The sequence below is a fragment of the Macaca fascicularis genome, chromosome X (genome assembly GCF_037993035.2).
Source record: "Macaca fascicularis isolate 582-1 chromosome X, T2T-MFA8v1.1".
Taxonomy (NCBI): Eukaryota; Metazoa; Chordata; class Mammalia; order Primates; family Cercopithecidae; genus Macaca; species Macaca fascicularis.
In genome coordinates, this window is record NC_088395.1 from 80,397,278 (window position 1) to 80,685,635 (window position 288,358).

Below are 288,358 nucleotides of genomic sequence, written 5' to 3' on the forward strand. Positions count from 1 at the left end.
GGTACCGGTTGTTCCTTTTCATGTTGAGTGCTTCCTTCAGGGTCTCTTGTAAGGCAGGCCTAGTGGTGACAAAATCTCTAAGCATTTGCTTATCTGTAAAGGATTTTATTTCTCCTTCACTTATGAAACTTAGTTTGGCTGGATATGAAATTCTGGGTTTAAAATTCTTTTCTTTAAGAATGTTGAATATTGGCCCCCACTCTCTTCTGGCTTGGAGAGTTTCTGCCGAGAGATCTGCTGTTAGTCTGATGGGCTTCCCTTTGTGGGTAACCCGACCTTTCTCTCTGGCTGCCCTTAAGATTTTTTCCTTCATTTCAACTTTGGTGAATCTGGCAATTATGTGTCTTGGAGTTGCTCTTCCCGAGGAGTATCTTTGTGGTGTTCTCTGTATTTCCTGGATTTGAATGTTGGCCTGCCCTACTAGGTTGGGGAAGTTCTCCTGGATGATATCCTGAAGAGTGTTTTCCAACTTGGTTCCATTTTCCCCCTCACTTTCAGGCACCCCAATCAGACGTAGATTTGGTCTTTTTACATAATCCCATACTTCTTGCAGGCTTTGTTCATTTCTTTTTCTTCTTTGTTCTTTTGGTTTCTCTTCTCGCTTCATTTCATTCATTTGATCCTCAATCGCTGATACTCTTTCTTCCAGTTGATCGAGTCGGTTACTGAAGCTTGTGCCTTTGTCACATATTTCTCGTGTCATGGTTTTCATCTCTTTCATTTCGTTTATGACCTTCTCTGCATTAATTACTCTAGCCATCAATTCTTCCACTTTTTTTTCAAGATTTTTAGTTTCTTTGCGCTGGGTACGTAATTCCTCCTTTAGCTCTGAGAAATTTGATGGACTGAAGCCTTCTTCTCTCATCTCGTCAAAGTCATTCTCCGTCCAGCTTTGATCCGTTGCTGGCGATGAGCTGCGCTCCTTTGCCGGGGGAGATGCGCTCTTATTTTTTGAATTTCCAGCTTTTCTGCCCTGCTTTTTCCCCATCTTTGTGGTTTTATCTGCCTCTGGTCTTTGATGATGGTGATGTACTGATGGGGTTTTGGTGTAGGTGTCCTTCCTGTTTGATAGTTTTCCTTCTAACAGGCAGGGCTCTCAGCTGTAGGTCTGTTGGAGATTGCTTGAGGTCCACTCCAGACCCTGTTTGCCTGGGTATCAGCAGCAGAGGCTGCAGAAGATAGAATATTTCTGAACAGCGAGTGTACCTGTCTGATTCTTGCTTTGGAAGCTTCCTCTCAGGGGTGTACTCCACCCTGTGAGGTGTGGGGTGTCAGACTGCCCCTAGTGGGGGATGTCTCCCAGTTAGGCTACTCAGGGGTCAGGGACCCACTTGAGCAGGCAGTCTGTCCCTTCTCAGATCTCAACCTCCGTGTTGGGAGATCCACTGCTCTCTTCAAAGCTGTCAGACAGAGTCGTTTGTGTCTGCAGAGGTTTCTGGTGCATTTGTTATTGTTTACTGTGCCCTGTCCCCAGAGGTGGAGTCTACAGAGACAGGCAGGTTTCCTTGAGCTGCTGTGAGCTCCACCCAGTTCGAGCTTCCCAGCAGCTTTGTTTACCTACTTAAGCCTCAGCAATGGCGGGTGCCCCTCCCCCAGCCTCACTGCTGCCTTGCTGGTAGATCACAGACTGCTGTGCTAGCAATATGGGAGGCTCCGTGGGCGTGGTACCCTCCCGGCCAGGTGTGGGATATGATCTCCTGGTGTGCCTGTTTGCTTAAAGCGTAGTATTGGGGTGGGAGTTACCCGATTTTCCAGGTGTTGTGTGTCTCAGTTCCCCTGGCTAGGAAAAGGGATTCCCTTCCCCTTTGCGCTTCCCAGGTGAGGCGATGCCTGGCCCTGCTTCAGCTCTCGCTGGTCGGGCTGCAGCAGCTGACCAGCACCGATCGTCCGGCACTCCCCAGTGAGATGAACCCAGTACCTCAGTTGAAAATGCAGAAATCACTGGTCTTCTGTGTTGCTCACGCTGGGAGTTGGAGACTGGAGCTGTTCCTATTCGGCCATCTTGCTCCGCCCTCCCCCCCCCCAAGCATTCTTATTTCTCTGCAGCCTTGCCAGCATCTATTGCTTCCTGACTTTATAATAATTGCCATTCTCACTGGCGCAAGATGATATCTCATTGTGCTTTTGATTTTGATTTCTCTGATGATCAGTGATGTTGAGGTTTGTTTGGTTTTTTTTTCTTGGATATTTGTTTAAGTTCCTTGTAGATTCTGGATATTAGACCTTTGTAAGATGGATAGATTGCAAAAATTTTCTCCCATTCTATAGGTTGCCTGTTGACTCTGATAACACTTTCTTTTGCTGTGAAGAAGCTCTTTAGTTTCAGTAGATCCCATTTGTCATTTTTGGCTTTTGATACCATTGTTTTTGGTTTTTGAGTTATGAATTCTTTGCCCATGCCTATGTCCTCAATGTTATTGCCTAGGTTTTCTTCTAGGGTTTTTATGGCTTTGGCTTTAACTTTTAAGTCTATAATCCATCTTGAGGTAATTTTTGTATAAGGTGAGAAGAAGAGGTCCAGTTTTAGTTTTCTGCACATGGCTAGCATGTTTTCCCAGCACCATTTACCGAATAGGAGATCCTTTTCCCATTGCTTGTTTTTGTCAGATTTGTCAAAGATCAGATGGCTGTAGATTTGGGGTGTTATTTCTGAGGTCTCTGTTCTGCTCCATTGGTCTACACATCTGTTTTGTTACCAGTACCACGCTGGGTTTTTTTTTTTTTAACTGCAGTCTTGTAGTATATTTTGGAGTCAGGTAGTGTGATTCTTCCAGCTTTGTTCTTTTTGTTTAGGATTGTCTTGGTTATACAAGGTCTTCTTCAATTCTATATGAAATTTTAAAATTTTTTTGGCAATTCTGTGAAGAATGTCAATGGTAGTTTGATGGAAATAGCATTGAATCTACAAATTACTTTGGGCAGTATGTCCATTTTCATGATATTGATTCTTGTTATCCATGAGGATGGAAAGTTTTTCCATTTTTTTGTGTCCTCTCTTATGTCCTTGAGCAGTGGTTTGTAGTTCTCCTTGAAGAGGTCATTCCCATTCCTTGTGAGCTGTATTTCTCGGTATTTTATTCGATTTGTAGCAATTGTGAATGGGAGTTCATTCATGGTTTCACTCTCTGCTTGCCTGTTGTTGGTGTATAGGAATGCTTGTGATTTTTGCACATTGATGTTGTATCCTGAGACTTTGCTGAAGTTACTTATCAGTTCAAAAAGTGTTAGAGGCTGGGTGTGTTGGTTCACTCCTGGAGCCGCAGCATTTTGAAAGGCAAACGGAGGCAGATCACCTGAGGTTAGCAGTTCGAAACTAGCCTGGCCAACATGGTGAAACCCCGTCTCCACTGAAAAAAATACAAAAATATTAGCCAGGTGTGGTGGTGCATGTCTGTAGTCCCAACCACTCGAGAGGCTGAAGCAATAGAATCACTTGAACCTGGGAGATGGAGGTTGCAGTTAGCTGAGATCGCACCACTGTGCTCCAGCCTGGGTGACAGAAGGAGTCTCTGTCTCAAAAAAAAAATTAAAAAAAAAAGTTTTTGGGCCAAGATGATAGGGTTTTCTAAATATAAAGTTATGTCATCTGAAAACAGAGACTACTTACTTCCCCTCTTCCTATTTGTAGGCTTTTTATTTTTTTCTCTTGCTTGATTGCCCTGGCCAGAACTTCCAATAGTATGTTAAGTAGAAGTGGTGAGAGGGGACACACTTGTCTTGTATCGGTTTTCAAAGGGAATTCTTCCAGCTTTTGCCCATTCAGTGTATTGGCTGTGGGTTTGTCATAAATAGCTCTTATTATTTTGAGATACGTTCCATCAACACCTAGTTTGTTGAGAGTTTTTAACATGAAGGGGTGTTGAATTTTATCAAAGGCCTTTTATGCATCTATTGAGGCAATCATGTGGTTTTCGTCTATGTTTCTGTTCCTGTGATGGATTACATTTATTCATTTGCATATGTTCAACAAATCTTCCATCCCAGGGATGAAGAAGTCTTGACCATGATGGATCCGTTTTTTGATGCGCTGCTCAATTTGGCTTCCCAGTATTTTTTGAGGATTTTTGCATCGATGTTCATCGGGGATATTGGCCTGAAGTTTTCTTTTTTTGTTTTGTCTCTGACAGGTTTTGTTATCAGGATAATGCTGCCTTCATAAACTGAGTTAGGAAGGAGTCCCTCTTTTTAAGTTGTTTGGAATAGTTTCAGAAGCAATGGTACCAGCTCCTCTTTGTACTTCTGGTAGAATTTGGGTGTGAATCCATCTGATCCTGGGCTTTTTTGGGGGTTGGTAGGCTATTAATTACTGCCTCAATTTCAGAACTTCTTATTGTATATTCAGAGATTCAATTTATTTCCAGTTTAGTCCTGGTAGGGTGAATGCATCCAGGAATTTTTCCATTTTTTCTATATTTTCTAGTTTATTTGTGTAAAGGTGTTTATAGTATTCTCTGATGTTAGTTTGTATTTTTGTAGGGTCAATGGTGATATCCCCTTTTCATTTTTTAATATGTCTATTTGATTCTTCTCTCTCTTTTTCATTAGTCTAAGTAGCGGTCTATCTATTTTGTAAATCTTTTCAAAAAAGAGCTCCTGGATTCAAGTTTTTTGGAGAGTTTTTCATGTCTGTATCTCATTCAATTCTTCTCTGTTGTTAGTTATTTCTTGTCTTCTGCTAGCTTTTGGATGTGTTTGCTCTTGCCTCTCTAGCTCTTTTAATTGTGATGTTAGGGAGTTGATTTGAGATATTTCTAGCTTTCTGATGTGGGCATTTAGTGCTATAAATTTCCCTCTTAACACTGCTTTAGCTGTATCCCAGAGATTTTGGTATGTTGTCTCTTTGTTCTCACTAGTTTCAAAAAAACTACTTGATTTCTGTCTTAATTTCATTATTTACCCAGGAGTCATTTAGGAGCAGGTTGTTCAATTTCCATGAAATGTTGTGGTTTTGAGTTTCTTAACCTGAGTTCTAATTTGATTGCACTGTGGTCTGAGAGACTGTTATGATTTCAGTTCTTTTGCATTTGCTGAGAAGTGTTTTACTTTCATTTATGTGGCCAATTTTAGAATAAGTGCCATGTGACACTGAGAAGAATGTATATGCTGTTGATTTGGAGTAAAGAGTTCTGTAGACGTCAACTAGGTCCACTTGATCCAGAGCTGAGTTCAGGTCCTGAATATCCTTGTTAATTTTCTGTCTCATTGATCAGTCTTATACTGACAGTGGCATGTAAAAATCTCTTACTAGTATTGTGTGGGAGTCGATGTCTTTTTGTAGGTCTCTAAGAACTTGTTTTCTGAAACTGGGTGCTCCTGTATTGGGTGCATATATGTTCAGAATTGTTTGATCTTCTTGTTGAATTGTTCCCTTACCATTATGTAATGCCCTACTTTGTCTTTTTTGATCTTTGTTGGTTTAAAATCTATTTTGTCAGAGACTAGGATTGCAATCCCTGCTTTCTTTTCCTTTGCATTTGCTTGGTAAATTTTCCGCCCTTTATTTTGAGCCTGTGTGTGTGTCTTTGCCTGCAAGATGGGGCTGCTGAATACTGCACATCACTGGATCTTGACTCCTTATCTGATTTTCCAGTCTTTCTGTGTCTTTTACGTGAGACATTTAAGGTTAGTATTGTTATATGCAAGTTTGATCCTATCATCATGATGCCATTTGGTTATTCTGTACACTAGTTGATGCAGGTTTTACATAGTGTCATTAATCTTTATAATTTGGTGTGTTTCTGTAGTGTCTGGTACCAGTTTCTCCTTTCCATATTCAGTGCTTCTTTCAGGAGTTTTAGCAGGGAAAGCCTGGTGGTAACAAAATTTCTCAGAATTTGCTTGTCTGGAAAGGATTTTATTTCTCCTTCACTTAGGAAAGTTAGTTTGGCTGGATATGAAATTCTGGGTTGAAAATTCTTTTCTTTAAGAATGTTGAATATTGGTCCCCAATCTCTCGTGGCTTGTAGAGTTTCTCCTGAGAAGTTCACTGTTAGTCTGATGGGCTTCCCTTTGTAAGTGACCTGGCCTTTCTCTGTGACTCCCCTTAACATTTTTTCCTGCATTTTGACCTTGGAGAATCTGATGATGGTGTGTCCTGGGTTTGATCTTCTCATGGAGTATCTTAAGGACATTCTCTGTATTTCCTGAATTTACATGTTAGCCTATCTTACTAGATTGGGGAAGTTCTCCTGGGTAAAATTCCTAAGTGGGTTTTCCAACTTATTTCCATTCTCCCCATCTCCTTCTGGTACTCCATTCAATTGTAGGTTCAAGTGGAGGGGCCAAGATGGCCAAATAGGAACAGCTCCAGTCTGCAACTCCCAGTGAGACCTACACAGAAGGTGGGTGATTTCTGCATTTCCAACTGAGGTATCCAGTTCGTCTTATTGGGGCTGGTTAGGCAGTGGCTCCAAACTGTGGAAGGAGGGCAGAAGCAGGGTGGGGGTCACTTCACCCAGAAAGTACAAGGGCCTGGGGATCTCCCTCCCACCAGCCAAGGGAAGCCATGATGAACTGTGCTACCCAACCAGGTTACTACGCTTTTTCCATGTTTTCTTGCAATCTGCAAATCAGGAGATTCCTTTGTGTGCCTACACCTCAAAGGCCCAGAATTTCAAGCACAAAACTGGGTGGCTGTCTGGGCAGACACTGATCTAGTGGAAGGAGTTTAATTTTTTTATTTTGTACCCCAGAGGTGCCTGGAACTCCAGTGAGACAGAACTGTCTACTCCCCTGGGAAGGGGGCTGAAGCCAGGGAGCCAAGAGATCTCGCTCAGTGGGTCTCACTCCCACAGAGCCCGGTAAGCTAAGAAATACTGGCTTGAAATTCTCGCTGCCAGCCCAGCAGTCTGAAGTCAACCTGGGACGGTCCAGCGTGGTGTGCAGAGGGGTGTTCGCCATTACTGAGGCTTTAGTAGGCAGTTGTACCCTGACAGTGCTAAGGAGGTTGGGAGGTCTGGGCTGGGTGTAACAAAGCAGCTGTGGCCAGACTGCTTCTCTAGATTTCTCTTGACTGGGCAGGGCATCTCTGAAGGAAAGATAACAGTCCCAGTCAGCAGCTTACAGACAAAACCCCCATTTCCCTGGGACATGGCACATGGGGTGAAGGGCGGCTGTGGGTGCAGCTTCAGTGGATTTAATCATTCCTGCCTGTCAGCGCTGAAGAGAGCAGCTGATCCTGACAAGAGGCATTCTCCCAGCACACTGCACCAGCTCTGCTAAGGGACAGACTCCCTCCTCAAGTGAGTGCCTTACTCCACATCTTCCTGACTGGGAGAAACCTCTCAACAGGGCGGACAGATACCTCATACAGGGGAGTTCCAACTGGCATAAGGCTGGTGCCCCTCTGGGATGAAACTTCCAGAGGAAGGAGCAGACAGCAATCTTTTCTGTTCTGCAGAATAACCAGTTAGAGAAGAACACAATGACCTGATGGAACTGAAAAACACAGCATGAGAACTTCATGAAGCATACACAAATATCAATAGTTGAATTAATCAAGCAGAAGAAAGGACATCAGAGATCGAAGATCAACTTAATGAAATACAGCATGGAGACAAGATTAGAGAAAAATAAAATAAAAAGGAACAAACAAAGCCTCCATGAAATATGGGAGTATGTGAAAAGACCATACCTACGTTTGATTGGTGTACCTGAACGTGATGGGAAGAATGAAACCAAGTTGGAAAACACTCTTCAGGATATTATCCAGGAGAACTTGCCCAACCTAGCAAGAGAGGCCAACATTCAAATTCAGGAAATACAGAGAACACCACAAAGATACTCCTTGAGAAAAGCAACCCAAAAACACATAATCATCAGATTCACCAAGGCTAAAATGAAGGAAAAAATGTTAAGGGCAGCCAGAGAGAAAGGTCAGGTAACCCACAAAGGGAAGTCCATCAGACTAGCAGTGGATCTCTCTGCAGAAACCCTACAAGCCAGAAGGGAGTGGAAGCCAATATTCAACATTCTTGAAGAAAAGAATTTTCAACCCAGAATTTCCTATCCAGCCAAACTAAGCTTCATAAGCAAAGGAGAAATAAAATCCCATACAGAGAAGCAAATGCTGAGAGATTTTGTCATCACCAGGCCTCCCTTATAAGAGCTACTGAGGGAAGTGCTAAATATGAAAAGGAAAAACTGGTATCAGCCACTGCAAAAACATGCCAAATTATAAACGCCATCGACATAATGGAGAAACTGCATCAACTAATGGACAAAATAAGCAGGTAGCATCAGAAGGACAGGATCAAATTGACACATAACAATATTAACCTGAAATGTAAATGGGTTAAATGCCTCAAATAAAAGACACAGACTGGCAAATTAGATAAAGAGTCAAGACTCATCAGTGTGCTTTATTCAGGAGATGCATCTCACATGCAAAGACACAAATAGGCTATAAATGAAGGGATGGAGGAATATTTACCAAGCAAAATGGAAAGCAAAAAAAAAAAAAAAAAGAAAAGCAAGAGATGCAATTCTAATCTCTGATAAAACAGACTTTAAACCAACAAACATAAAAAAGACACAGAAGGGCATTACATAATGGTAAGAGGATCAATGCAACAAGAAGAGCTAACTATCCTAAATATCTATACATTCAATACAGCAGCACCCAGATTCATAAAGCAAGTTCTAGAGACATACAAAGAAATTTAGATTCCCACACAACAATAGTGGGAGATATTGACACCCCACCATTAATACTAGACAGGTTGACAACACAAATAATTAACAAGGATATTCAGGACTTGAACTCAGCTCTGAACCAAGCAAACCTAATAGACATCCAAAGAACTCTCCACCCCAAATCAACAGAATTTACATTATTCTCAGCACCACATTGCACTTACTCTAAAATTGACCACATAATTGAAAGTAAAACACTCCTCTGCAAATGCAAAAGAATGGAAATCATAACAAACAGTCTCTCAGACCACAATGCAATCAAATTAGAACTCAGGATTAAGAAACTGACTCAAAACCACACGACAAACAGAACAACCTGCTTCTGAATGGCTACTGGGTAAATAACGAAATTGAGGCCGAAATAAATAAGTTATTTGAAACCAATGAGAACAAAGACACAATGTGCCAGAATCTCTGGGACATAGCTACAGCAGTGTTTAGAGGGAAATTTACAGCACTGAATGCCCAGAAGAGGAAGGAGGAAAGATGTAAAATTGACGCCCTAACATGACAATTAAAAGAACTAGAGAAGCAAAAGCAAACAAGTTCAAAAGCTAGCAGCAGACAAGAAATAACTAAGATCAAAGCAGAACTGAAGGAGATAGAGACATGAAAAACCACTAAAATAATTAATGGATCCAGGAACTGGTTTTCTGAAAAGATCAACAAAATATATAGACCACTAGCCAAATTAATAAAGAAGAAAAGAAAGAAGAATCAAATAGATGCAATAAAAAAATAATAAAGGGGATAAAACCACTGATCCCACAGAAATACAAACTACTATCAGAGAATACTATAAACACCTCTATGCAAATAAACTAGAAAATCTAGAAGAAATAGATAAATTCCTGGAAACATACACCCTCCCAAGTCTAAATCAGAAAGAAGTGGAATCCCTGAATAAACCAATAATGAGTTCTGAAATTGAGGCTGTTATTAATAGCCTACCAACCAAAAAAAAGTCCAGGACCAGATGGATTCACACTTGAATTCTACCAGAGGTACAAAGAAGAGCTGGTACCATTCCTTCTGAAACTATTCCAAATAATAGAAAGAGAGTGACTCCTCCCTAACTCATTTTATGAGGCCAGCATCATCCTGATACCAAAACCTGGCAGAGACACAACAACAAAAATTTCAGGACCATATCCCTGATGAACATCGATGCAAAAATCCTCAATAAAATACTGGCAAACCAAATCCAGCAACACATCAAAAAGCTTATCCACCATGATTAAGTCAGATTCATTCCAGGAATGCAAGGCTGGTTCAACATATGCAAATCAATAAACATAATCCAGCATATAAACAGAACCAATGACAAAAACCACATGATTATCTGAATAGATGCAGAAAAGGCCTTAGATAAAATTCAACACCCCTTCATATTAAAAACTCTCCATAAACTAAGTACTGAAGGAACATCTCTCAATATAATAAGAGCCATTTATGACAAACCCACAGCCAATATCATACTGAATGGGTAAAAACTGGAAGCATTCCCTTTGAAAACTGACAAAGGCAAGGATACCCTGTCTCACCACTCATAGTCAACATAATAATGGAAGTTCTGGCCAAGGCAATCAGGCAAGAGAAGAAAATAAAGCGTATTCAAATAGGAAGAGAGGAAGTCAAATTGTCTCTGTTTGCAGATGACATGATCGTATATTTAGAAAACATGGCTCATCTTCACAGCCAAAGATCTCCTTAAGCTGATAATAACTGTAGTAAATTCTCAGTAGACAAAATCAATGTGTAAAAATCACAAGCATTTCTATACATAAATAATAGACAAACAGATAGCCAAATCAAGAGTGAATTCTCATTCACAATTGCTACAAAGAGAATCAAATATCTAGGAATACAACTTACACAAGATGTGAAGGACATCTTCAAGGAGAACTACAAACCACTGCTCAAGAAAATAAGAGAGGACACAAATAAATGGAAAGACATTCCATGTTCATGGATAGGAAGAATCAATATTGTGAAAATGGCCATACTATCCAAAGTAACTTATAGATTCAATGCTATCGTCATCAATCTACCATTGACTTTCTTCACAGAATTGGAAAAAGGTACTTTAAACTTCATGTGGAACCAAAAGAGACCCCATATGGCCAAGACAATCCTAAGAAAAAAGAACAAGGCTGGAGGCATCCTGCTACCTGACTTTATACCAAAAGGCTACAGTAATCAAAACAGCATGGTCCTGATACCAAAACAGATATATAGACCAATGGAACAGAACAGAGGCCTCTGAAATAACACCACACATCTACAACCATCTGATCTTTGACAAACCTGACAAAAACAAGCAATGGGGAAAGGATTCCCTATTTAATAAATGGTGTTGAGAAAACTGGCTAGCCATATGCAGAAAACTGAAAATGGACCCCTTCCTTACACCTTATACAAAAATCAAGATAAATCAAAGACTTAAATGGAAGACCTAAAACCATAAAAACCCTATAAGAAAACCCAGGAAATACCATTCAAAACATAGGCATGAGCAAATACTTCATGACTAAAACACCAAAACCAATTTCAAAAAAAGCCAAAATTGACAAATGGGATCTGATTAAACTAAAGAGCTTCTGCATAGCAAAAGAAACTCATCAGGGTGAACAGGCCACCTGCAGAATGAGAGAAAATTTTTGCAATCTATCTATCTGAGAAAGGGCTGTTATCAAGAATCTAAAAAGAACTTAAACAAATTTACAAGAAAAAAACAAACGACCCCATCAAAATGTGGGTGAATGATATGAACAGACACTTCTCAAAAGAAGACATTTATGCAGCCAGCAAACATGAAAAAAAGCTCATCATCACTGGCCATTAGAGAAATGCAAATCAAAACCACAATGAGACACCATATCACATTAGTTAGAATGGCGATTATTAAAAAGTCAGGAAACAACAGGTGCTGGAGAGAATGTGGAGAAATAGGAACACCTTTATACTGTTTGTGGGAGTGTAAATTAGTTCAACCATTGTGAAAGACAGTGTGGTGATTCTTCAAGGATCTAGAACCAGATATACCATTTGATCCAGCAATCCCATTACTGGATATATACCCAAAGGACTATAAATCATTCTACTATAAGGACTCATGCACATGTATGTTTATTGTGGCATTGTTCACAATAGCAAAGACTTGGAACCAACCCAAATGTTCATTAATGATAGACTGGATAATGAAAATGTGGCACATATAGACCATGGAATACTATGCAGCCATACAAATGGATGAGTTCATGTCCTTTTCAGGGACATGGGCAAAGCTGGAAATCATCTTTCTCAGCAAACTAGCACAAAATATAAAATCAAACACTGCATGTTCTCACTCATAAGTGGAAGTTGAAAAACTAGAACACGTGGACACAAGAAGAGGAGCATCACACACCAGGGCCTGTCTTGGGGTGGGAGCCCAAGTGGGGGATAGCATGAGGAGAAATACTTAATGTAGATGATGGGTTGATGGGTGCAGCAAACCACCTTGGCACATGTACACCTATGTAACAAACCTACATGTTCTGCTGTTGTACCCCAGAACCTAAAGTGTAATAAAAAAAAAAAATCATACTCAGTTAAAAGCAAAGTCATAAGAGAAGGAAGGGAAAAATAACCAAATGCAATAAATAGAAAAAGTTACAAATGCTATAGATTGCATTCAACTATATTAATATTCATTTTAAATGTGGGTGGTCAAACACTGTGGTTAAAAGACAGAGATTGTCAAAATGCATAAAACATAAAGGGATTGAGGAGTATATAACTCCCAACACAAAGCTGAAGTAACTATGCTAATTTAAGATGAAGCTTTTAGGACAGAAAAGATTATCAGATATAAAGAAGAACATAGCAAGATAATAAAGGAGTCAATTCTCCAAGAAGACATAATAATTCCAAACATGTATTCATCTAACAAGAGAGCATCAAAATGCATGAGCCAAAACTGATTTTAAAAACCTGTTTGAGCCACCTTGCCTGCACCCGCCTAGAGCCAGCGGTTCTCCAAGCTCCCAGAATCCAGCGAGACGTGCCGCACACTAACGGAGGGGACATGGGCAGAGCAGTGGTGGCCAGGCTCGGGCTGGGGCTGTTGCTGCTGGCACTGCTCCTACCCATGCAGTTTTATTCTAATCAAACAGCTGTTGTAACCGTTTCAAGTAACTCCTCCCAGAGTACTTCGGCTTCCCCAAATCCAGCTAATGCCACCACCAAGGCAGTGGTGGTGCCCTGCAGTCAATAGCTAGTTTCTTCGTGGTCTCACTCTCTCTTCTACATTTCTACTGTTAAGAGACTCAGGCCAAGAAACATCTGTACTTCCCCATCTTCCAAATCCAATCCAAATGGCTTCTGGAAGTCCAATGTGGCAAGGAAAAAACAGGTCTTCATAGAACCTACTAATTCTACATGTTTTATTGACACAGAAAATGTTGACAATCCCAAATTTGTTTAGTTTGAAGAACATGTTAGAGGTTTGACTAGATAATGGATGCCAATATTAAATCTGCTGGAGTTTCACTTACAAGATGAAGGAGAGGCAACATCCAAAATAGTTAACACATGGTTTCCTTGAATGTGGCTTAAGAAATATGGACATTTAATGTTACCTTAAAAATAAAAATAAAAATTTTGATTGTGGAATGGAGATTCAGTTTTCATTTGGTTCATTAATTCTATAAGTCCATAAAACAGGTAATATAAAAAGCTTCCATGATTCTATTTATATGTACATAAGGAGGAACTTCCAGATATTACTGTAAATCCTCAATGTACTGTTTCAACAGCACTAATTTTATGCTGATATACTCTAGACTAAGTATTACATTCTTGGGTTATCACTGTTCTCTTGGGAACTGAGCTTACTCTCCTCTTGAGGCTTTGGATTTGGCATTGCATTTGATCTTTTATTTAGTAATTTGGCATGTGCCAGGAAAATAATGAATTAGAATCTACCCCCAGGTCCAAGCATTCTGAGTAACTCTTGATTATCCATACAGAGTCAAACAGTAGGCATTTCCTATCACCTATTTCCATTCAACAAGAGCACTACATTCATTTAGCTAAACTGATTCCAAAGAGCAGAATTGCATTGACTGCGACTAATTTCAAAATGCTTTTTATTTCTGCATATGTTAAATATTCTTTACAATTAAAAAAATAATCTGTTTTGAAGGTAAAATTTAAAATCATGAAATTAAAAAGGCAAAAATGTAAAGGAGTCAAAACTATAAATCAAATATTTGGGAAGTGAAGACTGGAAGCTAATGTGCATTAAATTCACAGAAACTTCTATACTCTTTTTGTATGTACTTATTAAAAAAAACTATGGATCAGAATCACCACATTTGGAACACTTTTTGTTATCAGTCAATATTTTTAGATAGTTAGAACCTGGTCCTAAGCCTAAAAGTGGCCTTGAGTCTACAATAAATTTTTTACAACTGCCTCAACACACAGAAACCTTTTAAAAAATAGACGCTCCCCAAAGTCTTTTTTTCGCATGGTCACACACTGATGCTTAGCTGTTCCAGTAGTCTAATATGGCCACAATAGTCTTGATGACCAAAGTCATTTTCTTCCACTGTTAGAAAACTACATGGGAACAAACAGATCGAACAGATCTGAAGCTACTGTGTGCATAAATGAACACTCTTTTGCTTCATTCCAGAATGCTGAACATCTATTTTGGATTGTATATTGTGTTTGTGTATTTATGCTTTCATTCATAGTAACTTCCTATGTTATGGAATTGATTTGCATTGAACACAAACTGTAAGTAAAAAGAAAGCAATGGCTGAAAGAATTAAAAAAAAAAAAGCTATCTGAAAAGATTAATAAATTGTTAAGCATCTAGCCAAGCTAACCAACAAATAAAGAATGAAGGTATGAATTAGCCATACCAGATATAATAGACGGTTCATCACTACTGATCCTGTGAACATTAAAAGGATAATAAAAGATACTGACAATAATCCTGTACCTTCAAATTTAATTGCTTAGGTAAAACGAATCAATCTCTTGAAAAACACAAACTACCCGAGGATCTGGCAAGATGGCCGATAAGGAACAGCTCCAGTCTGCAGCTCCCAGCGAGACCAACACAGAAGGCACGTGATTTCTGCATTTTCAACTGCATTTTCAACTGAACCCAGTTCATCTCGTTGGAACTGGTTAGACAGTGGGTGCAGCCCACTGAGGGTGAGCAGAAGCAGGGTGGGGCATTGCCTCACCTGGGAAGTGTAAGGAGCCAGGGAACTCCCTCCCCAAACCAAGGGAAACCATGAGGGACTGTACTATCCAGTCCAGATACTACTCTTTTCCCACAGTTTTTGCAATATGCAGATGAGGATATTTCCTTGTGTGCCTACATCACCAGGGTCCTAGGTTTCATGCACAAAACTAGGTAGCTGTTTGGGCAGACATTGAGCTAGCTGCAGGAGTTTATTTTCATACCAAAGTGGTGCCTGGAACCCCAGGGAGACAGATCCATTCACTCCCCTGGAAAGAAGGTTGAAGCCAGAAAGTCAAGTGATCTCACTCACCGGGTTCTGCTCCCATGGAGCCCAGCAAGCTAAGAACTATTGGCTTGAAATTCTCACTGCCAGCACAGCAGTCAGAAGTCGACCTGTGATGATCAAACTTGGTGGGGGAAGGTGCGTCTGCCATTACTGAGGCTTTAGTACGTGGCTTTCCCCTGACAGTGCTAAGGAGGCTGGGAGGTTTGGGCTGGGCATGGCAAAGCAGCTGCGACCAGACTGCTTCTCTAGATTTCTCTTGACTGGGCAGAGCATCTCTGAAGGAAACATTAACAAAATAGATAAACAGATAGATAAACTAATAAAGAAGAAAGGAGAGAAGAATCAAATATACGAAATAAAAAACGGTAAAGGGGATATCACCACTGATCCCATAGAAATACAAACTACCATCAGGAAATACTATAAACACCTCTACACACATAAATTACAAAATCTAGAAGAAATGGATAAATTCCTGGACACATATAGCCTCCCAAGAATAAACTAGAAAGAAGTCGAATCCCTGAATAGACCAGTAACAAGTCCTGAAATTGAGGCAGTAATTAATAGCCTACCAACGAAAAAAAGCCCAGGACTGGAAGGATTCACACCCTAATTCTACCAGAGGTACAAAGAGGAGCTGGTACCATTCCTTCCGAAACTATTCCAAACAATAGAGAGTGACTCCTCCCTAACTCATTTTATGAGGCCACCATCATCCTGATACCAAAATCTGGCATAGACACAACTAAAAAAGAAAATTTCAGGCAAATATCCCTGATGAACATCAATGTGAAATCCTCAATAAAATACTGGCAAACTGAATCCAGCAGCACATCAAAAAGCTTATCAACCATGAGAAAGTCATCTTCATCTCTGGGATTCAAGACTGGTTCAACATACGCAAATCAATAAACATAATCCATCACATAAACAGAAGCGATGACAAAAACCACATGATTATCTTAATAGATGCAGAAAGGCCTTAGATAAAATTCAACACCTCTTCATGCTAAAAACTCTCAATAAACTAGGCATTGATGAAACATATCTCAAAATAATAAGAGCTATTTATGACAAATGCACAGCCTATATCATACTGAATGGTCAAAAACTGGAAGCATTCCCTTTGAAAACTGGCACAAGACAAGGATGTGCTCTCACCACTCCTACTCAACATAGTATCGGAAGTTCTGGCCGGGGCAAACAGGCAAGAGAAAGAAATAAAGCGTATTCAAATAGGAAGAGAGGAAGTCAAATTGCCTCTGTTTGCAGATGACATTATTGTATATTTAGAAAACTCCACCCTCTCAGCCCCAAATCTCCTTAAGCTGATAAGCAACTTCAGCAAAGTATCAGGAGACAAAATCAATGTGCAAAAATCACAAGTATTCCTATACATAAATAATATACAAACAGACAGCCAAATCAAGAGTGCATTCCCATTCACAATTGCTACAAAGAGAATAAAATACCTAGGAATACAACTTACAAGGGACAATAATAACCTCTTCAAGGAGAACTAAAAACCACTGCTCAAGGAAATAAGAGAGGACATAAACAAATGGAAGAATATTCCATGCTCATGGATAGGAAGAATCGAGATCGTGAAAATGGCCCTACTATCCAAAGCAATTTATAGATTCAATGCTCTTCCCATCAAGCTACCACTGACTTTTCTCACAGAATTAGGGAAAACTACTTTAAATTTTGTATGGAACCAAAGAAGAGCCCATATAGCCAAGACAATCCTAAGCAAAAAGAACAAAGCTGGAGGCATCATGCTACCTGACTTCAAACTATACTACGAGGCTACAGTAACCAAAACAGCATAGTACTGGTACCAAAACAGATATATAGACCAATGAAACAGAACAGAGACCCCAAAAATAACATCCCACATCTACAACCATCTGATCTTTGACAAACCTAACAGAAACAAGGAATGGGGAAATGATTCCCTATTTAATAAATGGTGCTGGAAAACTGGCTAGCCATATGCAGAAAACAGAAACTGGACACCTTTTTCACACCTTATACAAAAATCAACTCAAGGTGGATTAAAGACTTAAACCTAAAACCTAAAACCATAAAAACCCTGGAAGAAACCTAGGCAGTACCATTCAGGACATAGGCATGGGTGAACACTTCATGACTAAAACCCCAAAACCAATTTCAACAAAAGTCAAAATTGACAAATGGATCCAATTACGCCAAAGAGCTTCTGCACAGCAAAAGAAACTATCATCAGCATCAACAGGCACCCTACAGAATGGGAGAAAATTTTTGCAATCTATCCATCTGACAAAGGGCTAATATCCAGAATCTACATGGAACTTACACACATTTACAAGGAAAAAACAACCCCATCAAAAAGTGGGCAAAGAATACAAAAGGACACTTCTCAAAAGAAGGCATTTATGTGGTCAACAAACATGAGAAAAAGCTCATCATCACTGATCATTAGAGAAATGCAAATCAAAACCACAATGAGATACTATCTCACGTCAGTTAGAATGGTGACGATTAAAAGGTCAAAAAACAACAGATGCTGGCGAGGCTGTGGAGAAATAGGAATGCTTCTACACTGTTGGTGGGAGTGTAAATTAGTTCCACCATTGGGGAAGACAATGTGGTGACTCCTCAAGGATCTACAACCAGAAATACCATTTGACCCATTTATCCCATTACTGGGTATACACCCAAAGGATTATAAATCATTCTATTATAAAGAAACATGCATATGTATGTTTATTGCAGCACTATTTACAAAGACTTGGAATCAATCCAAATGCCCATAACTGATAGACTGGATAAATAAAATGTGGCATATATACACCATGGAATACTGTGCAGCCATAAAAAAGAATGAGTTCATGTCCTTTGTAAGGACATGGATGAAGTTGGAAACCATCATTCTCAGAAAACTAACAAGGGAACAGAGAATCAAACACCACATGTTCTCATCCATAAGTAGGAGTTGAATAATGAGAACACACGAACACAGGGAGCGGAACATCATACACTGGGGCCTGTCAGGGGATAAGGAGCAAGGGGCAGGAGAGTATTAGGACAAACACTTAATGCATGTGGGGTTTAAAACCTAGATGACAGGTTGAAAGGTGCAGCAATCCACCATGGTACATCTATACATATGCAATAAACGTGCATATTTTACACATGTATCTCAGAACTTAAAGTAAAAATAAATAAATAAATCAAAGACATAAATGTCAAACCAAAAACCACTAAAAATCCTAAAAGAAAACCTAGTCTATGTCATTCAGGACATAGGCATGGGCAAAAACTTCATGACTAAAACATCAAAAGCAGTTGCAACAAAAGCCAAAATTGACAAATGGGAACTAATTAAATTAAAGAGCTTCTGCACAGTAAAAGAAACTATCATCAGAGTGAATATGCAACCTACAGAATGGGAGAAAATTTTGTAACCTATCCATCTGACAAAGGCCTAGTATCCAGAATCTAGAAGGAACTTAAACAAATTTACCAGAAAAAAAAAAACGCAGACAACCTTATCAAAAAGTGGGCAAAGGATATGAACAGACACTTCTCAATAGAAGACATTATGTGGCCAACAAACATATGAAAAAAAGCTCATCATCACTGGTCATTAGAGAAATGCAAATCAAAACCACAGTGAGATACCATCTCATGCCAGTTAGAATTGCTATCATTAAAAAGTCAGGAAACAACTGATGCTGGTGAGAATGTGGAGAAATAGGAACGCTGTTACACTGTTGGTGGGAGTATAAATTAGTTCAATCATTGTGGAAGACAGTGTGGCAATTCCTCAAGGACCTACAACCAGAAATACCATTTGACCCAGCAATCCCATTACTGGGTATATACCCAAAGGATTATAAATCACTCTACTATGAAGACACATGCACATTGTTTGTTTATTGCAGCACTATTTACAATAGCAAAGATTTGGATCCAAATCAAATACCCATCAATGGTAGGCTGGATAAAGAAAATCTGTCACACATACACCATGGAATACTATGCAGCCACAAAGAAGAATGGGTTCATGTCCTTTGTGGGAACATGGATGAAGCTGGAAGCCATCATTCTCAACAAACTAGCACAGGAACAGAAAACTAAACATCACATGTTCTCACTCATAAGTGGGAGCTGAATAATGAGAACACATGGACACAGGGAGGGGAACATCACACACCAGTGCCTGTCGGCAGGTGGGGGGCAGGAGATGGGAGAGCATTAGGACAAATACCTAATTCATTCAGGGCTTACAACCTAGATGATGGGTTGATAGGTGCAGCAAACCACCATGGCACACGTGTACCTATGCAACAAACCTGCACGCTCTGCACATGTATCCCAGAACTTAAAGTAAAAAAAGAAAAAAGAAATAAAAAAAAGGAAAGGCCACACACAAAACGAACATAACTATAGTTCCAGATGGGTAATTCAGAACCAATAGAACAAAGACAAATGTAGCCCTATTAGCTTTAGCCCAGCTCATCCATAATTCAAATGAGCCACAGAAGTCTACTCTAAGTGCCTCCAAAAAATCAAATAAGGTGTTAATAACTACTAATCCACATGCAAATCAGTTAGCATAGTTTTTCCTGGACTTGTCTGCTCTTGGGTAGACTTTCATTTCCTGTTGGATTTAGATTGATCAATTCTTGGGAAAACTATGAAAATAAAATGTTTTAGTAAGCACACACACAAAAAATAAAACAAAAATAGGCTGGGCGCGGTGACTCAAGCCTGTAAATCCAGCACTTTGGGATGCCGAGACGGGCGGATCACGAGGTCAGGAAATCGAGACCATCCTGTCTAACATGGTGAAACCCCGTCTCTACTAAAAACTACAAAAAACTAGCCAGGCGAGGTGACCCGCGCCTGTAGTCCCAGCTACTCGGGAGGCTGAGGCAGGAGAATGGCATAAATCCGGGAGGCGGAGCTTGCAGTGAGCTGAGATCCGGCCACTGCATTCCAGCCTGGGCGACAGAGGGAGACTCCATCTCAAAAATAATAATAATATAAATAAATAAATAAAAATTTTAAAACTCTCAACAGATTCAGTATAGAGAGAATGTACATCAACACAATAAAGGCCATATATGAAAAACCCACAGCTAATATCACACTAAATAGTGAAAAGCTGAAAGCTTTCCCTCTAAGATCAGTAACAAGACAACGGTGCCCAGTGTCAACACATCTTTTTTACATAGTACTGGAAGCTTTATTCAGAGCAATCAGGCAACAACAACAACAAAAACAAAACAAAACAAAAATCCCAATATGAAAGAAAAAAGTAAAAGTGTCTTTATTTACTCTTTGCTCTAACAGATGATATATCTATATAACCCAAATATTTCACCACAAAACTGTTGGAACTGATCAATAAATTCAGTAAAGTTGGAAGATACAAAATCAACATGCAAAAATAAGTACCATTTCTGTATCCTAATAAAGAAATATTGGAAAAGGAAATTAGGAAAACAATCCTATTTACAATAGCAACAAAATAAATAAAATACCTAGGTCTAAATTTGACCAAGAAGGTGAAAGAATTATACTGAACCTATAAAGCAATGACTAAAGAAATGGAAGAAAACAAATAAATTAGAAAATATCCCATGTTTATGTATTGGAAGAGCTAATATTGTTAAAACGGCCATGTCACCCAAAGTAGTCTACAGATTTAATGCAATCTTTATTAAAATTCAAATGTCATTTTTCACAGAAATAAGAAAAAATTCTTAAATTTGTATGGAATCACAAAAGACCTCAAGTAGCCAAAACAATCTTAAGCAAAAGGAAGAAAGCTGTAGGCATCACACTCCCTGATTTCAAACTCTAATACGAGACTATAGCAATCAAAACAGCTTGATATTGGCATAAAAACAAACACTAATGGAACAGGATCATAGCCCAGAAATAAACCCATACATTTATGGCCAATTTATTTTTGACAAAGATGCCAATAACACACAATGGAGAAAAGACAGTCTCTTCAAACAGTTGTGTTGGGAAAACTGTTTATCTACATGCAAAATAATGAAATTGGATCTTTATTTCGCATCATATGCAAAACTCAACTCAAACCACTAAAGACTTAAATATAAGACCCAAAACTATGAAAATACTATGAGAAAACATAGGAGGAAAGCTCCACAACATTGGTGTGAACAATGATATTTTCAGTATGATCCCGAAAGAACAGACAACAAAAGCAAAAATAGACAAATTGAATGACATCAAATTAAAAAACTTCTGCACAAGAAAGGAAATAATTATCAGAGTAAAAAGACAGCCCATAGAATGGAAGAAAACATTAACAAACCATGCAGCTCATAAGGAGTTAACATCCAAAATATATAAAGAACTCAAACAACTCAATAGCAGAAAAACAAACAAAAAAAACCTAATTAAAAAGTGGACAAAAGGCTTGAATAAACATTCTCAAAAGAATGCATACAAATGGCAAACAGGAACATTCAAAAAAAGAATAAGCATAGCTAATCACTAGGATAAATGCAAATTAAGATTATAATGAGATATATCCGCACACATGTTAGAATGGCTTTCTACAAAAGATGAAAGATAAACATGGCAAGGATACAGAGGAAGGAAAATTCTTGACATTTTTGGTAGGAATGTAAATTAGTAAAATGATTATGGAATACAGTATGGAGTTTTCTCAAAAAACTAAAAATAGAACTACCATATGATCCAAGAATCCCACTTCTGTGTGTTTATCGAAAGGAAATGAAATCTATAATTCGAAAGGGTTGCTGCACTTCTATGTGTATTACAGCATTATTCATAATAGCCAATATATAGATGAAACTTAAGTGTCCATCAGTGGATAAAATGAATAAAGAAAACGTGGTATACATATACACAATGTAATACTTATTGGCCTTTAAAAATTAAGGGAATTCTGTCATTTGTGACTGTGTGGAAGAGCCTGGAGGACATTATGCTAAGTAAAATAAGCTAGGTACAGAAAAACGAATACCACATAATTTCATTTATATGTAATTTCTGTACAATTGAACTCATAAAAGTAGACAGTAGAATGATATTTATCAGAGTCTGGAAGGGGAGTGATGGAGGGAGTGAGGACTTCTTGGTCAAAGGGTACAAAGTTGCAGATAGAAGGAAGATGTTTTGAGATCTATTACACAGCAGGTTGATCATGATCAATAATAATGTATACAGTCACGCATCACTTAATTACAGGGATACTTTCTGAGAAACATGTCATTAGGTGATTTCGTCATTATGTGAACATCATAGACTTTACTTACACAAATCTACTTGGTATAGCCTACTATGCACCTACGCTATGTAAAATAGCCTATTGCTCCTAGACTATAAAGCTGTACACATTGTGACTATACTGATTACTGTAGGCAATTGTAACATCATGATAAGTATTTGTGTATCTAAACACATCTAAACATAGAAAAGGTTAAGTTAAAATACTATAATATAATTTTATGAAGACACCAGCATACATGTACTTCACTGTTAACCAAAAAATCATTATGTGATATATGATTATATTTCAAAATAACTAACAGAGTACATTTCAAATGCCTCACCATAAAAATTAAATGAAGTGAGTGATAGAAATGTTAATTAGCCAGATTTAATCATTCTATGTTATATACATATATCAAAACATCATATTGTACTCAATACATGTATACAATTATGATTTGTCAACTAAAAATAATATCAATGTGTAAATTAAAAACACACAGGTCAAGAAAGAAATCAAAAGAAAAATTAGAAAGTATTTCTTACTGAATGAAAATTAAAATACATCTCAAACTGTGTGGGATGCCACTAAATCAATATTTAGAGAAAACTTATAGACTATTTCAGAAACCAAGAAAAGACTGAAATCAATTATCTCAGCCTCCACCTTAAGAAACGAGAGAAAAAAAAAGAAAACCTAAAGTGAGCAAAAGGAAAGAAAATAATAAAACAGATAAGAGAACAACCAATGAAATATTTTATTTTAATGGAGAAAATTGACAAAACTGAAATCTGGGTTTTTAAAAACTCCACAAAGTCAATCGATTAATTGATAACATGTGTTACATTACTGTAGCATTTGGCATATGGCTTTTTTCCCTGAGCATAAAGTTGTTTAGATCCATCCAAGTTGTTGCATGTATTAACAACACATTCCTTTTTATTGCTGAGTGGTACTCCACTGTAGGGGTTTACCTTTATCTGTCAATTGACTCTGAGGGAAATTTGGGTCTTTGCCAATTTTTCTTGCCTATGGTTGTCTAATTAGTCCAGCATCATTTGTTGAAAAAGTTATGCTTCCTGATTTGAATTGGTTTTGTACTGTTGTGAAAAATCATTCCATTGATTCATGTGTGTATGTCTCCACCAATACTATACAGTCTTGATTACTGTACCAATCTCAATATTAGATAAAGTGATTATTCCCACTTTATGTTTCTTTTTGAAATTGTTTAGCTATTCTAGATACTTTGCTTTTTTGTATAAATTTTATAATAAAGTTGTATATATCTACAAACAAAAACTTTGCTGGGATTTTGATAGAAATTATGTGAAATCTATAGATTAACTTCAGGAGATTTGGCATCTTGACTATATTGTCTTTTAATTCATAAACATTTTATATATATATCCATTTATTTGGATCTTCTTTTATTTTCTTTATCAGAAATTTCTAATTTTCAACATACAGAGCCTATACATGCTTTGTTAGAATTATACTTAATTCATTTTGAGAGTGACTGCACATGGTGTCACATATTAAATTTCCATTTCCATATATCAATTGCTAAAATATAAAAACTTGATTGGCTTTTGTGTGTTGATCTTGTACCCTGTGACCTTGATAAACTCACCTGCTAGTTCTAAGAGTTTTGGATGTATTCTGTGGGATATTTATGTAAATAACCATGTCATTTGCAAATTGTGACAGTTTTATTCTTTTCTTTCCAATCTGTATGCCTTTTATTTCTTTTCCTTGACTTACTTCATTGGCTAGAATTTTCAGCACTATTTTGAATAGGAGTGGTTAATTAAGATATCTTTGTTTTATTCTAGAGCTTAGGGGGAAAGAATTAAGCCTTTCACCATTAATTATAATGTTAGCCGTAAGTTTTAAAAACACTCTATCAAGGTAAGGAAGTTTCTCTCTAATCCTAGCTTGTTGAACAATTTTTTTCTTCATGAACGACTGTTGGATTTTTTCTTCCCCCCCCCCCCCCCCCCTTAAATAGCTGTTTATTTGGCAGTGTGCTGGAAGGGGTGATGGACTTAGCATTCACAGACGACACCATACACCACTGTCACGAGGGAGGCAAGAGCGCGGGCAAGCCAGTCTGGAGCCCCGAGGAGGAGGCCCCCTCTTCAAGAGTGGGAGGGGGCGGGGCCTGGAGTGTTGGGGGCAGCCTGGGAACACCTCCGCTTAATAGGCGTGGTAAGAGACGAAGAGGGACTCGCTAGCAGCAGGGGTGTACTTTCCTTGACAGGCAAGACTGTTGGCCAGGGCTCGCTTGACGTACTCCTCCTGTGCAGCCTTCAGGTTCTCCTTCTTCCCACCCCAGGCCTTCAGGGCAGAGGCCTGCAGGGCTCGGCCATAAGAGAAGGTCAGGGCCCAGGGCTTCAGCAGGGGGCACTTGTTAATGGCATTGAGGTTGATGGATGCCTCCTCCTCACTCTGGCCTCCAGACAGGAAGGTGATCCCAGTGACAGCCGGGGGGACTGTGCGGCGCAGCGCTGTGACGGTCGCCATGGCAATCTCCTCATGAGAAAACTTCTGGGTGCAAGCGTGGCCTGGGGTGACCATATTGGGCTTCAGCAAGGTGCCTTCCAGGTAGATGTGGTGGTCGCTCAGAGCCTTGTAGACAGCAGCCAGCACCTTCTCGGTCACATACTGGCAGCGCTTCAAGTCATGGTCCCCATCAGGGAGGATCTCAGGCTCCACGATGGGCACAATGCCATTCTGCTGGCAGATGCTGGCATAACGGGCCAGGACATTGGCATTTTCCATGATGGCGAGGGCTGAGGGGGTGTGTTCCCCAATTTTCAGCACACAACGCCACTTGGCGAAGTCAGCTCCATCCTTCTTGTACTGGGCACAGCGCTCAGACAGCCCATCCAACCCTTGGGTGGTAGTCTCGCCATTTGTCCCTGCCAGGGGAACCACGCCCTTGTCTACCTTGATGCCCACAACACCGCCCTTGGATTTTATAACTTGGGGGAAGGGACGACCATTATCCGCCTTCTGGTAGAGAGTCTCGTGGAAGAGGATGACACCCCCAATGCAGGGGTTCACGCGGTCGTCAGCTGTCAGCAGCAGCTGGCGGTAGAAGCGCCTGTTCTCCTCGGTGTTCTCGGTGCCAATGGACTGCAGCCTCTTTGGCAATGCTCCCAGTGGACTCATCTGCAGCCAGGATGCCCTTGCCGGGTGCCACGATGCGGTGAGCGACGTCAGACAGCTCCTTCTTCTGCTCCGGGGTCAGCGCTGGATATTGGTAGGGCATGGTGCTGGTGGTAGCAAGTTCCTGGCACAGAAGAGGGGCGGGTGTGCAGGGTGCGGCGGCAGAGGGCGGCGGGCTGGCGAGTGGACTCAGGGAGCGAACGCGGCACTCGTCACCAGGACCCCTTCTGCCTGGATTTTTTCAAATGCATCTCTGCGTCAATTAATATGATTACGTTTTTTTTCTTGTTTAGCCTGCTGACATTGTAAATTACACTGATTAATTTTTTTAATACTGAACTAGAATTACAGCCTCTGGAAAAAAATCTACTTGGTCGTGTTGTAAAATTATGTATAGACATAGCTAGATTCTGTTTTGTAACAACTTGGTAGATTTTTGTGTAAATCTGTGAGAGATATTTATCTGTAATTTTCTTCTTCTATACTTTCTTTGTTCAGTTATGGTATTAGAAAAACACTGGCCTCGTAAAATGAATTGTAAAGTGATCCTTCACTTTTTATTTTGAGTAAGAAATTGTGTAAAATTTGTGTTAATTTTTCTTCAAATATTTGGTAGGATTTTCTGGTGGCATTATCTGTGCCTGGGGATGGTTTTAGAAGGGTTTTAACTGTAATTTAATTTTTAAATAGTTCTAGGACTATTTTAATTATTTATATCCTATTGGTTGGCTTTTGGTAGTTTGTAGCTTTTAAGTAACTGCTGTATTTTATTAAGTTGTCTAGTTATTGTTTCTAGAGTTGTTTGTAGTATTTTTCTTTCTTATAACTGGGTTTAAGGGTACATGTGCAGGTTTGTTAGTATTTTCTTATTATACATTGAAGGGCTACTAAATCTGTAGTAATAATCCTTGCTCTTTTCCTGATATTGGTAGTTAGTATCATCTCTCTTTTTAATTTGTCAGCCTTGCTTATACGTTTATCCATTTCATTGAACTTTTCAAAGGACCATCTTTTATTTCATTGATTTTCTCTACCTGTTTCTATTTTTAATTTTATTGATTTGTTTTTATTATGTCATTCTTTCTGCTTGCTTTGGGTTTACTTTGTTCTTTTTCTATATTATCGAGATTGGAGTTTAGATTATTTATTTTAGGCATTTCCCTTTTCTTTATTTTTTTTCTTTTTGTTTGTTTTTTTGTTTTGTTTTGTTTTGTTTTGAGATGGAGTGTCACTCTGTCACCAGGTTGGAGTGCAGTGGCATGATCTCAGCTAACTGCAACCTCCACCTCCCAGGTTCAAGCAATTCCCCTACCTCAGCCTCCTGAGAGGTTGGGACTACAGGTGCGCACTACCACAACCAGCTAATTTTTTTTTTTTGGTATTTTAGAAGAGACAGTTTCACCATGTAGGCCAGGATGGTGTTGATTCCCTGACCTCATGATCCACCCACCTCAGCCTCCCAAAGTGCTGGAATTCCAGGCATGAACCACTACACCTGGCCTCCCTTTTCTAATTTAAGTATTCATTGCTATAAATTTCTCTCAGTCCTGCTATAGCTGCATTCCATGGATTTTGATATGTTTTCATTTTAATTTAGGTTTGTGTACTTTTAGAAAATATTTCTTTGAAGCTTACACATGAATTATTTTAAAAGTATATTGTTTAATTTATAAATGCTTGGAGATTATTCTATTATCTTTCTATTATTGATTTCTAGCTTGATTCTACTGTTAGCAGATAATGTACTCAAAATTATTTCAATTGTTTTATATCTACTGGCCCATTTTATTTTTATTGGTGTTCACATAGCATATTTTCTCATGACCATTCTTTTTTTGTATTTTTTTAATGTTAGATTCAGGGAGTACATGTGCATGTATGTTACATGTGTATGTTGTATGCTGGCTTACTTTCAATCATTACATTTGAAATGTTAGTTGTAGACAGCATATTGTTGGGCTTGTTTTCTTTTTTAATCCACTCTGTCAACTTCTGCCTTTTAGTTGGCATATTTAGACCATTTCCTCTTAAAGTAATTTTTGTTAGTTAAGGCTTAAGTCTACCATTTTATTATTTGTTGTTTGTTCTATTTCTCATTCTTCTGTTTTCCTTTTCTTGCCATTCTGATAATTTCTTGAAAATTTTTAGAATTCCATTTTTATTTGCTTATGCTGCCTTTAATATCCTTCTTTTTATAGTTTAATTTCTTTGATATATGAATAAAAGGGGAAAAGGGTCGAACTCTGTAAAATATTTGAAGAGATTTATTCTGAGCCAAATATGAGTGGCCATGGCCCCTGACAGAGCCCTCAGGACGTCCTGAGGACATGTTCCCAATGTGGTCGAGGTGCAGCTTGGTTTTATACATTTTACAGAGGCATGAGACCTCAATCAAACACATTTAAGAAACATATTGGTTTGGTCCCAAAAGGTGGAACAACTCAAAGCAGGGGCTTCCAGGCTATAGGTGAATTTAAACATTTTCTGATTGACAATTAGTTGAGTTTATCAGAAGACCTGGGATAGATAGAAAGAGAATGTTCAGGTTAAGATAAGATTGTGGAGACCAAAGTTCTTTAAAGTCTTACAGTGGCTGCCCTTACAGGCAATAGGTGACAAAGGTTTCCTATCCAGATCTTAATCTCTTTAGGTGTAGGAGGGTCTGGAAGAAAAAGATCTAGCTGTGTTAACAGAGATTCTTTACAGATGCAAATTTTTCCCGACAAAGAACAGCTTTCCAGGGCCATTTCAAAATATGGCAAAGAAACATGTTTGGGGATAAAATATTTTTATTTTCTTCTTTGTCTCACAATGTTATGCCAGAGTCAGTTTGGAAAGTAAATCATGATATATAGGGTTAAATAAAACCCATCTGATGATAATTTATTATTTGTAGGGCATGGCTCCCCAAATCCCTTAGATAGAAATTTGGACAAGATAAAAATAAAAGAGTTTAGTCCTCATGTATGTGTGTGTTTATGCAACTTATCACAGTCTACTGATACCAACATTAAACAGCTTCAAATTAAGTATTGAAACCCTACTTTAACTTACCTCCCTTTACCCTGCCCATTTTTTAAATATAGTTGTCTTACATATTTCTTCTACACACGTTGAGCACCATATCAGATGGTGCTGTAATTTTTACTTCAACCTGTCAAACATGATTCAGAAACCACGTGAAAAAAAAAAAAACTATTATATTTTTATCCCTATCTTTACTCTATTCTATATTCTTGTTTTCTTTCAGAGATTCCAAGGCTTCTCCTTCTATATATATTTTTTTTTCTGTTAAGTGAACTTTCTGTAGCTATTCTTTAGGAGTAGGTTTACTTATAACAAATTCTTTTAATATTTTTACCTGAGAAACTCTATTTTCCATTCACTCTTGAAGGATATTTTGCTGCATATAAAATTTTGAGTTAACAGTTCTTTAATTTCAGCACTTGAAAATGCTATGCCACTTCCTTATGGCCTATATGATTTCAGTTGAGAAATTCAGTTTTTTATATTGGTATTCTTCTATGCATCATTTTTCTCTGTATTCGATTTTTTTTTCTTTAGTTTTTAAAAGTCTGACTATGATGTGTCTTGGTGTGGATTTCCTTGGGCTAGTACTGTTTAGTTTACATGGAGCATCTTGAATCTATATGTTTGTGTCTTCTGTCAAATTCCAAGTACTCTTTTAAACCCACACTTATTTTCCCATCTTTCTAAAACTCCAATGATATAAATGTCAAATTTATCATTGTCTCCCAGGTCTTTGAGACTCTCACTTATTCTTTTCAGCCTACTTTTTCTTTGTTGTTTCAGTTAGGTAAACCCTCTTGAACTATCCTCTAGTTCACTGATTCTATACTGTTATATCCACACTAGCATTGAACTTAGTAAGTTTTCTATTTTTGTAACTTTAATTTTCAGTCTATAATTTACATTTAGTTCTTTTTTATTACATTGTAATTTTTTACTTCTTTTATTTTTTCATTTATTTCAAGAGAATTTGAAATTTCTGATAAAAGCATCTTTGTGATACCTGTTTTAAAATCATTGCAGATCATTTCAATTCCTGTGTCATGTCAGTTTTGGCATCTGGTGAGTGTCTTTTTTATTCGTTTTGTGATTTTAAGTTTTGGCCTCGTGTTTTCCTGGTATAGTGGGAAATTTTATATTTTATCTGTATATTTTGGATTAGTCAATTGATTTGTATTAAGTTGCAAAGGCAACTCAATGCAACTTAATGAAGAAAGGATTGTCTTTTCAATGAAGATCACTGAAACTACTGGACATCTGTATGCAAACAGATAAATGAAAGTCTCTCATAATTTACACTTCATAACTAATTAACTCAAAGTATATTATACATCTAAAAGTAACACTGGAAAGTACAAAACTTCTAAAAGAAAATACGAGAGAAAAACCTTTTAGCCTTGCATTAAGCAAACATTCCTCAGAAATGACACCAAAAGAATGACCCATAAGAAAAAATGATAAATTAGACTTTATCAAACTTTCCAAAAGAAAAACAATGTATTTCTTCTCTGTGAAATACATGGCTAATAGAATAAGAAGATAAGCCATAGACTTCAGTGAAATCATTGAATATCACACATCTGTCAAAAAAGCCTTTTATTCAGCATGTGTAAACAACTCTTGAAATTCAGTTATAAGGAAACAAACTCCATTTGAAAGCAGGCAAAAGTCTTGAACAGTTAACCAAAAATTATACAGGTAGCAAAGAGGCACATAAAAATATACTCAATATATTAGTCATCAGTAAAGTGCAAATTAAAACGATGATGAGATACTACTAAACACATATTAAAACTCAAAATTTAAACTTAAATTTTGTAACTAAATTTTTAAAAAATTAACATTAAAAGAACTGATAACACGTGGTGCTCTTGGGAATGTGGCATAACTGGCATGATTGTTGTTTATACAAAATGGTATAACAACCTTGGAAAAACAGTTTTAGTTTCATAGAAGATTAAACATCCACTTACAATATAATATAGCAGTTGCACTCTTAGATTATTGCCGGAGAACTAAAAACTATGTAAATACAAAAAAGAAAAACTGTATAAAAGTGTTTATAGCAGCTGTATTCCTAATTGCCAAAAACTGGAAGCAAAGGAATGTCTATCAGCTGTTGAATGAATAAACAAACTATGGAACATTTATACAATGTGTAATGCTACTCAGTAATAAACATGAATTGATACATGCAACATGATGAGTATCAGAAGAAAAAGGTAAGACTCAAAAAGCTACATACTATTTGATGGCATATTATATGCCTGTCTTAGTTTATTCCTGCTGTTATAACAAAATATCTGAAACCAGGTAATTTATATAGAACCTAAAAGTATTTCTCATAATTCTAAAGGCTAGAAGTTCAAATGAAGGTGCTGGCAGGTTTGGTCTCTGGTGAGAGCTTGATCTCTGCTTGCAAGATGGTACTATGCTGCATTCTTCAGAGGGGAATAACACTGTGTCCTCCTATGACAAAAGGAACAGAAGGGGAATAAAAAGACTTAGCTAGTTCCTTTCAGTGCTTTTATATGGCACTAATTATAACCATGAGAGCAGAGTCCTTATGGCCAAATAACCTCCTAAGACCTCACCTCTTAATACTGTTACACTGGGGATCAAGAATCAACATTAATTTTGGAGAGGATACAAACATCCAAACTATAGCATTCTGCTCCTGGCCCACTCCAAATTCATGTCCCTCTCACATGTAAAATACATTCATTGTATCTTAATAGCCCAAAACATCTTAATTCTTTCCAGTAGCATCTTTAAGGTCTAAGTCGAGAGTCTCATCTAGATCAAATATGGGTGAGATTCAAGGTATCATTCGTCCTGAGGAAAATTACCCCTCCAGCTGTGAAATCAAACAAGTTGTGTGTTCTGAAATACAATGGTGGGATCAGCATAGGATAGACATTCCCATTCCAAAAGGGAGAAATAGGCAAGAAGAAAAATGTCCCAAGTAAGTTCAAAACACAAGGCACATAACATTAAATCCTGGGGCTTGAGAATAACCTTTTCTGACCCTATATCCTGCATTTCAGATACGCTGGGGTAGGGTTTGGGCCTCTAAGGCCCCAGACAACCCTGACCCCATGACTTTGCTGTGGATAACCCACAAAGCAGCTCTCAGGTTTGAAGTCAGCTACTTGCAGCTCTCCTAGGTTGATGTTTCATGCTGGAGGCTCTTTATTTCTGGGGTCTTAGAGGCAGCCTTACCCTCACAGCTCTGCTTGGAATTGCCCTAGTGGGGGATCTCTTCATTAACCTCAATTCCACACCTCTTCTGGGCATTCCTCTAAATGGAGACTCTCTGCAATGGTCCCACCCACATGGTAGACAAGGCATTGACCTAATGGAGGCTCTCTGGGGTGGCCTCACCCCTGTGGCACTTCTCTGCCTGGGCCCTGAGGTTTTCTCCTAAGAATCCCTTGAAATCTAGGTGAAGGTAGCCATGCCTCCACAGCTCTTGCACACTGCATGCCTGCAAAGATGATGCTACATAGACATTGCCAAGATTTACTACTTGTACCTTTTGAAGGGGTGGCCAGAGCCATACCTGAGCCCTCTTGAACTATATTTGGTGTAGCCAAGGAGTGCTGTGCCCAAATGCAAGGAGCAGAAACTTGAGATGGCACTGGGCAATGAGCCCCATGGTTCCACAAGTCATTTGGGTCCTTTCTTTGAACCTATTATATCCTCAAGGCCTTGGCACTCTGGGCCTGTGATAGGCCCGGTAGCCTTGAAGATCTCTAAAATGTTGTCAGTGTCATTCTTTCATACTTGATAAATAGCATCTGACTTCCTTATGTCCACACTAACCTCCTTGTCAAATATTTGCTTGGCCACACCCTTAGTTTTCTCTCCTGAATATGCATTTTATTCTTTAAATGGTTAGCCTGAAGATTTTATAAAATCTTTACGTTCTATTTCCCCTTTGATTATACATTTATTTTTATTTATCTATTCATTCATTTATTTTGTTTATTTGTTTGTTTTGAGATAAAGTCTCGCTCTGTCGTCTAGGCTGGAGTGCAGTGGCGCAATCTTGGCTCACTGAAACCTCCACCTCGCTGGTTCAAGCGATTCTCCTGCCTCAGCTTCCCTGAGTAGCTGGGACTACAGGCGCATGCCACCACACCCAGTTAATTTTTGTATATTCAGTAGAGACAGGGTTTCACCATATTGGCCAGGCTGGTTTTAAACTCCTGACTTCAGGCGATCCACCCACCTTGGCCTCCCAGATTGCCAGGATTACAGGCTTGAGCCACCTTGCCTGGCCTTATTCATTCATTTATTAAGACAGGGTCTTACTCTGTCACCCAGGGTGGAATTCAGTGGCATGATTATAGCTTGCTGCAGCTTTGAACTCTTAGACTAAAATGATCCTTCTGCCTAATCCTCATGCATGGCTAGGACTATAGGCACATACCACCATGACTGGCTAATTTTTAAAAAATTGTAGTGATGTGGTCTCACCATGGTGTCCAGGCTGGTCTTGAACTTCTGGCCTCAAGTGTTCCTCCTGGCTTGGCCTCAAAAAACACTGGGATTACAAGCATAAGACATCTTGCTCAGCCAATTTCATTTTTAATTTCTCTTTTCTCACATTCTACTATAAGTAGTCAAAAGAGGCCATGCCACACCTAAAACAATTTGCTTGGAGATTTCTTCCACCAAATATCCTAGTTTATCACTCTTAAATTCTGCTTTCCACAAAGTGCTAAGATATGGAAATAATTCAGACAAGTTCTTTGCCACTTTGTCATAAAGGTGGTCTTTTTCCAGTAAAATTTTCAATATTTTCCAATAAGATATTCCTATTTTCTGTCTTTAAGACTTTTACTTTCCATATTTCTGCCAACATTCTTATCACAACCACTTAGATAATCTCTAAGAAGATTCAAGCTCTGTCTACAGCTATCCTATTTTGAGCCTTCAACAGAATCAGCCTTAATCCTCCATTCACAGCAATCTGGGCTTTTTCTAGCATTACCTTTAAATTCCTCCAGCCTCTATCCATTAACCAGTTCTAAAGCCACTTCCACGTATTCAGTATTTGTTACAGAAATACATGGGTCATTAGTACCCATTTCTGGCTCAGTCAGTTCAGGCTGCAATAATAAAATACCACAGACTGAGTAATTTATTAATAATAGAAATGTACTTCTTACAAATCTTGAGGCTGGATGTCCAAGATCAAGGCACCAGCAGATTCAATGCCTGGTGAAGGCTACTCTCTACGTCCAGATGACATCTTGTTGTTGAATCCCCCAGAGGGGATGAATGTCGTGTACTCAAGTAGCAGAAGGGGAATAAATAAAAGGTCTACTTAGTTGCCCACAGCGTTTTCATAAGGCACTAATCCAACCCACGAAAGCAGAGCCATCATGGCCTAATCACTTCCTACAGGCATCATTTCTTAATACTGTTGCACTGGAGATTATGTTTCAACATAGAATTTGGTGGGGACACAAACATTCAAATGATAGAAATGCCGTTATGGAAAAGGAAAAATTTTTTTTTTTTTTTTTTTTTTTTTTTGAGACGGAGTCTTGCTCTGTCACCCAGGCTGGAGTGCAGTGGCCAGATCTCAGCTCACCTCAAGCTCCGCCTCCCGGGTTCACGCCATTCTCCTGCCTCAGCCTCCCGAGTAGCTGGGACTACAGACGCCCGCCACCTCGCCCGGCTAGTTTTTTTGTATTTTTTAGTAGAGACGGGGTTTCACCGTGTTAGCCAGGATGGTCTCGATCTCCTGACCTCGTGATCCACCCGTCTCGGCCTCCCAAAGTGCTGGGATTACAGGCTTGAGCCACCGCGCCTGGCCTGGAAAAGGAAAAATTTTAAGTGGATGCCAGTAAATGAGGGTTCAGGAAAGGTTGGACTATAAGGATACAGCACAATGAACTTTTGGTGGATGATGGAATTATTTCATATTTTGATTGTGGTTGTGATTACACCTGTTTGCATTTTTCAACACTCATAGAATTATACACGAAGAAGTATGTTTACCATATGTAAAGAGAAAAAATGAATAAATGAACTACCAACAAATATTTATCATTTATTTAATAAGAAATATTGCAGTTTAAATAAAAACACCAAAAACATATCAAGGAACTTTAGTGGTGATCTTTATTTGTATCTGAAGTCCAATAAAATGGAAAAAAAATATTTCTGTCATTTATGAGCTAATTGGAAATTTGAACACTGGATGTTGAGAATGTAATTAGTATGTTGGGTATGATTGTGGTATTGTGATTTTGTTAAAATAATACCATTGGGAGCTTTATTTTTTAATGTATTGAATACTTACAAATGAAATGTGATGTGTAGAATTTTCTTCAAAATAAATATAAGAAAAAGAAAAGTGAATGGGTGTACGGATAAAAAGTAAATATTGATTATGTTGTTTTTGCTGAGTGATTCTTGAACTTGATAATGAATACACTGTGATTTATCACACAATTCTGTCTATTTTTTAAAATGTGAGATGGTTTGGATATTTGTCTCCTAAATTTCTCATGTTGAAATGTAATCTCCAATGTTAGAAGTGTGGCCTGATGGGAGGTGTTAGGGTCACGGGGGCAGATTCCTTATGAATGTGTGGGTGCTGTTCTCACAAAAATGAGTGCGTTCTTGCTGTGAGTTCATATGAGATAGGACTGTTTAAAAGTGTGTGGCACCTCCTACATCTCTCTCTTGCTCCCACTCTCGCTATGTGACATGCTGCTTCTACTTTACCTCTCACCATAAGTAAAGGTTCCCTGAGGCCTCACCCAAAGCCAAAAGGATGCTGGCACCATACTTCCTGTACAGCTCTGTGCAACCATGAGCCAATTAAATATCTTTTCTTTATAAATTACCCAGTCTCAGGAATTCCTTTAGAGCAAAACAAACACATTAACACAAAAAATTGTTATAAGGAGTAGGGTTTTACTATAAAGATGCCTGAAAATGTGAAAGCGACTTTGGAACTGGGTAATGGGCAGAGGTTGGAAGAGTTTGGAGGGTTCAGAAGAAGATAGGAAAATGAAGTAAAGTTTGGAATTTCTTAGAGACTGGTTAAATGGTTGTGACCATAATGCTCTTAGAGATATGAACAGTAAAGTACAGGCTAAAGAGGTATCAGATGGAAATGAGAAAGTTGTTGGAAACTAGAATAAAAGTAACCCTTGTTACATGCTAGCAAAGAAATCAGATGCATTGTGTTCATGCCCCAGGGAACTGTGGAATTTTGAACTTAAGATTGTCAACCTAGGGTACCTGGTGCAAGAAATTTCTTTCTTTTCTTTTCTTTTCTTTTTTCTTTTCTTTTCTTTCTTCCTTCTTTCCTTCCTTCCTTCCTTCCTTCCTTCCTTCCTTTCTTTTTCATCATCACATCCTAGATTTATTACAACTGACCAGCAGGCAAAAGGACAGAATTATTACACAAACACTTCGATTCCATGTATATATCTTAAATAGAGGAGGAATTCAAATAAGAATACAGGATAAAATATTCCAAAGCTCCAAGAAGCAGTTATGTTACTGAGCTCCATTTTTTACAGACAAATAAGGCAATATCCCTGCACATTAGCTTTTTGACAATTTTTATACATTTTTCTCTGGTACAAGAGAAAAATAACCAGAGCTCACAATGTACAGTTCTTACACTATTTTCACAGTTTGTGAACACTATACACCCTTTTGTTTTAATAAAGATACATTGTAATAAACTCCTTGCCCTTAAGTTTATAGTATATAATAATCTATGATTAATACATGAAAATTGCCTTTTTATGTGGTCATCCACATAATAGAACAGTCAGATTCGCTCCTGGACAGTCAGAATTGCTTTTTTCTCCATTTGCATAATGGCAAAGTGACTCTATGCTGAGACAGATGGGAAGTTGATAGCAGAGAAACAGATTCCTCTTGAGTCCCCGGGAGAAATGGAGGATGACAGCTTCCTGTGGTCAAAGGGAGACATAAAGCAATGTCTCCTTTCAGAACAGTGGGAAGTCTAAAGTTTAGGATGCCGTTGGGGAGAAGATAGGGAAATAAGGCAAGTAGACCAAACAGATAATCACTTTTGAATTCTGCAATTTACAGGGATGTGATTTTAAACAGCACCATTCTCCCTTTATTTTCTGATAGTATTTATGACTGTCACTCTGAGAGGAGACACAGCAATACCTGCCATGATTTGGTTCTGTAATGGCATCACCTGCATCTCAGACCATGTCTGCTTTATATTCCAGTGTGTTTGAACCATTCACAGTGCTGCTTCACTGTCATACAAAGCCTTAAGGTTCAGTGCCAGGGAGGCCCGAGCAAAACCTAATGAGAACCTGGCTAATGGATAAGTTAAGAAGCACACGATACTTAAATGGCCTCTTGTAACAGTGCTGAGGATTTTGTTTTGCTTTTTATATTTTTTCCAGTAGAATTCCAATGCCAAGAAATGGTGGTGTACTACAAGAGGTTCTAGCAGGTGATGAACGTAAAGGCTGCCATTTCAGATCCTCATCTGGTCCAATGTGTCTCTAGAAAAGATGCCTCTTTATCACCTACCACATTGACTGGGCCCCACTATTCTTAGTCTTTTAAACACTAGCGCATATGAGAGATTTGGGGCTAAAAATCCTTGGTAAAGAACATCCCTGGTAATTATAAAGATTTTTTGATATAAAAAAAGGCAAAATATTGGATTAAGCAAAAGTCACATAGCGACAATAGACCACAGGGGAAGGCAAAGAGATTCGGAAACTGAAGACCTGGACCAGTGATGGCAAGAAGGAAACAACTGAGATTTGATCTTTTGCTGCCTACTAGAAATCTTTATCTAATCAATCAAGGCACATTGCTACTAGCTACTTCTCCCTGTTAGTGAGTTATGATGGCTAAAGTATCAGCTTTAGGACCAACTTATCTACAAGTTGTTCCAGATAAAATAGTAGAATTAAAAACATCTGTAAACTTTGCCTTCTGTACCGTTTTCTTCTTTCAGTCCTGGTGGTTTGTGGCAGGCGGAACATCAAGTTGGCAGCACACTGAATTCTGAGAATGAAAAATTCTTAGGATCAGCACCTTCTTTGACAAGTGGCAGACTCCTGAGTCTTCCCACTGCAAAGTAGGACTAGTAAAGGAGAAAATAACACATCCTGTCCTGTCTCAATATTTCAATGTTCACCTCTTTGAATGCAACATGGTTTTTGGTAAAGATAAATTCATTCTAATTTAACATGATATTTCAAACAGGAAATTTGGCTGAGCATATTGATCCCCAAACATCAACTGTAACTGTAAAGCAACGAAATATCACATAAGTAAAGCTATTGCACTTGGTGAAGAAAGTAAATTCCTCCTTTGTCTCCCAGCTCCAAAAGGCAATGTGTCTCATTGGCTGTGCAAGCTCTTCTCACTCAAGCATGAGTCTCTATGTTCAGATATAGTACATCCATCACTGTGTCTTTCCAGGATTTCGAAGTCTGATAAAACACCATTCCAGTAGCTGCATCTCCAGGTTTGGAGTCTAGAAATGAATTTAAGATGTGATCTAATCACAGTCAACAACTTGACGGTACTGACTTCTACATTTCATGAATATGTTCATCACAAAAGAGCAGGATGAGGTCTCTCTGACCAGCACTAACACTGTGTGATCAGTCAGGTATTACAAGGCTGCACGTTCTAGGTGACAGGAATATACAGACATGATGGAAATGAACACCAATGTTATTGCACATGGTGTCTGGGCGAGCAATAAAAACACTGTGATATGGGATGAAAATTCTTTACCTTTTGCTTCCTCTCAGCCCTTTTTTCTAGAGTCTAATGTAGCAGCGATATCAATCAACATACAAGGGAAAGCTGGGAGTAGCTGACATTTGATCCAGGATTTAACAAACATAGCATGCGACCTCAACAGTACGTTCTTCATACATCAAAATAAAAAGATGTTTCAGAAGCTCTTTATACTTTGACCTTTTGGATTCATCCTTCGTAAGGCACAAGTTGACAAACTTGATAAAACTGGGGAGAATTCCCTTTCCTTAGAATTACTCAGCTGCGGAGGATCTCCTTTCATGACTTGTGTTAGTTGATCAAATACACTATTCCACTTTGGATAAGGAAATCGGCCCGTGGCCAACTCATACAATGTGATCTCCAAACTCCAGACATCACAGCGGACATCATATGTTTGTCACGATGCACTTGGGTCTATTCTTTCAGGTGCCATGTATGGCCTACAGCTAGCATCTTTTGTCTTGGCAATAGAGTCCACAACCTGTCTGCTGATGCTGGTCACAGAGTCTAATATTTTCACTTCTGTCCAGAAGAATATTGGAAGGTTTGATATCCCTGTGAATAATTTTCAAGTTCTCTTTTAAGTGGTTTAGTGCTTTCACAGTTGCTAAAGTAATTTTGCCTAAAATTTCTTCTGTAATAACATCGTCTAATACACTATATACATATTTGTAAAACTTATCAAATGAGGTAGACATGAGTTCCATACAGATCAAACAGTCACCCTCTCTGAAGAGTGCACCATAAAACTGAACAATATAAGGGCAATCACTACTCCGAATTACTTCATCCAAATCCATAAGAAGTTGTTTTTGTTCTTTTTCATCCACTGTTGACCAGATTTTTTAACTGCCATTATTTGTCCACTTGGTTTGTGGACCATTTTGTTGACAGAACCATAAGCTCCTCGTCCAATTTCTCCAAGGTTTTTCAAGTCCTCTGCAGTGAAATCCCAATGTTGTTCAGCAGAGACCTTCAGTTTTCCTGATAACTCAAAGCTGTGTGATCTCGGTCTCTCTACGTGTGGGTTTTGAATTCCTGTAGGATTGGGATTCAGAGTAAACTTTGCTGTAGATATGAAAGGTGGATTTGCAAAATTCAACTTCAGTGCTTTGCATTTACCCTGCATGCTGCTGACAGCTGGGTGGCCTGGCGCCAGGGATCCTACGGGGCTGGGGTGCCGCTGCAGCTGTTGCCCCTGGTACAAGAAATTTCTAAGCAGGAAAGCATTCAAGATGTAGCCTGGTTGCTTATAACAACATGTTATCAGATATAGGAGCAAATGAATGACTTGAAGTTAGTGCTTATATTTAAAAGGAAAGCAGAGCATAAGTTCAGAAAATGTGCATATTAGCCCTGCGGTAAAGAAAGAATCCAAGCAGGCTTTAGAGCAATCACTTGCTAGAGAGATTAGCATTACTAAAAAGGAGCCAAGTGCTAATATCCAAGACAATGAGTTTAAAAAAAAAAAAAAAGACTAGGAGGCATTTCAGAAGTCTTTGGGACAGCCCAGAGGTCTACCAGGAAATAATGGTTTCGGGGACCAAGTCCTGGGTTCTGCTATCCTACTCAGCCTCAGGAAACTGCTCTTCATATCCTGGCTGCTCTGGCTCCAGCCTTGACTCAAAGGGGTCCAGGACACTGCTTCAGAGGGCACAAGCTGTAAATCAGCAGCTTCCATGTGGTGTTAAGCCTGTGGGCACAAAGAATGCAAGAGTAAAGGAGCCTCGGCAACTTCCACCTAAAATTTCAAAGGTTGTATGAGAAAGAATGGATGTCCAGGCAGAAACCAGGCTTTGGAAGTCCACTCCTCACACCAGTGTGCCCTGGATGCAGGACGTCGAGTCAAATGAGATTATTTTGGAGCTTTAAGATTCAATGAATATCCTGTTGGGTTTAAGACTTGTGTCGGGCCTATTAGCCCTTTCTTTTGACTGAATTCTCTCTCTCTTTTGGAATGGGGACGTTTACCCAATGCCAGTACCACCATTATATCTTGGGAGTAAATAACTTGATTTTGATTCTACAGGTTCATAGATGGAAGGAACTCGACTTGAGTCTGAGATGAGGCTTTGGAATTTGGACTTGAGAACTTTTGTGTTGGGGCTGAAACAAGTTAAGACTTTGGGGGACAACTGAGAAGGGATTATTGTCAGGCCTCTGAGCCCAAGCTAAGCCATCATATCCCCTATAACCTGCACGTATATATCCAGATGGCCTAAAGTAATTGAAGAATAACAGAAGAAGTGAAAATGGCTTGTTCCTACCTTAACTGATGACATTACCTTGTGAAATTCCTTCTCCTGGCTCATCCTGGCTCAAAACCTCCCCCACTGAGCACCTTGTGACCCCCACACCTGCCCACCAGAGAACAACTCCCTTTGACTGTAATTATCCTTTACCTACCCAAATCTTATAAAATGGCCCCATCCCTACCTATCTCCCTTGGCTGACTCTCTTTTCGGATTCAGCCCGCCTGCACCCAGGTGAAATAAACAGCCTTGTTGCTCACACAGAGCCTGTTTGATGGTCCCTTCACATGGATGCGAGTGAAATTTGGTGCCGTGACTCAGGTCGGGGGACCTCCCTTGGGAGATCAATCCCCTGTCCTCCTGCTCTTTGCTCCATGATAAAGATCCACCTACGACCTCAGGTCCTCAGACCAACCAGCTCAAGGAACATCTTACCAATTTTAAATCGGGTAAGCAACCTGTTTTCACTCTCTTCTCCAACCTCTCTCACTATCCCTCAACCGCTTTCTCTTTTCAATCTTGGCACCACACTTCAATCTCTCCCTTCTCTTAATTTCAGTTCCTTTCCTTTTCTGGTAGAGACAGGAGACGAGTTTAATCCATGAACCCAAAACTCCAGCGCCAGTCATGGACTCAAGAAGACAGTCTTCCCTTCGTGTTTAATCATGCGGGGATGTCTGCTTGATTATTCACCCACGTTTCAGAGGTGTCTGACCACGCGGGAATGCCTAGCTTGATCCTTCACCCTTAGTGGAAAGCACTGCTTTTCTGGGGGGCAAGCACCCCACCACCCCTTCTCTCTGTGTCTCTACCCATTTTCCACTTTCCTGGGGAACAAGAACACCCCACCCCTTCTCTCTGTGTCTCTACCCTCTTTTCTCTCCACTTTCCAGGGGGGCAAGCATCCCCACCCCTTCTCTCCATGTCTCTACCCTCTCTTTTCTCTGGACTTGCCTCCTTCATTATAGGCAACATTCCACCCTCCATTCCTCCTTCTCCCTTAGCCTGTGTCCTCAAGAACTTAAAACCTCTTCCACTCACACCTGACCTAAAACCTAAATGCCTTATTTTCTTCTGCAATGCTGCTTAACTACAATACAAACTCAATAATGGCTCTACATGGCCAGAAAATGGCACTTTTGATTTCTCCATCCCACAAGACCTAAATAATTCTTGTCATAAAATGGGCAAACGGTCTGAGGTGCCTGACGTCCAGGCATTCTTTTACACATCGGTCCCTACCTAGTCTCTGTTCCCAATGTAACTCATCCCAAATCTTCCTTCTTTCCCTCCCGCCTGTCCCCTCAGTCCCAACCACAAGCATCGCTGAATCTTTCCAATCTTCCTTTTTTATGGACCCATGTGACCTCTCCCCTCCTCCCCAGGCTGCTCCTCGCCAGGCTGAGCTAGGTCCCAATTCTTCCTCAGCCTCAGCCTCCGCTCCCCCACCCTATAATCGTTTTATCACCTCCCCTCCTCACACCTGGTCCAGCTTACAGTTTCATTCCGTGACTAGCCGTCCCCCACTTGCCCAGAAATTTCCTCTTTAAAAGGTGGCTGGAGTTAAAGGCATAGTCAAGGTTAATGCTCCTTTTTCTTTATCTGACCTCTTCCAAATCAGTTAGCATTTAGGCTCTTTTTCATCAAATATGAAAAACCCAGCCCAGTTCATGGCCCATTTGGCAGCAACCCTTAGACTCTTTACAGCCCTAGACCCTGAAGGGTCAGAAGGCCATCTCATTTAAATATGCATTTTATCACCCAGTCAGCTCCTGACATTAGAATAAAGCTCCAAAAATTAAATTCCAGCCTTCAAACCCCACAACAGGACTTAATTAACCTCGCCTTCAAGGTGTACAATAATAGAGGCAGCCAAGTAGCAATGTTTTTCTGAGTTGCAATTCCTTGCCTCCACTGTGAGACAAACCCCAGCCATATCTCCAGCACACAAGAACTCCAAACGCCTGAACCGCAGCTGCCAGGGGTTCCTCCAGGACCTCCTCCCCCAGGAGCTTGCTACAAATGCTGGAAATCTGGCCACTGGGTCAAGGAATGCCCACAGCCTGGGATTCCTCCTAAGCCATGTCCCATCTGTGTGGGATCCCACTGAAAATTGGACTGTTCAACTCACCTGGCAGCCACTCCCAGAGCCCCTGGAACTCTGGCCCAAGGCTCTCTGACTGACTCCTTGCCAGATCTTCTCAGTTTAGCAGCTGAAGACTGATGCTTCCCGATCACCTCAGAAGCCACTTAGACCATTGCAGACGCCGAGCTTCGGGTAACTCTCACAGTGAAGGGTAAGTCCGTTCCCTTCTTAATCAATACGGAGCCTACCCAGTCCACATTATCTTCTTTTCAAGGGCCTGTTTCCCTTTCCTCCATAACTGTTGTGGATATTGACAGCCAGGTTTCTAAACCTCTTAAAACTCCCCAATTCTGGTGCCAACTTGGACCATATTCTTTTATGCACTCCTTTTTAGTTATCCCCACCTGCCCAGTTTCCTTATTAGGCCAAAACATTTTAACTAAATTATCTGCTTCCCTGACTATTCCTAGGCTACAGCCACACCTCATTGCTGCCCTTTTTCCCAGTTCAGAGCCTCCTTCGCATCCTCCCCTTGTATCTCTCCACCTTAACCCAAAAATATGGTACACCTCTACTCCCTCCCTGGCAACCAATCACATGCCCATTACTGTCCCATTAAAACCTAATCACCCTTACCCCACTCAATGCCAGTAACCCACCCAAAGCATGCTTTAAAAGGATTAAAGCCTGTTATCACTCTCCTGTTACAGCATGGCCTTTTAAAGCCTATAAACTCTCCTTACAATTCCCTCATTTTACCTGTCCTAAAACCAGACAAGTCTTACAAGTTAGTTCAGGATCTGTGTTTTATCAACCAAATTGTTTTGCCTATCCACCCCATAATGCCAAACCCATATACTCTCCTATCCTCAATGCCTCCCTCCACAATCTGTTATTCTGTTCTGGATCTCAAACATGCTTTCTTTGCTATTCCTTTGTACCATTCATCCCAGCCTCTCTTCGCTTTCAGTTAGACTGACCCTGACACTCATCAGGCTCAGCAAATTACCTGAGCTGTACTGCCTCAAGGTTTCACAGACAGCTCCCATTACTTCAGTCCAGCCCAAATTTCTTCCTCATCCTTTACCTATCTCAACATAATTCTTCATAAAAACACACATGCTCTCCCTGCTGATCATGTCCAACTAATCTCCCAAACCCCAATCCCTTCTACAAAACAACTCCTTTCCTTCCTAAGCATGGTTAATGCAGTCAGAATTCTTACACAAGAGCTGGGACCATGCCCTGTATAGCCCTTCTGTCCAAACAACTTGACCTTACTGTGTTAGCCTAGCCCTCATGTCTGCATGCAGCAGCTGCCACTGCCTTAATACTTTAGAGGCCCTCAAAATCACAAACTATGTTCAAGTCACTCTGTATAGTTCTCATAACTTCCAAAATCTATTTTCTTCCTCCCACCTTATGCATATACTTTCTGCTCCCTGGCTCCTTCAGCTATACTCACTCTTTATTGAGTCTCCCACAATTACCATTGTTCCTGGCCCAGACTTCAATTTGGCCTCCCACATTATTCCTGATACCACACCTGACCCCCATGACTGTATCTCTCTGATCCACCTGACATTCACTCAATTTCCCCATATTTCCTTCTTTCCTTTTCCTCACCCTGAACACACTTGGTTTATTGATGACAATTCCACCAGGCCTAATTGCCACTCACCAGCAAAGGCAGGCTAGGCTACAGTATCTTCCACACCTATCATTGAGGCTACCACTCTGCCCCCCTCCACTACCTCTCAACAAAGTCAAACTCATTGCCTTAACTCAAGCACTCACTCTTGCAAAGGGACTACATGTCAGTATTTATATTGACTCTAAATATGCCTTCCATATCCTGCACCACCATGCTGTTATATGGGCTGAAAGAGGTGTCCTCACTACACAAGGGTCCTCCATCATTAATGCCTCTTTAATAAAAATGCTTCCCAAAGCCCCTTTACTTCCAAAGGAAGCTGGAGTCATTCACTGCAAAGGCCATCAAAAGGCATCAGATCCCATCACTCAGGAGAATGCTTATGCTGATAAGGTAGCTAAAAAAGCAGCTAGAGCCGGGCGCGGTGGCTCAAGCCTGTAATCCCAGCACTTTGGGAGGCCAAGATGGGCTGATCACAAGGTCAGGAGATCGAGACCATCCTGACTAACACGGTGAAACCCCGTCTCTACCAAAAATAACACAAAAAACTAGCTGAGCGAGGTGGCGGGCGCCTGTAGTCCCGGCTCCTCGGGAGGCTGAGGCAGGAGAATGGCAGAAACCCGGGAGGTGGAGCTTGCAGTGAGCTGAGATCCGGCTACTGCACTCCAGCCTGGGCGACAGAGCGAGACTCCGTCTCAAAAAAAAAACAAAAAAGAAAACAAAACAAAAAAAAACCAGCTAGAATTCCAACTTCTATCCCTCACGGCAGTTTTTCTCCTCCTCATCTGGCCACGCCCACCCACTCCCCCACTGAGACTTCCACCTTTCAATCTCTTCCCACACAAGGCAAATGGTTCTTGGACCAAGGAAAATATTTACTTCAAGCCTCACAGGCCCATTCTATTCTGTTTTCATTTCATAATCTCTTCCATGCAGGTTACAAGCCACTAGCCTGCCTCTTAGAACCTCTCACTTCCTTTCCATCATGGAAATCCATCCTCAAGGAAATAACTTCTCAGTGTTCCATCTGCCATTCTAATACTCCTCAGGAATTTCTTAGGCCCCCTCCCTTCCCTACACATCAAGCTTGGCTATTTGCCCCCTCTCAGGACTGGCAAATTGACTTTCTCACATGCCTGAGTCAGGAAACTAAAATACCTCTACACTTTCACTGGATGTGTAGAGGCCTTTCCCACAGGGTCTGAGAAGGCCACTGCAGTTATTTCTTCCCTTCTGTTAGACATAATTCCTTGGTTTGGCCTTCCCACCTGTATACAGTCTGATAACAGACCAGCCTTTTTTAGTCAAATCACCCAAGCAGTTTCTCAGGCTCTTGGTATCCAGTGAACTAATGGTCTTTTTAAAACACACCTCACCAAGCTCAGTTACCAACTTAAAAAGGACTGGACAATACTTTTACCACTTTCCCTTCTCAGAATTCAGACCTGTCCTTGGAATGCTACAGGGTACAGCCCATTTGAGCTCCTGTATGGACGCTCCTTTTTATTAGGCCCCAGTCTCATTCCAGACACCAGACCAACTTGGACTGTGCCCCAAAAACTTGTCATCCCTACTATCTTCTGTCTAGTCATACTCCTATTCACCATTCTCAGCTACTCATAAATGCCCTGCTCTTGTTTACACTGCTGGTTTACACTGTTTCTCCAAGCCATCACAGCTGATATCTCCTGGTGCTATCCCCAAACGGCCACTCTCAACTCTTAAAGTAAATAAATAATCTTTGCTGGCAGGGCTATGCTGAACCTCCTTAGGCACTCTCTAATTGGATGTCCTGGGTCCTCCCAATTCTTAGTCCTTTAATACCTGTTTTTCTCCTTCTCCTATTCCGTTTAGTTTTCCAATTCATACAAAACCGTATCCAGGCCATCACCAACAATTCTATATGACAAATGTTTCTTCTAACAATGCCACAATGTCATCCCTTACCACGAAATCTTCCTTCAGCTTAATCTCTCCCACTCTAGGTTCCCATGCAACCCCTAATCCTGCTCAAAGCAGCCCTGAGAAACATGGCCCATTATCTCTCCATACCACCCCCAAAAATGTTTGCTGCCCCAACACTTTACCACTATTTCATTTTATTTTTCTCATTAATATAAGAAGACAGGAATGTCACGCCTCTGAGCCCAAGCTAAGCCATCATATCCCCTGTGACCTGCATGTATATATCCAGATGGCCTGAAGTAACTGAAGAATCACAAAAGAAGTGAAAATGGCCTGTTTCTACCAGCCTGGCCAACACGGTGAAACCTCATCTCTACTAAAAATACAAAAATTAGCTAGACGTGGTGGTACAAGCCTGTAATCCCAGCTACTTGGAGGCTGAGGCAGGAGAATCACTAGAATCCAGGAGGCAGAGGTTGCAGTGAGCTGAGTTAACACCACTGCACTCCAGCCTGGGTGACAGAGTGAAACTTCACCTCAGAAAATAAATAAATAAATAAATAAATAAATAAAGTGTTGGTGAAGATGTGGGGAGAAAGGAACCCTAGTATACTGTTTACAGGAGTATAAATTGGTACCGTCGTTATGGAAAACAATATAGAGATTCCTCAAAATCTTAAAAAGAGAACTACCATACTATCCATCAATTCCATTTCTGGATATATATACAAGGGAAATAAAATCAGTATCTCGAAGTGATATCAGCACCCCCCAGGTCCATTGCAACATTATTCACAATAGCCAAAATATAGAGACAACCTAAGTGTTTGTCAAATAAATGGATTTCTAAAGTATACACACACACACACACAGAATATTATCTAGCCTTAAAAAGAAGAAAATTCTGTCATTTGTGACAATGTAGATAAACTAGGAGGATATTAGGTGAAGTGAAATAAGCCAGACACTGAAAGACAAATATTGCATGATCTCCCTTATATGTGGATTTTTAAAAACTTGAGTTGGCTAGGTGTGGTGACTCATACCTGTAATCCCAGAGCGTTGGGAGGCTGAGATAGAAGGATTGCTTGAGGATAAAAGTAGGACATCAGCCTAGACAACATAGCAAGACCTAGTCTCCATTAAAAAAAAAAAAATAGCTGGGCATGGTGGCACACACCTGCAGTCTGAGCTACTTGGGAGGGTGAGGCAGGAGGATTGCTTGAGTCAGGAGTTAAAGGGTGCAGTGAGTTATGATCATGCCACTGTACTCCCCATCTCTGAAATTTAAAAAATATATAAATAAACAAACAAGCTGAACTCATATAAGTAGAGATTAGAACATTGTTTGCCAGGAAATGCAATGTAAAAAAAAAAAAAAAAAAAAAAAAAAGTCAAGAGCTGTAAGTAAAAGGGTACCAAAGTTTAGTCATGTGGGATAAATAAGTTCTAGGGATTTAATGTACAACATGGTGACTACAATACTATATAATAACTATAAAATACTTTATTATAGATTTGGAATTTGCTAAAAGAGTTGATCTTAAGTATTCATAGCACAAAAAATAAGTATGTGATGTATACTTCACATACTCAAGTATACTTCAATAAAGACAGAAAAATTAAGCAGGAAAAATCTAATAAATCTACATATATATTACTATCATTAATAAGAGATTTAGTAAATTTGCTGAATAAAATTTATTATACATAAAATAAAATAGTCATAATTAATATACTAAGGACTGTAATGGAAAGGATAGAGGACATGCAAAATCAGATAGGTAATTCTAACAGGGAGATCAAAAATATAATAAAGAATCAACTGAAAATGCAAGAAGGCAAAAATACAGTAACAAAAATAAAGAAGACTTTGCTGGATACCGGGAGACTTGAAACAGTTAACGGAAATAATCAGGTAACTTGAGAACAGGGAAACAGAAATGACAAAAACTGACACAGACATGGAAAAACTAGACTGTAAGAAACAGAACACTACATCCAAAAGCTGTTGGATAATATTGAATGGGTGTAATATGTGTAATTGTAATCCCTCCAAAAAAAAGAAAACATGACAGAAAAAACATTTGAAAAAATAATGACAAAATAAAAACTGTGTCAGACACAAAATCACAGATTCAAGAAGCACAGAGAATAAGCAGGGCAAATGTCAAGCAAACAAGCAAAAAATCCACCAAAACATTTCAAATTCAAACTAGTGAAATTCAAACAAAAGAAAATTATGAAGGCAGACAGACAAGAAATGACATTACCTACAGAACATGAGAATTACAGCAGAATTCTTATCAGAAATCCTACAGGCAAAAAGAAAGTAGAGATGAGGGGCCAAGATGACCAAATAGGAACAGCTCTGCTCTGCAGTTCCCAGTAAGACCAACACAGAAGGTGGGTGATTTCTGCATTTCCAGCTGAGGTACCAAGTTCATCTCACTGGGACTGGTTAGGCAACGGTTCCAACCCACAGTGGGTGAGCAGAAGCAGGGTAGGCTGTAGCTTCACCCCAAAAGTGCAAGAAGCTGGGAGACCACCCTCCCCCCAGGCAAGGAAAGCCATGAGGAACTGTGCTACCCAGCTGGGTTAATATGCTTTTCCAATAGTTTTTGCAATCTGCAGATCAGGAGATTCCCTCATGTACCTACACCACCAGGGTCCTGGGTTTCAAGCACAAAACTGGGCAGCTGTTTGGGCAGACGCCAAGATAGCTGCAGGAGTACTTTTTGGTACCCCAGTGGCAGCTGGAACTCCAGCAAGATGGAACCGTTCACTCCCCTGGAAAGGGGACTGAAGCCATGGAGTCAAGTGGTCTCACTCAGCAGGTCCCACTACCATGGAGTCCAGCAAGCTAAGAAACACTGGCTTGAAATTTTCACTGCCAGCATAGCAGTCTGAAGTCGACCTGGGAAGATCAAATTTGGTGGGGGAAGGTGCATCTGCCATTACTGAGGATTGAGTAGGTGGTTTTCCCCTGACAGTACTAAGGAGGCTGGGAGGTGTGGAATGGGCAAATTCATCAGAGTGCAGCAAAGTGACTGTGGCCAGTCTGCATCTCTAGATTCCTCCTGATGGGGAAGGCATCTCTGAAGGAAAGGCAACAGCCCCAGTCAGGAGCTTACAGATAAACTCTCATCTCCCTGGGACAGAGCACCTGGGTAAAGGGGTGACTATGGGTGCAGTTCAGTGGATTTATTCATTCCTGCCTGCTGGATCTGAAGAGAGCAGCTGATTCTGACAAGAAGGATTCTTCCAGGACAGTGCACAGGCTCTGCTAAGGGACAGACTACCTCCTCAAGTGGGTTCCTTACTCTTATGCCTCCTGACTACAGACACCTCCAGACAGGGGTCGAGAGACACCTCATATAGGCAAGCTCTGGCTGGCATCAGGCTGGTGCCCCTCTGGGATGAAGCTTCCAGAGGAAGGAGCAGGCAGCAGTGTTTGCCATTCTACGGCCTCCACTGGTAATACCCAGGTGGACAGGGTCTGGAGTGAACCTCCAGCAAACTACAGCAGACCTACAGAAGAGGGGCCTGACTATTAGAAGAAAACTTAACAAACAGAAAGCAAAAACATCAACAGGAACATAAAGGACCCCCACAGAAAAACCCCATCCAAAGTTCATTAGCCTCAAAGATCAAAGGTAGATAAATCCACGAAGATGAGGAAAAACCAGGACAAAAACACTGAAAATTCTGAAAACCATGCCTCTTCTCCTCCAAATGATAGCCACTCCTCTCCACCAAGGGCAAAATACTTGACAAAGAATGAGATTGATGAATTGACAGGAGTAGGCTTCAGAAGGTGGGTAATAACAAACTCCTTTGAGCTAAAGAAACATGTTCTAACCCAATGCAAGGAAGCTAAGAAGCTTGATAAAGGTTACAGGAACTAGTAACTAAAATAAACAGTTTAGAGAGGAACATAAATGACCTGATGGAGCTAAAAAACACAGCACAAGAACTTTGTGAAGTATACACAAGTATCAATAGCCAAATTGATCAGGCAGAAGAAAATGTATCAGAGATTGAACATCAACTTACTGAAATGAGGCATGAAGACAAGATTAGAGAAAAAAGAATGAAAAGGAACAAACAAAATCTCCAAGAAATATGGAACTATGTGAAAAGACTAAACCTACATTTGATTGGTGTACCTGAAAGCGATGCTGAAAATGGAACCAAGTTGGAAAACACTTTTCAGGATATTATCCAGAAGAACTTCCCCAACCTAGCAATAGAGGCCAAATTTTGAATTCAGGAAATAGAGAACATCACTAATATACTCCTCGAGGATTGCTGGCAAGATGGCTGAATAGGAACAGCTCTGGTCTGCAGCTCCCAGTGAGAACGATGCAGAAGGTGGGTGATTTCTGCATTTTCAACTGAGGTACCATTTTATTTCATTGGGACTGGTTGGACAGTGAGTGAAGCCCACAGAGGGCAAACTGAAGCAGCATGTGGCATCATCTTACCCAGGAAGCGGGAGAGGTAGGGAAATTCTCTCCCCCAATCCAACAGAAGCCATGAGGGACTGTGCCTGAGGAACAGTGCACTCCAGCCCAGATACTGCACTTTTCCCACGATCTTCACAACCCACAGACCAGGAGATTCCCTCCAGAGCCTATGCCACCAGGGCCCTGGGTTCAAGCACAAAACTGGGTGGCCATTTGGGCAGACATTGAGCTACTGGCAAGAGTTTTTATGTTGTTGTTGTTTGCTTGTATTTTTTTTTTTCATACCCCAATGGCGCCTGAAATGCCAGTGAGACATAACTGTTCACTCCTCCAGAAAGGGGGCTGAAGCCAGAAAGCCAAGTGGTCTGGCTTGGCAGGTCCCACCCCCATGGAGCCCAGCAAGCTAAGATCAACTGGCTTGAAATACTTGCTGCCAGCACAGCAGTCTAAGTTTGACCTGGGACACTCGAGCTTGGTGGGGGAGGGGTGTCTGCCATTGCTGAGGCTTGAGTAGGCGGTTTTACCCTCACAATGTAAACAAAGCCACCAGGAATTTTGAAATAGGTGGAGCCCACCACAGCTCAGCAAGGCGGCTGTGGCCAGACTGCCTCTCTAGATTCCTCCTCTCTGGGCAGGGCATCTCTGAAAAAAAGGCAGCAGCCCCAGTCAGGGACTTATAGATAAAACCTCCATCTCTTTGGGACAGAGCACCTGGTGGAAGGGGTGGTTGTGGATGCAGCTTCAGCAGGCTGAAATGTCGCTGACTGATGGCTCTGAAGAGAGCAGCAGATCTCCCAGCACAGCGTTCAAGCTCTGCTAAGGGTCAGACTGCCTCCTCAAGTGGGACCCTGACCCCTGTTTCCCCACTGGAGACAAGTCTCTCAGTAGGGACTGAGAGAACTTCATACAACAGAGTTCTGGCTGGCATCTGGCATGTGGCCCTCTGAGACAAAGGTTCTAGAGGAAACAACAGGCAAGGATCTTTGTTGTTCTGCAGTTTCCGCTGGTGTTACCCAGGCAAACAGGGTCTAGACTGGACCTCCAGCAAACTCCAACAGACCTGCAGCAGAGGGGCCTATTAGAAGGAAAACTAACAAACAGAAAGGAATAGCACATCCACTCAGAGTCCCAATCTGAAGGTCACCAACATCCAAGATCAAGGGTAGATAAACCCATGAAGATGAAGAAAAACCAGTGCAAAATGACTGAAAATTCCCAAAACCAGAACTCCACTTCTCCTCCAAAGTCACAACTCCTCAGCAGCAAGGGAACAAAACTGAATAGAGAATGAGTTTGATGAACTCATAGAAGAAGGCTTCAGAAGGTGGGTAATAACAAACTCCTCTGAATGAAATGACCATGATCTAATGCAATGCAAGGAAGATAAGAACATTGAAAAAAATAATTAGACAAATTGCTAAATAGAAAAACCAGTTCAGAGAAGAATATAAATGACCCGATGGAGCTGAAAAACACAGTACGAGATCTTCATGAAGCATACACAGGTATCAATAGTCAAATCGATCAAGTGGAAGAAAGGATAGTAGAGACTGAAGAGCAAATTAATGAAATGAAGTGATAAGACAAGATTAGAGAAAAAACAATGAAAAGGAACAAAAAAAGCCTCCAAGAAATATGGGACTATGTGAAAAGACCAAATCTACATTTGATTGGTGAAGCTGAAGGTGATGGGAAGAATAGATCCAAGTTGCAAAACAGTCATCAGGATATTATTCAAGAGAAGTTCTCCAACCTAGCAAGACAGGACAACATTCAAATTTAGGAACCACAGATAAAACCACAAAGATACTCCTCGAGAAGAGTAACCCCAAGACACATAATTGTCAAATTCACCAAGGTTGAAATGAAGAAAAAAATGTTAAGGGCAGCCAGAGAGAAAGGCCAGGTTACCCACAAAGGGAAGCCCATCAGACCAACAGGAGATCTCTCTGCAGAAACCCTATGAGCCAGAAGAGAGTGAAGGCCAAATTTCAACTTTCTTAAAGAAAAGAATTTTCAACCCAGAATTTCATATCCAGCCAAATCAAGTTTCAAAAACGAAGGAGAAATAAAATCTTTTATAGACAAGCAAATGCTGAGAGACTTTGTCACCACCAGGTCTACCTTACAAGAGCTCCTGAAGGAAGCACTAAACATGGAGAAGAACAACCAGTACCAGTCACTGCAAAAACATAAAATTCTAAAGGCCACTGACACTATGAAGAAACTGCATCAATTAATGGGGAAAATAGCAAGTTAGCATCCTAATGACAAAATCAAATTCACACATAACAACATTAACTTTAAATGTAAATGGGAGTGGCGCCCAAGATGGCTGAATAGGAACAGCTCCAGCCTCCAGCTCCCAGCATGAGCGACACAGAAGATGGGTGATTTCTGTATTTTCAACTGAGCCTCTGCTACTGATACCCAGGCAAACAGGGTCTGGAGTGGACCTCAAGCAAACTCCAACAGACCTGCAGCTGAGGGTCCTGACTGTTAGAAGGAAAACTAACAAACAGAAAGGACATCCACAACCAAACCCCATCAGTACGTCACCATCATCAAAGACCAAAGGCAGATAAAACCACAAAGATGGGGAAAAAGCAGCACAGAAAAGCTGGAAATTCAAAAAATCAGAGCACATCTCCACCTCCAAAGGAAAGGAGCTCCTTGCCAGCAACGGAACAAAGCTGGACGGAGAATGACTTTGATGAGTTGAGAGAAGAAGGCTTCAGTCGATCAAACTTCTCAGAGCTAAAAGAGGAACTACATAACCAGCGCAAAGAAACTAAAAACCTTGAAAAAACAATGGATGAATGGATAACTAGAATAATCAATGCAGAGAAGACCTTAAAAGAACTGATAGAGATGAAAACCATGACACAAGATCTACGTGACAAACGCACAAGCTTCAGTAACCGACTGGATCAACTGGAAGAAACACTATCAGTGATTGAAGATCAAATGAATGAAATGAAGCAAGAAGAGAAGTTTAGAGAAAAAAGAGCAAAAAGAAATGAACAAAGCCTCCAAGAAATATGGGATTATGTGAAAAGACCAAATCTACGTCAGATTGGTGTGCCTGAAAGTGACGAGGAAAATGGAACCAAGTTGGAAAACACTCTGCAGGATATCATCCAGGAGAACTTCCACAACCTAGTAAGGCAGGCCAACAATCAACTTCAGGAAATACAGAGAATGCCACAAAGATACTCCTCGAGAAGAGCAACTCCAAGACACATAATTGTCAGACTCACCAAAGTTGAAATCAAGGAAAAAAAGGTTAAGGGCAGCCAGAGAGAAAGGTTGGGTTACACACAAAGTGAAGCCCATCAGACTAACAGCAGATCTCTCAGCAGAAACTCTACAAGCCAGAAGAGTGGGGGCCAATATTCAACATTCTTAAAGAAAAGAATTTTAAACCCAGAATTTCATATCCAGCCAAACTAAGTTTCATAAGTGAAGGAGAAATAAAATCCTTTACAGACAAGCAAATGCTGAGAGATTTTGTCAGCACCAGGCCTGACCTAGAAGAGATCCTGAAGGAAGCACTAAACATAGAAAGGAACAACTGGTACCAGCCATTGCAAAAAAATGCCAAAATGTAAAGACCACCATTGCTAAGAAGAAAATGCATCAACTAACGAGAAAAATAACCAGTTAATATCATAATGACAGGATCAAGTTCACACATAACAATATTAACCTTAAATGTAAATGGACTAAATGGTCCAATTAAAAGACACAGACTGGCAAACTGGATAAAGAGTCAAGACCCATCAGTCTGCTGTATTCAGGAGACCCATCTCACATGCAGAGACACACATAGGCTCAAAATAAAGGGATGGAGGAAGATGTACCAAGCAAATGGAAAACAAAAAAAGGCAGGGGTTGCAATTCTAGTCTCTGATAAAACAGACTTCAAACCATCAAAGATCAAAAGAGACAAAGAAGGCCATTACGTAATGGTAAAGGGATCAATTCATCAGGAAGAGCTAACTATCCTAAGTATATGCACCCAATACAGGAGCACCCAGATTCATAAAGCAAGTCCTTAGAGACTTACAAAGAGACTTAGACTCCCATACAATAATAACGGGAGACTTTAACACCCCACTGTCAACATTAGACATATCAATGAGACAGAAAGTTAACAAGGATATCCAGGAATTGAATTCATCTCTGCAGCAAGCAGACCTAATAGACATCTACAGAACTCTCCACCCCAAATCAATACAATATACATTCTTCTCAGCACATCACGCTTATTCCAAAGTTGACCACATAGTTGGAAGTAAAGCACTCCTCAGCAAATGGAAAAGAACAGAAATTATAACAAACTGTCTCTCAGACCACAGTACAATGAAACTAGAACTCAGGACTAAGAAACTCAATCAAAACTGCTCAACTACATGGAGACTGAACAACCTGCTCTTGAATGACTACTGGGTACATAACAAAATGAAGGCAGAAATAAAGATGTTCTTTGAAAACAATGAGAACAAAGGTACAACATACCAGAATCTCTGGGACACACTTAAAGCAGAATGTAGAGGTAAATTTATAGCACTAAATGCCCACAAGAGAAAGCAAGAAAGATCTAAAATTGACACCCTAACATCACATTTAAAAGAACTAGACAAGCAAGAGCAAACACATTCAAAAGCTAGCAGAAGGCAAGAAATAACTAAGATCAGAGCAGAAATGAAGGAGATAGAGACACGAAAAACCCTCCAAAAAATCAATGAATCCAGGAGCTGGTTTTTGGAAAGATCAACAAAATTGATAGACCACTAGCAAGACTAATAAAGAAGAAAAGAGAGAAGAATCAAAAAGATGCAATAAAAAATGATAAAGGGGATATCACCACCAACCCCACAGAAATACAAAATACCATCAGAAAACACTATAAACACCTCTATGCAAATAAACTAGATGACCTAGAAAAAATGGATAATTTTCTGGACACTTACGCTCTCCCAAGACTAAACCAGGAAGAAGTTGAATCCCTGAATAGACCAATAGCAGGCTCTGAAATTGAGGCAATAATTAATAGCCTACCAACCAAAAAAAGTCCAGGACCAGATGGATTCACAGCTGAATTCTACCAGAGGTACAAGGAGGAGTTGGTACCATTCCTTCTGAAACTATTCCAATCAATAGAAAAAGAGGGAATCCTCCCTAACTCATTTTATGAGGCCAACATCATCCTGATACCAAAGCCTGGCAGAGACACAACAAAAAAAGAGAATTTTAGACCAATATCCCTGATGAACATTGATGCAAAAATCCTCAATAATATACTGGCCAACCGAATCCAGCAGCATATCAAAGAGCTTATGCACCGTGATCAAGTGGGCTTCATCCCTGGGATGGAAGGCTGGTTCAACATATGCAAATCAATAAATGTAATCCAGCATATAAACAGAACAAAAGATAAAAACCACATGATTATCTCAATAGATGCAGAAAAGGCCTTTGACAACATTCAACAGCCCTTCATGCTAAAAACTCTCAATAAATTCCATACTGATGGAATGTATCTCAAAATAATAAGAGCTATTTATGATAAACCCACAGCCAATATCATACTGAATGGGCAAAAACTAGAAGCATTCCCTTTGAAAACTGGCACAAGACAGGGATGCCCTCTCTCACCACTCCTATTCAACATAGTGTTGGAAGTTCTGGCTAGGGCAATCAGGCAAGAGAAAGAAATCAAGGGTATTCAGTTAGGAAAAGAAGAAGTCAAATTGTCCCTGTTTGCAGATGACATGATTGTATATTTAGAAAACCCCACTGTCTCAGCCAAAAATTTCCATAAGCTGAAAAGCAACTTCAGCGAAGTCTCAGGATACAAAATCAATGTGCAAAAATCACAAGCATTCTTATACATCAGTAACAGACAAACAGAGAGCCAAATCATGAATGAACTCCCATTCACAATAGCTTTAAAGAGGATAAAATACCTAGGAATCCAACTTACAAGGGATGTGAAGGACCTCTTCAAGGAGAACTACAAACCACTGCTCAGTGAAATAAAAGAGGACACAAACAAATGGAAGAATATACCATGCTCATGGATAGGAAGAATCAATATTGTGAAAATGGCCATACTGCCCAAGGTAATTTATAGATTCAATGCCATCTCCATTAAGCTACCAATGACTTTCTTTACAGAACTGGGAAATCTGCTTTAAAGTTCATATGGAACCAAAAAAGAGCCCGCATTGTCAAGACAATCCTAAGCCAAAAGAACAAAGCTGGAGGCATCATGCTACCTGACTTCAAACTATACTACAAGGCTACAGTAACCAAAACAGCATGGTACTGGTACCAAAACAGAGATATAGACCAATGGAACAGAACAGAGCCCTCAGAAATAATACCACACATCTACAGCCATGTGATCTTTGACAAACCTGACAAAAACAAGTAATGGTGAAAGGATTCCCTATTTAATAAATGGTGCTGGGAAAATTGGCTAGCCATAAGTAGAAAGCTGAAACTGGGTCCTTTCCTTACTCCTTATACGAAAATTAATTCAAGATGGATTAGAGACTTAAATGTTAGACCTAAAACCATAAAAACCCTAGAAGAAAACCTAGAAAATACCATTCAGGACATAGGCATGGGCAAGGACTTCATGTCTAAAACACCAAAAGCAATGGCAATGAAAGCCAAAATTGACAAATGGGATCTAATTAAACTAAAGAGCTTCTGCACAGCAAAAGAAACTACCATCAGAGTGAACAGGCAACCTAGAGAACGGGAGAAAATTTTTGCAATCTACTCATCTGACAAAGGGCTAATATCCAGAACCTACAAAGAACTCAAACAAATTTACAAGAAAAAAGCAAACAATCCCATCAAAAATTGGGCAAAGGATATGAACAGACACTTCTCAAAAGAAGACATGCATACAGCCAACAGACACATGAAAAAACGCTCATCATCACTCGCCATCAGAGAAATGCAAATCAAAACCACAGTGAGATATCATCTCACACCAGGTAGAATGGCAATCATTAAAAAATCAGGAAACAACAGGTGCTGAAGAGGATGTGGAGAAATAGGAACACTTTTACACTGTTGGTGAGACTGTAAACTAGTTCAACCATTGTGGAAAACAGTGTGGTTATTCCTCAAGGATCTAGAACTAGAAATACCATTTGACCCAGCCATCCCATTACTGAGGATATACCAAAAGGATTATAAATCATGCTGCTATAAAGACAGATGCACACGTATGTTTATTGCAGCACTATTCCCAATAGCGAAGACTTGAAATCAACCCAAACGTCCATCAGTGACAGACTGGATTAAGAAAATGTGGCACATATACACCATGGAATACTATGCAGTCATAACAAAGGATGAGTTTGTGTCCTTTGTAGGGACATGGATGCAGCTGGAAACCATCATTCTCAGCAAACTATCGCAAGAACAGAGAACCAAACACCGCATGTTCTCACTCATAGGTGGGAACTGAACAATGAGATCATTTGGACACAGGAAGGGGAACATCACACACTGGGGCCTATTGTGGGGAGGGGATAGTGTGGAGGGATAGCATTAGGGGATATACCTAATGTAAATGACTAGTTAATGGGTACAGCACACCAACATGACACATGTATACATATGTAACAAACCTGCACGTTCTGCATGTACCCTGGAACTTAAAGTATAATAATAAAAAAAACAATTTTTTTTAATGTAAATGGGCTAAATGCCCCAATTAAAAGACACAGACTGGCACATTGGATAAAGAGTCAAGATCAATCAGTGTGCTGTTTTGAGGAGATCCATCTCATGTGCAAAGACACACATAGGCTCAAAATAAAGGGAGGGAGGAATATTTACCAAGCAAATGGAAAGCAAAAAAAATTTAAAAGCAGGGGTTGAATTCCTAGTCTCTGATAAAACAGATTTTAAACCAACAAAAACCAAAAGAGACAAAGAAGGGCATACATAATAGTAAAGGGATCAGTGTAACAAGAAGAGCTAACTATCCTAAATACATATTCACCTAATACAGGAGCACCCAGATTCATAAAGCAAGTACTTAGAGAACTACAAAGAGACTCAGACTCTCACACAGTAATAGTGGGAGACTTTAACACCCCACTCTCAATATTAGACAGATCAACGAGACAAAATTAACAAGAATATTCAGGATTTGAACTCACCCCTGGACTAAACGGACCTAACAGACATCTAAAAAATCTCCACCCCAAATCAACAGAATATACATTATTCTCAGAACATCATGGCACTTATTCTAAAATTGACAACATAAATGGAAGTAAAACACTACTCAGCAAATGCCAAAGAACGGAAATCATAACAAACAGTCTCTAAGACCACAGGGCAATCAAATTAAAACTCAGGATGAAGAAACTCACTAAAAACCACACAACTACATGGAAACTGAACAACCTGCTCCTGAATGATTACTGGGTAAATAATGAAATGAAGGCAGAAATAAAGACGTTCTTTGAAACCAATGAGGACAAAGACACAATGTACCAGAATCTCTGGGAGACATTTAAACGGTGTTTAGACAAACATTTATAACATTAAATGCCCACAAAAGAAATCAGGAAAGATCTAAAATCGACATCCTAATATCCCAATTAAATGAACTAGAGAAGTAAGAGCAAACAAATTCAAGAGCTGGAAGAAGACAAGAAATAACTAAGATGAGAACAGAACTGAGGGAGATAGCAACATGAAAAACCCTTCAAAAAATCAATTAATCCAGGAGCTGATTTTTTGAAATGCTCAACAAAATAGATAGACCACTAGTCAGACTAATAAAGAAGAAAAGAGAAAATAATCAAATAGATGATTAAAAAATGACAAAGGGGATATCACCACAGATCCCACAGAAATAAAACTACCATGAGAGAATAGTATAAACACCTCTATGCAAATAAACTAGAAAACCTAGAAGAAATGGATAAATTCCTTGGACACCCTCCCAAGTCTAAACCAGAAAGAAGTCAAGTCCCTGAATAGACCAATAACAAGTTCTGAAATTGAGGCAGTAATTAATAGCCTAGCAATGAAAAAACGTCCAGAACCAGACAGATTCATAGTCAAATTCTACCAGAGCTACAAAGAGGAGCTGGCACCATTCCTTCTCAAACTATTTCAAACAATAGAAAAAGAGGGACTCCTCCCTAACTCATTTTATGAGGCCAGCATCATCCTGATACCAAAACCTGGCAGAGACACAACTAAAAAGAAAAATTTCAGGCCAATATCCCTGATGAACATCGATGTGAAAATCCTCAATAGAATACTGGCAAACTGAATCCAGCAGAAAATCAAAAAGTTTATCCACCATGGTCAAGTCGGCTTCATTCCGGGGATGAAAGGCTGGTTCAACATACATTAATCAATAAAAGTAATCCATCACATAAACAGAACCAATGACAAAAACCACATGATTATCTCAATAGATGCAGAAAAGGCCTTAGATGAAATTCAACAGCCCTACATGCTAAAAACTCTCAATAAACTAGGTATTGATGGAATGTTTCTCAAAATAATAAGAGTTATTTATGACAAACCCGCAGCCAATATCATACTGAATGCGCAAATCTGGAATCATTCCCTATGAAAACTGGCACAAGACAAGGATGCCCTCTCTCACCACTCCTATTCAACAGAATATCCGAAGTTCTGTCCAGGACAATCAGGCAATAGAAAGAAATAAAGGCTATACAAAGAGGAAGACAGGAAGTTAAATTGTCTCTCTTTGCAGATGGCATGACTGTATATTTAGAAAACCCCACCATCTCAGCCCCAAATCTCCTTAAGCTGATAAGCAACTTCAGCAAATCTCAGAATACAAAATCATTGTGGAAAAAGCACAAGTGTTCCTATACACCAATAATAGACAAACAGAGAGCCAAATCATGAGTGAACTCCCATTCACAATTGCTACAAAGAGAATAAAATACATAGGAATACAACTTATATGGGATGTGAAGGACATCTTCAAGAACTACAAACCACTGCTCAAGGAAATAAGAGATAACACAAATAAATGGAAAGACACTCCATATTCATGGATAGGAAGAATCAACATCCAGAAAATGCCCATACTATCCAAAGTAATTCACAGATTCAATGCTTTCCCCATCAAGCTAGCATTGACTTTCTTCACAGAATTGGAAAAAATTTCTTTAAACTTCGTATGGAACTGAAAGAGCCCGTATAGCCAAGACAATCCTAAGCAAAAAGAACAAAGCTGGAGGCATCAAGCTACCTGACTTCAAACTAAACTACAAGGTCTACAGTAACCAAAACAGCATGACACTGGTACCAAAACAGATATATAGACCAATGGAACAGAACAGAGGCTTCAGACATAAAACCACACATCTACAACCATCTGATCTTTGACAAACCTGACAAAAACAAACTATGGGGAAAGGATTCCCTATTTATTAAGTGGTGTTAAGAAAACTGGCTAGCCATACGTAGACAACTGAAAATGGACTCCTTCTTTACACTTCACATAAAAATTAATTAAAGATGAATTAAAGACTTAAACGTAAGACCTAAAAACATAAAAATTCTAGAAGAAAACCTAGGCAATACCATTCAGCACATAGGCGTAAGCAAAGACTTCATGTCTAAAACACCAAAGCAATGGCAACAAAAGTCAAAATTGACAAATGAGATCTAATTAAACTAAAGAGCTTCTGCACAGCAGGAGAAACTACCATCAGAATTAACAGGCAACCTACAGAATGACAGAAAATTTTTGCAATCTATCCCTCTGACAATGGGCTAATACGCAGAATCTACAAATAAACAAATTTACAAGAAAAAAACAAACAACCCCATCAAACAGTGGAACAAGGATATGAAAAGACAATTCTCAAAAGAAGACATTTATACAGCCAGCAAACATATGCAAAAAAGCTCATCATCACTGGTCACTAGAGAAATGCAAATTAAAACCACAAGAAGATACTATCTCATGCCATTTAGAATGGCAATCACTAAAAAGTCAGAAAACAACAGAGGCTGGAGTGGATGTGGAGAAATAGGAATGCTTTTACACTATTGGTGGGAGTGTAAATTAGTTCAACCATTGTGGAAGATAGTGTAGCGATTCCTCAAGGATGTAGAACCAGATATACCATTTGACCCAGCAATCTCATTACTGGGTATATACCCAAAGGATTATAAATCATTCTACTATAAAGGCACATGGACATGTATGTTTACTGCATTATTCATAATAGCAAAGACTTGGAACCAACCCAAATGTCGATGAATGATAATCTGGATAAAGAAAATGTGGCACATATACACCGTGGAATACTATGCAGCCATAAAACAGAATGACTTCATGTCCTTCGCCAGGACATGGATAAAGCTGAAAACCATCATTCTCAGCAAACACAAAAACAGAAAACCAAACACTGCACATTCTCATTCATAAGTGGGAGCTGAATGATGAGAACACATGGACACAGGGAAGGGAACATCACATACCAGGGCCTGTCAGGGGTAGGGGGTTAGGGGAGGGATAGCATTAGGAGAAATACCTAATGTAGGTGATGGGTTGATGTGTGCAGCAAACTACCATGACACATGTATTCCTATATAACAAAACTGCATGTTGTACACATGTGCCCCAGAACTTAAAGTTAAGTATAAGAAAAAAAGATACTCCTTGAGAAGAGCAACACCCACACACATAATCAGCAGATTCAACAAGGTTGAAATGGAGAAAAAAGTATTAAGGGCAGCCAGAGAAAAAGGTTGGGTTACCACAAAGGGAAGGCCATCAGACTAACAGCAGATCTCTCTGCAGAAACCCTACCAGCCAGAAAAGAGTGGGGTCAATATTCAATATTTTTAAAGAAAAGAATATTCAACCCAGAATTTCATATCCAGCCCTACTAAACTTCATAAGCGAAGGAGAAATAAAATCATTTCCAGACAAGCAAATGCTGAGGTAATTTGTCACTACCAGGCCTGCCTTACAAGATCTTTTGAAGGAAGCAATAAATATGGAAAGGAAAATCTGGTAGCAGTCACTGCAAAAGCACACCAAAATATAAAGACCAATGACACTATGTAAAAACTGCATCAACTAGTGAGCAAAATAACCAGGTAGGATCATGATAACAGAATCAAATTTACACATAACATTAATCTTCTATGTAAATGGGTGAAATGCCCCAATGAAAAGACATGGACTGGCAAATTGGATAGAGTCAAGACCCATTGGTGTGCTGTATTCAGGAGACCCATCTCACATGCAATGAGAAACATAGGCTCAAAATAAAGGGATGGCGGAATATTTACCAAGAAAATTGAAAGAAAAAAAAAAAAAAGCAGGGGTTGCAATCCTAGTTCCTGATAAAACAGACTTTAAACCAACAAAAATCAAAGACAAAGAAGGGCATTAAATAATGGTAAAGTGATCAATGCAACAAGAAGAGCTAACTATCTTAAATGTTTATGCACCTAATACAGTAGCATCCAGATTCATAAAACTAGTTCTTAGAGACCTTCAAAGAAACTTAGACTCCCACACAATAATAGTGGGAGACATTAACTCTCCACTGTCAATATTAGATCAATGAGACAGAAAATTGGCAAGAATGTTCAGGACTTGAACTCAGCTCTAGACCAAGCAGAACTAATAGACATCTATAGAACTGTCCTCTCCAAATCAACAGAATATATATTCTTTTCAGTGCCACACAGCACTTATTCTAAACTCAACCACATAATTGGTAGTAACACACTCCTCAGCAAATACAAAAGAGCAGAAATCATAGCAAACAGTCTCTCAGACCATAATCAAATCAGAACTCAGGATTAAGAAACTCACTCAACACTGCACGACTACATAAAAATTGAACCACCTGCTCCTGAAGGACTGCTGGACAAATAACAAAATAATGGCAGATATCAAAAAGTTCTTTGAAACCAATGAGAACAAAGAGACAACAGACCAGAATCTCTGAGACACAGCTAAAGCAGTGTTAAAAGGGAAATTTATACACTACATGCCCACATCAGAAAGCTGTAAAGATCTAAAATGGACACCCTAACATCACAATTAAAAGAACTACAGAAGCAAGAGCAAACAAATTCAAATGCTAACAGAAGACAAGAAATAACTAAGATCAGAGATGAACTGAAGAAGATAAAGACATGAAAAATGCTTCAAAAAAAATCAATGAATCCAGGCACTGGTTTTCTGAAAATATTGACAAAATACATAGACTGCTAGTTAGACTAATAAAGAAGAAAAGAGAGAAGAATCAAATAGATACAATAAAAAATGATAAAGGGGATATCACCAGTGACCCCACGGAAATACAAACTAACATCAGAGAATACTATAAACACCTCTATGCAAATAGACTAGAAAATTGAGAAGAAATGGATAAATTCCTGGACACATACACCCTCCCATGACTAAACCAGAAAGAAGTGGAAACCAGGAATTCCACTTCTTCCTGGTTTTATATGGAACCAAAAAAAAAAAAAAAAAAAAATTGAGGCAGTAATTAATAGCTTACCAACCAAAAAAAAGCTCAGGAACAGATGGAATCAAACCAAATTCTACCAGAGGTATAAAGAGGAGCTGGTACCATTCTTTCTGAAACAATTCCAAACAATGGAAAAATAGGGACTCCTCTTTAACTCATTTTATGAGGCCAGCATTATCCTGACACCAAAACCTGGCAGAAACACAACAAAAAAAGAAAATTTCAGGCCAATATCCACTATGAACATTGAAGTGAAATCCTCAAGAAAATACTGGCAAACTGAATACAGCAGCACATCAAAAAGCTTATCTACCACAATCAAGTTGGCTTCATCCCTGGGATGCAAGGCTGGTTTAACACACCCAAATAAATAAACATAATCCATCATGTAAATAGAACCAATGACAAAAACCATGTGAATATCTCAATAGATTCAGAAAAGGCCTTCGATAAAATCAAACATCCCTTCATGCTAAAAACTCTCCATAAACAAGGTATTGATGGAACATATCTCAAAATAATAAGAGCTACTTATGAAAAATCCATAACCAGTATCATACTGAATGAGCAAAAGCAGCAAGCATTCCCTTTGAAAACTGGCACAAGACAAGGATACCCTCTCTCACCACTCCTATTTAACATAATATTTGAAGTTCTGGCCAGGGCAATCAGGCAAGAGAAAGAAATAAGGGGTATTCAAATAGTAAGAGAGGAAGTCAAACTGTCTGCTTGCAGATGACATGATTGTATATTTAGAAACCCCATTGTCTAAGCCCAAAAACTCCTTAAGCAGATAAGCAACTTCAGCAATGTCTCAGGATATAAAAATCAATGTGGAAAAATCACAAGCATTCCTACATACCAACAATAGACAAGCAGAGAGCCAAATCATTAGTGAACTCCCATTCGTAATTGCTACAAAAAGAATAAAATACCTAGGAATACAACTTACAAGGGATGTGAGGGCCCCTTAAAACAGAACTACATGCCACTGCTCAAGGAAATAAGAGACAACACAAACAAATGGAAAAACATTCCATGCTCATGGATAGGAAGAATCAATATCATGAAAATGCCATACTGCACAAAGGAATTTATAGATTCAAGGCTATTCCCATCAAGCTACTACTGACAATATGAAAAAACTACATTAAATTTCATATGGAACCAAAAAGAAGCCCATACAGCCAAGACAATACTAAGCAAAAAGAACAAAGCTGGAGGCATCATGCTACCTGACTTCAAACTATACTACAAGCCTGCAGTAAACAAAACAGCATGGTACTGGTACCAAAACAGATATATAGATTAATTGAACATAACAGACACCTCAGAAATAACATCACACATCTACAACCATCTGATCCTCAATAAACCTGACAAAAACAAGTAATGGGGAAAGAATTCCCTATTAAATAATGGTGCCGAAATAACTGGCTAGCCATATGCAGAAAATAGAAACTGGACACATTCCTTACACCTTATACAAAAATTAAGATGGATTAAAGACTTAAATATAAAACCTGAAACCATAAAAATCCTGGAAGAAAACCTAGGCAATACCATTCAGGACAATGCATGGGCAAAAACTTCATGACTAAAACCCCAAAACTAATTTCAACAAAAGCCAAAATTGACAAATGGAATCTAATTAAACTATGGAGCTTCTGCATAGCAAAGAAATTATCATCAGAGTGAACAGGCAACCTACAGAATGGGAGAAAATTTTTGCAATCTAACCATCTGACAAAGGTCTAATATCCAGAATTTACAAGGAACTTACACAAATTTACAAGAAAAAAAACAAACACCACCATCAAAAAGTGAGTGCTGGGTATGAGCAGACACTTCTCAAAAGAAGACATTCATGTGGCCAACATATGAAGAAAAACAGTGATGTTGCCACAAAGAGTGTTTTGTCAGTCTTATGATCTCTAGTTCAATGTTAATGCTGGTCAGTAGTACCTAATCTTCAAAATGATGGGGTGTAATGAGGCATGTCTGACCTCTCTTTCTGTCATTGTTGGTCAGTTTCTCAGGTTTCTCTAGGGTCCCCTTGACCAAGAAGTGGTCTGTTCAGTGGGTTGGGGGACTTAGGATTTTATCCTTGGTTTACATGAATGAAATAGAAAAATCTATGGCTATGTAGTACAAGTAAAAAAAAAAGAGAGAGAACAAAAATTACTAAATTTATAATGAACAAGGGGACATCACTATCTACTAATCTTACAGAATTTTTTAACAAATTACAAGAAAAACCATAAAACATTTTAGGCCAACTAATTAGACAATTTATATGAAACAAATTCCTAGAAAGACAAAAATACTGAAACCGACTTAAGAAAAAATAGAAAATCTCAATAGAAGTATTACAAGTAAAAATAATAAATTAGTAATAAAAATACCCCCACAATAAAAAGCCCAGGCCTGCTGAATTCTATCAAATGTTTAAAGAAGAAAAACAACAATACTTCACAGTTTCTCCCAGGAAATGGAGAAAACAGTGAAAGTCCTCAGTCTGATAACAAAGCCAAATCAACATCACAAGGAAAAAAATATGTAGACCAATTAGACTTTATCCCAGAATTTTGCAAAACAATATACAACTTCAACATTGTAAAGTTGATGACATTCTCAAATTGACCTACAGATTCAAAGCAATTCCTATCAAAATTCCAGCTGGTTTTTTAAAAAGAAACTGATGACATGACCCTAAAACTTACATGAAAATGCGAAGACTCAGGATAGCCAAAATAATATTGAAAAAGAGCAAATGTGATGGACTTAAATGTTCCAATTAAAACCTTCCTATAAAGCTACAATATTCAAGATGATTTGGTGCTGGCATGAAGATAGACATAGAGAAAAAAATTGACTAGAATTAAGAGTCCCAAAATAAAACCAAACATTAATGGTCAATTAATTTTCAACAAAGATATTGAAGCAGCCTCATTGAATGGGGTGACACCTCACGTTCTTGGTCTCACGGACACAGCAATCAAGGATGCAGACACATACAAAGGGTGAGATTTAGAGCAGAATTGTAATAGGAGAAAGAAATTTGCCTGCCACAGAGAGGGTTCCCAGAAAAATGGATTGCCAATGTGCAGTGACATGCAAGGGTTTTTATAGATGAGCTAGTTGGGAGGCAGTACCTGATCGACATAGGATCTGAAAAACTCATTAGGACCATATGTGCCATCTGCACAGGGTGCAAATCTCTAGCAGCCCTAACCCCAATCTTTTATTATGCAGTTGGGTCCTCTGCCTGAGCTACTCCATGTTGCTTATTTCTTTCTTACTCTGCACATTCTAACAAAAAAGGGAAGGTGGAGACCCCATGGTAGACATGCCTGTCCCCAGGTAGCCCTTTCTATAGGTACAGCTGCTGGCATACCCCGTGCAAGCTTCCAGCTTCCTTATGTTTGCAGCATGATCTTTCAGGCTTCCCTTTGTTAGAAAAGAAGTGTTTTCTGGCCAGGCGCGATGGTTCACGCCTGTAATCCCAGCACTTTGGGAGACTGAGGCGGGTGGATCATGAGGTCAGGAGTTCAAGACCAGCCTGGCCAAGAAACCCCGTCTCTACTAAAAAACTACAAAAATTAGCCAGGCATGGTGGCAGGTGCCTGTAATCCCAGCTACTTGGGAGGCTGAGGCAGAGTAATTGCTTGAACCCGGACAGCAGAGGTTGCAGTGAGCCGAGATTGCACCACTGCACTCCAGCCTGGGCGACAGAGAAAGACTGTCTCAAAAAAAAAAAAAAGAAAGAAAGAAAGAAAAGAAGTGATTTCTTGGGCTGCTTTTTGTTGGAAAACAAGTTCTGCTGAGGACACTCTTTTGCCTTATTTGCCTAAATAATTTATTTCTATCTCCTGTATCAATATCAAGGCAATTCAATGAAAACAGGACTGTCTTCAGTAAATGGTGCTAGAATAATTTCATAACCACAATGCAAAAATATAAATTTAGACCCTTACTTAATACCATACACAAAAATTGATTAAGAATGAATCACATACCTCAATGTTAGAGTTAAAACAATAAAACTCAGCCAGGACGAGTGGCTCACACCTGTAATCCCAGCACTTTGGGAGGCCGAGGCAGGCAGCATGAGGTCAGGAGATTGAGACCATCCTGGCTAACACGGTAAAACCCCGTCTCTACTAAAAATACAAAAAAAAAAAATTTAGCCAGGCGTGGTGGCAGGCACCTGTAGTCCCTGCTACTTGGGAGGCTGAGGCAGGAGAACGGTGTGAACCCAGGAGGCAGAGCTTTGCAGTGAGCCAAGATCGCACCACTGCACACCAGCCTGGGCAACAGAGCGAGACTCCAGCTCAAAAAAAAAAACACAATAAAACTCTTAGAAGAAAACATAAGAGCAAATATTTCTGATAATGGGTTAGCCAAAAATTTCTTAGGTATGTCATCAGAAGCATAAGTGATTAAAAATTGATGAATTGATCAAAATTTAAAACTTTTCCATTCTAAAGATATCATTAACCATGAGAAAAGGCAAGCCAAAGACTGGGACAAAATAGTTGTATGTTATATATGTAATAAAGGACTTCTATCTAGGATGCATAAAGAACATTTATAAATCCATAAGACAAATAGCCCAATTTTTTAAAGGACAAAAAAGCTGTACACAATTTTTTTTTTTTTTTTTTTTTTTTTTTTTTTTGAGACGGAGTCTCGCTCTGTCGCCCAGGCAGGAGTGCAGTGGCGCGATCTCGGCTCACTGCAAGCTCCGCCTCCTGGGTTTACGCCATTCTCCTGCCTCAGCCTCCTGAGTAGCTGGGACTACAGGCGCCTGCCACCGCGCCCGGCTAATTTTTTGTATTTTTAGTAGAGACGGGGTTTCACCCTGGTCTCGATCTCCTGACCTTGTGATCCGCCCGCCTCGGCCTCCCAAAGTGCTGGGATTACAGGCGTGAGCCACCGCGCCCGGCCCACAATTTTTTTAATAGCAGTTTATTCATAACATCTGAAACGTGAGAACAACACATGCCTTTCGGTGGGTGAATAGCTAAACAAACTGGTAAATCTATACTGTGGAGTATTACACAGCAATAAAAATAACCACTGATACATACAATAACCTGGGTGATTCTCAGTATAATTATGCTGAGAGAAAAAAATCTAAGCCCCCAAAATTACATATAGTATGACACAGTTTACATAATGTAAGCAGGAGGATAAGAAGTATCATGAAAATATAACTGGAGAGATCTTTATGGTGATGTAATTATTCTGTATCTTGACTGTAGTGATGGTCATAAGAACCTATACCTCTGATAAAATTGCACAGAACTAAATGGACACACACACAGACACAAATGAGTACATCTATGATGGAAAATCTGAATAAAACAGACGGATTGTATCAATGTCAATTTTGTGGTTGTTAAATCTGCATAACAATAGTTATGCAAGATGTTGCTATTGGGGGATAGTAAGTAAAGTGTAAACAGGATCTCTCTGTATTATTTTTTACATCTACACATGAATCTACAAGTATCTCAAAAAGAGCTTTATTTTAAAATGGGGCTAAAGATTTGGGTAGACATTTCATCAAAGAGGCTATACAAACAGAAAACAGGTACATGAAAAGATGTTCATCGCTAATCATTAGGGAAATGCAAAGTAAAACCATGATGCACACCCATAAGAATAGTTATAATAAAAAAAGACAATAACAAGTGTTGGAGAGGATGTGGAAAAAGTGGAGCTCTCCTGCATTGCTTGTGGGAATGTAAATTGATGAAGTCACTTTGGAAAAACAGCTTGGCAGTGTCTTAATAAGTTCAACATCATCTTAGCATATGACTCGGGAATTCCACTCATAGGTTATCTATACAAGAGAAATTAAAACCTATGTTCAAACAGAAGCATGTGTGCAAATGTTTATAGCAGCATTTTCATAACATCCAAAATGTGGCAGCAACCCATATGTCATCAACTGGTAAGCAGATAAACAAAATACGATTTACCCCAACAATGGAATGTTATTCATCAATTAAAAGGAATAAAGTACTGATACATGAAACAACATTGACGAACCACAAAAACATATGCTAAGAAGCTAGACACAAAGACCACTTAGTGTATGATCCCATTTATTTAAATGTCCATTAAACAAATCTGTAGAAAAGAAAGTAGATTAATGCTTACCAAGTGTTGGGGATGAATGGGGAATGGCTGAAAAATGGGACAGAGCTTTCTTTTGGGGATGATGTAAATATTTTAAACTAGTTTGTAGTGACAGTTGCACAACTCTGTAACTAAAACTAATGAATTGAATGCTTTGATAAATAAATAAAATAAAGCTGTCTTTAAAAGGTTACAATTCTTTTCAGCTGTGAAGGTTGAAACCTCTTAGATGGTTAATGATCTCATGCCTCAGTTCCCTATTAATTATATGGGAGAAATACCCCCATACCCTGCTTAGCAAGTTAGGCATAATGTTACACAACCTGCTTTCTTCTCCATCTACTCCTCGATTTACTATTCTTAATACTAAGGTATCATTCAGAAACCATGGTGTTTCTCGTGTTTACTGACAATGGATAAACAAAATGTATTTTTCTTCAGCTTGCTTAATTCCAAATTCTCCTATAGTTAAGCAAAACAAATGACCTTTGGTATCACATATGACTTTTAATCACAATATATAAGCCAGAAAACAGATGGACAGATTTGACTACCTTGTGCGTTTAGTCAAGTATAGCACTTCCCTGAACTGTTTGGTCCTTTTGACATCTGACTAAATACGAGGGGCCTCTTTCTATTTTAACAGATTTTCCCCATCCCTTTCCTTCCTTCTCATTCTCCATGGCCATAATTTCTCCACTTTTACCATAGTTCCAATATCTTACTTGCACTTATTACAGAGTCCACCCCCTACTCCTTTCCCTTTCTGTCCTTCAAATAGCCTTTCCTAGCCTAATCTTGAGTGTGAGGAGAAACTATCATTTAAGCAGTAGTCGGTGAAATACTTTTCCCTCTATACACAGACTTAGTGGACCTTCGTGGATAAGATATTTGGAAAAATTTTAAATGTCGTTTACAGTTTTTTTTTTTTTTTTTTTTTCCTTCTTGAAAGAAAAGAACTGTTGCAGAGTATTAATTTTGATCTTAACTCTGACACATTTATTAACATCCAAAAAAAGCAAAGATATATGATATATGTCTTGCCAGAAGGCTACTACAAAATATTTTAAGGTTCCATCTTCTATAATTCCTGGCTAGTAGATACAGTCATCTAAACGACAAAAAGTTGTAATTTGTTGCTTATTGATAGTGTTATGACTTTAAATTTTTAAAGTTCCCTAAATAATCCAACTTTTGAATAAAAATGGGCTTTTCATTTTAATAACACATACTCCTTGATGATAATGGTTTGATTCATTTCTCTTACAGAACTAATTTCTTCCTACTTCACACACATTAAATACTTTGTTTATACTGATAATGTCATGCTCATCCTAAATTAAAGTTTGACTATGTCTGTTTCCCCAGAGACACACCATCTGATAGGGATACAGCCGTAGTGTAGCAGAAAGAGCAGTGAAGCTGGTATTAGAATGCTTGGATTACAGTGTTTGTTCTGTTACTTAGCAGCTGTGTGACTTTACTGTCTTAATGATATGGATTTTTGTGCTACTGCCAAGTATAAAACAGTTTGGCACACTATTTAGAAACGCAAAATATGTGATCTCCACAACATTTTAGCGAGTATAAAGAAGATAGGATAGACTATTTAAAATGGAAAATTTTGGACAAAAGGTCACCATATACCTGAATAAATTACTTAACTTCCGAAACCCACTTTTGTCATGTAATAAAATAGATATAATGATACCTACCTCTCAGGATTAAGGGTTAACTGAAATATTGTACGTGAGGGTCTAGCTCAGTGCCTGGAAAATGGATGATGTTAATTAAGGTTTCCTTAGGTTAGAATGCTCCTTTCACTCCCTCCATCTGCCCCCTCCCCCAAAAAACACTCCAAAATTCAAACATGCATATTCTGATTCATCTTTTAAGGAAGAGCCCAAGAGGCACCACTCTACAAAATCTTTCCAAATAACTTCAGGCAGTACAGCCCTTTGGTTAAGAGTACTGGGCTTTTGGAATCAGAAGAGACCACCAAATTTAAAATTAAGTCTGCCATTTAGTAGCTTCCTGACACTGGACAAATTACTTATTTTCTCCGCAGCTAGATTTCCCATCTGTAAAATAAAATCATCATGATACATACCCCATAGGGTTGCGGAGGATTAAATGAGATATACATACAGAGCACTTAACACAGTCCCTGACTTAAGTCTTCCGTTAAGTATTACATAGTAGAAGTAGTAAAAAGTTTCCTCGTAAGTAAAATGCTAATAAAAGTGCTTACCCTGCCTCCCAAGATTGTGACAAAGTTATGACGCATGGCTTTTAAACTGCAATGTTGAACAAACGTAAGGGATTGGTATATACCTTCAGATATTTTGGATAAAGTTCTAATCTTACTTTTATACAATACGCTTTCCCTCACCCGCCTGCAGTGGGGTTAATAATGCCCAGCATTAACTAATAGGAAATCAAATCAGAAGATATCCAGAACACAAGTAGCTGACGCTCAGAGAGCAGTATTAAGGCGAGCACCCGCAGACCGGACCTGGATGATTCCTTGGAGTTCACCTCTAGCGGCCCCCTCCCCTTGGAGCTGCGCAAGCGTACACTGACTTTGCTCCTCTCTAGTGCCCCCGCCTCCAACAGCCGCCCCCCCGCACCCCTCCGTCTGCCCAACACGCAGGCGCGTCTCCTCAAATCCTGTCCCTACACCCCTCCTCTTTCTCTTCATTTCGTTCCCCCTCCTCTTGCAGCACCTCAGCAGGTTCAAACTCCTCTCCGGGAGAGTGGCGGCGATCGCGGGGTCACGTGATGAGCATCCTGCTACCCAACATGGCGGAGTTCGACACCATCTCTGAACTGGAGGAGGAGGAAGAAGAAGCGGCAACGTCGTCGTCGTCGCCGTCGTCGTCGTCGTCTGTATCTGGGCCCGACGATGACGAGGAGGATGAGGAGGAAGAGGGGGAGGAAGAGGAGGAGGAGGAGGAAGAAGAGGAGGAGGAGGAAGAGGAGGAGGAGGCGCCGCCCCCGCCTCGGGTAGTGAGCGAGGAGCATCTGCGGAGATATGCTCCCGACCCTGTATTAGTGCGGGGTGCCGGCCACATCACTGTGTAAGCGAGAGGGGGTCTTGGGACTTGAAAAGCCTGAGATTTGGCAACAGAGGAATGAGAAGTGATCGAGGGGCCTGTGGAGTGGGGGAGGGTTTACTGAGGCGTACAGTTAGGAAAGGACACCAGGTCTAAATGGGGAAACCATGGGTGGATACGTGTGAAGGAAGTGAGGTGAATGTAAATATGATGCACCAATGCCAGGTAAAGAGTGAGTATAGGAGAGGGAAGTTAGGGGTTTGGGAGCCAGAGCGATTGGAGTAGGGGTGAGTCTCCTTTCTTGTACGTATGCTGGCAAGTGAACAGTCTCTAAACTGCAGGATGTACCAGAGCGTTTTTTCGCTGACAAGATTGATACTTTGTGGGAAACAGCAATTGCTGTGACATGTGACAAGAACTAGGCTTGCGTTCTTCAAAACAGAAACATGATACATTTTGTGAATAATAATAGAATGTTCATTCACCCGCATATTCATCCATCCATTCTTCCTATCTAATCCTTCCTTGTATATCACTCGATTAGAGGTTCAGGTTGAGAGGCAGCTATGGAAAGTAGAAAGAGAAACGGATTGAGTCAGGGCTCTTAGATGCTAGTCCTGGTTTTGCTTCCTGTGACCTTGGTCAGGTTGCTTTTTCTGATTTCTGCGCCTTGATTTCTTCATCTCTAAAATGAAGGGTTTGGAGTAGATGGTTTCCAAAGCTTTTCAGTTCCGAGATAATTTACCTCCAAGGGATTTTGTATGCCCAAATATGAAATATACAGGCATTAAATATATATGGAAATTAGTACTTTGGGAGCTGAGCATGATTTCTTTAAAATTTATCCAGGGTGGTTTTTTTAAAAATTGAAATCTTGAGAAAAAATTGAATATTTGAGAAAATAAAATGGGGAGGGACTTCATAACATAGCTACAGGGCAAAGATGTTGATGATTCTCTGGGCTTTAAAGAGTGCTTCCTCATTTTTATTTGCTTGGACCGTAACTGTTTGGAAGTTTGAGTACTGTGTCATGTTCACCCTCTGAACTATGCTATCTTTTACTGCATTTTCAAAATAGGTTCCTTTTTGTTATTATGTCATGCTGCCTCTGGTTTTGATTGTGGCTCACCTAGTCCCTTTGACTTTCAATTGAGTTCATGTTATATTAAATCATGTATGTACTACCTCCCTTATATTAGTTTGAATTTTTAACATGTTGAGTTGTTGTTTTTTGTTTTTGTTTTTTTTTTGAGATGGAGTCTCGCTCTGTCGCCCAGGCTGGAGTGCAGTGGCATGATCTTGGCTCACTGCAGCCTCTACTTCCCAGGTTCAAGCAATTCTCCTGCCTCAGCCTCCCGAGTAGCTGGGACTACAGGCATGACATGTTGTGTATTTTAATTGTAATATACTTTTGTAATCTTTGCATCAAATATATTAATAAATATTTTGAAATTGGGGAAGGGTCGGGGGAAGGTTTTAGAGCTACTTTTTGATTAGGAAATTTTAAGACAATTTTTCTTGGTCCAAGAATTTTGCAGATAGCCTGCAATGTTTATATGCCAGCTTATTGCATGGTTTTACTTCCATTCCTTTTGTCACTAGGGAGACAATTTATTACTCGAACTAATTATGATGGCTGGTACCAAAGGTTACTTTTATGCAGATTATGTTACATGTCCCTTTAGTCCATGATTTTATACTCCAACATTCCACCTCCACATTTGCAAAATTCATGCAAAGGAGAAGGAACAAAAAAATAAAATTAAAGTTACCTGAAATTTATTTGTGGTTCCATTCGACCCTGCGCAGGTACTTTCCAACCTATTTTCTTCATTAGAAGAACACTGACACTTGCCATGCCCAGGCCCTTGTGATGGGTATACTATTCTTCTAATTAGGAGCATGCGGGTAGTACTGGTGGTATTCATTGACTGAAACCAAAACCTGAAAAGCAGCAAACCAGTACTAGACTCACTAACCAATGTATATACTTTGGAAACTTATTTAGTTTTATTGTATACATTCTTACACCTAGAAATCAGATATGACATTAAGTGTCTTGGTATTTGAAAGAGATTACATGTCTAGGAGAAAATTTAACTGGATCTGAGAAATGGGTCTTTGTATGGTGGTGAAGCCTTCCTTTTATCAAGTAAAGTAAAATCCTTATGAAATAGGTAATCTTATTCTGAGAATTCTAAAATCTTATCTGATACTTCTAAAATATCAACTTCTGTTTATTTTTTTTCTGGCATAGGAGTGTTAGAGTTGCCTTAAACTATATACCCTATCTGAATGAAATATTTAATATTATCTCCCAGCCCTGATTTTTTTTCCATTCTTTGTGCAGTCTTCTATTGTATAGAGCATTTTGTTTCTTCTCAAAGTTTAAAATTTGAGAGCCATCACCTCAAAGTCAGTATATTTTAAGCCCAACATCCCTCTCCACATTGCCCGTGCCTTCCATTTGTTTCATTTCTTTCCTTGATGCCACCGTTCTGATCTCCCAGGTAACATTCAAAACCTTTGAGTCATTTTGACTCTTTTCTTCTCCTTGAATTGCCCTGTGTCAGTCTGCCCCAGGATTATGTCATCATAGTTTCTGAAATATCTCTTAGATTTTTCATTTTCTCATTCCTATTTGGCACCACTCTGGTTTGGGCTGCTATCATCTCCTGCTTGAATTATTGCCACAGTCTGCTGCCTCTCCCTACTCCAGTCCATCCTGTGTGCTTGGGCCAAACTAATTTTCTTAAAACACAGTTTAGTCATGTCACTTTCCTGCTGAAAACCTGCATTGGATCTTAATTAGCTCTGAGTTTCTGTGCCATCTTCCTTCAGTCTCAGAGTTCAAGGAGACCCTCCATGTGTCCAATGCTCACCTGTCCATTTGTGCCTTCCATATCTTTCTCTTCCTGCCTCCTCCCAGATCTTGCTCCACCAGGCCACCCATCTCTCCAATATTACCTCTCTACTGGCTCAACCTGTAACCATATTCAGTCTCTAATTTTTAAAAAACAAAATAAGACAAAAGCCTTCCTATGCCCGTGTTCCCTTTAGCTACTATCCAATCTCTCTTTCTTATCCTTCAAATTTCTAAAAAAAGTAGCTACATTTACCTTATCTGTTTTATCTTTACCCCTCTCTGATCTGGATTCTGCTACCAAAACCACAGAGGAGCTATCCTTAATTAACATCACTGTGACCCTCTTGTTGCTAAATTAGTGGACATCTTTCATTCCCTATCCTTCAGGTTCTCTCTGCTACATTTGATACTTAAAATGATTTCTTCTTTTTTAGAAGCTTCTACTCCAGGGTTCACAAACACACAGGACTTCAGAGGCAAGGCAGGTCACAGAAAATAGCGCAGCATAAGGAGAGATGGGGCTTTAGTTGAACTGAAAGTTATGTATCTCATCTAATGGTATTCAAATTCTAATTTAAGAAAAAACATTTTGCCAGCCAAAATAAATCACAGAACTCCTTGGCCACTTCACTCTCCTGGTGTTCCTTTTACTTTTCTGGCAGTTTCTTACCTGTTCATTCATGGGCTTCTCTTCCTTCTTGACCTTTAAATACCAGCAATCTCTAGAGTTTTGTTCTCAGCCCACTACTCTTCTTATTCCCTACTCTCCCTAGATGGTCTCATCTTACCTCTCATAGATTCAGTTATCTCATGGCTCCCAAATAGGGATTTCTTTACCAGACTCTGCTTGGGCTCTTATCTGGGCTTCTTCACTTGGTAGCTTACTGTTATCTTAAAATTGACATAAACAAAAATCTCCCAACACCCCCCTCATATCCCCACCCCCAAATGCTCAAAATAGCTTTCCGAGTTCTGTATTCACAACCTCAGTTGAAGGTACCTCCACCTATCCCATTGAAGCATGCTTAGTTCTCCCCACTCACACTTGCCACTGCTAAGCAATTAGCAAGTATCAACAATACATGGCTTAAGAATTTCTTTTTCTCCCTACCACCACTTTATTGATTCAGGACCCTTTCACTACCCTGGCTAGTCATCTTGCCTTCAACCTTGTCATCCTCACATCCATCCTCCAGCCTGCTGCTAGATTAAGACACAAAAAATACAGATCTAATCAAACCATTTTTCCTGCTTAAGATTATCTTGTGGTTTTTCCCTTCATGTGAGAATCTAAGCTCCTTAACAGAGCATACAGAAATGGACTCTGTGTATCTGTCAGCCTAAACTTTTGCCATTTCCCTTATTGCTTGTATGTTCCTGTTCACAGCGTGCTGTTTTTTTTTTTTTTTTTTTTTTTTATCTCACTGCCTCTGCTCAATCTGGGGCCTCCACCTAGAATGCTAACATTCACCTCCCATTTACCTGGCTCCCATTTCCCTGGCTCTCTATATGTCACCACCTTCTGCAAGTCTTCTTTTTTTCCACTAAATTGTAAATTGCAATGACAAGAACAATTTCTGATTCCCTCTGAATCCTCAGTGCATAGCACAGTACCTGACAAGAGGTGAGTTGAATGAATATTGGTTCACTTTAGTAACACTCAGTGTGCCCAGATAGTACAAACTATACTGTAGGCCCTCAACAGATACGTTAGTTGAATCCTGCTGTGGAGAGCACTTGTTTCTGAGCATAGATGTGTATCATTACAACAATATCACCAGTACCAGTATCACCAGTGATGGAGTTTATGGCATGAGCTTACCTCTGAAAGCTTTGTTAAGCTATTCCCTATGTGTCAGAGTATTATCTTAATGTTTTGGGTTTCTAGTTACTTTAAGAAGATATTAGTCTTTTAACATGAAATTCATTATAATTTCTTAAGAAGTAGAATGACGTAATCATACTACTTGTATTTCCAGTTCTGAGATGATGATCATAAATGGATATTAGGAGATCTTTTTCCAAATTTTAAAAAATATGATTATATTAACTCTTACAGATTTGAGACTATAGAAACAGAAATAATGAAATGTCTCTTGGAAGTATTGTGCTTCAAAAATACTGTACATCTGAATAATATAACAGTATCACATTTCTTCTTGATATTTTTAGGATAAATATTTGGATCTAATGTATTGAAATACAGAAAAAAACATTCCATCACATGAGGTTGTTTTCCTTATAGACTTATACCACCCTCTTTATATTACTTAAAATATATAGATATTTACCATTACACCTGCATGAAAATTAGTAGAGACAACATATTACTAATTCGCAGAGGCTCATAAAATTCTCATTAAAATTAAGAAAGCTGAAGTTATTAGATTATAGAATTGACAAAGATGGCCAATTTTGCCAAAGTGTATTTCTCCAAAAACTTAGCAATACAAATATTGATACTTCTCAAATCAGGGAATGGAATGCCTTTTCTGTAACAGTTGTCTGAGAAATTACAGTGATGCATTGTTAATTTGTTTTTATGTAAGGTGAAGTTTTTTAAGGTTTTAGGCTTTGAGAATATTGAAGCCATGGTAACTTGCCATTATATAGTATGGGAAGACATTTTTCTCATATGAAATATTAAAGAGATTTAACTAGGATCTTTTAAAAATCTCCTTTTATTTTGTGGCATAGCCTTTTCCTTGGTGTAGCAAATAGAGTTCAGTGCACATGCTTCAGAATCAGTATTACTATAAGTGCATGGTTTTCTAGTGAAGTCAGGTCTTATTGGCAGAATTTTACCACATTTTCTTAAACTGAGTACGTGAACTTTAATTTGTGCAAGATTTTGAAAGGCTGGTATATGGCCATTTTCAAATATGAAAAATGGTGAGAGGTATGGGGAGGGAGAGAAAAGGGAAGAGGAAGTGAGAGTATAGATCCTTTGCCTCGGTTTCCTTTACTTCAAAGAATTTGTCTAAGAAATTAAAAATATGGGCATTGAAGACACTTGACGAAGAAAATACAATCATTGAGAACTACCAGCTGGGTCAGCTTCAAACGTACAATAGGTTCTATATTTAATGAAGTTGATAAAATGATAGTGTGAGTACTTCCTAAGTGCCTGCTGAGCCCCACATCTTGGCTAATATCTACCACTGATCAGTAATAAGTAGATAAGTTTGTCTAGCCTCTCTGGACTCATAATTCTTAACTTAATGGTTTGTTTATGAAACCCAGCTGAGGTGTTTATTCAGCAGCAGCCATTTCAACATTTCCTAGTAGCTGCTAAGTGAAATGTACCTAAAGTTATTTGAGTTAAGTATTTTTTTAGTGTGCTGAGTCTATAAAAGGGAAAGTTAAGGGAAAAAATGTCTTATAGGCAAGAACAAGATTGCTGCTGCCTATTAGCCAAAACTATGAGAGTATCAAGCCTACTTTGCCTTTCTTCATACTTTTTATATGGATATATGTAGGTCATAAGGGAGTAATTTAAGAAATAAAGCAACACTTTAGTTACCATTTCTAATATATTTTTTATATTTTAGAAAAGGAAATCCCTTTATATATTGGAGAAGAAAGTTAGTAATGTGAATATAGCAAGTATTTCTCTAGAACTTGAGCACTGGGCTAAACACTGTGAAGAACACAGAGAAAACAAAGTATAGGCTTTGCTTTACAAAGCTAAGAGGAAAATTGCCTTTAAGATATTGATATGGAGCAGCAAGGAATAAAAGACAACATTTTGTTAACTGTTGAATTGTATAGTGCACATTAGAAGTGGCCGTGAGTATTTAGATAAAGAAGGAATCCATGAAGGCTTTGACATTGAAGGCATTACAGCAGGGGTTGGAACTTGAGCCTTGAAGGCTGAGTAGGACTTAGACTTAAACTTTGGAGAGGAAGCAAAGAGAACCACATGAGCAAGGACAAGAGCCAATGTAGCAGTGACAATGGAAAGGAAGGGATCATTATGAGAATGATTTCAAAGGAGCAAATAACATGATTTAGGGACCACCTGGCTATAAGCAAGATGCAAAACATAGGAGAGGGAGGGTGCGAATATGATACCAAGCATAGGTTAAAGGAAGAGAGTAATGTGCCATTGATAGAGATGAATTTGAAAGGGGGAACCAGGTTCCAAGAAAATATAACATTTAGTTTTAGACAGGTTTCACTTAAGGTGGTATTATTTTGTGGCAAGATGTCCAAACAGAAATTTTCGGTATACAATTAAAGATGAGGGACCAGAGCATGTACGAAAATATATTACTAGAGCTATAGATATGATGATTGTTAACAGAGAAAAATGATTGTCAAAGTTGTCAAATACAGATGAACTTTTATAGTTTGCTTAGAAAGAAAAGCAGAAGACTAAAAACTAAATTTTGGAAGAACTATGGAGTCTGAGGGCAGAATGAAAGAATGGGAGTGTTAGGAAGGGAGTTATCAACAGTGTCACAGCTGCAAACAAACTCAACTGAAAAAGTTCTGAGAAGACATTGAATTTGGCAATAAACAAGACAAGATGGACTTGTCATTTTGAGTAAATTTACTGAATAAGATGATTTTCAGCAAAATGACAGTATCAAAAATCAAGTTTCAAAATTTCTTAAGAAAGGAGATATTAGGGAAATGGAAGCAGTGGACAGTTCATTTGTCTGGTGATAAGTGTAAAGAGGGAATAGTAAAGCTAAGAATTTTTAAAACAATAAAAATAATATATACATTTTGAAGGATATATCTGTCTGTATTGACTGCATATTTGATATCTAGTAGGGGAATGACAGCTGGCAAAAGCTAAATTAGCAGCAATTGCTAATCAAGGTAGGAACATGTTACTGATGTTGCATCTATAAGGCATTTAGACAAGATGTGGAAATAGAGGTCTACTTAAAATAATCATATCTACTTTCTAAAAATGAAAACTACATCTATGTGTTTGTACAATAAGAATTTACTCTTCGTGTAATAATGAATTGCATCTTTTCACTAGTGATAAAGTCACTACTTCACTCACTGAATAGATTTAAATAAAATATGTTTCTTGTAATATTAAATATTTGTTATTGATTGCTGAAGCAAATAATTACAAATAAGTTTAATATTAGAATGTCAATTTCTCAAGCAGCAGATGAAGATTGCCGTAAAAATTCATGCATAATGGTGTCCCACCTTGTTTTCAGTTTAGCTATACTCTTGTGTCTGTGTATTGTTTTAAAGGGAATATGTATTTGTATATAATATTCTCATTACATGTTGTACTGACACACCTGAACAGAATTAATGAAGGATTTTTTAAATGTAGTTAAAATCTTTTTTCAATTGCTAATTTATTTACTCGACTATGTTAAAATACAAAATTTGTTTCAAAATACATTTTAAACATACATAATATAGTGTATTTATGTACAGGTATGTATCTTGCTACTAGCTGCTAAATATAGAGAGTTTTTGTGCTTAAAACTGCACGTGTCCTTGAAAATGAGTTATTAGTATAAATGATACAAGGACAATATGAAATTCCTGTATAGAGGTTATTTTTTTCTTTGTCAACTTTTAGATTTGGGGGATACATGTGCAGTTTCATTACAAAGCTGTATTACGTGATGCTGAGGTTTGGGGTACAATTGAACCCATCACCCAGGTAGTGAGCATAGTACCCAACAGGGAGTTTTACAACCCTTACTCACCTCCCTTCTTCCCACTTCGTGTAGTCCACAGTGTCTGTCATTCCCATCTTTATGTTCATGTGTACTTAATGTTTAGCTCCCACTTATAAGTGAGAACATGCGATATTTGGTTTTGTGTTTCTGTGTTAATTCATTTAGGATAATGGCCTCCAGCTGCATCCATGTTACTGCAAAGAACATGATTTTGTTCTTTTTTATGGCTGCATAGGATTCCATGGTGTATATGTTCCATATTTTCTTTAGTCCGCCATTGATGGACCCGTAGGTCAATTCCATATCCTTGCTGCTATGAATAATGCTGCGATGAGCATATGGTCACGTGTGTAATTTTGGTAGAACAATGTATCTTCCCTTGGGTATATACCCAGTAATGGAATTGCTGGTTCAAATGGTAGTTCTATTTTTGATTCTTTGAGAAATCTCCAAACTGCTTTCTGCAGTAGCTGAAATAATTTAAATTCCCACCAATGTTGTATAAGCATCCCCTTTTCTCAGCAGTCCTGCCAACATCTGTTATTTTTTACTTTTTAATAATTGCCATTCTGACTGGCATGAAATGTAGTTTTGATTTGTATTTCTCTAATGATTGGTGATGATGAGCATTTTTTCATATGTTTGTTGGCCCCTTATATGTGTTTTTTTGAGAAATGTGTCTTCGTGCCCTTTGCCCACTTTTTGATGGGGCTATTTGTTTATTGCTTATTGAATTATTTAAATTCCTAATAATAGATTCTGTATATTATACCTTTGTTGATGCATGGATAGTGGATGTTTTCTCCCATTCTGTATGTTGTCTGTTTATTGATAATTTCTTTTGTTGTGCAGAAGCTCTTTAGGTTAACTAGGTCTTAATAATTTTTGTTTTTGTTGCAGTTGCTTTTAAAGACTTAATCATGAATCCTTTGCCAAGGCCAATGTTGGGAAGGGTGTTTCCCAGGTTTTCTTCTAGGATTTTTATAATTTGAAGTCTTATATTTAAGTACTTACTCCATCTTGAGTTAATTTGTATATATCATGACAGGTAGTGTTCCAGCTTAATTCTTCTGTATATGGCTGGCCAGTTATCCCAGCTCCATTTATTGAACAGAGGTGCCTTTCTCTATTACTCACATTTGTCAGTTTTGTCAAGGATCAGATGGTAGTAGGTGTGCAGCTTTATTTCTGTGGTCTATTCTGTTCCATTGGTCTATGTGTGTTTTTGTGCCAGTCCCATGCTGTTTTGGTTACTATACCCTTGTAGTATAGTTTGAAGTCAGGTAATATGATGCCTCTGGCTTTGTTATTTTTGTTTGGGATTGCTTTGTCTATTTAGGTCCTTTTTTGTTTCTATATGAATTGTTGAATAGTTGTTTCTAATTCCATGAAGAATGATGTTTGTAGTTTGACAGGTATAGCATTGAATCTTTGAATTGCTTTGGGCAGTATGGCCATTTTTATGTTATTGATTCTTCCAATCCGTAAGCATGAAATATCTTTCCATTTGTTTCTGTCATCTCTGATTTCTTTCAGCAGTGTTTTATAGTTCTCCTTGTAGACATTTTTCACCTTCTTGGTTAGATGTATTCCTAGGGTTTTTGTTTTGTTTTGTTTGTTTGTTTGTTTGACTATTGTAAATGGGATGCCATTCTTGATTTGGCTCTCAGCTTAAATGTTGTTGGTGTATAGAAATTCTACTGACTTTTGTACATTGATTTTATTTCCTGAAACTTTAGTGAAGTTTTTTCTTTATCAGTTCAAGGAGCCTTTTGGCAAGTCTTTAGGGATTTCTAGGTGTAGAATCATATTGTCTGCAAAAAGAGATCGTTTGACTTCTTCTTTTCCTGTTTGCATGCCTTTTTTTCTTTCTCTTGCCTGACTGCTCTGAGTAGTACTTGCAGTATTATGTTGAAAAGGAGTGGTGAGAGTGGACATTTTTTTTCTTGTTCCAGTTCTCAAGGGGAATGGTTCCAGCTTTTGCCTGTTGGGTATGATGGTGGCTGTGGGTTTCTCATACATAGCTCTTATTATTTTGAGGTACATTCTTTTGATGGTTAGTTTGTTGAGGGTTTTATCATGAAGGGATATTGAATTTTATCGAAAGCTTTTTCTGTGCCTATTAAGATGATCTTTTCTTTGTTGTTTTTAATCCTGTTTATGTGGTAAATTGCATTTATTGATTTGTGTATGTTGAACCAACCTTGCATCCCAGGAATAAAGGCTCTTTGATCATGGCGAATTAACTTTTTGATGTGCTGCTGGATTCGGATTGCTAGTATTTTGTTGAGGATGTTTGTGTCTATGTTCGCCAGGGATATTGGCCAGTAGTTTTCTTATTTTCCTTCTTTCTCTGCCAGCTTTTCCTCTAAGGATGATGCTAGCTTTATAGGATGAGTTGGGAAGGAGTCCTTCCTTTTCAATTTTTTGGAATCATTTCAGTAGGATTGGTACCAGCTCTTCTTTGTACATCTAATAGAATTTGGTTGTGAATCAGTATGGTCTTGAGCTTTTTTTTCGTTGGTTGGTGTTTTATTTCTGATTCAATTTTGGAACTTGTTCTGTTTAGGGCTTCAAATCTTCCTGATTCAATTTTGGGAGCTTGTATGTTTCCAGAATTTTACTCATTTCCTCCAGATTTTGGATTTTGTGTACTAGGTGTTCATAATAGTTATCTGAAGATTTTTTGTATTTCTATGGGATCGGTTGTAATGTCATCTTTGTCATTTCTGATTGCTCTTATTTGGATCTTCTCTCTTTTTTCTTTGTTAATCTAGCTAGCAGTCTGTAAATCTTGTTTATTCTTTCAAAGAACCAACTTTTGGTTTCATTGATATTTTATGTGGATTTTTGGTTCTCAGATTTTCTTCTGCTAGCTCTGGGGTTATTTTGTTCTTGTTTTCCCAGTTCCTCTAGTTCTTGCACAGAGTTTTAATCAGACATTGATTCTTAACATTTTTTAAAGTGACCCTACAACCAAGTGCCATAAATCAGTTAAATAGTACAGTAGTTTATTATTCAACAAACATTTTTCAACACTGATTAGATTTCATTATGCTGCTAGGTATAATAGAAAACAGCAAAATAAATAACCCATAGTTCCTGTTCTCAAGGAACTTAATATAGGATAAAATAAGGATTTAGGGGATCAACATTGGAATTTTGGTTTTCCCCACTTAATACATGACTGTGGGCAAGTCATTTAATTTATTTTTTGAATTTTTTTCTGGATGTTAGCTTCTTTGTCTTTAAAATGGGGTTGACAATACTTCTCTTGAAGACTTTTAAGGCGTAAAAGTAATGTAGAGTCATGTGTCACTTAACAATGGGGATACCTCCTAAGAAATGCATTGTTAGGCAATTTTATCATTGTGTGAACATCACAGAGTATACTTACACAAACCTAGATGGCATAGCCTAGTGCACACCTAAGCTATATGGTAAGCCTGTTGCTCCTAGGCTACAAACCTGTACAGCATGTGACTATACTGATTACTATAGGCAATTGTAGCACAATGGTAAGTATTTGGGTATCTAAACATAGAAAAAGTACAGAGAAAATATAATATAAAAGACAAAAAATGTTATACCTTTAATAGGTCACTTATCATGAATAGATCTTGAAGGACCAGAAGTTGCTATGTGTTAGTGAGTGAGTGAGTGAGTGGTAAGTGAATGTGAAGACCCAGGATATTACTGTACACTACTGTAGAATTTGTAAATACCATATACTTAGGCTACAATAAATTTATTTTCAAATGCTATTCTCTGTTCAATAATAAATTAACCTTAGCTTACTATAACTTTTTAATTGTATAAACTGTTCAATTTTTAGAAACTTGTTGACTCTTTTGTAATAATACTTAGCTTAAAACACAAACACATTGTACAGCTGTACAAAAATATTTTCTTTATATCCTTATTCTATTAATTTTTTTTTTTACTTTTTAAACTTTTTTGTTAAAATCTAAGACACAAACACACACATTAGCCTAGGTCTACACAGGGACACAAACACACACATTAGCCTAGGTCTACACGATCATCAATATCACTTCCACCTTCACAGCTTATCCCATTGGGAAGTCTTTAGGGACAATAATAACACGGAGCTGTCATCTCCTGTGATAACAGTACCTTCTAGAATACTTCTAAAAGGGCCTGCCTGAGGCTATTTTACAGTTAACTTTTTGTTAGAAGAAGGAATATATTCTAAAATAACAATAAAAAGTATAGTATAATAAATACATAAGCCAGTAACGGTCATTTGTTATTATCATCATGTATTATGTATTGTATGTAATTGTATGTGCTATACTTTTCTATGGTGGCAAAGTAAGTTTGTTTATACCAGCATCACCACAAACATGTGTAATATATTGTACTACGATGTTATGAAGGCTATGACTATGACATTACAAGGGCTATGGCAACACTAGGAAATAGAAATTTTTTAGCTCCTTTATAATCTTATGGGACCACCATCATATATGCAGTCTATCTGTGAAACATGTTATGTAGCATGTGACTATATTTAGTTAGCACAGTGTCTAGCCCATGGTAAGTACATAGTTATTAGTAGCTGTTACTGTTATTGCCCACCTCATATGGAGTTCTCAGTAAATGTTACTGTCTTTTCCTTTTTGCTTACAACCTATCCTCCACTAATGTAAACTTGTAGTTAATATGAAATAGTATCATCTAACATTCAGGAAGTGACCTTTGTTATCCCTGAAATCAACAAGCAAGTGAGCAAAGCCTCATAAAATTCATTTTGACTTCTTAATGCAGATTTCACTGAGTGTACTGGAAAAGAGAGTTTTCAAGTCTGGAATCTGTTTTCTCAAAACTGGTTGAGCACAAACGTGAAAGCCATTCATAAGGATTAAACTTTGAGTATCTGAATAGTAACTGGTCACAAGTGGTCAAACTCTGTAGTTCCAAAGGCTGTATTAATTGTGGAGGGGTAGTTTTTATTAGGAACATTTGCATACATACACAAAAGTGGAAAGAATAGTATAATGAAATCCCACACAGTACCCATAATCCAGCTCCAACAGTTATCAACTAAAGTAGGTTTTAACTGAAACATTTCAGTTAAAAATGGACATTTCCAGCTCAATATGTGTTTCTTTAACTTATTATTTTTTAATCCTACATCATGGGTTGAGTTAGAATCCCACTTTAATGTTTGCTTTTTGTTAAGCTTTTTAAAAATTAGTTTGGATTAATAATCAAAGATTTGCTTTCTATAAATATCATATAAAAAATTTTTCAGGGCACATTTTTAAATCAAAAGGCCAAAAGAAAAATGCATAGGTTTATAACTTTTTTTTTTACAAAAAGGAAATATTTAAATATGCTGGGTAGAACATATTTTGTTCTGTCTTTGTTTTGAAGGTTTGGCTTGAGCAACAAGTTTGATACTGAATTTCCCTCCGTTCTAACAGGGAAGGTAAGTGAGAATTTGCTTTGAAGTTTTCAGTTCTAAAGCATTGTTGTATGGCTTACTCATTGTTATGACAAATGCTTTGAATCATTGTTAATGAAGTCAAGTAATAGGAGGCCTCAGTAGTTGGAAGCTGTGTTTATAGTGTCTGAAAGCTGTTGCCATGGCTACCAGCCTCTGACCAGTTATTTTGTTCATTGTCCATTAATGCTAGCCATTATTTATTTATCCATTCAGCTTTTTCACTTTTGCATTTTTTTTCTCAGCATAGGTAGCTATAATTGTTTTTATTTGGGTCATTAATTTCCAGTGTTTTTAGGTTAAAGTTATTTTTTTAACTGTATCACTACTATTAATTTTTAAAGTACCATATGGTATGATTTGTTATACATGAAAATAATTAAATTTTTTATTAGATATTTTTCTGACTTTTAGATAGTTTGAGTTAGTAAGATTGGACTCACTGTAATAAATTAGTACCTTTCTAGTCCCTGGTTTTCTACATTGAGTAGTAGTTTCTAGTAAATTCAAAGATTTACTAGGATTCAAAACTATAAATTTAAAAACCTAATGCACAGCCTGATTACTATAGTTGATAATACTGTATTATACACTGGAAATTTGCTGAGAGTAGATTTCAGGTGTTCTTATCACAAAATAACAAAAAGGTGACCGTGAGGAGATGGATATGCTAATGTGTTTGACTAGTAATCATTTTACTGTGTATATGTATATCAAAACATCATGTTGTACACCTTAAATATATACAGTTTTTAAAAAGAAACAATATTTGGAAGATCATCTTATGACAATAATGTGAACTTTCTATCCCAAAGGAAAAGGCTCTGCCTAAGGCAAAAAGTTATTTATATATGTTTGTTACTTGAGCAATTGTAGAAGAGGAGAGAAAAACCATTGTAATATAGAATACTCAATCATTGCCAAATAGTTAACAGTTGAAAGCTTGGATAGCTAAAAAGATGATTGGGGTTAAAGGAAGTTAACTTTTTGTATTTTGAAGCCTTTAAATTAAATATATTTAATTTTAGTGCTAGAATAATGGTATTTGTCAGTATAGATTTTGGTCATGTTTTAAAATTATCTCATCTAACAGGTTTTTTATTCTATTGTAGCATCAATTATTCTCATATTGTTGGTGAGAAAAGCAAAATGAAAATCAGTGTGTTTAGTATGTGTAATAAATTGGAGAAATAAGTCCTTTAATAAATGTATTTTTACATAAAGAAATTCTAGAGAGATACTCATGAAACTAATAAAAGTTATTACCTTTGATGGGAGAAGAGGAATGAGATGGATGGAGGCAAGGGTAAGGATGAGACTTTTCTGTATATCTTTTAGTATTGCTTTCATTTTTAAACCGTGTGACTATATTGCCTTTTGAACTTTAATTTATTCTTAATTCAATGTCCCTTGTTCTAAACTCTTTGAGAACCAGAAAAGATGCTTCTACTGACATTTGCTTATTTTTGTCATGCATTTTCCAACTGTGTATTTATTCTTTTTGCTTTTGGCCTAATCACAATCTTCCCCCCAGCCTCTTTGGGGGAGTAGACAGCAGACCTATTTCTTTTTTCAAGGAACATCTTTGAAATCATAAGAAATTCTGTTTATTTAACCCTGCAAGGTATGTTACACTTTATTTGCTTTGTTTTCCCCTTGAAAAATGGGAGGTAGCTTGAGATAAAATATAGTAGTTAAACAAGCTTTGCAGTCAAATCTGGGTTGGAATCCAAGTTCTGTCACTTACCGTGTGGCCTTGGGCAGGTCACTTCTCTGAGCCTCAGTTCTTATGTGAAAAGTTACCTCACTTTTTAATTTAAGAGTTAAATGAGAGAGCATATATTAAATTCCTAGTATTCTGTCATGTACTTATTAGCTTCCCAATGTTAGTTTGTAGTTGCTGTTGACTATTCTTCATCATTGTATTGTAGTTTCACCCTGGTTGCTTTTCATTTTAGTCACTGGCTTTCAATTTTTCATTGCTTTTGCAATTTTTCTTCATCTAATTCTGAGAGAATACATTATTATTCTCTGGTCTCACCGCTAATTTGTTCTGTTGACTGTTGATCTTTTCTGTCTCTTCTGAGGTATAATATCAAATCATTCCACCGAATACTAAACAGGTGGTCATAGTTCCTGGCTAAGTTAGCCTTAGAAAATATGTGGCCATTTAACATTTTAGGACACAAAGAACCCTTTGGTGTGAGATTTTGGCTCACTCTTTAGTACGTTCTACCTTCCTATCCTGATCAATTGGAATAATTTACCAATTGAAGCAGCAGCCTAGACTTAGATTTGTCTTATATGAATTAATCATAAATGTTTTTTTAAATGAATAAAGTAGCTATGGAAATATATCTTGAATAATAATGTATTTTTGTAGAAAGATGGTAAATTCATTATTAAAATTAAAAAGAATGTGAATTGTAAGAACTTCAGTAAAAAACTTATTCTTCGTGTTTCCTTTGATGCTGCTGCATGTATTGTAGGTGTAGTTATATCCAACTTTACCATTGGCTTAGTTTGAAATACAGGTCCAAGAAATTCTAGAAATGAATTATCTAAAAAATACGCCAGTGTATAAAATTCCCAGGCATACAAATTATCTATTTTCGAAATTGGCCTATTTTATATGCTCAAGGAATCTTCAGAATATCTTTTCACACCTTCTCATTTATTTACAAGCCTTCTGAAACTAAAAATTCCAGTGGCCCCAAAGGTAGTAGACTGTTTTAAACTAGAGGAGTAAGAAAGAATAACAAGCTGCTTTTGGTATGCACTCACACAACCTAAATTATCTGGATATGAGCTGCTCATAAAGATATCCATTCTTTTCAAGTGATTGTTTTTGTAGCACATTATCGTAATGACTTGAGTATTTATTTAAGTGTACATTATGTATAGTGTACAAAATTTATCATGTGTTGGATAAGGTATAAATTATAACTGTGATATTTTTCTTAGCGTGTGTTTGGTGATGGGAAAAACGCTAAAAGGAATTCTGAAGACCTGATTTTTGAAAGTCACGTGGTGGTAACATTAGCTTTATTCATTTTCTCCTTGAGATAATTTTTCTCCGACCGGCACTTTCATTTGTATATGTTCCTTTGCATTATCAAAATGCTTCTCAAATAACTGGAGAGAAAAGGCAAACGTTATTCATGTGTGTCTGAGAAAAAAATAAAAGAAAAAAGGTCTAAATTCGAGACTTAACGGCTCTTACATTAAAATATTTTTAAATGAATAACCGTGACAGCTAAAGTAGAAAAAAAGTCTACCTTTTACGAAATCCAAAATCAGTCTTCCAATATGAATGCAATTCTAAATAGTTTTTATGCCTGCCTGAGCTAAGCAAAGTTGCAGAGGGAAGTCTGAAAACCTCAAAAAACAATTTTGACAAGCTCTGTGGCTCAATTTTAATTTTTTGCTTCTTATGTGTTAATGCTTTTAGTGCAAACAAAAAGATAACCTTTTATTTTAAGTGCAGAAAAGATTGTTTTCCATATTTCATATCGAGCAGATGTATACACACAGATTCTAGTGACCAGAAAATAAAAGAACCACAGAGATTTAGAAAAGAAAGTAAAGCTTTTGGCCCTCAGCTTGAAACAATTAAACCGTGTTATAGGGAGACTAGTGTGCAGTGTTTGGGGATTGTAAGCAATAAAAATCGACCTTTACTATTGTGATACAGTATGACACCTGATTGATAGGATTGTGTTCCCCATGATTGAAGGAAGCAGATCAGACCTGCTGGGGTTTCCTTAGAGTTTCTTCTGTTTACAGAGTCTCTTGCATCCTGTTATAAAATATTATGACCCTTTACCCCACCTTTATGGTGTGGTTTTCTTTTTTCATTCCAAGAAAGCCAAAAGAAATGAAATGTTTCTTTACAACCTACTGTTCAGTTAGAAAGTAAGGGTCTTCTACTATCTAACCTTCATTGCTAGAGATACTCAATTATATGAAAGTAAATGAGTAAAATGTTAACCTGATTCTACACAGTTAACTAAACATTTCTTTCACGTTGTTTAAAATTGAGTAAACTAATTCTCACTTCTTATGTCTTTAGCCCTGTTTTATGACTTTTACTGTTACTCAAATACAGATTTCTTTCAAAGGCAATCCTGTCCTCCTTTTAAAGTCAAAATGCAGATGTTAGTTTATTGTTTGAAACTCTAGTAAAAGCTTTTCTTTTCAATATATTTGTCTTATGACCTCAAAACATTTGAATTCTCATTTTTAGTAACTTGAATATTTTAGTTTTTAATTTGTCCATGGTAAGAAAATAGAAATTGAGACTATTAAATGTTAAAAAGAAGAAAGTGTTGGCGGGAAAGAAGGAAAATGACCACATATTTAGGTAATGTTTTGTTTTCAATTCCAGAAGCATATAATAAAAGGCAAATTTTATAACAAATTTTGTATACCTCAGCATACAATTTATTTTATTCACAATGTTTGAAATAAAAAGCCAGTTTTCTCTTCCCTCTTTTATTCTCTAGCTTTTGTCTCCCTCAGTCTTCTAACACTATTCATCCCTGGTAGAAGTGGAGCTTTGTTTTCTAAGGCTCCTTATAAACAATTTTTTTTTCTTTTGGACTGACTCATTTCTGCACCTTTTAGTTTTATTTTTTAACATCTGTGTTTGTACTTACTTTTTAAATAAAAATGTAAATTCCAGTTACAAACATTTAAATTTGTAAATGGACAGATTTAATAATTTTATGATTTGCATGAGTTTATATCAAAATTTACCATGTTTAAAAAACATATTCTGGATACATAATTTAAAGAGAGTTGACAGTAATGTAATATAGATTAAAGCTAAATATGTACATATTTTTTCTTTATTTTAACTTCTATTTGGTTGCTCAGTGATTCCCTAGGAGAAAAGAAGTTGAATATTGCTGTTGGAGAGGTAAATCTCAAGATAGAAACTTGGTACCTTGTTTTTAGAAAGAAGAGCTTTTTTGTTTTTGTTTTTGTTTTTGTTTTGCTGAAGAATTAAAGAGCATTGAATCTGAGTTTAACGTGCAGCAGATTATAAACAAATTATGCTTTTGTTTATAATATATAGGAAAACTATGGAATATTAATAGTTACTTGAGTAAACCCATTGCCTTCAGGTGAGATTTCATACAAAAGAGAGCTGTTTCTTTTCTTTCTCCAAACCTTCTCAGAGACATGATTCATGGACTTTCTTTTTCAAAGCATTTCGGTCAGGAGGTTACCTCCAAGGATTAATTTACATTTTCTGTGACATATATAAAACGAAGATTATTATTCTCGTTTTATCAGTGGGAAACTGAAACTCAGAAAATTAAATTATTTTGGCTGGATTTTTCATAGCTAATAAGTAACTATAATTCACGTCTCTTGATCTGTTTTTCAGTGTTTTTAGTTTGTCTTAGTGTGCTTAGTGCACTAAGTTTGTTTTTGTTAGTGTTTTCTAATTTCAATTATAAGGCAAGGCTCTCTGAATTTGTTTTCATATTTACTTGGAAATTTTGCCATTTAATTGGAATTCTTTGCACATAGTGATTGTCTTTATATCATGTTGCTGACAGTCTAGATGGAGAATGAAATTAGTTTACTTGCTCCGTGTAAACAAAGTTTTGAGCGTTATAATTTCACAACTATTGTTTGTTAACATATTAGTAAGAAAATCAGATTCATGGGCTAAGCAATTAACCTTATTGAGTGACATGAACAATTTTAATAAAGCTTCTAATAAAGCTTATATTCTTAATGTTTAGCTTACTTTAGTGCTGAATTCTGTGATCATGTATTTTTATAACATTTGCTAATAGGTATATGTTTTGCAGTGTTGATTAAGAGACAAAAATGTAATACATTGATTCCTCAAGTATAATTTTTATTTGGAATAGTGGTAGTAAAGCTCTATATTTTTGATTCCTAACCTGCTAATGTGGTTTTTATTTTATAGTACCTTACTTTTCCTAACAATTGCATAATTTTTGCTTTTATAGCCAGATGCTAAAAGTTCTTTCGTAAACTTTATAGTCTGACAGCTTTCTAAATGAAAGAGAATCATTTTTGTAATCCAGAAATGTGATTTCACTGAAAGCAAAGTATTTTTAGTGTACGTTTGAATTGTATAACCTTCAAGCAGAATTTTTGGTATAAATCTAATTATTCCAGTCATGTGCATGCCTTTGAACTGACTTTGTCCTTGTTTACAGAGAAGCACAAGCAGCCACTTCCAGGAAAGGAGGTAGTAACTAGAAATATTAAACTTGTGTATTTAAAGACCTTTCAACTTTGAAAATTTACAGCAGTTCTGAGTCCATTTTATAATGAATATTAACAGGCCATTTTGAATGCAATCACTAGGCATTGTCTTTTGTTAGTGTAACTAACAGTGGCTAATGTTAAAATTGTTATATTGCAAATTTGCCAGGGAATAAGGGTTTGAGAGTTGCCTTTTTCAAAGTAATCCAGGAATATTGCCAAGGTCTGATTTTAATTGCATTTCCTCTAGTAGTATTTGGGTTTTTATTGTTGTGTTATGCTTCTAGTCTTACCCAGCTTTTACTCATAATGACTAGAGACTATCAATTATACTGCCTTGATAATGAGAATATTTGGTAAGAAAACAGCTTGAATGTTATCCTTTTCTGTCAAGTTTATTGCAGTCATTTTATTGGTGGTCATTTCAGAAGATTGTTTTTCAACATCAGGCTAAGTTCTATGAACATGAAATTATATTGTTGTGCTTTTCAGTGGCACCCTAGAGTGTGTGAACATATTTATGGGGAATATATCTATTTAGATATTTGTGATTCCTCAAATTATTTGTAATAAACGTTTTTCTTAGATTTAGAGATAGTGAAAAGCTGCCCACAAACTGTTAAAGATTATACCCTCTTGTAGGTGGCCCCAGAAGAATTTAAGACCAGCATTGGCCGTGTGAATGCATGTTTGAAAAAGGCTCTCCCGGTCAATGTGAAATGGCTGCTGTGTGGTTGTCTCTGCTGCTGTTGCACACTGGGTTGCAGCCTATGGCCTGTTATTTGTCTCAACAAAAGAGTGAGTAACTGTTTTATTGTATAATAATAATAATAACTAACATTTACGAAAACTTACTATGTGCTATGAACTCTTTTCAAGTACTTTACACAATTTATTTAATTCTTGTAACAATGCTATCTTTTTTTTAGAGATAAGGAAACTTGGGAACAGACACATTGTTATTTGTCCAACTTTTACCATTTAACATGGGTTTCCATCATTTCACATAAATGCAGTATAAGTTAAATACTAAGTAATTATAAATGTAAGTGGGCTACTTATTCTTTTTAAAATACTTGATGCTGTGACTTAAGGTATTTCCAAGTTACAGGTATAAAGGAGAGCTTCTGATCTGAAGAAAGGCAAAAGTGAGAGTAACCTACAAAGTTTGCAGGGCAAATCCTTAGTTTTAAACATGTTACAATAACATGCTAGCATAGCGTTACTACTTATGTCATAGATTTAAGAGTACTCTCTTAATCTTGTCTTCTTTAAAATTTCACTTTAGTTTTTGTGAATTTTTTCCTCTGGTGGGAAGAGACCTTTAAAACATTTTAATTGAAGCCAATGAGGAAAATTAATTCATTTTACCTAAAGTATTTTTCCTAGTACTGCATGAATGATTTCATTTAAACTTTTATATAATAAGTAGCCAACGAAATCAGATTCAAAATTATAGTGTCTTGTGGAAGAATAATTAGTGGTGCAGTTATTTTATTAAAGCCAAAAATATTCCCAAGAAGCGCTCATTATTTTATCATCTCCATTCTTTTCTTGCCTGGTTTAATGTTTACTTCAAAAAGACAAATAATGAAATATTGCCAACTCTATGACTTTTTGAATGGAAAAGTTAAGCATTTTATTGATTCTGTTGGCAGTCACAAGTAGGTCAGAGCTTCACTTTAAACATTGCTTAGTTTATTGTTTGTCAAAGCAGATACAGTATTCTCAAATGGTTTTCTATAAATTAAAAAAAAAGCTGATAGCATAAATTCCTTTTCTTAATTGTCATATCTTACTTTTAAAAGCTAAATCAGTAGCTCCTACCCATCCCTATTATTTTTAAAGCCTCAGTATGAATTAATCATGTTTGAATTTCCCCTCATGTAAATACAGCTAATCTCAATTACTTAAGAACAGATTTTTTTTTTTTTTTTTTGGTTTCTGTATTATCCAGGACTGTCCCTTTTTCTGATGACCTGTTTACACTTTGTCTATTTGTTAATACCTTCACCAGAAGGCCTGAAATAAGGAGAAACATTTTTTTTCAATTATTTGATTTTACTATCAATACTTTGAATAAAATATTCAATGGAAACTAAGATAATACTGATGCTCCGATCTCTGCTATCCTCCATTACTTTGGATAATTAAAAGCTCATAGTGAAGTTGAGGCATCAGTATATTCTAGTTCGCAAATCTGTCCATTTAAAAAATTTATTTAATATAGATTTATGAATTGTCATCCATGAGCCAAATACAGCCCACTCTGTTTTTAAACATTTTAAGCAGTTTACCAGCATTTAAACATTGGAATATTTAAAATTCATGATATCCAGCCTCTTGTAAAATCTAAAGATCTGGCAATACTGGACCCACATGGCTATATGTCAGCAGTTGGCTCTGAGTGGTGGCTGCTTCCTTTAAGTAGAACATACATTCTCTGGTTCATCTTAGAAACCACCGATAGTTTACATTATCTGCCTTGCTGTGTAAGCGTTATAGTTCACGGCCTCTGATTTTGTATGTGCCATGTTGTCAACACTATACTAGACCGCAAAACGTTAAGAACATGCTGGTAACCTTGTGCAAGTCACTGTTCTTTCTGTAGCCTCAAGTTTTCTCACCTATAAAATCGGGATACTACTAGTTTTAACATGGTTTTATGATGAAATTTAAAGCAACTCAAAGATGTCTGTCTACATGAAAAAATATAAAATATAATTAAGAATTTTTATACATTCACTACTGATTTTCTAATCTGTAAAATAAGTTGAATAGACTACAATAGTTTAATTGGAAGGATGATTTGCATTCATATAGTTCACATCCCTTATTTTACCGGTGTGGGCATAAATCCAGAGAGGTGAAGTGACTTTCTCAGAGTCACATGGCAAATAGCCCAGCCACAAAAATAATCCTTGCTTTATTTTGTTTTTGTTTTTGTCTTTAACACTGCATTCTCTTGACTACATCGTGTTTCTTACATCAAATTGACTAGTCCTGAGACAAGAAATGTTCACATAAGTTGTATAATAAACAACCCACTGAATTTTAATTCTTTAGCAGTGAATAGAAAACCAAATAGTAAATATTTTAGTCTTTGTGGGCCAGAGGTCTCTGTTGCAACCACTTAACTATGGCATTGTCACATGTAAAGAGCCATAACCATATGTAAGTGAGTGAACATTACTGTGTTCTCATAAAACTTTATTTACAAAAACAGGCAGCAAGCCAGATCTGGCCTATGGGCTGTTGTTTGACATCTTGCTATAGCCATCTCTAATTGGGTATCTAGCTTTATCGAAGTCATATCTCTGTTTGCTCACAAAATAAAATGGAAATAATAATGAAGATGCTATGTTAGCCGATTATTGAAAATGTTTCCAAGACAAGAATTTTTATGTAGATAGTCTGCCTTATAATTTTTTTGGCAGTATAATTCATGGGAATTTTCTCTAGCAAATTAGGTGATAAAGAAAAGAAATATAGGTCAGAGTACCTTGAGTTCCCCCTAATCTCTCTTGGCTCTGGTGGGATTTCACAGCTACATGATACATGAAATGAGGCTTTTCATTTACCTGTTCTTCTATCTACCACTGAACCAACTGTGATATCATAGTCAGTTTCAGCCTCAGTCGTGCTGTCACTCAAAATTTGAAATTACTTTTATCCTTTCCTTTTTTGCTTTAATACTTATTAAATTGAGAGAGATGGTCAGAGGAAAGGACTACTTTCTGACTCATGACATGAATATGATGTTTCAGGAGATAGAGGTTGTAATTCACTGTCCTGATTGATTCTGTGTTTTTGTAGCTAATTATAAAAAGAAGGAAAAGCATATGATAGAAACAAATGCCCCATCCATACATTATGCCATTTGGAAAAGAAAATCAGTCTTTGCAATGAGAGACAAATAGTTCTGCCAAGAATTAAGCAAATTACATGTAATCTACGTGTAATTTAGGTCTTACATAAAATACGTTTTGTGCTCTTGGTCAAAGACAACATGCATAAAGCAAGTGCATTGAGTATTATAACTTGGTCATAGACTGCCTTTTCCTTACTATCTTTGAACCGTTAATTTATGTGTCAACATTGAGTCATTTGAGCCGTATATAAGAAAATGATGTTTATGGCATATTAATACTAAAAGCTGATAAGTTTGCTTTCTTTTTTGTTAGCTTTACTAGCTAATTGTATTGAATGTAGGATTTGTATCTGCTCTGCAGAAGTACAGTGATTGGTATTAAGCTAATGTTGATACTTTTCCGGTCAGCTTGAGAGTCAGCCATCTTACTTACAAAATAATTTATTGAGAAATAATTTACAGAACATAAAGTTAACTCATATTAAGAGAACAATTCATTGAATGTTAATGTACTTACAGAGTTGTGTACTATCACCATAATCTAATTGTAGAACATTTCCATCATCCTAAGAGTAAACCTTGTGACCACTTTTAGTCACTCCTAATTTCCCTCCAATCCTTCCAGCCCTAAACAACCACTGATCTACCTTCTCTCTTATATTCACATTTTTGAACATTTTATACAATATGTACTCTTTCAGGGCTTTTAAAACTGAGCATAATGGTTTTTTGTGGAAAAATACACATGACGTAAAATTTGCATTTTTAACTAAAGTGTATAATTCAGTGGCATTAACTACATTGACAGTATTATGCAACCATCCACTATCTAGTTTCAGAAATTTTTTATCACCTGCAAGGAAAATCCCATATCCATTAAGCAGCCATTTCTCATTTTCCTTCCCCTCAGTTAGGAAGTTAAGAAGTGTTTCCCTCTCTTCTGTATTTTACAAAAGTTTAAGAAGGATTGTTATTCTTCTTTTAAATATTTGGGAGAATTTTCTTTCTTTTGGACATATACCTAACAGTGACACCATTTGATCTTGGGATTTTTTTTTTCTTGATAGGTTTTTGATTACACATTCAATATTTACTTGTTGTAAGTCTATTCAGGTTTTCTATTTCTACTTGAGTCAATTCTGGGAGTTTGTTCATTTCATCTAGGTTGTCTAGTTTGTTGGCCTATAATTATTTTTAGTATTCTCTTCTAATTTTTTTCTAAATTACTGTAAGAGTGATATGTAATGTCCCTATTTTCATTTCTGATTCTAGTCATCTCAGTCTTCTTTTTTGTCTTAATCCTTGTAGCTGAAAGTTTGTCAAATTTCTTTTCAAAGAAAAAACTTTTGGACTTGTTCATTTTCTCTATTGTTCTATTCTGTATTTCATTTCTCTCCACTCTGTTTTTTCCTTTCTTCTGCTATGTTTGGGTTTAGTTTGCTCTTTTTAGTTCCATAAGGTCTAAATTTAGGTTATTGATTTGAGATCATTCTTCTTTCTTAATGTAGGCATTTACTGCCCTCAGTGAATGTACATTGCTTACTCGCATTCTGAGATACTGGGAGTTGTGATTTCAATGTATGAATTTTGAGGGAATATAATTCAGCCCATAACACATAAGGAAGGACTTGTGCTATTTTGCTCATTTGTTTTCCGTGTCGTATGTTTTTTGTTCCTCAATTCCTTCATTACTTATTTATTTTATGTTTAATTGAGGTTTTTTAGTGTACTGTGTACCTTATTTCCTTTTCTGTATCTTTTCAAGTTATTTTCTTAGTTGTTACAATTAACAACTTATAAAACACTAGTTTGAGTTAATATCACCTTAGCTTTAATAGTATGTAAATTCTACTGCTATATATATCCATACCTCCCGTTTTATGTTGTTGTTATCACAAATTATATGTTATGTATTGTGTGTCCATTAACAGATTTATGATTATCATTTTCTCTCTTAATCATGCAGGAAAAAGAGTTCCAACCCCAAAATACAATATTGGCTTTTAAATATATTTGTGCAATTACCTTTACCATTTCTCTTTGTTTTATCATATGCCTCAAGTTATTGTCTAGTGTCTTTTCATTTCAGCCTAAGGATCTCTCTTTAGAACTTATTAAAAAGCTGTCCTAATAGTGATGAACTCCCTCAGCCCTTGATTGTCTGGGAATTTCTTCATTTCTTTTTTTTTTTTTTTTTTTTTTTTTTTTAAGGAAGAATAATTTTGCTCGGTATAGAATTTTTGGTTGACAGAACTTGCTTGTTTGTTTTGTAATTTCTGCACTTTAAATACTATATGCCATCCCATTGCCTCTGACCTTCATGGTTTCTGATGTGAAAATAACTGTTAATCTTATGAAGAATCTCTTGTACTTAACAAGTCACTTCTTTCTTACTGATTTCAAGATTTCCCTCTTTGTTTTTTACTTTCAACAGTTTAATTATACTTTATCTTGGTATGGTTCACTTTGAATTTATCCTACTTGGAATTTATTTGGCTTCTTGAAATGTTTTTTTTTCTATGTGCAGATTCCAATTAATATCTGGTGTCACTTGATGCCAGCCTGAAGAACTTCCTTTAGTATTTCACATAAACTGGGTCTGCAGGCCACAGATACTCTCAGTTTTTATTTAAGAATATCTTTGTCTTCACTTTTTAATATGCAATTTTTAATTAATAGATTTTTAAAACCAATTTTAGGTTTACAGGAAAAAAAATGAGCAAAAAGCACAGATTCTGTAGACCCTGATTTCTTCTACTATTGAGATCTTACATTAGTGTGGTACAGTTGTTACAGTTGGTGAGCCAATGTTGGTATCTTATAATTAACTAAAGTCCATGGTTTACATTAGGCTTCACTCTTTGTGTTCTACATCCTATGGATTTTGGCAAGTGTATAATGATATTTTTCCATCATCACAGTATCATACAGAATAGCAGTTTCACTGCCCTAAAACTCCATTATGCTACACCTATTTCATCCCACCCTCATATCCTGAGCAATCACCTAACATTTTATTGTCTCCATAGGTTTGCCTTTTCCAGAATGTCATATAAGTTGGAATTATATAGAATATATTAATATTGATTTCTTTCACTTACCAATATGCATTTAAGGTTCCTCCATGTCTTTTTCTGGCTTGATAGCTAATTTCTTTTTGTCACTGAATAATATTCCATTTTTGGGATTTGCCACAGTTTATCTATTCACCTGTTGAAGGGTTTCTTGGTTGCTTCCAAGGTTTGGCACTCATAAATAAGACTATTATAAACATTCAAGTACAGGTTTTTGAGCGGGCAGTTTTGAACTCATTTGATGATTGCTGGATCATATGGTAAGAGTATGTTTAGTTTTGTAAGAAACTGCCAAACTGTCTTGCAAAGTCGCTGTGCCATTTTGTATTCCCACCAGCAATGAATAAGACTTCCTATTGTTCTGCATCTTCATCAACGTTTGGTGTTGTCAGTATTGTGGATTTTGGCCATTCTAAAACGTAGGTAGTGATATCTCACTATTGTTTTAATTTCTAATTCTGCATAGTCATATGATATTGAGCAGCTTTTTACAAGCTTATTTTTCTTCTATGTATCTTCTTTGAAGAGGTTTCTGATCAGGCCTATGACCCCCCTTTTTGTAGTGGCATGGGTACAGGATGGTTCCTGAAGGAAAAGAGGGCTTAGTGGCCTCCAAATTCCCTCACCCACCAGTTTCTGGAGGAGACTCTAGTGGGGTGAGGACTGAGGAGCCTATGCACACTTTTTCATTGGGATGTTTATGTTATTATTGTTGAGTTGTTAAAGAGTTATTTGTATACTTTGGATACCAGTCTTCTACAAAGTATGTGTTTTGCTAATATTTTCTCTCAGCCTGTGGTTTGTCTTTTTACTCTCTTAATAGTGTATTTTGTAGAGTGGAACATTTTAATTTTAATGAATTTCAACTTATTAATGTTTTCTTTTATGCATCTTGCTTTCTGGTGTTGTATGTAAGAATTTATTGCCAAACCCAAGGTCACCTGGATTTTGTTGTGTGTTATATTCTAGGAATTTTAAGAGTTTGGCATTTGTAAAATGTGTAAGGTATGTGAATACATTCAGTTTTCCTTGCATGTTGATGTCCAGTTGTACCAGCACCATCTGTTGAAAAGACAACAATTTCCATTGAATTACCTTTTTGTCAGAGGTCTGTTTCTGGCTTCTCTATTCTGTTCCACTGAATAACTAATCAGTTCTTTCATCAATTCCACACTGTCTTGATTACTGTAGCTTTATAGTAAGTCATGAGGTCAAGTAGTATCAGTCCTCTTTGTTCTCCTTAAATATTGTGTTGACTATTATGGATCTTTTACTTTTCCATATAAACTAAAGAAAACTTTAGAATCATTTTTTCAATAATCACAAAATATTGTGATTTTGTATTCTGAAACTTTACTGACTTTTTAAAAATCAGTTCAAGGAGCCTTTTGGCAGAGTCTTTTGGGTTTTCTAGGTGTAGAATGATACCATCAGCAAAAAGAGGTAGTTTCACTTTTTTACCTATTTATGTGCCTTTTTTTTTTCTCTCTTGACTGATTGTTCTGTCTAGGACTTCCAGTACTGTGTTGAATAGGAGTGGTGGGAGTGAGTATCCTTTTCTTGTTCCAGTTCTCAAAAAAGCTGGGAAATGGTTCCAGCTTTTGCCTGTTCTATATGATGTTAGCTATGGGTTTGCCATAGATGGCTCTTAACTATTTTGAGATATATTCCTTTGATGGCTAGTTTGTTAAGAGTTTTTATGAAGTGAAGTTGGATTTTATCAAAAGCTTTTTCTCTGTCTGTTGACAAGATTATATGGTCTTTGTTTTTAGTCCTGTTTATGTGGTGAATCACATTTACTGATCCGCATATGTTGAACCAACCTTGCATCCTAGGATTAAAGCCTACTCGATTGTGGAGAATTAATTTTTTGATGTGCTGCTGGATTCAGATTGCTAGTATTCGTTGGGGATTTTTGCATCTACATTCATCAGGGATGTTGGTCTGAAGTTTTTTTTCATTGTTTCTTTGCCATATTTTGGTATCAGGATGATGCTGGTTTATAGGACGAATTAAGGAGGAGTCTCTCTTCTATTTTTGGAATAATTTCAGTACGATTGGTAATAGCTCTTCTTATGTCTGGTAGAATTCAGCTGTGAATCCATCTGGTTTACGGTTTTTCTTCATTGGTAGGTTTTTAATTGCTGTTTCAATTTTGGAACATGTTATTGTTCTGTTCAGGGTTTCCATTTTTTTTTTTCCTGATTCAATCTTGGGAGCCTGTGTGTTTGCAGAAATTCATTCATTTCCTCTAGATGTTCTAATTAGTATGCCTAGAGGTGTTCATAATAGTGTCTGAAGATCTTTATGTTTCTGTGAGATTGGTTGTAATGTCTCCTTTGTCATTTCTCATTGTGCTTATTTGGATCATCTCTCATTTTTCTTTGTTAATTTAGCTGTCAATCTACAGATCTTGTTTATCCTTTCAAAAATCCAACTTTTGGTTTCATTGACCCTTTGTATGGATTTTGGGTCTCAGTTCTTTTCAGTGCTCCTCTGATTTTTGTTTTCTTCTACTAGCTTTGTTAGTTTGTTTTTGTTTTTCTAGTTCCTCTAGGTGCAATGTTAGATTGATAATTTGAGATCCTTCTAAGTTTTGAATGTGGGCATTTGGCACTCTAAACTTTCCTCTTCATGCTGCTTTTGCTGCATCCTAGAGATTTTGTGTTTTGTGGATGAATGTCTTATATAGTATCATGGAGAGGTTCTCTGAATTTCTTGAATTTGCATATCAACCTCTAGCAAGATTAGGGAAATGTTCATGAACTGTATCCTCAGATATGTTTTCCATGTTGCTTACTCTGTCTCCTTCTGTCTCAGGAGTCCTAATATGTCATAGGTTTGGTCTATCTACATAACTCCCTATTTCTCAGAGACTTTGTTCCTTTTTTATAATTCTGTTTTCTTTACTTTTGTCTGACTGGCTTGATTCAAAACACCAGTCTTCAATCTTTGAAACTCTTCCTTGAGTTTGATATAATCTTGTTAATGCTTCTAATTTTATGTTGAAATTCCTGTAGTGAATTTTTCAATTCCAGAAGTTCAGTTTGGTTTTTTTTTAAAATATGATCAGGTCATCTTTCAACGTTTGGATAATTTTACTGGCTTCCTTGGTTTGGACTTCAACTTTTTCTTGAATCTCTTTGAACTTCTTTGCCATCCAGATTCTGAATTCTATGTCATTTCAGACATTCAAAACTGTTTAGAATCCATTGCTGAGGACATAGTGCAATCATTGGTAGGTAAGTAAACACACTGACTTTTTGAATTGCTGGAATTATTGCATTGATTTTTTTTTCTGCTCTGAGGGTTCTTGTGTTTCTCATTTTGAAATTGCTGTTATTTGGATGGGACCTTTTTATTTTACAGGGTTTTTTTTTCTCTTGAAGTTTTGACAAATGTTGTATACAGATGCTTTCCTTTGTTTTGTTTTGTTTTGTTTTGTTTTGAGGCAGAGTCTCGCTCATTCACCCAGGTTGGAGTGCAAAGTCATGATCTCAGCTCACTGCAATCTCTACCTCCTGTGTTCAAGCAATTCTTCTGCCTCAGCCTGTCAAGTAGCTGGGATTACAGGCACCTGCCATCACGCCCGGCTAATTTTTGTATTTGTGTAGGGATAGGGTTTCACCATGTGGCCCAGGCTGGTCTTGAACTCCTGACCTCAGTCGATCCACCCACTTTCTTTTTGAGTACTTTCAGAGTGCCATGGTTCTATATGGGTTCCTTAGTTTTCTGCATTGGATTTCATAGGCATTGCATGCTGAAGGAATTTATTTTTGTTTGCTGGTATAATTCAGTTTGCAGTCCAGTAGATAGAGTTTAAATGTAAGGGCCAGCAGATAGGATTTTACTCAGTAGTGTGTCTTTTTTGTATTTCAATGCGTATGCATTTCAAGTACGCAACTTGGAGGCCTCAATTACATTTATACTGTTGTGGAACCATTACCACTACCGATTTCCAGTTTTTTTTTCATTACCCCAAACAGGAACTCTGTAGCCATTAAGTAATAACTTCTCAATTCTTCCTTTCTTCATACTCTGCTAACTTCTAATCTTTCTGTCTCTACAAATTTGCCTATTCTAGATACCTCATGTAAGTGAAATAATGCCACATTTTTTCTTTTAGATTCAGCTTATTTCACATACAGAGTTAATCCATTTCATATTTCAGAATTTCGTTCCCTTTTATGGCTTAATAGCATTCTATTTTGTGTAAATATCATAGTTTTGTCTAGCCACTTATTTATTGATGGACACTTGAGTTGTTTCCACCTTTTGGCTATTGGGAATAATGCTGTAGTAAACATTACTGTACAAGTGCCTGAGTCTTTGATTTCAGTCTTTGATTTCAGTTCCTTTGGGTTCCTAGGAGTACAATTCTGGTCATATGGCAACTGTTTTGCTTTTTGAGGAACCACCATAACCTTTTCTTTTTCTTTTTTTTTTTTATTATATTGAAGTTCTGGGATACATGGGCAGAACGTGCAGGTGTGTTACATGTGCCATGGTGGTTTGCTGCACCCATCAACCCATCATCTACATTGGGTATTTGTCCTAATGCTATCCCTCCCCTTTACTCCCACTCCCCAACAGGCCCCGTTGTGTGATGTACCCCTCCCTCTGCCCATATGTTCTCATTGCTCAACTCCCACTTATGAGTGAGAACATGCAGTGTTTGGTTTTCCATTCCTGTGTTAGTTTTCTGAGAATGATGGTTTCCAGCTTCACCCATGTCTCTGCAAAGGACATGAACTCATCCTTTTTTATGGCTGCATAGTATTCCAGAGTGTATATGTACCACATTTTCTTTATCCAGTCTAATATTGATGGGCATTTGGGTTGGTTTTAAGTCTTTGCTGTAGTGACTAGTGCTGCAGTAAACATACAGGTGCGTGTGTCTTTGTAGTAGAATGATTATAATTCTTTTGGTATACACCCAGTAATGAGATTGCTGGGTCAAATGGTATTTCTAGTTCTAGATCCCTGAGGAATCGCCACACTATCTTCCACAATGGTTGAACTAATTTATACTCCCACCATCAGTGTAAAAGTGTTCCTATTTCTGGACATCCTCTCCAGCATCTTTTGTTTCCTTTTTAATAATCGCCTTTCAGCCGGGCGCGGTGGCTCAAGCCTGTAATCCCAGCACTTTGGGAGGCCGAGACGGGCGGATCACAAGGTCAGGAGATCGAGACCATCCTGGCTAACATGGTGAAACCCCGTCTCTACTAAAAATACAAAAAAAAAACTAGCCGGGCAAGGTGGCGGGCGCCTGTAGTCCCAGCTACTCGGGAGGCTGAGGCAGGAGAATGGCGTAAACCCGGGAGGCGGAGCTTGCAGTGAGCTGAGATCCGGCCACTGCACTCCAGCCTGGGCGACAGAGCGAGACTCCGTCTCAAAAAAATAATAATAATAATAATAATCGCCTTTCTAACTGGAGTGAGATGGTATCTTATTGTGGTTTTGATTTGCATTTCTCTAATGACCAGTAATGATGAGCTTTTTTCCATATGTTTGTTGGCCGCAAGAATGTCTTCTTTCGAGAAGTGTCTGTTCATATCCTTTGCCCACTTTTTGATGGGGTTGTTTTTTTTCTTGCAAATTCGTTTAAGTTCCTTGTAGATTCTGGATATTAGCCCTTTGTCCGATGGATACATTGCAAAAATTTTCTCCCATTCTGTAGATTCCCTGTTCACTCTGATGATAGTTAAACTTCTTAAGCTGATAAGCAACTTCAGCAAAGTCTCAGGATACAAAATCAACATGCAAAAATCACAAGCATTCCTATACACCAGTAATAGACAAACAGAGAACCAAATCACGAGCAAACTCCCATTCACAGTTGCTACACAGGGAATAAACTTAAAAGGGATGTGAAGGACCTCTTTAGAGGGAGCTACAAACCTCTCCTCAAGGAAATGCGAGAGGACACAAACAAATGGAAAAACATTCCATGCTCATAGATAAGAAGAATCAATATTGTGAAAATAGCCATACTGCCCAAAGTAATTTATAGATTCAATGATATCCCCATCAAGCTACCATTGACTTTCTTCACAGAATTAGAAAAAACTACTTTAAATTTCATATAGAACTTAAAAAGAGCCCATATAGTCAAGATAATCCTAAGGAAAAAGAACAAAGCTGGAGGCATCACACTATCTGACTTCAAACTATATTACAAGGCTTCAGTAACCAAAGCAGTTTGGTACGGTACAAAACAGATGTATGGGCCAATGGAAGAGAACAGAGGCCTCAGAAATAATACCATACATCTACAATCATCTGATCTTTGACAAACTTGCCAAAAACAAGCAATGGGGAAAGGATACCCTATTTAATAAATTGTGTTAGGAAAACTGGCTAGCCATATGCAGAAAACTGAAACTGGACCCCTTTCTTATATCTTACACAAAAATTCAAAAATTAACTCAAGATGGATTAAAGATTTAAATGTAAGATACAAAACCATAAAAACTCTAGAAGAAAACCTAGGTAATACCGTTCAGAACATAGGCATGGACAAAGACTTCATGACTAAAATACTAAAAGCAATTGCAACAAATGCCAAAATTGAAAAATGGGATGTAATTAAACTAAAGAACTTCTGCACACCACAGTCTTTTCCATGGGAGCTGTACCATTTTACATTCCTACCAACAATGCAGAAGAGTTCAGATGTATGCAGATCCTCATCAATGTGTGTTATTTTCTATTTTATTTATAACAGCCACCCAAATGAGCATAAAATGGTGTCTCATTGTGTTTTCGATATACATTTCCCTCATGATTCGTGATATTTAGTGTCTTTTCATTTGCTTGTTGAACATTTGTGTATCTTTTTTGAAGATATGTCTGTTCACATCCTTTGTCCATTTTCTCTCTAGGTTGTTTATTTGTTCTTAAGTTGTGGGTGTTTTTATATAATCTTGTTGTTAATCTCTTATCAAATATATAATTTACAAATAATTTCTACTGTTCTGTGGTTTGTCTTTTCACTCTCTTAATAGTGCCATGTGATGCACAAAATTGTTGATTTTGATGAAGTCCCGTTAAACTATTTTTCTTTTCTTGCCTGGGCTTCGGCATTATATCTTTTAAAATATATATTTTTATATATTTTATATATAAAACATAATTGTATATATACACTATAAGTTTTGGGATACATGTGCAGAATGTGCAGGTTTGTTACATAGGTATATATGTGCCATGGTGGATTGGTGCACCCATTGACCTGTAATCTACATTAGGTATTTCTCCTAATGTTATCCCTCCCCTAGCCCCCCACCTCCTGAGAGATCCTTGTGTGTGATGTTCCCCTCCCTGTGTCCATGTGTTCTCATTGTTCAACTCCCACTTATGAGTAAGAACATGCAGTGTTTGGTTTTCTGTTCCTGTGTTAGTTTGCTGAGAATGATGGTATCCAGCTTCATCCATGTCCCTTCAAAGAACATGAACTCATCCCTTTTTTATGGCTGCATAGTATTCCATGGTGTACATGTGCCACATTTTCTTTATCCAGAGTATCATTCATGGGCATTTGGGTTGGTTCCAAGTCTTTGCTGTTGTGAATAGTGCTGCAGTAAACATTTGTGTGCATGTGTCTTTATAGGAGAATGATTTATAAACCATTGGGTATATACCTAGTAATGGGATCACTGGATCAAATGGTATTTCTGGCTCTAGAGCCTTGGGCAATTGCCACACTGTCTTCCACAATGGTTTAACTAATTTACACTCCCACCAACAGTGTAAACGTGTTCCTATTTCTGGACATCCTCTCCAGCATCTGTTTCCTGACTTTTTAATGTTCACCATTCTAACTGGCATGAGATGGTATCTCATTGTTGTTTTGATTTGCATTTATCTAATGATCAGTGATGATGAGCTTTTTTTTTTTCATGTTTGTTGGCTGCATAAATGTCTCCTTTTGAAAAGTGTCTGTTCATATCCTTCACCCACTTTTTGGTAGGGGTTGGTTTTTTCTTGTAAATTTGTTTAAGTTTCTTGTAGATTCTGAAGATTAGCGCTTTTTCAGTTGGATAGATTGCAAACATTTTCTCCCAATCTGTAGGTTGCCTGTTCACTCTGATGATACTTTCTTTTGCTGTGCAGAAGCTCTTTAGTTTAATTAGACCTCAATTGTCCATTTTGGCTTTTGTTGCCATTGGTTTTGGTGTTTCAGTCATGAAGTCTTTGCCCATGCCTATGTCCTGAATGGTATCACCTAGGTTTTCTTCTAGGGTTTTTATGGTTTTAGGTCCTCCATTTAAGTCTTTACTCCATCTTGAGTTAATTTTGTATAAGGTGTAAGGAAGGGGTTCAGTTTCAGTTTTCTGCTTACAGCTAGCCAGTTTTCCCAACACTATTTATTAAATAGGGAATCCTTTCCCCATTGCTTGTTTCTGGCAGGTTTGTCAAAGATCAGATGGTTGTAGATGTGTGGTGTTATTTCTAAGGCCTCTGTTCTGTTCCATTGGTCTATATATCTGTTTTGGTATTAGTACAATGCTGTTTTGGTTACTATAGCCTTGTAGTATAGTTTGAAGTCAGATAGCATGATGCCTCTAGCTTTGTTCTTTTTGCTTAGGGTTGTCTTGGGTATATGGGCTGTTTTTTGATTTGATATGAATTTTAAAGTAGTTTTTTCCACTTATGTGAAGTTAATGGTCACTTGATAGGGATATCATTGAATCTATAAATTACTTTGGGCAGTATGGCCATTTCCACGATATTGATTCTTCCTATTTATGAGCATGGAATGTTTTTCCATTTGTTTTTGTCCTCTCTTGAGCAGTGGTTTGTAGTTCTTCTTGAAGAGGTCCTTCATGTCCCTTGTAAGTTGTATTCCTAGGTATTTTTTCTATTTGTATCAATTGTGAATGGGAGTTCACTCATTATTTGGCTCTCTGTTTGTCTATTATTGGTATATAGGAATGCTTGTGATTTTTGCACATTGATTTTGTATCCTGAGACTTTGCGAATGTTGCTAATTAGCTTAAGGAGATTTTGAGCTGAGATGATGGGATTTTCTAAATATACAATCATGTCGTCTGCAAACAGAGACTATTTGACTTCCTGTCTTCCTGATTGAATATCCTTTATTTTTTTCTCTTACCTGATTGCCCTGGCCAGAATTTCCAATACTATGTTGAATAAGAGTTGAGAGAGGGCATCCTTGTCTTATGCTTCTTTTCCAAGGCAATGCTTCCAGTTTTGCCCATTTAGTATGATATTTGCTGTGGGTTTGTCATAAATAGCTCTTATTATTTTGAGATGTGTTCCATTAATACCCAGTTTATTGAGAGTTTTTAGCATGAAGGGTTGTTTAATTTTATCAAAGGCCTTTTCTGCATTTATTGAGATAATCTTGTGGGTTTGGTCAATGGTTCTGTTTATGTGATGGATTATGTTTATTGATTTGTGTATGTTGAACTAGCCTTGCATCTCAGGAATGAAATTGACTTGATCGTGGTGGGTAAGCTTTTTGATTTGCTGCTGGATTCGATTTGCCAGTATTTTATTGAGGATTTTCGCATCGATGTTCATCAGGGATATTGGGCTGAAATTTTCTCTTTTTTGTTGTGTCTCTGCCAGGTTTTATTAACAGGATGGTGCTGGCCTCATAAAGTGAGTTAGGGAGGAGTCCTTCTTTTTCTATTGTTTGGAATAGTTTCAGAAGGAATGGTACCAGCTCCTGTTTGTACCTCTAGTAGAATTCAGCTGTGAATCCGTCTGGACCTAGGCTTTTTTCGGTTGGTAAGCTGTTAATTACTGCCTGAATTTCTGAAATTGCTATTGGTCTATTCAGAGATTCAACTTCTTCCTGGTTTAGTCTTGGGAGGGTGTATGTGTCCAGGAATTTATCCATTTCTTTGAGATTTTCTAGTTTATTTGCATAGAGGTGTTTATAGTATTCTCTGATGGTAGTTTATGTTTCTGTGGAATCAGTGGTGATATCCCTTTTATCATTTGTTAATGTGTCTATTTTCCTCTTCTCTCTTTTCTTTTTTATTAGTCTGACTAATAGTCCATTTTGTTAATTTTTTCAAAAAAAAAGCTCCTGGATTCATCGGGTTTTTTTTTGTTTTTTTTTTTTTTTGAAGGGTTTTTTGTGTCTCTATCTCCTTCAGTTCTGCTCTGACCTTAATTATTTCTTGTCTTCTGCTAGCTTTTGAATTTGTTTGCTCTTGTTTCTGTAGTTCTTTTAATTGTGATTTTAGGGTATCAATTTTAGATTTTTCCTGCTTTCTCTTGTGGGCATTTAGTGCTCTAAATTTTCCTCTAAACACTGCTTTAGTTGTGTCCCAGATATTCTGGTATGTCGTGTCTTTGTTGTCATTGGTTTCAAAGAACTTATTTATTTCTGCTTTAATTTTGTTATTTACCTAGTAGTCATTCAGGAGCTGGTTGTTCAGTTTCCATGTAGTTGTGCTGTTTTGAGTGAGTTTGTTAATCCTAAGTTCTAATTTGATTGCACTGTGGTCTGAAAGATGTTTTGTTTGGATTTCCATTCTTTTGCATTTGCAAAGGAGTATTTTACTTCCAATTATGTGGTCAATTTTAGAGTAAGTGTGATGTGGTGCTGAGAAAAATATATATTCTGTTGACTTGGGGTGGAGAGTTCTGTAGATGTCTATTAGTTCTGCTTGATCCAGAGCTGAATTCAAGTCTTGAATATCCTTGTTAATTTTCTGTCTCGTTAATCTGTCTAATATTGACAGTGGGGTGTTAAAGTCTCCCACTATTATTGTGTAGGAGTCTAAGTTTCTTTGTAGGTCTCTAAGAACTTGCTTTATTAATCTGGGCGCTCCTGTATTGGGTGCATATATATTTAGGATAGTTAGCTCTTGTTGTTGCATTGAACCCTTTACCATTTGTAATGCCCTTCTTTGTCTTTTTAGATCCTTGTCAGTTTAAATTCTGTTTTATCAGAGAATAAGATTGCACTTCCTGCTTTTTTTGGCCTTTCATTTACTTGATAAATATTTCTCCATCCCTTTATTTTGAGACTGTGTGTGTCTTTGCACATGAGATGGGTCTTCTGAATACAGCACATGGATGGGTCTTTACTCTTTATCTAATATGCCAGTCTGTGTCTTTTAATTGGGGCATTTAGCCCGTTTACATTTAAGGTTAATATTGTTATGTGTGAATTTGCTTCTGTCATTATCATGCTATCTGGTTTTTTTGCCCATTAGTTGATGCAGTTTCTTCATAGTGTCAATGGTCTTTAAAATTTGATATGTTGTTGCAGTGGCTGTTACTGATTTTTCGCTTCCATGTTTAGTGCTTCCTTCAGGAGCTCTTGTAAGGCAGGCCTGGTGGTGACAGAATCTCTCAGCATTTACTTGTCTGTAAAGAATTTTATTTCTCCTTCACTTGGTTTGGCTGGACATGAAATTCTGGGTTGAAAATTCCTTTCCTTAAGAATGTTGAATATTGGACCCCACTCTCTTCTGGCTTATAGGGTTTCTGCAGAGAGATCTGCTGTTAGTCTGATGGGCTTCCCTTTGTGGGTAACCCGACTTTTCTCTCTGGCTGCCCTTAACATTTTTTTCTTCATTTCAACCTTGGTGAATCTGATGATTATGTGTCTTGGAGTTGCTCTTCTCCAGGTGTATCTTTGTGGTGTTCTCTGTATTTCCTGAATATGAATGTTGTCCTGTCTTGCTAGGTTGGGTAAGTTCTTGTGGCTTATATCCTGAAGCGTGTTTTTTTAACTTGGTTCCATTTTCCCTATCACCAATCAAATGTAGGTTTGTTCTTTTTACATAATCCCATATTTCTTGGAGGCTTTCTTCATTCCTTTTCATTCTTTTTTCTCTAATCATGTCTTCATGCTTTATTTCATTAAGTTGATCTTCAGTCTCTGATATTCTTTCTTCCGCTTAATTGATTCAGCTATTGATACTTGTGCATGCTTCACGAAGTTCTCGTGGTGTGTTTTTCAACTCCATCAGCCCATTCATCTTCTTCTCTTAGCTGGTTATTCTAGTTAGCAATTCCTTTAATTTTTTTTCAAGGTTCTTAGCTTCCTTGATTGGGTTAGAATATGCTTCTTTAGCTCAGCAGAGTTTGTTATTACCCACCTTCTGAAGCCTAGTTCTGTCAATTCGCCAAACTTATTCTCTGTCCAGTTTTGCTCCCTTGCTGGTGAGGAGTTGTGATCTTTTGGAGGAGAAAAGACATTCTGGTTTTGGGAATTTTCAGCCTTTTTGCACTCATCTTTTCTCATCTTCATGGATTTATCTACCTTTGGCCTTTGATGTTGATGACCTTTGGAACAGGTTTTTGTGTACGTCCTTTTTGTCGATGTTGATGCTATTCCTTTCTGTTTGTTAGTTTTCCTTCTAATAGGGCCCTCTGCTGCAGGTCTGCTGAAGTTTGCTGAAGGCCCACTTCAGACCCTGTTTGCTTTGGTATCACCAACGGAGGCTGCAGAACAGCAAAGATTGCTGCCTGCTCCTTTCTCTGTAAGGTTCGTCTCAGAGGGGCACTTGCCAGATGCCAGCTGGAGCTCCCCTCTATGAAGTGTCTCTTGACTACTCCTGGGAGTTGTCTTCCAGTCAGGAGCACGGTTGTCAGGGGCCCACTTGAGGAGGCAGTCTTTCCCTTAGCAGAGCTTGAGCGCTGTGCTGGGAGATCTGCTGCTCTTTTCAGAGCTGGCAGACAGGAATGTTTAAGTCTGCTCCAGCTGCTCCCACAGCGGCCCATTCCCCCAGGTGCTCTGTTCCAGGGAGATGTTTTATCTATAAGTCTTTGACTGGAGCTGCTGCCTTTCTTTCAGAGATGGCCTGCACAGAGAGGAGGCATCTAGAGATGTCATCTGGCTACAGTGGCTTTGCCAATCTGTGGTGGGCTTTGCCCAGTTCAGATTTCCTGGCAGCTTTGTTTACACTTTGAGGGTAAAACTGCCTACTCAAGCCTCAGTAATGGTGGACTCCCCTTCCCCCACCAAGCTCGGACATCCCAGGTTGACTTCAGACTGCTGTGCTGGCAGTGAGAATTTCAAGCCAGTGGACCTTAGCTTCCTGGGCTCCATGGGAGTGGGATCTGCTGAGCTAGACCACTTGGCTCCCTGGCTTCAGCCCACTTTCCAGGGGAGTGAACAGTTCTGTCTCGCTGGCATTCCAGGAGCCACTGGGGTATGAAAAAAACACTTCTGCAGCTAGCTCAATGTCTGTCCAAATGGACGCCTAGTTTTTGGCTTGAAACCCAGGGCCATGGTGGTGTCAGCACCCAAGGGAATCTTCTGGTCTGTGGGTAGCAAAGTCTGTGGGAAAAGTGTAGTAACTGGGCCGGAATGCATTGTTCCTCACTCACGGCACAGTCCCTCATGGCTTCCCTTGACTTGGGGAGGGAGTTCCCTGACCCTTTGTGGTTCCCAGGTGAGGCAACACCCCACCCTGCTTCTGCTCGCCCTCTGTGGGCTGCACCCACTGTCTAACTAGTCCAGTGAGATGGGCTGGGTACTTTAGTTGGAAATGCAGAAATCACCTGCCTCCTTCATTGATCTCTCTGGGAGCTGCAGACCAGAGCTGTTTCTGTTCAGCCATCTTGCCAGCCACCCCTTTAGACATCATACCTAAGAAATCATAGCAAAATCCAGTGTCGAGACAATTTCTTCTTTTCTTCTGAGTGTTTTATAGTTGTAGCTCTTACATTTAGTGCATCGATACACTTTGAGTTAATTTTTATCTATGTGAGGTCAGCTTCCTACTTCACTCTTTTGCATGGGGATATCCAGGTTTCCCTGTAGCATTTGTTGAGAAGACATACTTTCTCCTTCGAATGTTTGATACTCTTGTTGAATATAGTTGCCCATGTATTTGAGACTTTACTTCTAGGCTCAGTGTTCTATTTCATTGGTTTATATGTCTCTCTTTGCGCCAGTACTACACTTTTTTGATCACTTGAGCTTTTTATTATTATTATTATTATTATACTTTAAGTTCTAGGGTACATGTGCACAGTGTGCAGGTTTGTTACATACATATATATATATATATATATATATATATATATATATGTGCCATGTTGGTGTGCTACACCCATTAACTCGTCATTTACCTTAGGTATAACTCCTAATGCTATCCCTCCCCCCACCCTCCACCCCACAACAGGCCCTGGTGTGTGATGTTCCCCTTCCTGTGTCCAAGTGTTTTGATATTTCAATTCCCACTTATGAGTGAGAACATGTGGTGTTTGGTTTTCTGTTCTTGCGATAGTTTGCTGAGAATGATGGTTTCCAGCTGCATCCATGTCCCTACAAAGGACATGAACTCATGCCTTTTTATGGCAGCATAGTATTTCATGGTGTATATGTGCCACATTTTCTTAATCCTGTCTGTCATTGATGGACATTTGGGTTAGTTCCAAGTCTTTGCTTTTGTGAATAGTGCTGCAATAAACATACGTGTGCATGTGTCTTTATAGCAGCATGATTTATAATCCTTTGGGTATATACCCAGTAAAGGGATGGCTGGGTCAAATGGTATTTCTATTTCTAGATCCTTGAGGAATCACCGTACTGTCTTGCACAATGGTTGAACTAGTTTACAGTCCCACCAACAGTGTAAAAGTGTTCCTATTTCTCCACATCCTCTCCAGCACCTATTGTTTCCTGACTTTTTAATGATCACCATTCTAGCTGGTGTGAGATGGTATCTCATTGTGGTTTTGATTTGCATTTATCTGATGATGAGTGATGATGAGCATTTTTTCATGTGTCTGTTGGCTGCATAAATGTCATCTTTTGAGAAGTGTCTATTCATATCCTTTGCCCACTGTTTGATGGGGTCATTGGTTTTTTTCTTGTAAATTTGTTTGAGTTCTTTGTAGGTTCTGGATATTAGCCCTTTGTCGGATGAGTAGATTGCAAAAATTTTCTCCCATTCTATAGGTTGCCTGTTCACTCTGATGGTAGTTTCTTTTGCTGTTCAGAAGCTCTTTAGTTTAATTAGATCCCATTTGTCAAATTTGGCTTTTGTTGCCATTGCTTTTGGTGTTTTAGACATGAAGTCCTTGCCCATGCCTATGTCCTGAATGGTATTTTCTAGGTTTTCTTCTAGGGTTTTTATGGTTTTAGGTCTAACATTTAAGTCTCTAATCCATCTTGAACTAATTTTCGTATAAGGAGTAAGGAAGGGATCCAGTTTCAGCTTTCTGCTTAGGGCTAGCCAGTTTTCCCAGCACCATTTATTACATAGGGAATCCTTTCCCCATTTCTTGTTTTTGTCAGGTTTGTCAAAGATCAGATGGTTATAAATGTGTGGTATTATTTCTGAGGGCTCTGTTCTGTTCTATGGGTCCATATCTCTGTTTTGGTACCAGTACCATGCTGTTTTGGTTACCATAGCCTTGTAGTATAGTTTGAAGTCAGGTAGCATGATGCCTCCAGCTTTGTTCTTTTGACTTAGGACTGTCTTGGCCTTGTGGGCTCTTTTTTTGTTCCATGTGAACTTTAAATTAGTTTTTTCCAATTCTGTAAAGAAAGTCATTGGTAGCTTGATGGGGATGGCATTGAATAGATAAATTACCTTGGGCAGTATGGCCATTTTCATGATATTGATTCTTCCTATCCATGAGCATGAAATATTCTTGCATTTGTTTGTGTCCTCTTTTATTTCACTGAGCAGTGGTTTGTAGTTCTCCTTGAAGAGGTCCTTCACATCCCTTTTAGTTGGATTCCTAGGTATTTTATTCTTTGAAGCTATTGTGAATGGGAGTTCACTCATGATTTGGCTCTCTGTTTGTTATTGGTGTATAAGAATGCTAGTGACTTTTGCACATTGATTTTGTATCCTGAGACTTTGCTGAAGTTGCTTATCAGCGTAAGGAGATTTTGGGCTAGATGATGGGGTTTTCTAAATACACGAGCATGTCATCTGCAAACAGGGACAATTTGACTTCCTCTTTTCCTAATTGAATACCCTTTATTTCTTTCTCATGGCTGATTGCACTGGCCAGAACTTCCAACACTATGTTGAATAGGAGTGGTGAGAGAGGGCATCCCTGTCTTGTACCAGTTTTCAAGGGGAATGCTTCCAGTTTTTGCCCATTCAGTATGATATTGGCTGTGGGTTTATCATAAATAGCTCTTATTATTTTGAGATAAGTTCCATCAATACCGAATTTATTGAGCGTTTTTAGCATGAAGGGCTGTTGAATTTTGTCAAAGGCCTTTTCTGCATCTATTGAGATAAGCATGTGGTTTTTGTCTTTGGTTCTGTTTATATGATGGATTACGTTTATTGATTTGCATATGTTGAACCAGCCTTGCATCCCAAGGATGAAGTCCACTTGATCATGGTGGATAAGCTTTTTGATGTGCTGCTGGATTTGGTTTGCCAGTATTTTATTGAGGATTTTTGCATCAATGTTCATCAGGGATATTGGTCTAAAATTCTCTTTTTTTTTTTGTTGTGTCTCTGCTAGGCTTTGGTATCAGGATGATGTTGGCCTCATAAAATGAGTTAGGGAGGATTCCCTCTTTTTCTGTTGATTGGAATAATTTCAGAAGGAATGGTACCAGCTTGTCCTTGTCCCTCTGGTAGAATTCGGCTGTGAATCCATCTGGTCCTGGACTTTTTTTTGGTTGGTAGGCTATTACTTATTGCCTCAATTTCAGAGCCTGTTATTGGTCTATTCAGGGATTCAACTTCTTCCTGGTTTAGTCTTGGGAGAGTGTATGTGTCCAGAAATTTATCCATTTCTTCTAGATTTTCTAGTTTATTTGCATAGAGATGTTTATAGTATTCTCTGATGGTAGTTTGTATTTCTGTGTGGTGGGTGGTGATATCCCCTGTATCATTTTTTATTGTATCTATTTGATTCTTCTATCTTTTTTTCTTTATTAGTCTTGTTAGTGGTCTGTCAATTTTGTTGATCTTTTCAAAAAACCAGTTCCTGGATTCATTGATTTTTTGAAGGGTTTTCTGTGTCTCTGTCTCCTTCAGTTCTGCTCTGATCTTAGTTATTTCTTGCCTTCTGCTAGCTTTTGAATGTGTTTGCTCTTGCTTCTCCAGTTCTTTTAATTGTGATGTTAGAGAGTCAATTTTAGATCTTTCCTGCTTTCTCTTGTGGGCATTTAGTGCTGTAAATTTCCCTCTACACACTGCTTTAAATGTGTCCCATAGATTCTGGTATGTATATCTTTGTTCTCATTGGTTTCAAAGCACGTCTTTATTTCTGCCTTCATTTCGTTATTTACCCAGTAGTCATTCAGCAGCAGGTTGTGCAGTTTCCATGTAGTTGAGCGGTTTTGAGTTTCTTAATCCTGAGTTCTAGTTTGATTTCACTGTGGTCTAAGGGACAGTTTGTTTTAATTTCTGTTCTTTCACATTTGCTGAGGAGTGCTTTACTTCCAACTATGTGGTCAGTTTTGGAATAAGTGCATGTGGTGCTAAGAAGAATGTATATCCTTTTTTTTATTTTCCATTTGCTTGGTAGATCTTCCTCCATCCCTTTATTTTAAGCCTATGTGTGGCTCTTCGTGTGAGATGGGTCTCCTGAATACAGCAAACTGATGGGTCTTGACTCTTTATCCAATTTGCCAGTCTGTGTCTTTTAATTGGACCATTTAGTCCATTTACATTTAAGGTTAATATTGTTATGTGTGAACTTGATCCTGTCGTTATGATGTTAGCTGGTTATTTTTGCTTGTTAGTTGATGCAGTTTCTTCCTAGCATCAATGGTCTTTACATTTTGGCATGTTTTTGCGGTGGCTGGTACTGGTTGTTCCTTTGCATGTTTAGTGCTTCCTTCAGGAGCTCTTGTAGGGCAGGCTTTGTGGTGTCAAAATCTCTCAGCATTTGCTTGTCTGTAAAGGATTTTATTTCTCCTTCACTTATGAAACTTAGTTTGGCTGGATATGAAATTCTGGGTTGAAAATTCTTTTTTTTAAGAATGTTAAATATTGGCCCCAACTGTCTTCTTGCTTGTAGAGTTTCTGCCAAGAGATCCGCTGTTAGTCTGATGGGCTTCCCTTTTTGGGTAACCCAACCTTTCTCTCTGGCTGCCCTTAACATTTTTTCCTTGATTTCAACTTTGGTGAATCTGACAATTATGTGTCTTGGAGTTGCTCTTCTTGAGGAGTATCTTTGTGGCATTCTCTGTATTTCCTGAATTTGCATGTTGGCCTGTCTTGCTAGATTGGGAAAATTCTCCTGGATAATATCCTGCAGAGTGTTTTCCAACTTGGCTCCATTCTCCTTGTCACTTTCAGGTACATCAATCAGATGTAGATTTGGTCTTTTCACATAGTCCCATCTTTCTTGGAGGCTTTGTTCATTTCTTTTTACTCTTTTTTCTCTAAACTTCTCTTCTCGCTTCATTTCATTCATTTGATCTTCAGTCACTGATACCCTTTCTTGCAGTTGATTGATCAGTTACTGAAGCTTGTGCATTTGTCACTTAGTTCTCATGTCATGGTTTTCATCTCTGTCAGTTCGTTTATGGACTTCTCTGCATTGGTTATTCTAGTTAGCCATTCATCAAATCTTTTTTCAAGGTTTTTAGTTTCTTTGCGTGGGTTCGTAATTCCTCCTTTAGCTCAGAGAAGTTTAATTGTCAGAAGTCTTCTTCTCTCAACTCGGCAAAGTCATTCTCCGTCCAGCTTTGTTCCGTTGCTGGCGAGGAGCTGCGTTCCTTTGGAAGGGGAGAGGCACTCTGATTTTTACAATTTCCAGCTTTTCTGTACTGCTTTTTCCCCATCTTTGTGGTTTTATCTACCTTTGGTCTTTGATGATGGTGATGTACAGATGGGGTTTTGGTGTGGATGTCCTTTCTCTTTGTTATTTTTCCTTCTAACAGTCAGGATCCTCATCTGCAGGTCTGTTGGACTTTGCTCGAGGTCCACTCCAGGCCCTTTTTGCCTGGGTATCAGCAGCAGAGGCTGCAGAAGAGTGAATATTGCTGAACAGCAGATGTTGCTGTCTGATCGTTCCTCTGGAAGCTTTGTCTCAGAGGTGTACCTGGCCCTGTGAGGTGTGAGGTGTCAGTCTGCTCCTAGTGGGGGATGTCTTCCAGTTAGGCTACTCAGGGGTCAGGGACCCCTGTGAACAGACAGTCTGTCGGTTTTCAGATCTCAAAACTCCGTGCTGGGAAAACCTCTACTCTCTTCAAAGCTGTCAGACAGGGACACTTACATCTGCAGAGGTTTCTGCTGCCTTTTGCTTGACTAAGCCCTGTCCCCAGAGGTGGAGTCTACAGAGGCAGGCAGGCCTCCTTGAGCTTCGGAGGGCTTCACACAGTTCGAGCTTCCAGGCTGCTTTGTTTACCTACTTAAGCCTCAGCAATGGCGGGCGCCCCTCCCCCAGCCTCGCTGCCGCCTCGCAGTTAGATCTCAGACTGCTGTGCTAGGAATGAGGGAGGCTCCGCGGGCGTGGACCCTCTGAGCCAGGCACGGGATATAATCTCCTGGTGTGCCATTTGCTAAGACCCGTGGTAAAGTGCAGTATTAGGGTGGGAGTGACCCGATTTTCCAGGTGTTGTGTGTCACGGTTTCCCTTGGCTATGACGTGTGTCACGGTTTCCCTTGCGCTTCCCAGGTGAGGTGATGCCTCACCCTGCTTCAGCTCTTGCTCGTTGGGCTGCACCCACTGTCCTGCCCCCACTGTCCAACATGCCCCAGTGAGATGAACCCGGTACCTCAGTTGGAAATGGAGAAATCACCCGTCTTCTATGTCACTCACGCTGGGAGCTGGAGGCTGGAGCTGTTCCTATTTGGCCATCTTGGCGCAGATCATCACTTGAGCTTTGTAGTAAATTATTAAATCAGAAGATGTGAGTCTTCCAACATTTTTTTCTCGTTTTTAAGATTGTTTGGCTAATAGCGGTGTCTTGAGATTTCCTGTGAATTTTAGGATATTTTTTATTTCTATGAAAAAGTTACTGAGATTCTGATAGGGATTGCATTCAATCTGTACATTTTTGGGGGGTAGTATTGTCGTCTTAACAATAGGAAGTCTTCCAATCCATAAGAGCAGACTGTCTTAATTAAGTCTTCTGAAATTTCTTCTGGCAATATTTTGTGGTTTTCTGTGTATCAGTGTTTTACCTCCTTAGTTAGATTTAATCCTATTTTATTCATTTTGATGCTATCATAAATTGAATTTTTTTCATTTTCATCAGCATGTTTATTATTGTACAGAAACAAACTGATTTTTGTATATTCAGTTTGTATCCTGTGACACTGCTCATTTCTGTGAGATTTAATAACTTTTTAGGATTCTTTAGGGATTTCTACCTATAAGTTTATGTCATCTGTGAACAGAGATATTTTTACTTTTTCCTTTAAAATTTAGATGCGTTTTTGGCTGGGTGCAGTGGGTCATGCCTGTATTCCCAGCACTTTGGGAGGCAGAGATGGGTGGATCACCTGAGTTCAAGAGTTCGAGACCAACCTGGCCAACTTATACTGAAACCCCATCTCTACTATAAAATACAAAAGGTAGCCGGATGTGGTGGCACACTCCTGTAGTTCCAGCTACTTGGGAAGCTGAGGCAGGAGAATCACTAGAACCCAGGAGGTGGAGGTTCCTGTCAGCTGAGATTGCACCACTCTATTCCAACCTGAGTGACAGAGTGAGACTCCATCTCTCTCAAAAAAAAAAAAAGTTTAGATGCTTTTTATTTATTTTTCTTGCCTAATTGTCCTGGTGAGAATTTCCAGTGCTAAATTGAATAGAAGCGGCGAAAGTGTGTATCGTTACCATCTTCCCCTCTGAAACAAAAACCTTTTAGTCTTTTACCATTTATTATGATATTAGATTAGCTGTGTATTTTTCATGTATGGCCTTTATCATGTTGAGTAAGTTTCTTTCCATTCCTAATTTGTTTGGTGTCTTTGTTTTGTTTTGTTTTGTTTTGTTTTAGACCAGTTCTTGCTCTCTTGCCTATACTAGAGTGCAAAGGTGCAATCATAGCTCACTTCAGCCTCACACTCCTGGGCTCAAGCAGTCCTCTCACCTCAGCCTCCCAGGTAGCAGCATCTTCAGTCACACACCATCACACCTGGCTAATGTTTTCTTTTAAAATATTTTTAGAGATGGGGTCTCTTTGTGTTGCCCAGGTTGGTCGTGAACTCTTGGCCTCAGGCCATCCTCCTGTCTCAGCCTTGTTTTTTCTAATTGATAGTTAATATTTCTACATATTTATGGAGTACATATAATATTTTGTAACATACATAGACTGTGGAATGAGTCAAGGTATTTGGGCTGTCCATCACCTTGAATATTTATTATTTCTATGTGTCGGACATTTCAAGTTCTCTCTTCTAGCTATTTTGAAATATACAATACGTTGTACTTGGGTAAACATTCATACCCCGTGCTATCAAACAATCAAACTTACTCCTTTTAACTGCATGTTTGTACCTATTAAACAACATCTCTTTATTTCCCCCAATCACACACTCTTCCAAGCCTCTGGAAGTATCATTCTACTCTCTACCTCTATGAGATCAATGTTTTTAGCTCCCACATGAGTGAGAACCTGCGCTGTTTGTTATTCCATGCCTAGCTTATTTTATGTAACAAAATGACCTCCATTTCCATCCATGTTGCTGCAAATGCATGATTTCATTTTTTAATAGCAGTTTTTGTTTGCTTGGAGTATCTTTATCCATGGGAAAAGCAGAGTACTCGGCATGGGTAGCACAGTCCCTCACCACTTCCCTTGGCTGGGAGAGGGAGGTGGCTCCATGCATTTTCTGGGTGAAGTGATATCCCACCCTGCTTCTGCTCACTCTCCGTGGGTTGCACCCACTGCCTAACCAGTCCCAACAAGATGAACTGGGTACCTCAGTTGGAAATGCAGAAATCACTCACCTTCTGTGTTGGTCTCTGTAGGAGCTACAGACCGGAGCTGTTCCTGTTTGGCCATCTTGGTCCCTTCCCAATTTGTTTTTATATCATGTCCTTGTCTGGTTTTGATGTCAGTATAATGCTGGCCTATTATAATGAGTTAGGAAGAATTCCCTCCTCTTCAATTTTTTGAATAGTTTGTGGTGAATTGGTGTTAGCTTTTATTTGATAATTTGGTAGAATTCACCTGTGAAACAATCCATTCCTGGAGTTTTCTTTGTTGGGACACTTTTTAAAATTACTTCTTCAATCTCATTATATGATATTGGTCTGTTCGGGTTTTCTGTTTCTTGTTGATTTGATGCTGGTGGGTTATAGTGTTCTGGAATATCCATTTGCTCTAGGTTTTCTAGTTTTTTAGTGTTTGGTTGTTCATAATAGTGTCGGATGATTTGTATTTCTTTGGTATCCATGGTAATGTCTCTGTTTTCATTTCTGATTTTATTTGGTTTTTCTTTTTCTCTTTTTTTCTTGGTTAGTCTGACTAGCAGTTTATTGATTTTGTTTCTCTTTTCAGAAAACCAACTTTTTGTTTAATCTCTTGTATTGTTGAATCGCTGTTACATTTAGTTCTGCTCTGATCTTTTTTTTTTTTTTTTTTTTGGTCTATTAATTTTGTGTTTGGTTTGTTTTTTGTTTTCTAGTTCCTTGAGATGCAGTGTTAGGTTGTTATTTTGTGAGCTTTCTATTTTTTGTTGTTGTTGTAGGCATTTAATGCTATAAACTTTCCATTTAGCATTGCTTTTGTTGTATCCCATAGGTTTTGGTGTGTTTCAGTTTTCATTTGTTTCAAGCAATATTTTTATTTCATCCCTAATTTCTTGTTAACCCCATGGTCATTCAGGAACACGTGGTTTAATTTCCATGCATTTGTACAGTTTCTTACATTCCTCTTGTTATTGATTTCTAGTTTTGTTCCATTGTGACCTGAAAAGATCATTAATAGAATTTTGAGTTTTTTTAATTTGTTGATACTTGCTTTATGTGCCAACATATGATTTATCCTAGAGAATGTTCCATGTGCTGATTAGAAGAATGTGTATTCTGTAGCTGTTGGATGAAATTTTCTGTAAATGTTTGTTAGATCCATTTGGCCTAATATGTAGCTTAAGTATTATGTTTCTTTGTTACTTTTCTGTGTAGATAGATGATCTATCTAATGCTGAGAGTGGGGTGCTGAGGTCCCCAATTGTTATTGTATTGGAGTTTATTTCTTCCTTTATAACTAGTAATACTTATTTTATGTATCTGGGTGCTCAAGTTTGTTAGGTGCACATATGTTTAGAATTTTTATATCCTTATGCTAAACCAATCACTTTATCATTACATAGTGACCTTTTTGTCTCATTTTACTGTTTTTTACTTAAAGTTTGTTTTATCTGATGTATGTATAGCTACTCCTACTTGATTTGGTTTTTGTTTGCATGGAGTATCTTTATCCATACCTATTCTTTCAGTCCACATGTGTCTTTACAGGTTAGATGAGTTTCTTGTAGTCAGCATATAGTTGGTTCTATAATTTGGTTTCTTTGTTTCCTCCAGATCTCACGTTGAAATTTGATCCCCAGTGTTAAAGATGGGGCCTAATGGGAGTTGTCTGGTTTATGGGGAGGGATCCCCCCTGAATGGCTTGGTGACATCTTCATGGTAATGAGTGAGTTCTCATTCTGTTGGTTTTGCTGGTTATTGCAAAGATCCTGGTACCTTCCTTTCCACTCTTTCTTGCTTCCTCTCTTATCATATAATTTGTGCACATTCTGGCTCGTCTTCCCTTTCCACCACGAGTGGAAGCAACCTGAAGCACTCACCAGGAGCAGATGCTAGAACCAGCATTTTGTAGAGCCTGCAGAACTTTGAGCCAAATAAGCCTATTTTCTTTATAAATTACCCAGTTTCCAGTATTTTTTATAGCAACACAAATTGACTAGGACAGTTAATTCATAATTTTTTATTCATTCAGCCAGTCTGTTTCTTTTAAATGGAAAGTTTTATTTGTTCAGTGTTACTATTGGTAGGTGAGAGCTTATTCCCCTCATTTTATCATTTGATTTCTGGTTGTTTTGTATACCTTCCCTCCCTCCCTCCCTTCCTTCTTTCCTTCCTTCTTTCCTTCCTTCCTTCCTTCTTTCATCCATCCATCTGTTGTGCTTTGTTGGTTTTCTATAGTGTTAATATTTGAGTCTTTTCTTTCTTATTTGTATTTGCTTTACCAGTAGATATTATACTGTCATGTGTTTTCATGAGGGCAGGTAGTGTGCTTTTGCTTCCAGGTGTAGGATTCCCTTAAGCAATTTTTGTTGGATGGGTCTAGTAGTGATGAATTACCTCAGCTTTTGCTTATCCGGAAAAGACTTTTATTTCTCCTTCATGTTTGAAGGATAACTTTTCTGGGTATAGTATCCTTGGCTGGCATTATTTTTTTTTTTTTTAGTTCAGCAGTTTGAATATATTATTGCATTCTCTTCTGGCCTCTAAGGTTTCTGCTGAGAAATCTAGTTAGTCTGTAAGGTTCCTTTATAAGTGACAAGATACTTTTCTCTTGCTGTTTCTAGAATTCTCTCTTTGTCTTTGACTTCTGACAGTTTGGCGATAATGTATTTTGGAGGAGACTTCTTCGAATGGTATCTATTTGGAGATCTCTGATCTTCCTGTATCAGGATATCTAAATCTCTTGCTAGAAAACTTTGGAAGTTTTCAACTATTAATTAAGTAGATTTCCTATCCCTTTCATTTTCTCTTCACCTTCTTAGACACCAAAACTTCAAACATTTAGTAATTTTATTCTGTCCCATGTCATGTAGGCTTTGTTCATTTTTTTCTTACTCTTTTTTATTTTTGTCTGGGTTATTTCAAAAGACCTGTCTTTATGTTCTGAAATTATTTCTTCTGCTTGAACTTGTCTGTTAAAGATTTTGACTATATTTTCTATTTTATTTAATAAATTCTTTATTTCTAGAACTTCTGTTTAAATCTTTTTTATGGTATCTATCTCTTCAGTAAATTTCTTATTCAGATCCCCAGTTGTTTTTCTGATTCTTTGTATTGTTTTATTCTATTCTGTGTATCTCACTGTACTTTTTTTTAATATCACTGTTTTGAATTCTTTTTCCAAGTTTTTATAAATTTCTTTCTGATTGGAACCTGTTCCTGGAGAATTATTGTGTTCCTTTGGAGGTGTCAAACTTCCTTGCTTTTTGATGTTTTTTGTGTGTGTGTCCTTATGTATGTATGTATCTAATATAACAGTTGCTTCTTCCAAATTTTCAAATTTGCTTTTTAGGGGCAGACTTTTTTTTTTTAAATGTTTTTATGGTTTTGGTTGGGTAGAGCACTTTGGCTTTGATTCTTGATATATACAGTAGTCTAGTCTTCATGGTATTTTCAGTTGTAAATGCATCAGTGGTGTCTTTGATTCCTTTGGTGGCTTAGGGTGTGGTTGTTAGTGGAGCTTGTGGTGACGTTTTGCTGGGGACGACAACACTATGTAAGCCTTTTTTTGCCCCAGTGGTGACAGCAGCAGGTCCCCGAACAGCATATACTGGCACAAGTGTTAGCAGGTCCTGTCAAACCAATTCTTGGTTTCCAGGCAGGGTGCTTCAGTGCGGGCAGTTGCAGTGGTGGGCCGGTTGGGTGGACAGGATCTTGGAGGGTGGTGGACATGGCAAAGACAATGGCAGTAGGAGTGGCAGGATAACCCTCTGGCTACCAAAATGTCCACACTGATGTTGGCAGTGCCTGCTCTGGGCTGGGCAGGCAAGTCCCCAGGCCTTCAAACGGTGCTTGTGATTGGATGCCAGCTGTGGTAGTAGTGGTTGAGTGGGCCTGACCGTAGCCTCCTAGGAGGAGTTCTCAGGTATCAATGATAGTGTTCTGGGCTTGGCAGTCTCTAGGCTGCTGGATAATGTGTTTGGGCACTTGCGGGGGGGTGGGGTGTTGGAGCTGGTCCAGATGGATGTGTCCTCAGGCCACATGTGTGTGCACTACCTTGCACACACAGGTAGTGTGTGCAAGTGCTTGGTTTGGTAAACAGGGGCAGGGTGATCTCCAGGCTTCTGGTGGAATGTTTGGGTGGGGGCAACAGTGATTGTACTACAGCGTTGTTCCTGTGGCAGGTGGGGTTGCTTTCAGTGTCAGTGGCTATATGCAGGTGGCTAGGGGGCATTTGTTTTACTTGTGCTTTGGCCCTGGTGGTGGCAGCTCACAGTAGAGGCAGCTTTGTGGTGGGTTTGCTGCTGAGGGCAGTGGGGTTGTTACCAATGATTCAGGGTCAGCCCTGGTTGGGACAGCCAGTCACAGAGATGCTGCAGTAGGGAAAATCAATGGAGTTCTAGGAATGTGGAGATTCCAGGGTAATTGCCCCGCTCTCCTCAGGCAGGAAGCAGTACAGTGGAGGCTGGGCTCTCAGTGTGGCACCTTACTGTAGGTGCTTAGGACTTGTAGGGGCATGGGACCCAGTGTGACTATCATCTATGGAGCAATGCCTTCACATAATCTCCAGGCAGGCTTTTGTTAGTGTTAGGACCCATAAGCATCTAGGGGCTCTCCTGGGGCTGGAATTACAGTAGTCTGCAGTGGGAATGTACAACACTAGAGGTATCTTAATTACCCTTTCCACAGATTTAGGAGCAATTTCAGGCTCCCAGCCTATCCTAGGCTGTCTTGCTTTTCTCTCCTTCATTACTTTAGGTATTTCCTGTCATTTCTCTGTTGACTTACAGGCTTCTCTGTGAGATGATCAATTGGAAGTGTAATTGTCAACTTGCTATTTTAGCTTTTTGTTGTGGGGGAAGTGAGTACCAGTTGCCTGTAGTCAGCCATCTTGAAGCCCCTCTGTTCAATGTTTTTATCATGAAAGTGTTGAATTTTCCTGTTTTTATGTGAACCACTTTATTGAGGGGTGGTTTAAATATAAAAGCTGTATATCTTAGTCTGTTCAGGATGCTATAAAAATTCCATAAACTGGATAGCTCATAAACAATAGACATTTATTTCTCACTGTTTTACCTCACATTCTGGCTATTGACACATGTGGTGTCTGGTCAGGGCGCACTGTCCTTTTCATAGATGGAGCCTACTGATTGTGTCCTCACATGGTGAAAAGGCTATCTGGAGTTTCTTTTGTAACTAATCACATGAACTAATTATCTTACAACAGCCCCAAATCCTAATACCATCACATAGAGCTTTCTTTTTTCCATTCATATTCAACATACAAATTATTTTGGGGGGGACATAATCATTCAGTCATTCCACTATATAGGTTTGATGCATACATCTTAGTGGGCTTGGGGATAAATAAGTAACGTAGAGAACATCACCACCATCAAGATGATAAACCCATTCATCACCTCCCAAAGATTCTTCCCACCACCCTTACTATTATTATGGGGATTTTAATTTATTTTTTTATTTTTATGGGTACATAGTATATCTATATATTTATGGGGTACATGAGATATTTTGATATAAGCACAAAATGCGTAATAATTACATCAGGATAAATGGGAGTATTAAGCACCTCAAACCTTTATGAATTATTTATGTTACATTCTTACTGAAACTATTCAAAAAATAGAAAAAGAGGGACTTCTCCCTAACTCATTTTATGAGGCCAGCATCATCTTGATACCAAAACCTGGCAGAGATACAACAAAAAAAGAAAATTTCAGGCTAATATCCTTGATAAACATTGATGCAAAAATCCTCGACAAAATACTGGCAAACTGAATCCAGCAGCACACCAAACAGCTTATCCACCATGATCAAGTGGGCTTCATCCCCAGGATGCAAAGTTGATTCAACATATCACATCAATAAATGGGATTCATCACATAAACAGAACTAAAGATAAAAAGCACATGATTGTCTCAATAGATGCAAAAAAGACTTTCAACAAAATTCAACATCCCTTCACGTTTAAAAAATCTCTCAATAAACTGTTGAATTAACATACTTCAAAATAGTAAGAACTATGTATGACAGACCCCAGACCCATAGCCAACATCATACTGAATGGGGGAAACCTGGAAGCATTCCTTGTGAAAACTGGCAGAAAACAAGGATGCCCTCTCTCACCACTCCTATTCAACATAGTATTGGAAATTCTGGACAGAGCAATCAGGAAAGAGAACGAAATAAAGGGCACCCAAAAAGGAAGAGAGGAAGACAAACTATCCCTGTTTTTAGATGACATGATACTATAGCTAAAAAAAAAAAAAAAAAAAAAAAAAAAATCCCATATTCTCAGCCCCAAAGCTGCTTAGGCTGATAAGCAACTTCAGTGAAGTTTCAGGATACAAAAATCAATGATGCAAAAATCACTAACATTCCTATACCTCAACAGCAGTCAAGCTGAGAGCCAAATAACAAACTAACTCCCAATTACAATTGCCATAAAAAGAATAAAATACCTTGGAATACAGCTAACTAGCGAGGTGAAAGGTCTATGCAAAGAGAACTGCAAAGCTCAGAGAAATTAGAGATGACACAAACAAATGGAAAAACATTCCATTGTCTTGGTTAGGAAGAACCAACATTATGAAGATGTCCCTACTGCCCAGAGCAATTTATACATTCAATGATATTTCCATTAAACTGCCATTGACATTCTTCACAGAACTAGAAAAAAACTATTTTAAAATTCAGGAACTAAAAAAGACCCTGACTAGCCAAGCAAAAACAACAACAACAAACAAAGTTGGAGGCATCATGTTACTCGACTTAACACTACAGGACCGCAGTAACCAAAACAGTGTGGTACTGGTACAAAAACAGATACATAGACCAATGGAACAGAATAGAGCATGCAGAAATACGACCACACACCTACAACTATCTGATCTTCAACAAAGTAGACAAAAACAAGCAGTGGTAAAAGGATTCCCTGTTTAATAAACGGTGCTGGGATAACTGGCTAACCATATGCAGAAGATTAATACTGCACCCCTTCCTTACACCATATAAAAATTAACTCAAGATGGATTACAAACTTAAATGTGAAACCCAAAACTGTACAAACCCTAGAAGACAACCTAGGCAATACCGTTCAGGCCTTAGGCTCGGGCAAAGATTTTATGATGAAGACACCAAAAGCACTTACAACAAAAGCAAAATTTGACAAATGGGATCTAGTTAAACTAAAGAGCCTCTGCACAGCAAAATAAACTATCAACAGAGTAAACAGACAACCTAGAGAATGGGGGAAAAATTTTGCAAACTATGCATCTGACAGAGGTCTAATATCCAGTATCTTTAAGGAACTTCAACAAATTTACCAAAAAAAAACCAAAACAAAAAAAACCGACATTAAAAAGTGGGCAAAGGACATAAACAGACACTTCTCAAAAGAAGACTTACATGCAGCCAACAATTATATGAAAAGAAACTCTACATCACTCATCATTAGAGTAATGCAAATCAAAACCACAATGAGATACCATCTGACACCAGTCAGAATGCCTATCATTAAAATGTAAAAAACAACAGATGCTGGTGAGGTTGTGGAGAAAAAGGAATGCTTATACACTGTTGGTGGAAGTGTAAATTAGTTCAGCCATTCTGGATAACAGTATGGTGATTCCTCAAAAACCTAAAAACAGAAATACCATTCGACCCAGCAATCTCATTACTGAGTATATACCCAAAGGAATATAAATCATTATGTTTTAAAGACACGTGCATGGGTATGTTCATTGCAACACTATTCACAATAGCAAATATAGGAAATCAACTAAAATGCCCATCAGTGTTAGACTGGATAAAGAAAATGTGGTACAGGTTGGGCACGATGGCTCACGCCTGTAATCCCAGCACTTAAGGAGGCCGAGGTGGGCAGATCACGAGGTCAGGAGATTGAGACCATCCTGGCTAACACAGTGAAACTCTGTCTCTACTAAAAATACAAAAAATTATCCAGGTGTGGTGGCAGGCGCCTGTAGTCCTAGCTACTCAGGAGGCTGAGGCAGGAGAATGGTGTGAACCCAGGAGGCGGAGCTTCCAGTGAGCCAAGATCATGCCGCTGCACTCCAGCCTGGGCGATAGAGCGAGACTCTGTCTCAAAAAAAAAAAAAAGAAAACATGGTACATATACACCATGGAATAGTATGCAGCCATAAAATAGAACAAGATTATGTCCTTTGCAGTGACATGGATGTGGCTGGAGGCCATTGTCTTTAGCAGACCAACCCAAGAACAGAAAACCAAATACCGCATGTTCTCATAAGTGGGAGCTAAATAATAAGAACACATGGACACATACAGGGGAACAAGACACACTGAGGCCTATTAGAGGGTGGAGGGTGGGGGGAGGGAGAGGATCAGGAAAAATAATAGGTACTAGTTTTAATACTGGGGCAATTAAATAATCTGTACAACAAACCCCCACGACACACATTTACCTGTGTAACAAAACTGTACACGTACCCCTGAACTTAAAAGTATATTAAAAAAGAAAATAACGACAAATCCTACCATTTTCAAATTTTAAAAATATATATTTTATAAACAATTTAATTATACTCTTTCAGTTATTTCAAAATTTACAATAAATTATTGTTAACTGTAGTCACCCTGTCATGCTAACAAATAGTAGGTATTATTCATTTTATCTAATTAAATTTTTGTACTCGTCAACAATTCCCACTCCCACCTTTCCCTGTTCAGCCTCTGGTAATCATCATTCTACTATTTTCATGAATTTGATTGTTTTAATTTTTAGCTCCCACAAGTAAATGAGAACATGCAAAATTTGTCTTTCTTTTGCTGGCTTATTTCACTTAACATAATGACCTCCAGTTCCATCATTTGTTGCAAATGACAGGATTTTATTCTTTTTCATGATGGAATAGTACTTTATTGTGTATATGTACCACATTTTCTTCATTCATCTGTTGATGGACACTTAGGTTCCCGCCAAATTTTGGCTACTGTGAATAGTGCTGCAATAAACATGGTAGTGCAGATAACTTCTCAATATACCAATTTTCTTTGTTTTGGGTGTATATCCAGCAGTAGGATTGTTGGATCATGCGGTAGTATTATTTTTAGTTTTTTAGGCCATTTACATTCAATGTTAGTATTGAGATGTCAGGCACTATTCTATTCATCATGCTACTTGTTGCCTGAATACTTTGTGGATTTTTTCTAAATTTATTGTGTTTTTGTTTTATAGGTCCTGTGAGCTCTATGCTTTAAGGAAGTTCTATTTTGGTGTATTTCAAGGATTTGTTTCAAGATTTAGAGCTTCTTTTAGTAGTTCTTATAGTGCTGGCTTGGTAGTGGTGAATTCTCTTAGCATCTGTTTGATAAAGACTGTATCTTTCCTTCATTTATGAAACTTAGTTTCTCTGGATGCAAAATTCTTGGCTGATAATTGTTTTGTTGAAGGAAGCTGAAGGTGGGGCCCCAAACCCTTCTTGCTTGTAGGGTTTCTGCTGAGAAATCTGCTGTTAATCTGATAGGCTTTTCTTTATAGGTTACCTCATGCTTTTGCTTGGCAGCTCTTAAGATTCTCTCCTGTGTCTTGACGTTAGATAACCTGATAACTATGTGCCTAGCCGATGATGTTTTTGCGATGAATTTTTCAGGTGTTCTTTGAGCTTCTTGTATTTGGATGTCTAGATCTCTAGCAAGGCTGGGGAAGTTTTCCTTGATTATTCCCTCAAATATGTTTTCCAAACTTTTAGATTTCTCTTCTTCCTCAAGAATACCAATTATTCATAGATTTGGTCATTATCATAATTCCAAACTTTTTGGAGGCTTTGTTCTTTTTTTTTTTTTTTAAATTCTTTTAGTTTTGTCTTTGTTGGATTGGGTTAATTCAAAAACCTTGTCTTTGAGCTCTGAAATTTTTTCTCCTTCTTGTTAGATTCTATTACTGATACTTTCCAGTACATTTTGCATTTCTCTATGTGTGTCCTTTATTTCCAGAAGTTGTGATTGTTTTTATTTATGCTATCTATCTCACTGAAGATTTTTTCCCTTCAAATCTTGTATGATTTTTTTTTATTTCATTAAGTTGTACTTCACCTTTTTCTGGTGCCTCCTTGATTAGCTTAGTAATCATCCTTCTGAATTCTTTTTCTGGCAACACAGGGATTTCTTCTTCATTTGGATCTGTTGCTGATGAGCTGTTGTTGTCTTTAGGTGGGGGTGTATTAGTCTGTTCTTACACTCCTATTAAAGATGTACCCGAGACTGGGTAATTTATGAAGAAAAAGAGGTTTAATGGCTCACAGTTCCACATGGCTGAGGAGGCCTCACAATCATGGTGAAAGGCAAAAGGACTTCTTATATGGTGGCAGCAAGAGAGAATGACAACCAAACAAAAGGGGTTTTCCCTTATAAAACCATCAGATCTCATGAGACTTATTCACTACCATGAGAACAGTATCGGGGACCTGCCCCCATAATTCAATTATTTTCCACTAGGTCCCGCCTACAACACATGGGAATTATGGGAGCTAAAATTTAACATGAGATTTGGGTGGGAACACAGCCAAACTGTATCAATCTGCCCCTGATCCCTCCCAAATCTCATGTTCTCACATTTCAAAACCAATCATGCCTTCCCAACAGTCCCCCAAAGTCTTAACTTATTTCAGCATTACCTCAGAAGTCCACAGTCCAAAGTCTCATCTGAGTCAAGGCAAGTCCCTTCTGCCTATGAGCCTGTAAAATCAAAAGCAAGTTAGTTACTTCCTAGATACAATTGGGGTACAGGCATTGGGTAAATACAGGCATTCCAAATGGGAGAAATTGGCCAAAACAAAGGGTCTATAGGCCCCATGCAAGTCTAAAATCCAGCAGGGCAGTCAAACCTTAAAGCTCCAAAATGATCTCCTTTTAATCCATGTCTCACATCCAGGTCACACTGATGCATGAGGTGGGTCCCCATGGTCTTGTGCAGCTCTGCCCCTGTGGTTTTGCATGGTACAGCCTCCCTCCCAGTTGCTTTCACAGGCTGGCGTTGAATGTCTGCAGCTTTTCCAGGTGTATGGTGAGAGCTGTCGGTGGATCTACCACTCTGGGGTCTGGAGGACAGTGGCCCTCTTCTCACAGCTCCACTAGGCAGTGCCCCAGTGAGGACTCTGTGTGGGGAATTCAACCCCACATTTTCCTTCTGCATTGCCCTAGCAAATGTTCTCCATGATAGCCCCACACCTGCAGCAAACTTCTGCCTGAACATCCAGGCATTTCCATACATCCTCTGAAACCTAGGTGGAGGTGGTTCCCAAACCTCAGTTCTTGACTCTCGTGCACGCACAGGATCAACACCACATGGAAGCTGCCAAGGCTTGAGGCTTGCACCCTCTGAAACCATGGCTCAAGCTGTACCTTGGCCCCTTTTAGCCATGGCTAGAGTGGCTGGGATGGAGAGCACCAAGTCCCTAGGCTGCACACAGCAGGGGGCCCCTAGGCCTGGCCCACAAAACCATTTTTTCTTTCTATGCCTCTGGGCCTGTGATGGTAGGGGCTTCCACAAAGGAAGTGGAAAATCTGACATGCCTTGGAGACATTTTTCTCATTGTCTTGGCATTTAACATTTGGTTCCTTTTTACTTATGCAAATTTCTGCAGCCAGCTTGAATTTCTTCTGAGAAAATGGGTTTTACTTTTCTATCACATCATCAGGCTGCAAATTTTCTGAACTTTTATGCTGTTTCCCTTTTAAAAGTAAATAATTTTAATAGCACCCAAGTCACCTCTTGAATGTTTTGCTGCTTCGAAATTTTTTTTCTCCCTGATACCCTGGATCATCTCCCTCAAGTTGAAAGTTTCACAAATCTCTAGGATGGGGCAAAATGCCGCCAGTTTCTTTGCTAAAACATAGCAAGAGTCACCTTTACTGCAGTTCGCAACAAGTTCCTCATCTTCATTTGAGACCACCTCAGCCTGGATTTCATTGTCCATATTATTATTAGCATTTTAGTCAAAGCCATTCAACAAGTTACAAAGTTCCAAACTTTCTCACATTTTTCTGTCTTCTTCTGAGCCTTCCAAACTGTTGCAGCCTCTGCCTGTTACCCAATTCCAAAGTCATTCTACATTTTCAGGTATCTTTACAGCAGGACCCCACTCTGCCAGTACCAATTTACTGTATTAGTCTGTTCCCAGGCTGCTAATAAAGACATATCCGAGACTGGATAATGTATAAGGAAAAAGAGGTTTAATGGACTCACAGTTCTACATGGCTAGGGAGGCCTCACAATCATGGCAGAAGGCAAAGGCACTTCCTACATGGTGGTGGCAAGAGAGAATGAGTACCAAGCAAAATGGATTTCCGCTTATAAAACCATCAGTTCTTGTGAGACTTATTCACTACCATGAGAACAGTATGGGGGAAATGGCCCCCATGATTCAATTATCTGCCACCAGGTACCTCCCACAACACATGGGAATTAGGGGATCTATAATTCAAAATGAGATTTGGGTGGGGACACAGCCAAACCATATCAGAGTGTTAAAGAAACTTGTTTTGTCATATTACCAGAATTGTTTTTCTGGTTCTTTCTCATTTGGGTAGACTATGTCAGAGGGAAGATCCTGTGTCTTAAGGGCTGCTGTTCAGATTCTTTTGTCCCATGGGGTGCTTCATTGCTGTAGTAGTCTCCCCCTTTTCCTAGGTATATGGCTTTCTTAGAGCCAAACTGCAGTGATCATTTCTTTTTTGGATTTAGCCACCCAGTGGAGCTGCTAGGCTCCTGGCTGGTACTGGGAGGTGTCTGCACATAGTCCTGTGATGTGAACTGTCTTCAGGTCTCTCAGCCATGGATAGCCATACCTACTATGATGGAGGTGGCAGTGGAGTGAAGTGGACTCTGCAAGGGTCCTTAGTTGTAGTTTTGTTGTACTAGTTTTGTGCTGTTTGGCTTGCCAGGAGGTGGTACTTTCAAGAGAACATCAGCTGTAGTAGTATAGGGATGATCAGGCAATGCATGGGGTCCTAGAACTCCCGAGATAATATGTCGTTTGTCTTTTGCTACCAGAGTGGGTAGAGAAAGACTATCACATGAGGGTACGGTTGAGCGTGTCTGAGCTCAGACTCTCCTTGTGTGGGGTCTGCTGTGGCTGCCGTGGCAGCTGGGGTTGTGGTTCTCAGGCCAATGGAGTTATGTTCCCAGGGGATTGTGGTTGCCTCTGCTGTATCATGCAGGTTGTCAGGGAATTGGAGGAAAGAGAGCCATTACAGGCTTCATCCAGCTCCCATGCAGCCCAAAAGGCTGGTCTCACTTCCACCATGCCCCACCCCCAACAGCACCAAGTTGCCTTTCAGGCAGCAGGTAAGCAGGGCTGAGAACCTGCCCCAGGCTACCAGCCTCCTGGGTGTGAAAACAAGCAGGGCTTTCAGGTTTTATTCCTCCCCGCCTGCTGTGGCTTCTGTGCTGTATTTGCACTCTGGACTCACCTCCTCCCCTGATTTCTGTCCAGGAAACTTCACATTAGGTCGATTTTTTTTTTTTTTTTTTTTTTTTTTTTTTTTTACACCAAGTTCAGCTAGAAGTTTTCTTCTTCCTCTGGTCTTTTCCCAGTTCCTCTGGCAGCCCTCCTTAAGGACCTCTGCAAGACAAAGTCAGAAATGGCTTCTTTGGGGGCTAAGAGAGCCCACAGGGCACTTCCCACTGCTTCTTCTACCCCTGCATTTTGCTCGGCTCTCTAAAATCGTCTCAGTTCCAGGTAAGGTCAAATCTTTCTCCCATGATCTGGAACTTAGGTTCCCCAGTGTGGGTGTGTGTTCAGGGGTAAGATGATCCACCTTTCACACTTTCACACTTTGGGGACTCCCTGGTTTTGAGCTGTCTCCCGGGGTGTGCAGGAGCAATCTTCTTCCTTCAAAGGGTCTATGAATTCTCTTAGCTTTCCTTGTATATTCATGCAGTAGTCCTTGGAGCAAGAGTTCACAGTGTGAATCTCCATGCACTGCTCTGTCCTTCTGAGTGGGAGCCGCAATTTAGTCCTGCCTCCTATCTGCCGTTTTTCTTTTCTCTCCCCAGCCACTCTATTTCTTTTCATTGGAGAGTTTAATCCACTTATATTCAGTGTCATTATTGATCAGTAATGATTTACTCCTTTCATTTTCTTGTTTTTTAGTGTTTTATTGTCTTCTCTTCCCTCCTTCTTTCCTTCCTGTCTTCCTTTTGGTGAAAGTGATTTTCCCTGGTGCTGTTCTTTAATGTCTACCTTCTTTTTGTTATGTGTTGTATATTTAATTTTTGATTTGAGGTTACCATAAGGCTTGCAAATAACATAATACATTATTTTAAACTGATGACAAGTTAACAATTATGTAAAAACAAGCAAGCAAAGAGAAAACTAATAAAAACTCTACATTTTAACTTCATCCTTCCCACTTTTTTTCTTTAAAATTATTATACTTAAGTTCTGGGATACATGTGCAGATCGTGCAGGTTTGTTACATAGGTATACGTGTGCCATGGTGGTTTGCTGCACCCATTGACCTGTAATCTACATTAGGTATTTCTCCTAATGCTATCCCTCCCGTTTTCCCCCACCTCCCAAAAGGCCTCGGAGTGTGATGTTCCCCTCCCTGTGTCCATGTGTTCTCATTGTTCAACTCCCACTTATGAGTGAGAACATGCACTGTTTGGCTTTCTGTTCCTGTGTTAGTTTGCTGAGAATGATGGTTTCCAATTTCATCCATGTCCCTACAAAGGACATGAGCTCATCCTTTGTATGGCTGCATAGTATTCCATGGTGTATATGTGTCACATTTTCCTTATCCAGTCTATCACTGATGGGCATTTGGATGAGTTCCAAGTCTTTGCTGTTGTGAACAGTGCTGTGATAAACATACGTGTGCATGTATCTTTAGAGTAGAATGATTTATAATTCTTTGGGTACATACCCAGTAATGAGATTGCTGGGTCAAATTGTATTTCTGGCTCTAGATGCCTGAGGAATCGCCACACTGTCTTCCACAATGGTTGAACTAATTTACACACTCACCAACAGTGCAAAAGCATTCCTATTTCTCCGCATCCTCTTCAGCATCTGTTGTTTCCTGACTTTTTAATGATCACCATTCTAACTAGCATGAGATGGTATTTCACTGTGGTTTTGACTTGCATTTCTCTAATGACCAGTGATGATGAACTTTTTTTCATGTGTTTTTTGGCCACATGAATGCCTTCTTTTGAGAAGTGTCTGTTCATATCCTTTGGCCACTTTTTGATGGGGTTGTTTTTATCTTGTAAATTTGTTTAAGTTCCTTGTAAATGTTGGATATTAGCTCTTTCTTAGATGGATAGATGGTAAAAAATTTTCTCCCATTCTGTAGGTTGCCTGTTCACTTTGGTGATAGTTTCTTTTGCTGTGCAGAAGTTCTTTAGTTTAATTAGACCCCATTTGTCAATTTTGGCTTTTGTTGAAATTGGTTTTGGTGTTTTAGTCATGAAGTCTTTGCCCATGCCTATGTCCTGAATGGTATTGCCTAGGTTTTCTTCTAGAGTTTTTATGGTTTTGGGTTTTACTTTTAAGTCTTTAATCCATGTTGAGTTAATTTTTGCATAAGGTGTGAGTAAAGGGTCCAGTTTCAGTTTTCTGCATATGACTAGCAAGTTTTCCCAACACCATTTATTAAATAGGGAATCCTTTCCCCATTGCTTGTTTTTGTAAGGTTTGTAAAGATCAGATGGTTGTAGATGTGTGGCATTATTTCTGAGGCCTCTGTTCTGTTCCATTGGTCTATATATCTGTTTTTGTACCAGTACCATGCTGTTTTGGTTACTGTAGCCTTGCAGTATAGTTTGAAGTCTGGTAAAGTGATGCCTCCAGCTTTGTTCTTTTTGCTTAGTATTGCCTTGGCTATAAGGGCTCTTTTTCAGTTCCATATGAAATTTAAAGTAGTTTTTTCTAATTCTGTGAGGAAAGTCAATGATAGATTGATGGGGATATCGTTGAATCTATGAATTACTTTGGGCAGTATGGCCATTTTCACGATATTGATTCTTCCTATCCATGATTTTTTGGTGTCCCCTCTTTTCCTTGAGCAGCGCTTTATAATTCTCCTTGAAGAGGTCCTTCACATCCCTTGTAAGTTGTATTCCTAGGTATTTTATTTTCTTTGTAGGATTTGTGAATGGGAGTTCACTCATGATTTGGCTCTCTGCTTGTCTATTATTGGTTTATAGGAATGCTTGTGATTTTTGCACATTGATTTGTATCCTGAGACTTTGCTGAAGTTGCTTATCAGCTGAAGGAGATTTGGGGCTGAGATGATGGAGTTTCTAAATAAACAATCATGTCATCTGCAAACAGAGGCAATTTGACTTCCTCTCTTCGTATTTGAATACCGTTCATTTCTTTATTCAAATACCATATTTGAATCAGTCTTGCCTGATTGCCCTGGCCTGAACTTCACATATTATGGTGAATAAGAGTGGTGAGAGAGGGCATCCTTGTCTTCTGCTGCTTTTCAAAGGGAATGCTTCCAGCTTTAGCCCATTCAGTATGATCTTGGCTGTGGGTTTGTTATGAATAGCTATTATTTTGAGATACATTCCATCAGTATCTAGTTTATTGAGAGTTTTTAGCATGAAGGGCTGTTGCATTTTATCAAAGACCTTTTCTGCATCTATTGAGATAATCTTGTGGTTTTTGTCATTGGTTCTGTTGATGTGATGGATTACATTTTTTGATTTGCATTTGTTGAACCAGCCTTGCATCCCAGGGATGAAACCGACTTAATCATGGTGGATAAGCTTTTTGATTTGCTGCTGGATTCGGTTTGCCAGTATTTTATTGAGGATTTTTGCATCGATGTTCATCAGGAATATTGGCCTGAAATTTTCCTTTTTTGTTGTATCTCTGCCAGGTTTTGGTATCAGGATGATGCTGGCCTCATAGAATGAGTTAGGGAGGAGTCCCTCTTTTTCTATTGTTTGGAATAGTTTCAGAAGGAATGATATCAGCTCCTGTTTGTACCTCTGGTAGAATTCGGCTGTGAATCTGTCTGGCCCTGGGCTTTTTTTGGTTGGTAGGCTATTAATTACTGCCTCAATTTCAGAACCTGTTGTTGATCTATTCAGGGATTCTGTTCCTTCCTGGTTTAGTCTTGGGAAGGTTTATGTGTTCAGGAGTTTATCCATTTCTTCTAGATTTTCTAGTTTATTTGCATAGAGGTGTTTATACTATTCTGTGATGGTAGTTTGTGTTTCCGTAGGATTAGTGGTGGTATCCCCTTATTTTTTATTTTGTGTATTTAATTTTTCACTCTTTTCTTCTTTATTGTTCTGGCTACCAGTCTAATTATTTTGTTAATCTTTTGAGAAAAACAGCTCCTGGATTCATTGATTTTTGGAAGAGTTTTTTGTGCTTCTATCTCCTCTAATTCTTCTCTGTTCTTAGTTATTTCTTGTATTCTTCCAACTTTTTAATTTGTTTGCTGTTCCTTCTCTAGTCATTTTGATTATGATGTTAGACTGTCAATTTTATTTTTTTTTCTTTTTTTTATTATTATTATACTTTAAGTTCTAGGGTACATGTGCACAGCGTGCAGGTTTGTTACATATGTATACATGTGCCACGTTGGTGTGCTGCACCCATTAACTCGTCATTTGCATTAGGTATATCTCCTAATGATATCCCTCCCCTCTCCCCACAATAGGCCCCGGTATGTGATGTTCCCCTTCCTGTGTCCAGGTGATCTCCTTGTTCAATTCCCACCTGTGAGTGGAGAACATGCGGTATTTGGTTTTCTGTTCTTGTGATAGTTTGCTGAGAATGATGGTTTCCAGCTGCATCCATGTCCCTACAAAGGACACAAACTCATCCTTTTTTATGGCTGCATAGTATTCCATGGTGTATATGTGCCACATTTTCTTAATCCAGTCTGTCACTGATGGACGTTTGGGTTGATTCCAAGTCTTTGCTATTGTGAATAGTGCCGCAATAAACATACGTGTGCATGTGTCTTTATAGCAGCATGATTTATAATCTTTTGGGTATATACTCAGTAATGGGATGGCTGGGTCAAATGGTATTTCTAGTTCTAGATCCTTGAGGAATCGCCATACTGTTTTCCACAATGGTTGAACCAGTTTATAGTCCCACCAACAGTGTAAAAGTGTTCCTATTTCTCCACATCCTCTCCAGCACCTATTGTTTCCTGATTTTTTTAATGATTGCCATTCTAACTGGTGTGAGATGGTATCTCATTGTGGTTTTGATTTGCATTTCTCTGATGGCCAGTGATGATGAGCATTTTTTCATGTGTCTGTTGGCCGTATGAATGTCTTCTTTTGAGAAATGTCTGTTCATATCCTTTGCCCACTTTTTGATGGGGTTGTTTGATTTTTTCTTGTAAATTTGTTTGAGTTCTTTGTAGGTTCTGGATATTAGCCCTTTGTCAGATGAGTAGATTGCAAAAATGTTCTCCCATTCTCTAGGTTGCCTGTTCACTCTGATGGTAGTTTCTTTTGCTGTTCAGAAGCTCTTTAGTTTAATGAGATCCCATTTGTCAATTTTGGCTTTTGTTGCTGTTGCTTTTGGTGTTTTAGACATGAAGTCTTTGCCCATGCCTATGTCTTGAATGGTATTTTCTAGGTTTTCTTCTACGGTTTTTTATGGTTTTAGGTCTAACATTTAAGTCTCTAATCCATCTTGAATTAATTTTCGTATAAGGAGTAAGGAAGGGATTCAGTTTCAGCTTTCTACTTAGGGCTAGCCAGTTTTCCCAGCACCATTTATTAAATAGGGAATCCTTTCCCGATTTCTTGTTTTTGTCAGGTTTGTCAGAGATCAGATGGCTGTAGATGTGTGGTATTATTTCTGAGGGCTCTGTTCTGTTCCATTGTAGACTGTCAATTTTATATCTTTCCAGCTTTCTCCTGTGGGCATTTAGTGCTATAAATTTCCCTCCAAACTCTGCTTTCGCTGTGTCCCAGAGATTCTGGTATGTTGTGTCTTTGTTGTCATTGGTTTCAAAGAACTTACTTATTTCTGCGTTAATTTCATTATTTACCCAGTAGTCATTCAGGAGCAGGTTGTTCGGTTTCCAGGTAGTTACGTGGTTTTGAGTGAGTTTCTTCATCCTGGGTTTTAATTTGATTGCACTGTGGTCTGAGAGGCTGTTATGATTTCTGTTCTTTCGCATTTGCTAAATAGTATTTTACTTCCAATTATGTGGTCAATTTTAGGATAAGTATGATGTGGTGCTGAGAAGACTATATTCTCTTGATTTGGGGTGGAGAGTTCTTTAAATGTCTATTAGTTCTGCTTGGTCCAGAGGTGTATTCAAGTCCTGAATATCCTTGTTAATTTTCTGTCTCATTGATCTGTCGTATATTGACAGTAGGGCGTTAAAGTCTCCCACTATTATTGTGTGGGAGTCTAAGTCTCTTTCTGGGTCTCTAAGAACCTGCTTTATGAATCTCATTGCTCCTGTATTGGGTGCATAGATAGTTAGCTCTTCTTATTGCATTGATCCCTTTACCTATTGTAATACCCTTCTTTGTCTTTTTTGGTCTTTGTTGGTTTAAAGTCTGTTTTATCAGAGACTAGGATTGCAATACCTGCTGTTTTTTTCTTTGCATTTGCTTGGTTAATGTTCCTCCATCAGTTTATTTTTAGCCTACACACGTAGAATTTTTTACAAGATTGATTTTTCACAAATCTTCCACAACTTGCTTAAACCTTCAGCTTTATCCTATCTAACTTAAAACAATATTTTAACCCTCTAAACTTAGCAAAATAATTTTACATTTCTTTAACTTCTTATGCTATTTTACCAAAAATACATTTCACTTTTCTTACACACCTTGCCTATAAAACTGTTTTTGTTTCCCAAAGATTACTTAAGTCACGTGAACTAAAAGGCATTACACTTTACTTTTTTGACAAAATATTTGATTTAACCTTTTATTATTTTAAACCAATTAAAGCTCTTTTATATATAGACATCACACACAACACATATAAATACACAGATAAAAGAAGATCCAGTAGTTGTAAGGGTTTTCATTTGCCAGTTTTAGAGTTTCTCTTTAAAGTATGACGTTACTAGGGCCTAATAAGCAGACACAGCTGGAAGGCAAAAGAAATCCCACAAAATTAAGGGTCTAAATTTTTTTTTTTTTTTTTTTTTTTTTTTTTAGACGGAGTCTCGCTCTGTCACCCAGGCTGGAGTGCAGTGGCGTGATCTCGGCTCACTGCAAGCTCCGCCTCCTGGGTTCACACCATTCTCCTGCCTCAGCCTCCTGAGTAGCTGGGACTACAGGCACCTGCCACCATGCCCAGCTAATTTTTTGTATTTTTAGTAGAGACGGGGTTTCACTGTGTTAGCCAGGATGGTCTCTATCTCCTGACCTCATGATTCACTCACTTCAACCTCCCAGGGTGCTGGGATTACAGGCGTGAGCCACCGCGCCCGGCCAAGGGTCTCATTTTAATACTAGATACTGGATCTTAAAAAATAGGGTATTAGCTCATTCCCCATGGGAGTCTTATCTCTCAGATGGGGGTGGGGAATTTCCATACCTTCTTCGTGGCCAAGAGCATGCTTCTCTCATCCAGACATGCAAAGAGCCATGTATTTTTTCATAACTGCCATTAGCTATTTTCAAAAGTACATTTTCTACCTAGTTACTACACACCAAAGTTCTCTCATAATGTGACACCCCCAAAAGTCAAAACCATCAGATAACATAATGCAAAACAGAATAGAGGCTTAGATTTTGAGAGGGATCTGTCTGATTTTAATTAAGCTGACTTTTAACCATAGTGCTCTTTAAAGAAAATTGTTTTTAAAATTTCTTATTACCTGACATTAGACAAGCCAATGGCCAATATTTCTAGCTTTTGAACTTTCTCCCAGGTGAAACTAATAAGCCTTAGCTACTAAGCCCCAGCATTGGACAGTTCTATTGCTCTTCCCAGAAGGAGCCTTGAGTAGTCAGTTTTGAGCTTGCAAAGGCTTTTAACTGCTCGATATAATTTTTAGGGCTGACTATGACATGAACCCTCAAATTTCCGTTCCCTGGATAGCAGAGACCAAGCGAGTACCGCGACATGGTTACAAAGTCAAGCTCCCAAGGATATGAAACAAGATGAGAAGGAAACTTCATCCAGTTTTTTTGTTGTTGTTTCAGGGACCTGCAGCAGTTTGTAACTGAGATCCTAAGCCCATGTTCTATCTTAAGGTATTCCTCTTTATGACAGAATGATACAGGAAGACGCACAAAGCACACCTTAAGATTAGCCTCACAAATTGTTTTTCCTGTTAATCAAAACTTCACAGAGGATATAAACAGTGATTTTTACCATTCATTCAACCAGTTTGCATAAAGAAAGAGGGCAGAAGTCTGACCAGTAACAAATCCTTACCCTTTTGCTAACATGTCAGGTTTCTGGGTTTTCTTTCCCTTAGCAGCCCTAGTAACCTTGCTTGCTACATCAAAGCCCTTGGGGCCAAGCCACAACACAAAATAATTTTTTTTCTGTTTCATGGAACCACAGGCAAAAGCCTCTCAATTTTGCAAGTGGCCACCCAATTGGCTGCATAGGGGACCTGAATTAATATTTTCCATTCAGCCAGAGAAAAATACATGTGACAGAGCATACCAATATTGAGCTGGCAAGGCTCAAACTTGCCCCCTGATGGGCTCTGTCATCTTTAATCCATTCAAAGTAGATTAAAATAGTTTCAGCACATGGTTGTCTGGGCAAGATGGTGACCCTGAGTAACAGAAAAAATAATAAAGGGAAAGGAGAGAAAAGCATTGCCTGCTGCAAGGTGGGAAAGGCAAAGAGCTCAGGGAGGCTGGAGAAAGACCCACCCATTGCAGCAACATTTAATCAAAAGTTCAGGCAGCTGTTTGTTGGTCACAAAGGATGTTCTCCAGCATTCCCATTAGCTCTCAAGTTTTCCCCTTTAGGGAAAAAAAAAAAGCTCCCCTTATCTCATGATCCTGTACTGGCCTAATCCTGTCACAGCCATCAGCAGAATGCAAGGCAGATTAATCCAAAGAGAGTAACAGTTAATATCCCATAGTGTCAAATCAATTTTTTAGCTGACGGGGACTTTGAGAGGGTCCTCTAAACCCCTAAATCTTAGGAAGGTCTGTAACCTGCCTAAGTTGGGCCCCAAACCCAAGTTTGGTTAAGTGTCATTACCTTTTAAGAGGGGCCTTTAACCCTCTCTCTCCCTCTCTAAAGTGCTTTAACCCTCTCTGTTTCTAGGAGAGACTCTAACTCCCCTAAATTGGGCCTCTAACCCAATCCTGTCCTTTACTGGATACCCCACCACTTACCCAACATCAGCCAATTGTTGCTGCAGTCTATTTCCTTTGGGTCAGGGGTCTCCTCAGTATCATCCCTTCATGGTTCGCCAGGAAGATGTTACTAGAAAGGGGTCCCAATCCAGACCCCAAGAGAGGGTTCTTGGATCTTGCCCAAGAAAGATTTTGAGGTGAATCCATAAGCAAGTTTATTAAGAAAGTAAAGAAATAAAAGAATGGCTACTTCATAGCAGAACAGCCAGAGCTCCATTGTATGTTGTTTCCTCTGTCTTGCGGCATTTAAAGGATTCTTTCTGTATCGTTTACCTTTGGGAGTATGATTATTAAATGTCTTGAGGTAGTCTTCATTAGGATAAATCTGCCTGATGTTCTATAACTTTCTTGTGCTTGGATATTGGTATATTTCTCCAAGTTTGGGGACTTTTCTGTTATTATCACTTTGAATAAACTTAATACTTCTGTCTCTTTCTCTGTCTCCTTTTTAAGGCCGATAACTCTTAGATTTGCCTTTTTGATGCTATTTTCTAGATCCTATTGGCATACTTTACAGTTTTTTATTTATTTTTATTTTTCTCCTCTGACTGCATTTTCTCATAGCCTTTCTTCAAGAAGCTAGTTCTTTCTTCTGCTTGATTAATTCTGCTGTTAAAAGACTCATGTATTCTTCAGTATGCCAATTGCTTTTTCTACTCCAGAATTTCCTCTAGAGTTTTAAAAATTATTTCAATCTATTTGTTAAATTTATCTGATAGAATTCTGAATTCTTTCTCTATGTTATCTTGAATTTCTTTGAGTTTTCTCGACACAGCTATTTTTAAATGTCTCTTTGAAGAATCACATTTCTCTGTTTCTCCAGGATTGGTTCTTAGTGCCTTATTTCATTCATTTGGTGAGGTCATGTTTTCCTGGATACTGTTGATGCTAGTAGATGTTCTTCGGTGTCTGTGCATTGAAGAGTTGGGTATTTATTGCAGTCTTAGTTGTCTGGGATTATTTGTAGCCATCCTTCTTGAGAAGGTTTTCCAGATATTTTAAAGGACTTGGGTGTTGTGATCTAAACTCTGTCTGCATAGGGGGCATCCCAAGCCTACTAACCCTGTGGTTTTTGCAGACTCGTAAAGATACCACCTTTTTGGTCTTGGACAAGATCTGGAAGAATTATCTGTATTACCAGGCAGAGACTTGTTTTCTTTCTTTAATTTCCCCCCTCCCCCCACAAAAAACCCAGAGTCTTTCTCTCTCTGTTCTGAGCCATCTAAAGCTGGGAGAGGAGTGACATAAGCACCCTTGTGGCCACCATCACTATGACTGTGCTTGGTCAGACCTGAAGCCATCACAGCACTGGGTATAGCCCAAGGCCTTCTGTAACAACCCGCTGACTAATACCTATGTTCACTCAAGGCCCTGGAGCTCTACAATCAGGTGGCAAATCCAGCCAGGCCTATGCCCTTCCCTTCAGGGTGGCAAGATCACCCAGGCCTTGGATGGGTCCAGAGGTGATGTCCTAGAGTCAGGGACTAGAGTCAAAAACCTTAAAAGCCTACCTGGTGTTCTATGGTATTGTGGCTGAGCTGGCACTGAAACCATAAGACACAGTACTTCCCACTCTTCTTCCCTTTCCAAAGGCGGAGGAGCTTGACCCCATAGCTCCTGCCACCTCATGCCATGAAGAATTCGACCAGAGCACCAGCCAGTGTTTCCTTCAGTCCCAAGGGCTCTTAAGTCAGCTTGTGGTGAAATCTGCCTGGCCTGCAAATCACCCTTCAAGGCAGTGTGCTCTCCTCTGGCCTATGGTAGGTTGAGAAATGCTGTCCAAGAGTCAAGTCTTGAAATCAGGGACCCCAAGAGCCAGCCTGGTGCTCTGCCCTGCCCTGGTCGTGGTGGTATCTAAGAAAGTCTTCTTTACTTTGCCCTCTGCTTTTCTTAGAAGTTTTGCCCCATAGCCACTGCTGGTAATGTGCTGAGTCTCACCTGAAGCCAGCAAGTCTCAGAGGCTCACCCAAGGCCCTCAATGTAGTACCTGGGTATTGCTGCTGGTTATTTCAAGTTCAAGAGCTCTTCAGTCAGCAGGTGATGAATGCTGCCAGGACTTGGTCCTTTCCTTCAAGGCAGTGGGTTCCCTTGTAGCCCAGGGTGTGTATAGAAATGTCTAGGAGCTAGGTCCTGGAACGGGAGCCTCACAACTGTCTGGTGGCCTGTTCTGCTGTGGCTAAGATAGTATCCAAGATGGAAGACAAAGTTCTCCCAACTCTTTCCTTTGCTCTCAAGTTGAAGGAGGGGGGTCTCTTTTGGACCCAAGAGCTGTGCAGCCTGAGTTTAGGGAAGTCATGATACCAGCACTCCCTTGACTGCTCCAGCTGGCGTCTCAGCATGTTGTGTGACCCACAGTCCACTGTTTCTGGGACTATTTCAGCACTAGGACTCACTGAAAAGTTTCAGTCCTTATGGGGTAGATCACCTTTCAAGTTTACTTGGAGACATAGAGGGCTGTAGCCCTTTGTGGCAAGGTTTGTAGAGACTCAAGTTCCAAATACTGGAATCTACAACTCCCCTCTGGCTAGGGCTGGTTTAAATGCTCCCTCCATGAGTGGGTGGGTGGGCATCAGCTGAGTTTGGTCCAGTTTTTCTTTCCACTCTAGCAGAACGGCACTGTGTTCAGTGCCTCACTCTTGCTGTGTTCTTTCTCCCCCAGCAGGCAGAGATGCTCTCTGCACCACACCACTGTTGCCAGGGTTTGGGGAGGGGTGGCCTCTGTGATTCCAGAGTGTTTTTGTATCTCTTCCATGCCTGTTTCAGTGATATGAAGTTAAAACCAGATACTCTGAGTGCTCCCCTAATTTTGGGTTCTTATGAAGGTGTTATTTCTGTATAGATAGTTGTTGACTCGATTTCCTTGTGAGGGTGGGGACGATTGGTGGAGCCTTCTGTTGTGCCATTTTGCTCCCAATCTATGTTTAATTTTTGAGGAAACTCCATACTCTTCTACCTATTAACTCTACTAGCTTATATTACAACCAGTAGAGTTCAAGATTCTCTTTGCTGTATTTCCTTGCCCACACTTGTTATCTTTTTTTAAATAATAGACATCCTAATAGGTTTTAGGTGATACATCATTGTGGTGTTGATTTGCATTCTCTGACAATCAGTGATGTTGAGCACCTTTTCATATACCTGTTGGCCATTTATATGTCTTTTTTGGGAAAATGCCCATTGAGGTATTTTGCTCATTTTTTAATCAGGATTTTTTTTCTATTCAGTTATTTTTCTTTTGTGAGATTCTTATATATTTTGGATGTTAACCTCATGTCAGATATATTGTTGGAATTTATGTTCTCACATCCCATAGATTGCTTTTTTATTTTGTTGATTGTTTCCTTTGCTGAGCAGAGGCTTTTTAGTTTGATGTTGTCTGTCTTATTGTTGCTTTTGTTGTCTGTGTTTTTTTTAAATCACAACTCAAACATCATTGTCAGTAGCAATGTCAGTGGGCTTATTCCCTATGTTTTCTTTTAGGCGTTTTACATTTTGAAGTCATGTTTAAATGTTTAATTTATTTTTAGTTAATTTTTGTATGGTATAAGACAAGGGTCCAGTTTCATTCCTTTGCAAATGGATATACAGTTCCCCAACACCATTTATTGAAAAGATTATCCTTTTTCCAATGTGTATTCTTGTTTTCCTTTTCAAAAATTAGTTGACCATATATGCATGAATTTATTTATGGGCTCTGTTGGTGTATTTGTCTACTTTTATGTCAGTATCATACTGTTTTGATTACTATAGCTTTGAAATATAGTTTGAAATCAGGAAGATTAGGGCCTCCAGCTTTGTTCTTTATTCTCAAGATTTTTTTGGCTATCCAAGATCTTCTGTGGTTCCATGTAAATTTTCCATGTAAAAAAAAAAAAAATGCCATTGGGATTTTCATTGGATTGCATTGAATCTGTAGATTGCTTTGGGTAGTATGGACATTTTAGCCATATAAATTCTTCCAGTCCATGAATGGGATATCTTTTTGTGTATTTGTGTCTTCTTCAATTTCTTTCATTAGTGTTTTATACTTCTCTATACAAATATTTCACCTCCTTGGTCAGCTATTGTAAACTGAATTGTTTTGTTAATTCCTCTTTTGGATAGTTTATACTGTATAGAAACACAACTGTTTTTGTATTTTTTTTTAATTCAAACCTTTACTGAATTCATTTTTCAGTGCTAACAATTTTTTGGTGGGGTCTTTATAGGATTTTCTATATATAGGATTATGTCATTAGCAAACAAAATTTTACTTCTTTCTTTTAGATTTTCTTGCCTTTTAATTTTAATTAACTTATCTATTTACTTACTGCCTAATTGCACTGGCTATGACTTCCAGTACTAAGTTGAACAAAAGTGTCAAGAGTAGGTATCCTTGTCTTATTCCTCAGGATTTCGTCATTGCATATGATGTTACCTGTGTGCTTGTTGTATATGGCCTTTATTGAGTATATTTTTATTTACCTAATATGTTGAGAGTTTTTATTATGAAATGATGTTGAATTTTGTTAATGTTCTTTCTGCACATATTGATATGATAATGATTTTTATCCTTCATTCTCTTAGTATTGTTTACTACATTTATTGATTTGAGTATGTTGACCCATCCTTGCATTCCACAGATAAATCTTACATGATTGTGGTGTATGATCCTTTCAATGTGCTGTTGAATTTAGTTTGCGAATATTGTGTTCAAGATTTTTGCATCTATTTGCTTCAGGGATATTGGCCTATAATTTTAATTTCCTCTTGTGTCCTTGCCTAGCTTTGGTATCAGGGTAATGCTGGCCTTGTAGAATATAGTTGGAATCGTTTCCTCCTATTCAGTTTTTTGGAAGAGCTTGAGAAGGATTGGCATTAATTATTTTTTCAGTGCTTGGTAGAATTCACCCATGAAGCCATCTGATCCAGTGCTTTTGTTTGTTGGAAGATATTTGAGTACTGATTTTATCTCCTTGCTCTTTTTTGTTCTGTTCATATTTTCTATTTCTTCATGGTTAGTCTTGGTGTTTCTTGGTATATTATATTTCTCTAAGAATTTAGCCATTTATTCTAGGCTATCCAATTTGTTGACATATAATTGTTCATAATAGTATCTTCTGACCTTTTGTATTTCTCTGTTATCAGTTGTAATGGCTCTTCTTTCATTTATGATTTTATTTATTTGAGTGTTCTCCTTTTTTCTTGGTTAAACTAGCAAAAGGTTTGTCAATTTTCTTTATCTTTTCAAAAAGACTCATAGTTTTTTGGATCTTTTAAATTATTTTTCTAGATTCTATTTTATTTATTTCTGTTCCTGTCTTTATTATTTCCTTCTTTCTGCTAACTTTGGGCTTGCTTTATTCTATTCTTGCTATTTACTTGAGGTGTGAAATTAGATTGTTTAGGCTGGGCGCAGTGGCTCACGCCCCTAATCCCAACACTTTGGGAGGCTTAGGCAGGCAGATCACCTGAGGTTGGGAGTTCGAGACCAGCCTGGCCAACATAGTGAAACCACATCTCTACTAAAAATCCAAAAATAAAAAACATAAATAGCTGGGCGTGGTGGCACATGCCTGTAATTCCAGCTACTCAGGAGGCCAAGGCAGGAGAATCACTTGAACCCAGGAAGCGGAGGTTACAGTGAGCTGAGATTGCACACTGCACTCCAGCCTGAGCAACAGACTGAGACTCCATCTCAAAAAAAAAAAAATAGGTTATTTGATATCTTTTTTAATGTAAGCATTTATCACTGTAGACTTTCCTCTTAGAACTGCTTTTGTTGCATCTCATAAGTTGTGATATATTTTGTTTCCATTTTTGTTCATCTCAGGATTTGTTTTTAAACTTTCCTTTTGATTTTTTTGACCCATTGGTTGTGCAGAAGTATCTTGCTTAATTTCCACATATTTGTGAGTTTTCCAATTTTTATCCTGTTATTTCTAGTCCTGTACAATTGTATTAGGAAAATATACTTGATATGATTTTAATCTTGTGAAATTTGTTAAGACTCATTTTCTGGCCTAACGTATGCTCTGTTCTGGAGAATGCTCTATATGCAATTCAGAGGACTGTGTATTCTGCTGTTGTTGGATGGAATTTTCTGTGAATGTCTGTTAGGTCTGTTTGTTTTACATTCTTATTCAAGTTCACTCTTTCCATACTGATTTTCTGTCTGTATGATTTATCCATTGTTGCAAGTGGCTTATAAATGTATATTTACATGCTCTGAACTTCGGAGCACATGCATTTATAATATCTTCTTGATATATATCCTCTTGATAAATTGACCACTTTATTATATAGTGTCCTTTGTTTCTTGTGACAGATTGTGACTGAAAATATTTTTTCCAGCATAATTACTCCTGCTAATATTTGTTTACTATTTGCATGGACTGTCTTTTTCCATTCTTCACTTTCAGCCTAGTGTGTGTCTCGTGAGCAGCATATAATAGGGTGTTGTTTGTTAATGCATTCAGCCACTCTGTTTTTCTATTGGAGACTTTAATTTATTGACATTTAAATTAATTATTGGTAGGTAAGGACTTGTTATTGCTGTTTTTTAAAGTATTTCCTAACTGGTTTGTAGTTTGTTTCTTCCCCTTTTGCTGTCCTCCTTTTCATTTGTTGATTTTTTTTTCATAGTGGTATGCTTTTATTTTATTTTTCTCATCTTTTGTGTGTCTACTATAGGTTTTATTCTTTGGAGGTTACCATGAGGTTATTTTTTTCTTTTTGTATTATGTATCCATTAACAAATTAATGTAGCTATAGTTGTAATACTTTGTCTTTTAGCTTTTATCATAGAGATAAGTGATTTCGACCACCATTACAGTATTGTTATTCCTTTTGTTTGTTTGTTTGTTGTTTGTTTTTTGGTTTTTGGTTTTGGGTGTTTTTTTAGATGGAGTCTTGCTCTTTCGCCCAGGCTGGAGTGCAGTGGCAGGATCTTGGCTCACTACAAGCTCCGCCTCCTGGGTTCACAGCCATTCTCCTGCCTCAGCCTCCTGAGTAGCTGGGACTACAGGCGCCCACCACCACGCCCAGCTAAATTTTTTGTATTTTTAGTAGAGACGGGATTTCACCGTGTTAGCCAGGATGGTCTCAATCTCCTAACCTCGTGATCCGCTGACCTCAGCCTCCAAAAGTGCTGGGATTACAGGCATGAGCCACTGCCCCCCGCCAATATTGTTATTCTTAACTTGACTCTGCTTACCTTTACTGTGAGTTTTATACTTTTTTGTGTTTTTATGTTGCTAATAAGCATTCTTTTATTTCAACTTGTAAAACTTCGTTTAGCATTTCTTACAAGGCAGATTTACAAGGGAGGGGAACTTACCCTCCCTCCCGCCCCCATTTGTGTGGAAATGTCTTTATCTCCTCCATTTCTAAAAGACAACTTTACTAGGTATAGTATTATTGATTGGCAGATTTTTTTCCTTCAGCACTTTGAATATATGGTCTCACTCTCTTGTGACTTGTAAGGTTTCTGCTGAGACATCTGCTGATTTTCTTATTGGGGCAGTGGTGAATAGTTCCCTTGGATGTGATGAGTTGTTTTCACTTTCAAAATCGTCTCTGTTTTTGACTTTTGACAATTTCATTAAAACGTGTCTCAGTGAAGACCTCTTGGCACTCAACCTATTTGGAATTCTTTAAGCTTCATGCATCTGGATGTCCATTTCCTTTCCAGATTTGAGAAGTTTTCTGTCATTATTTATTTAAATAAGCTTTCTGTTCTTTCTCTTTTTCTGCTCCTTCTTTGACTCCCAGACTGTTTATATTGGTTCACTTGCTTTTGTCCAATAAGTCTCATTGGCTTTCTGTACTCATTCTTATTTTTTTTCTTTTTCTTCCTGTAACTGGATAATTTCAAATGATCTGTCTTTGAGGATGCTGATATTATCCTTAGCCTGATCAAGTCAGACATTGGCTGTCTTCATTGCATTTTTCTTTTCAGTCATTGTGATTTTCAGCTTTAGGATTTCTGGATTTTTTAAAAATAGATTTTCTTCTGCTTTTTTGAGTTTTTCATTTTGTTCATGTTTTGTTTTTCTGATATTGTATAATTGTCTGTGTTCTCTTAATGAGTTTCCTTAAGATGATTATTTTGAATTTTTGTCAAGCTCTTTGTTGATTCTCTATTTATTCAGGGTCTTCACTGGAACTTTATTTTATTCTTTTTGTGGTATCATATTACCTTGATCCTTTATTTTCCTTTTGGCCACACATTGCTGTCTTCACAGTTGAAGGAACACTCACCTTCTCCAGTGTTTACTCTTTGGCTTCAGGAGAGATAGAACTTTACCAATGAACCTAGGTAGAGATTCCAAAGGTCTCTCAGAACTTTTCTGTGAATGTGCCCACCCTGCTTCACTTGTTCTGTCCTAGGGGACAAGTGTTAGGATTGTGTGCTTTTATCCTGTCAAGCCAGGTATGGTGATGATCCTCCTGTTTCTTTTCCCTATGGCACTGTCCAAGCATGAACAAGGTTGAATGCCTTTTCTCAAACCAAAAGAGTCAAGCCAGCTATTAAGATATATACCTGCCACTGAGATTCATGTACTGTCTGTGGGAGGTCAGGCAGGCTGTGCTCAGGGAAGTATTGGCACCATCCACAGTGTTGTAGGGGTTAATTAAGTGCTCACAGCTCGCGTTGGCTAGTTGGTGGGTTCCTCAGGCAAGTCATTCGTCAGATTTCTTGGGTGGGCCTTGTGGTGGAGTCTTAGGCAAGTTAACAGGATCTATAGCCACTGTTTTGAACTGCACACTGGTTGTTGTGCTCTCCCTCCCCTTCTTTTTGCTTCTTGCTGTCCCCAGACAATTTAACCATACAAATTCCCTCAGTATTCAAGGTGCAGAGAGATAGAAGTGAGCCTCCTGGGCCATATCCTGCAAGGCTGAGGAAGCCAAGTGCTCATTTAACTCTAATTTTTCTCCATGGTAGAAATTGCAGGTTAAGGAGGGGGGCTTTTTTGGCATCAAGCTGCGCCATCTTGGTGGAGAGATGACATGGGTAAATTGAAACTGTATTTTTTACCCTCTTTAATGTATCCACTTTCAGGATTTTTGCTGGATTACAGTGCTGAAACCTTAGTTAGACTCTGGCTCCCACAAAAGTGTTCTCATCTATGGGTGGTTGCCAAAACCAGTGTATCTGTAGGGGGATGAAAGCTGGAACCTCTTATTCTGCCATCTTATCTTGGTGATGTTACTCTTCAATGTTTCAAATGTTTGTTTTGCATCAATGTAAATGATCATGTGGTTGTTTTCATTCATTCTGTTAATGTAGTATATCACATTGGCTTTCATATGATGAATCATTTTTGCGTCAGTATTAATAAGGGATGTAAGAGTAGTTGTCTTTCTTTGTAGTGTGTTTGAATAGCTTTGTTAAATGGGTAATGTCCTCAGAGAATCAGTTCTTTCAATTTTTGGAAGAGTTTGAGAAGGACTGGTGTTAATTCTTCTTTAAATGTTAGGAATAATTCACCAATGAAGTCATATATGTCTAGGTCTTTCATTTGGGGGAGGTTTTTTATTTCTGATTAAATTATCTTACCACCTATTGTTCTATTTAGATTTTCTATTTATTCCTGATTCAGTCTTAGTAGCTTTTGTGTTTCTAAGAATTTAGTCATTTCATTTAGGCTAACCAACTTGCATATAGTTATTTACCATATTCTCTTACAATCATTTTTTATTTTTTTTAAACCAGTAGTAACGTCTCCACATTTATTTCTGATTTTATTGAGTCTTCTCTTTTTTCTTCATCAGTCTAGCTAAAGGTTGTCAATTTTGTTTATCTTTTTCAATAACTAACTTTTGGGTTATCCTGGAGAATGTTTCATGTACCATTGAAAATAATGTGTATTCTGCTGTTGGATGGAGTGTTGTGTATATGTCTCTTCAGTCCTGTTGGCTCATGATGTTATGCAAGTACTCTCTTTTTTTTCTCTCTTGGTGTTAACTTCATTATTGAAAGTGGTGTATGGAAGTCTGAAGCTATTATCCCTTCAATTTTGTCAATGTTTGCTTCATATGGTTAGAGCTGTGATGTTTGGTATATATCTTTTTATACTTTTTACATATTCTTAGCTGCTACATTGACCATTTTTTAATATGTTGTTCTTTGTCACTTGTAAGAATTTTACTTAAGGCCAATTTGGTCTGACATTAGTGTATTTATTTTTGCTCTCTTTTGGTTACTATTAGCATGTAATATTTTTATCATTTTACTTTCCATGTGTTTGTGTATTTAATCCAAAGTGAGTCTTTATAGATAGGATTTCTTTATGTTTTATATTTCTAAAGATGAGGTCTTACTGTGTTGTCCCCGCTGGAGTGCAGTGGCTATTCACAGGAATGATCACAGTGCACTACAGCCTCAAACTCCTAGCCTCAAGCAATCTTCCTGCTTTAGACTCCTGAGAGGCTGGAACTACAGGTACACACTGCTGCACTCAACTGAGAGCACTTTTTATCCACTCTCCCAATCTCTGAAATTTTGGTAGAGAGTTTCATCAATGTACATTTAAAACAATTATGGTAAGTAAAAACTTACTTTGCCATTTATTTCTTTTCTGCATGTCTTATAACTTTTTTGTCCCTTATTGCTTTCCCTTACTACCATTTTCTGTTTAGTTCTTTTTTTTTTTTTGTAATGATACATTTTTATTTTCTTCTAATTGTCTTTTGTGTTTATTTTATAGATATTATCTCTGTGGTTACCGTGGAGGTTACATATGACATTAAAAAGTTACAAGAATCCACTTTAAATTAATAACAACTGGACATAAATCAGATACAGAATCTCTATTTATGTACATACCTGTTCCTCTGACACTTTGTTATTGATGTCACAAATTACATTGTATGTATTGTATACCCACTAGTGTAGGCTCACAATTATTTTATGTGTTTATCATTTGTTTTATAGAAATAAAAAAGCAGTATATTACAATTTGGTAATAATGATGTCTTTTATATATGTGCAGGTGTTTACCTTTACCAGAGATGTTTATATTGTCCTCTGGAATTGAGTTACTTTCTAGCATCATTTAGTATTTTTTGTAGGGCAGATCTAATGGTAATGTACTCCTCAGCTTTTGTTTATCTTAGAACGTCTTAATTTTTCCTTTATTTTTGAAGGAAAGTTTTGCTGCATATGGAATTCTATGTTAACAGGTGTTTTTATTGCAATACTTTAAGTATATATTCACTGCCTTCTTGCCTCCAAAGTTTCTTCTGAGAAATCAGCAAAAATCTTATTGAGGATCCCTTGTATATGACAAGTTACTTCTCTTGCTGATTTTAAGATTGTTTTTGGTCTTTTTCTTTTGATAGTTTGAGTATGTCTTGGTGTTGGTCTCTTTGGATTTATCATACTTGGATATCATTGAGCTTGGATTTGTAAATTCATTTCATTCATTAAATTTGGGAAGGTTTTAGCCATAATTTCTTCAAAGTTTCTGCTCCTGTATCCCAGGTCTCTTCTTGAAAGCCCATAATACACATATTTGTCCATTTAATGGTCTCACAAGTCCCATAGTCGCTGCTCATTTTTCTTCATTTTCTTTATTCTCTTCAGATTCAGTAACTTTCATTATCCTAACTTCTGCTTTGCTGATTCTTCTGCCAGCTCAACTCTGCTCTTCAACTCCCTCTATTGAATTTCTATTTCAGTTATTGTATTTTTCAGCTCCAGAATTTGGTTTGGTTTCTTTTTACATCTTCTATCTCTTTTTTATTTTTTTTTTATTTTTTTTTATTTTATTTATTTTATTTTATTTTATTTTTTTTGAGACGGAATCTGGCTTTCACCATGTTAGCCGGGATGATCTCGATCTCTTGACCTCGTGATCTGCCCACCTCGGCCTCCCAAAGTGCTGGGATTACAGGCATGAGCCACCGCACCTGGCTCTTTTTTTAAATTTTAATTTTGTTTATCATTTTCTTGATTTTATTTCTGTATTTGTGTTTTTAGTTCTTTAACAATACTTAAGAAAGCTCTTTTAAAGTCTTTGTCACATAAGTGCAATGTCTGGACTTTCTTATGAATGTTTTCTGCCAGTTTATTTGTTCCTAAGAGTGGGCTGTGCCTTCTTGTTTTCTTGTATGCCCTGTTATTTCATTGTTGTCGAACATTGGGAATTTGAAAAGACAACCACATCTGCCAGTCTTTGCAGACTGGATCTGTTCAGGGGCAGTTCTTAATGGATTACCTGAGCTCTATCTTAGCATAAGAATGAGATGAAAAGCTAAGATCTTCTCAGGTATTTTCTGAGTATGCATCTTGCCTGGTCCTGTGTGTGGCTTTCTCAATTCCCCGTATACATAACTGTGTTTCAGTGTCTTAATTTCACAACTAGTCTCATCTTTGGAACTTTAGCTGGTCTATTTTTATGTATTGACTTGTAATCTCTTGCTCTAGCCTTCTACATGTCTGTTGCCTCCCTGCAATGTTTATGAGGAGTGCCTTCTGCAGTCCTATTCATTTATTTCTGCTTTTGTTGCCTGCACTTTTACCAAGAAATTACTACCCAGACCAGTGTCATGGAGATTTTACCCTATGTTTTCTTCTAGTAGTTTTGTATTTTCATGTCCTGCATTTAAGTCTTTAATCCATTTTGAGCTGATTTTTATGTGTGGTATGAGGTAAGGGTCCAATTTTATTCCTCTGCATGTGGATATTCTGTTGTTTCAAATCATTTATTAAAGAGACTGTCCTTTCTCTATTGTGTGTTCTTAGCAACTTTGTCAAACCAATTGACCATGGTTTGACCATGAATAAACATAAGTTTATTTCTGGGCACTCTATCCTGTTCTATTGTCCAATGTGTCTGTATTTATGCTGTTACCATGCAGTTTTGATTTTTATAGCTTTGTAATATATTTTGAAATCAGATCGTGTGAGACCTCCAGCTTTGTTCTTTTTTCTCAAGACTTTTTTTGGCTATTTGCAATCTTTTGTGGTTCCAAATGAATTTTAGGAAATGCTTTTTCTATTTTTGTGAAATATAACTTTGGAATTTTCATAGGGATTGTCTTGAATCTGTAGGTTGCTTTAGGTAGTATGGACATTTTAACAATATTCTTTCAATACACAAACACAAAATATCCTTCCATTTGTGTGTTCTTCCATTTCTATTATCATTGTTTTTGTGGTTTTCAGGATACACATCTTTCACATCTTTAGTGAACTTTAATCCTGAGTAAATTTTTGTGATGCTATTGTAAATGGTATTGCTTTCTTAATTTCTTTCTTAGTTGTAGTATATAGAAACACAACTGAAACTTGTATGTTGATTTTGTATCCTGTAAATTTACCGAATTTGTTTATCAACTCTAACAGTTTTTTGGTAGAATCTGTCAGGTTTTCTTTTTACAGGATAAGATCATAAGCAAACAGAGACAATTTCATTTCTGTCTTTTTGACTTTATTGCCTTGTATTTCTTTGTTGTAATCCCATTTGTCTATTTTTACTTTCAAAGTTTTATCCATAAAATCTTTAACCAGACCAATGCCTTGAAGCATTTCTCCAACTTTTCTTATAGTAGTTTCATAGTTTCAGGTCTTACATTTAAGTCTAAAATACGTTTCTATTTGATTTTTGTATATGGTGAGAGATAGGAGTCTAGTTTCATTCTTCTGCATATGGATATCCAGTTTTCCCAGTACCATTTATTGAAGAGGATATACTTTACCCATGGTATGTCTTTGGTGCCTTCATTGAAAGTCAGTTGACTGAAGGGAGTGAGCATGCTACCCAGCTAGGGAAACCATGCTTTTTCTACAGAACTGTGCAACCCACGAATTGGAAGATCCCACTTATAAGCCCATGCCACTGGGGACTAGGGTTCCAGCATCAGAGCCATGCAGATTCTCAACAGCATCTCAGCTAGAATCTGATTAAGTTTCCAGTTAGAACTTAAATAGAGTTAAGTTCTAGGGAGTTTCTAGAACTCCCCTGCTGAGTTCCTGGAGAGACGGACGACCAGCACCACAGCTGTGGCTGCCTGTTAAGCTGATTGAGCTCCTTGGGGGAGAGGCAACCGCCAGCACTGGAACTGATAACTGCCTAACGCACTATGCTCTATGGGCAGGGGAAGGGTGGGAGCCATCTCTATAGCTTGAGGCCAAAAGTTTCCCCTGCTGGATGGAGCCAGGGAGGCTGGATGACTTGGTCCCAAGAGATGTCCCCTACAGCCTAACACACTGGCTGTGTGTCAGACTGTGGCCAGAGTACCTCTTCAGGCCTAATGCTGACCCATCTCTCCTTACTGGGTGGGGCCTCCCTGCAGGAACTCCACCAACTTCATCCATGGGCTCAGGGACAGAACTCTGTTTTCCCTGGACCTGAGCCCCTAGGGGAAGGCATGGCCATAGTCTCTGTGGACCAGCAGACTTAGCCTTTCCTCCTGCTACTTCTAAGGAATCCAGGCAGCGTAGATGAGTGGGTTTCTGCCCAGTGAGGTACATCTCCTCCATGAAGGGACAGAGTGCTTGGTTAAATGGATTCTGTTCCCCGTGCCACCCAACTGGGTGAGATCCTCCAACAGGAGTTGTCAGACACCCTATACAGGAGCAATTCTACTGACATCAGGTCAATGCCCCTTGAGATCAGAGATCGCAAAGGAAGAAATAAGCACCCAACTTTGCTGTTCTCCAGCCTCCAGGCGTGGAAGAGAACCAGATGAATAGGGAACCCCCAGCAAACCACAGCAGCTGTAGAGAAGATGAACCTGATCATTGAAAGAAGAATAAACAGAAAGCAACAACAACAGCATCAACCACAAAATAAACATACCAACAAAAACCCCAAGGGACAGCAGCTCCAAAAATCAAAACTTAGACAAACTCATGAAGAAGAGAAAGAATCAACAACAATAACAGCAACAACAACAACAACAAAACTGAAAAGCCAAAATACCAGAGTGCCTATTTTCCTCCAAATGATTGAACTCCTCTCCAGCAAGGGTGCAGAACTGGACAGAGGATGAGATGGATGAATTGACAGAAGTAGGCTTCAGAAGATGGGTAATAACAAACTTCGCTGAGTGAAAGGAGCATGTTTTAACCCAATGCAAAGAAGCCAAGAAGGTAGATAAAGGGTTAGAGGAGCTGCTAACTAGAATAATCATTTTAGAGAGGAATATAAATGACCTGATGGAGCTGAAACACATAGCACAAGAACTTGGTGAAGCATACACAAGTATCAATAGCTGAATTGACCAAGTGGAAGAAAGGATATCAGAGTTTGAAGACCACCTTGCTAAAAAAGGGCATGCATACAAAATTAGAGAAAAAAGAATGAAAAGGAACGAACAAAACCTCAGAGAAATATGGGACTATATAAATACTGAACCTATGATTGACTGGAGTACCTGAAGGAGACGGGGAGAATGGAAACAAGCTGGAAAACACACTTCAGGATATTATCCAAGAGAAATTCCCTAACCTAGTAAGAACAACATTCAAATTCAGGAAATACAGAGAACACTACTAAGATACTTCATGAGAAGATCAACCCGAAGACACATAATCATCAGATTCTCCAAGGCCAAAATGAAGGAAAAAGTGTTAAGGCAGCCAGAGAGAAAGGTCAGGTAGCCTACAAAGGGAAGACCATCAGACTAACAGCAGATCTCTCAGCAGAAACCCTACAAGCCAGAAGAGAGTGGGGGCCAATATTCAACATTCTGAAAGAAAAGATTTTTCAACCCAGAATTCCATATCCAGAAAAAAATAAGCTTTTAAATGAAGGAGAAATAAAATCTTTTTCAGACAAGCAAAGGCTAAGGGATTTTTTTCACCACCAGGCCTTCCTTGCAAGAGCTGCTGAAGGAAGCACTAAATATGGAAAGGAAAAAAGGGAACCAGCCACTGCAAAAACACACCAAAATATAAAGACCAGTGACACCATGAAGAAACTGCATCAACTAGTGTACAAAATAACCAGCTAGGATCATGATGCCAGGATCAAATTCACATAACAATATTAACCTTAAATGTAAATGAACTAAATGCCCTAATTAAAAGACACAGACTGGCAAATTGGATAAAGAGTCAAGACCCATCAGTGTGCTGTATTCAGGAGACCCATCTCATGTGCAAAGACACAGGCTCAAAATAGAGGAATGGAGGAATATTTACCAAGCAAATGGAAAGCAAAAAAAGAGAGAGGTTGCAATACTAGTCTCTGATAAAACAAACTTCCCAACAAAGATCAAAAAAGACAAAGAAGGACATTACACAATGCTAAAGGGATCAATGCAACAAGAAGAAGTAACTATCCTAAACATATATGCACCCAATAAACGAACACCCAGATTCATAAAGCAAGTTCTTAGAGACCTACAAAGAGACTTAGACTCCCACACAGCGAAAGTGGGAGACTTTAACACTCCACTGTCAATATTAGATGGATCAACAGAAAAATTAACAAGGATATTCCGGACTTGAACTCTGCTCTGGACCAAGCAGAACCAATAGACATCTAAAGAACTCTCCACCCCAAATCTGCAGAATATACATTCTTCTCAGTGCCACATGGCACTTATTCTAGAATTGACCACATAATTGGAAGTAAAACACTACTCAGCAAATGCAAAACAATGGAAATCATAACAGTCTGTCAGACCACAGTGCAATCAAATTAGAACTCAGGATTAAGAAACTCACTCAAAACCACACAACTACATGGAAATTGAAAAACCTGTTCCTGAAAGATTCCTGGGTAAATAGCAAAATTAAGGCAGGAATCAAGTTCTTTGAAACCAATGAGAACAATGAGACAACATACCAGAATCTCTGGGACACAGCTAAAACAGTGTTAAGAGGGAAATTTATAGTACTAAATGCTCACATCAGAAAACTGGAAAACTTTGAAATCGATACCCTAACATTGCAATTCAAAGAACTAGAGAAGCAAGAGCAAACAAATCCAAAAGCTATCAGAAGACAAGAAATAACTAAGATCAGAGCAGAACTGAAGGAGATAGAGACACAAAAAACTCTCCAAAAATCAATGAATCTAGGAACTGGTTTTTGAAAAAATTAACAAAATAGACTGCTAGCTAGACTAATAAAGAAGAAAAGAGAGAAGAATCAGATAGGCACAATGAAAAATGATAAAGGGGATATCACCACTGACCCCACAGAAATACAAACTATCCTCAGAGAATACCATAAACAACTCTCCACAGATAAACTAGAAAATCTAGAAGAAATTGATAAATTCCTTGACACATACACCTTCCCAACGCTAAACCAGGAAGAAGTCGAATTCTTGAATAGACCAATAACAAGTTCTGAAATTGAAGCAGTAATTAATAGCCTACCAACCAAAAAAAAAAAAAAAAAAAAAAAAGCCCAGAAGCAGACAGGTTCACAGCCGAAATCTATGAGAAGTACAGAGGAGTTGGTACCATTTCTTCTGAAACTATTCCAAAAAATTCAAAAGGATGCTAACTCATTTTGTGAGGCCAGCATCATCCTGATACCCACACCTGGCAGAGACACAACAAAAAAAGGAAACTTCAGGCTGGTATTCCTGATGAACATCAATGCAAAAATCCCCAATAAAATACTGGCAAACCAAATCCAGCAGCACATCAAAAAACTTATCCACCACAATCAAGGCGACTTCATCCTTGGGATGCAAGACTGGTTCAACATAGGCAAATCAATAAACGTAATCCATCACATAAACAGAACCAAAGACAAAAACCACATGATTATCTCAGTAGATGCAGAAAAGGCCTTTTATAAAATTTCACATCCCTTCATGTTAAAGCTCTCAACAAACTAGATATTGATAGAACATATTTCAAGATAATAATGTATAGATATGTTATTCCCATCAAACTACCATTCACATTCTTCACAGAATTAGACAAACCCACAGCCAATATCATATTGAATGGGCAAAAGCTGGAAGCATTTCCTTTGAAAACCGGCACAAGACAAGGATGCCCTCTCTCACCACTTTTATTCAGCATAGTATTGGAAGTTCTGGCCAGGGCAATCAGGCAAGAGAAAGAAATAAAGGATATTCAAATAGGAAGAGAGGAAGTCAAACTGTCTCTGTTTGCAGATGACATGATTGTATATTTAGAGAACCCCATTGTCTCAGCCACGAAATTCCTTAAGCTGATAAGCAAGTTCAGCAAAGTCTCAGGATACAAAATCAAAGTGCAAAAATTACATGCATTCCTATATATCAACAATAGACAAGCAGAAAGCCAAATCATGAATGAATTCCCAATCACACTTGCTACAAACAGAATAAAATACCTAAGAATACAGCTAACAAGGGATGTGAAGGACCTTGAGGACTTCTTCAAGGAGAACTACAAACCACTGCTCAAGGAAATAAGAGAGGACACAAACAAATGGAAAAACACTCCATGCTCGTGGATAGGAAGAATCAATATAATGGACATGGCCATTCTGCCCACATTAATTTATAGATGTAATTCTATTACCATCAAACTACCATTGACATTCTTCACATAATTAGAAAAAAACTACTTTAAAGTTCGTATAGCACCAAAGAAGAGCCCATATAGCCAAGACAGTTCTAAGCAAAAAGAACAAAGCTGGAGGCATCACACTACCTAACTTTAAACTATGATACCAGACTACAGTAACCAAAACAGCATGGTACTGGTACCAAGACATACAGACCAATGGAACAGAACAGAGACCTTAGGAAATACCACACATCTACAATCATCCATTCTTCGATGAACCTGACAAAAACAAGCAACAGGGAAAGGATTTTCTATTCAATAAATGGTGCTGGGAGAACTGGCTAGCCATATGCAAAAAGCAGAAACTATACCCCTTCCTTACACCTTATACAAAGACACATGCACACGTATGTTTATTGCAGCACTATTCACAATAGCAAAGACTTGGAATCAACCCAAATGTCCATCAGTGACAGATTGGATTAAGAAAATGTGGCACATATACACCATGGAATACTATGCAGCCATCAAAAAGGATGAGTTTGCATCCTTTGTAGGGACATGGATGCAGCTGGAAACCATCATTCTTAGCAAACTATCACAAGAACAGAAAACCAAACACCGCATGTTCTCACTCACAGGTGGGAACTGAACAATGAGATCACTTGGACTCAGGAAGGGGAACATCACACACCGGGGCCTATCATGGGGAGGGGGGAGGGGGGAGGGATTGCATTGGGAGTTATACCTGATGTAAATGATGAGTTGATGGGTGCTGACGAGTTGATGGGTGCAGCACACCAACATGGCACAAGTATACATATGTAACAAACCTGCACGTTATGCACATGTACCCTACAACTTAAAGTACAATAATAATAAATAAATTTTTAAAAAAAATTAACTCAAGATGGAATAAGGACTCAAATGTAAATCCCAAAGCCATGAAAACCTTAGGAAAAAACCTAGGCAATAACATTCAGGACATAGGCATGGGCAAAGACTTCATGACATAAACACTAAAAGCAATTGCAAAAGCCAGAATTGACAAACGGGATCTAATGAAACTAAAGAGATTCTTCACAACAAAAGAAACTATTATCAGAGTGAACAGTCAAACTACAGAATGGGAGAAAATTTTTGCAATCTACCCACCTGACCAAGGTCTAATATCTGGAATCTATGAGGAACTTGAACAAATTTACAAGATTAAAACAATGTCATCAAAATGTGGGCAAAGTATATGAACAGACACTATTCAAAAGAAGACATTTATGTGGCCAACAAACATACAGAAAAAAAGCTCAACATCACTGATCATTAGAGAAATGCAAATCAAAACCACAATAAGATACCATCTCATGCCAGTCAGAATGGTGATTATTAAAAAGTCAATAAACAACAGATGTTGGTGAGGCTGTGGAGAAATAGGAATGCTTTTACATTATTGGTGGCAATGTAAATTAGTTCAACCATTGTGGAAGACAGTGTGGTGATTCCTCAAGGACCTAGAACCAGATATACCATTTGACCCAGCAATTTCATTACTGGATATATACCCAAAGGAACACAAATCATTCTATTATAAAGATACATGCACACATATGTTTATTGCAGTACTAGTCAGAATAGCAATAACATGGAACTAACCAAAATGCCCATCAATGTTAAAGTGGATAAAGAAAATGTGGTATATATACACCATGGCATACTATGCAGCCATAAAAAGGGATTATTTCCTTTGCAGGGACGTGGATGAAGCTGGAGGCCATCTTCCTCAGTAAACTAACACAGGAACAGAAAACCAAGCACCTCATGTTCTCACTCATAAGTGAAAGTTGAGCAATGAGAACACATGGACACAGGGAAGGGAACAACATACTCTGAGGCCTGTTGTGGGGTGTGGGATGAGGGGAGGGAACTTAGAGGATGGGTCAATGGGTGCAGCAAACCACCATGGTACACATATACCTAGGTAACAAACCTGCACGTTCTGCACATGTGTCCTGGAACTTAAAGTAAAATAAAAAGAAAATCAGTTGGCTGTAAAATATGTGGATTACTTCTGGGTCCTTTGTTCTGTACTCTTGGTGTATGTGTCTGTTTTTATGCCAGTATCATGCTGCTTTGGTTACTGTTGCTTAGTAGTATATTTTGAAATTATTTTAGTGCCTACAGCTTTGTTCTTTTTGTGCAAGATTGTTTTGCTTATTCGGGGTGTTGTGTATTTCCATTCACACTTTATAATTATTTTATCTTTCTATGAAGAATGTAATTTGTATTGTGATTGGAAATGCATTGAAATTGTGTATTACTTCGGGTAGTTCAGGCATTTTAGCAGTATTAATTCTTCCAACCCATTACCATGGGATGTCTTTCCATTGTTTGTGTGTGTGTGTATATGTGTGCCCTTTTTAATTTCTTTCATCAGTTTTATAATTTACAGAAATATTTTACCTATTTGAGTAAATCTATTCCTAAAAATTTTTTTGTATCTATTATAAATGGGATTGTTAGAAATTTCTTTTTCAGATTGTTTATTGTTGGCATATAGATATGTTACTGACATTCATGTGTTGATTTTGTATCCTGCAACTTTACTGAATTTGAAAGATTGGTGACATCTTTAGGCTTTCCTAATTATATATGATCATGTCATCTACAAATAGGATAATTTGAGTTCTTTCTCTTTGTTGCTTTATATTTCTTCCTTTTGCCTTATTGCTGTGGGTAAAACTTCTAGTAAAATCTTGGTCAAAATAGTGAAAGTGGACATCCTGGTTTTGTTCCAGATCTTAAAGGAAACACTTTCAATTTTTCCCTATTTAGTATGATGTTAGCTGTGGGTTTATCATATATGGGCATTATTGTTTTTAAGGTATGTTCCTTCTGTATTCAGTTTGCTGAGAGTTTTTACTTTGAAATGTTGTTGAATTTTATCAAATGCTTTTTCTGCACTGATTAAGATGATTATATATTTTTACTCTTTTATTCTGTTGATATTGTTTATCATATTTACTGATTGTGTATGTTGAGCTATCCTTACATTCCTGGAATAAATCCCACTTGATCATGGTATTTATCTTTTTAATGTGTTGCTAGATGTTCATTTTGCTAGTATTTTGTTGAGGACTTTTGCATTTATGTTCATGAGGAATATTAGCCTGTAGTTTTTCTCTTGTATTCTTCTCTGGCTTTGGTATCAGGTTAATGTGGGCCTTGTAGAATGAATTAGGAAGCATTTCTCTGTCTTCAATTTTTTAGAGTAGTTTGAGAGGAATTGTTATTAGTTCTTCTTTAGAAGTTTGGCAGAATTCAGCCATAAAGCCATCCAGTCCTGGGCATTTTATTGTTTTGAGATGTTTTATTGGTGAATGAATCACATTACACATTATTGGTCTGTTCAGGTTTTAGTGTTCTTTTTGATTCAGTCTTGGTAAATTCGTCCAGGAATTTTTCCATTATTTTGGTTTTCCAATTTGTTGGCATATAGTTCATAACCATCTCTAGTGATTCTTTTTATTTCTATAGTATCCCTTATAATGTCTCCTTTTTCAATTTGATTTTATTTATTAGACTTTTTCTTCTTTTATTTTAAGTTCAAAGGTACATGTGGAGAATATGCAGGTTTGTTGCATAGGTAAATGTATGTCATGGTGGTTTGCTGCGCAGATCATCCCATCACCTAGGTATTAAGCCCACCATCCATTAGCTGTTCTTTCTGATGCTCTTCATTCTCACCTCCCACCCTCTAACAGGCCCTGGTGTGTTGTTCCCCACTGTGTGTCTGTGTGTTCTCATCATTCAGCTCCAATTTATGAATGAGAACGTGGGTGTTTGGTTTTCTATTCCTGCATTATTTGCTGAGGATGATGGCCTCGAGCTCCATTCATGCCCCTTCAAAGGACATGATCGCATTCCCTTTCATGGCTTCATAATATTCCGTGGTGGGGTGTGTGTGTGTGTGTGTGTGTGTGTTTGTGTGTATGTGTGTATATATATACACACATGCACACTATATATATGTGTGTAATATACACACAATATTGTGTACATATATAGTGTGTGTGTGTGTGTGTATGTATATATATACACACACACATACACCACATTATCAAATCTGTCATGGATGGGCATTTCTGTTGCTTCCATTGATTCTTTTGAGTCTCTCTTTGCTATTGTGAATAGTGCTGCAATTAATATATGCATGCTTATCTTTATAATAGAATGATTTATATTCCTTTGGTATATTCCCAGTAATGGGATTGCTGGGTCAAATAGTATATCTGCCTCTAGGTATTTGAGAAATTGCCACACTGTCTTCCATAATGGTTAAACTAATTTACACTCCCACCAATGGTGTAAAAGCATTCCTTTTTTTCTACAACCTCACCAGCATCTGTTGTTTTTTGACTTTTTAATAATAGGCATTCTGACTGATGTGAGATGGTATCTCATTGTGGTTTTGATTTGCATTACTCTAATGATCAGTGATATTGAGTATTTTTTAATGTTGGGCACATGTATGTCTTCCTTGGAGAGGTGTCTGTTTATGTCTTTTGCCCACTTTTTAATGGGTTTTTCTCTTGTAAATTTGTTTAAGGTCCTTGTAGATGCTGTATATTAGACCTTTGTCAGATGGATGGATTGCAAAAATTTTCTCCTATTCTGTAGGTTTTCTGTTCACCCTGATAATAGTTTATTTTGCTGTGCAGAAGTTCTTTAGTTTAATTAGATCCCATTTGTTAATTTTTGCTTTTGTTGCAATTGCTTTTGGCATTTTCATCATGAAATGTTTGTTCCTATCTATTTCCTGAATGGTGTTGCCTAGATTTTCTTTTAGGGATTTTATGGTTTTGGGTTTTATATTTAAGTCTTTCATCAATCTTGAGTTGATTTTTATATATGGTGTAAGGAAGAGGTCTAGTTTCATTTTTTTGCATATGGCTAGCCAGTTCTCCCAGCACCATTTATTAAACATGGAATCCTTTCCCCATTGCTTGTTTTTCTCAAGTTTGTCAAAGATCAGCTGGTTTTAGGTGTGCAGTCTTAGTTCTGGGTTCTCTATTCTGTTCCAATGGTTTATGTGTCTGTTCTTGTACCAGTACCATGCTGTTTTGATTACCGTAGCCTTGTAGTATAGTTCAGAGTCAGGTAGTGTGATGCCTCCAGCTTTAGTTTTTGCTTAGGATAGCCTTGGCTATTCAAGCTCTTTTTTTGTGTCATATGAATTTTAAAATAGTTTTTCTAATTCTGTGAAGAATGTCAGTGGTAGTTTAATGGGAATAGCATTGCATTTATAAATTACTTTGGGCAATGTGGTTATTTTCACGATATTGATTCTTCCTATCCGTGAGCATGGAATTTTTTCCACTCATTTGTGTCATTTCTGATTTCTTTGAGCAGTGTTTTGTAGCTCTCCTTGAAGAGGTCCTTTACTTCTCTTGTAAGCTGTATTCCTAGGTTTTTTTGTTTGTTTGTTTTTGTTTTTTGTTTTTTTTTTTGAGACAGAGTCTCACTCCATCACCCAGGTTGGAGTGCAGTGGCACGATCTCAGCTCACTGCAAGCTCCACCTCCCAGGTTCACGCCATTCTCCCGCCTCAGCCTCCGGAGCAGCTGGGACTACAGGCGCCTGCCACCACGCCCAGCTAATGTTTTTCTATTTTCTTAGTAGAGACAGGGTTTCACCGTGTCAGCCAGGATGGTCTTGATCCCCGACCTTGTGATCTGCCCGCCTTGGCCTTCCAAAATGCTGGGATTAAAGGTGTAAGCCACCACACCCGGCCATATTTTATATTCTTATTGTGGCAGTTGTGAATGGGAGTTCATTCATGATTTGGCTCTTGACTTGCCTGTTGTTGGTGTATAGGAATGCCAGTGATTTTTGCACATTGATTTTGTATCTTGTAATTTTCCTGAAGTTGCTTATCAACTTAAGAAGCTTTTGGGCTGAGACACTGGGGTGTTTTAGATATACAATCAGGTCAACTGCAAATAAAGATAGCTTAACTTCCTCTCTTCCTATTTGAATATACTTTATTTCTTTTTCTTGCCTAATTGCCCTAGTCAGAACTTCCAATACTATGTTGAATAGGAATGGTGAGAGAGCTTTCTTGTGTTTTACCAATTTGCAAGGAGAATGCTTCCAGCTTTTGCTCTTTCAGTATGATGTTGGCTGTAGGTTTTTCATTTATGGCTCTTATTATTTTGAGGTATATTCCTTCGATAGCTAGGTTATTGAGAGTTTTAAACATGAAGGGATGTTGAATTTTATTGAAGGCCTTTTTGCGTCTATTGAGATAATTATGTGGTTTTTTTCTTTACTTCTGTTTATGTGATGAATCACATTTTTTGATTTGTGTATGTTGAAGCAACCTTGTATTCCAGGGAGAAAGACAGCTTGATCATGGTCGATAAGCCTTTTAATGTGCTGCTGGATTTGGATTGCCAGTATTTTGTTGAGGATTTTTGCATTGAAGTCATCAAGGGTATTGGCCTGAAGGTTTTTTTGTTGTTGTTGTATCTCTGCCATTTTTGGGTATTAGGATGATGCTGGCTTCATAGAATTAATTAGGGAGGAGTCTCTCCTTTTCAATTTATTGGAATAGTTTTAGTAGGAATGGTACCAGCTCTTCTCTGTACCTCTGCTAGAATTCAGCTGTGAATCCTGGTCCTGGTTTTTTTAGGGGTTTTTTTGGTTTTTGTTTTTTTTTTTTTTTTTTTTTTTTTTGGTTGATAGGCTATTTATTACTGCCGCAATTTCAGAACTCATTATTGGTCTATTCAGGGATTTACTTTCTTCCTGGTTCAGTCCTGGGAGGGTGTATGTGCCAAGGAAAATATCCATTTCTTCTTTATTTTCTAGTTTGTGTGTATAGAGGTATTTATTTATAGTATTCTCTGATGGTTGGTTATATTTCTGTGTGGTCAGTGGTGTTATTTTCTTTATCTTCTGATTGTGTTTACTTGATAATCTTCTCTCTTTTCTTCTTTATTAGTCTAGGTAGCACTCTGTTTTATTATTTAAAAAAAAAAAATCCAGCTTCTGGATTTGTTTTTTGAAGGTTTTTGTGTGTGTGTGTCTCTATCTCTTTCAGTTCTACTCTGATCTTGCATATTTCTTATCTGCTACTAAATTTGACATATGTTTGTTCTTGGTTCTCTAGTTATTTTTGTTGTGATGTTAGGTTGCTAACTTGAGGTCTTTCTAGCATTTTGATGTGTCATTTAGTGCTATAAATTTCCCTCTTAACACTCCTTTAGCTGCATCCCAGAGATTCTGGTACATTTTATCTTTGTTCTCATTTGTTTAAAGAACTTCTTGATTTCTGTCTGCCAGGTCTGACTGGCAGACCCTGGCCAAGCAATGGATGAAAAAATTTATGCAGACACAGGTTTTTTGCCTGGCCGAGTGGCTAGGGGACCAGGCCACCCACAGATACTGAGGAGGGTGCCATAAAGAGTCCCAGCAGCTGCAGCCCTGATAAGCCAGTGCTGCAGGGATTTATTTAGTATAGATTTAATGACAAAGACTTTGAGTCAACACACTTGTGGGTAATTAACATGGTCACCTCCCTGGAGAGAGCACTGCTGCACGCAAATGATTAAAGTCCAGGTTCCAAGGCCTAAGTAAACTAACTTATCTAGATCAATTCTCTCAGGCTCCAGATAAGAGAATTTGGTTGCCTTCAGTCAAATTATCTTTCAAAGGTTTTGCAAAACCTCCCGGCCTTCCAAGAAGGTTTGTGTTTTTCCTATAATTTCTCCCACCACCCTGAATGATGTCCTATATCTTCGCCTTTTCTTTCTTTTTTTTTTTTTTTTTTTTTTTTTTTTTTGCATCGGGTTTTGTTGATTGAAGAGTGCAGATGTGTGCAGCAACAGGTTTGTCCGGCACAGCAGTTATAACTCATATTCCAGCTTTGCATCCTACAATTTTCAAGTAACATAAGACAAACATGAGTATAATAGCAACATTCTTTTCAAATCAAGGAGTGACCCCCAGGAGTAGGGGTCTATCCAGGAGAGATGTTCTTGCACACCCTTCCATTTGACTGTTTTTTGAGTGTATAGATACATGGCATTTAGGGATTCTAGAATTTTAGTTTTAAGTTGCTTTACATCTGCTGTTAAATTACCATGAAATGTTCCCTAGAGGTGTTGTTTCACCTCATCTCAACTATGTATTGATTGATTCCAAGGTAGAGAGGTGACACAGATGTGCTTAAGCCCCCAGTCACAGTTTAATTGCTGTCGGAATGCCAGTGTATCTTGTCGCTCCACCACGTATTTCAAGGCACATATTTCAAGGGCTTTCAGACGTGCAAGAATCTTTTGATCTATATATACCCTGCCGTAAGAGACATTCATTAGAGACATTCCTGGCCAAATTATCTACAAAAGTAGCTGTTTGTAGTGATTCAGTAATAGATGCTACAGCAACACTAGCAATTGCTAGGATGACTATGGCAGAGACTATAAAGGCTGTAAGTGTAACTATGAATCTTTTGTGTCTGACCTGGGACAGGGCACTTTCTAAGGTGGTGAGAGCAGAGGAACCTTGCCAATCGTGTGTCAAATCGACTGGTAGGAATGCCTTAGATTGTCTCCTTAATACCATGACACTTGTAATTTAAATTAGGTATATCGTAATTAGTGATACAAGAGGCGAACCAAGCCTGTCCCTGCACTCAGGTCACAAACGTGGAGTTTTGGGATGTAATGGAAATATTGATTCCCATAAGGAAAACATGTGGATGGGTAGTGCAAATCAGGTACTGATCAGTGTGATTATGAAAAATGGTCATAGTGTAATTGTGACTGGAATTATGATATGTCCCATGCCAGGTTTTAAGGGAGGTGCTAAGATGTCCCAGGCACCATAAAGTGTCTTGGAGTGGCATGGACTCTAGTTGGGATTTGGGATACCGCACCCCACTATTGGCCCAAATTATAGGGGAGCAGGCCATGGCTACGAAACTGTCAGTGATGCCATGGTAGATGGGAACATCAGTATGATCACCCTGAAAGGGCTGTGGGAGCTCCAGTTAAAGACGTTATAATTGCCTAACTGGAGGCTATGGGCTTGTGCCCCGTGATAGACATCCCAGCCAAGTGGAATCCATTACTTTCTTGGCTTTGCTCTTTAGCACAGGGAGGAATGCTGGGGAAAGTGGCATTGGTGGCATTGCCCAGTTTGAGGCTACCTATAACTAAGACTATTAAGGTATTTCCTTTGCCATGATGTAGCCATAATTGTGTTTGGGCAGGTACACAGTAAGGGTTAGAACTTTTATAACTTACACACAGTAGGAGGATAGTGGAGTGATATGTAGTGTTACCTGGCACCTTAGTCCAATGTGTGCCATTAATGAGGGACCCCACTGGGGGTAAATCTATTCCTCCTAGCCAAGCAGTTACATTATTAGAGGCTGGGAAGTGGGTGTCTGCCCAGGTGATGGGGCAGAAGAAAGGTGGATGCAAGATATGAGCCCAATAGAGTGTAGCAGGTACAGGTTGTAGACAAAGCAAGAGCGTAAAAAGGATTGATACCCTATGCAAGTTGCAGTGTACAACAGAGAGCATAGCAAGGAACAAATTATCTGGAGTAAATGGTGTCTTGTGTCCAGAGCAGGATTCGCTCAGCCTCCAGAGTTGTCTTCTTCAGCATCCCCCAAGTAATGTCCAGGGCTTGTGTCGTCCAAGGAAGCTGCATCATCTGGGGCTGCAGGTCCTGCACGGTCATTTTCTTCATTTCTGGTACTGGGTTGGGTCCTAGCCACGCCATGGTATGGTTTGATGCATCATGCCGGAATCCAAAGAGGACCTGAGGGGGTGTGAACACAAGCATATCCTCTTCCCCACATTAACAAATTATTTGGACCACACCATACATTACTGTTCACATCTTTCCATAAAACTGTGGGTTTTATGTCTTGAGAGGTTTTAGCAAAGTGCTTTTCTACAGCTGATTGAAATTCATCATTTAAATTTAAGAAATTAAGGGTAAATAAGGCTTGTGCTAGTGGTGTTGCAGGATCCTTACTCATATTCCCCCTTTTTTGTTTTTTGAGCATATTTTTAAGGGTGGCATGGGTACGTTCTACTGTGGCCTGTCCTTGGGGGTTATACAGGATGCTTGTGGAATGTTGGATGTTCCATGTGTGACAAAATTGTTGAAATTGTGAGCTGACATAAGCCATACCATTGTCAATTTTAATTTTTGTGGGCTGCCCCATAAAGGCAAAAGTTAAAAGAAGATGTTTAATGACATGTCAGGTGGACTCTCCAGGAAAGGCATGAGTGCTAATTAAGTGAGAATTGGTATCAACAGATACATGTACATATCTTAGTTTTCCAAATTCAGGGATGTGTGTAACGTCTGTTTGCCATAACTGATTAGGTTCTAGTCCTCTAGGGTTAACACCTCTTGAAGGAGGGGACATGCCTGTGAGCTGGCAATCTGAGCATTGCAGGATAATTTATTTAGCAAGTCTCTGGGTAAGTTGAAATTGTTAAGTTTCTCCAATTTTGGTGGAAAAGTTGATGCAATTGGGTGGCTTGATCAAACAGTAATGTCATAACTTGTAGGTCTGCTTGATCATTGCCATAAGCCAATGGGCTAGGCAGTGAGCTGTGGGCTCGAATATGTGTGATAAAAGTAGGATGTGTACATTAATCTAGCAGTTGCTGAAGTTGAAGAAAAAGTGCACACAGGGTGAGCTCCAGAGTGGACTTCATGAGGGCTGTTTCAAGGTTCTGCAGTAAATAAACAGAATAAGCAGAGTCACTAACAATATTGATGGGCTGAGCAGAAAAAGTTTCCAGGGCTCCCACTTCAGCTGAGTGCTAGTAAATCCAGAATGAATGAGGGAATTATGCGGTCTCCACCAAACAGCCACTTTTCTATGTTTACCAGAGCCATGTAAACAGTGTTAAAGCGTTAGGTATGGGGGAGTGAAATATTTTGGTAGGCACAACCACAGAAGTATGAGATAAGAACTGAAGTAGTTTATCAGCAGGAAGGGCATTCTCTATATGGCCTGTGTAATCAGAAAGTGCTATTTGCAGGTCTAAAGATAAGGGCAATACTGCTTCTTATTGCTTCGAATTGCTTTTTACTTAAAGGAATTCTGATGACATCGATAAGGGCAATACTGCTTCTTATTGCTTCGAATTGCTTTTTACTTAAAGGAATTCTGATGACATCAGGGTCATAACCTAGCAACTGACTGCATCATCTGCCACCTGAATAGATGACTTTACTAACTAGTTGGATATAGGGAGAGGGTGATTTAGTCCTGGTATGTGAGCAAAAAACCCATTCTAGAAAGCTCAGCCCTGGGGGCATCTGTCCTGTTAACCCTGTTGGGGAATGTTTATTGGGAAAAACAAACAACTGAACTGAGTATTGTGGATGTTATGCGATCTAGTTGCCTCTGAGAAATAACTTCCTCTATTTCTTCTATTTCCCTTTTTGCTGCAGGAGTTAAATACCTTGGAGAGTCTAGGGCAGCATCACCCTTTAAGATAGAAAACAGGTTTTGTAACTTATCAGTAGTTTTGCCCAAGGTGGGGTGAAGTCAGTTAATATCACCTAGTAATTTCTGATTATCATTTAAGATGTGCAAGTTGCTAGTATTTAATTTAACCTTTTGGGTTCTTACTGACCACGAAATTAGTATGTACCTGAGATATTTCCAAGGAGAGAACATTTGTACTTTTTCAGGTGCTATGATTAAACCTCTTAACTGTGCATTCTTTATGACAGAGGCGTATAAACTTAAAAGTACTGGCTCATTGGGGCTGTTAGTAGAATATCATCCATAAAATGAATAATTGTGCAATTAGGAAATTATTTTCTATTGGGGAGCAAAGCTTGATTTACATGATATTGATACATGGTAGGATTGTTCAGCATTCCTTGAGGAAGCACTTTCCAATGAAATTGGTGAGCTAGCCTTTCATTATTGATAGCTGGTATTGTAAATGCAAATTTTTCTCTGTCCTTTTTTGGAAGGGGAATAGTATAAAAACAGTCTTTTAAGTCAATAACAACTATAGGCCAATCTTGAGGAATCACCATGGGGGAAGGGAGACCCTGTTGAAGGGGTCCCATAGGTTGCAAATTAGCATTGATAGCCCACAGGTCATGCAAAAGTCTCCATTTAGCAGACTTTTGGGAAATGACGAAAATGGGCGAATTCCAAGGGCTGTTTGATTGTTCTATATGGCCAGCTTTTAATTGCTCAACTAATTCATGGGCTCTTTGTAATTTCTCTCCCTTTAAAAGCCACTGTTCTACCCAAATTGGATCTTGAGAGAGCCATGTCGGGTTGGGGAGGGATAATAACAGTGACCATTATTAGAAAGGGGTCTGCAAAGTGACTCCCGCATTGGGCTAATAGGTCCTGTTCCCCAAAGATTAACAGGGATGGGCATGATTAGAGGCTGTATAACTGCCTTTCTTCCCTCTGAATTGCAACATGTTAGGGGGCATGTGCTCTGCTTGGCAGTGTGTGCTTCCCCAACACTGACAATTTTTTGTTTCTGAGTGACCCAAGGCCAAGTTTCTGTTCAGTTTTGATAACTAATTATTGAAATGCCCACCCCTGTGTCCAATAAGCCAGTAAAATTTTTATTTCCAAATTTTAAGGTAATCATGGGTCTCTGATCAGTGCTTAATTGGTTCAAATATACTCCTGTGGCTCCCGTGCTTCCAAAACTTCCCTTTCTCCTTTCTCTTCCCTGGGCGTTGGGGACCCAGTACGGTAAGAGTATTAACTGAGCTATCTTTGATCCAGGGGGAAGAATATGCAGACCTTTACATTCCATCATAACTAATATCTCACCTTGATAATCACTACCCTGGTGAGCACATTAATTACTTTACTGGATAGGTGTGATTGCCCTAGGACTAATCCTACAGTTCCTAGAGGCAGTGGGCCCGAGATCCCGATTGCAACCCTTTTAAAGTCGTCTTCTTTTAGCCCTAATTCTTTGGAGCAGAGTAAGTCCAGTCCTGTGCTCCCAGTGGTGGCAGCTCTGAGAGAGAGGACTGTGGGCTTTTCATCTGACAGAGGAAAGCCACTGGCATTGCCCCAATTTGGAGCAGGGCCTGGGGCCAGTCCCTCATGAAGTTTCCCACCTGATTACTTATGGGGTTGCTGTTTTTATCAATTTGGACCTGCATTGATTTGCCCAATGTTTCCCCTTTTTATATCAGGGGCATATAGAAGGGAGTTCTTTTCCTGAGTTAACCTTAGTCTCTATTATTGGGGCATTCCCACTTCATATGACCTGGCTCTCCACATAGAAAACAATTTGGGTTTCTCTCCTTTTTCACTTTAGGAGGCCTTAATGCCATAGCCAATATTTTGGTTTTGTGTGTTTCAGTCCCCACCAGTTGACATGCTTGTATAAGTTCCCCGACTGTGGCTGCCTGTCCTCTGATTGCCTGCATTGCTTGCTGGCAGTCGATGTTAGCATTTTCATAAACCAATTGCAATAATAATATATCAGTGACCTGGGTGTGACTAATTCATCTCTTAATTGCCTGGGTTAACCAATTGATAAATTCAACAAATGGCTCCTGTGGCCCTTGTCGAACATTTACAAAAAATTGCCTGTTGAACTCCACTTTGGGGAATTCAGTCCCAAGCCCTGAGATCACACAAAGACACTTGTATGTAGACCGGGGGGTCACAATTTAGTTGTTGTTGTTCATCGGCATGGGGACACCTCCCCTGGAGCATAGCAGTGGTTGTGTCTTGCCGAGCCACTTGATTCTGTTGGCTTGTTGTTCGCACAATTCATCATATTCTGCCCTACAGAGGAGGTACTGACTGGGCTCCAAAGTTGTTTTAGCTAGCACTGATTAGTCCCATGGGCTCATACAGAAGTTGTCTACCATCGCCTCAGTTATTCCTTTCGTAAATGGTCTAGCGACTCTGCTTGCTTTAATGCTTTTTTTAAATCTTTTTATAAATGTTAAAACAAATGGGTTCATATACCTTTTTGCCTTGTCAATTTTGTATTAAGAGGCAGGCCAAGAGCTCCCCTTCTAATGCCACTTGCCTAAGACAGGGTCCCATAGCTGTAGTGTATCCCTTGTCTTTTTTCCAATTTATTGGAGGAGGGGGCTCAGGCAAAACTTCCGTTTCCTCTTTGTTATTTTTGCCCAGAAATGGCAAGGCTGAGGGAGATGGAGGTGGAAAGGTAGGTGATGGTTCCTCTTCCCTCCCCCTTTTAGGCTCTTCTGTGTATAGCGGGACCAAAGCAGCCCTTACTAAAGCCCATACCATTAGAGATGTGACTGGGACCCATTGCCCTTGTGCATGATGTTCTTGAAGATTTCTCTTCACTTGTTCCAAGAGCTCTACATCTAGCGTACCTTCTTCCGGGAACCATGGGTTATGGGAAACAACAGTTTGCATTAGGTCCCTTAATTGAGCCTGCGAAACCGAGGCTCCACTAGCTTTAAGCAGCTGTTTCAATACTTTTATATACTGTTGCTGTTGAGCTGATAACTGTTGTCCTATGGTGAAACCCTAGCCTGAACAATTTCCTCAAACTTGCAAATCCCAAGCAGGCACCAATGACTTACTGACTGTGCAGTCTCTTCACCTTCATTTTCAAGGGTTCCATTGCGATCCGTTGCAGTTATTTCTCACATAGGGCACCAGCTGCTGGGTCTGACCGGCAGACCATGGCAGAGCGACAGATGAAAAAATGTATGCAGACATAGGTTTTTTGCCTGGCTGCATGGCTAGGGGACTGGAGTGCCCACCAAGGAGGGCACCATAAAGAGTCCCAGCAGCCACAGTCCTGACAAGCCAGTGCTGTGGGCATTTATTTAGTACAGATTTAATGACACAGGCTTTGAGTCAACACACTTGTGGGTAATTAACATGGCCGCCCCCCTGGAGAGAGCAGTCCTGCACACAAATGATTAAAGACCAGGTTCTGAGGCCTAAGTAAACTAACTTATCTAGATCAATTCCTTTACACTTCCTTTTTTTCTACGTTTTGCTCTCAGGCTCCACATAAGAGAATTTGGCTGCCTTCAGCCAAATTATCTTTCAAAGCTTTTGTAAAACCTCCCGGCCTTCCAAGAAGGTTTGTGTTTTTCCTATAATTTCTCCCACCCCCATGACCAATCTCCTACATCTGCCTTAATTTCATTATGTACCCAAGGGTCATTTAGGAGCACATTGTTCAGTTTCGATGCAGTTGTTTGGTTGTATTGGGGAGTTTATTATATATTAACTTACACAATCACAAGGTCCCACAGTCTGCAAGCTGAGGAGGAAGGAGAGACAGTCCAAGTCCCAAAACAGAAGAACTTGGAGTCCAATGTTCAAGGGTAGGAAGCATCCAGCATGGGAGAAAGATGTAGGCTGGGAGGCTAGGCCAGTCTCTCCTTTTCACATTTTTCTGCCTGCTTTATATTTATTGGCAGGTGATTAGATTGTGCCCACCAGATTAAGGGTGAATCTGCCTTCCCCAGCCCACTGACTCAAATGTTAACTTCTTGTGGCAACACCATCACAGACACACCTAGGATCAATACTTTGTATCCTTCAGTCCAACCAAGTTAACACTCAGTAATAACCATCACAGTGGTTTTGAGGGAATTTCTTAATCTTGTGTTCTAATTTGATTGTCCTGTGCTCTGAAAGACTATTATGATTTCGGTTCTTTTGCATTTGCTGAGGAGTGTTTTACTTCCAATTATGCGATCAATTTTAGAGTAAGTACCATTTGGCGATGAGAAGAATGTATATTCTGTTGTTTTGGAGTGGAAAGTTCTTAGATATCTATCAGGTCCACTTGATCCAGAGCTGAGTTTAAGTCCTGAATGTCTGTTAATCTTCTATCGCAATGATCTGTCTAATATTGTCAGTGGGGTGTTAAAGTTTTTCACTATTATTGTGTGGGAGTCTAAGCCTTTTGAAAGTCTCTAAAAACTTGCTTTATGAATCTGGGTGCTATTGTATTGGTTGCATATATATTTAGGTAGTTAACTCTTCTTGTTGAATTGAACCCTTTACCATTATGTAATGCCCTCTTTTGTCTTTTTTGATCTTTGTTGGTTTAAAGTTTGGTTTTTCAGAAACTAGGATTGCAACCCCTGCTTTTTTCTGCTTTTCATTTGTTTGGTAAATTTTCTTCCTTCCCTTTATTTGTAGCATATTTTTGTCTTTGCATGTAGGATGGGTCTTGAAGACAGCATACCAATATGTCTTTGTTCTTTATCCAGCTTGTCATTCTGTGTCTTTTAATTGGGGCATTTAGCCATTTACATTTAAGGTTAGTGTTGTTATGTATGGATTTGATTTTTTTCATCATGATGCTGTTTATTTTGCAAACTTGTTTATGTGATTGCTTCATTGTGTCACTGGTCTGTGTACTTAAGTATGTTTTTGTAGTAACTGATGACAGTTTTTCCTTTCCATATTTAGTGCTTCCTTCAGGAGTTCTTGCAGGGGAGGTCTGGTGGTAACAAATTCCCTCAGCATCTGCTTGTCTGAAAAGGATTTTATTTCTCTTTTGCTTATGAAGCTTAGTTTGACTGGACATGAATTTGGGGGTTGGAAATTCTTTTCTTTAAGAATGTTGACTGTTGGCCCCCGATTTCTTCTGGCTTGTAGGGTTTTTCACTGAGCGGTCTGCTTTTAGTCTCATGGGCTTCCCCTTGTATGTGACTTGGCCTCTCTCTCTGGCTACCCTTAACATTTTTTCTCTCATTTCGACCTTGGAGAATCTGATGATCATGCATTGGGGATGATCTCGTGGAATATCTTACTGAGTTTCTCTGCATTTCTTGAATTTGAATGTTGGCCTGTCTAGCTAGTTTGGGGAAGTTCTCTTGGATGATATCCTCAAGTATGTTTTCCAATTTGGTTCCATTCTCCCAGTTTCTTTCAGGTACCCAAATCAGTCATAGATTCGGTCTCTTTACGTAATTCCATATTTCTCAGAGGTTTTGTTCATTTCTTTTCAGTCTTTTATCTGTATTGTCATCTTTCTGGCTTATTTCAGAAAGATAGTCTTCCAGCTCTGACATTCTTTCCTCTGTTTGGTCTACTTTGCCATTAATACTTGTGATTGTATTGTGAAGTTCTTGTAGTATATTTTTCAGGTCTAACATATCAGTTATTTTTCTCTCTAAACTGGCTATTTTGGCTGTCAGCTCCTGTATTGTTTTATCATGATTCTTAGCTTGTTTGCATTGGGTTACAACATGCTCCTTTAGCTCAGCGAAGTTCATTATTACCCACCTTCTTAAGCCTACTTCTGTCATTTCAGCTATCTCAGCCTCAGCCCAGTTCTGAGCCCTTGGTGGAGAGGTGTTGTGGTCATTTGTAGGAACAGGGGCACTCTGGATTTTTGAGTTTTTAGCATTTTTTTGTTCTTTCTCATCTTTGTGGGCTTATCTACCTTTGATTTTGGAGGTTGCTGACCTTTGGATGGAGTTTTTGTGGTTTTTTATTGTTGTTTTCTCTTTGTTTTTCTTCTGACAGTCTGGCCTCTGTTCCATAGGGCTGCTGCAGTTTGCTGAGGGTCTGCTCTAGACCTTAGTTGCCTCAGTTTTTCTCATACCTGAAGGTATCACTAGTGAAGACTGCAAAACAGAAAAGATGGCAGTCAGCCTATTCCTCTGGAAGCTCCATTCCAGGGCAGTACTGACCTTTTGCCAGCCTGAACATGCCTGTAGGAGGTGACTGGAGACCCATTTGGTGGTGTCTCCCAGTCAGGAGGAATAAGATCAGGCACCCACTTAAAGAACCATTCCGGCTGCATTTTGGTAGAGCAGCTATGCTGTGTTGGTTATCCCTTCAGCCCCTGATCAGTTTGGGCTTTTCATGGCCCACAGGCTGGACCAACTGATAAGCCCAAACAGCCAAGTTGGCAGCCTGCCTTGCCCCTCAGGCATTCCATCCCAGGGAACAGAGCGGGGAGGGGTGGCCAGAGGTTCCAACTGGGAGGACACACCTCAAAAGGAGGAGTGGATCAGGGTCCCACTTAAAGAAGCAGTCTGGTTGTGCCTCAACAGAACAGCTGTGTCATAGTGGGGAACCACGTCTGCCCCTGTGCGCTTGGACTCTCCAAAGCTAGCAGGCTGGAACAGCTGAGTGACCAACCAACCCAGGTGGTGGCCCTCCTCTCTCCCAGGCACTCCATCCCAGGGAGAGATCAGAGCTCTGCCCCTAATAGGTACCAGCAGGCATGGCTGAAAGGTCCTGCTGGGAGGTTCTGCCCAGTGAGAAGGAATGGATCAGTGCCCTGCCTAAAGAAGCAGTTTGGCTACAATCTGGGAAAGCCACTATGTTGCACTACTCAGGGGACCCTTCCTCATCTGTATTGTTTGGACTGTAAGCCCACATGGTGGAACTGCTGAGTTGTCCAACCAATCCAGGTGGTGACCCTCCTCCTCCACCCCTGCCCATCCCCTGCCACACTATGTCTCAGAGAGAGATCAGAGCTCTATCCCTAGTACGTGCCTGCAGGTGTGGCTGGAGGATCCGGCTGGGAGGTCCTGCCCAGTGTGGAAGAATGGATTTGGTCCCACTTAAAGAAGCAGTCTGGTGACAATCTGGCCAAGCCACTGTGCTGCATTGCTGGGGGACCCCTTTCTCCTCCAGACCATTTGGATTCTACAAAGCCCACAGGCTAGAACAGCTAAGTCGACCAAATAGTAGAGGTAGAACCTGTCCGTCTCCCTGTTGCCTGAGGCTGACTAGGATTCCAAGTCATTATTATTTTGTGAGGTGAGGTGGAAATGGGGCCTGCAGAACATGCCTCTCGCTCCCTGGACTCTACCCCCTTCCTAGGTGTATATGCAGACCTCCTGTCTTGCCTGAGTTGCAGACACATTCATTGGGGATCTCCGGACCAGAGTATGCAAAGCTCTTGGGTCTCTGTGCATGCCGGAGTAGCTGCTCCCCTAGACTCCATACAGCTCTGTATCAGACCCAAGGCTCTGGTGGCATGGGCTCACAAGGAGATCTGCTGACCCATGGGTTGCAAAGATCCCTGAGAGAAGCATGGTTTCCCAGGGTCACACAGTCACTCACTGCTTCCTAGGGCTGGAGGTGGGTTTCTCTTGGCTCCATGTCACTCCCAGGTGGGCCATTGCCCCACCCTGCTTTTGTTCTCTGTGTGTCGAGTTACTTCTCTAATCAGTCCTAACATGAGAACCTAGATATTTCAGTTGAAGGTGCTATATTCACTCACCCCTTTCATTCCTCTCCTTGAGAGTGGTGGACCACAGCTGCTTCTAATTGGCCATCTTGGCCCCTCTCCCTTTATTTGGCTTTTCTCTTTTTCCCTTGGTCTAGCTAATGGTTTATCTACTTTATCTTTTCAAGAACCAACTTTTTCTTTCATTTATCTTTCATATTTTTTAGTCTCTATTTTTTTTCTGCTTTGATCTATATTATTTTTTCCTTCTATGAATTTTAGGTTTGGTTGGTTCTTGCTTTTCTATTTCCTTGAGGTACATCATTATATTCTTTCTTTCAAATCTACTGTTTTGATGTAGGCATTTATTGCTATAAAGTTCTTTCTTAGTATTGCTTTTGCTGTATCTTATAGGTTTTGGTACGTTGCTTTTCCTTTTTATTTGTTTTTGGAAACTTTATTTTCTCCTTAATTTCTTTATTGACCTAGTGGTCTTTCAGGAGCACATTATTTAATTTCCATGTATTGGCACAGTTTCCAAATTTCTCTTGTTATTGATTTCTGGTTTTAGTCTATGGTGGTCTGAGAAGATACTTGATATGATTTTGATTTTCTTCCATTTGAGATAGTTTTTTACTTAACATGTTTTTTGTCATGAAAATGTTCCATGTGCTGATGAGAAGAATGTATATCCTGCAATTGTTGGATGAAATGTTTTGTAAATGTCTATTAGGTCTGTTTGGTCTATAGTGCAGTTTAAGTCTGATGTTTGTTTTTTAATTCTCTGTTCAGATGATCTGTCTAGTCTCTCCTGGCCTGGAAGGTTTCTGCTGAGAAATCTCCTGTTAGTTGATGTGAATTCCCTTATATGTGACTTGCTGCATTTCTCTTGCTGTTTTTAGAATTCTGATTCTGACTTTAACAGTTTGACTATGATGTGCCTTGAAAACGACCTTTTCAGTTGAATCTCTTTTGGAGTCTTTGAGCTTTCTGTATTTGGATGTCTATATCTCTTCCAAGACTTGGGACGTTTTCAGTTATTGTTTCATTGAATATGTTTTTTATCCATCTCTTCTCTTCTAGAACTCCCACAAGTCAAAAATTTGTTTGCTTGATGGTGTCACAGAGGCTTTCTTTATTCTTTTTCCTTTTATCTTTTTTTTCCTGCCTAGGTTATTTCAAAAGACTTTTCTTCAAGTTCAGAAATTGTCTTTTGCTTGTCTATTGTTGAAGCTTTCTATTGTATTTTTAATTTCATTCATTGAATTCTTCAGTTCTAGAATTTCTGTTTTGTTCTTTTTAATGATATCTTTGTTGGGTTTCTCATCTAGATTATTAATTGCTTTCCTGAGTTTTAAATCTTGTTTATTTTGTTTTCTTATATATCAGTTTTCTTAAGATCATTTTTAATGCCTTTTCAGGCACTTCATAAATTTAATTTTCTTTGGAGTCTGTTGCTCGAAAATTATTGTGTCCTTTTGGAGGTTTTGTTTGTTTGCTTTCTTTGTTGTTGTTGCTATTGTTGTTGTTTGTCCTTACATTGATATCCACATCTACTATAATTGCCACTTCATTCATTTGTGTGGAGTAGTTCCCATAGGGAAAGAGTTTTTCCTGTAGATGTATCTATAATGTTGGTTGGGTAAGGTGCTTTGGCTTTGGTTCTGCATGGGCAGCACAGTGTAGTCTCCTTTAATTACTTTGGCTGTAATCAGTTTCAGCAGTGTCTTTGAGTTCCTTAGTGGCTCAGGCTTCAGTTGATTGTGGAGGCTGTGGTAAGGCTTTGTTTGGGACAGCAGTGCCAAGTAGACTGGTCCTCAAACCCCCAGATAGTGCATGTGGGCACTGGCATTGGCTTGCCCTGAGTATTTCAGTCTTTGGACCATGGGTGGGCCATGCAGGTATAAAAAGTGGTGGCAGCAGGCCCTGGGTGGGCCAGTCCTCAGGCCCTCATTCAGGGCATGCAGGTCCCAGTGGGCCAAGAAGTTTGCTCCTCAGTCTCCCAGACCAGATAGTCCCTGGGGCCCTGGGAGGAGCACGTAGGTCCTGGCGGTGTCTGCAGTGAGCCAGTGGGTGGGTCCATTAGTTCTCAGGTAGGGCACACTGGTATTGGCAATGTCTATGATGAGCTAGGCAGGTGTCATCTTTTATTTTAATGTTTTGAAAAGTTTTTTTTAACATTTTGTACTCCCTACAAAATATACAGATTCTAAATGAAGCAACTCAGTCTCTGTCCCCCTCTTTGCTACATTACTGCTTCTCTGATTTATATTTTTCTAAGTATAAGTTTTTCCACTGGCTGTTTTTAACATGTTCTTTTCAGTGGAAATTCTGATATATGTTGGCTTGCTTTATTCAGCCTGTAGACCTTGACTGAATGCTATATGACAGGTATTGTGCCAGGAGCTGTGGTAGGAAAACTTTCCATGAGAAATTAGATTAGCTTGGCATTAGATGATTATTTAAAGTAATCTTATGACAGTTGTGTGAAAATCTAGATTAAATTCATAAATGAATTACTGTCTCAAGTTAGTATATTGTTTAGGTTTTCACAGTAGTCCAGTGAATGGCCTCACAACACAAAGAAATTCATACATATTTCATTTTAGAAAGCATATATAAAAATATGATTGATTGATAGGTAGATAATCTTATAATAGTCATTCAAAATTTTACTCCTTTTTAGCACTTTCTGCCACTTATATTGCTTATTTCTCATTTCTAATAGAAAAACAAGGAGAAAGTAATAGGATATTACAAGTAGGCAGAAAAATATAGATGCACATAGTTTACATAACTCTTCAGGTCATCTTGTAACAAAGTCTTGATCATTTTTCTTAGACCAGAAGATCAATTCAGAAGTTAATAGAATGGGAAAATAACAGATTATATCACAAGGTAAGAAATTTTAAGCAAATAAGTGCCCTATTCATGTATTTGCAGTATTAAATTGAAAAAATAAATACAAAATGGGAATTTTTTAGGCCACAAAGGAATGGATTAGAGAACTAATACTCAATTTTTAAGATATATTCTTTACAAGGTATTTTTAAGTGCTCTGTTTAGTATCCTGTACTTTTCCTGGATTGTTTTCAGTGATTTATTCAAATGTATAGGTTGTAATTAGTTTAAGTTAATATAAAAATTCTTAACAAGACTATACTTTCTTAGCTTGCTTTGCACTGGAAGTTGACTAAGAGGAAATGTGAAACTAGCAATATGATGGAGTATGTAAGTATGAGGTTGTTTTTAATTATTTTTTGATTCATTCTAAATGTACCATTTTCCTGTGTTTCTCATTTGTCAACTATTCCTTCTTTTTTTCTTCTCAGCCAGAACTTTTGTCCATTGAAATATAGAGGTTTTCTTCTATCTTCTTTAGATTTGTAGCCAACCTAAAATATCTTGAAAGCTAACAATCATTTAGATCTTAGAAAAGTTTCAGTTAGTGTGCTAAAATGAAAACATTGTACAACCTTAATCATTTAACATAGGCACAAACCATAGCATGTGGTGGTGGGGAAAGCTGCTGTTGAACAAAATGTTTCTAAATGTAATCTTGTCAAAACTTGCATAAAATAGGAGTTGACATCTGCATTCTGGATTCCTATTAATGGCTTTTTTTTTTTTTTTGGCTGACATTTAACTTTTAGTGAAGAAACTGTAAGGTTCTAATTTTTGTTTTAATTGAAAGCTATACAATCTTAGTCATAAGACATAAATTCACATATAGCCAATGTGATCAATTTTGCATAATTAATATTGAAAAGAATATTAAATTTATCCAAACTTCCAAGATGTAGTATATATTTAATAATAAACATTCCATGTGTGTTTCATAAGTAAGGATTATTATCATATCTCTCTACACTTTGAATAATTTTGGGGAAAATGTGCATATGACCACAAGTCTTAAATTCATTATAGATAAAACATTCAAAAACTATCCGAGTTTTTTAAAATTATATTTCCAAACCTTTTGTAATTAATATGTTTTACTCAATCCATTTGGGCACATTATATTTTTCACAACTTGTGAACGATAGTAATCTCCAACTAATATCAGTTGCTTTAATTGAAAAATATATAGATCTAATATAAAGACATTTTTTAATCTGTGTAGCATTTTTTAAAATCTCTACTTTGCTAACAAAAAGATAGGGGTGTGGGGGAAAAGCATAATATAATAGAGTTTGCTTCTCTGAACCTAGACAAATAGTTATTGTAAATCTGATAGTAAAATCTGTTAGCTACAATAAGTAGTTTTGTTTGCCAGCTTAATTTTTAAATTGCCAATCTAATTACAACTTGTGGTTTAAGTTCTTCACATAATTTTTCATGATTTTCACTTACTTTATATGGTGTAGAATTGAAATATTGTGCTATGAAAAACGATTATAGAGTTTCTGGGTTGTTTATAAGTTATATTAAATGAAAAATATTTTGTAAATATATTCTTGTTTTTATTTTACAGGTAATACTAATAGAATTCTTACCAAAATATCCCATATTCCGACCTGACTGAGGAGTTTTATCCAGTCACTTCTGTGTTTCCTGTCATTTCCTACCCTTAGTGCCTTGTAGATTTGGAATGAAGATGGTCTTCTTTGCTGTGTTCAACTTATTCTTTATAATGGTAGAATATTCTTCTCACTCTTTTGTGTTGGTTTATGAAGAACATTTGCACATCTTTTTTGTCGTTAAATGAGGCTTGTGTTTTGCACTCTCAATTTTAAATACACACACATGCGTGTGTGCATATACATATATAGATAGTTTCCATTAAAGATGAATCATCAGTGTTGGTGTTTAAAAAACAAAAACTTGTTCTGAGCATGCTGCCTTATAATTTTCATATTCATTGTTTCTAAACTCACATCATTTTTCTAGGCTACTTGATGCTCTGTAATCCCTTACTGGACAAACGTAAATAAGCTTTTGGTAGCTTTTAGAAATGGTTTTACTCTGCTTTTAAAGGACATGCAATTAATGGCACTGGTTTTGTCCTGCACTTTGCTTTATCACTTATGTTAGTGGATAAAATACTTAAATTCCTAAAGACTTGTAAATATTGCCTCTTTGCATAATGTAAAATGTGGTATGCCATGGTTTACATAATGTAATATTACTCTTATTGTATTGCCAACAATTTTACGTAAATTTTAGTATGAATGAAGTTTGCAAGCATCCCTTTGAATGTAGAGACTGCTAACATGCTGTTTTATGGCAAGGCCATAATGAGTATGTTAAGAATTTCAGGTGTAGGGCAAGGTTGCCCTTTGTAACAAGTGGATTAAAATTGAAATTATTATCTCAGATATTCTGTATTGCACCTGAAACCATGACCTTTATTTTTCCTTTTCATTTAATAATTTCCATTTTGTTCTCTACTCCTTCCCACAAAAAAATTACTTGACATCTGACACATTTCACAGTCTCACTATCCTGCATTTATTAGCCTTTTCTTCCTTCGAAAATACACACAATTATGACCTTTAAGGAGTATTTTGAGATTTCAGACATCTTCAGAAGGTATCTAGACCCTCTTGAAAGCTGTTAATGCCTTTCTGCAGTTCTGATATTCTAGTTTGAGAAATAACTAATTGAGAAGCTGTAGCTAAAGAGTATATAGCAGCTGATTCATAATTGAAAAAAATTATGTTCTGTTTTTGAAGATCTTTTATAAAACATTAATGAGGAAAGACAAGTGTTTAGACAAAATTATTTTAGTTTATAAATTCAGCACATATGTAACATTTATTTGGTACATATGTCTCTTTTTCTTCACAATTAAAATGATTGCTAGCACCACACAACTAGAATTTGAAAATTCAGTATAATGAAAGCTTTATATCACATTAATTCAACTGCAAATGTATGCCTGTTTGTAGGCATTATTTGTAACTCATAGTGCTAAAAATAAAAGTGTCTAGGGCTCAATAATATTTTGTCATCTTTTACTGCTTTTAGTAAACCTTTTAGGCAAGATTCATCTCAGTGAAGTGAACAATCATTTATTCATACAAGGTCAAGCCTTTTTAAGCCACTCTTAAAATTTATTCCTAATTTGAAATCCATAGTCCTTGACCAGTTTAAAAAAGAGAGAAAAAGAAGATACTATTTGATATGTGATTATAATTGTGTGCACAAACACTTTTCCACCTTCCTCTGTGCCCCATTACCTCTATGCCACTCAGCCACCCCAAATCTCTAACCTTTAATAATGTGTATGCCTGCAAATATCATGTGTTTGCCTGCTGCAAAATTCAAGGTGTATTTTTATAGACAAGGTAGAGGCCTCTGAAAATGTATACCAAATGTCTTGTTTTATAGCTAAGGTCAGGGAAAAATTGTATCTGAGGTTTATGTTCCAGCTATTGTTATCAAATTTTTGCTTCAAACTGTGATATTTTAATACCAAAATCGATTTTCAGCATAATACAGAATGTCTCATTATCACTGATAGGATAATTGCCTTTAAGTGTTAATCCTTAGAAGTCTTATTTTTTTTTTCTGTAACCTTAGAATTTGATCATATGATAGTCATAGGAACTTTTTCTGCCATGTATAAATCACACTTGGTTTTGCTCAAAGAACAGCAGGAAATGGTGAATTGTTTCCATGAAACAATTATTGAGAATGGGAATAGAGTGTGTCTGGAAATAACACAGTATAATTCAAGTTACAGTAGCATTTGTCACAAAAACCATTTGTCAGCATGTGTAAACTTAATTTTAAAGCCTATTCTAATCACTCAAGTTTGTTATTTTATGGTTCGTTATGCTGGTTGACTCATCTTAGTTTCTCCAACTACCCAAAAAAATACCAATTTTTTTCCTCTCTTGTATGACTACTTTTTCAAACTGTTTTTCTTTGCAGGGGGCTGATTAGCAATTGAGTATTTTGTAATGTTTGCGGGGAGTGGTGCTTTGTTTTCAGTGAAATTGGTTGCAATGAATGCTAAAATGACACAGCACACTGGTGATTAATTCCTCCCCCATGGAGCCTTTTTTCTGTTACGCTTAGGATAGAACATACTTGTAATTTTCCATTAGGTTAGTAACATACTTTTGTGAAAGTTGTTTTTAGACTGAAGAAAGTAATTTTGAATTTCTTTGTTACATAATATTCCTTTATGAAACTTGTGATAGTTTCCAGAGCAAAACAACATGTATTTGCCAAAGTATATAAATCTCACAAGGCTTTGAGGTTACAAGCTAAGATTGTTTTTTTAAATCAATGTTCTAGTGTTTCCCATTTGGCCCAAGATTCTGGCTTAATAAATTTGACCAACTGCCTATTTTTAAGCTTGTCCTAAAAGCCAATAACATGTTTATTCCTAATAACTAATATGGACAAGTGTTATTTACAGATTTATTAACTCCATCCCAGATATATCTCCACTCTTTGTTCCCTCCTAACACTTATGCTAATTTAGGAAAGAGACCACTGTAGTAAAATTTTAGAAGAAGATGGAGAAGTGCCTTGTCTTTTTAGAACAAAGATAACACATTACGTGTAAGGAAGCATAAAAATGAATTGGTAGATTATTAGATTGGAAATCATCCTTTTCAACTAGGTTTAAGAATATTTTGCTGGTGTATTATCTTTTATTTATTATGTAAAGCCTCTTTCCTTCCTTTTCCCCAATCATGATATATTAGTGACAAAATGTTATAGAACCGGACTATTACTCACTTAAAAAAACAGTATAATTCTAAACATGTAATTTAACATGTAATTTAATTTAGTTCTGGAAGGACAGTTGTCTTCGATTAAAGCCCCACCAAAACCCATTTAAGTATTTAATGTACATACTATTCATATTATGGCCTGTAAACACTAATATCTGAGCAATTAAACTCATCTACCATTTTGGTGAAATTTGAATAAGTTTAAAAACGTGTAAGCCTTTGAACAAATGTATGAAAGCTTTAAAAGATCATTAGCATTTTTATTTTGTTTACAAATAAGCTTCCATTAAAAAAAAAAATAAAACCTCACTACTTGAACGTTAAGCTCTCAAACAATATTGTACTAAAATGTACTATATTGACCTAGGAGGATATAGAAATTATGTTCACCTGATTAACTGGAGCAGTTTCACATAGTGGAAATACTTTTTTCCTGATTTGATTATAAGTGCTCAAATTTATTGAAATTAGATTCTCTTATGCCTATAAAAGTATACTTTAAAAATATTTTGCAACAACTGTCAAATTATTTGAGTTCCTTTAAATAGCAAACAGTTGGGAAATGTTCCACAAGAAATGCATAGGTTTTATTAATACCTGTTCATGTAGTATGTGGACTAAAACAATTGATATTTATCTGTATATATAAATGAATGATCTTATCTTGCCCCAAATTTTTCTTACCTGATTGTGAGCCAGCCTTTTTGCTTTGATGGCACCCCGTGAGTATGTTCCATTTTCTGTGGACTTTGTCAAATTCATACAATACGAGGAAATGATCTAATATTGTGGGCACCAGGCAGTTCATCTTAATTGCATGTCTGTCTCTTCTTCTGTAAAATTATGGGGTGGAACCTAGAGCTGTACAAAAAATTAGAGATCCCTTAACATTCTGTGATTCAAAGAATTCTTAGGACATTTTTACTCTATAGAATCTCAGAATGATTACTCTCAGATCTACTGTTCTTGGTGGAAACTCTCACAGTGCCTTGCATGCAGTAAAAGTTTGATTTGCCGACTGGCTGCTGGCTAATGTGTGTTAATTATCACACAGACTCCAAGAACCTGATGCTTGCTAGACCTTAGTTCCCCGGTGATGCTAAGAGTAAATGTAGTTTTCCTAGGAACTGAGCACTGAGGTCTGTGTGCTTTGCCTGTGTAGAATCTGTCTATGCAGTTGGTATTCAGGCAAGAATTATAGCTGTAACAACAATGGAAATATTGGAGGACCCACTTTTGCATTTATGTAAAGATTTCTTATCGTATCCAACATTTACTTTAGTGTCTAATCAAATTCCATACCCTCAAAAAGATCTGTTGGAACAAATTGATAAAATTAGGTGGAAAGGAAAGTGGTATGGGTCTCAAATGCAAGTCACTTCTGGTTTAATTATTGGCTCTGCTGCTTAATTCCTCTGTACCTCACGTCCTCATTGTTGAAGTGGGGACAATAATCTGGACCTACCTCACAGGGGAATTGAGGATATTTTCATATATTAGTGTGCTTTGAAGTTGACTGAAAGATATACTGGATATCATAATTATATAATTCTAAATAGATTTCTTTAAATCCATGCTGTGTTTTCTTTTTTTTTTTTTTTTTTTTTTTTTTAGAATTACAAATTTGCTGTATTTTATTGAATAGCACATAATCTTGGGGAGTCATGCTGTGTTTTCTTTCTCAGTCAGGTCCTACAGAATGACTGTTGCAGTTGATCTGTTGTTTTAATAGTAAATTTTGTTATTAATCCCCTATGTGTTAAAAGTGGGTAATTGTATTATGTTAATACATATTTAGGGAGGAAAAGCAGGTGGATATAAATCAGTGGTTCCCAACTTCAGCAGATGATAGCAGTGGAGGGTATCCTTGATCTTTTTGTAATATTTCAAAAAGTATATTAGAAATTATACATTTACCCATAATATTCCTGCTTCACAAGCCAATTAAGACATTGAATTTCCATGCATCTTGCCTATATTCTCTCAATTCTGTGTTATCACTGCTTGCTTATTAACAACTGATCAAAAGCTGTGAATGGCAGTATGTTTTTGATTAATAATAAAATAAGCCTATTATGTGCAACTTATTAAATACTTGGAAACATGGGAAAAAGAATAATGAAGGGATTCTTATGGCAAAAATGTTGGGAACCACTTTTGTAAAGGAACTAAGATTATTTGACCCTCTCCACAGATTGCTTACCTAGTCTCTAAATAATGAAATGCGTGTGTTTGCCTGTTTTGGCTATATTAGGCTATATAACTCAAGGTGAAAATTTGCCTTCAGTTTTTTTTTCTGTTTAGAATATAACTGGCCTAGTTTATTTAGGTGTGTACATGTTGCTCATATATACACACACATAGAGGATTACAAATGTGGAAAATGTTATAATGTCATATTATAGCATTGGACTAAATATCAATTTCTGACTCTTAAAGTAGTTCTGTATATAAATTCAACATCATGAATCAAGGCAATAATTTCTCAAATGTTCTTTTATTTCTTTGTTTTTATCTCGACTTTTTTTTTTCCATTTTTTCTAGTACGCAAATAGTGTAAAATTGTTTTAATGCCTGGACTTTGAAACAAGTAACAAGTGTTTGAAAGTATATAATCTACAAGCGAATTTGCCCTCCTTGGACTAACCACATACAAATATTAATCTGGCTGCAAGAACAGGATATCCAGGTAACTAGAAAGTGGGCATTGATAAAAATATCTGGTGGAGAAGCCTAGGATTTTGACTTTTTGTCAGAGGATTCCTGTTGGGACAGCTTTACCAGAAAAGAATAATAGTGGATATGGTCGTCCAAACTAAGAACTTTCATGCACCTTGCATTGTTACGTAGCCTGTGGAATGAATTCATTTTTTCTCCCTTGAGTCCAAGAATGACTTCCCTGGAAAAACTTAATCTATATACAGCTGTGCCAAAATGAAGGATACCTGCCTCTCTGAAACTTTCACTGCTGCTTCTGTCATTGTTCACTTGTCAGATAAAATTTTATTATCTCAGGATGCAAACTTAAAATAAAGTGTAAATCTATGTGAATGAATTGAATTCTGTGTTTTTTTGATGCATCTTCCTTTCTTCCCTTCCCTATGTGTCCATCATTATAAGGCAATTAATTGAGGCTTCCTTTTAAAAATTGCATTTTATATCTGGCCTTTTCCCACATATACTAGTGTTATGTTCAATCCTGTAAGTATTTTATGCTATAAAGACATGCCTCAGAGAAGTGTGAATTCAGTTCCAGACAACCAAAATAAGTCACACAAATTTTGGGGTTTCCCAGTGCATATAAAATTTGTGTTTACACTATAATGTAGTCTACTAAATATACAATAACATTATTTCTTTAAAAAAAGTACATACCAGCCGGGCGCGGTGGCTCAAGCCTGTAATCCCAGCACTTTGGGAGGCCAAGACGGGCGGATCACGAGGTCAGGAGATCGAGACCATCCTGGCTAACATGGTGAAACCCCGTCTCTACTAAAAAATACAAAAAACGAGCTGGGCGAGGTGGTGGGTGCCTGTAGTCCCAGCTACTCGGGAGGCTGAGGCAGGAGAATGGCGTAAACTTGGGAGGCGGAGCTTGCAGTGCGCCGAGATCCGGTCACTGCACTCCAGCCTGGGAGACAGAGTGAGACTCCGTCTCAAAAAAAAAAAAAAAAAAAAAAAAAAAAGTACATACCTTAATTTAAAATATTGTATTGCTAAAAAATACTAGTGATCATCTGAGCCTTCCATAAGTCATAATATTTTTGTTGGTGGGGGGGTCTTGCTTCAATGTTGATGGCTGCTGACTGATGGGGCAGGTCATTGCTGAAGGTTAGGGTGGCTTTTGCAATTTCCTAAACTAAGACAGTGAAGTTTGCCATATTGATTGATTCTTCCTTTCACAAAAGATTTCTCTGCAGCATGCAATACTGATTGATAGCATTTTACCCACAGAACTTTCAAAATTGGAGTCAGTCCCCTCAGACCTAGCTACTACTTTCTCAACTAGGTGTATGTAATATTCTAAATCATTTGTTGTCATTTCAACAGTATTCACAGCATTTTCGCCAGGAGTGTATTCCATCTCAAGAAACCACTTCTTTGCTAATCTATAAGATGAGCATCCATTCAAGCCTTATCATGAGATTGCAGCAATTCAGTCACATCTTCAGCTTCACTTCTAATCCTCTTGCTGTTTTTACCACACCCGTAGTTACTTCCTCCACTGAAGTGTTGAATCACTCAAAGTCATCCCTGAGGGGTTGGAATCAACTTCTTCCATACTCCTGTTAACATTGATATTTTGACCTTTCATGGATCACAGATGTTTTTAATGGCACCTAGAACAGTGAATCCTTTCCAATAGATTTCCAATTTACTTTGCCCAGAGATCGATCAGAGGAATCACTATCTGTGGCAGCTATAGCCTTACAAAATGTATTTCTTAAAACTTGAAAGTTGAGTTACTTGTTGATCCATGGGTTGCCAAATCGATATTGTGTTAGCAGTCATGAAAACAACATTAATTTTCTTGTACATCTCCATCGGAGCTTGGGTGACTAAGTGCATCATCAATAAGCAGTAATATTTTAGAAGGAATCTTTTTTATTCTGAACAGTAGGTCTCAACAGTTGGCTTAAAATAGTAAGCCATGCTGTAAACAGACATTTGTTATTCTATTTGTAGGATACAGGCTGAGAAGATTTAGTGTAATTTTTAAAGGTCCTGGGATTTTTGGAATGATAAATGAGCATTGGCTTCATTAGCCCCTAACAAAAGAGTCAGCGTGTCCTTTGACGCTTTGAAGCCAGGCATTGATTCCCCCTCTCTAGCTATGAAAGTCTTAGATGGTGTCTTCTTTCAATATAAGGCTGTTTTGCCTACATTGAAAATATGTTATTTAGTGTAGCCAACTTCATCCATGATCTTAGCTAACTCTTCTGGATAACTTGTTGCTTCACCTTGCACTTTTATAGAGAAAACTTCATTTCCTTTAAGGCCTTTTTCTTTGCATTTACAATTTGCTAACTCGTGAAAGACGCCTGGCTTTCACCTTCTTGTGGCTTTTGACATGCCTTCCTTGCTAAAAATCATTTCAAGCTTTTGATTTAAAGTGGAAAACATGCACCTCTTTTTTTCACTTGAACACTGAGAGGTGATTGTAGGGTTATTAACTGGCCCAATTTCAATATTATTTTGTCTCAGGGAATAGGGAGGGCTAAGGAGGGAGAGAACTGGAGAAACAGCACATCAGTGGGGCAGTCAAAACACAATATTTATTAAGTTTTCTATCTTACATGAGTGCAGTCCATGGTCTCCCAAAACAATTACAATAGTAACATCAGAGGTCATTGATCATAAACCACCATAACAGATTTTAATAATGAAAAAGTTTGAAGTATTTTAAGAATTACCAAAACGTGGCACAGAGACATGATGTGAGCACATGCTGTTCGAAAAAAATGGTGCCAATAGACTTAATGCAGAGTTTCCACAAATCTTCAATTTGTAAAATCCACAATAGCTTCAGAGCACACCAAAATAAAGCACAGTAACATGAGCTGTGCTTGTATATTGTGTTTGGAGACCTGTGTCGTTCCCAGCATTTGGCACTTGGCTAAGTAGGAAGTTATTTCTAAATGACTTTGCATTTACCCTGCATAGCTACCTATAAACTGTAAAATTTAAGTATAAGTATAGTTCCACCTTATGGCGCATAAATTTTTAGTGCAAGGATGTGGAAATGTGAAGCTACTTGGCAAACGTTTTGACTCTTCATCAGATTGTGTAAAAAATTCAAGTGTTAATATCTTCTACTTCAGTTGCTATTCAAGTTGATTTTATGCAATAATAGATTTTTTAAGGTTATGCCTAATTTTTACAAATTCAAAGTACAACATATACAAGACAAACATTAATATTTCCCAATATATTTGGTAATTTTACTGAATATTTCAAAAAGACTATAAATTTCAAAATGTTAAAGCAGAGATGACAACACACTTAAACCTATATAAAAGTTTCATAATGCTTTGTTTAAAATTTTTTTCAAAACTTTATTATATGGATGGGGCAAAAAAAGCATACTTTTATTGATGACTTAGATGTGAAGTAGAATATGCTATGTGGGAAATAGCTTTACATTCAACTTTACTTTGAGGGCAGAAGCCACATGACATTACATGTATTATTAAAATACTTAATGCTTCATAAGATACTTCACTTACATAAATGTAGGAAATTCTCTGGAGGATAGTAGATTGCTCCAGTTATAATTACTAGGAATTTGAGTTAAAATCTTTGGTCACCTAGGTTACCTCTAGCAAAAACTTAGTACACTCAGTGAGCCTAATTTTGTCTGTCATACTCAAGGTAGGAGGTTGAGCTAGATCAAGGTTGTAAACTGAGCTGTATCCAGTCCTCAGACATGTTTTTGACCTACAGAATTTCTTTTGCACATCTTAACAGACTGAAAAGTCTTCATATAGAAATCCAGATTTCTGGCTTTCTTTGAATTTCACATATGGACAATAAGCTAGAGTTGAGTAACAGCCTGTCCCTTTTAGATGGCAAATTTATTTTCTGTTTTGCCATGGTCACCACTATTCCTTCTTGTCTTTCTGAAATCCAAGTTTTCTTATGATTCAGTTCAAAGGAAAGCAAAATATTTCTTTAACCCATGTTTCTTTCAAAATTGAAAAAATACAGACCATGATAGCTACATATATTCATTACAAAAATTGAGGGAGATGGAAATGGAGAGACTGCTGTGTGTGTATGTGTAAGGGAAGCATTTTAAAAATGACCTGCTTCATTCACTGTTATTTGGTGATTGTGAGCACTTGATTTCATGATCCCTGAGATCCCTTAGAGACAATCTCTAAAGTCTCATCTAATTCTGACATTGTATTTTCATGAAATGATTCTTAGAACATGGGGTATTTGAAATCATTATGCCTTTGAAAGTGTGTGTATGATATGAATGGATGCTGTTTATGAAACTTGCTAAGCTTCCAAATAGAATAGTGGCATCACAGACTCCTTTTAGTGAAACATAGCCACAAGCTGGCAAGACCAACACATTATTTTAGAACCATTTTTTTACTTCGTATCTTTTCAACAAAAGTTTGGTCAGCCACCCAAAGCAGCGTTGGCCTTGTTATCTGCCAAGAGTGATACTGCCCAAGGTGATATTAACATGGTTTAAAAAAAAAGAAAAAAAAAAAAAACCTCAGGTGGGAATCTATAAAACCTGCCTTTTATTTTCTTATGTGGATAAGACTACTGATTGGAATTTTTTTCTTACATTACATTGAACCAATTTGGCATTAATCTAAATGAAAATTTCTTATTTCAAAAATAGGCTTAACTCATTAAGTTTAGACACTGCAACCAGGACTAAATTAGGGGTTTTTTTCCCATAAGACCTGTATTAGGGTCTGATGAATGAGAAATATGGCTATTAACAGAATTTTTTCTTTATTATAAAAATATATTTTCTAATAGAAGCAATTATGAAGAAAATTAATATCTCTCATTAACCAAACCACCTACTACCATTTTAATGTTTTAAAATTGCACTGTATTATTTGTGTATATGCATATAGTACTTTTTACAATTTTTATTTTATGTTCCAGGATATATGTGCAGGACGTGCAGGTTTGTTACATAGGTAAATGTGTACCATGGTGGTTTGCTGCACCTGTCAACCCATCACCTAGGTATTAAACCCTGTATGCATTAGCTATTTATCCTGATGCTCTCCCTCCCTCCCCACCCTGACAGGCCCTGGAGTGTGTTGTTCCCCTCCCTGTGTCCATGCGTTCTCCTTGTTCAACTCCTACTTACGAGTGAGAACAGGTGTTTGGTTTTCTGTTCCTGTGTTCATTTGCTGGATGATGGCTTCCAGCTTCATCCATGTCCCTGCAAAGGACATGATCTCATTCCTTTATATGGCTGCATACTATTCTATGGTGTATATGTACTACATTTTTTTATCCAGCCTATCATTGATGGGCATTTGGGTTGGTTCCATGTCTTTGCTATTGTGAATAGTGCTGTAATAATCATACATGTGCATGTATTTTTGTAATAGAATGATTTCTAGTCCTTCAATAGTAATAGTTCCTTCAATAGTAATGGGATTGCTGGGTCTATTCCTTTACTAGTAATAGTTCCTTTAATAGTAATGGGATTGCTGGGTCAAATGGTAGTTAACTATATTTTCTATTAAATATTGGTAGTTAACTATATATTAACTACCAGTAACTATATAACTGGCAGTTATATAGTTAATATGAAATTAATTATATTGTCTACTGAATACTGTTTTTACAGTTTAACATTTTCCCATATATCTATTCTTCAAAACTAAATTATGGTTATATAACAGCACAATGTATGAATATATAATAATTTCATTATTTCCCATTATTTGGTATTTAGTCTGTTTTCAGTATTTTGCTACAATGAATAATGACTTCATGAGCATCTTTATACAGAAATCTTTGCCTCAATCTGATCATTTCCTTCATATTGGTTTCTATAAATTGATTATTGGTTGAATGGGTATGAAGTCTGTATTGCAAAATTGATTTAGGAAAGGCATGGGAGATACATTCTGAAACTGGTCATGTCTTCTGCTGGATAGATGAGGAGAAATAAGAGCAGGAATTAACAGACACATTACTTAGAGCAGATAATTTGGTCTGGGTGCAGGCAAAAAAAAAAAAAAAATGTAGGGATAAAATGGCCATCGCCAGCAGCTAAGAGTAGAATAGAGGATTCTTGATCCTCCAATCAAGAGCACATGAAATACCATCAACCCTCAGCCCTGCAGAACTGTCACTATAAATCAATGAAAGAAATTATCAGCTCTTGAATTCTGATTTACAGAGCTCTGATAGCTGAATAGCATCAGCAAAAAAAAAAAAAAGAGAGAGAGAGAGAGAGAAAATGTGTCAGTCTGTAAATATCCCCCTCCCATCTTTCAGTAATCAGATGGGAAAACAAACTGCTTACTCCCCTCTCCCAAACATCAACCACAGACTTTAATGGCCATTTTCCCTCACTGCTTCCCTTGAAGATTTTTAAAATTTGACTTCACCTGTTGAAGACTATGAACAAGCTCTCTCCTCACATATTACTTGCCATATTCTGGGCCCCTCTAGGATTATTTTACACTTCCCTTAACATGACTGCCTCTTTCCTGCTTTATCCATTCTTGAAGGTAGGCATGATTCAGGGAAAGGAGCACTGGATTTAGTATAACTGGCTTTATGCTTCTGGCCTGCCATTTCTTTCTCTAGAAAATTTTCAGAAAGTAAACTCTTTTAGCCTTGATTTCTTTTGTAAAATAGGAATAATCTGACCTTTTAAATAGAACTGTAATGATCACCTGCTGGTTCTTATGTTAGATATGTTGACCATTCAAAACTCTGCCAAGGTAGAGGTTAAGGGTTGTTTCTCAGTTCTTTTTAGTTAGGCGCACCCCTCAGCTTTTGGGTCATTCCTTATACACCCAACTTGTGCATGGTTCCCTGTCATGTCTATGCAGCATGTGATCCCTACTTCTGGAAGCTAACCCTCTAAGATAGCACAGTTCATTGATTCATTCTTTCATTTATTCAATCAACACTTTGTGAGCAGTTACTATGTACTAGGCACAGCATTAAGCATTATTCCCACACTGTTTTGTTTCTCCAGAGACTATATTCTTAGCCACCACGCTATTGTGATATCATACACTCCCTATGAATATACACATATACATATTTAAATACTTCATATATACACACAAAACACTTGAATAAATACATCTAATGATACAGCATATTAAGTAGCAACTATATTGTTTCTTGAGAAGCTTTGCATTCTGCTTTGTATGTTTTTAATAAAACATGTTTTAATCAGTATCGATTAGAAAGGAATTATTTGATAGAAGGTGGAGGACAGAAGTGGATCCAGTCAACCAGCAGAACACTGAGGTATCTGAAAGTCTGGTTCTCATTTCTCTTGTCTGAGAAAGCATCCTGAAGTGCTTGCAGTTTGACAAGAGGTTTCACAGATGAAAAGTGGGTAGCAATGCAGATATTTAGAGTGGCATAGATAATGGTCAGAATGTAAGGCAGAAGGAGATCAAAGGAGACCACAAAATGTTTTCAAAAGATAAATCTCCCGTTTTAACTAAACAAAAAGTTTACACAGAGGTCAAATAAAATAGAATTTGCTTGAGAAATAAAGAATTGCAATTCGGCAAGAGGAGGCAAGATGGCCAAATAGGAACAGCTCCAGTCTGCAGCTCCCAGCGAGATTAACGCAGAAGGCAGGTGATTTCTGCATTTCCAACTGAGGTACTTGGCTCACCTCATTAGGACTGGTTAGAGAGTGGGTGCAGCCCAAGGTGGGCAATCAGAAGCAGGGTGGGGTGTCACCTCACCCAGGAAGTGCAAGGGGTCAGGGAGCCCCCTCCCCGAGCCAAGGGAAGCCTTGAGAGACTGTGCCATGAGGAACCATACACTCCAGTCCAGAAACTATGATTTTCCCATGGTCTTTGCAGCCCACAGACCAGGAGATTCCCTCGGGTGCTCACACCACCAGGGCCCTGCGTTTCAAGCACAAAACTGGTCGGCCATTTGGGCAGACACTGAGCTAGCTGCAAGAGTTTTTTTTTTCCTACCCCAGTGGCACCTGGAATGCCAGCAAGACAGAACTGTTCACTCCCCTGGAAAGGGGGCTGAAGCCAGGGAGCCAAGTGGTCTAGCTCAGTGGATCCCACCCCCACAGAGCCCAGCAAGGTACAATCCACTAGCTTGAAATGCTCACTGCCAGCACAGCAGTCTGAAGTCGACCTGAGATACCCAAGCTTGGTGGAGGGAGGGGCATTCACCATTACTGAGGCTTGAGTAGGAGGTTTTTCCCTCACAGTGTAAACAAGCCACCAGGAAGTTCGAACTGGGCAGAGCTCACCGCAGCTTGGCAAAGCCTCTGTAGCCAGACTGCTTCTCTAAATTACTCCTCTCTGGGCAGGGCATCTCTGAAAGAAAGGCAGGAGACCCAGTCAGGGGCTTATAGATAAAACTCCCAACTCCCTGAGACAGACCACCTGGGGGAAGGGACGACTGTAGGCAAAGTTTCAGCTGACTTAAATGTTCCGCCTGTCGCCTCTGAAGAGAGCACCAGATCTCAGCACAGTGATCAAGCTCTGCTAAAAGACAGACTGTCTCCTCAAGTGGGTCCCTAACACCCATGCCTTCTGACTGGGAGACACCTCCCAGGAAGGGTTGACATACAGTAGAGCTCTGGCTGGCATCTTATGGGTGACCCTCTGAGATGAAACTTCCAGAGGAAGGAGCAGGCAATCTTTGCTGTTCTGCAGCCTCTGCTGCTGATACCCAGGCAAACAGGGTCTGGAGTGAACCTCCAGCAAACTCCAGCAGACCTGCAGCAGAGGGCCCTGACTGTTAGAAGAAAAACTAACAAACAGAAAAGAATAGCACCAACATCAACAGAAAGGACGTCCACTCAAACCCCATCCAAAGGTCACCAATATCAAAGACCAAAGATAGATAAATCCATGAAGATGGGGAGAAACAGCACAAAACGGCTGAAAATTCTAAAAACCAGAACACCTCTTCTCCCCGAAAGGATCACAACTCCTCCCCAGCAAGGTAACAAAACTGGATGGAGAATGAGTTTCATGAATTCACAGAAGTAGGCTTCAGAAAGAGGAAAATAACAAACTCCTCCAAGCTAAAGGAGCATATTCTAACCCAATGCAAGGAAGCTACGAACCTTGAAAAAAAAAAGTTAGATGAATTGCTAACTAGAATAACCCATGCAGAGAAGAACATAAATGATCTGATGGAGCTGAAAAACACAGCACGAGAACTTCGTGAAGCATACACAAGTATCAATAGCCGAATCAATCAAGCAGAAAAAAGGATATCAGACACTGAAGATCAACATAATGAAATAAAGTGTGAAGACAAGATTAGAGAAAAAAAATGAAAAGGAATGAACAATGCCTCCAAGAAATATGGGACTATGTGAAAAGACCAAACCTGCATTTGATTGTTGTACCTGAAAGTAAAGGGGGGAATGGAACCAAGTTGGAAAACACTCTTCAGGATATTATCCAGAAGAACTTACCCAACCTAGCAAAACAGGCCAACATTCAAATTCAGGAAATACAGAGAACACCACAAAGATACTCCTCGAGAAGAGCAACCCTGAGACACATGATCATCAGATTCACCAAGGCTGAAATGAAGGGAAAAAATGTTAAGGACAGCCAGAGAGAAAGGTCGGATAACCCACAAAGGGAAGCCCATCAGACTAACAGTGGATCTCTCTGCAGAAACCCTACAAGCCATAAGAGAGTGGAGGGCCATATTCAACATTCTTAAAGAAAGAATTTTCAACCCAGAATTTCATAACCAGCCAAACTAAGCTTCATAAGTGAAGGAGAAATAAAATCCAGACAAGCAAATACTGAGAGATTTTGTCATCACCAAGTCTACCTTACAAGAGCTCCTGAAAGAAGCACTAAATATGGAAAGGAAAAACAGGTATCAGCCACTGCAAAAACATACCAAATTGTAAAGACCATCGACACTATAAAGAAACTGCATCAACTAATGGGCAAAATAACCAAATAGCATCATAATGACAGGATCAAATTCACACAGAACAATACTAACCTTAAATTTAAATGGGCTAAATGCCCCAATTGAAAGACACAGACTGGCAAATTAGATAAAGAGTCAAGACCAATCGCTGTGCTGTATTCAGAAGACCCATCTCACGTGGAAAGACACACATAGGCTTAAAATAAAGGGATGGAGGAATATTTACCAAGCAAATGGAAAGCCAGAAAGGGAGGGGTTACAATCCTAGTCACTGATAAAACAGACTGTAAACCAACAAAGATCAAAAAAGACAAAGGGGGCATTACATAATGGTAAAGGGAACGATGCAACAAGAAGAGCTAACTATCCTAAATATATATGTACCCAATACAGGAGCACTCAGATTTATAAAGCAAGTTCTTAGAGACCTACAAACAGACTTAGACTCCCACACAATAATATTGGGAGACTTTAACACCCCACTCTCAATATTAGGCAGATCAATGAGACAGAAAATTAGCAAGGATATTCAGGACTCGAACTCAGCTCTGGACCAAGGAGAACTAATAGACATCTACAGAACTCTCCACCCCAAATCAACAAAATATACATTATTCTCAGCATGTCATGGCAATTCTTCTAAAATTGACCACATAGTTGGAAGTAAAACACTCTTCAGCAAATGCAAAAGAACGGAAATCATTTAAAAAAAAAATCTTTTGGACCACAGTGCAATCAAATTAGAACTAGGATTAAGAAACTCACTCAAAACAGCACAACTACATGGAAACTGAACAACCTGCTCCCGAATGACTACTACGTAAGTAACTAAATTAAAGCTGAAATAAATAAGTTATTTGAAACCAATGAAAACAAAGACACAATGTACCAGAATCTCTGGGACACAGCTAAAGCACTGTTTAGAGGAAAATATATAGCACTAAATGCCCACAAGAGAAAAAAGGAAAGAAAGAAAAGTGACACCCTAACATCACAATGAAAAGAACTAGAGAAGCAAGAGCAAAAAATTCAAAAGCTAGCAGAAGACAAGAAATAACTAAGATCAGAGCAGAACTGAAGGAGATAGAGACACGAAAAATTCTTCAAAAAATCAAAGAATCCAGCAGCTGGCTTTTTGAAAAGGTTAACAAAATAGACCACTAGCCAAACTAATGAAGAAGAAAAGAGAGAAGCATCAAGTACACACAATAAACAATGATAAAGTGGATATCACCACAGATCCCACAGAAATATGAACTACCATCAGAGAATACTATAAATGCCTCTACGTGAATAAACTAGAAAACCTAGAAGAAATGGATAGATTCCTGGACACATACATTCTCCCAAGACTAAACCAGGAAGAGGTCGAATCCCTGAAAGACAAATAACAAGTTCTAAAATTGAGGCAGTAATTAATAGCCTACCAACCAAAAAAAAGCCCAGGGCCAGATTCACAGCTGAATTCCACAAAAGATACAAAGAGGAGCTGGTACCATTCCTTCTGAAACTATTCCAAACAACAGAAAAAGAGGGAATCCTTCCTAATTTATTTTATGAGGGAGGCCTGCATCATTTTGATACCAAAACCTGGCAGAGACACAACAAAAAAAAGGAAATTTCAGGCCAATATTCCTGATGAACATCAATGCAAAAATCCTCAATAAAATACTCGCAACTAAATCCATCGCAGCACATCAAAAAGCTTATCCACCATGATCAAGTCGGCTTCATCCCTGGGATGCAAGGCTGGTTCAACATTCACAAATCAATAAATGTAATGCATCACATCAACAGAACCAATGACAAAAACCACATGATTATCTCAATAGATGCAGAAAAGGCCTTTGATAAAATTCAACAGCCCTTCATGCTAAAAACTCTCAATAAATTCCATATTGATGGAATGTATCTCAAAATAATAAGAGCTATCTATGACAAACCCACAGGCAATATCATACTGAATGGGCAAAAACTCGAAGTATTCCCTTTGAAAACTGGCACAAGACAAGGATGCCCTCTCTCATCACTCCTATTCAATATAGTATTGGAAGTTCTGCCCAGGGCAATCAAGCAAGACAAAAATAAAGGTATTCAAATAGGAAGAAAGGAAGTCAAATTGTCTCTGTTTGCAGATGACATGATTATATATTTAGAAAACCCCATCGTCTCAGCCCAGAAACTCTTTAAACTGATAAGCAACTTCAGTGAAGTCTCATAATACAAAATCAATGTGCAAAAATCACAAGCATTTCTATACACCAATAATAGACAAACAGAGAGTCAAATCATGTGTGAACTCCCATTCTCACAATTGCTACAAGGAGAATAAAATACCTAGGAATACAACTTAAAAGGGTTGTGAAGGACCTCTTCAAGGAGAAATACAAACCACTGGACAAAGAAATGAGAGAGGACACAAACAAATGGAAAAACATTCCATGTTCATGAACAGGAAAAATCAATATCGTGAAAATGGCCCTACTGCCCAACGTAATTTACAGATTCAGTGCTATCCCCATCAAGCTACCATTAACTTTCTTCACAGAATTAGAAACAACTGCTTTAAAGTTCATATGGAACCAAAAAAGAGCCCGCATGTCCAAGACAATCCTAAGCAAAAAGAACAAAGCTGGAGGCATCATGCTACCTGACTTCAAACTATACTACAAGGCTACAGTAACCAAAACAGCTTGGTATTGTATTAAAACAGATATAGACCAATGGAACAGAACAGAGGCCTCAGAAATAATGCCACACATCTACAACCATCTGATCTTTGACAAACCTGACAAAAACAAGCAATGGGGTAAGGATTCCCTATTTAATAAATTGGTGTTGGGAAAACTGGCTAGCCATATGCAGAAAACAGAAAATGGATTCCTTCCTTACACTTTATACAAAAATTAACTCGAGATGGATTAAAGACTTAAATATAAGACCTAAAACCATAAAAACCCTAGAAGAAAACCTAGGCAATACCATTCAGTACATAGGCATGGGCAAAGACTTCATGACTAAAACACCAAAAGCAATGGCAACAAAAGCCAAAATTGACAAATCAGATCTAATTAAACTAAAGAGTTTCTGCACAGCAAAAGAAACTATCATCAGAGTGAATAGGCAACATACAGAATGGGAGAAAATTTTTGCTATCTATCCATTTGACAAAGGGCTAATACCCAGAATCTACAAAGAACTTAAACAAACTTACAAGAAAAAAACAAACAACCCCATCAAAAAGTGGGCAAAGTATATGAACAGATGCTTTTCAAAAGAAGACATTTATGCAGCCAACAAACATATGATAAAAAGCTCATCATCACTGGTCATTAGAGAAATGCAAATCAAAACCACAATGAGATACCATCTCACACCAGTTAGAATGGCGATCATTAAAAAGTCAGGAAACAATAGATGCTGGAGAAAATGTGGAGAAATGGGAATGCTTTTACACTGTTAGTAGGAGTGTAAATTAGTTCAACCATTGTGGAAGACAGTGTGGTGATTGCTCAAGGATCTAGAACCAGAAATACCATTTAACCCATCAATCCCATTACTGGGTATATATCCAAGTGTTATAAGTAATTCTACTATAAGGACACATGCACATGCACACATATATTTATTGCAGCACTGTTCACAATAGCATTGACTTGGAACCCACCCAAATGCCCATCAATGATAGACTGGATTAAAAAAAAAAATTTGCACATATATGCCATGGAATACTATGCAGCCATAAAAAAGGATGAGCTCATGTCCTTTGTAGGGACATGGATGAAGCTGGAAACCATCATTCTCAGCAAACTAACACAAGAACAGAAAATCAAATACTGCATATTCTCACCCATAAGTGGGAGTTGAACAATTAGAACACATGGACACAAGGAGGGGAATATCATACACCAGGTCATATTGGGGGTTGTGGGCTAGGGGAGGGTTAGCATTAGGAGAAATACCTAATGTAGATGACGGGTCGCTGGGTGCAGCAAACCACCATGGCACATGTATTCCTATATAACAAACCTGCACGTTCTGCACATGTATCTCAGAGCTTAAAGTATAATTTTTTAAAAATTACAATTCATGTATACTGAATCATGGCAACCCCAATTAATATCCTCTTATAGAAGCTCAGGAAAGGTTTTTTTCATTATGGGCTCTCCATAAAAAGTTGTCTTCAAAGACAGTTCATTGACTAGCAGAAATCCTAAATTGCAAACTCATTCTGATTGTTTTATTAGGGTACTCTCAACTGAGAGATGTTAAAGGCCAGAGGATACTGACTTCTGTTATTATCCAAGTCTATTGGAACATCCTGTGGCTTTACTCAGCATGTGAGGGTGCAATCATCTCACAATCTCCTGACTCTACTTTAAAGTCTTAGCCTTAAGTACATCCTTTTCTTTCATATTTACCTCTTTTGATCAATATTATTTCCAGAAAACTTTGCAGATCAATTAGTGAGTCTGATTTTTTCCCTCACTGCTTGGATGGGACTGTCTTAGGGAGTCATGACCTTTGTTGAAAGATCTCAATGTCTAAAAGTGTGTATGGCTAGACTGGGCCACATTTGAATAATGAGATTTTGAGGGGAGTGCTCTCCAGTCTGCTTAGGTCCCAAAAAGGTTGTCAAATCAGATGTCTTTTCTGAACCATAGGCTTGATTGACCATATTGAGCATCCTGGCAACCATTACTTTGGTTACACTGTTATTTCTAAGCAAATTTGGGTGAGGAATAATATAAATAACTTAAATATTACAAGAAGAACAACAATGGTGACAATAACCACAGTAGTGAGTAACAAAAGTTGAAGACTGAATTTTGGCCATGTTCTGACGTTAGAGGGTAGTCAGCTGATGAGATCAAAAAGCCAAACATTTTAATACTGGATACTCTAATTTCCTATTTAGTATGTGCATGGGTTTTTCCAAGTTGATCTCTACTTTATTAGAAGTACTTATCCAAGTGTAGCAGTGGGTATTGGCTACAGTGCAAACACATCCTTGCTCAACCATGATACGATTCAAGGTAACCATTGTACAAGTAAAGAGAAGGCAAAAACCAAGCATATAGAGAAAGCAACATATAACAAGCTGAATATTTCAGGGAGCTTATTCATATACAGGGTGTTGTTGGGAGAGCAGTCAACTTCAGCTGTTGTCTGCTTCACTTCCAGGTCAGAGGAAGCTTTAAGTTTCTGATTGCTTCTGAATTCCAGAAAGCAGTAGGATATTTTTTTACTGAGAAACATGAATAAAAGAGCCAATGCCTTTTAGTTTGGCAGTACTGGAATTGGTAAGGAGGATCTAACAGAGACCTTTCCATGGAGGTTGAAGGATATCCTGTTGTAAATGCCTCTTGCAACAGAGAAAAATCAACAGGCTAAAGGCTGTGATGTTTTATGTCTTTATCTCCTGGGAGCACACTGGAAATATTGTACTACCAGCATATGATTTTTACCTTTAGCCTTAATTAATTTTTTATTTTATTAGAGAATGTCTCCTTTAATTGAATAAATATCAAAGGCAGAGGAAACTAAATGCATCTGCCATCCAGTGATCATTTCAAAAGGTAACAACTCATGTTTTCCAAAATATGCAGACCTTTGATTTAATAGGGCCAGAGGCAATTGCAAAGTTTCCACAAATTTTACCAGTTTAGTTTTGATGATGTCGTTTGTTCTTTCCACTAATGTGCAAGATTAGAAACGGTAGGCACAATAAAGAGTATTCTAATATGAGCCATGATTCACAAATGTGTTTTATAACATGGCCAGTGAAATGAGTTCCTTGGTCACTATATAACTCTGAAGGTATTCCCCATCAGTAATAATCTTTCCTAATAACAGTTTTATAACAGCTGAGGCAGTGGCATGTCAGCAGGTGAACATATCTACCCAATGAGAAAACACAAATTATAACAAGAACATATTTATAACATTGAATGGGAAGTAGCTAGATGAAATCCATTTGCCAAATCTCAAAAGGTTCACTAGACAGGTCAAGATAGCGTATAACTGTCTGAATTGTTTTTCCTGGGTTGAATTTTGGACAAACAATACAAGACAAATGTGCTTCTTTGAAAGCCCTTGAAATGTTTCCCCACTGATACTGTTTAATAAAACTTATGGGGGGCATTCCAAGATGGCCAAATAGGAACAGCTCTGGTCTGCAGCTCTCAGCATGATTGACGCAGAAGATGGGTGATTTCTACATTTCCAACTGAGGTACCTTGTTCATCTCACTGGGACTGGTTGGACAGTGGGTGCAGCCCATGGAGGGAGAGCTGAAGCAGGGCAGGGCGTCACCTCACCCAGGAAGTGCAAGGGGTCAGGGGATTTCCCTTTCCTAGCCAAAGGAAGCCCTGACAGACTACCTGGAAAAATGGGACACTCTTGCCCAAATACTGCACTTTTCCCAAGGTCTTAGCAACCAGCAGACAAGGTGACTCTCACCAGTGGCTGGCTCAGTGGGTCCCATGCCCAGGGAGCCTTGCTCACTGCTAGCGCAGCAGTCTGAGATTGAACTGCGAGGTGGCAGCCTGACTGGGGATGTGGCTTCTGCAATTGCTGAGGCTTGAGTAGGTAAATAAAGCGGCCTGGAAGCTCTAACTGAGCAGAGCTCACTACAGCTCAACAAGGCCTACCTCCTTTAGACTCCACCTCTGTGGGCAGGGCATAGCTGACAAAAGGCAGCAGACAACTTCTACAGACTTAAACCTCCCTCTCTGACAGCTCTGAAGAGAGCAGTGGTTCTCCCAGCACGGCATTTGAACTCTGAGAATGTACAGACTGCCTCCTCAAGTGGGTCCTTGACCTCCGTGAAGCCTAACTGGGAAACATCTCCCAGTAGGGGCCAATAGACACATCATATAGGCAGCTACCCCTCTGGGACAAAGCTTCTAGAGGAATGATTGGGCAGCAATATTTGCTGTTCTGCAATATATGCTGTTCTACAGCCTCTGCTGGTGATACCCAGGCAAACAAGGTCTGGAGTAGACCTCCAGCAAACTCCAACAAACCTGCAACTGAGGAACCTGACTGTTAGAAGGAAAACTAACAAACAGAAAGGAATAGTATCAACATCAACAAAAAGGTCATCTACACCAAAACCTCATCTGTAGGTCCCCAACATCAAAGACCAAAGGTAGATAAAACCACAAAGATGGGGAGAAACCAGAGCAGAAAAGCTGACAATTCTAAAAATCAGAGCACCTCTTCTATTCCAAAAGATCGAAGTTCCTCACCAGCAACAGAACAAAGCTGGACAGAGAATGACTTTGATGAGTTGACAGAAGTAGGCTTCAGAAGATCAGTAATAACAAACTTCTCCAAGCTGAAGTAGGATGTTCATATGCATCGCAAGGAAGCTAAAAACCTTGAAAAAAGATTAGATGAATGGCTAGCTAGAACAAACAGAGTAGAGAAGACCTTAAATGACCTGATGGAGCTGAAAACCATGGCACAAGAACTTCGTGACACATGCACAAGTTTCAATAGCCAATTCAATCAAGTGAAAGAAAGAGTATCAGTGATTAAAGTTCAAATTAATGAACTAAAGCAAGAAGACAAGGTTAGAGAAAAAGAGAGTAAAAAGAAATGAACAAAGCCTCTAAGAAATATGGGACTATGTGAAAAAAACAAATCTACATTTGATTGGTGTACCTGAAAGTGATGGGGAGAATGGAACCAAGTTGGAAAACACTCCTCAGGATATTATCCAAGAGAACTTCGCCAAATGAGCAAGGTAGGCAAATATTCAAATTCAGGAAATACAGAGAACACCACAAAGATACTGCTCAAGAAGAGCAACCCTAAGACACATAATTGTCAGATTCACCAAGGTTAAAATAAAGGAAAAAGTGTTAAGGGCAGTCAGAGAGAAAGGTCAAGTTACCCACAAAGGGAAGCCCATCAGACTAAGATCAGATCTCTCGGCAGAAACCCTACAAGCCAGAAGACTGGGGGCCAATATTCAACATTCTTAAAGAAAAGAATTTTTAATCCAGAATTTCATATCCAGCCAAACTAAGCCTCATAAGTGAAGGAGAAATGAAGTCCTTTACAGACAAGCAAATGCTGCCAGATTTTTGTCAACAACAGGCCTGCCTTACAAGAGCTCCTGAAGGAAGCACTAAACATGGAAAGAAACAACCGGTACCAGCCAATGCAAAAACATGCCAAATTGTGAAGACCATTGATGTTACAAAGAAACTGCATCAATTAATGGGCAAAATAACCAGTGAACATCATAATGACAGAAACAAATTCGCACATAACAATATTAACCTTAAATGTAAAGGGGCTAAATGCCCCAATTAAAAGACACAGACTGGCAAATTGGATAGTCAAGACCCATCAGTGTGCTGTATTCAGGAGACCCATCTCATGAGCAAAGACACACACAGGCTCAAAATAAAGGGATGGAGGAAGATCTACCAAGCAAATGGAAAGCAAAAAAAAAGCAGGGGTTGCAATCCTAGTCTCTGACAAAACAGACTGTAAACCAACCAAGATCAAAAGAGACAAAGGCCATTACAATAATGGTAAAGGGATCATTTCAACAAGAAGAGCTAACTATCCTAAATATATATGCACCCAATACAGGAGCACTCAGATTCATAAAGCAAGTTTTTAGAGACCCACAAGAAGACTTAGACTCCCACACAATAATAATGGGAGACGTTAACACCACACTGTCAATATTAGACAGATCAATGAAACAGAAGGTTAACAAGGATATCCAGGACCTGAACTCAGCTCTTCAACAAGCAGAACTAATAGACATCTACAGAACTCTCCACCCCAAATCAACAGAATATACATTCTTCTCAGCACCACATCACACTTATTCTAAAATTGACCACATAATTGGAAGTAAAGCACTCCTCAGCAAATGTAAAAGAACAGAAATCACAACAAGCTGTCTCTCAGTGAAGGGGGCCAGCCCCTCCACAACCTATGGGTGTTTCTCGTCAGGTGGGATGAGAGACTGAGAAAAGAAAGAGACACAGAGACAAAGTATAGAGAAAGAAAAGTGGGCCCAGGGGACCGGCACCAGTCTCTGAGTTCCCTCAGTATTTATTGATCATTATCTTTACCAGCTCGGAGAGGGGGATGTGGCAGGACAATAGGGTAATAGTGGGGAGAGGGTCAGCAGAACAAGTGAACAAATGTCTCTGTGTCATAAACAAGGTTAAGAAAAAGGTGCTGTGCTTTGATGTGCACATACATAAACATCTTGGTGCATTAAAGAGCAGTACTGTCACCAGCATGTCTCACCTCCAGCCCTAAGACGATTTTCTCCTATCTCAGTAAATAGAACATACAATCAGGTTTTACACTGAGACATTCCATTGCCCAGGGACGAGCAGGAGACAGATGCTTTCCTCTTATCTCAACTGCAAAGTGGCCTTCCTCTTTTACTAATCCTCCTCAGCACAGACCCTTTATAGGTGTCGGGCTGGGGGACAGTCACGTCTTTCCTGTCCCACGAGGCCATATCTCAGACTATTACATGGGGAGAAACCTTAGACAATAGCTGGCTTCCTAGGCAGAGGTCCGTGTGGCCTTCCACAGTGCATTGTGTCCCTGGGTACATGAGATTAGAGAATGGTGATGACCTTTAACAAGCACACTGCCTTCAAGCACTTGTTTAACAAAGCACATCCTGCATAGCCCTAAATCCATTAAGCCTTGAGTAAACACAGCACATGTCTCTGCAAGCACAGGGTTGCGGATAGGGTTACAGATTAATAGCATCTCAAGGCAGAAGAATTTTTCTTAGTACGGAACAAAATGGAGTTTCTTATGTCTACTTCTTTCTACATAGACACAGTAACAGTCTGATCTCTCTTTCTTTTCCCCACATTTCCCCCTTTTCTTTTCGACAAAACCGCCATCGTCATCATGGCTCATTCTGGATGGTCGCTGTCTCTTCGGAGCTGCTGGGTACACCTGCAGACTAACAACAGACAGAACAGGCACACAAGGATTAATATGAAATTTATAATAGTAGTACTTCCAATGGTCTTAACCCAAGTGACAGGGTTAAGATTTGCAAGGCCATCAGCAGCTCCCGCGATTGCCTCAGTTTCTGGTACCAAATTTAAATGGGCTTTTGATGCTTTGAAAATGTGTTCTTTTAATTTGGAAATGTTTAAAGTGAGATTATCTTCTCTTCCCTGTAGATGGCGTCTAACCGTGTCCCAGTGATGCTCAGACTAATTATAAACTCGGGGTGTAATACAAAAATCTGACATATTCCAGTCACACTGTAACTGGAAACGATGTTTCAAGCTCATGAGACTATCTCCCATCCAAAAGACAGTTTGTCTAAGATCGTTACTTTGATTTGCCAATTTTTGATCAATACCAGATTGTGAATTCCACAATCTTGTAGAATTCTTTTGCCAATCATTAACAAAGTTTACTGTCTGAACAGAAGAGTGCAATGCAACTCCCGCCACAGCGGCCGTAGCTGTGCCTGCAATTAATCCCATAATCACTGCAATTAAAGCAAAAATGAATCTTTTGGATCTATTTGAAATGCCTTTTAATACTTCAGTCAAAATATGGACGGATGGCGAGGCCTCCCACAGTCAGTCCATGGACACAGGGATCCACACGCCTTCTCTTGTTGTCACTAGCAGAATATGGTACTGCCAATTAAAAGTCGAATCAATGTAAGTAAACAATCTGCAGTTTTCACAGGTTATAGTTTGGGAGTCTGGTTTAATACCTATATTTCCTACAACTAGCATATAAGGGGGCTTTACACAACTTTGCAAAGGAACTCTTAGACTGGAATTTAGGTCGATAGAATAAAATGGCTTATGATCTCTTGTTTCTATAATTTGATTTCCAGACCAAATTCTAAGGCGGTATGAGGCTACAGTAAGCCTCCATAATTCTGGATGTTCAGAACCAGAAACAGGACTTATTATTTTTGGTCTTGGAGTAGAGATTCCTTTTTCTCCCCATTCCCAAGGGTAGAAAGACTAATTTTTTATGCTTATGTTCGTCTAAACTTTCTGTTAAGTCACTATCAACAGCTGGACTCACTTGTGCACTGGGACACGATTGAGTTTGTCCTGTGCAATTGTGGTAGAATTTACCTCAAGGTGCCCAATCTATAATAGTTCCGAATTTATTGTTTTGTAATATCACCGCACTATTGGCCACACAGAAGTTTTCCAAACTAAAACTTCTGTGTCTTTTGATTTTTTTGGGAATTTCCTTTGGCCAAGTTTTCCCTGTAGAGTCTAAATTTTAACAATCTTTGATAAGAAAAGTCATGTGAATAATTTACCTGTGGCCTGAGTGACATTGCACTTACCATGTGATAAGCAAATATACTGGTGGTACTGACAGTAGGTACTACTACCAACCAATTTTGGATTGCCGGAATCAAACGTCCTGGTGCTCTCCCTGGGCAAATAGGAGGATAATGATACCCAGTGGAAATATTTATCAGCATTCCTTCTTCCTCAGGTTTGGCAGGGCAATGATCATCTGTGGGGCCAGGTACCCATACACTATTATTAACATATACTTCAATAGGATTATCCATCCATGTGACTGCCCAAATCAAGGGCAGGAAAGGCACATAGGCCCAGTAGGTATAATTAGCTGCAGCTGCTCCTGCAGGCATGGGGAGACTTACCACCATTGATACAATCATCAAAGCTGCAAGGAGCATATTCTCTGGAGTATGTGTCACCTTTGTGTTCTCTAGGCTTTTTTTTAGCTAACTGTGTCAGCTTTTTTAATTGTGCCCAAGTCAGCAGCTCTACTTTCTTGGTGGATGGCAACTTTATCTGTTCTTCTGACATCACCATCTTGTTCATCTTGTGAGTCGATGGTGCTCGATTGTGGTGTTTCTGTCTCCGTGGAGGCGCTTTTCTTTGCATCTCTGATGGGTTCATTGTAGAACTTCAAATGTCTAGTGGGTATTCAAACAGGAAGCTGATTTTCTCCTGGTGAAACACAAGCAAAACCTCTCCCCCACATTGCCACCTTCCCTATTTCCCATGTCTTATTTTTGTTGTCTTTTCACCAAATCAGTTTTCCTTCATGTGGGCTGTTCTTTTTACCAGTAAGATGTTGTTCTGAAGAAGTAGTAATCTGATTTCTGTAAATGTTTAAAAAATTTAAAGTATAGAGTGCTAGATTAAGTTGCATCTGAGGAGTGGTACACTCCTTACTGTCTCCCCCTTCTTTTTGTTTAACTAATTGAGTTTTGAGTGTTCTATTAGTTTTTTCAACCATGGCCTGTCCTTGGGAATTATAGGGAATTCCTGTTGTATGTGTAATTTTCCACTGATTTAAGAATTTTTGGAAAGCTTTACTACAGTATTCTGGTCCATTGTCAGTTTTAATTTTTTCTGGAACTCCCATGACAGCAAAACAAGATAATAAATGTTTTTTAACATGGGAAGTACTTTCTCCTGTCTGGCAGGTTGCCCATATGAAGTGTGAATAAGTATCAACTGTTACATGAACATATGATAATCTTCCAAATGAAGGTACATGTGTGACATCCATTTGCCATAACGCATTAGGACACAGACCTCTGGGATTCACTCCTACCTCTTGAGTGGGCAGTTGTAGGACTTGACACTGGGTGCAATGTTGTACTATATTTTTTGCCTGTTTCCATATGACATCAAATTTGCTTTTTAATCCTGCTGCATTTACATGAGTCAAAGCATGAAGTTCTTGTGCTTTTATGAATGCAGATGATACCAGTAAGTCAGCTTGTTCATTTGCTTTAGTTAAAGGCCCTGGTAAATTAGTGTGTGCTCAAATATGAGTAATGTAAAATGGGAAATACCTTTTTCTTACAGTTTGTTGTAACAAATTAAACAGCTGGTTTAACTGATCATCCATACTATGTTTGATTAGAGCTGTCTCAACATCCCTTGTAGCCTGTACTACATATGCAGAATCTGATACAATATTAATAGATTGATTAAAATCTTGTAACACTGTAATGACTGCAACCAACTCTGCTCTTTGAGCCAAATGATATTGAGTTTTGATTACTCGCAGTTTTGGCCCTGTGTAAGTCGCTTTTCCATTGCTGGAACCATCAGTAAATACTGTCAGAGTATTTTCTAAAGGGTTCATGTCTGGTAATTTTAGGTAAAATCCAAGTAGTCAATTTTTAAAACTGGAAGATTTTTGTTTTTGGGTAATGATTATCAGTAATTCCCACGAAATCAGCAAGACCAATCTGCCATGCACCAGAATTGATAAAGGCTTGTCTACCTTGTTCCTTGTTTTAAGGAACAACTATTTTGTCTGGGTCATTTCCACACAATTTTATTATTTGTAATCTTGCCTGACCAATTAATGTAGCTATTTGATCCGAGTACAATGTAAAAGTCTTAATTGTACTGTGAGGAAGGAATGACCACTCCACAAGATCAGTATTTTGAACAATGATGCCTGTTGGAGAATGTGCAGTAGCAAAAATCAAAAGTTGGAGTGGGGCTAAGGGATCTATTTATTTGTGCTGGCTTAATTTTTTCTTCCACTAATTAAATTTCTTTTGTTGCCTCTGGTGTTAATATTCTTTTACTATTTAAGTCTGGGTCTCCTCTTAAGATAGAGAACAAATTTGATATGGCATAAGTAGGAATGCCTAGAGTTGGCCAAATCCAATTAATATCTCCTAGCAATTTTTGGAAAGTCACTTAATGTTTTTAATGTGTCTTTTCTTATTTCTATTTTTTGTGGCTTAATTTTTCTATTTTCTATCTGCATCCCTAAATAATGAAAAGGAGTAGAGGTTTGAATCTTATCAGATGCTATTGTCAGTCCTGTGTTGGCAACCTCTGCTTGCAGAAATGTGTAACAGTCAATTCATTTGTCTCTTGTTTCTGCAGCACATAAAATATCATCTACATAGTGAATGATATAACAGTCTGAACATTTGTCTCTAACTGGTTGAAGAGCTTGACCTGTGAAAGTCTGACAAATAGTTGGACTATTAAGCATTCCTTGAGGTAACACTTTCCACTGAAACCTGGTAGCTGGTTCTTTTAATTTATGGCTGGTGTAGTAAAGGCAAATTTTTCACAATCCTGCTCCGCCAGAAGAATGGTAAAAAAAAAAAAAAAAAAAAAAAAAAAAAAGCAGTGCTTCAGATCAATTATAATTAAAGGCCAGTCTTTTGGGATCATGGCCAGGGAGGGCAACCCAGGTTGGAGAGGCCCCATATGTTCAATTACGACATTTACGGCTCTTAAGTCAGTTAACATATGCCATCTGCCGGACTTTTTCTGAATTACAAACACAGGAGAATTCCAAGGCGAGAATGAAGGCTCAATATGTCCCTTTTCTAATTCTTTCTTTGCTAATAAATGTAAAGCCTCCAGTTTTTTGTTTTGGTAGCGGTCACTGATTTACCCATACTGGTTTTTCTGTTTTCCCAGTTAATGGAATGGGTTTAGGAGGCTCTACAGTGGCCGCCCCTAAAAAAGATATCCTATTCCTTTTCTTTCTTGATTTCCCTCAGTCTCAATTGGGACTTTAATGCCATTTTCATTTTTTCCTAGTCCCTTTCCTGGAATATATCCCATCTTAGTCATGATTCTTTGACTCATGGGGCTGTATAACGGAGCGGGCATAGTGATTTCTGCACCCCACAGTTGTACTAAATCTCGACCCCATAGATTAACAGGAATTGAAGTAATCATTGGCTGAACAGTACTTTCTTGATTATCTGGCCCTAAACAATGTAAAATCATGGTACTTTGATAAACTTCTGAGGCTGTGCATACACCGACAAATCCTGTAACAGCCTTTTGTTTAGGCCAATTTTTTTGGCCACTGATTTAAACCAGTGATAGAGACATCTGCTCCAGTGTCTACTAACCTTTCAAACTGTTTTCCTTGAATAATGGCCTTATACACAGGTCTTCTTTCTGAGACCTGACTTGCCCAATATGCAGCCTTTCCTGCCGGATCAGTGCTTCCAAACCCTGCTGTTCTTTTTATTTCACTGTTTCCAACGTTAATATAAGGCAAGAGTAATAATTGAGCAATCCTGTCTCCTGGACTGGCACTCCAAGGAATTGAAGAGCTAATAACCAACTGAATTTTGCCTTTATAATCTGAATCAACCACACCAGTATGAATTTAAACTCCCTTTAGATTTAGACTTGATCTTCCTAAGATAGTCCTACAGTCCCCTCAGGCAGTGGGCCATATACCCCTGTGGGGAATTTTTGTGGGGGGCTCCCCTGGAAGTAGAAAGACTGCTTGTATAGTACATAAATCTACTGCTGCACTGCCGCTTGTGGCGGAGGACAATTGCTGTATTGTGATAACTGGCTCATTCCCGAGGCACTTGTGACAGTGGGGGTTGTTGTGTTTGAAAACCCTGAGGAGCAAAGGGCTGAATTGGGAATGCCCCAGTTTGTTGTGGGGCCTGAGGCTGGCCCCTCTTCTGTTTCCCGACAATGGTTGTCCATTTTTATCAAATTTAGAATGACACTGATTAGCCTAACGTTTTCCTTTTTTACATCTTGGACATAGGCCAGGTGGCTCTTTACCTGTTGTTGCAGTAGCTTGAGTTGTTGTATTTTGTTTATTTGAGACTGGGCAATTCTTTTTTAGATGACCAATTTGACAATCATAACATTTTCCCCCAAAAGTTCTAACTTGTCCTCCTAAAGCAACTCCCATTGTTGCTTGAGCCAAAAGCTTAGCTTTATGCACAGCTCCTCCAATTCCATCACAGGTTTTTACGTACTCTGAGATTACATCTGATCCTGCCGGGACCTTTGATTTTAATGGCTTAATGGCCGATTGACACTCAGGGTTGGCATTTTCGTATGCCATCAACTCCACTATGACCTTACGGGCATTCTCATTGGTAATTGACTTTTGAGCAGCATCTTGGAGCCTTGCCACAAAATCAGGGTAGGGCTCTTTAGAGCCTTGTCTTACTGTATTGAATGAGGGGAAGGTGGCAGGTGGTTCCTGGGTCTTGAATTTTTTCCCAGGCTCTAAGGCAGATAGCTCTAACTTGCTCAATGACCTATTTTGCATTATTGCTTGTTGATTAGTAGTGCTCCAATTTTGACCTGTTCCTAAAGGTTGATCTGCTTCTGTGTTTACTGGAGGATTGGCAGCCCTATTTTTTCGAACCTGTTCTTGTGCCCCACCAATCCACCAAGTCTTAAATTGTAAAAATTGAGAGGGTGAGAGTGATGATTTGGCCAAAATCTCCCAATCATAAGGAATGGGTCTATGTCCATGAGCAATGGACTCTAATAATATTCTCATATAAGGGGGGTTGGGTCCATACTGTTTTACTCCCTCTTTCATATCTTTTAGCATTTTTATAGAAAAGGACTCATACCTGGCCTCAGCTAGGGGAAGCTCTCCCTCTTGAGCCCCTTCTCCAGGTGGTCTCGGTTCAAATATTACTAGGAATTGCCACAACTCAGTATCTCCTTGTTTTCTTGCCTCAATAATTTTATGTAATGCACTATCGTGTCCACTAGGTGGTGCTGTAGGATTAAGTCTCATAGTGGGCGGCTGAGGCTATAGCGCCCTGCCCTGTGGTGCTGGAAACATTCCTGGCTGTCCAAACTGATTTTCTGGGGGCGGCTGATACTGAACTTTGGCTGGCGGACAGTATTGATAGGCTACTGGCGGTTGGGTCTTATTTTCTACCAGCTGATACTGTGGATACTGTATCTGTGGATACTGTATCTGGATTGGCATTGCCATGACAGAGACTCTATCTTTTTCTATTTGATATTCTTTTGGGGTTTGTACTTGCCTAACCTGCATTTGAGGTTGCAATGTTACAGGCATCTGACCTGCTGGAAAAGGAGTTTGCCATCGTGGTTTAGACTCTGATGGCCCCCACTAATTCTGGACCTTTTTCCTCTAATTTTAATGTTTCAGGATATATTACCTCCGGGAATTGATTATAGTCAACATTTTGCGTTGACCAAGCCATTACCAGCTCTGCTACATATTTACAATGTGAACTTTCTGCTCCTTTCCAGGATTCTATCCCTGCCTCTTCTTCACAATCTGTTACACAGCTTTCAGGGGCATCAGAAACTGAAACGCTATCTTCTCCTGTTTCAAAACGGTTCTAAAGTTACTTTAATAATGGCCCAATCATTCCATACTGTAAGTGGGATGATTTTACACTCCCTACTTGCTTCTGTTATTCTGTGCCAATTTTTCCCCAATCTTTTAGATCTAAAGTTCCGTGTTCTGGAAACCATGGGCAGAATTGTTCTATTGTTTGAAATAGCTTAATTAGATTTTATGTAGAGACTCTAACTGCCCCTCTTCTTAAAAGAATTTTTAATAAAGCTGAGATAAGGGGCATATTTACTTTCAGTTTGTCCCATTGTTACCCTAGGTTCTTCAGAGCGCACAAGCTTACCACAAGGGTGACTGTAGATGTACTCAGGAATCTCTCATCAACTTGTCCTCAATGACTATGCTCGAGAGACACAGAGACAAAGCATAGAGAAAGAAAAGTGGACCCAGGGGACCGGCGCTCAGCATACGGAGGACCCGTGCTGGCACAAGTCTCTGAGTTCCCTCAGTATTTATTGATCATTATCTTTACCAGCTCGGAGAGGGGGATGTGGCAGGACAATAGGGTAATAGTGGGGAGAGCGTCAGCAGGAGAACATGTGAACAAATGTCTCTGTGTCATAAACAAGGTTAAGAAAAAGGTGCTGTGCTTTGATGTGCACATACAGAAACATCCTGGTGCATTAAAGAGCAGTACTGCCACCAGCATGTCTCACCTCTAGCCCTAAGGCTGTTTTCTCCTGTCTCAGTAAATAGAACATACAATTGGGTTTTACACCAAGAAGTTCCATTGCCCAGGGATGAGCAGGAGACAGATGCTTTCCTCTTATCTCAACTGCAAAGTGGCCTTCCTCTTTTACTAATCCTCCTCAGCACAGACTCTTTATGGGTGTCAGGCTGGGGGATGGTCAGGTCTTTCCCTTGCCACGAGGCCATATCTCAGACTATCACATGGGGAGAAACCTTGGACAATACCTGACTTTCCTAGGCAGAGGTCCCTGAGGTCTTCTAAAGTGTATTGTGTCCCTGGGTACATGAGATTAAGAATGGTGATGACTTTTAACAAGCATCCTGCCTTCAAGCACTTGTTTAACAAAGCACATCCTACATAGCCCTAAATCCATTAAGCCCTGAGTAAACATAGCACATGTCTCCGCAAGCACAAGGTTGCGGGTAGGGTCACAGATTACCAGCATCTCAAGGCAGAAGAATTTTTCTTAGTACAGAACAAAATGGAGTCTCTTATGTCTACTTCTTTCTACATAGACACAGTAACAATCTGATCTCTCTTTCTTTTCCCCACACTCAGACCACAATGCAACCAAATTAGAACTCAGGATTTAGAAACTCACTCAAAACCATACAACTACATGGAAACTGAACAACTTGCTCCTGAATGACTACTGAGTAAATAACGAAATGAAGGGAGAAATAAAGATGTTCTTTGAAACCAATGAGAACAAAGACATAACGTACCAAAATCTCTGGGACACATTTAAAGCAGTGTGTAGAGGAAAATTTGCAGCACTAAATGCCCACAAGAGAAAGCAGGAAAGATCTAAATTCGACACCCTAACATCACAATTAAAAGAACCAGAGAAGCAAGAACAAACAAATTCAAAAACTAGCAAAAGGCAATAAATAACAAAGATCAGAGCAGAACTGAAAGAGATAGAGGCACAAAATCCCTCCAAAAAAATCAATGAATCCAGGAGCTGGTTTTTTGAAAAGATCAACAAAATTGATAGACCACTAGCAAGACTAATAAAGAAAAAAAGAGAAAAGAATCAAATAAATGCAATAAACAATTGTAAAGGGGACATCACCACTGATTCCACATAACTACAAACTACCATCAGAGAATACTATAAATACTTCTATGCAAATAAACTAGAAAATCTAGAAGAAATGGATACATTCCTGGACACATACATTCTCCCAAGACTAAACCAGAGAACTAAATCTCTGAATAGGCCAATAGCACGCTCTGAAATTGAGGCAATAGTTAATAGCCTACCAACCAAAAACAATCCAGAACCAGACAGATTCACAGCCAAATTCTACCAGAGGTACAAAAAGGAGCTGGTACCATTCCTTCTGAAACTATTCCAATCAATAGAAAAAGAGGGACTCCTCCCTAACTCATTCTATGAGACCAATGTCATCCTAATACCAAAGCCTGGCAGAGACACAACAAAAAAAGAGAATTTTAGACCAATAACCCTGATGAATATCGATGCAAAAATCCTCAATAAAATACTGGCAAACTGAATCCAGCAGCACATCAAAAAGCTTATCCATCATGATCAAGTCGGCTTCATCCTTGGGATCAAGGCTGGTTCAATATACACAAATCAATAAAAGTAATCCATCACATCAACAGAACCAACGACAAAGACCACATGATTATCTCAATAGATGCAGAAAAGGCCTTCAACAAAATTCAACAGCCCTTCATGCTAAAAACTCTCAATAAACTAGGTATTGATGGAACGTATCTCAAAATAATAAGAGCTATTTATCACAAACCCACAGCCAGTATCATACTGAATGGGCAAAAACTGGAAGCATTTCCTTTGAATACCAGCGCAAGACAAGGATGCCCTCTTTCACCACTCCTATTCAACATAGTGTTGGAAGTTCTGGCCAGGGCAATCAGGTGAGAGAAAGACATAAAGGGTATTCAATTAGGAAATGAGGAAGTCAAATTGTCCCTGTTTGCAGATGACATGATTGTATATTTAGAAAACCCCATCTTCTTAGGCAAAAAATCTTAAGCTGATAAGCAATTTCAGCAAAGTCCTAGAATACAAAATAAATGTGCAAAAATCACAAGCATTCCTATTCACCACAAACAGACAGAGAGCCAAATCATGAGTGAACTCCCTTTCACAATTGCTACAAAGAGAATAAAATACCTAGGAATCCAGCTTACAAGGGATGTGAAGGACCTCTTCAAGGAGAACTATAAAACACTGCTCAATGAAATAAAAGAGGACACTAACAAATGAAAGAATATTCCATGCTCATGGATAGGAAGAATCAATATCATGAAAATGGCCATACTGCCCAAAGTAATTTATAGATTCAATGCCATCCCCATCAAGCTACCAATGACTTCCTTCACAGATTTGGAAAAAAACTACTTTAAAGGTCATATGGAACCAAAACAGAGCCCACATTACCAAGACAATCCGATGCAAAAAGAACAAAGCTGGAGGCATCATGCTACCTGACTTCAAACTATACTATAAGGCTACAGTAACCAAAACAGCATGGTACTGGGACCAAAACAGATATATAGATCAATGGAACAGAACAGAGGCCTCAGAAATAACACCACACATCTACAACCATCTGATCTTTGACAAAAACAAGAAATGGGGAAAGGATTCCCTATTTAATAAATGGTGCTGGAAAAACTGCTAGCAATATGTAGAAAGCTGAACTGGATCCCTTCCTTACACCTTATACAAAAATTACTTCAAGTTGGATAAAGACTTAAATGTTAGACCTAACACCATAAAAAAAAAACCCTAGAAGAAAACCTAGGCAATACCACTCAGGACATAGGCATGGACAAGGACTTCATGACTAAAACACCAAAAGCAATGGCAACAAAAGCCAAAATAGACAAATGGGATCTAATTTAACTAAAGAGCTTCTGCACGGCAAAAGAAACTACCATCAGAGTGCACAGGTAACCTATGGAATGAGAGAAAATTTTTGCAATCTACTCATCTGACAAAGGGCTAATCTCCAGAATCTACAAAGAACTCAAACAAATTTACAAGAAAAAAAAAAAAAAAAACCCCATCAAAAAGTGAGCAAAGTATATGAACAGACACTTCTCAAAAGAAGATATCTATTCAGCCAACAGGCACATGAAAAAATGCTCATCATCACTGTCATCAGGGAAATGCAAATCAAAACCACAATGAGATACCATCTCACACCAGTTAGAATGGCAATCATTAAAAAGTCAGGAAACAACAGATGCTGGAGAGCATGTGGAGAAATAGAATGCTTTTACACTGTTGGTGACAATGTAAACTAGTTCAACCATTGTGGAAGACAGTGTGACGATTCCTCAAGGATCTAGAACTAGAATTACCATTTGACCCAGCAATCCCATTACTGGGTATATACCCAAAGGATTATAAATCATGCTACTATAAAGACACATGCACACGTATGTTTATTGTGGCACTATTCACAATAACAAAGACTCGAGACGGGTGGATCACGAGGTCAGGAGATCGAGACCATCCTGGCTAACATGGTGAAACCCCGTCTCTACTAAAAAATACAAAAAACTAGCCGGGTGAGGTGGGGGGCATCTGTGGTCCCAGCTACTCAGGAGGCTGAGGCAGGAGAATGGCGTAAACCTGGGAGGCGGAGCTTGCAGTGAGCTGTGATCCGGCCACTGCACTCCAGCCTGGGTGACAGAGCAAGACTCCGTCTCAAAAAAAAAAAAAAAAAAAAAAAAAAAAGACTGGAAACCAACCCAAATGTCCATCAATGATAGACTGGATAAAGATAATGTGGCACATACACACCATGGAATACTATGCAGCCATAAAAAAAAGATGAGTTCATCTCTTTATCTCCTTTGCAGGGACATGGATGAAGCTGGAAACCATCATTCTCAGCAAACTATCACAAGGACAGAAAACCAAACACCACATGTTCTTAGTCATAGGTGGGAATTGAATAATAAGATCACTTGGACACAGGGCAGGGAACATCACACACCAGGGCCTGTTTAGGGGTGGGGGCCTGGGGGAGGGATAACATCAGGAGAAATACCTAATGTAAATGATGAGTTGATGGGTGCAGCAAACCAACATGGCACATGTATACCTACATATCAAACCTGCACATTGTGCACATGTACCCTAGAACTTAAAGTATAATAATAAAAAGAAAAAGAAAAAAATAAAACTTATAACTTTGTTGAACAGTGAGTCCTCTTATGTGTCATTTTGAGTAGGATTTTTTTCATAGATCCTAATAATACCAATTTATTATTGGAACCATGCCATAAATCTCTTGTTGGGCAAATAATGCAACCATTATCAGCCCAAATAAATTTTTATTTATGTGATACTCAAGACTGACCATGCTTAACAACATCATTTAAATCCTTTTTTGGAAAATAATGTTGGCTTTTCAGTGTAAGCTAACACGTCAGCTAAAAATGTAAGGTTTTCAGTCTTAGTGAAACTCAAGGCAGGCATTTTTACTGCATGATCAGCCAAGTAGTTTCCTTTATCCTCATCAGATTCCAATTTTAATTAATTGTAAATTTTAAAATAACTAAAAGAGTATAACTGGATTTTGTAACACAAAGGATAAATTATTGACCACAAATTTCAATTATGGCCAAGGCAGGGGGATGGTGAATTTTATAAATTATTCACAAAAGTTTTATTTTTAATTTGATTCCCTTTGGAGGAAAAAAAATAATTCCTCTTCATTTCCAAAGCATGCTACTCATGAACAATCCCAAAGGCATAATGACTATCAATGTAAAGGTTTGCAGTTTTACCTTTTGCCAGGACACAAGTTCTGGTTAAGCCATAAATTCTGCTTGTTGGGCCAAAGTAGCCATCAAGAGTAGGGCTAATTCAACTACTTCATAAAGGATAGTGATAGAATATCCAGCATAGTTTTCTTCATTACATATCATATATAATCTATCAGTAAACCATGAAAGTTATGTGTTTGGTACAAGAGTTTCTTGTAAATCAACTCTAGGCTTCAGTGGCTGGTCAGTTCAATTTAGACAGTCACGAGGTGTCTTTTCATCAGGTGGGGGAAGGAAGGTTGCTGGATTAACATTATTGCAGTGAGAAAGAATAATATGAGGGAAAATCAAAAGCAACTTCTTACAATAAGTGAGTCTTCTTGTAGAGAGATGTTGAGCATCATGAGAGTTGAGTAAAGCTTCTACAGCGTGAAGAACGTAGATAGTGACAGGTGATCCCATGACTATTTCTTTCTTATATTTAGTCAAAGCCACAGTGGCTCACATAGCTCTCATGCAGGGAGAAAGTCTCTTAGTTACTGAATCTAATTTCTGGCTATAATAGCCAAGGAGTCTGTATTGATCTCCACATTTTGGGGTAAAGACCTCTAATGCATGTCCTTCTCTTTCATGCATGAAAAGAAAGGAGGGGAGCTCATAATTGGGGTGCCCTAAGGCAGAACTTAGAAAGTCTTTGAATTGATAGAAGGCTATACAAGCATTCTCTTCCCAGTCCAGGGAATCCGGTTTGCTAACTTTCAGAAGAGTGTATAATTGTTGAGCTATCAAAGAAAAATAAGGTATTCAGTTTTGACAGAACACTGCCAGGCCCAAACCCCCTTGTAATTGTCTATTAGTCTAAGACTGTGGAAAGCTTAAAATGTGTATCAAGATCCAAGAGAAGTCCTTGGTTTGATATCAAATATCTTGAATATTTGATATGGGCCTGAATAAATTGGAGTTTTTCTCTGGAAACCTTGTATGGCTTTTGTCTGCTAGAAGTTTAAGGAGGTGAATGCTATCATGTTCACAGGCCTCTTTAGAAGGGGACAGAGGAGGTGGTTATCAGCATACTGCAAGAAAGTCGATCCTTGGGGGGAAAAATGTCTGCTAAATCGGCCTTCAGTATCTATGAAAAGAGGGACTTTCAGTACAGGCATTACTGTCCAGGTACATTGTTGTCCTTCCCATGTAAAGGCAAATAAAAATTGACTCACGGGGTTCACAAGAATGCTTTTTTAAAAAGCACTACAGTGATCTATCACTGTGAAAAACTTTCTTTCTGTGAAGATGGAAGTAAGGAAGGTATGGGGATTTGAAATGACAGCATCAAGGAATGACAATGTTATTAGTGGCTCTTGGGTCTTGTACAACTCTTCATCCTCATCCATGAGGTTTATTTATGGGAAGGATAGGAGTTTTGCAGATGCTTGTGTGAGGCACTATAAGATGATTGGCTTTATATTCTTCTATAATTGATTTAATTATAAACCAATTAAATGAAAAAGCAATAAAGCAAGGGCTTCAGGGTTTAGGGGGTATTGTCTGATATTAGGAAGGGGCTTGTTTGGGTCAATTTGAATTTTGTAGTGGGGAAGCCAAATGGATTCATCCAATGTCTGTTGTGATTTAGCCAAAAGGTCCTCAAAAACCTCTTTTAAAAGAGCTAATCTCTCAGCATCTTTGTTATTTAGGTTAAGGGCAAAAATGGACAAAGATGTTGAGAAATTTTCACTGTTGTCAGTTAAAGGAAGGGTTATGTCCATTTCAAGAACCCTCTCCCGCTTTTGGGAAAAGGAAATGGCAGCATGACATTTTTAAGTCCCTTCAGAGTAAATTAACTGGGGTCAAAGGAGCTAGAAAAAAGAATGACTGTCCTGGAGAGGATTTAATTGAAAAAGCAAGGATAAAGATTTGCAAACTGTTATAGGTGTATTAGAAACTCCCACCATTTGAATGTTCTCAATACTCCAAGGAAGGGGCTGCTTGAGGCAGGTGAGGTTATACACAGGGAGTTGCTCCAAAGCCATTAATGACAGTGAGAACCTCTTTTTCAGTCATTAGGGATATTTTGCCCAAGTGATTAAGAGGCAAGTTTGGAAAACTCAACTGTGTTTTCTCAGGCCACCGTCAGTCCATAAGCAACATAGAGGGCAGTTTATTAAGGGAATTTTAGCAGGTTTCAATTGTATACTTTTTTCAATGTCCAGACTTTTTGCAGTAGTGGCAAACCCGTTTCAGATTTGGTTTTATGAAAAGAATGAGATCATGTTCTTTGCAGGAACATGGATGGCGCTGGAGGCTATTATCCTTAGCAAACTTAGGAACAGAAAACCAAATGCCACGTATTCTCACTTACAAGTGTAAGCTAAATGATGAGAACTCATAAACACAAAGAAGGGAACAACTGACACTGGGTCCTACTTAAGTGTGGAGGGTGGGAGGAGAAAGAGGAGCAGAAAAAGATAACTATTGGGTACTAGGCTTAGTACTTGGATGATGAAACAATCTGTACAACAAACCCATGGCACAAGTTTACCTATATCACAAACCTGCACATGTACCTCCAAACCTAAAAGCAAGTTTTAAAGATTTGGTTTATGGCATTAGACCACCATGTTTTATTATAAAGGGCATTTTCTTTGCCCTTGCTTTATTGGTCATAGAAATTTTTCAGGCTAATTTGTTGTCCAGGTTAACTAAGTCAGAGGTGGATATTGTTTCCCAATTAAGTTGAGCTGATTTAACTAGAATTACAAGCTCTTCAGCTAGGCCATTTATAAACATAGAATTAAAGGCCACTTTGGTAGATTCCACATCCAAGGGAGTCCAGTTTTCCTCAAAACTATTCCAAGTCTATTGTAATAATCGTGTACTGCCTCACCTTCCTTTTGAGTGCTAGCCTGAATCCTGTTCTATTCTAGTGGCTTAGGGAATGCTAAAGGAATGTCTTCATATAAATGGTTGGCTCTTTCTTGGGCATTTCCCCTATTGGGCGGCATATTGTGTTGGATATCAGTTAGACAATTGTTTCTACCTGCTTTTGCCATCCAGTGTTGTGGCTGACCTTCTCCAACAAGCATGTGCATTAATTGGTAAAGATCAGAGAAACCAGGTTCATAAGATTGGATAACAATTTGAAACTCTTCAGCAAATTCATGAGGGTTCTCAGTAACCTTGGGGAACTCTAGGTTCAGCTTTTGTCCAGGGAGTTTAGGAAATACTTAAGAGAGGGCCATTATTATTTGGCTAGCGCTTAAAGAGGTTAATTTGAATAGGTTTAGAAGAATGAGGGGAATCAAGGGAAGTTTTGGGATGAGAAGAACAGAAGTTCAGCAAGTACAGGATATAGAGACTGAGGAGCAGAAGAAGTAGAAAAATGAGAGTAAGGGGAAGAAACCTGGGCCTTGAGGACTTTTTCTTTCTTTCAATTTTTTATTCACCTTTGTGAGTTTAGAGACTTTGTTTTGGAGGGAGGCAATTTTAGAGTCCTGAATGAGTTTGGACACTTCTAATTGCTAATTAAAATAAGCATCTCATTTAGATTTTATTATTTTAAAACCATGGTCTTCTCCATTTAGTTTAGAGAAAACCTAGTTTAAATATATCAAAGGAACACCAATTTGGTCATTTTAGTTTCAAAATGTCTTTTGTATAAAAGGTCCATGGTTCCAGATAAACACAGGTGGAGAGTCCATAATTTTTGAACGTATAAGTATCTTGAATCCCAGAAGGGGGACAATAATTACAAAGTTTAGAATTAAAGAATCCCATATTTATAACGATAATTACACTCATCAATGGAAAAACTCCTAACCAATAGGACATTTTCTAACAAAGCAGGAAAACTCCTGCACAAGGTAACAGCCTTTGCCAGAACAATTGGAACAGCTGTTCCCAAATTCTCAAATAAAGACATTGTCCTCAACTAAAGGGAAGGAGGTTGGAGCCTGAGAGGACTTACCAGTGACCATATCAACAATCCGAAGAAACAAGGAGCATAAGGAGCTCTTTGTTTTGGGTACGTCTCCCGAATTCAGAAAACGGAGGTCCACTGGAAGGTAAAATCACTTAAGGTCTCACTTCTGTAATCCAGCTATGTTAACTAAAATATATATTGATACAAAATTCAAAGAAAATAGCATTTATTTGAAAAACAAAGAATTTTAAGCCAGGTACACAAAGTTGGGGCAACCCTGAAAAACGCACCCAGAGACAAGCACAGGAAAGCTTTATTTAATAGAGAATGATTTCCACAAAAAAAAAAAAAAAAAAAAAAAAAGTTGTTTTCAGAGGCAGTTTATTGTCTGGGCAGAAATCCTAAATTGCAAGCCCATTCTGATTGGGTAATTAGGGTACTCCCAGCTGAGATATGTTGAAAACTGGAGGATACTGACGTCTGTTGTTATCCAAATATATTGGAACATCCTGTGGCTTTATCTTTAACAGGTGGGAGTGCAATCCTCTCACAATATCCTGACTCTAAAGCCTTAGCCTTAAGTATTTCATTTTCTTTCACACCCATACTAGTGAAGGTTTAATAAACTAAAATAGGATGTACATAACAGGGGCCAAACAGAAAGAGCAGTTAGTGAAAAATTACAAAGGCTTGGAGCTTTCAGTTGTTGGGGAAATTTTTAGAGGCCGTTTTTCCTCCAGCTGATTATTTGTGGTGGCTAAGGAAAGAAAATTTCAAATAAATGAACCTTTAAACTGATACTCTTAACATCCATATTTGAAGGGAAAAACATCTGAGCCCCATTTTCCATGATAGTTCTAATATTCATCTGACAATCTACAGGTGCTTAATGAGTAATCAATTATAACATGTTATAAAATCTTCAATTTCATTTGTCTTTCTGTTTGGCTTTTGTCTGTAAGTCTTGACTTTTCTTCATCTCTGTCTAAACCTTCTGTTTGCTCAAAGTGCTGAAAACAGTCAACAAATAAATTTGTGTGGACAAGTGGGAATGATAACTCTACTGACTACCCCACTGAATTCACCTGATTCATGTTAGTGTTGGTTTGCCTTCTGAGATTAATCCAGGCTCTAAGTAAGAATTAATTAAGTCTCAATGAGTAGAAAGAATGCCTGGTTAAAAGACACCAGAATTCCATATACCACAAGACTAAGGAAAATGGATTGATGACTCATAGCATGCCCACACTGGTGCCAGAAGTTGCAATGAAGGGAAGAATTAGTCAAGATTAACCATGAAGAATAGGGCAAGTGAAGGGATGTATGCTATTGGATCTGAATAAGTCAGAGTGTTTCCCAAAGACTGTTCTTCATTTCCTCCTCAGACTAGTAATGGCTGACAGAGATAATTTATGTTCATGTTGTCTAGTTGCTTAACAGAAAAGATTGGCCATGGGACATGGCTTGATGACTTGGGCAATGATTTAGAATTTGTGAAAATGAATAGTTCCTCAAGAAATGTCAGCAACTGAGCCTATAACACACTCACAACCTACTTTAAAACCTCACTCTGTTTTCTAGGTATGCAATAGATCTTTTCCATGTCAACAGAATGTAAAGTAGAACTAAAGATAAGCATGAAAATAGATCATGGACCAGTGAGTAGGAACAGAAAGAATAGGTGGTTTTTGGAAGCTGCAGTGATACTTTGCATCTGAGGTAGAGAAAAAGTGGTTGTGGAAAAAGCACTGAACTTGGATTGCGTGGATTCAAATTCTGGCTCCACATCTTACTAGCTCTGAGATTACTTAGTCTTTGATAAGTTTATGAAATGAGAAGAATATAATAATCCTTGTCTTGCAGGACTATTATGAGGATCTAATTAAGTCATGGATGTGGAAGAGCTTTCAAAATTGTAAAGTGAAGGGGAAGGTATTGTTGTTGTCTAGGACATCTCCACACATACTAGCTACAAGGGCATTGTGGAGAAAAAGGAGAAATCCTCTCCCTCAGGGGAGCTGTATCCAGTGAACTCCTACACTATCAGCCTCTCATTTGGACTCTTGGGAAGTCTAAAGTTTGTGTGAAACCTCAGTGGCATATAGTACTAACGATTACTAACTAATTTACTTTCCTTTGGTTTTCTTCCTCCAAATGTAGGCTTTTAAAGGAAACTTGCTCTTTTATTCCCTTTAAATCTTTCCAACTGACCTCCAGAAAGCTGACACAATAGTTTTAAGCAGATTTATGCCTTGCTTTCCTAATACGCATGCAGTACTATATTGGCATTGTTTACCGGTTTTGAGAATGTAGCCCAAACACTTTCATTCAGGCCTCCCCATGACAAGCAACATATTTGTGAGATTGCTACCTAGGGTTGAGGGGTTAGCTTGTGATTCTAGAAGAAGGGGAGCATGTAAGATTTAAATGCAGTGGTTGGCATTAGGAGCATGATGTTCTAGCCAACTCTTTGAATTTAATTTTAAGCTTCCAGGAACCATATTATAGAATGACATAAAATATTGGCTATAAATAAAGATCTTTGAGGTCATCTACTCCAAAAGAAACAAGAAAACACCCACCCAGAGTGGAGTCAGAGACTTGGTTTTAATGGCAGAGTTGGAACTGAAGCTAAAGTTGCCTTATTTTCAATGCAGAATTTCTTATTCTGTTTCCATTGAATTATCTTTACATTAAGGACAGGACCACCTCCTTTCTCTATGCCTATTTCTGGAAAAATTGTCTCTGAATCAGGCAAATCATCCAAGAAGCATGTTGCCAACTGTTTGATAATTTAGAAATGTCAGATAGCTGTCAAGGAGTGGGCCTAAAAATTTAACTTTTCATGGGCTATATTTTTGTTTTCCCCTTTTTATTACATTTTCATTGAAAGCTGTGACTACCATATTGTATCCATACCTTGTCTTATATTTTATAGTCTTTATCAAGTTTGGCTATAACATATGCATTCCAGTTGATATTAGAGCTTACATGTTCAGTTGCTTCCTCTGAAAAATAAAAAAGGGTGACAAATAAATGATATTTGGACAAAATGACCTCAAAGATTCTAGCTTCAGCGTTCTATGATTTTATGATTTAATTTTTTCATTGTAGGATTTTGGACAATTCCCAATTTTTCATTAATAAAAATATCAATCATTTTGTACAAATATTTTTAATTTATTTATAAATGTTTCCTTGGGGTACATTCCAAAAATGAGATTACTGGGTTAAAGGGCAAGCTTACTTTTTAATGACTTCTCAATGTATAATGCCAAACTGCTCTCTATAAAGATTTATACTACCTAGTTATATCATTATAGCAATTCATAATTGTTCCTGCTTCTTGACAACCTTTCCAACATTGGTTCCTTTATTATTATTCTATTGTTTTATTTGTCTAGATTTAACAGATACAAGTGTAGTGTTTTTACATGGATATATCGTGTAGCGGTGGAGTCTAAACTTCTAGGGTAACCATCAACTGAATAATGAACATTGTACCCATTAAGTAATTTCTCATACCCCACCCCCTCCCACACTCCCACCCTTTCAAGTCTCCAGTGTTTATTAATTTACATTCTATGTCCCTGTGATCATATTATTTAGCCCCCGCTTTCATAAGTGAGAACATGGTATTTGATTTTGTTTCTGAGTTGTTGCACTTAAGATAATGGCCTCCAGTTCCATTCATGTTGCTCCAAATGACGTGATTTTATTATTTTTTATGGCTGAATAGTATTCCACTGTGTGTGTGTGTGTGTGTATATATATATATATATATATATATATATATATCATTTACTTTATCCAATAATCAGTTGACAAACAGGTTGATTCCATATCTTTGTTATAGTGAAGAGTACTGTGATAAACATATGAGTGCAGGTAGCTTTTGTATATAATGATTACCTCTGGGTAGATACCCAGTAGTGGAATTGCTGGATTGAATGGTAGTTCTAGTTTTAGTTCTTTGAGAAATCTCCATGATGTACTCCATAGAGGCTGTAGTAATTTACATTCCCACCAACAGTGTATAAGTGTTCTCTTTTTGCTGCATCCTCACCAGCATGTTATTTTTTAACTTTTTGGTAATAGGCATCCTAACTGATGTAAAATTGCTGGGTCTGACCTGCAGACTCTGGCCAAATGATGAATGAACAAATGCACTCCAAAACAGATATCCAGTGAAAGAGTGGGCTAGGGGACCAGGCTGCTCACAAAAAGAGTTGTAGCAGCCATGGCCCTGACAAGCTGGAACTGCGGGCATTTATTTAGCACAGATTTAATGACAAAGGCCTTGAGTTAACACACTTGTGGGTCATTAACATGGTTCCCCCTCCCCACCTCCCAAGACAGCAGTCCTGTGTGTGAATGATTAAAGGTCAAGTTCCAAGGCCTAAGTGAACTAACTTCTCTAGATCAGTTTCTTTACATCCCCTTGTTATCCAACCTAAGTTTTCAGGCACTGGATAAGAGAATTTGGCTGCCCTCAGCTAAATCCTTTTCCAAAGCTTTTGTAAAACCACCCAGCCTTCAAAGAAGGTTTGCATCTATCTACAACTTTTCCCACCACCCTGACCGATCTTGTACATAAAATGATACCTCATTGTGGTTTAAATTTGCATTTCTCTGATTAGCAATGTTGAGCATTTTTTCATATGCTTACTGGCCATTTGCATGTCTTTTGAGATATGTCTGTTCATGTTCTTTGCCCACTTTTTAATGGGCTTATTTGGTTTGTGGTTGTTGTTGAGTTCTTTGTAAATCCTGAATATTAGTCCCAACTGATGCATGGTTCAAAAATATTTTTCCCATTCTGCATGTTGTATGTTCATTCTGATTATTTCTTTTGCTGTGCAGAAGCTTTTTAGTTTACTTAAATCCCATTTGTCTATTTTTGGTTTTGTTGCTTGTGCTTTTGAGATCTTAATCATGAATTATTTGCCTAGACCAATGTCCAGGAGAACTTTCCCTAGGTTTTCTTCAAGTATTTTTATTGTTTGAGGTTGTATTAGTCCATTTTCATGCTGCTAATAAAGACATACCTGAGACCGGGAAGAAAAGGAGATTTAATTTGACTTACAGTTCCACGTGACTGGGGAGGTCTCACAATCATGGAGGAGGGCCAAAGGCACTTCTTACATGGCAGCAGCAAAAGAAAATGAGGAAGAAGCAAAAGCAGAAATCCCTGATAAACCCATCAGATCTCATTAGACTTATTCACTATCACAAGATTAGCACAAGAAACGCTGGCCCCCATGATTCAATTACCTCCCACTGGGTGCCTCCCACAACACATGGAAATTCTACAATTCAAGTTGAGATTTGTGTAGGAACACAGCCAAGCCATATCAAAGGTCTTACATTTAAGTCTTTAATTCATATTGAGTTAATTTTTGTATACAGTGAAAGATAAGGGTACAGTTTTTCTCTTCTGCATATGGAAATCTAATTTTCCCAGAACTGTGTATTGAAAAGGGTATTCTTTCCCCTGTGTATGTTTTGTCAACTCTGTCAAAGATCAGTTGGCATAGATATGTGGCTTTATTTGTGAATTCTCAACTGTTCCATTGGTCTATGTGTCTATTTTTACACCAGTACCATGCTGTGTTTGTTACTATAGCCTTGTAGTATACTTTGAAGTTAGGTAAGTGTATATTTTGAAGTTTTTTGATGGAGTCTTCAGGGTTTTCTAGATATAAGCTTACATCATCAGCAAAGAGGGATAATTTGACTTCTTCTTTTCCACTTTGGGTGCCTTTTATTTCATTTCTTGCCTGATTGCTCTGGCTAGATAGGATTTCTAGTATAATCTTAAATAGGAGAGGTGAAAGTGAGCATCCTTATCTTGTTCCAGTCTTAGGGGGAATGCTTTCCACTTTTCCCCTTCAGTATTATGTTGACTGTGCATTTGTCCTATCTGGCCATTATTATTTTGAGGTATGTTTTTTCTATGCCTACTTTGCTAAGGGTTTTTATCACGAAGGGAGGCTGAATTTTATCAAATGTCTTTTCTAATCTATTCTAATGGTCCTATCTTTTTACCCTTAATTGTTTGTGTGATGAATCACATTTATTGATTGGCATATTTGAACCATCCTTGAACCCCTGGAATAAAACCCACTTGTGTATTCTCTTTTTGTTGTTTTGTTGGATTCAGTTTGCTAGTATTTTTTTTCTTGAGGATTTTTGCATCTATTTTCATCAGGGATATTGGCCCGTGATTTTCTTTTTTTGTTGTGTCTTTGCCTGGTTTTAGAATCAGAGTGATGCTGGCTTCATAGAATGAGAGGAAGAATTCTCTCTTCCATTTTTTAAAACTGTTTCAGGAAAATTGCTACCAGTTCTTATTTTCACATTTGGTAGAATTCATCTGTGAATCCATGTGTCCTGAGCTTTTTTTCTGCTCTGGTTGGGAAACTTTTTTAAATTATCAATTCAGTCTCATTAATTGTTTATGGGCTGTTCAGAGTTTCTATTTTTTCCTGGCACAACCTTGAGAGGTTGTGTGTTTCCAGGACTTTATCCATTTCCTCTAGGTTTCCTAGTTTGTAAGAATATGGTTGTTCATAGTACTCTCTGATGATATTTTGTATGACTGAGGCATCAGTTGTAGTGTCTTATTTTTCATATTATTTTAGATTTTCTTTCTTTTCTTGGTTAGTCTAGCTAGCTGTTTATCAATTCTGTTTGTCTTTTGAAAGAACCAGCTTTTCATTTCATTGATCATTCGTATTGCTTTATTGGCCTCAATTTTATTTAGTTCTGCTCCGATCATTATTTTCTTCTGCTAGCTTTAGCTTTGGTTTGTTCATGTTTTTCTATTTTTTTGAGGTACAATGTTAGGCTTTTAATTTGTGATATTTGTATTTTTTGATGTAGGCATTTAATGCTACAAACGTTCCTCTTAGCACTGCTCTTGCTGTCTCTCAGAGGTTTTGGTATGTTGTTTATATTATGTTTCCATTTCCATTTGTTTAATTTTTTGAATGTATGCCCTAATTTTGTCATGGACCCAGAGATCAGTTAGGAGTATGTTGTCTAATTTCTATGTGTTTCTATTGTTTCAAGAGTTCCTCTTGTTATTGATTTCTAGTTCAGTTCTGCTTTGATATGAGAAGATACTTGATGTGATTTCCATTTTTAAAAAATATTGAAACTTATTTTGAGGCCCAACATACAGTCTATCTTGGAGAATGCTCTGTGTGCTGATGAGTAGAATGTACATTCTGAAGTTGTTGGGTACAATGTTTTGCAAATGTCTGTTAGGCCCATTTGGTCTAAAGTCCAGTTTAAGTCCAATGTTTCCTTTTTTTATTTCTGACTTTTATTTTAGGTTCAAGGGTATACATGCAGAACGTGCAGGTTTGTTACATAGGTAAATGTGTGACATAGTGGTTTGCTACACAAATCATCCCATCACCCAGGTATTAAGCCCAGAATCCACAAGCTATTCTTCCTGATCCTCTCCCTCTTCCCATCCCCCACCCTCCAAAATGCCCCAGTGTGTGTTGCTCCCCTCCATGTGTCCATGCGTTCTCATCATTTAGCTCCCACTTATAAGTGAGAACAGGTAGTATTTGGTTTTCAGTTCCTGCATTAATTTGCTAAGGATAACAGCCTCCAGTTCCATCCATATACCTGCAAAGGACATGATCTTGTTCCTGGCTGCATAGAATTCCATGGTGTATATGCACCACATTTTCTTTATCCAGTCTATAATTGATAGGCATTTACATTGATCCATGTCCTTGCTGTTGTGAATACTGTTGCAATTAAGATACACATGCATGTGTCTTTATAATGGAATGATTTCTGTTCCTTCAGGTATATACCCAATAATGGGATTGCTGGGTCAATTGGTAGTTCTGTCTCTAGATCATTGAGGAATTGCCACACTGTCTTCCACAATGGTTGAACTAATTTACATTCCCACCAACAATGTAAAAGCATTTCTTTTCTCCACAATCTCTCCAGCATCTGTTATTTTTTGACCTTTTAATAATAGGCATTCTGACTGGTGTGAGATGGTATCTCATTGTAGTTTTGATTTGCATTTCTCTAATGATCAGTGATATTGAGCTTTTTTCATGTTTGTCGGCTGCATGTATATCTTCTTTTGAGAGGTGTCTGTTCATGTGCTTTGCCCACTTTTTAATGGGGTTGTTTTTTTCTTGTAAATTTGTTTAAGGTCCTTGTAGATGCTGGATATTAGACATTTGTCAGATAAATAGGTGGAAAATTTCTTCTCCCATTATGTAGATTGTCTGTTCACTCTGATAGCTTCTTTTGCTGTGCAGAAGCTCTTTAATTTAATTAGATCCCATTTGTCAATATTTGTGTTCATTGCAATTTTTTTGGTGGCTTTGTCATAAAATCTTTGCCCGTGCCTATATCCTGAATGATATTGCCTAGGTTTTCATCTAGAGATTTTGTGATTTGGGGTTTTTGTTTTTTTGTTTGTTTGTTTGTTTGTTTTTGACCGAGTTTCACTCTTGTTGCCCTGGCTGGAGTGCAATGGCATGATCTCAGTTCACTGCAAGCTCTGCCTCCTGGGTTCAAGAGATTCTCCTACTTTAGCCCCCCAAGTAGCTGGGATTATAGTCATGCACCACCATGCTCACCTAATTTTTGTGTTTTTAGTAGAGACGGGGTTTCACCATGTTGGCCAGGCTGGTCTCGAACTCCTGACCTCAGGTGATCCACCCGCCTTGGCCTCCCAAAGTGCTGGGATTACAGGCATGAGCTATCATGCCCGGCTGATTTTTAGTTTTAGATGTAAGTCTTTAATCCATCTTAAGTTGATTTTTGTATATGGTGTAAGGGAAGGATCAAGTTTCAATTTTCTGCATATGGCTAGCCAGTTCTCCCAGCACCATTTACTAAATAGGGAATCATATTCCCATTGCTTGTTTTTGTCAGGTTTGTCAAAGTTCAGATGGTTGCAATCTTATATCTGGTTTCTCTATTCTGTCCCATGGGTTTATGTGTCTGTTTTTGTACCAGTGCTATGCTATTTCAGTTACTGTAGGCCTTTAGTAAAGCTTGAAGTTGGGAAGTATGATGCTTCTAACTTTGTTCTCTTTGCTTAGGATTGCCTTGGCTATTCAGGCTCTTTTTTGATTCCCTATGAATTTTAAAATAGTTTTTTTTTAATTCTGTGATAAATGTTAATGGTAGTTTAATGGGAATAGCATTGAATATATAAATTGACTTGAGCAATATGACCATTTTCACAATATTTATTTCCCCTATCCATGAGCATGGAATATTTTTCTACTTGTTTGTGTCATTTCTGGTTTCTTTGAGCAGTGGTTTGTGGCTGTCTTTGAAGAGGTCCATCACTTCCCTTGTAAGCTGTATTTCTTGGTATTTTATTCTTATTGTGGCAATTATGAATGAGAGTTTTTTTATGATTTGACTCTTGGCTTGCCTCTTGTTGATGTATAGGAATGCTAGTCATTTTTACATAGTTAAGTTGATTTGGGATGGACAGTTCTGTACATGTCTGTTAGGTCCAGTTGACCCAGCACTGAGTTAAAGTCCTAAATGTCTTTGTTAATTTTCTGTCTCGATGACTGGGCTTATATTGTCAGTGAGGTGTTAAAGTCTTCTACTATTATTGTATGGTTGTTCAAATCCCTTTGATGGTTTCTAAGAACTTGCTTTATGAATCTGAGTGCTCCTGTGTTGGGTACATATCTACTTAGGAGAGTTAGTTCTTTTCATTGAATTGAACTCCTTACCATTATGTAATGCCCTTCTTTGTCTTTATTTATCTTTGTTGGTTTAAAGTCTGTTTTGTCAGAAATTAGGCTTGCAACACTTGCTTTTTTGTGTTTTCCATTTGCTTGGTACCTCAGTCAGTCCTAGATTCAGTCTCTTTACATAATCCCATATTTCTCAGAGGTTTTGTTCATTTCTTTTTATGGTTTTATCTCTATTCCCTCACAGCCCAACTGGTTTTTCTTCTTCCTGGGGGCTGTGGTGGGAACTGCCTTTCTGTGAGGATTCATGGGGTGGCTGGGCCACCATCTGTCCAAAGGGAGGCACCAGGGACAAAGGACAGAGGTGGTAAATTTTTCTCCATTTTTTGTGTGTTTTTGCATGAGATGGGTCTCTTGAAGACAGCATACTTGTGGGTCTTGATTCTTTATCCTGCTTGTCACTCTGTCTTTTAATTGGGACATTTAGCCCATTTACATTTAAGGTTATTGTTGTTATGTATAGATTTCTTCCTGTCATCATGATGTTAGCTGGTTGTTTTGCAGACCTGTTTATGTGGTTGCTTCATAGTGTCACTGGTCTGTGTACTTTAGTATGTTTTTGTAATGGCTGGTAACAGTTTTTCCTTTCCATATTTATAGCTTCCTTCCTGCAGGGCAGATCTGGTGGTAATGAATTCCCTCAGCATCTGCTTGTCTGAAGAGGATTTTATTTCTCCTTCGCTTAGGAAGGTTAGTTTGGCTGGACATGAGCTTCAGGGTTGGAAATTCTTTTAAGAATGTTAAATATTGGCACCAAATTTCCTCTGGCTTGTAGGGTTTTCCCTGAGAAGTCTGATCTTAGTCTGATGGATTCCATTTGTATGTGACTGAGCCTTTCTCTCTGGCTGCCCTTAACATTTTTTCTTTCATTTTGACCTTGGAGAATCTGATGATTCTCTGTGTCTTGGGGAGATCTTCTCATGGAGTATCTTACTGTGGCTCTCTTCATTTCCTGAATTTGAATGTTGGCCTGTCTAGCTAGATTGGGGAAGTTCTCTTGAATTATATCCTGAAGTGTATTTTCCAACTTGATTCGATTTTCCCTGTCACTTTCAGGTATCCCAGTCAGTCATAGATTCTGTCTCTTTACATAATACCATATTTCTTGGAAGTTTTGTTCATTCCTTTTTATTCTTTTGTCTCTATTGTTGTCTGCCTGCTTATTTCAGAAAGACAGTCTTCAAGCTCTGAGATTCTTTCCTCTGCTTGTCTATTCTCCTATTAATGCTTGTGATTGCACTGTGAGGTTCTTGCATTTTGTTTTTCAGCTCTATCAGGTTGGTTCTTTTTTCCTCTCTATACTATTTTGGCTGACAACTCCTACATTGTTTTATTATGATTATAGCTTCTTTGCATTGGTTTACAATGTGCTCCTTTAACTCAGCAAAGTTCATTTGTATTCACCTTCTGAAGCCTACTTCTGTCATTTCAGCCATCTCAGCCTCAGGCCAGTTCTGATCTCTTGCTGGAGAGGTGCTGTGGTCATTTGGAGGCTTTTTGAGTTTTTAGTGTCTTTGCACTGATGCTTTCTCATCTTTGTGAACTTATCTACCTTTGAGTTTGAAGTTGCTAATTTTTGGATGGGGTTTTTGTCTTTTGTTGTTTTTGTTGCTGGTGGTTTGTTTTTCTTGTAACAGTCTGGCCACTCTTCCCTAGGGCTGCTGTGGTTTGCTGGGGGTCCACTCCAGAGCCTAGTTGCCTCAGTTTTTGCAGTATCTGGAGGCATCACCAGTGAAGGCTACAAAACAGCAAAGATAACAGCCTGCTCCTACCTCTGGGAGCCTTGTCCCAGGGGGCTACTGACCTGTTGCCTGCCTGAACACACTTGTAGAATGTGGCTGGAGTCACTGGTTGGGAGTACTTACCCAGTCAAGAGGAATAGAATCAGAGACCCACTTAAAGAAGCAGGCTGGCTGCTTTTTGGCCATAAAAAAGCTTGAGTACGGGGACATGAATGAATCTGGAAGCCATTATTCTCAGCAAACTAACACAGAAACAGAAAACAAACACTGTATGTTCTCACTTATAAGTGGGAGTTGAACAATGAGAACACATGGACACAGGGAGGGGAGCATCACACACTGGGGCCTGTCAGGGGGTGGGGGGCCATGGGAGGGAGAGCATTAGGACAAATACCTAATGCATGTGGGGCTTAAAACCTAGATGACAGGTTCATAGGTACAGCAAACCACCATGGCACACGTATACCTACGTGACAAACCTGTACAATCTGCACATGTATCCCAGAGCTTTAAAAAAAAAAAAAAAAAAAAAAGCTGTCTGGTTGCATTTTGGTAGAGTGGCTGTGCTGTGTTGGGGGATCCCTTCAGCCACCAATTGGTTTGGGTTTCCAAGGCCCACAGGCTGGACCAACTGTGATGCTCAAATAGCAAAGGTGGTGCTCTCCATCCCAGGAAGAAATTAGAACTCTGATGGCTATGGGACACAGGTGGCGGTGGCCAGAGGTTCTGGCTGGGAGGACCAACCAGCAAGGAGGAATGTATTTGGGTCCATTTAAAGAAGCAATCTGGCCATACCTCAACAAAACAGCAGTGCTGTGCTGGTGAACCACCTCTGCCCCGGGCATCTTGGATTCTCCTAAGCCCACAGGCTAGAATGGCTGAGTTGTGCAAACCGCAAAGGTGGTGGCCCACCCCACCCTCTGGGCACTCTGTCCCAGGGAGAAATCAGAATTCTATCCAAAGAACACAGGTGAGGGTGCCTGGAGGCCCTGGATGGAAAAGGAATGGATTGGGGTCCTGCTTAAAGAAGCAGTCTGACCATGTATTGGTAAAGCAACTGAGAGTCCAAACTGTTTGTACACTCCATGACCCACAGGCTGGAGTGGCTGAGTCATCCAAACAGCAAAGCTGGTTACCTACCCCTCCCTGCAATGACTTCATCCCATCTCAGGCAGGTGCTACCCTGTTACCAGTGGCTGGCTGGATTTCCAAGTCAGTTGGTCTTATCTTGTGAGGTGCCATGGAAGTGGGGCCCACAGACCAACACTGCTTGATCCCCTGGATTCATCCCTCTTCCTAGGGGTATTTATGGACCTGCCTGCCTTGCCTGAGTTGCAGTCACCTTTGCCAGGGATCCTGGGCCCAGAGTATGTAAATCTCCTGTGTCTCTGTGCATGCCTGAGCTGCTTTTACAAATCCTTTTGAACATAGCTTATCTTTATAACTGCTTCTCTGGGAATGGTCATCTCATAGAATCATATATAGTCCAGTAGTTTTCAAACCCAACTTTTGATATTTACTTGAGAATATGATAAACATCAATGTATGAGCCCCACTCCAAAACAATCAGAATCCCTGGGAGACCTGCAGATCCAACACCACATGGAAGCCACCAATGCTTGGGGGTTGCATCCTCTGAAGCAACGTCCTAGCTGCATGTTGACCCCTTTCAACCATGACTGGATCTGGAGTAGTTGGGACACAGGGCACCAAGTTCCAAGGCTGCACAGAGCAACAGGGTCCTTGGCCCAGCCCATGAAATCACTTTTCCCTCTTAGGCTTTCAGGCCTGTAATGGGACAGGTGGCCATGAAGGTCTCTGACATGGCCTGAAGACAGTTTCCCCATTGTCATGGCTATAAACATTCAGCTCTTCGTTACTGGCTGCAAATTTCTGCAACCAACTCGAATTTTTCCCTAGAAAACGGATTTTTCTTTTCTACTACATGGTCAAGCTGCAAAATTTTCAATCCTTTATGTTCTGCTTCTTTTTTAAACATAAGTTCCAATTTCAAACCATCTCTTTGTGAATGCACATAATTGAACACTTGCAGAATAAGCCAGGTCATCTTTTGAATGCTTAGCTGCTTAGAAATTTCTTTTGCCAGATATCCTAAGTCATCTCTCTCAAATTCAAACTTTCACAGATATCTAGGGCAGAGGCAAAATGCTGCCAGTCTCTACACTAAATTATAGCATAAGTGACCTTTATTCCAGTTCTTAATAAGTTCCTCATCTCCATCTGAGACTACCTCAGCCTGGACTTCATTTTTAATATCACTATCAGCATTTTGGTCAAAACCATTCAACAAGTCTCTAGAAAGTTCCAAACTTTCCCACTTCTTCCTGTCATCTTTTGAGACCTCCAAACTCTTCCAACCTCTGCCTGTTACCCAGTTCCAAAGTTGCTTCTACATTTTCAGGTTATCTTTATAGGAGTGCCCCACTCTGCCAGCACCAATTCTCTGTATTAGTCCATGCTCACACTGCTATAAAGATACTGAGACTGGATAATTTATAAACAAAGGAGGTTTAATTGACTCACAGTTTTGCATGACTAGGGAGGCCTCAAGAAAGTTACAATCATGGCAGAAGGTGAAGGGGGAGCAAGGCACATCTTCACAAGGCAGCAGCAGAGAGAGAGAGGAAAGAAGGGACTGCCAAACACTTGTGTAACCATCAGCTCTCATGAGAACTCCCTCACTATCATGAAAATAGCATGGGGTAACCGGTCCCCATAATCCAATCACTTCCCACCGAGTCCCTCCCTCAATGTGTGGGGATTAAAATTTGAGATAAGATTTGGGTAGGGACACAGAGACAAACCATATCAACCATAATGAAGAAAGCAAGGTATATAAGATCAAGTGACTTGCCTATAAGTCCATGAGGTGTTCCAAACCTGCTGTGTAGTCTGCATCATTCTTCATTCTTTACATGCCTTTAGACTTAGAGAGAGAGGCTGGTAAGCTTGGAAAATGATGTGCCTCTATCAACAGTAAAGATATTTTTCCCTTTTCTACAACATTGTAAGTTCTGGCCATGAATGTATAGCTTTTTTTTTTTTTTTTTTTTTTTTTTTTCTGAGACGGAGTTTTGCTCCTGTTGCCCAGGCTGGAGTACAATGACGCAATCTCGGCTCACTGCAACTTCTGCCTCCTGGGTTCAAGCAATTCACCTGCCTCAGCCTTCTAAGTAGCTGAGATTACAGGTACCCGTTACCATGCCCAGCTAATTTTTGTATTTGTAGTAGAGATGAGGTTTCGCCATGTTGGCCAGGCTGGTCTCAAACTCCTGACCTCAGGTAATCCACCCACCTCAGACTCCCAAAGCACTGGGATTACAGGAGTGAGCCACCACACCTGGCCAAATGTATAATCCTAAAATACCACTAACATAGTATGATTTGAGAACCATCACAGGGTCTCACCATCCCTAAACATCCTTCTTGCTGATCTTTCACAGTACCTGAAGTTTATTCTGATAATCATTATTCTAAGCTGTGACACCATTGCCAGAAAACAGGAATAGAGAGAGAGTGGGCTGTTAACATACCTGCTGTCACCTTGGGAAGCAGCAACAGAGCCCTGAAGAGCTGGCCTGGGGTAGATATATTAATGAAAGATACAGAAAAACGGAAAAGCCCAGAATATAGGGCAAGCTCCCAGTAAAAGTCCTGGGTAGAATGGTGCCAAAGACTAGTTTTCTTATTTCAAAATGGTGCCCAAATGCTTGACATATCTACATTTTATAAAATCCCTTAAGTAATATGGTAAAAAGAGCACTAGAGTTGTGAAATAGAAGACTTGAGTTATTTTAGTAGTTGAGACTATGTGGCCTGGAACAGATCCATTTCCCTCTTTTTCTTACACATCAAATGTGAAGATTAAATTACAGTATCAAATATCCTGACTGCTTCTAAATGTTTGATTCTCATAGTGAATCAGTTCAATTGCCCTGGTGTCTAGTATAGTTACAGCATAAGCTGATACATTAATGCCTCCCCCTTACTGCTATGCCTGGTAGTATTTATAAAACATACAAGCCCTAGGCCTATTGAGAACCCAAGCAGTTGGGGCTGCCACACATTTAAGAAGGACACAAAGAAACCTAGGATCAAAGAAAGTCTGTTGAAGTAATTTAAAGGGAAGGAACTGTGAAAGGAGATGGTATTTTTTCTTTTAAAACAGAAATATTGCTTTATTGATTGGAGGTTGTGAGATGACAGGTGAGAAGATCCCAGACTTATAAGAAACTTCCTGAAGAATTTTAAAAAGAAAATGATTGTAGAAACATTCATCCACCTGAAATGAGTTAGGTGCCTGTTGCTTGTCTCCAAGCAAAGGTTGGACTGGATAAAAAGAACCCCAGCAAGTACCCTAGAAAGTACCCTAGTGTGGGCCAGGTGCGGCGGCTCACGCCTGTAATCCCAGCACTTTGGGAGGCTAAGGCGGGTGAATCGTGAGGTCAAGAAATCAAGAGCAGCCTGACCAACAAGGTGAAACCCCATCTCTACTAAAAATATAAAAATTAGCTAGGCCTGGTGGCACACGCCTGTAGTTCCAGCTAATCAGGAGGCTGAGGCAGGAGAATCGCTCAAACCACTGTGCTCCAGCCTGGTGACAGAATGAGACTCTGTTTCAAAAATAAATAAATAAATAATTTTTTTTTAAAGTGCCCTAATGTGGTACTTTTTTCCGTACTTTGTCTTTTTTTAAGTGCTTTTTTTAAAATTAACTGTTTATTGTAGAAATAGCAGAAAAGGAAAAAGCATAAATAAGAAAGCAATATTCACCCCAATCCTAATATGCAAAACTGTTAAGATTTTTATATATTTCTTTCTCCTTTATTTTCCTTCCTTTTCACCCACATGGAGGGTTTAAAGCGGTGGTCTGTAGTTCCTACCTCACTGCCTTCTCCTGCATGCCCCTGCCTTCCAAAATAAATTTGTACATGGTACAACACCAGTATATAGACCCGGAGGATAGTATGAAGGCAAAAGACATTTTTTCCTGAACAAAAGCCAAAAAGAGATCTGCTGTTGTGTCAAGAAAGGGAGTGACAGTCCTTAGTACAGTGGTTCATGTTCAGGGTACTGAATAAGAACAAACTAGGGCCAATGGTGTTATTTCAGGCATTGGAGGGAAGACCACTGGGTAATGTTGACACTTCTACAATAATTGAGAGGATAATGGGGGACAGAAGTCCCCTTTGTCAAGAAATGGCAGGGAGTCTGGAGTAAGAGCTAGAAGAGTTAATGTGCACCCATGCCATTAACGTGGGCTTTAAAGATGTTAGAACCGGCAGCAGAGCTATTGGCATTGCACCCAGGTCCCAACCACCAGGATTGGTGGATGGTAGGGAACCCTGGCAGCATTCCGATAGCAAGAGGTCAATGAGCATAAATACTGTTCTCTTGCTTTCTTTTAACTGTCACTAAGAGCACGTTCAATTCAATGAGCCTACAATTTGGGTTGTCAGAAGAACAAGGGGACTCAATCGTTAGCCTTCTGGGAGAACTATTGAGAAACCAATAACTATTTTAAAATCTGTGCAGCTGGACAGGAAGGAAAGTCCAGCTCTGCTGGAAAGATTTGGCAGTTTTGTAAGGTATGGAGGTCCAGTACCTGACCCAGAGGCTGTGTGCCACCACCCACCCCCCTCAGCGCCCCACAACCCAATGAAAAAAAGAGTATAGGGTCAACCACCTGCCCTGCCACATATCAGCTGGTCCACCGTCATTTATTTTAGCACTTCCACCCTAGTGGAGAACCTATGTGCCAGTGTTTTCTAGGCCCTCCAAAGACAATAAGCCCTTACGGCTCTATAAATGTATACATCCTCTCATCCTAGATACCCCCTCCCCAACTGAAACCCACAACCTCCACCTCACCTCTCCATCACACACACACACACACACACACACACACACACACACACACACACACATTTTTATTTTTAGAAAACTTGGAGAAGGGCTGTGACAAAAGCTTATGCTCTAGCCAAAGTCTGTGCTAGTTCTCTGCCAGCCAGGGGTCAGGCCACTGAACTGCCATTATCTTCCTCCTCCCCCTCTACTTGACCTCACCTCTGCTACCATTCATCTCTACCCATTCCTAGACTCTAGCATCCCTCGCTCATTGCTTGTCTGCTTCTCTCCTTCTTGGCTAGTTATTGTGGCAGCTACAACAGTTAACATTAATGATTAGTTCCTACAGCATGCCTACCCATATCCTATCCCCAGATCCAGAGGCCTAAACCCAGAGCTGTCTAGAGAGCAGGAACTAGAGTCAACTGAAGCAGAGTACAATGCAAGGGGCAACTTGATGCTGGAAGATGAACACTGAGTGGCTTTACAGAGGTGAGTACATACATTCTTATTGGTAGTGTGAGGAAGAATTAGACTTTCCCTGGTCATGGGTTCAGTGATACTCAGATTCATTCATTCTCTCTGGATGGAGATATATATATATATATGTATGTATGTATGTGTATATATGTATATATTCCCAAGAGCAAAGGGGAAACCACCTCTTATCTCCCCATAACTTTTGCTTGTCATACTACCTCTCCCTTGACTTGTACGTTATTTGCCTATCTGCTAAACTAGGCTCCCTAGTTTCTCAGAAACTGTTGAACTGAATCAGGAGTTCCCTTTAACTGAAGAGACCCAGAATGATGAACTATACAGCCTTCTAAACCTTGAGATGAATAGGAATTCCATACTAATCCCTGTGACTACAGGTGGACGCTTCCTCCTAGAGGTAAGAGCTGAAGTGGATGAGGTGTGGATTCCATGCCTGAGAGTTGAAACTGCTCCTCTGGTATTTCATTTAGATAAGTTCACGTTGAAAGGTTAGGGACATGTTAGAGGAAATTAGGTTTTTCCAGTGTGAAATGAACACAGGATACCCTTTCTACTTTCCCCCTCCTAGGTAGAGTATCCAATATTGTTTACTGAACAAATTTAAGGAACTATCTGACAAACAAGCCCCATAAATGGAAGTATTTAAAACATACATTGGATTATTTTTTCCACTGTGGGAAAGTGGTGTTTAACCTTCCCATATCACAGCCTCACCTTCCATAAAATCAGGATTAATGCACAATTCTGATTCATTTCTGAAACATGCGGTGATAAATTTCTTCAAAGCACTTTGACCTCTGAGATATTAAATACACAAATTTTGTTTGCATTTGGGTCTCTATTTTTTGTCCTAGGTTTTTTTTTTTTTTTTTTTAAATACTTTATGTTCTAGGGTACATGTGCACAGCATGCAGGTTTGTTACATATGTATACATGTGCCATGTTGGTGTGCTGCACCCGTTAACTCATCATTTACATTAGGTATATCTTCTAATGCTATCCCTCACCCCTCCCCCACCCCACAACAGGTCCCAGTGTGTGATGTTCCCCTTCCTGTGTCCAAGTGTTATCATTGTTCGATTCCCACCTATGAGTGAGAACATGTGGTGTTTGGTTTTCTGTTCTTGCGATAGTTTGCTGAGAATGATGGTTTCCAGCTGCATCCATGTCCCTATAAAGGACATGAACTCATCCTTTTTTATGGCTACATAGTATTCCATGGTGTATATGTGCCACATTTTCTTAATCCAGTCTGTCACTGATGGACATTTGGGTTGGTTTCCAGTCTTTCCTATTGTGAACAGTGGCGCAATAAACTTATGTGTGTATGTGTCTTTATAGCAGTATGATTTATAATCCTTTGGGTACATACCCAGTAATGGGATGGCTGGTCAAATGGTATTTCTAGTTCTAGATCCTTGAGAAATCGCCACACTGTCTTCCACAATGGTTGAACTAGTTTACAGTCCCACCAACAGTGTAAAAGTGTTCCTATTTCTCCACATCGTCTCCAGCACCTGTTGTTTCCTGACTTTTTAATGATAGCCATTCTAACTGGTGTGAGATGGTATCTCATTGTGGTTTTGATCTGCATTTCTCTGATGGCTAGTGATGATGAGCAGTTTTTCATGTGTCTGTTGGATGTATAAATGTCTTCTTTTGAGATGTGTCTGTTGATTTCCTTTGTGCACTTTTTCATGGGATTGTTTGTTCTTTTTCCTGTCAATTTGTTTGAGTTGTTTGTATGTTCTGGAGATTAGCCCTTTGTCAGATGAGTAGATTGCGAAAATTTTCTCCCATTCTATAGGTTGCCTGTTGACTCTGATGGTAGTTTCTTTTGCTGTGCAGAAGCTCTTTGGTTTAATTAGATCCCATTTGTAAATTTTGGCTTTTGTTGCCATTGCTTTTGGTGTTTTAGACCTGAAGTCCTTGCCCATGCCTATGGCCTGAATGGTATTGCCTAGGTTTTCTTCTAGGGTTTTTATGGTTTTAGGTCTAACATTTAAGTCTCTAATCCATCTTGAATTAATTTTTGAATAAGGTGTAAGGAAGAGATCCAGTTTCAGCTTTCTACTTATGGCTAGCCAGTTTTCCCAGCATCATTTATGAAATAGGGAATCCTTTCCCCATTTCTTGTTTTTGTCAGGTTTGTCAAAGATCAGATGGTTGTGGATGTGTGGTATTATTTCTGAGGGCTCTGTTCTGTTCCGTTGGTCTATATCTCTGTTTTAGTACCAGTACCATGCTGTTTTGGTTACTGTAGCCTTGTAGTATAGTTTGAAGTCAGGTAGTGTCATGCCTCCAGCTTTGTTCTTTTGACTTAGGATTGTCTTGGCAATGTGGGGTCTTTTATGGTTCCATATGAACTTTAAAGTAGTTTTTTCCAATTCTGTGAATAAAGTCATTGGTAGCTTAATGGGGATGGCATTGAATCTATTAATTACCTTGGGCAGTATGGTCATTTTCACGATATTGATTCTTCCTATCCATGAGCATAGAATGTTCTTCCATTTGTGTGTGTCCTCTTTTATTTCACTGAGCAGTGGTTTGTAGTTCTCCTTGAAGAGGTCCTTCACATCCCTTGTAAGTTGGATTCCTAGGTATTTTATGACCTTTGAAGCAATTGTGAATGGAAGTTCACTCATTATTTGGCTCTCTGTTTGTCTGTTATTGGTGTATAAAAATGCTTGTGATTTTTGCACATTGATTTTGTATCCTGAGACTTTGCTGAAGTTGCTTATCAGCTTAAGGAGATTTTGAGCTGAGACGATGGGGTTTTCTAAATATACAGTCATGTCATCTACAAACAGGAACAATTTGACTTCCTCTTTTCCTAATTGAATACCCTTGATTTCTTTCTCTTGCCTGATTGCCCTAGCCAGAACTTCCAACACTATGTTGAATAGGAGTGGTGAAAGAGGGCATCCCTGTCTTGTGCCAGTTTTCAAGGGGAATGCTTCCAGTTTTTGCCCATTCAGTATGATATTGGCTGTGGGTTTGTCATAAATAGCTCTTATTATTTTGAGATACATTCCATCAATATGGAATTTATTGAGAGTTTTTAGCATCAAGGGCTGTTGAATTTTGTCAAAGGCCTTTTTGGCATCTATTGAGATAATCATGTGGTTTTTGTCTTTGGTTCTGTTTATATGCTGGATTATGTTTATTGATTTGCATATGTTGAACCAGCCTTCCATCCCAGGGATGAAGCCCACTTGATCATGGTGGATAAGCTTTTTGATGTGCTGCTGGATTCAGTTTGCCAGTATTTTATTGAGGATTTTTGCATCGACGTTCATCAGGGATATTGGTCTAAAATTCTCTTTTTTTTGTTGTGTCTCTGCCAGGCTTTGGTATCAGGATGATGTTGGCCTCATCAAATGAGTTAGGGAGGATTCCCTCTTTTTCTATTGATTGGAATAATTTCAGAAGGAATGGTACCAGCTCCTCCTTGTACCTCTGGTAGAATTCAACTGTGGATCGTCTAGTCCTGGACTTTTTTTGTTGGTAGGCTATTAATTATTCCCTCAATGTTAGAGCCTGTTATTGGTCTATTCAGGGATTCAACTTCTTCCTGGTTTAGTCTTGGGAGAGTGTTTGTGTCCAGGAATTTATCCATTTCTTCTAGGTTTTCTAGTTTATTTGTGTAGAGGTGTTTATAGTATTCTGATGGTAGTTTGTATTTCTGTGGGGTCGGTGGTGATATCCCCTTTATCATTTTTTTTATTGCATCTATTTGATTCTTCTCTCTTTTCTTCTTTATTAGTCTTGCTAGCGGTCTATCAATTTTGTTGATCTTTTCAAAAACCAACTCCTGGATTCATTGATTTTTTGAAGGGTTTTTGTGTGTCTATCTCCTTCAGTTCTGCTCTGATCTTAGTTATTTCTTGCCTTCTGCTAGCTTTTGAATGTGTTTGCTCTTGCTTCTCTAGTTCTTTTAATTGTGATGTTAAGGTGTCAATTTTAGATCTTTCCTTAGACTCCACACAATAATAATGGGAGACTTTAATACCCCACTGTCAACTTTAGACAGATCAATGAGACAGAAAGTTAACAAGGATATCCAGGAATTGAACTCAACTCTGCACCAAGTGGACCTAATAGACATCTACAGAACTCTCCACCCCAAATCAACAGAATATACGTTCTTCTCAGTACCACATTGCACTTATTCCAAAATTGACCACATAGTTGGAAGTAAAACACTCCTCAGCAAATGTGAAAGAACAGAAAGTATAACAAACTGTCTCTCAGACCACAGTGCAATCAAGCTAGAACTCAGGATTAAGAAACTCAATCAAAACTGCTCAACTACATGGAAACTGAACAACCTGCTCCTGAATGACTACTGGGTACATAACAAAATGAAGGCAGAAATAAAGATGTTCTTTGAAACCAATGAGAACAAAGATACAACATACCAGAATCTCTGGGACACATTTAAAGCAGTGTGTAGAGGGAAATTTATAGCACTAAATGCCCACAAGAGAAAGCAGGTTTTTTTTTTTTAAAACAGGGTCTTGTTAAATTTTTTCAATTTTTTTTGTGGAGATGGGTCTTGCTATGTTGCCCAAGCTGGTCTTGAACTCCCAGCCTCAAACAGTCTTCCCAGCTCAGCCTCCCAAAATTCTGGGATTACAAGCGTGAACCACCACACCTGGCTGGGGTTTTAAATTGATACATAATATTTTACATATTTATGGGGTACATGTGAGTATTTGTTACATGTATAGAATGTTTAATGCTCAAGTTGGGATATTTGGGGTATCCATCTCTTTGAATATTTATAATTTCTATCTATATGTTAGGAGTATTTCAAGCCCTCTCGTCTAGTTACTTAGAAATATACAATACATTGTTGATAACTACATTCACCCTACTCTGCTATCAAACTTTAGACCTTATTCCTTCTATCTAACTGTATGTTTGTACCTATTAACCAACCTCACTTCATCCCTGCCTCCCATGTACACCTACTTCCCAGCCTCTGGTATTTATCATTCTATTCTCTATTTCCATGAGATCAACAGTTTTAGCTCCCACAAATGAGTGAGAACGTGCAATATTTGTATTTTTGTGTCTGGTTTATTTCACTTAACATAATGTCTTCCGTGTTTATCCATGTTGCTGCAAATGATGTGATTTTATTATTTTTTGTGGCCTGATGATATTCCATTGTGTGTATATACCATGTTTTCTTATTTATTTATTTCATTTATTTGTAAGGATTCAGAGGGTGCATTTTCAGTTTTGTTACATGGATATATTGTGTAGTGGTAAAATTTGGGCTTCTAGTGTACCCGTCACCTGACTAGTGAACATTGTGCCTAACAGGTAATTTTTCAACTCTTATCACCCTCCAACTCTTGCCCCTTTTGGAGTCCCCAGTGTCTGTTATTTTCTTCTGTGTCCATGTGTACACCTGGTTTAGCTCCCACTTAAAAGTGATACACTGTGTTTGATTTTCTGTTTTCAAATTATTTCACCTAAGATAACGGCCTCCAGCTCCATCCATGTTGTTGCAAAAGACATAATTTCATTCCTTTTAATGATTGCATAGTATTCCATGGTGTATACACACACACACACACACAAACACACACACCTCACATTGTCTTTATCCAGTCATCCATTGATGGACACTTAGGTTGATTCCATTACTTTGCTATTCCAAATAGTGCTGTGATAAACATATGAGTGCAGGTGTCTTTTTGATATAACAATTTCTTTTCTTTTGGGTAGATACCCCGTAGTGGCATTGCTGAATCAAATGAGAGTCCTATTTTTAGTTCCTTGAGAAATCTCCATACTATTTTCCATAGATGAAATACTAATTTATGTTACCATCAACAATGTATAAGCATTCTCTTTTCTCTGCATCCTTGTCAACATCTGTTATTTTTAAACTTGTTAATAATAGTATTCTGGACTGGCATGGTGCCTCATGCCTGCAATCCAAGTGCTTTGAGAAGCTGAGGCAGGAGGATCATTTGAGGCCAGGAGTTTGAGATCAGTCTGGGCAACATAGCAAGAACCTGTCTCTACTTAAAAAAAAAAAAAAATAGCCAGGCATGGTGGCACACACCTGTAGTGTTAGCTACTCGGGAGGCTGAGGTGGGAGAATCACTTGAGCTCAGGAGTTTGAGGTTACAGTGAGCTCTGACCATGCCACTGCACTCCAACCTGGGTAACAGAGTAAGACCTTGCCTGTAAATAATAATCATAGCCATTCTGACTGGTGTGGCATAGTATCTCATGGTGGTTTTAATTTGTGTTTCTCTGATTAGTGGTGATGAGTATTTATTCATATGCTCATTGGCCACTTGTATATTTTCTTTTGAGAAATGTTTCTTCATGTCCTCTTGGCCAAATTTGGCCACTTTTTCGTTATTTTATTTTTAACTTTTATTATAGGTTCAGGAGTACATGTGCAGGTCTGTCACCTGGTTATATTGCATGATGCTGAGGTTTAGGGTAAGAATTACTCTATCACCCAGGTACTGAGCATAGTATGCAATAGTTTTCCAACCTGTGACACCCTCTCTTCCTCCCCACTCTAAGAGTCTAGTTTCAATTGTTGCCATCGTTATATCCATGAGTACCTAATGTTTAACTTATAAATGAGAACAAGTTGTATTTGGTTTTCTGTTGCTGCATTAGTTATCTTAGAATAATGGCCTGCAGCTATATCCATGTTACTGCAAATGACATAATTTTGTTCTTTTTATGGCTGAATAGTATTCCATGGTGTATATATACCACATTTTCTTTTTTCTTTTCTTTTTTTTTTTTTGAGATAAATGGAAGGAAGCTTTATTTCTTTTTCATGAATATCACTCAATTCTTTAAATGCTAAAAATCATAATGATCTAGCATCACAAATTAGTTTTTGTTTTTTTATTTTTTATTTTTCTATTTTTTATTTAACTTTAAGTTCTGGGATATATGTGCTGAACATGCAGGTTTGTTGCATAGGTGTACATGTGCCATGGAGGTTTGCTGTACCTATCAACCTATCATCTAGGTTTTAAGCCCTGCATGCATTAGGTATTTGTCTTAATGCTCTCCCTCCCCTTTCCCCCCACCCCCCTGACAGGCCCCAGTGTATGATGTTCTCCTCCCTGTGTCCATATGTTCTCATTGTTCAACGCCCACTTAAGAGTGAGGACATGCGTATGTATCACATTTTCTTTACCCAATCCACCGTTAATGGGCACCTAGATTGATTTGATATCTTTGCAATTGTGAATAGTGCTGTGTTGAACATGTGAGTGCATGTATCTTTTTGAGAGAATGATTTCTTTTATTTTTGATATATACACAGAAATGGGATTGCTGGATCAAATGGTAGTTCTGTTTTAAGTTCTTCTGAGAAATCTCCAAACTGCTTTTTACAGTAGCTGAACTAATTTACATTCCCACCAACAGTGTATCTGTATTCGCTTTATTCTTTAGCCCTGTCAGCATCTGTCATTTTTTGACCTTTTAATAGCAGCCATTGGACTGGCGTGAGTTGGTATCTCATTGTGGTTTTGCTTTGCACTTCTGTGATGATATGGAACATTTTTTCATGTGTATTGGCCACTTGCACATCTTCTTTGAAGAAATACCTGTTTATGCCTTTGCCCACTTTTAATGGGGTTGTTTTTTTGCTTGTTGAATTGTTTAACTTCCTTATAGATTCTGAATACTACATCTTTGTTGATGCATAACTTGCAAATATTTTCTCCCCTTATGTAGGTTGTCTGTTTACTCTGTTGATAGTTTATTTTGCTGTTCAGAAGCTCTTTCATTTAATTAGTTCCCACTTGTCAATTTTTGTTTTTGTTGCAGTTGCTTTCGGGGACTTAGTCATAAATTATTTCCCAAGGCCAACGTTCAGAATGATGTTTCCTAGGCTTTCTTGTACTTACAGTATGAGACCTTACATTTAAATCTTTAGTCCATATTGATTTAAGTTTTTTATATGGTGAAACATAAGAAACCAGTTTGATTCTTCTGCATGTGGCTGGCCAGCTATCCCATCACCATTTATTAAATAGGGAATCCTTGGCCGGGCGCGGTGGCTCAAGCCTGTAATCCCAGCACTTTGGGAGGCCGAGACGGGCGGATCATGAGGTCAGGAGATCGAGACCATCCTGGCTAACACGGTGAAACCCCGTCTCTACTAAAAAATACAAAAAACTAGCCGGGCGAAGTGGCAGGCGCCTGTGGTCCCAGCTACTCGGGAGGCTGAGGCAGGAGAATGGCGTAAACCCGGGAGGCGGAGCTTGCAGTGAGCTGAGATCTGGCCACTGCACTCCAGCCTGGGTGACAGAGCCAGACTCAGTCTCAAAAATAAATAAATAAATAAATAAATAAATAGGGAATCCTTTCCCCATTGCTTATTTTTGTCCACTTTGTCAAACATCAAATGGCTGTAGATATGAAGCTTTATTCCCAGGTTCTCTATTCTATTCGTTGGTATATATGTCTATTCTTCTACCAGTACCATGCTGTTTGGGTTACTGTAGGCTTGTAGTATGATTTGAAGTCAGGTAGTGTAATGCCTCTAGCTTTGTTCTTTTCACTTAGGATTGCTTTGGTCATTTGATATCTTTTTTGGTTCCATGCAAATTTTCAAATAATTTTTTCTAATTCTGTGAAAAATGACATTGGCAGTTTGATAGGAATTGTATTGAATACATATATTGCTTTGGGCAGCATAATCTTATTTTGATATTGATTCTTCTAATCCATGAGCATACAATGTTTTTCTATTTTTTGTGTCATGTCTGATTTCTTTCAGCATTGTTTTGTAGTTCTCTTTATAAACATCTTTCACTTCCTTGGTTAGATTTATTTCTAGGTATTTTATGTTTTTGTGGGTATTGTAAATGGGATTGTGTTGATTTCACTCTCAGCTTGAATATTATTGCTGTATAGAAATGCTAATGACTTTTGTACTTTGATCTCATATCCTGAAACTTTACTGAAGTTGTTTATCAGTTCCAGGATCCTTTTGGCAGAGTCTATAGGGTTTCCTAGGTTAAAAAAAAAAAAAAAAATCATATTATCTGCAAACAAAGTTTGAATTCCACTTTTCCTATTTGGATGCTTTTTATTTATTTTTCTTGCCTAATTTCTTTGGTTAGGACATCTAGTACTATGTTGAATAGGAGTGGTGAGAGTTGGCATCACTGTCTTACTCCAGTTCTCAAGTGGCATGCTTACAGTTTTTGACTATTCAGTATGATATTGGTTATGGGTTTCTCATAGATGGCTCTTATTATTTTAAGGTATGTTCCTTTGATGCCTAGTTTCTCAAGGGTATTTTTTATCATGAAGATATGTTGGATTGTGTTTTCCATTTATTGAGATGATCATGTGGTTTTTGTTTTTAATTCCATTTATGTGGTGAATCACATTTATTGATTTGTATGTTGAGCCAACCTTGCATCCCAGAAGTGAAGCCTACTTAATTCTGGTGAATTAACTTTTTGATGTGCTATTGGATTCAATTTGCTTGTATTTTGTTGAGGATTTTTGCATCTATATTCATCAGGGATACTGGCCTGTAGTTTTCTTTTTTAATGGTCTTTGCCAGATTTTGGTATCAGGGTGATGCTGGCTTAATAGAATGAGTTAGGGTCCTCTTTTACTTTTTGTTTTTCAGGAAGGAATAATTTCATAGTATAGGTACCAGCCCTTCTTTGTATATTTCATAGGATTTGGCTGTGAATCCATCTAGTCTGGGGCTTAATTTTAAGTTTTTGGCCGGACGCGGTGGCTCAAGCCTGTAATCCCAGCACTTTGGGAGGCCAAGACGGGCGGATCACAAGGTCAGGAGATCGAGACCATCCTGGCTAACACGGTGAAACCCCGTCTCTACTAAAAAATACAAAAAACTAGCCGGGCGAGGTGGCGGGCGCCTGTAGTCCCAGCTACTCAGGAGGCTGAGGCAGGAGAATGGCGTGAACCCGGGAGACGGAGCTTGCAGTGAGCTGAGATCCGGCCACTGCACTCCAGCCTGGGCTACAGAGCGAGACTCCGTCACAAAAAAAAAAAAAAAAAAAAAAAAGTTTTTGATCCATCTTGAGTTAATTTTTGTATATGGTGAGGTAAAGTTCAGTTTTGTTCTGGATATTAGTCCCTTGTTAAATTGATAGCTTGTAAATATTTTCTCCAATTCTATAGGTTGTCTCTTCATTCTCAATTGTTTCCTTTGCTTTACAGAAGCTTTTTAGTGTAATATCGTCCTATTTCTCTATTTTTGTTTGTGTTAACTGTGCTTTTGAGGTCTCAGCCATAAAATCTTTGCCTATACGAATGTCCTATAGTGTTTTGCCTATGGTCTCTTCTAGCAGTTTTATAGTTTTAGGTCTCATATTTAAGTCTTTAACATATCTTGATTTTATTTTTGTATATGGTGAAAGGTAGAAGTCCAGTTTCATTTTTCTGCATATGTATATCAATTTTCCCTGCACCATTTATTGAAGAGAGTGTCCTTTCCCCTACGCATTTTCTTGATATTTCTGTCAAAAATCAGTTGGCTATAAATGCATTGCTTTGTTTCTGCATTCTCTGTTCCATTGGTCTGTGTGTCTGTTTTTATATAAATTCTATGCTGTTTTGGTTACTATAGACTTGTAATATAGTTTGAAGTCAAGTAGTGTGACGCCAACAGCTTTTAACTCTTTTGCTCAAGGTTTCTCTGACTATTCAGTGTCTTCTGTGATTCAACTGGAATTTTAGGGGTTTTTTTTCTAATTCTATGAAAAACGACTTTTGTATTTTTATAGGACTTGCATTGAATCTATGGATTCCTTTGAGCAGTATGGTCATTTTAACGATATTATTTTTTCCAATCCATGAGCATGGGATCACTGTCCGTTTGGTTGTGTCCTCTATAATGTCTTTTATCAGTCTTCTGTAATTTTCTTTATAGAGATTTTACACCTTCCTGGTTAAATTTATTCCTATGTATTTCATTTTTGTAGCTATTGAAAATAGGAATGCATTCTTGATTTCTTTCTCAGCTAGTTTTTCATTGCTGTTTTGAAACACTACTGATATATGTTGATTTTGTATTCTCTAACTTTACCAAATTTACTAAACAGATAAGAGTTTTTAGGTGTAGCTTAAACCAACCCAATTGTCCTATAGAACTAATGTTTATGGGGTTTTTGGAATAAACATAGAAATTGCCCCACCCCCCCCAGTCTTAAAACTTGAAACTCAATATTTGTCTCATTTGAGTTCTTTTCTCAGGAAACTGTCTCTCAAGCAAGGGACTGAAGCTCACCAGATCACTGCATCCAGACAGTGAGATGTTAGACCCCTCATTTGACTACCTTCCATACCCCTCCCTAGTTCCTGTTTCACATTCCTTTCCCACTATGAGAACATTCAGTTTTAGTCAGTTGAGGAGATACATTTGAGATGTATCTCCCATTCTCCTGATTGATATCAGCTAAATAAAAAGCCATCTTCCCTGGCAGTAGTCATTATCTCAGTGATTGGCTTTCTGTGTGGTGATCAACAGGACCTAGACCCTGGCATTTCAGTAACAGACTATGGATTTTTCTAGATGCAAGATCATATTATCATTAGTAGAGAGGGACAATTTGACTTCCTCTTTTCCTATTTGTTTGTTTTTTATTTCTTTCTCTTGCCTGATTTCTATGGTTAAGACTTCCAGTACTATGTTGAATAGTAGTGGTAAAAGTGGGCACCCTGTTCCAGTTAGTCCTTAGTGAAAGGCTTTCAGATTTTACTGATTCAGTGCAGTGTTAGCTGTGGGTTTGTCATATCTGGTCTTTATTTTGGGGAGATATGTCTCTTCTATACACAATGTTTTGAGTTTCATTATAAAAGGTTGCTGAATTTTATCAGTTGATTTTTCTGTGTCCGTTGAAATGATCATATGGTTTTTGTCCTTGATTCTGCTGACATGATGTATCACATTTATTGATTTATACATATTGAACCATTCTTATATCCCTGGGGTAAATATCAACTGATCATGTTATATTACTTTTTTTGATGTACTGTTGGATTTGGTTTGCCAGCATTTTGCTGAAGATTTTTGTATCTATGCTCATCAGGGATATTGGACTGTAGTTTTCTTTTCTTTTTGTGTCCTTGTCTGGTTTTGGTATCAAAATAATACTGACCTTGTAGAATGAGTAAGGGAGAAAGTCCTCCTCTTCGATTTTTTGGAATAGTTTTAAGATAATTTGTGTTAATTCTTCTTTGAAAGTTTGATAGAATTGGGCAGTGAATCCATCCAGTCCTGGACTTTTTTTTGGTGGGGGGAGAATTTTTAGTATTGTTTTGATTTCATTACCTGTTATTGGCCTGTTCCCGTTTTCTATTTCTTCTTGATTCATTCTTAGTAGGTTATATGTGTCCAGGAATTTATTCATTTCCTCTAGGTTCATTAGTGAATAGTTGCTCATAATAGTCCCTGATTCTGGTAGAAAAGGTATCAACCTAATGACAGAACAAGGCTCTGCATAATAGGGTTTTTTTGACACTAGCAGTTCACCTCAATGAGTTCTCCAACCACTTATCTTTCCTCTGCTTCTTCTTTTGGTTTGAGTTCTTATATTAGCTTTTAAAGTAAACTTATAGATAATATTACCTACTGCTAGAAGGATAGATTATTATTGGGGGGTAAGTTATGAAAACTTTTATTCACATTAATTGTCATCTTTGTGGTGACAGCTGTATTCAATTAAAATGAACAACAAGCACTAGACTATCTTGTTACATACTGGGGTGAAGCATACATAAGGTATACCCCTTCATGGGACATTTTGGAATAATAGCTAGGAATTTATCACACTTCATTTGTTAACAGAAATAAACCTTTGCTCTCTCTACTCACTGACATTGGTAACTTCCTCTGACTCAAAAGAGTACTACTGGAACAAGCCTCCAAAAAAAGGTGTCTTTGGGGTCTTCATTACTCATGGTGTTCTTCCACCCTTATGTTCTTCAATAAAACAGGATCAGCAATGCTGATAATGGAGATATTTGCCAGAGTGTAAGTGGGACAAGAAGAACAGATAAATGTAAAGACAAGGGAAACTGAAGAGCATGGAAAATGGCAAAAGAGGAAGAATTTGGAAGATATTGCCAAAGATCAGAAGGTTGTAGATGTGTGGTGTTATTTCTGAGGCCTCTGTTCTGTTCCATTTGTCTATATATCTGCTTTGGCACCAGTACCATGCTGTTTTGGTTACTGTACCCTTGTAGTATAGTTTGAAGTCAGGTAGTGTGATGCCTACAGCTAGGTTATTTTTGCTTAGGATTGTCTTGTCTATGTGGGCTCGTTTTGGGTTCCATATAAAATTTAAAGTAGTTTTTTCTAATTCTGTGAAACTGATGAAAATGAGCAATAGGGGAAAAAAATCCCTATTTAATAAATGGTGTTGGGAAAACTGGCTAGCCATATGCAGAAAACTGAAACTGGACCCCTTCCTTATACCTTATACAAAAATTAATTCAAGATGGATTAAAGACTTAAATGTAAAACCTAAAACCATAAAAACCCTAGAAGAAAACCTAGGCAATACCACTCAGGACATAGGCATGGGCAAAGACTTCATGACTAAAACACCAAAAGCAAAAGCAACAAAAGCCAAAATTGACAAATGGGATCTAATTAAACTAAAGAGCCTCTGCACAGCAAAAGAAACTGTCATCAGAGTGAACTGGCAACCCACAGAGGGGAGAAAATTTCTGCAATCTATCCATCTGACAAAGGGCTAATATCCAGAATCTACAAAGAACTTAAACACATATACAAGAAAAAAACAAACAGCTCCATCAAAAAGTAGATGAAGGATATGAACAGACACTTCTCAAAAGAAAACATTTATGCAGCCACCAAACATGAGGAAAAGCTCATCATCACTGGTCATTAGAGAAATTCAAATTGAAACCACAATGAGATACCATCTCATGCCAATTAGAATGGTGATCATTAAAAAGTGAGGAAGCAACAGATGCTGGCAGGAATGTGGAGAAATAGGAATGTTTTTACGCTGTTGGTGGGAGTGTAAATTAGTTCAACCACTGTGGAAGACAGTGTGGCAGTTGCTGAAGGATCTAGAATCAGAAATACCATTTGACATAGCAATCCCATTACTGAGTATATACCCAAGGGATTGTAAATCATTCTACTATAAAGACACATGCACATGTATGTTTATTACAGCACTGTTCACAATAGCAAAAACTTGGAATCAACCCAAATGTCCATCAATAATAGACTGGATAAAGAAAACGTGGCACATATACACCATGGAATACTATGCAGCCATAAAAAAGAATGAGTTCATGTCCTTTGCAGGGACATGGATGAAGCTGGAAACCATCATTCTCAGAAAACTAACACAGGAACAGAAAACCAAACACCACATGTTCTCACTCACAAGTGGGAGTTGAACAATGAGAAAACATGGACACAGGGAGGGAAACATCACACATGAGGGTCTGTCAGGACTTGGGGGACTAGGGGAGAGATAGCATTTAGGAGAAATACCTAATATAGATGACGGGTTGATGAGTGCAGCAAACCACCATGGCACGTGTATTTCTATGTAACAAACCTGCATGTTTTGCACATGTATCTCACAATTTAAAGTATAGTAAAAAAAATTTTAAAAAGAAGATATTTGCTTATGTGTCATGCTGGGATAGTGTCCACTAAAAATTGAAGTACACTTATAATGTATATTTAACTACTGATTGTGATCTTTTATAGATCCTGCTTTTAGAGCTTTAAAATAAAAATATGTGGCTAGATGAACACATAATTACTCATAGAGTTTTCTCTTTTTCTTCTTTCTTCTCTGCCTATTTGTGAAGGTATTTTGGGGAGCAAGAAAAAAAAAGCGACTATGCCCCTATAATTTGCCATTTTAAAAATTGGATCCTGAGTATGTTCACAGGTCTGCAAACCCTTATATTTAAGGTTTGGCTGCAGGAAAGACCACCTAATAAGGCATATTGTATTTCAATTCTCTATAATATTCCAGCATGTTGTTAAATAATATTATTGATGAGGAATTAATTGCTTCCCATGGAAGACTGTTAAATCTTTGAATAGCTCTACTGTTTCAAGTTTTCTACTTATGCCAAGCAAAGAGCTTTACTTTTTAACTGCTTATTCTAATTCAACTCCTCTGGGCCATATATGACAAATCCAATATTGCCTCTACATCATTGGCCTTCAAACTTTTGAAGATAGTGGTCCTTCTTCCCACTATCACTTCAGCCCTGAGTCTTCTCCTGGCCATATCAAATATTCACAATATCTTCAGCCTTTCCTCATGTGACTTGATTTGGAGTCCCCTCACCATGCTGGTTCTCTAAACACATTTTAGCTTGTCTGGGCATGTTTTAAGACATGGCTTTCTAAAATGAATGCAGTGCTTCAGGAGTTAATCAGAGCACAAGAAGATAGGACTGTCACCCGCTTCATTCTACATACTATATTTCTGTTAATTCAGCCTAAATTAAATCTGCTACCTATTCAGTCATATTTTATATTTATCCTACTACCAAGTAAAATTCTTAGTATATATGGTAAATAGAATTTTTTAACCATTTTATATGTATAATTGCTTTTATGTTAAGCATGTATATTTCTATTAAATTTCATACTGTAAAATTGGACCCATTCAAATCTGGCAAGAGATCTTCTTGCGGGATTCTAAGTTGGTTATCTGACATACTGTCTTATATATTTCTTTTTTCTAGCTTTATTGAGATACACTTGACAAATAAAAATGTTATATATTTAAAGTATACAACATGATGATTTGATATACATTATAAAATGATTATCAAGATTAGATTAATTAACATATCCATTACTTCATGTAGTTACCATTTTTTATGTTAAAAACACAATCTACTCTCTTAGCAGATTTCAAGAATGCAATACAGTATTATTAATTATAGTCATCATGCTGTACAGTAGATCGCCAGAATTTGCTCATAAATTTGCACACATCAGCCAACATCTCCCCATTTTCTCCACTTCCCAGCCTCTGGCAAGCTATGTTTTACATTCTGCTTCTATGTGCTCTACTTCTTTAGATCCCACATATACATGAAATAGTATACTATTTTTCTTTCTTTGAGTCTGGCTTCTTTCACTTAGCATAATGTCTTCCAGTTTCCTCTATGTTTTCAGAAATGGCAGGATTTCTTTCTTTTTTATTGTTAAATACTATTCCATTGTATATATACATTTCCTTTTTTTGAAAAAGGAAATAACATTTTTTATTATTTTGGAGGGTGGGTGGTTTAAATACCTTTTTTTTTTTTTTTTTACAAAGATAGTTGTATTTAATGACTGTAAAATGTGTTAGAATGTAAATAAATAGTACCTATCTAAGTCTTTTCCTGCTTATTGATGAAGGTCAATATTTTGAATACCTGGTGAATATCATGACTTTTTTTTTTTTTTAATACTTTAAGTTCTAGGGTACATGTGGATAACGTGCAGGTTTGTTACATATGTATACCTGTGCCATGCTGGCGTGCTACACCCATCAACTCGTCAGCACCCATCAACTCGTCATTTACATCAGGTATAACTCCCAATGCAATCCCTCCCCCCTCCCCCCTCCCCGTGATAGGCCCCGGTGTGTGATGTTCCCCTTCCCGAGTCCAAGTGATCTCACTGTTAGAGAGAAAGGCCGGCTAAATACTTTTTAAATTTTTTTCTTCCAACTTTTATTTTAGGTTCAAGGAGTACATGCACAGGTTTGTTACTAGAGAAGCTGCATATCATGGGGGTTTAGTAGTCTGATTATTTTATCACCCAGGTAATTAGTATAGTACCTGATGGGTTATTTTTTGATTCTCGCCCTTCTCCCTCTCTCCACCCTCAATTAGGCCCCAGTATCTATCATTCCCTTCTTAGTTTCCATGTGTATTTAATGTTTGGCTTTCACTTGTGAGAAGGTGCAGTATTTGGTTTATGCATTAATTCACTTAGGATAATGGCCACTAGCAGCATCCATATTACAGCAAAGAACATAATTTTTTATGGCTTCATAGTATTCCATGGTGTATATGTATGATGTTTGCTTTATGTAGTCCACCACTGATAAGCATCTAGGTTGATTTCATGTGTTTGTTATTGTGAATAGTGCTGCAATGAATATATGTGTGCATGTGTCTTTAGGCTACAACAATTTATATTCCTTTGGGTCTATATCCAGGGATGGGACTGCTGGATCAAATGGTAGTTCTGTTTTAAACTCTTTGAGAAATCTCCAAAGTGCTTTCCACAGTAGCTGAACTAATTTACATTCCCACTAGCAGTGTGTAAGAGTTCCCTTTTCTCCACAACCTTGACATCATCTGTTATTTTTTGATTTCTTAATAATAGCCATTCTGACTGGTGTGAAGTGGTATCTCATTTTATACTACATTTTCTTTGTCAGTGGACACTTAGATTATATTGATATATTGGATCTTGTGAATAATGCTGCAATGAATATGGTGATGACAATATCTCTTGGATATTCTGCTTTCATTTCCTTTAAATATATATCCAGAAATGGAATTGCTGGGTCTCTTTTACATTTTTTGAGGAACCTCCATACTTTTTTCCATAATGGTTGTACCAATTTACATTCACTACAACAGTGTACAAGGGTTTCCTTTTCTCCACATCCTCACTAACACTTATCTTTTGACTTTTTGATAATAGCCATCCTAATGGGTATGAAGTAATATGTCATTACAGTTTTAATTTGCATTTACCTGATGATTATTGATGCTGAGCACCTTTTTACATAGTTGTTGGCCATTTGTATTTCCTCTTTGAAAAATATCTATTCAGGTCCTGTGACCATTTTTTGATCAGATTTTCTTTTTTACTTTTGACTTATAGGAGTTCCTTATATATTTAGATATTAACCACTTGTGGAATGTGCGACTTGAAAATATTTTCTCTACTTCTGGGGTTTGCCTTTTCATTTTGTTGTTTTGCGGAAACGTTTTAGTTTGATGCAGTCCCACTTGTTTCCTTGTTGTTGCCTGTGTTTTTACCATCATATTTAACAAATCATTGCCAAGACTAATGTTAAGTTTTTCTCTATATTTTCTTTTAGAAGTTTTTGTTCAGAACTTACATTTAAGTTTAATCTATTCTGAGTTAATTTTTGCTTATGGTATATGCTAAGGGTAAAATTTCATCCTTTGGAGTCTGGGTATGCTGTTTCTCAACACCAGTTATTGAAAAGACTGTCTTTTACCAATTGTGCATTCTTGACATCCTTGTCAAAGATTAGTTGACCATATACATGTGAGTTTATTACTGGACTCACTATTCTCTTCCATTGGTCTATTTGTCTGTTCTTATGCCGGTATGATACTGTTCTGATTACATAGCTTTGTAATATAGTTTGAGATCAGGAAGTATGATGCCTTCAGCTTTGTTCTTTTTGCTCAAGATTGGTTTTGCTATTTGGGGTCTTTTGTAGTTACATACTAATTTTAGGATTTTTTGCTATTTTTTTGAAAAATGATTTTGAAATTTTGTTAGGAATTACTTTAAATCTGTAGATCACTTTGGATTGTATGGATACTTTATTAATTCTTCCAATTCATGAACATGGGGTGTCTTTTCATATATGTGTCTTCTTTTATTTTTGACATAAATATTTTATATTTTTCAGTGTACATATCTCTCATCTCCTTGTTCAATTTCTAAGTATTGTTTTTGATGCTATTCTAAATTGAATTGTTTTCTTAATTTCTTTTTCAAATAGTTTACTGTAGTGTGTAGAAACACTACTGACTTATTATTATTATTGTTATTATACTTTAAGTTCTGGTATACATGTGCAGAATGTACAGGTTTATTACATAGGTATATACATCCCATGGTGGTTTGCTGCACCCATCAACCCATCATCTACATCAGGTATTTCTCCTAGTGCTATCCCTCCTCTAGCCTCCCACCTTCCAACAGGCCCTGGTGTGTAATGTTCCCCTCCCTGTGTTCATTTGTTCTCATTGTTCAACTCCCACTTATGAGTGAGAACATGCAGTGTTTGGTTTTCCGTTCCTGTGTTAGTTTGCTGAGGATGATGATTTCCAGCTTCATCCACGTCCCTGCAAAGAACATGAACTCATTTTTTTTTATGCCTGCATAGTATTCCATGGTGTATATGTGCCACATTTTCTTTATCAAGTCTACCATTGATGGGCATTTGGGTTGATTCCAAGTCTTCGCTACTGGGAACAGTGCTGCAGTAAACATACGCGTGCATGAAACACCACTGATTTTTGTATGTTGATTTTTATATTCTTCAACTTTACAGGATTTATTTATTAGTTTGAACAGACTCCAAAGATGGAGTCTCTGGGGTTTTCCTTTTTTTATTTTCATGGGTACATAGTAGATGTATATATTTATGGGATACATGAGATGTTTTGGTACAGGCATGCCATATGAGATAAGCACATCACGGAGAATGTGGTATCCATCCCCTCAAGCATTTATCCTTTGAGTTACAAACAATGCAATTATACTCTTTAAGTTAGTTTAAAATGTACAATTATTATAGACTATAGTTACCCTATAGTGCTATCAAATAGTAGGTCTATTATTTCTTACTATTTTTGTACCCAATAAGTATCCCAATCTACTCCCCAGCCCCCCACTACCCTTCCCAGCCTCTGGTAATAATCCTTCTACTCTCTATGCCCATGAGTTTAATTGTTTCGATTTTCAGATCCCACAAATAAGTGAGAACATGTGATGTTTGTCTTTCTGTATCTGATTCATTTTGCTGAACAAAATGATCTCCAGTTCCATCCATGTTGTTGCAAATGATTGAATCATATTCTTTTTATGACAGAATCATACTCCGTTGTGAATATGTACCACTTTTTCTTTATCCATTTATCTGTTAATGGACACTTAGCTTGCTTCCAAATTTTAGCTATTGTAAACAGTGCTGCAACAAACATGGGAGTGCAGATATCTCTTTGCTATACTAATTTCCTTTCTTCAGGGTATATACCCAGCAGAGGAATTGCTGGATCCTATGGTAAGTAAATTTTTAGCTTTTTGAGGAACCTCCAAACTATTCTTCATAGTGATTGTACTAATTTACATTTCCACCAACAGTGTACAAGGGTTCCGTTTTCTCCACATCTTCACCAACGTTTGTTATTGCCTCTCTTTTGAAGATAATCTACAATGAGATATTATCTCATCCCAGTTAAAGTGGGGTGAGATAACATTTCATTGTAGTTTTGATTTTCATTTCTCTGATGGTCAGTGATGTTGAACTCTTTTCCTATTCCTGTTTGCCATTGGTATGTCTTTTTTTGAGAAATGTCTATTCAAGTATTTTGCCATTTTGGATCAGATTATTAGATGGTTTCCTATAGAGCTGTTTGGGCTCCTTATATATTCTGGTAATTAATCCCTTGTCAGATGAGTAGTTTGCAAATATTTTCTCCCATTCTGTGGGTTGTCCCTTTACTTTGTTGTTTATATCTTTTGCTGTGCAGAATTTTTTTAACTTGACGTAATCCCATTTGTTTATTTCTGCTTTAGTTGCCTATCTTTGTGGGGTATTACTTAAGAAATCTTTGCCCTGACCAATGTCCTGGAGATTTTTCCCAATGTTTTATTGTAGTAGTTTCATAGTCTGAAGTTTTAGATTTGAGTCTTAATCCATTTTGATTTGATTTTTGTATACGGTGAGAGATAGGGATCTAGTTTTATTCCTGTGCATGTGGGTATCCAGTTTTCCCAGCACCATTTATTGAAGAGATTGTATTTTCTGCAGTGTATGTCCTTGGCACCTTTGTCAAAAGTTAATTCACTGTAGGTATGTGAATTTGTTTCTGGGTTCTCTGTTTTGTTCCATTGTTATGTGTGTCTCTTTTTATGCTAGGACCATGCTGTTCGGGTTAGTATAGCCCTGTAATATAATTTGAAGTCAGGTAGTGTGATCCTTCCAGTTTTGTTCTTTTTACTTACGATACTTTCGGCTATTCTAGGTCTTTTGTTGTTCCATATAAATTTTAGAGCTTTTTTCCCCATTTCTGTGATTAATATTATTGGTATTTTTATAGGGATTGCATTGAATCTGTAGGTCACTTTGGGTAATATGAGCACTTTAATAATATTTATTCTTCCCATCAATGAATATAGAATATTTTTATATTTTTGATGTCCTCTTCAATTTCTTTCATCAGTGTTTTATCATTTTAATGCTAGAAATCTTTTACTTTTTTTATTAATTCCTAGGTATTTAGTTTTATGTGTGGCTATGATAAATGTGATTACTCTTTAATATCTTTTATAGATTGTTCACTATTGGAATATGAAAATGCCAGTTGTCTTTGTATGTTGATTTTGTAACCTGAAACTTTACTGAATTTGTTTATCAGTTCTAATATTTTTCTTGTGGAGTCTTTAGGTTTTTCCAAAAATAAGACCATATCATCTGCAAACAAGGATAACTTGACTTCTTCCATTCCAATTTGGATTCTCATATCTTTCTCCTGTCTGATTGCTCTAGCTAAAACTTTCAGTACTATGTTGAACAACAGGGGTAATGGTGGGCATCCTTGTATTCAGATCTTAGAGGAAAGGCTTTTAGTTTTTCCCCATTCAGTATGATATTAGCTGTGGATCTGTCATATATGACTTTTATTGGGTTGAGGTATGTTTCTTCTATCCCCAGTTTTTTTAGGGTTTTTATTATGAAGCAGTGTTGAATTTTATCAAATACTTTCTCAGCATCCATTGAAATGATTATGTGGTTTTTATCCTTTATTTTGTTGTATGATTTATCACATTGATTGATATTTATATGTTGAACCCTCTTCACATCACACTTGGGCATGATGAATGGTTTTTTCTAATCTATCATTGAATTCTGTTTTATAGTATTTTGTTGAGGATTTTTACATCAATAATCATCAGATATTTTGGCTTGTAGTTTTTTTGTTTGTTTGTTTGTTTGAGACAGAGTCTTGCTCTGTCACCCAGGTTGGAGTGCAGTGGCGTGATTTCGGCTCACTGCAAGCTCCATCTCCTGGGTTCACGCCATTCTCTACCTCAGCCTCCCGAGTTGCTGGGACTACAGGTGCCCGCCACCATGCCCGGCTAATTTTTTGTATTTTTAGTAGAGGTGGGGTTTCACCATGTTAGCCAGGGTGGTCTCGATCTCCTGACCTCGTGATTTGCCCACCTCAGCCTCCCAAAGTGCTGGGATTACAGGCATGAGCCACTGTGCCTGACCTGTAGTTTTTTTTTAATATGCCTTTATCTGGTTTTGCTATCAGGGTAATTAATATTTGCCTCATAGAAGGAGTTTGGAAGTGTTCCCTCCTCCTTTACTTTTCAGAATAATTTGAATAGGATTGGTATTAGTAGTTATTTAAATGTTTGGTAGAATTCCATGACCCATGTTTACCTATGTAACAAACCCGTACATTCTGCACATGTAGCCTGAAACTTAAAATTTAAAAAAAAAAAAAAAAAAAAAAAAGTTTGGTAGAATTCAGCAGTGAAGCCAACAAGTCTCGTATTTTCTTTACTGGGAGACATTCTATTATGGCTTTGTTACAATTACTTGTTATTGGTGTGTTCAGGTTTTGGTTTCTTTGTGGTTCATACTTGGTAAGTTGTACGTATCTAGGAATTTGTCTATGTCTTCTAAATTTTCCAAGTTATTGGCATATAGTTGCTCATAAAGGGCACTAATGATCTTTGAATTTCTGCAGTATCAGTTGTAATGTTTCCTTTATTATTGTTGATTTTATTTAATTAGCGTATCTCTTTTTATTCTTAGTCTGGATAAGGGTTTGTCCATTTTGATTAACTTTTCAAAACACCAACTTTTGTCATTGATCTTCTGTACTTTTTTATTCAATTTCATTTCTCTCTGCTCTGATCTTTATTTTTTCTTCTAATTTTGTGTTTCATTTGCTTTTGCTTTTTCAGTTCTTCATGATGCATCATTAGATTTTTTATCTCAAGTTTTTGTCTTTTTTCAATTTAGGCACTTATTGCTATAAATCCCCTCTTAATACTGCTTTTGCTGTATCCCATAAGTTTTGGAATGTTGTGTTTTTATTATCATTTGTTTCAAGAATTTTTTTTATTTTCTTCTTGATTTCTTCATTGACCCACTGGTGATTCAGGAGCATACTGTTTAATTTTCATATATTTGCATGATTTCCAAAATTTCTCTTGTTATTGATCTGTAGTTTTATTTCATTGGGTCAGAGAAGATGCTTGATATTATTTTAATTTTTATTCAATGTTTTAAGACTTGTTTTGTGACCTAACATGTGGTCTGTCTTTGAGAATAATAAATGTGCTGAGGAAAAGAATGTGTGTTCTGCAATGAAATGTTCTGTAAATATTAGATCTATTTGGTCTACAGTGCAGACTAAGTCTGATAATTCTTTGTTGATTTTCTCTCTAGAAGATCTGTCCAATGCTGAACGTGAGCTGTTGAAGTCTCTAGTAATTATTTCATTGGGATCTATCTCTCTATATTAGCTTTAATAGTGTTTCATTTCTATACCTAGGTGTTCCAGTGTTGGTTGCATATACACTTAAAATAGCTATATCCTCTTGCTGGATTGACCTCTTTATTATTATATAGTAACCTTTGACTCTTCTTATAGTTTTTGTCTTGAAGTCTATTTTAATTGATATAAGCATAGCTATTCCTGCTTTCTTTGGTTTCCATTGGCATGGAATATCCTTTTCCATGCCTTAATTTTTAGTCTATGCATCACATCATAGGTGAAGTTTGTTTCTTGTAACCAGCAGATTGATGGGTCTTGTTTTTTCATGCATTCAGCCAGTCTGTGTCATTTGATTGAAGAGCTTAGTTCATTTACATTCACTGTTATTATCGATAAGTAAGAACTTACTCCTGCCATCTTGTTACTTGTTTTCTGGTCTTCTCTTCCTTATTTCCTGTTTTCCTCTAGTGAAGGTGATTTACTCTTATGATATGATTTAGTTTCTTATGTTTTATTTTTTGTGTATTTATTGTACATTATTTGGTTTGAGGTTACCATGACACTTACAATTACTATCTTATAACTCACTATTTTAACCTGATAACAATTTAACCTGATTTACACAAACAGAAAAACAAAGAGGGGAAAAAAACTTTTAAAAACTTTATGCCTTAACTTTGTCTTTTGGCTTTTTAACTTTTTTCTATGTATATCTTATTGAACTGATTATGTCCTGAAAATTTGTAGTTATTATTTTTGATTGATTATCATTTCGTTTTTCTACTTGGAATAAGAGTAGCTTATATACCATACTTTCAATATTGTAATATTCTGTGTTTTCTGTGTACTTAACTATTACCAGTGAGTTTTATACCTTCAAGAGGTTATTGCTCATTCATGTCCTTTTCTTTCTGACTGAAGTAATCCCTTTATTATTTCTTGTAGGACAGGTCCAGTATTGATGAAATCCCTCAGCTTTTATTTCTCTGGAAAAGTCTTTATTTCTCCTTAAGGCTTGAAGGATATTTTCACCGAATATAGTATTCCAGGATAAAAGCTTTTCTCCAGACGGACGTGGTGGCTCATGCCTGTAATCCCAGTACTTTGAAAGACTGAGTTAGGTGGATCAGGAAGTCAGGAGTTAAAGACCAGCCTGACCAACATGGTGAACCCGCTCTGTACTAAAAATACAAAAATTAGCCAGGCATGGTGGCACGCACCTGTAATCCCAGCTACTCAGGAGGCTGAGGCAGGAGAATCTCTTGAACCCAAGATGCAGAGGCTGCAGTGAGCCGAGATCATGCCACTGCACTCCAGCCTGGATGACAGGGCGAGACTCCGTCTCAAAAAAAAAAAAAAAAAAAGTTTTTTTTCCTTTAGCACATTAAATATGTCATGCCACACTCCTGGCCTGTAAAGTTTCCACTGAGAAGCTGCGAAACTACTGGAGCTTCATTGTATGTTACCTGTTTCTTTTCTCTTGCAGCTTTTAGGATTCTTGCTTTATCCTTGACCTTTGGAATTTGATTATTAAATGCCTTGAGATAGTCTTCTTTGGGGGTAAATCTGTTTGATGTTCTATAACCTTTCTGTACTTTTATATATTTTTCTGTAGGTTTAGAAAGTTATCTGCTATTCCTTTGAATACATTTTCTACAACTGTCTTTCTCTACCTCCTCTCTAAGGCCAATAACTTAGATTTGCCCTTTTGGGGCTATTTTCTAGAAACTGTAAGCATGTTTTATTTTTTAAATTCTTTTTTCTCTTGTCTCCTCTGACTGTGTATTTTTAAATATTCTGTCTTTAAGCTCACTAGTTCTTTGTTCTGCTTGATCAATTCTGCTATGAAAAGACTCTGATGCATTCTTCAGTATGCCAGCTGCATTTCTCAGCTCCAGAATTTGTGCTTGGTTCTTTTAAATTATTGTAAACTCTGTTAAATTTACCTAAGAGATTTTTGAATTCCTTCTCTGTGTTACATTGAATTTCTTCAAGTTTCCTCAACACAGCTATTTTGAATTCTCTGTCTCATCTCAGAGGTCACATATCTCTGTTTCTCCAGGATTTGTCCCTAGTGCCTCAGTTAGTTCATTTGGTGAGGTCATGTTTTCCTGGAATGTGTTGGTGCTAGTAGGTGTTCCTCAGTGTCTGGGCATTAAAGAGCTAGGTCTTTATTGTAGTCTCCGCTGTCGGGGCTTATTTGAAGCCATTGTTTTTGGGTGGGAGAGATTTTCCAGATATTTGAAAGAGCTTGGGTGTTGTAATCTAAGCTCTATCTGCTTTAGAGGGTACCCCAAGCCCAGTAACCCCGTGGTTCTTGCAGACTTGTAGAGGGACCATCTTTATGGTCTTGAACAAGATCTGGGAGAATTCTCTGGATTACCAAACAGTGACTATTGTACTCTTTCCTTACTTTCTCCCAGTTTCTCACTCTCTGTTCTGAGCCACCTAAAACTGGGGGTAGAGTAATACAAGCACCCTTGTCGCCAACACCACTATGACTGCACTGGGTCAGACCTGAAGCCAGCACAGAACTGGGTCTTGCCCAAGGCTCTCTGTAACCACTCCCTGGCTACTGCCTGTGTTTACTCAAGGTCCTGGGACTCTACAATCAGCAGTGGCAAAGCCAACCAGGCCTGTGTTTTTCCCTTCAGGGCAACAAGGTCCCCCAGGCCTCAGATGTGTCAGGAGATGCAACCCAGAAGTCAGGGACTTGAGTCTAAAACCTCAGAAATCTACCTGGTGTGCTATGGTATTGTGGTGGAGCTGGCACTCAAACCACAAGACACAGTCCTTATACCTGTTTTCTCCTCTTTCCAAAGTCAGAGAACCCTTACTCCATAGTCACCACCACACCAACCCACAAGGGGTACTGCCAGACTACCGCCAATGTTCCCTTTAGTCCCAAGGGCTCTTAAATCAGATTTTGGGGAATGCTGCCTGGCCTGGAACTCACCTTTTAGGGCAGTGAGCTCCCCTCTGGCCCAAGTCAGGTCCAGAAATGCTGTCCAAGAGTCAAGTCCTGGAATCAGGGACTCTAAGAGCCCACTTTTTGCTCTACCCCTTTGTGGCCATGTTGGTACCTAAGGTGCAAGACAAAGTTCTCCTTACTTTGCCCTCTGCTTTTCTCGAGCAGGAGTTTTGCCCTGTAGCCACCACAGCTGGTAATGTGCTGAGTCTCACCTGACATCAGCAAGTCTCAGAGGCTCACTAAAGGTCCTCAATGCAGTATCTGGGTATTGCTGCTGTTTATTCAGAGCCCAAGGGCTCTTTAGTTAGCAAGTGATGAATGCTGCCAGGACTGTCCTTTCCTTCAAAGCAGTGGGTTCCCTTCTGGCACAGGGTGTGTCTAGAAATGTTGTCTGGTAGCTACAGCCTGAAATAGGGGCCTCATGACTCTGACTAGTGGCCATCCTGCTGTGGCTGAGCTGGTATCCTAGATGCAAGACAAAGTTCTCCGTACTCATCCCTCTCCCCTCCTCAAGTGGAAGGAAAGTCTGTCTTTTGGAGCTGTGTAGCCTTCAGTTAGAAGAGGAGTAATGCTAGCACTTTCTTGGTTGCCCCAGCTTGTGTCTCAGTGTGTTGCATACTGAGACAATCCACTCTCAATCCACTGTCTTCCCAATCCACTGTCTCTGAGACCTCCCAATTTCACTGTTTCTGAGACTAGTTCAGCATTAAGACTCACCTAAGAGTAGCAGTCCTTATGGCCTAGATTGCCTTTCAAATTTACTTGGAGATACAGAGTGCTGTAGAGGGACCTTGATGACAAGATTTGTAGGCACTCAAATTTGGACCACTGAAATTGGTCATTCCCTCTGGCTAAGGCTGGTTTAAATGTTCCTTCCATGGGCAGGCATCAGCTGAGTTTCATCCGGTTTTCCTTTCTTCTCTAACTAAACAGCACTGAGTTCAGTGCCTCACAATTGCTGTATTCTCCCTCCCCAGCACTCAGAGGTGCTCTCCACACCATGCTGCTGCTGCCAGGGATGGAAGAGGGGTGGCATTGACAATTCAGGGCTGTTTTGTCTATTTTTTCAGTGCCTCTTTCAGTGATATGAAGTTAAAACCAGGTACTATGAGTGTTCACCTGATTTTTAGTTTTTATGAAGGTGTTTTACTCTGTGGAGATGGTGATTAACTTGGTGTCTTTGTAGGGGGGATGATCAGTGGAGGTTTGTATTTCACCATCTTGCTCTGCCTCAGAAACCCTTTGGGGGTTTCTATTTTAAAAAAAAAAAAAAAAAAAGTAATGTCATCTACAAACAGAGACAATTTAACTTCATTTCTGATTCTGGTGCCTTTTTATGTCTTTTTCTTTTGCTTGGCTAATTGCTCTGGCTATATCTTCCAGTACAATATTGAATAGAAGTGTAAATGTGAGTGCCCTTGCCTTGTTTCTGATCTTAGAAGAAAACCTGAAAGGTTCACTGTTGAATATGATGTTAGCTCAGGGCTTGTCATGTTTGTCCTCTATTATGTTGAGGTGCAGTCCTACTTCACTTTATTGAGAGTTTTTATTATGAAAGAATGTTGAATTTTCTTACTGCTTTTTCTGCATCTATTTAGATAATCACATAATTTTTATTTTTCATTATTTTAATGTGGTGTGCCACATTTATTGATTTACGTAGGTTGATCCATCCTCATATCACAAGGATGAATTCCACTTGGTCATGGTGCATGATTCTTTTTATATACTGTTTAATTTGGTGTTTAGTATCTTGTTGAGGATTTTTGCTCTATATTTACCAGGAATATTGGCTTGTAGTTACATTTTCCTTTATAGTGTCCTAATCTGGCTTTAGTATGAGGATAATACTGGCCTCATAAAATGAGATAAAATGAGATTGAAAATGTTACTTCCTCTTGAAATTTTTGGAAGAGTTTGAGAAGAATTGTTTATTCTTTTTTTAATGCTTGATAGAACTCACCTGTAAATCCATCTGGTTCTGGGATTTTTCTTGTTGGGGAGTTTCTGATTAGGGCTTTGATCTCCCTAGTTGCTATTGGTCTATACAGATTTTTCACTTCTTCCTGATTCATTTGTGGTAAGTTGTATGTTTCTAGGAATTCATCTGTTTAGTCTAGGTTATCTAATTTGTTGGTATATAATTTTTCATTGTAGCTTAAGGTCATTTGTTTTGTAGGGTATCAGTTGTAATATTTTCTCTTTCATTTCTCATTTTATTTATTTAACTCTTCTCTTAGTCTAGCTAAAGATTTGTCAGTTTTGTATTTCTTTTCAAAAACTCCACTGTTAGTGGTATTGATCTATTCTACTGTCTTGTTAGCCTCTATTTTATTTATTTTTGCTTTGATCTCTGTTGTTTACTTTTTCTGCTATCCTTGGACTTAGATTGCTCTTCTTTTTTTAGTTCCTTGGGGTGTAAAGTTAGGTCATTTATTTGTGGTCTCTCTTTTCTCTCAAGGTAGGGGTTTGTTGCTATAAACTTCCCTTTTAGAGCTGTTTTTGCTGCATCCCATAAGTTTTGAATGTTTATTTTCATTTCCATTGTCTCAAGTTATTTCTGTAACTCCCTTTTGTTTTATGTTTGGCTCATTTGTTTTATGTTTGGCTCATTATGTTTGGCAACATAGTTATTCAGGACTATGCTATTTTCACATATTAGTGAATTTTCTAAAATTTCTCCTGTTACTGACTTCTAATTTTATGCCATTGTTGTTGAAAAGATACTTGATATAATTTCAATTTTAGATTTGTTGACTTATTTTGTGGCCTAACATATGATCTCCTGGGAAATGTTCTATATGCACTTGAGAAGAATGTGTATTCTGCTACTATTGAATGGAATATTCTTTATGTCTGTTAGGTCCATTTGGTCTGTAGTGTTATTCAAATATGCTGTTTCTTTTTTTAACTTTTTTTTATTATACTTTAAGTTCTAGGGTACATGTGCACAACGTGCAGGTTTGTTACATATGTATACATGTACCATGTTGGTGTGCTGCACCCATTAACTAATCATTTTCATTAGGTATATCTCCTAATGCTATCCCTCCCCCCTCTCCCCACCCCACAACAGGCCCCGGTGTGTGATGTTCCCCTTCCTGTGTCCAAGTGTTCTCATTGTTCAATTCCCACCTATGACTGAGAACATGTGGTGTTTGGTTTTTTTGTCCTTGCAATAGTTTGGTGAGAATGATGATTTCCAGCTTCATCCATGTCCCTACAAAGGACATGAACTCATCCTTTTTTATGGCTGCATGATGTCCATCATGCTGTTTCTTTATTGACTTTCTGTATGATGATCTATCTATTGCTGAAAGTTGAGAATTGAAGTCTCCTGCAATTTTTGTATTGCTGTATATTTCCCCCATTATTTAATATTTGCTTCATTTAAATATATAAATTCATATTAAATATATAAATGATGTTGGGTACATATGTATTTATAGTTGTGGTTTTCCCTTAATGAATTGACCCTCTTTTTACTATATAGTAACCTTCTTTGTCTCTCGTCACAGATTCTGATTAAAAGTCTATTTTTGTCTAATGCTCTCCTTTGGTTACCATTTGCTTGAAATATCTTTTTTTATTCCTTCATTTTCAGCAATTGTGTGTCATTAAAGATAATGTTCTTGTTGGCAGCATATTTTTGGATATTCTTAAAAATCTATTCAGCCACAGTCTTTTGATTGGAGAATTTCATCAAAGTATTTGTTGATAGGCAGGGACTTACTATTGTCAGTTCTGTTTTTACTTTTATTTTAGTAGCTTTTGTGGTACAAGTGGTTTTTGGTTACAGGAATGAATTGTATAGTGGTGAAGTCAAGAGTCTAGTGCACCTATCACCCAAGTAGTGTACATTATACAATATGCAGCTTTTTATCCTTCACTCCCCTCCCACTCTCCCTTCTTCTGAGTCTTCAATGTCCATTGTGCCACTCTGTATGCATTTGTATACTCATACTTTAGCTCCCACTTATAAGTGAGAATGTATGGTATTTGGTTTTCTACTCCTGAATTGCTTTGAATAATGGCCTCCAGCTCCATCTAAGTGGTTGCAAAATACATTATTTCATTTTTTATGCCTGCATAGTATTCCATGGTGTGTATATCCCACATCCTCCTCATCTACTAATTGGCTTAGGGACATAGGTTGTTTTCATATCTTTGCAACTGTAAATTGTGCTGTGATAAACATACACATGCAGATATCTTTTTGGTATAATGGCTTATTTTCCTTTGGGTAGATACCTAGTAGTGTGATTGCTGGCTCAAATGGTAGATCTACTTTTAGCTTTTTGAGAAAACTCCATGCTCTTTTCCACAGAGGTTGTACTAATTTACATTCCTACCAGCAGTGTATAAGTGTTCTCTTTTCACACATCCATGTCAACTTTTTAAATTTTTAATAATGGCCTTTCTGGCTAAAGTTAGGTGGTATCTCATTGTGGTTTTACTTTGCATTTCCTGATGATTAGTGGTATTGAGATTTTTTTTCATGTATTTGTTGGCAATTTGTATTTTTTGAGAAGTATCTATTCATGTCATTTTTTCACTTTTTGATGGGATTATTTGTTTTCTTCTTGCTGATTTGAGTTCCTTGTAGGTTCTGAACATTAGTCCTTTGTTGGATGCATAGTCTGTAAAAATTTTATACCATTCTGAGGGGTGTCTGTTTACTGTAATGATTATTTCTTTGGCTGTGCAGAAGCTTTTTAGTTTCATTAGGTCACATTTATTTATTTTTGTTTTTGTTGCATTTTCTTTTGAGATCTTAGTCATTAATTATTTGCCCAGGTAAATGTCCAGAAGAGTTTTTCTAACCATTTCTTCTAGAATTTTTATGGGTTCAGGTCTTAGATTTAAATCTTTAACTCATCTTCAGTTGGTTTTTGTATATGAAGATGGAGATCCAGCTTTATTATTCTACATGTGGCTATCCAGTTTTCCCAGCACCATTTATTGAACAGGGTTTTCTTTCCTCAATTTATGTTTCTGCATGCTTTATCAAAGATCACTTGCTTGTAAGTGTTTTTTGACTTTATTTATGTATTCGTTCTCTATTCTGTTCTACTGGTTGATGTGTCTACTTTTATACCAGTAGCATGCTGTTTTTATTACTACAACCTTGTAGTATAAAGTCAGGTAATGTAATGCCTCCAGATTTTTTCTTTTTAACTAGGATTGATTTGGCTATTCACGCTCTTTTTTGATCCCATGTGAATTTTAGGGTTGCTTTTTCTAATTCTGTGAAATTTGATGTTGATATTTTGTTAGGAATTGCATTAAATCTGTAGATTGCTTTGGGCAGTGTGGTCCATTTTACAATATTGATTATTCCAACTCATGAGCATGGAATGTATTTCCATTTGTTTGTGTCATCTATAATTTCTTTCAGCAGTAGTTTGTAGTCCTCTTTGTAGCGATCTTTCACTTTCCTGGTTAAGTATATTCCTGGGTATTTTTTTTCAGCTATTGTAAAAGGGATTGAGTTTTTCATTTGACTCTCAGCTTGGTCATTGGTGGTGGATAGCAGTGCTCCTGATTTGTGTACATTGATTTTGTAACCTAAGACTTTACTGAATTTATTTATCATACCTAGGAGTCTTTTAGAGGAGTCTTTGGGGTTTTCTAGGTATCTGATCATATTATCAGTAAACAGAAACAGAGGGCATCCAAATTGGAAAAGAGAAAGAATCTATATCCTTTTCCTGATTAATCTGGCAAGGACTTCCAGTACTGTGTTGAATAGAAGTAATGCAAGTGGACATCCTTGTCTTGTTCCAGTTTTTATAGGCAATGCTTTCAACTTTTCCCCCATTCCGTATGATGTTGGCTATGGATTTGTCATACATGGCTTTTATTATTTTAGGGTATGTCCCTTCTATGCCCAGTTTGTTGAGGATTATTATCATAATGGGATGCTGGATTTTATTGAATGCTTTTTCTCAGTCTATTGAGATGATCGTATGGTTTTTATTTTTCATTCTGTTTATGTGGTGGATCACATTATTGAATTGCATACGTTGAACCATCTGTTCATCCCTGGGATAAAACCCACTTGATCATGATGAACTATCTTTTTGATGTGCTGTTGGATTTGTTAGAGTTTGTAGATAGATATACATAAGAAGGAACGGCAGCCCTGGAGGAAGGAAGCTCTGGAAACCTTGCCCCACTAGCAATCAATGCTTCCCTAGCAGTTAGTATTTTTTTAAACAAAAAAAAGAAAAAACAGCCAGTAGCCACATCTAGACTTGTGGTTATGCTTATGCAGCCCCATCCGGGACTTATCTGTAACAGGAAATGACTGTAGTAGGGACTTTTCCCAGTGCCTAACATGCACCTCAACTTGGCAGTGTCACCTTAAAAGTAACATTTTGCTCATTGTGATAGTAAAAAACACACCCATAGGCAGAGATTTAAGATGCTAATAAGACATGCCCAGGGGACCACCCAAAACATGCTTGCTAATAACACTCCTTCACACCATTTGTGAATAATCCTGTGAGACTCTTGTAAGAGAGCCTCCACCGTGCCTATCTGGGCTGTCTCATGCTTAAGCAGACTACTCTAACTCAGCATTCAGGGTATATTTTCACTTTAAATAAACTTTCCTACTGCTTAACTGTAACTGCATGTCTCTTGGTTGAATTCCTTCTTCCAAGAAGACAAGAACCAAAGACCCTCTGCTTCCTGATATTAGATTTAGTTTGTTAGTATTTTGTTGAGGATATTTGCATCTATGTTCATCAGGAATTTTGGTCTGTAGTTTTCATTTTTTGTTATATTATTTCCTGTCTTTGGTATCAGGATGATACTGTCCTCACAGAATGAGTTAGGAAGGATTTCCTTTTTCTCAATCTTTTGGAGTGGTTTCAGTAGAATTGGTACCAGTTCTTCTTTGAAGATCTGGTAGAATTCAGCTGTGAATCCATCTGACCCTAGGCTTTTTTTATTGTTGGCAATTTTTTTATTACTAATTCAATTTTTTTATTACTAATTTTTTTTATTACTGTTTGTTACTAGTCTGTTCCGAATTTCTATTATTTCTTCCTGATTTAAGCTAGGGGTTGTATATTTTCAGGAATTTATCCATTTCCTCTAGATTTTCTAGTTTGTGTGCATAGAGATGTTCATAGTGGTCTTGAATGATCTTTTATATTTCTGTGGTGTTGGTTGTAATGTCTCCATTTTTATTTCTACTTGAACTTATTTGAATTTTCTCTCTTCTTTTCTCAGCTAATCTAGCTAATGGGCTATCAATTTTGTGTATCTTTTCAGAAACTAAACTTTTGTTTCATTAATTTTTTTGTATTTTTTGTACCCATTTCATTTAGTTTTGCTCTGATCTTTGTTATTTCTTTTCTTCTGCTAGCTTTGGGTTCAGTTTATTCTTATTTCTCTAATTCCTTGTGGTGCAACATTAAGTTATCAATTTGTGACCTTTCAGACTTTTTGATGTAGGCATTTCATGCTATAAACTTTCCTCTTAGCATTGCTTTTGCTGTATCCCAGAGGATTTTATAACTTGTGTTACTATTATTCACTTTGAAGAATTTTGAAATTTCTGTTTTGATTTCACTATTAGCCCCAGAATCATTCAGAAACAGATTATATAATTTCCATGTATTTTTATAGTTTCTAGGGTTCCTTTTGGAGCTGATTTCTAGCTTTATTCCACTGAGGTCTGAGAATGTACTTGATATAATTTTGATTTTTTTAATTTTATTGAGACTCATTCTGTGGCTTATCATGTGGTCTATCTTGGAGAATGTTTCATATGCTGATGAGAAGAATGTATGTTCTGCAGTTCTTGGGTAGAATGTTCTGTAAATATCTACTAGGTCCATTTTTTTCTACAGTGCAATTTAAGTCTAGTGTTTCTTGATTGACTTTCTGCCTCAATGGTGTATCTAGTACTGTCAGTGGAGTGTTGATATCCCCCATTATTATTCTGTTTCTGTCTATCTCTTTTCTTATGTCTAGTAGTAATTCTATACTGAATCTGGGAGCTCCGGAGTTAGGTGCATATATGTTTAAGATTGTATTATAATATCTTCTTGTTGCATTGATCCTTTTATCATTGTATAATGATTTTTTGTCTTGTTTTAGCGTTGTAGCTTTAAAGGCTGTTTTATATGATATAAGAATACCTGCTACTGCTTGCTTCTGATTTCCATTTGCATGGAATACCTTTTTCTACTCCTTTACTGTGAGTTTATAAGAATCATTACATGTTAGGTGAATGTCTTGAAAATATTTAGTTTGTGACTTTTTTTATCCATTCTGCCAATTTTTATTTTTTAAGTGGAGCGATTAGGCCATTTACATTCAATGTTAATAGATATAAGATACTGTTCCAGAGATACTTTGTTTTCTTCATTGTGTTACTGTTTCATACACTCTGTGAGTCTTCTGCTTTGAAGAAGTTCTATTCTGGTGCATATGGAACTTTGGTTTCAAGTTGTAGAAATCCTTTTAGCATTTCTTGTAAGTCTGGTCTGGTAGTGACCAATTTTCTCAGTATTTGCTTGTCTGAAAAATACTTTATTTCTCCTTCATTTATAAAACTTAGTTTTATGGGATATAATCTAATAGAATTTTCTTTGTAGGTTATGTGATGCTTTTGTCTCACTGCTCTTAGAGTTCTTTCCTACACTTAGATATTAGACAACCTGATGACTACATGCCTCAGTGATGTTCTTTTTGAAAGGAATCTCCCAGGAGTTCTTTGAACTCCTTGTATTTGGATGTCTAAACCTCTAGCAAGGCCCAGAAATTTTCTTCAATTATTCCCTCAAATAAATGTTCCAAACTTTTTTTTCCCTCCCTCAGGAACACCCGTGATTTTTATGTTTGGCCATTTTACATAATTTCATATTTCTTGGAGACTTTGTTCATTTCTTTTGATTTTTTTTTTTTTTTACTTTAAGTTCTGAAATACATGTGCAGAACTTGCAGACATGCAAATTTCTTACATAGGTATATGTGCGCCATGATAGTTTGCTGCACCTATCAACCCATCACCTAGGTTTTAAGCCCTGCATGCATTAGCTATTTGTTCTGATGCTCTCCCTCCCGTCACTCACACCTGACAGGCCCCAGTGTGTGCTGTTTCTCTCCCTGTGTCCATGTGTTCTCATTGATCAACTCCCACTTATGAGTGAGAACATGTGGTGTTTGGTATTCTGCTCCTGTGTTAGTGTCCTAAGGATGATGGCTTCTAGCTTCATCCATGTCCCTGTGAAGGCCATGATCTCAATCTTTTTTGTGGCTGCATAGTATTCCATGGTGTATATGTACCATATTTTCTTTCTTTCTTTCTTTCTTTTTCTTTCTTTCTTTCTTTTTTTTTTTCTTTTTTTTTTTTTGCGATGGAATCTTGATCTCTCACCAGGCTGGAGTGCAGGGGCATGATCTTGGCTCACACAAACTCTGCCTCCTGGGTTCAAGTGATTCTCCTGCCTCAGCCTCCAGAGTAGCTGGGAATACAGGTGTGTGCCACCATGCCCGGCTAATTTTTGTATTTTTAGTAGAGACGGGGTTACATCATGTTGGACAGGATGGTCTTGATGTCTTGACATCATGATCTGTCCACCTTGGCATTTCAAAGTGCTGGGATTACAGGCGTGAGCCACCGCACCCAGCCCACATTTTCTTTGTCCAGTCTATCCTTGATGGGCATTTGGGTTGGTTCCATGTCATTCCTATTGTGAATAGTACTGCAATTAAAATATGTGTACATCTATCTTTATAATAGAATGATTTCTATTCCTTTGGGTATATACCCAGTAATGGGATTGCTGGGTCAAATGGTGTTTCTGGTTCTAGGTCCTTGAGAAATCACCACACTGTCTTCCACAATGGTTGAACTAATTTACATTCCCACCAATAATGTAAAAGCGTTTCTATTTCACCACAGCCTCACCAGCATCTGTAGTTTCTTGACCTTTTAATAATTGCCATTCTGACGGGCATGAGATGGTATCTCATTGTAGTTTTGTGTGGGTTCACGAGTGGGATCTTCCATTACACCTTTGTCAGATTGGTAGATTGCTAAAATTTTCTCCCATTTGTAGGTTGCCTGTTCACTCTGATGATAGTTTCTTTTGCTGTGCAGTAACTCTTTAGTTTAATTAGGCCCCATTTGTCAGCTTTTGCTTTCATTGCAATTGCTTTTGGTGATTTCATCATAAAATCTTTAGCTGTACCTATGTCCTGAATGGTATTGCCTAGGTTTTCTTCTACGGTTTTTATGGTTTGGGGTTTTACACTTAAGTCTTTAATCTATCTTGAGTTAATTTTTGTACAAGACAGAAGGAAGGGGTCCAGTTTCAGTTTTCTGCATATGACTAGCCAGTTTTCCTGGCACCATTTATTAAATAAGGAATCCCTTCCCCCATGGGTTGCTTTTGTTCAGTTTGTCAAAGATCAGATGGTTGTAGGTGTGTAGTGTTATTTCTGAGGCTTCTGTTTTTTTCCATTGGTCTATATGTCTATTTTGGTACCAGTACCATGCTGTTTTGGTTACTGTAGCGTTGTAGTATAGTTTGAAGTCAGGTAGTGTGATGCCTTCAGCTTTGTTCTTCCTGCTTAGGATTGTTGTGGCTATACAGGCTCTGTTTTGGTTCCATATGAAATTTAAAGTAGTTTTTTTCTAATTCTGTGAAGAATGTCAATGGTAGTTTGACGAAAATAACATTGAATCTGTAAATTACTTTGGGCAGTATAGCCATTTTTATGATATCGATTTTTTCTATCCATGAGAATGGAATGCTTTTCCATTTGTTTGTTTCTTCTCTTATTTCCTTGAGCAGTGGTTTTGTAGTTCTCCTTGAAGAGATCCTTCACATCCCTTGTTAGCTGTGTTTTCTAGGTATTTTATTCTCTTTGTAGCAATTGTGAATAAGAGTTGATTCATGATTTGGTTCTCTGCTTGTCTAATGTTGGTTTATAGAAATGCTTGTGATTTTTGCACATTAATTTTATATCCTGAGACTTTGCTGAAGTTGCTTATCAGCTTAAGTTTTTGGGCTGTGATGATGGGGTTTTCTGAATATAGAATCATGTTGTTTGCAAACAGAGACAATTTGACTTCCTATCTCCTATTTGAACACCCTTTACTTATTTCTCTTGCCTAATTGCCCTGGCCACAACTTCCATTACTATGTTGAATAGTAGTGGTAAGAGGGCCGGGCGCAGTGGCTCAAGCCTGTAATCCCAGCACTTTGGGAGGCCGAGGCGGGTGGATCACGAGGTCAGGAGATCAAGACCATCCTGGCTAACATGGTGAAACCCCGTCTCCACTAAAAATACAAAAAACTAGCCGGGCGTGGTGGCGGGCGCCTGTAGTCCCAGCTACTCGGAGGCTGAGGAAGGAGAATGGCGTGAACCTGGGAGGCGGAGCTTGCAGTGAGCGGAGATCGCGCCACTGCACTCCAGCCTGGGTGACACAGCGCGAGACTCCGTCTCAAAAAAAAAAAAAAAAAAAAAAAAAAAAAAAAAAAAAAAAAAGTTGTGGTAAGAGAGGGCATTTAACATGAAAGGATGTGGAATTTTATCAAAGGCCTTTTCTGCATCTATTGAAATTGTCATGTGGTTTTTGTCATTAGTTCTGTTTATGGATGGATTATGGTTGTTGTTGTTGTTTTTCAATTTTACTTTAAGTTTAAGGGTACAAGTGCAGAACGTGTAGGTTTGTTACGTAGGTATATGTGTGCCATGGTGATTTGCTGCACCTATCAACCCATCACCTAGGTTTTGAGCCCTGCGTGTGTTAGCTATTTGTCTTAATTATCTCCCTCCCCTCACCCTCCACTCCGTGACTGGCCCCAGTGTGTGTCGTTTTCCTCCCTGTGTCTATGTGTTCTCATTGTTCAACTCCCACTTATGAGTGAGAACATGCAGTGTTTGGTTTTTTGTTCCTGTGTTAGTTTGTTAATGATGATGGCTTCCAGCTTCATCCATGTCTCTGCAAAGGGGGGGTCTTAACCAGCTGGGCGGCATGGGAAGCAGGACCCATTTGGCTTTCCCTTGATGTCAGGGGTGTGCTGCATGGCAGGGAAACCCACTTGTCTGGGCTGCCCAGATTCCTCAGAGGTAGCAGGAGGAAAGACTAAGTCTGCTGGTTGGCAGAGACTGTGACCACTTTTACCCCTAGGGGCTCAGGCCCAGGGAGATAAGAATTCTGTCCCTGAGCCCCTGGCTGGAGTTGGAGTTGCTATAGGGAGGCCCTGCAGCTGCAGTGTTGGCTGCTGCCCCTCCTTCAAGGAACTCAGATGGCTTAGACAGCAGGCAGCCACAGCAGTGGTGATGGCTGCCCCTCCTGCCAGGAACCCATCAGGCTTAGGCTGTTTCTACCCCAGTGGCTGTTGGAGAATCTGCACAGCTCCGCGGTTGGAACCCAAGGCCCCAGTTGTGTGGGCTCACGAGTGGGATCTTCTGATCCATGGATTGCACATTTCCGTGGAAAAAGCATGGTTTCCCAGGCTGAGTACCCTACTCACTCACCTCCTCTCTTGGCTGAGGGTGGGAGATCCCCTGCCCCATGTGGCTCTCAGGTTGACTACTGCACCACACTGCCCTTCCTTCCTTTCCATGGGTCATGCCAGCTACCTTGTCAATCCTAATGACAGAACCTGGATACCTCAGTTATCGGTGCAAGATTTGCAAACTGTTTTGGATCTTTTCTATGAGAGCCTCTGGTCGTCACTGCTTCTAGTTGGTCATCTTGGCCCCACCTCCCATATTCTTCCTTCTTAATTTTTGTCTGATTGAGTTAATTCAAAAGCCTTGTCTTCAAGTTCTGAAATCATTTCTTCTACTTGGTGTAGTCTATTGTTAAATCCACTGCATTTTGTAGTTTTCAAAATGTATATTCCATTTCCAAAAGTTCTGATTTTTGAAAAATATATATATTTCCTTTAAAAAAATTTATTTATATTCTGAACTTTTTTAACTTTCTTTAGGTTTACTTCTACCTTTCTCTTGTATCTCCTTGAGTAACTTAAAAACTAACCTTTTGAATTCTTTATCTGGTACTTCAGAGATTTTTATCTTGGTTTGGATCCATTGCTGGACAGCTAGCACGATCTTTTGGGGGTGCTAGGGAACCTGTTTTGTCATATTTCCAGAATTATTTTTCTGGTTCCATCTCATTTAGGTAGACTATTTCTTCTAATTACTTTTTAATTCTACTGTGGTTTTTATTTCCTTTTTACCCTTTGAGGGCATGACTTTAATGATTATAGTTTATTTATTTATTTATTTATTTATTTATTTATTTAAGACAGAGTCTCACTCTGTCACCCAGGCTGGAGTGCAGTGGCACGATCTCAGCTCACTGCAAGCTCCACCTCCTGGGTTCATGCTATTCTCCTTCCTTAGCCTCCTGAGTAGCTGGGACTACAGGTGCCCGCCACCACACCCATCTAATTTTTTTGTATTTTTAGTAGAGATGGGGTTTCACCGTGTTAGCCAGGATGGTCTCGGTCTCCTGACCTCGTGATCCACCCGCCTCGGCCTCCCAAAGTGCTGGGATTACAGACATGAGCCACCGCGCCTGGCTGATTATAGTTTATTGTAACCTAATTTGGCTCTGAGTGTTGGAGGTAAAGATTCTGTATGAGTTCCTTGGTTATAGAGAGTCTTTATATCATTGCTTACTCAGATGCTGGTTGTAGTAGCAATGTTCTCAATGTGTGAGTAGGTTTACCGTCTCCTGTAGGGTTGAAATAGCAGAGGTCATTTGAGACTTCTTTATCCCCAGTGGTGTGCATTTTTTATTGATTTATCTTTTTCTCAGTATTTTATTTACTAGGTCGAATAGTTCAGGCTTCGGGGCAGTAGGGGATGGTGCCTACAGGTGAAAACTAGCTGTGGCTAAAGCAGGTAGGTAAATGCAATACCCAATAGTGGGCAGACAACCCAACCTTGACAGAGGTGGCTGGGGGAGCTCTCAGTGAAACACACTAAGGTCCTTTCATGGGAGAAGGGAGAAAGCCATCTCACTCCCCTGCCAGGCCAGCAAGAAAACAATCTGCCTCCCAGTCACACACCTGACACAGTGTTCCTGCTATTCAGATCAGACAGGTACCTCTTTTCATCTGCAGGAATGCTTATGTTCAATGTAGAGAGGGATGGTGGCTCTACTAGTGCAAGCCTGAACCTGCAAGGCACTCCTTTTTGGGGGATGCCGTCACCCTGAAGTGCTCCAGAAAGGTTGTTTACATGTTCACCCATGCCAAGTTCCCATGGGAGAAGCCACAGCTGTGTCTCCAGTGCTAAGTAAGGGGGAGAGAAAGTCCCCTTCTCCAAAACCCTTCACAAGTACCAGGGCTCCCAGACTATTGGGGAAGAGCCACATAACTTTCCACACTGAGCTCAGTCCTGCACTTGTGCCTCTGCTGATAGAAACTTCCCACAAGCTGAAAGTTCAGGGACTAAAGACCTGCCTTCTAGATTCTTTTGTCAAACAGGGTGCTCTCTTGATGGGTTTCACCT

General features: G+C 38.3%; 2 protein-coding genes, 1 long non-coding RNA gene and 2 pseudogenes across 5 annotated transcripts; 1 reads left to right on the top strand and 4 right to left on the bottom strand.

The window, feature by feature from the left end:
* Positions 1 to 24,495: 24,495 nt before the first annotated feature.
* LOC102138258 (fructose-bisphosphate aldolase A pseudogene) lies at positions 24,496 to 25,885 on the bottom strand (annotated as a pseudogene).
* Positions 25,886 to 38,102: 12,217 nt separating this feature from the next.
* LOC102119739 (dual specificity mitogen-activated protein kinase kinase 4 pseudogene) lies at positions 38,103 to 39,626 on the bottom strand (annotated as a pseudogene).
* Positions 39,627 to 69,917: 30,291 nt separating this feature from the next.
* LOC141409450 (uncharacterized) lies at positions 69,918 to 72,944 on the bottom strand. The gene is made up of 3 exons (XR_012430283.1): positions 72,808 to 72,944; positions 72,272 to 72,325; positions 69,918 to 70,257 (listed from the first exon to the last, which is right to left on the bottom strand). It is a non-coding gene; the product is annotated as an uncharacterized lncRNA (long non-coding RNA).
* A 392-nt stretch (positions 72,945 to 73,336) lies between these two features.
* CHIC1 (cysteine rich hydrophobic domain 1) lies at positions 73,337 to 190,615 on the top strand. Of its 3 annotated transcripts, XR_012430282.1 has the most exons (7): positions 73,337 to 73,636; positions 87,548 to 87,602; positions 88,842 to 88,923; positions 94,515 to 94,670; positions 185,459 to 185,515; positions 185,789 to 185,848; positions 187,092 to 190,615. XR_012430282.1 is itself a non-coding variant. In XM_005593962.5 (6 exons), the coding sequence occupies exons 1-6, from the start codon at positions 73,359 to 73,361 to the stop codon at positions 187,140 to 187,142; spliced, it is 657 nt and encodes a 218-aa protein (XP_005594019.2). In that variant the 5' UTR covers positions 73,344 to 73,358; the 3' UTR covers positions 187,143 to 190,615. The 3 variants fall into 3 exon arrangements, 2 of the variants coding, with proteins under 2 accessions (XP_005594020.1, XP_005594019.2); XM_005593962.5 differs by lacking the exon at positions 88,842 to 88,923 and having other exon boundaries at positions 73,344 to 73,636; XM_005593963.5 differs by lacking the exons at positions 88,842 to 88,923; positions 185,789 to 185,848.
* A 22,239-nt stretch (positions 190,616 to 212,854) lies between these two features.
* Positions 212,855 to 215,299, bottom strand: LOC123571255 (endogenous retrovirus group K member 19 Rec protein-like). The gene is given in 3 exon segments (XM_065537875.1): positions 212,855 to 212,911; positions 214,613 to 214,693; positions 214,695 to 215,299. Coding segments are annotated over 3 exon segments (318 nt in total). The 5' UTR covers positions 214,875 to 215,299.
* Positions 215,300 to 288,358: the final 73,059 nt, after the last annotated feature.

What these genes read in the sequence shown, in the direction of transcription:
- CHIC1 (XM_005593962.5), top strand. Translation starts at nt 73,359, where the DNA reads ATGGCGGAGTTCGACACCATCTCTGAACTGGAGGAGGAGGAAGAAGAA. An exon ending in GGTGCCGGCCACATCACTGT is followed by an intron (nt 73,637 to 87,547) that starts GTAAGCGAGAGG and finishes TTTGTTTTGAAG; the next exon opens with GTTTGGCTTGAGCAACAAGT. An exon ending in TTATTTGTCTCAACAAAAGA is followed by an intron (nt 94,671 to 185,458) that starts GTGAGTAACTGT and finishes CATTTTTCTTAG; the next exon opens with ACCAGAAGATCAATTCAGAA.